This window comes from Sphaeramia orbicularis, chromosome 20 (genome assembly GCF_902148855.1).
Source record: "Sphaeramia orbicularis chromosome 20, fSphaOr1.1, whole genome shotgun sequence".
Lineage (NCBI taxonomy): Eukaryota > Metazoa > Chordata > Actinopteri > Kurtiformes > Apogonidae > Sphaeramia > Sphaeramia orbicularis.
Genome location: NC_043976.1, coordinates 30,510,090 through 30,772,868, shown reverse-complemented (window position 1 = coordinate 30,772,868; position 262,779 = coordinate 30,510,090). Strand labels below are relative to the sequence as shown.

At 34.6% G+C, this 262,779-nt stretch overlaps 1 protein-coding gene and 1 long non-coding RNA gene across 2 annotated transcripts; both read right to left on the bottom strand.

Annotated features, from left to right (window-relative positions):
• Positions 1 to 19,232: 19,232 nt before the first annotated feature.
• LOC115411062 (cadherin-18-like) lies at positions 19,233 to 153,864 on the bottom strand. The gene is made up of 4 exons (XM_030123004.1): positions 153,812 to 153,864; positions 91,042 to 91,618; positions 42,427 to 42,721; positions 19,233 to 19,363 (listed from the first exon to the last, which is right to left on the bottom strand). The coding sequence occupies exons 2-4, from the start codon at positions 91,270 to 91,272 to the stop codon at positions 19,233 to 19,235; spliced, it is 657 nt and encodes a 218-aa protein (XP_029978864.1). The 5' UTR covers positions 91,273 to 91,618; positions 153,812 to 153,864.
• Positions 153,865 to 177,892: 24,028 nt separating this feature from the next.
• LOC115411665 (uncharacterized) lies at positions 177,893 to 179,077 on the bottom strand. The gene is made up of 2 exons (XR_003934256.1): positions 179,022 to 179,077; positions 177,893 to 178,040 (listed from the first exon to the last, which is right to left on the bottom strand). It is a non-coding gene; the product is annotated as an uncharacterized LOC115411665 (long non-coding RNA).
• Positions 179,078 to 262,779: the final 83,702 nt, after the last annotated feature.

Sequence of the window (262,779 nt, the reverse complement as noted above, 5' to 3'; positions counted from 1 at the left end):
GAAGAAAAATGAATATAAAACAAAATGAAGAAAAATGAAGAAAACAATGAACATAATGCACAAAAATGAAGAAAATATTAAAAAAAATGAACAAAATAATGAACAAAATGAAGAAAAATGAAGAAAATAATTAACAAAATGGGGTGGGGTGGGGGCAGATCTCTCTTGGCGGAGGTCTGCGCTCTCTGAGTGCTCTTCTTGTTTCCACTTTGGAATTGGTGTGTTGAATCACTTTATCTTCTTGGTTTGTAAATGTCAGAAAACCATCAAAAAATGTTTCCAAAAGCCCAAATAACATCCTCTAATGTCTTGTTTATTCCAACACTCAAAGACATTCTGTTGACAGATATATAACAGTAAAGAAACTACAAAATATTCACAAGTAAAAAGCTTTTATCAAAGATTTTTTTTTTTTCCTTTTTCTTGAAAGAAAAACAGTACTTCAGAGATAAGAGTACATACTTCGACAAATGACTTAGAAAACAAATAACAATAGGGTTGTTTGGCTCATGTTTATAAGTATATGATGAAGTGTTATTTCATCGACATCTACACAGATTTATATATTTATATTAGATTTATAAATTGTACATGGCAGGGAATCTGAAAAGTGAGCAGACTGTTTTTGAAGTAGACTGGGCTCAGAGGCAAGCATTCCTTTTGGGTAATATCCATCTCATTAATTCATAGAATAGCACATTTTGACCCAATACCAAAATACCCATAAGTTTTGCTAGTTTTATTCTGGGAGGTTTTTCCTTGTATACCAGTGTGGTTGTCAACTTACCAAGGTTTCATCTTATTTAATAAAGTATATTTTTCCTGAAATACAGCTCCACTGTAGTTGGTGTAAACAGTTTCTACTAACCGATGACCTACTAACCCACACTCTCAAAAACAGAGGTACGAGATCAGAACATGTATGTATCTGTCACAGTAGAGATTGAAATCCAGTAGGATTCCTAATCCTACTAGGACAGATAGTAATTGTAGTTTGTCCTAGGACAAACTACAATCCTCCCTACTAGGATTAGGAATCCTACTAGGACAAATGTGCTGCATACTACTCACTAGTTAAGTGACAATAACCTTAGTCTATAGTACTAACTTCAAAATTTCAAACAAGTAATACTATAGAGGTTTTGTCAGTTGTTTTTTTCTAATACTTAAAGGTGCTACATACTACTCAATAGTGACAATGAACTTAGTCTATAGCTAACTTCAAATTTCAAACAAGTAATACTACAGAGGTTTTGTCAGTTATTTTTCTAATACTTAAATGTGCTACATACAACTCAATAGTGACACGTTAGTCTACAGCTAACTTCAAAATTTCAAACAAGTAATACTACAAAGGTTTTTCCTTACACTGATATAGATATGAAATGAAAATAATTCAGCTGGAATAGTGATGGCGAAATTGTATGCTTACCTAAGCTGAAATTGACTGGAATTTTGGCTGTGAAATGATTCAGTCTATTTTCCATACATTTTGATATAATCTGACATTCTCCTAATAGAATTCGAGATTGTCCTGACAGAATTCTTATATTTTTTGCCGTATTTTTCCAATCTTCAGATCCCACTTCCAAATAGAATTACAATCTGTCCTAGTAGGATTGCAAATTCTCCTAGGACAGATTGGAATTCCAATCTTCAGATCCTAATGTCTTGTAGGATTTCAGTTTGTCCTAGGACAAACTAAAATTTCAATCTGTCCTAGTAGGATTCCTAATCCTACTAGGACAGATCCTAGTAGGATTACAAATCCTAGTAGGATTACAAATCCTACTAGGACAGATAGTAATTGTAGTTTGTCCTGGGACAAACTACAATTACTGTCTGTCCGAGTAGGATTAGGAATCCTACTGGATTTCAATCTCTACTGTGACATATCTATAAGTACATTTCTTAAGAATGTTCTCTCAAAAGTACAATATTGGTCTTCAGGAGGCCAGAATTGCACCTTTAGACAATGAAAAAGGGTCCAAAGTTAAGTAAACAAATGTGTACTATAAGGTACCCTGCAGCATTAAAAAAATGTGTGTAGACCATGAGAATAGGCTATAGGCTAGGAGAACTGAACTGTAGGACTAATTATAGTTCAAACATTAGGCTTAGCGCATTATTTATTATATATAATACTGTAATTACTCTATATTATATTTAATAATAATTTGTTTTAATTTAATAGCCCAGTTAGCTCAATGATAATACCCTAATAATTTATTTAGCTTAGCTTAAGAACCTCTGGTTATTGCCATAATCTCTGTTTTTTCAAGTTTTCATTCACACCTCCATGTCTTGATGTCGTAACTTGCCTATACCGTAGGGCTGCTCGATTATAGAAAAAAAAAATATCACGATTATTTTAGCAATAATTGAAATCACGATTATTAAAAACGATTATTTGTTAACCTTAAAGTTGTTTATTTTTTCTTGCAAAACAATGTAAAATACTCTTTAAACATTAATAAAGCTTTTAACCACTAAAACAAAGTATGTTCACTTTTGTACAAAACAAAAAAATCTTTGAATGCAATAAGTGTACTGTAAATTCAAGTATGTTTTCTTTTGTAAACAAATAGTGCACTGTAATTAAACTGCTATAGACTTGCCATAGAACTGTAGCAATAAAAAAAAAAAACTCACGTAAAGTGCAAATTATAAATTCAAGTATGTTCAATGTAGTATGAAACATAGTAAATTCAGTGGCGTGCCGTGAGGTTTCAGTTCAGGCCTTCTGTATACATCAGCCATCTAGAATACGTACGTTAGGGTTATACGGGTTAGGTTAATACGGGAGTTGCAGCGTAAAGAGATTCGGAGACTGAAGATTGCATTGCGGACGAAGTTGTTTTTATGTGTTTTAGTTTTTCATAAGATTATGATAAAGGTGGCGGTGGTTAAACTTTAAATGGTTACAAAGGTTTGTTGTGTTAGCGGTCGGTGCGGACACAACTACAAAACACTTTTTGCACGTGATGTGTTTTTGCTCTTCGTCTTCTTCATCAAACCCAAAGTGATTCCATACAATTGAATTTGACTTGCCTTTTTTGTTTACCAAGCACTTCTGCTGTGATTCTCTTGCCGTTTTTCCAGATCGCTAGGTACAACTTTCCTCTTGGGGGTGGACTTGCCGGCTAGCTGGCAGCAGTAGCTTAGAGGGGGGCGGGGCAGAGCAGCTCATGGTAGCTTGCGTGTGCGTGAATTAAAACAACTCAAAATTAATCGTTTTTTTCTCGATTACATAATTTTTGTAATCGTTGCGTGTAATAATCGAAATCGTAATTGAATTTCGATTAATTGCACAGCCCTACTATACCGTTTTTGTTTTTTCTTCTCAATTAGGCCACCGGTTCAAACTTTAAACATCATGGCATTATCAACTATACGAGAGTTTTCTTTCTATGTAAAGTACTTAAGGTACAAAAATGGACCATTTCAAAAGGGTACAGAAATGTCTCTCAAAAAAGTACACCCCCAGCGACAAGCATTTGTACCCTTTTAAGTACAAGCTGGTACCTCTATTTTTGAGAGTGCAGTGGTTTCCAACCTTTTTTGCCTCGTTTTAACAACATACATTTCTGGCGACCCCAGACATTCAAAACAGAGACTTTTTTTTTTTGCTAAAATTAATTTGTTTTTGATCATGTAATAGTTTTCTATACAATGTTGCAAATAAACATTAATTTTAGACCACATTTAGTCTATATAATGTACAATATTATGGACAGAGGCAGTAAAGCCAGGTGTAGATTACTGCAAAAAGTGAGAATTTGATTTTCCTTGGTAAGGATATGTACAGTCAGTCCAGCTTGGATTTACAAGGCTGACAATTAATACTGAACAAACAAGAACTCAAACTATGAATTATGAAAGAGCTGCAGCATCTGAAACTGACCACAATGAACATTTGACAGATAAACAGAACCACAGTGCTTCAGTTTCAGCTTCAGTTTGTCATGTCTTTTATGGATTGGGATTGTCTCGCTCAACTCACCATATATTTTTATTTGTAAGCTTTTTTATTTTTATCAATGACTATAAATTTCAGGCGACCCCATTTAAATTCCAGGCGATCCCATGTGGGGTCCCGACCCCAAGGTTGAAAAACACTGTACTAACCAGATGATAAAATGACTATTATGCAGTGCTTTATGAGGTTTACCATTCAGCTTAGCTAGTACATAGCATAAGCGCACCTCTGATTCCTTGTGTTCCCTGTATTATGCCCTGTTTTCAATCAATCAATCAATCAATCAATCATCAGTCTTTATTTATATAGCACTTTTCATACTTTGAGGACGTAGCACAAAGGACCAGAAAGTTTTGTCCAAATATGGTCACTTCTAGCTCCAAACAGCCAACATTGCAACGGCCAAACTGCAAACTACTGCCTTCAAAATGCAAGAAGCAATGCTTTAATTGTCAACTGATCAATCAATTGATTAATTGTTGCAGATCTACATGGAAGTCAGAAGAAGACAAACCCTTACATCATCAACCAAGCAACTGTTCTGTTCATTTGTCTACAATGGCGGCAGTACTTTTCTATCTGTTAGCCTGTTTGAGGCAAAGTGAAGAAGAGAACCTTTGTTGTCCATGATAGATCACGGAGTGGTTTGGTCGGTAAGGCGAGCCCATGCAGCACGGATCCAAGGCTTTTTCAGGAGACAACAGGAGCGACATCGATGGTCTCATGGTAATTAAGTCACTTCCGTTGTCGGAGTGGTGATTATGTCACTTCCGGTTTCAGGTACGGATCGCTTTCAGATTGCAACGTATCGTACTGGAGTCCACTCAGTCCGTACCTAGGACTACCTTCTCAGCTGGACTCGAACACGGAAGGTTTGCATTCATACTGATAAAATTCAGCAGACTTTGGGGTCCAGTGAACTTGGATATGGACTCGGGTACGCAGTGTGAAAATGCCCTGAAGTTAGGAGAAACCAGCAGAGTGCTATATGGGATTACTTTGAATACAATGACGAGGAAGATAAAAGATATGAAAAAACTAAAACTAATACTAAAACTAGCAAACGAACTGAATTAGCGAAAATAAAGTCAAAACTAAATAAAACTAATCTATGATGAAAAACCCAAAACCATTATAACTAGGGATGGGAATCGATAAGAATTTAACGATTCCGATTCCATTATCAATTTTGCTTATTGATCCGATTCCTTATCGATTCTCATTGGGTGAGGGAATAAAAGAGTACAAACGGGTGTGTTTGCATGAACTGTCTTTTATATTTCCATCTCTGCACAGAAAATAGAACATATACAGTATGTACAAATAATAAGAACAGATGACGCCGGTTCCAGTTTGGGGGGGGGGGGGGGGGCAGTGAAAGTGAAACTAAAGCGCTTTACTAATTCCTCTATTGTCACATTTCCATTACGTGGAACCAGTTCGACTCTGCCTGTCTCCTGTTCTTGTGCACCTCATTTCCTTTCCTCTACCTTCAGAAACTTGTATTTGAGGGGGTACGATGTTTGTCGCCCGCACCGGAACCAGAACTGGACCCGGATGATGGTCTGGTGTTCACTCTCTAGATTCACAAGCGCCACTAAGTAGCAAATCAAATGAATCACAGGCTGTGGACAAATGTTTGAGCATACTGGAGGGATTCCACCCTTTTGAAGACATGGAAGCTCTGACAGTGTTCCAGTGGACCTGGTTTCTGCCTCAACACCATGTTGGCTACGCTCTGACCAAAACAATGCAGCGTACACATGACATCATCACGCATGTGCAACGAAGGCAGAATCGATAAGCAGAATCGTTAAGCAGGCAGGCAAATGATTCCAAGGAATCGAGCTACTGGGATCCGGTTCTCAAAAAGAACCAGTTCTCGATTCCCATCCCTAATTATAACCTTGACTATATTGGTAGGATTAATGGCTCAGCAGGTATTAAACAGTTTAGATAAGGGGTGTCAAACTCATTTTCTTCCGGGGGCCATATTCAGCCTAATTTAATCTGAAGTGGGCCGGACCAGAAAATAGCATGATAGCCAATAAATAATGGCAACTCCAAATTGTTTTAGTGCAAAAAATAACATTCAGTCATGCCAATATTTACATGTACAAACTAACCAAACAAAAAGGATGTGAATAACCTGAAAAAAATGACATTTGTTAAGAAAATAAGTACAATTTTATCAATATTATGCCTCGACTTATCATTTATATTTATATACATATGCATTACAGATCAAATCTACATATGCACAAAACCACTTAGTAACAGGCAGAAAATAGTTAAAATTGCACTTAATTTTCTTTAGACATTTCAGGTTGTTCATATGTTTTCAGGTTATTCACATTTGATTGTAAAGGATAGTTTTGTGAATGTAAATATTTTCATAATTTAATGTTTAATGTTGTAAATCAGGAGAAAAAATTGGTGTTGTCATTATTTATAGGTTATTATAATATTATTTTTGAGTTTTATGCCCTAACTTGCACTTTGTAAATTCCATCCCCAGGCCGGATTGGAACCTTGTGCGGCTGGTTTGGCCCCCGGGCCGCATATTTGACACCTGTGGTTTTGATCAGTAGATGGTTTGGTCACCAGTGGCTGTTTGGGACTTTATGGAATCCTAAGATACCACCTTATATTTAGATTTGCCTCTTTACTCCACAACCAGTTGACGGACACTTACAGATATTTTGATCTGTGTAGTAGAAAAACCACAAGTTTAGCTAGTTTCCTATCAACAGCGGTCTAGCAGACAAAATACCTGACCAAACATCCTGACTGGACTTGGTTCATTTATCATTTATTTACCCATATTTTATTTATTTTTTTCTTTGTCATCCTTTTCCTGTGTTTTGTTTCCGCTTGGTCTGAAGGTTTTTGCAAGCACACAGGATCATTACATAGACTCAGCTTATACATATGACATGTTCTTGAGTGTGATGACCTCTAATGAATTTTGTCATTTTCCCATCCAACTGTGAGTCACAAAGATGAGTCATATGTGTATGAGCAGAGGGTTGAATTATCTTAGATTACCGAATTACTTTTATAAATCATGAAAAGAGCATACAGCTTTTACAAATGCTTCGGATGGGAAATAATTGCAACCCAGTTAAAAAACCCAACACATTTTGTTTGCTTTTCCCGTCACCCCTCGAGCCTCCGTCATTATCATTTATCAGTATCAGTTGTATTCTGTCATGTCACGCTCATTTATGTTCTTCAGTGGAGTAAATCTAATCCTAAATTCTTATCCTCTCCTGTCTTTTTTTTTTTTTTTTTTTGCACTCTGTACGGACACTATCATAGATGCATCAATTACATTTCTGCATCCATGATGCACTCTGTTTTTCAGTGGAGACCAGGCAACAGTTTTAATGCCATTTTTAAATCTAATTAGTAGCTAATAAGTATGAACTGCTGAACTGAGCAATATACTGACGTGGATGTGTGGAGGAGTGGACTCACATCAATCAGAATGAAAATAAATGAAGAAAAAAATGAACAAAATGCACAAAAATGACGAAAATACAAAAATAAATGAACACAAATATAGGAAATAATTAACAAAATGCACAAAAATGATGAATTACAGAAATGAAATGACACAAATTAAGGAAATAATGAACAAAATTCACAAAAATGAAGAAAATATTGAAAAATTAAATGAAGACAAATAAAGGAAATAATCGAAGAAAAATGCACAAAATGAAGAAAATACAGAAATTAAGTGAACACAAATGAAGGAAATAATGAACAAAATGCACAAAAATGAAGAAAATACAGAAATTAAGTGAACACAAATGAAGGAAATGATGAACAAAATGCACAAAAATGAAGAAATACGAAATTAAGTGAACACAAATGAAGGAAATAATGAACAAAATGCACAAAAATGAAGAAAATTTTGAACAAAATGACCAATATGAATATAAAACAAAATGACGAGAACAAATAAATAAATAAATAAATATATATATATATATATAGATATATATATACACACACACACACACCACACACACACACACACATAATATATATATTGTTATTTTTTTTTTTACATCCAAGAACTAACAAAAAAAACAACAAGAAAAGCACATGTAAGGTGAAAGGAACATGTATTGTAGACGTCCACATCACAATACATCATAGAATCGAGAATTTAACCCTTACAGGGCACCTCATAGAAATACTCGAAACTAAATTTTAACCTTGGAGACATAACAAGACTTTTTTTTATTATCATGTAGAAAATCAAGGTCAGTGAAGTTACCATATTTGGTCCTTGCCCTTAATTGGCAAAAAAATAAAGATATCCAAGAACTAAATGTAAAAAAAATACAACAAAAGCACATGTAAGGTGAAAGGAGCATGTATTTTAGAACATTAGACCAACACCTGTCCACATCCACATTCTCCCTTTGAACATCATTCCTTACACTTAGTACCATTACTTCATGGTACCTAACAAAGCAGGTACACTCACTGTTCATGCAGAGGTGGACCTTACAGACCCTGTAGACCAACATTGGACCTGAGATTGTTGCCTCAATGGAGCTGTCTTGTAATGTATTGGGAAATTACCAAAAATAGTCACTTGCCTGATAAAGGTTAAACTAGCTGTGTAGGTCCACTGGCATATTGAAGCAGACATAACCGCTCCTTGATTGTGTCTCGCTGTGAATGATCTAGCTAACACCTCCCCCTGCCTACATGTACCCGGCTCCTACCACGTTTAACCACAGGGACGCTAACCTAGCACTGCGTCAGTAGTGGGATTAAAAGGACACACAGCAGCATGTCCACCCACATACACTACCTTCCTGTTTGACATTGTCTGGTGACCTGGGAGAGTAGTGACAGATTTTACAAGACCCATGAGGTAAAAGGAAAGCTCGTTTAAGGACAGAGGGTAATGATCACATTTGGCCTGCACATATGGTATTGAAGGAATCCCCGAAGGACCGTCTCAGACCTGACCCAAATCCTCGGCAACAAAGAAACAAGTTTTAACTTTTGCGGTAACACGTCAGAAAATGAAACAACAAGCTGACCCATGACGAACAAGAAAAGCACTTGGAGAGCGCAGACCTACGCCAAGAGAGATCTGCCCCCCTTTCATTTTGTTGATTATTGTCTTCATTTTTCTTCACTTGTTTTCAATTTTCTTCATTTTTCTTTATTTTGTTCATATTTTGTTCATTTTTCTTCATTTTGTTTTTATATTTTCTTCATTTTGTGCATTTTGTTTATTGTTTTCTTCATGTTTTATATTCATTTTCTTCATTTTGTTCAATATTTTCTTCATTTTTGTGCATTTTGTTTTCATATTTTCTTCATCTCTGGTCATTTTGTTTTCATATTTCTTAATTTTCTTCATTATTTTCTTAATTTTTCTTCATTGTGTTTTTATATTCATTTTTCTTAATCTTGTTCAATATTTGTATTTTCTTTCATTTTTGTGCATTTTGTTCATTATTGCCTTCATTTGTGTTCATTTCTTTTCTGTATTTTCTTCATTTTTGTGCATTTTGTTCGTTACTTCCTTCATTTGTTTTCATTTAATTTGTATTTTCTTCATTTTTGTGCATTTTGTTCATTATTTTCTTCATTTGTGTTCATTTTATTTTTGTATTTTTGTCATTTTTGTGCATTTTGTTCATTATTTCCTTCATTTGTTTTCATTTAATTTTTGTAGTTTCTTCATTTTGGGCATTTTGTTCATTATTTCCTTCATTTGTGTTCATTTTATTTTTGTATTTTCATTTTTGTGAATTTTGTTCATTTTTTCCTTCATTGTGTTCATTCTGATGATGTGAGTCCACTCCTCCTTCTGATTGGACCCCCCCCCCCCCCCCCATCACCACCAAAATTTAATCATTTCTTCCTTGTGCCAGTATCAACATTTCCTGAAAATTTCATGAAAATCTGTCATAACTTTTTGAGTTATCTTGCTAACAAACAACAAACAAAAAAAACAAACACGCATGCACACACACACAACGCAAAGCGATCACAATACCTCCTGGTATTAAGTAGGAAATGCATTATCAAAAAATAGTGTACTATCTATGAGCTGTAGCTTTAGCTTTTAATGCTAGTAAAACATGCAAGCCTTGGCGAAGCAATTGCAATATTTCAGCTCCTTAACACAAGCCACATCCATTAAGCATGGATAGTGTCTGTATTATTAAATCACGCCAATATCCATTTAATTAAAACTGTTTCTGAGCACTCAGTGTTATTGCTAAATTACGTTACAACTTAGTCACTAATGCGTCTAAAATCCCACATGGTTTCACTGTCACTCAATAGCTAAACTAGGATGTGGTGTTTTTAATGGAGGAAATTAACACAAGCAATATAAAAATATTAGATTTACAAGACACGTACCTGCAGTTACACTCTTAAAAGTGATTTTTTTTTTTTTTCATAACACCTGAGAATGTTTATTTATATTTAAATATATCAAGAGCACTGGTGTTTAAAACAACTACAACACAAAAGAAGTATAATTAGCCTTCATTATTTTCACCAAGATTAGTTCTCTAACTTTTAGCGCTGGGTACTGGACCAATGAATGGACGTTTAAAGTCAGCACTGTTTGTTTTTATCTAAAGTAGGACAGGCCAATTATAATAATAGCAAGTCTGCAGTTTATGAATAAATTAAAGATTCCTTATATACAATTATTATAATAATGAGGTATATTTGGACTTAGATGGCCTTTATTTGATGTTTTTATGCAACCAGAATCTACCAATTAAGATTAATTAAAATTTAGGGTAATTTAGATTGATATCTAATGGATTATATCGATAGACTGAGGACAGAGGAACTACAATGGCATCCATTGGTTTCTGAACAGCCAATAATTTGTTATTTGAGTGTCCCCATGTTGGATTTTTAGAGGCAGAAGTGAACATATTTGCAGAAAAGCTGCCTAGCTATGGAAGCTAATGCTAAAATGCTAGCTTAATGATTCAGTAAAACAGTAAAACTTCATGTCAAGCAATCACTGAGAAATGAAGTAATAATCCTCCAGGGTCCAGAGTTGCACTAAAATTAAATATCACTGAAATACCACTTTATGTAGCATTCTTCATCTGATTTGTCAACTTCACACAATACAGATGTTGATACAATGACAACGATACTTCAATATATATAAATTAATGTATAACTAAATTAGAATGCAACTATCATGCAAACATCATGGTGCTACTACCTATACATATGGACATTTTCTCTATCCTGACGTCCTTAACTCAATAAAATTGACCTGACTTTGTAATGAATTGTTAAAATGAAATAATCCGAAATGTTTTCCTGTACTAGCGCGTGCTTGTAATATAAACTCTATGCGACAAAAAAAACACTGTTTTGCGTTTTCAACCCTTTAGATGGATATATATACAGGGTGGGGAAGCAAAATTTACAATATTTTGAGGCAGGGATTGAAAGACAGTGTATGACCAATTAGTTTGTTTGAAAGTCATGAGAATTTATTTGCCACAAGAAAATTGACATAATAGAAAATGTTTTTATTCTATGTGTCCTCCTTCTTTCTCAATAACTGCCTTCACACGCTTCCTGAAACTTGCGCAAGTGTTCCTCAAATATTCGGGTGACAACTTCTCCCATTCTTCTTTAATAGTATCTTCCAGACTTTCTCGTAGTAGTTTTGCTCATAGTCATTCTCTTCTTTCCATTATAAACAGTCTTTATGGACACTCCAACTATTTTTGAAATCTCCTTTGGTGTGACGAGTGCATTCAGCAAATCACACACTCTTTGACGTTTGCTTTCCTGATTACTCATATGGGCAAAAGTTTCTGAAAAGGTATGGATAATAGTGTTAGGTATGATTATGACATCAATATATGTTTGGTTTCAAAACAATTGACGTAGTGCCTGCTGAGAAAAAACAACTAAATGTTCACTGTAAATTTTGCTTCCCTACCCTGTGTATGTATATATATATATATATATATATATATATATATATACATATATATATATATATATATATATATAGTATATATATATATATATATATATATATATATATAAATATACATATATATATAAATATACATATATATATATATATATATATATATATATATATATACATATATTATATATATATATATATATATATATATTTGCTGCTTAAGGGCAAAGAACCAAATACAGTAACTTCAATGACCTTTATTTTGTACATGATAACAAAAAAAGTCTTGTTGTTGTCCTCCAATAACACACTAAGGTTAACATTTTGAATTTGAGAGTATTTCTATGTGGTCCTATAAAGGGTTAAATTTCTCGATTTATGATGTATTGTGATGTGGACTTCTCCATCGCTGTAGGAAACGAGTTACCAAATAGCAGCCTACACAAAAAGTATTCCATACTACTGACATTATTGATTTTTTGTCCTGAAGTGGACAATAAAGTTGCTAAATTGCCCTCATGCAGCAAATTTTGGGCTGAATAATGATGTTACAATTTTTTTTTGTTAAGTTTAGTTTATTTCAAATATGCAACAAAAACAAAGTAATCTTACCTTAGTCCTTAGAATAAAACAGATAGTAAAATATCAAGGAAAAAAAAATCCATATCCATATACATGAAAGCAAAGTATGGCTTAATTGCACATTCGAAAAAGAGTGGAAGTAGAATTTATTTAATCCCACCTCCAACATTTGCATTGAGATATAATGGAGGGAGGTGGAGACTCACAGACAGTTATAAACAACACACCAAGCATCTCAGTATGTTTTATATTTACTTCTGGATTTTTTATGGGTAAAGAACCAACTATGGTAACTTCATTGGCCTTGATTTTCTACATGACAATAAAGAATTTTTTAAATTTCACAAAAGTAATAACGTCTTGTTATATCCTCCAATAACATTTTGAATTTGAGAGTATTTCGATGTGTGTCCTAAAAAGGGTTAAATTTCTCGATTCTGTGAAGTATTGTGATGTGGACTTTTCCATCATTGTTAGAAACGAGTTACAAGACAGTAGCCTACATAACCAGTATTCCATATTCCTGACATTATTGATGTTTTTGTCCAGAAGTGGAAAATAAGTTGCTAAATTGCCCTCACGTGGCAAATTTTGGGTTGAATACCAATGTTTTGTTATGTCAGTATGTTTTAGATCTATTTCTTGGATGTTTTACGATTAAGGAACCAAATATGGTAACTTCATTGACCTTGATTTTCTACGTAAGAGTAAAAAATTTTGAAAAATTTCACAAAAGTAATAAAGTCCTATGTCCTACAATAACATTTGAATTGAGAGTATTTCTATGTGTGTCCTATAAAGGGTTAAATTTCTCAATTCAATGATGTTTTGTGATGTGGACTTCTCCGTCGTTGTTGGAAACGAGTTAACAAGATAGTAGCCTACATAAAACGCATTCCATACTACTGACATTGATTTGTTTTGTCCGGAAGTGGACAATAAAGTTGCTAAATTTCCCTCATGTGGCAAATTTTGGGTTGGATACTAATGTTTTGTTATGTCAGTATGTTTTAGATCTACTTCTTGAATTTTTTTACGAGTAAGGAACCAAATATGGTAACTTCATTGACCTTGATTTTCTACATTACAGTAAAAAATGTTGAAAAATTTCACAAAAGTAATAAATCTTGTTATGTCCTCCAATAACACACTAAGGTAAAAATTTTGAATTTGAGAGTATTTCTATGTGTGCCCTATAAAAGGTTAAATTTGATTCTATGACGTGTTGTGATGTGGACTTCTCCATCGTTGTAGGAAACGAGATAACAAGATAGCAGCCTACATAAAAAGTATTCCATACTACTGACATTACTGATTTTTGTCCTGAAGTGGACAATAAAGTTGCTAAATTGCCCTCAGTGGGTTGAATACTGATGTTATGTTCTTGGATTTTTTATGGCTAAGAAACCAAATATGGTAACTTCATTGACCTTGATTTTCTACATGACAATAAAGAATGTTGAAAAATTTCACAAAAGTAATAGTCTTGTTATGTCCTCCAATAACATTTTGAATTTGAGAGTAGTTCCATGTGTGTCCTATAAAGGGTTAAAGTTCTCAATTCTATGATGTGTTGTGATGTGGACTTCTCCATCGTTGTCGGAAATGAGTTAACAAGATAGTAGCCTACATAAAACGTTTTCCATACTACTGATATTGATTTTGTTTGTCCAGAAGTGGACAATTAAGTTGCTTAATTGCTGTCATGCAGCAAATTTTGGGTTGGATACGGATGTTATGTTATGTCAGTATGTTTTAGATCTACTTCTTGGATTTTTTACGGGTAAGGAACCAAATATGGTAACTTCATTGACCTTGATTTTCTATGTAACAGTAAAAAATTTTGAAAAATTTCACAAAAGTAATAAAGTCTTATGTCCTCCAATAACATTTTGAATTTGAGAGTATTTCTATGTGTGTCCTATAAAGGGTTAAATTTCTTGATTCTGTGTTGTTTTGTGATGTGGACTTCTCCATCGTTGTTGGAAATGAGTTAACAAAATAGTAGCCTACATAAAACATATTCCGTACTACTGACATTATTGATTTTGTTTGTCCGGACGTGGACAGTAAAGTTGCTTAATTCCCGTAATGTGGCAAATTTTGGGTTGGATATGGATGTTATGTTATGTCATTATGTTTTAGATCTACTTCTTGGATTTTTTATGGGTAAGAAACCAAATATGGTAACTTCGTTGACCTTGATTTTCTATGTAACAGTCAAAAATTTAGAAGAATTTCTCAAAAGTAATTTAGTCTTGTTATATCCTCCAATAACATTTTGAATTTGAGAGTATTTCTATGTGTTTCCTATAAAGGGTTAAATTTCTCGATTCTGTGATGTATTATAATGTGGAATTCTCCATCGTTGTCGGAAACGAGTTAACAAAATAGCAGCCTACGTAAAAAGTATTCCATACTACTGACATGATTGATTTTTGTCCTGAAGTGGACAATAAAGTTGCTAAATTGCCCTCAATGGGTTGAATACTGATGTTATGTTATGTTATGTCAGTATGTTTTCGATTTACTTCTTGGATTTTTCCCGGGTAAGGAACCAAATATGGTAATTTCATTGACCTTGATTTTCTACGTAACAGTAAAATTTTTTGAAAAATTTCATAAAAGTAATAAAGTCTTGTTATGTCCTCCAATAACATTTTGAATTTGAGAGTAGTTCTATGTGTGTCCTATAAAGGGTTAAAGTTCTCAATTCTATGATGTGTCGTGATGTGGACTTCTCCATCGTTGTCGGAAATGAGTTAACAAGATAGTAGCCTACATAAAACGTTTTCCATACTACTGATATTGATTTTGTTTGTCCAGAAGTGGACAATTAAGTTGCTTAATTGCTGTCATGCAGCAAATTTTGGGTTGGATACGGATGTTTATGTTATGTCAGTATGTTTTAGATCTACTTCTTGGATTTTTTAACGGGTAAGGAACCAAATATGGAAATTTCATTGACCTTGATTGTCTTCATGTAACAGTAAAAAATTTTGAAAAATTTCACTAAAGTAATACAGTCTTATGTCCCTCCAATACCATTTGGAATTTGAGGAGTATTTCTGTGTGTGTCCTATAAAGGGTTAAATTTCTCAATTCTGTTAAGTATTGTGATTGGACTTCTCCATCGCTGTCAGAAATGAGTTAACAAGATAATAGCCCACATAAAAAGTAGACTATACTACTGATATTATTGATTTTTTTTGTCCGGAAGTGGACAATTAAATTGCTTAATTGCCGTCATGCAGCAAATTTTGGGTTGGATAGGAATGTTATGTTATGTCAGTATGTTTAGATCTACTTCTTGGACTTTTTATGGCTAAGAAACCAAATATGGTAACTTCATTGACCTTGATTTTCTATGTAACAGTCAAAAATGTTGACAAATTTCACAAAAGTAATAAATCTTGTTATGTCCTCCAATAACATTTGGAATTTGAGAGTATTTCTATGTCCTATAAAGGGTTAAAACTTAGAAAATTATAAATCCCATGCAAGTGCACCTCCCTCCATGTGCATATTCTGATCACTGGAGCTCCTTGTCCTAATTTGAGGGAAGAGGGTGGTTTGCCAGCGGTGAAAAACAACAGCCGACTTGTATAAATTAATACATGTGGGTGGAATAGCGCTGTGCAGAGGGTGCAGCTGGCTAGGCCTTCCATCACGTCCCTACTCTCCTCTGCACACCCCATGCTGAATTACAATGCAGACAAGATGCAGAGTCAGCTCAAGCAAAACAAGCCATCTGATGTGTCCAAAAACACACTGCATATGAGGAAAGCCAGAAAAAAAATGGTTTCTTCATCTGTTTTTACACTCAATATGTGATTAAAAACAGACAATTGACTGTAGTCGAACCAATTTTTTTAGCGTATCACGAGGAAACCCGGTTTTCATTCATTGCTTCTGCCTCGCCACGCCGCTGTTAAATTGCTCCATCAATCCCACAGCCTTTTCCCTCAAGGTAAAAATCAAAATATTCTGAGATTCATTTGTATTGGTCATTCGGCAGAGAATTCATGTTTTACATGGGCGGTATAGTCTCAAAGCGTTTACATGACAACTTTTATTCCTGGTTTAAACTGATTAAATGTTAGATCAGGGGTGTCAAACTCATGTTAGTTCAGGGGCCACATCCAGTCTAATATGATCTAAAGTGGGCCGGACCAGTAAAGTAATATAAACAATAGGATAAGAAGTTTTGAGTGAAAAAAGTAAATTCCGTAAAATAAAAAATACATGTAATTATGCTCAAAAATCCTACAATACACGCAAAAATACACTTAAATATGCTTCAATATCCTACAATACACGCAAAAATACACTTATTTATGCTCAAAAATCCTACAATAAACGCAAAAATACACTTAAATATGCTTAAATATCCTACAATACACGCAAAAATACACTTAATTATGCTCAAAAATCCTACAATAAACGCAAAAATACACTTAAATATGCTTCAATATCCTACAATACACGCAAAAATACACTTATTTATGCTCAAAAATCCTACAATAAACGCAAAAATACACTTAAATACGCTTAAATATCCTACAATACACGCAAAAATACACTTAATTATGCTCAAAAATCCTACAATACACGCAAAAATACTTAAATATGCATAAATATCCTACAATACACACAAAAATACACTTAATTATGCTCAAAAATCCTACAATACACGCAAAAATACACTTAAATATGCTTCAATATCCTACAATACACGCAAAAATACACTTATTTATGCTCAAAAATCCTACAATTAACGCAAAAATACACTTAAATATGCTTAAATATCGTACAATACACATAAAAATACACTTAATTATGCGCAAAAATCCTACAATACACGCAAAAATACACTTAAATATGCTTAAATATCCTACAATACACGCAAAATACACTTAATTATACTCAAAAATCCTACAATACACGCAAAAATACACTTAAACATGCTTAAATATCCTACAATACACGCAAAAATACACTTAATTATGCTCAAAAATCCTACTATACACGCAAAAATACACTTAAATATGGTTCAATATCCTACAATACACGCAAAATACACTTAATTATGCTCAAAAATCCTACAATACACGCAAAAATACACTTAAATATGCTTCAGTATCCTACAATACACGCAAAAATACACTTAATTATGCTCAAAATCCTACAATACACGCAAAAATACACTTAAATATGCTTAAATATCCTACAATACACACAAAAATACACTTAATTATGCTCAAAAATCCTACAATACACGCAAAAATACACTTAAACATGCTTAAATATCCTACAACACACACAAAAATACACTTAATTATGCTCAAAAATCCTACAATACACGCAAAAATACACTTAAATATGCATATATCCTACAATACACACAAAAATACACTTAATTATGCTCAAAAAATCCTACAATACACGCAAAAATACACTTAAACATGCTTAAATATCCTACAATACACGCAAAAATACACTTAATTATGCTCAAAAATCCTACAATACACGCAAAAATACACTTAAACATGCTTAAATATCCTACAATACACGCAAAAATACACTTAATTATGCTCAAAATCCTACAATACACGCAAAAATACACTTAAATATGCTTAAATATCCTACAATACACGCAAAAATACACTTAATTATCCTCAAAAATCCAACAATACACACAAAAATACACTTAAATATGCTTAAATATCCTACAATACTAGCAAAAATACACTTAAAATTCCGTAATTAAAATGTTTACGTCTACGAATTGTACTTGAACATAACATGAACAAATATGAACAACCTGAAAATTCTTCAGTAAAAGTGCAGTATCGCTTCTGCCTCGCCACGCCGCTGTTAAATTGCTCCATCAATCCCCACAGCCTTTACCCTCAAGGTAAAAATCAAAATATTCCGGGATTCATTTGTATTGCTCATTCGGCAGAGAATTCATGTTTTACATGGGCGGTATAATCTCAAGGGGGCAAATACTTGTTTTAGACAGCGGTGATTGAATTCATACAAGTGGATTGCTGTTCATGTTAACAGCAGCAGCAGGAAAAAAAAAAAAAGAAAAAAGAACATGCAGAACATCAGAAGCATGTAGACGTACGCTTCCCTTTGTGCCAGACGATAAAATCAGATCTATATAGACATGAACGAACTCACAATAACACATTGTTCACATCAGATAAAAGTTCTGTCTGCACTTTGGAAAGGTTTATTAACATTTAATAGATTCTCGGAGAAGCCTCTCAGACAATAGATGGATTTTAAAAACATCAAGAACTGTCTGTTGCGGCTTTTCCATTCCTTTAAAAAGGTAGGAAACAATAGCTTTCCTGAAGGCATCTCTGCAAATGTCTCCTCTGACCCCTGAGGAATTAGTTATGGCCCACAAAGAGTGGATTGCGTGCTCAACAATATGGCAGTCATACGGGCAAGCCCATAACTCTGCTGAGGCTGCTTTAGCTTTTATGATTGTCTGACGTGCTGCAATAACAGAACAGGATGCTCGCTGCCAAAAGCGTGTGGTGCACAGATTTCACAGCGTGATTACACATCACTTTAAGGGATCAACAATGGAGATTAAAATCAAGTTATTACTCCCATTTACAGTTATTACCCCACTTACACACAAGAACGTGGGTGTTACTTTTGTCTGAGTGTTTTGTGTTGTTATACCACACCTGTTTTGGGGTCAACGGAGAAATATGGCTGTCCTTGTAGAATACTGTAGACTATTCTGGCACTGTTTCCGTAGGTGGGATCGTCAGCGTCGGTCGCCGTGACTTGTAACACCGATGTTCCTAAAGATAAAAGAAAACACATTGTGTAAAAGAAAAATCGCAAGTGTAGTTGAAGGATTACAGAAATGTTCTTCACGTGTTTGTTTATGCATAAAAGTTTTTTTTTTTTTTAAATTTAAAATAGACTGATTTATATGGTTTGGACCATTCATCGACACTGATCAACAGAACTTGGCTTCAATAGAGGATGAAGCTGGGGCGCTGCTAGCAATTGTGGGCCCCATGTAAGCTAAATGTTGTTGCCAAATGATGATGTTTATAAAATTCTGTATTTTATTGATTTGTCGGAGCATGGGGGGGGGTATGTACGTGGGGTAGGGGCAGCAGTCTCAAGTCTCAGTTTCAACTGTGAACAGAAGACTTCCAGTTGCAGGTTTGATCAGTCCATAACACCTTCTTCCAGTCTTCAGTAGTCCACTGCCGGTGTTTCATGACCCAACCAAGCCTCTTTTTCTTATTCTGAGGTCTCAGCAATGGCTTACTTGCTGCAACTCGACCCATCAAACCTGCAACTGGAAGTCTTCTCTTCACAGTTGAAACTGGGACTTGCTTACTATGACCACTATTGAGCTGCGCTTGAAGCTGTTGTCCTGTGAGTCTCCTATCACTCCAGCTGTTGACTGTCATAAACTTGTCTTCTGACTCTGTTGTGGCTTTGGCTCTGCCAGACCTCTTCCTGTCAGCATTTCCCAGTCCAGTTTCTGAGTGCCTTTGGATGGTGCAGGAAACTGGACTTACTGACACCTGGACTCTCTTGGACATTTCTCTGTAGGACAGACCTACATTTCTAAGTGTTATGATGGTCTGTCTCTCTTCTATGGTTAATTGCCTTTTCCTTTTTTCCATTTTTATAGTAACAAACTACTTTCTGCAGCACGATACTGTTCAAATAATGCTCCCAACGGTATGGTACCAAAGTGTGTTCCGTCACTACTTTTATGCAGACAGAGGGGGTTGGAAGGAATTCACAAACATTGGGACACCTGCAGGAATTGGTAGCACCAACTTTCGAGGCTTGATCAACCTCCATTGCTGCAGAACTGCTTTAAGTTGTTAACCCATTTCTTGTTCGCCTTTTTGTATAATTCTGAAATGTACATTATTTTCAGTTTTGTTTAACCTTGCCTTTTTTTTTTTTTTTTTTACCTCTGGCAGTTCACCGCTTACCTTTGTACCATCTGAAGCTGTTCATTGGACTTGAACTGCTTGAATTTCAGTACAAAACTGGAAAAATTGGTTTAATCTAAAACTTTTGACCGTAGTGTACGTGGGGGTGCAGTCCATAACTAACACAACTAACACTGGTGTGACGCTTTCAACGTCCAACTCCTGGCTTCTGTGCCTCTATTATATAGCAGACCTCATACGAAATTTTCACAACTTCTAACCTGTATCCACTGGACCCCTTCCACTGTTCTATGGGCCCCCAGAAATGTTGGGCCCCTTGAATTTGTCATGTTTACCCCAGGGATGAAGTATAACATACACCTTCCTAATAGATTCATTAATTTTGAAGGAAAATAATAGCTTAGCCCATAAAGACCCAGTGCTACTTTGTCGAAGTTCCCTAATTAATTTTTCTCTCTATTCAGTTTTCTTAAGTGATTGATCACCATTTATTAAAATACTAGCGCGCTGACCCATATGGAACCACGGGTTCTAGATCCTCTGATACAGTTCATTTCTTTACTTTCTTGTAAATTCCACTGGCATTTTCAGTTGAATAACCTCTCAGTTGGCATGTCTGTTTCTGCACATGAAATTTGACACCATGCCAATGTCGCCCTGTTGTTTATCTGTTGCTAGGTAACCCACTTCAGTGATGATTGTATGATTCTGGGCATAGCAACGTGATTGGCCACTGGGACGACATTGTATTCCAAAATTACTAATATCTCCCTAAATATTGGCCCTATCAACTTGCCATTTTCACTAGTCTGTTGCTTGACCAAAAATACAAAAGTATGCCAAACTGCAGCAGTCAACTCTTTCCAGATTTATGTTGATGCTCGAGACACACAGAGTCAACTTCCCTTTTATAATATAGGATTATCCTCTGCATTTTGTGTTGCCTTTGTGAAAATCAGGTAATTTCCTATATTTAATTGAATCATCATGTAGATGTTCATCAAAGCTCAGAATAAAGTTGAGAGTTATTTTATCAGAAACAGAGAAAACTGAAGAAAAGGTGACACTTTCGACAAATCTATCATTAACTGAACATAAACCAAGTGTCGCCATCCACTGTCACTGATCCCAACTCCATGGGTTTTACTGGTGAATCAATGTTGTAGAACAATGTTTCTCAAACGGAGGCTGTATTGTCCACCAGGGGGCATTGGGGACACTGTCGGGGGGGCGTTGGGAAGGAGAAAGCTGAGGGTGGGGGGGGGGGGGGGGGGGGGGGGGGGGTCACTGAGACTGAAATGGGGGCGCGTTAGTCTGTATAAGTATCAATATCAAGCAACATGTTATGGGCAATGGCAAATTCTGTGACCCCATCCACCCACCCACCCACCACCACCTGTCCTCCATAATCAAGTACGTCGTGCCCCCCCCCCCTTCGAGGTTATGGATTAAAATAGAAATTTTAGCCAGAATCATCAGAATTAGCACAGTTAGCTTGATGTATATCCACTATTTGAGGTCCATGTTCATTGACTCAGATGCATTTATTCTTATATTTTGGCCCTGGAGACCCTGGCATCTTTTGAGCTGAATTTTATCATGTTTTCCCAACTGTCACTTGCAATTTTTTTTCTCATTTTTGTTTAAGTAACATACAACTCATCACTTTACAGTTTTCCAGCAGTTCAATGTAGTATATTAGGAATATGCTTGAGAAAGTCTTTATGTTACTTGCCACGTGCACCTAAACAATTTATCAGAGTACTCATATAAGTGGGGGCTCGTCCGGGATAAAGGATGAATCTGTTTACTTTATAAAGCTTGTGAACAACCCTGCTTTGATTTAGATTAGGGTCTCAAACTCATTTTCTTTCAGGGGCCACATTCAGCCTGATTTGATCTCAAGTGGCCGGACCAGTAAAATAATAGCATAATAACCTACAAATAATGGCAACTCCATTTTTTTTTGTCTTTGTTTTAGTGCAAAAAAAAAAAAGACAAAAAACATTAAATTATGAAAATGTTTACTTTTACAAACTATCCAAACTAAAATGACGAATAACCTGAAAAAAAATAAATTTCTTTAGAAAAAATCAGTGCAAGTTTAACATATTATGACTCAACTTACCATTTCTACATGTGCATTATGGATCGGATCTACAAGACACTACACTCAGAGTACCAGGCAGATATTGTAAAAATTTGTGCTTAATTTTCTTTCGATATTTCACATTGTGCATATTTGTTCAAGGTATTCACATTTATTGTTAAAGGATAGTATGTAAATGTAAATATTTTCATAATTGAATATTATTTTATTTTTGCACTAAAACAAAGACAAAATTTTTTAGTTGTCATTATTTATAGGCATAATGTAATATTGTTTTGTTGTTTTTTTTTCACATCAAACCGAGAAGAAAATATGGAGACATTATTTTTTTGTAGGTTATTATGTTGTTATTTTTACTGAAGATCATATTGATCTGTCTGTGGAACCGGAACTAAAATGAGTTCGACAGCCTTGACTGTGGATTTTTACACTTTGCAAATTCATCCTCAGGGCCAGATTGGAACCTTTGGCGGGCTGCATTTGGCTTCTGGGCTGCATGTTGAGACCCCTGATTTAGATGTTCTGTGTGACAGTTAAACAGTTTCAAAAATGGTAAAAAAAAAAAAAAAAAAAAAGTCATTTCCAGCAGTGTTGATTTTTCATCAGAGATTTGTCGATACTGGCCAAATAATCAGCTCTTTTTTACCTGTTGGAAACTATTATAGCCTTAAAAATTCACTATTACAAAGCATTCCTACTTAAAATGCTTGACACATGCGTAACAAAATTAACTGGCCACCCATTAGCAGCTACTGACACAATGCAGGGAAAAAAAATCTTGAAAATTTGCAGTTATTCACCCTGTAGGGACAAAAAGTTAATAGCAGAAGCATTCGTCTTCAGACTTTTTTTTATTACAGAAGGGGGCAAAAACAAAGAGAAATGACTTGGAAACATGTAGGGATGGTTCATTATTTAGGCTGTTATTTAAAAATTCTGTGTGAAAGCCACTGTGCTTCAATTTAACACTTGAAGTGTTGCTCAAATAGCATTACAGGCTTCATTAACCCATTATAATTGCATGATGAGGGCACCACAATTCTACTACAAGATCATGCAATGTATTAGGATTTTTTTTTTTTTTTTTTTTTTTTACAAATATATCATGATTGCTGAGTGACATTTTATGATATATCCTCAGGCATGTAATTTTTTTTTTTTTTTTTTTCTGGACACATGCTTTTGCTGTTCTCCCTTGGGGAATTAAACTTAATTAAACAAGCGAAACTCCACTGCCTCACACAAGATATGACTTATTTTCCTTGTAAACCTGGAGGAGCACGGTGAAATGCCAGCTATAATGAACTGTGTACTCCATAGTATGCATGGACACACTGAATCTGTCAAACTCACACTGAAAATTGCACTGGGAATTATTTGGACGCTGGAAGCTGAGCTAGTTACAAATTATCATCTTAAGTAAAACGTCAACTTTCAACAGTTGAATTTCATCTTTACGGTGAATTGTACATACCCTTAAATGAAACAATACAAGTCCTTTTCTATAACACAGATTTCGGTAATGAAGGATCTGATTGCATAAAAATCTAATACTATTATTTATTTTAACCCTTTTTCGGGCAAGTGACTATTTTGGTAATTTCTGCAAATGTTGCAAGACACTGACAGCAACAGTTAGAGTGAGGACAGTGAGTCAACAATCTCAGGTCCAATGTGGTCTGCAGGATCTGTAAGGGTCCACCCTCTGCATGAACAGTGAGTGGACCTGCTTTGTTAGGTACCATGAAGTAATGGTACTAATGGAAGGAATGATGTTCAAAAACTTTATACTGAAATTTTTATACTTTTAACAATGTTTATTTCTACCTGCCTTTCTCTTGCACTGGTGTGTTGCATATTGCTGCTGTAAACTGTTAAATTTCCCCATGGTGGGATCAGTAAAGTCTTATCTTATCTTATCTTATCTTATCTTATCTTATCTTAAATTGATAATGTGGATGTTGACAGGTGTCTGGATCAGCACTTTTGTTGGTCTAATGTTCTAAAAATGCTGTTCTGGTATTCTTAAATGCATGTTCCTTTGATATTACATGTGTTTTTCTTGTATTTTATACATATATATGTCTTGGATTTATATATATATTTTTAAAAAAATTTTGCCACTTAAGGGCAAGGAACCAAATATGGTAACTTCATTGACCTTGATTTTCTACATGACAATAAAACAACTTGAAAAGTCTTGTTTTGTCCTCCAATAGCACTGAGGTTAAATTTTAAGTTTAAGAGTATATTCTATGAGTAGGGCTGTGTATTGGCAAGAATCTGGCGATATGATACAAATGACAATACTAGTATCACGATACGATATATCATGATACTGTTAAGAAGGCGATATTTTTTTTTGTTTTTGTTTCTTTTTTGAAGATTATTTCCTGGAAAATTTGAATTGAAACGTGAATTTACATCTGAAATATGCACCAATACTAAACAAAATTTGTTTTTGTCCCAAAACTTTTCTCTGTAAAAACTCAAAGTGCAGGATTTGAATGAATGAATCAATCAATCAATCAATCAATAAAAAAAAAAAAAAAAATAGATAGATAGTATTTTTAATTCTTTTTTTTTTTTTTTTCTTCCGTAATGTTCATTTTGGGGAGGTATTCATATAAGCCTTTCTTGGCTTCTAACCTCTCCTGCACAATTTTGTTACTTGTTTGAATGCTGTCGTTTTTTTCTTTTGCTGTTTTATTTGCGCAAATAAATAAATAAATAAAGTTTGCACATCTTTGTTTCCTTGTACAAAAAACACACACACAAATAAATGAAAAGCTAAAATTATGTTTTACAGCCAGTAAAACAGCTTCAGATCCTGCTCCCTGAATCATCTAACATAACATTATCTGCATCTTTCAGACAATAAAAAGTGTTTTTAGGCTGATTAAAAATAACCATTATTTAACAAAACAGTGTTATCAATTAAAAAAATATACAGGGGGGGAAGCAAAATTTACAATGAACATTTAGTTGTTTTTTCTCAGCAGGCACTACGTCAATTGTTTTGAAACCAAACATATATTGATGTCATAATCATACCTAACACTATTATCCATACCTTTTCAGAAACTTTTGCCCATATGAGTAATCAGGAAAGCAAACGTCAAAGAGTGTGTGATTTGCTGAATGCACTCGTCACACCAAAGGAGATTTCAAAAATAGTTGGAGTGTCCATAAAGACTGTTTATAATGGAAAGAAGAGAATGACTATGAGCAAAACTATTACAAGAAAGTCTGGAAGATACTATTAAAGAAGAATGGGAGAAGTTGTCACCCCAATATCTGAGGAACACTTGCGCAAGTTTCAGGAATCGTGTGAAGGGCAGTTATGAGAAAGAAGGAGGACACATACAGGGTGGGGAAGCAAAATTTACAATATTTTGAGGCAGGGATTGAAAGACAGTGAATGACCAATTAGTTTATTGAAAGTCATGAGAATTTATTTGCCACAAGAAAATTTACATCATAGAAAATGTTTTTATTCTATGTGTCCTCCTTCTTTCTCAATAACTGCCTTCACACGCTTCCTGAAACTTGCGCAAGTGTTCCTCAAATATTCGGATGACAAACTTCTCCCATTCTTCTTTAATAGTATCTTCCAGACTTTCTCATAATAGTTTTGCTCATAGTCATTCTCTTCTTTCCATTATAAACAGTCTTTATGGACACTCCAACTATTTTTGAAATCTCCTTTGGTGTGACGAGTGCATTCAGCAAATCACACACTCTTGACGTTTCTTTCCTGATTACTCATATGGGCAAAAGTTTGTGAAAAGGTATGGATAATAGTGTTAGGTATGATTATGACATCAATATATGTTTGGTTTCAAAAACAATTGACGTAGTGCCTGCTGAGAAAAAACAACTAAATGTTCATTGAAATGTTCATTGTAAATTTGCTTCCCCATCCTGTATATATATGCATAACCTGCAATATCCCGATACTACTTTTGTATTATACAAACAACAGAGGAAATACCCTGTGAATATAGAAAAAAAAGAGCTTGATGAACAAAAAAGACAAAAAACAAAAACGAACCCCCACCATGTTTGAATAAATACCTAAAAATATTGATACAATACTTTTTAGTATCAATTCAGTATCGTGAAGTGAAATATTGTAATATATCGTGGAACCATATTTTCTCACACCCCTCTCTATGAGTGTCCTATAAAGGGTTACACTTCTCGATTCTATGATGTTTTGCGATGTGGACTTCTCCATGGTCTTAGGAAACAAGTTAACAAGATAGCAGCCGACATAAAAAGTATACTATTCTACTGACATTATGGATTTTTCATCCTGAAGTGGACAATAGAGCTGCTAAATTGCCCTCATGGAGAGAATTTTGGGTTGAACACTGATGTTACGTTTGCATTGAGTTATGGTGAAGGGAGCTGGAGACCCCCGAACGGTTATAAACACACACCTAGCATCTTGAAAGGCAACATCTGTGCACGTTATGGATTGAATGAACTTGCTAGGAAGCATCAGCTGGTGAAGAAACACGCTGTTTGTAAAATCTGCTTCACAAAAATTAGATACTTTGGGAATACAACGAAGCTGAGGAGCCACATTAGCCATTTTCACCCTGAGCTAATGTCGGCGATCATAAAAATACAAAGCTAAACTAAGCAAAAATAGAATGGAAGTGGTGCTTTTAACTTTTCAGGCCAATTCTGAAAAGGTTAAGAGAATTACCCTGTGGCCAAGGATTTACGGCCTCATTCAGTCATAGAAAACCCCGGGTTTCATCACCTGTTGTGCCAAAATATAAACTCCATCACAAAGCCACTTTACTGAAATGGCTGGCATTACATCAGCAATCTAGGACAAAACCAAAGCCCAAATAATGGAATGTAATTTTTCCGTGCCCTTTCTCTACTCTACTACAGCTCTGCTTTTAAGCACTGTCTCCAGATAGATTTCTGTAATATTTCTGTAGTGACTCCACATCCAGGTGGCTCACACTATAAAAAAATCTGTAATTTAACAGAATTTTCACTTACTTCTACCTGTATATATCCTATTCGTTGTACATATCTCTCATCTGTAGTATACACTGTAAAAACAAAAATCTGTAGTTTAACAGAATTTTCACTGTTTATTTAACAGATTTTTCCAGTATTTTTGAGATACCGGTAAATATCAATGAAATGACAAAAATAGACTGTGATTTTACACGTCAAATGTAAAATAACACGGAAAAAACTGTAACTGTGAATAACTGTAAAATTAAATTTTTTTTAAAAGAAATATTTTCTTTTTTCACAGAAAAATACAGTTAAAATACACTTGCAAATGTATCATAATTTAACAAATATTTCTTTTCTATTTATGTGATTAAACTGTTAATTTAAAGTTTAATACTGTAAAAAAAAAAAAATTAAAACCAGATAAAATTACTGACAATTAACTGTAAAAGAAGTATTTGTTCTGTAAGTTTAAGAAGAATTGTTTGTTAATTGACAAATTTTTGTGTAATTATGGGAGGTTTCACAAAAAAAATGTATTTGTGTGAATGTATAACATGTATAAACACTGATAAACTGTCCAAAATACAGTTTTTATCAGTGGATTGTACAACTTAGTCTCATTGAAAATTATACATATATATATATATATATATATATATATATATATATATATATATATATATATATATATATATATATAAAACCCTTTCATGCATAGTGGTCATTACAGTGGACAGTTCTTCTACAGCTGTTCTCTGGTATTTTCATGGATTTTAGTTGTTTTAGTTCCATATCAGCCAACACAGTGGACACTTATGCATCATCTCATACACTGTAATTCATACCATTACTGTAACTTTGCTGTTACTGATAAACCTGATCTCCAGTAACATGTTTGAGTATAAATCAAGTGCTGATTGTTATTAGACTGTAATTAAAAGTTTATTTTTTAAGCAAAAAGTTTTGGGGTTTTTTGCATATTATCAGCATGAAATGAGTAATAACTAGTATTAGAGTATATTAATATATGAGAAAAAAATAAGATAAGCAGCATTAAAAATGTTTTTATTTCATAGTTTTCACACAGTATATCAGTAAATACATGTTTTTTTTTGTTTCATAAATTAAACACATGGTGTCCAGCTGAGTGACATTTTTGTAACTCCATATAAAATAGGTTCATTAAAAAAATTTCAATCACATTGTTTTGGTTTTTTTTCATGCCTAAAGAGGAATAAAACACTCAGGAAAAAAATCTTGACTAAGGTTTTCAAAATTCATGCATGAAAGGGTTAATACATATAAATATTCTTTATTAAACTTTAAAAAGTAAACAAAAAATATGCAAAATCTCAAGTAAAGTTAGGGCAAAAAAGTGTATTTTAATCATGGAAAATTACCGTATTTTTATGAGATGATTATTTTCTGTTATTTTACAGTATTTTTTTGGCACCCCTGCTGCCGTAAATTTTTTTTTTTTTTTTTTACTTTTTTTTTTTTTACAGTGCACATAGATGCTGAGATGTAAAAATGCAACTCAAATCATGAAACCAGTGAAGATTCAAACCCATAAGATTCCAACCCGTAATTTGATTGTTTTAATACATGCAAATATTCTTTATTAAACTTTAAAAAGTTTAATAAAAAAAAAAGCAAAATCTCATGTAAAGTTAGGGCAAAAAACTGTTTTTAATTATGGAAAATTACTGTATTTTTATGAGATGGTTATTTTCCATTATTTTACAGTATTTTTTCGGCACCCCTGCTGCTGGAAAATTATGTGTTTTTTTTTTTTTTTACAGTGCACATAGACACTGAGATGGAAAAATGCGACTACAATCATGAGGCCAGTGAGGATTCAAACCCACAAACTCTATTGCTTCATTTTTTTCTTTTACATTCTCAAAGTTCCTACCTCAAATATTGACCGAGAATGAACTCAATATTCACTCCTGCAGTAATGAGCGGTACACTGTACTTGCAGTTGTTCATAATCTACTTCAAGTTAAGTGTTTGAGAACTGTAGATTTGCAACTATTAAGGTTAAGGATGATTCAACTCTTTAAATAATTAACACTTGACTCAATACGCATGTTTGCTGAACCTCTTAACTTTGAAAGTCTGTTCACTCTGCTGATAATTTAGTTAAAGCTCCATTAAACTGGCAGCAAATTCCACATTGCCATGTTACAGACAGCTAACTGAAATAGGTTTCAGATCCTCATCTACATATATGTCATGTATTGATTTTAGCACAGTGACCAATAAATATGTTAACCCATGGAAACCCAAACAGCCACCGGTGACACAAACCATCTACAGATATAAACTATTTAGTACCTGTTGATCCACTAATTCTATCAATACATGTAAATAATTGGTGTAAAATACAGTTTGTCGTCTTTTCATGGTTATCAGATATGACCCATTTGGACGTTCAGAGGCTCTGTAGTTACTGTGGAAATGCTGTCATCTTCTACAACATTGATTCACCAGTAAAACCCAGGGGATGGAGGGGATGGAGACACTTAGTTTTGCATTCAATTTGCAATATCTTTGCAATTTGCAATATCTTTGCTAAAAAGAGTACATTTTTCTTCATTTTTTTCAGCTTTGATAGAATTAACTTTAATTTTACTCTGAGTTTTCATGAACATCTACATCAGGGGTGTCAAACTCATGTTAGTTCAGGGGCCACGTTCAGCTAAATTTGATCGGAAGTGGGCCGAACCAGTAAATTAATAACATAATAATATATAAATAACATCAACTTCAAACTTTTCTCTAATGAAACAAGTAAATTTACATTATGAAAAGGTTTACATCTACAAACTATCCTTTCAAAAGATGTGAATAACATGAACAAACTGAAAAAATAAGTGTAATTTTAACAATATTCTGCTTCAATTTATCGTTTACACTTGCACATTATACCTTACAGATCACAGTGGATCTACAAATACACAAAACTTTTAATAACAGGCAGAATATTGTTAAAATTAAAAAAAAAAAAAAATGTGTAAATACATGAAAATATTTACATTTACAAAGAGAAACATTTGGAGTTGTCATTATTTTTATGTTATTATAATAGTATTTTAATGGTCCTGCCCACTTGAGATTGAATTGACCTGAAAGTGGAACCTGAACTAAAAGGATTGTTAATATCTTAGTGTAATTTTTGCATTTCACAAATTCATCCCAAGGGCCAGAATGAAGCCTTTGGCGGGCCGGATTTGGCCCCCGGGCCGCATGTTTGACACCTGTGATCTACATGATCTGTGAGTTAAATATAGGAAAATACATGATTTACACCAAAAAAAAATGCAAAATACAGAGGATAATATAAAAAAAATGGTGATAATTCAGTTAAGAAAGGTAAAAATAGAGAAAAATTCATTTGGGACAACTGCCACAGAAGTAGCACTGGGTCTTTATGGGTCTTTTGAGAACAGAAATATCAAGTAATAAAAAGTCAATTATTCTATATATTACGATACTTTCGTCACCATTTTCTATTAACCCTTTCATGCATGAATTATGAGAACCTTAGTTGAGTTTTTTTCCTGTGTGTTTTTATTCCTGTTTAGGCATGCAAAAAAAAAAAAAAAAAAACAACGTGATTGAAATGTTTTTATCAACCTGTTTTTCATGGAGTTACAAAAATGTCCACTCAGCTGGACACTATGTGTTTAATTTTTGACGCAACAAAAAACAAAAAACAAAAAACATGTATTTAAAACCCATCATCAGGAAGTGATAAACTGTGTGAAAACTATGAAATAAAAACATTTTTCATGCAGCTAATCTGATGTTTTCTCACATTTTAACATACTCTAATACTAGTTATTAGTAACTTCATGCAGACAATATGCAAAAAAAAAAAAACCTTCTTGATTAAGAAAACTGTTAATTACCATCTAATACCAAATAGCAATTAATTTAACACGTAACTGCAGATCAGGTTTATCAAGAACAGCAAAGTGACAGTAATGGTCTGAATGTCAGTGTATTATGGGATTGGTGCATTAGTGTCCACGGTGTTGGCTGATATGGAACTAAACCAACAAAACCCATAAATATACAAGAGAACAACTGGAGAAGAACCGTCCACTGTAGTGACCACTGTGCATGAAAGGGTTAATAGGAAAGCATTTCACAGACATATGAGTTTACAGAGATGCCTGCTTTCAGATCTGTCTATTTAACATCATCACGAGGCAAAATAAGTGGAAAAGTAAGTGCAAACACCAGGTCACCCCTCCGAACGGACATCTATTTGTTTAGAAATGGTTCCACCAGTGGACCCACGTGTGCGATTCCACTCAATTTTCTTACATTAGTTCCTCTAACACTCGTTTTATCAAGTTAAACCGAGCCACCGCCTCTGCCAGGGTAGTTTCGGAACCTTTTTAACCCTTTCATGCATAGTGGTCACTACAGTGGACAGTTACTCTTCAGCTGTTCTCTTGTATATTCATGGGTTTTGTTGTTTTAGTTCCACATCAACCAACACAGTGGACACTCATGCATCATCTCATAAACTGCAATTCATACCATTATTGTAACTTTGCTGTTCTTGATTGGTTCTTGAGTGGAAATCAATTGTTAATATTTATTTTTTTTGCATATTATCTCCATAAAGTGAGTAATAACTAGTATTAGAATATGTTAAAATGTGAGAAAACATCAGATTAGCTGCATTAAACATGGTTTCATTTCACTGTTTTCATATCACGTTATGATATTGGGTTTTAAATACATGTTTCTTTACTTCAAGAATAAAATTCATGGTGTAGCTGAGTGAACATTTTTGTAACTTCATGAAAAACAGGTTGATTTAAAAAAAAAAAAAAAAGAAAAGAAAAAAAAAATCAATCACATTGGGTTTTTTTTCATGCCTAAAGAGGAATAAAAACAGTCAGGAAAAAAAAAAAAAATCTTGATTAACCCATAAAGACCCAAACAGCAACTGGCAACCTAAATCACCTACTGATCTAAAATGTTTAATAACTTCTGAACCCCTAAAGCTTTCAAAACATGTAAATAATTGGTGTAAAATACAGTTTGTTATCTTTTCATGGCCATCAGATATGAACCATTTGGATGTTCAGAGGCTCTGTAGTTACCATGGAAACACAGTCATCTTCTTCAACACTGATTCACCAGTAAAACCCATGGAGACACTTGCTTTAATGCTCAGTTATGTATATGTTGATATATTTGCTTAAAAAGTGATTTTTTTTTTTTTTTTTACATAACACTGAACTTTAATCTGAAATTTCATGAGCAAATTTGGGTCTCTATGGGTTAATGATATATTTTATTGAATTTATTTTTGTTTAAAATGTCACTTTTTCTTCAGTTTTATCTGTTTTTTATACCATAATCTTCAACTTTAATCTGAGCTTGTATGAACATCTCTATGATTAGTGAATTAAATATAGGAAAATACATGATTTTCACTGAAAAAAATGCAAAATACAGAGGATTATATTCTTATAAATGGTGATCAATCATTTAAGAAAGGTGAAATATAGAGAAAAATTTGTTTGGTAAGTGCCGCAAAAGTAACACCGGGTCTTTATGGGTTAAGGTTCTCATAATTCATGCATGAAAGGGTTAAATAGTGAATTTACCAGAACTGAAATGGTTGGACAGGAAAGACGAGCACCTCCACCATGTCCATTTACAACTCTGCCACAACTGAAATGGGAAAGATACAGCGGTAGAAAATTGATATCCTCTCACTGAGCACTCAAAAAAAAAATGAGATTGTAGCATTAAATGGGAGGTATGAAACGGTAATGCCGGACTGACTGGCATGTGCCCAGCTAATCAATTTAGACAGGAAAAAAGAACATCACAACCAATTAGTTGCCACACTCCCTGACAGCCCCTTCTTGCACTTGGGAGCACCAGTATTGACAAATGCTGGGGGATTAGCGCTCTGGAGTGTGAGGACAGTTGATTGTTACAGCCGATTTGACGCTGCAGACGCCGAACCGAAGAGGAATTACTTTAATAGACATGAGCAAAAGAGGGGGCGGGGGGAAAAAAAAAAAAAAAAAAAAAAGGCTAATTATTTTCCCCTTCACAGTCCTTGGTTTCCTCCCTTGGGTCATCAATGGTGATTGATTCTTTTTGTGCAACCATCGGTGAAGTTTCAAACCGACACTAAAACTTTAAAATGAGTAGTCTTGTTAGAATTAAATGAAGGATGCCAATATACACGGATAAGTGTATTTTCATTATCCTATTTTACACTCATTTAGTCCTGAGATTACCTGATTTATTTGACAATAATGATCACAAAGTTGTATCATATTCAATAGCTTTAGCTTACAGTGGTGTTGTTTCGATAAGTCACAATAGTCGCTTTTCCATTGGACAAACTTTACAGATATTTAATAAATGTCGAAAAAACAGAAGTGCGTAATGTCGGTTTTTCCATTAAATCATAAATGCGATGATTTGTTTATTTATTATCACGAGATTGACACAAGAAGTCATTCCATAAACATAGCGACAATGGAATATGGTGTTGATTTACAGATATATTCATTATTATTATATATTACCCCTCTATCTCGTGCTAATTAAAAAATGACTGGGTTTCCTGGTGTGTCCACACATACTGCGACATGTTTCTTCTTCTTCTTCGCTTGTTGTAACGTCCATCAACATCATTTTTTTAAATTCATCTGACTCTAGTTGTGAAAAAAAGGTCTTTCCATTGCAGTTTTGCGTGATATACCATTTGCGCTACACCCGAAAAACCACCTCTTGCCAGCACAAAAAATTTAATCAAAAAAATCAGACTTTTGGCGATATTGACGTTTTTCCATTAGGTAAATTTTTATGTGCAAGTTTATTTACGCAATTAGTAGGTCAGTGGAAAAGCCACTACTATTACATTATTTTTGTTGAAGATCTTGTATTGATGCTGGAAGAGTCACGCAACTATGTACAGTCTTCTCAAGAATATTCCAAAGATTCTCAATGGGGCTCAGGTCTGGACTCTGTGGTGTCCAATTCATGTGTGGACCTGATGTCTCATGTTCCCTGAACCACTCTTTCACAATCTGATCCTAATAAATCCTGGTATTGTCATTTTGGAATACGCGAGTGTCATCAGCAAAGAGAAAATCCACTGATTTTCAGACCTGGTCATTCAGTACCTTCAGGTAGTCAACTGACCTCATATATATATGTCACAGCAGAGACTGAAATCCAGTAGGATTAGTAATCCTACTAGGACAGATAGGAATTTTAGTTAGGACAAACTGAAATCCAACAAGACATTAGGATCTGAAGATTGGAAGTGGGATCTGAAGATTGGAATTTCAGTCTGTCCTACGATTTCGCCATCACTATTCCAGCTGAATTATTTTCATATCTTAGATACAGTATATGGCCCTTAGGTCAATACACATTGTAACCAGGATGCCAGCTGTCCTATCTGGTCCAACCTTATTCAATGGCCGTTTGTAACTGTCATTGGTATGTAAATGAGACACATTTGTATTCAGAAATCGGTAGAATTTGAAAAACGTACCTGTAAACAACCCATTGCCATGGCAACATACAATTTTATTATTATCTAATTGTTGCCAAGCCATTTTGGCTGTGAAATGATTCAGTCTATTTCCCATACATTTTGATATAATCTGACATTCTCCTAATAGAATTCGAGATTGTCCTGACAGAATTCTATATTTTTTGCCGTAGCACAGACTGAAATTCCAATCTTCAGATCCCACTTCCAAATAGAATTACAATCTGTCCTAGTAGGATTGCAAATTCTCCTAGGACAGATTGGAATTCCAATCTTCAGATCCTAATGTCTTGTAGGATTTCAGTTTGTCCTAGGACAAACTAAAATTTCAATCTGTCCTAGTAGGATTACTAATCCTACTGGATTTCAATCTCTACTGTGACATATATATATATATATATATATATATATATATATATATATATATATATATATATATATATATATATATATGTATATACAGGGTGAGGAAGCAAAATTTACAATATTTTGAGGCAGGGATTGAAAGACAGTGTATGACCAATTAGTTTATTGAAAGTCATGAGAATTTATTTGCCACAAGAAAATTTACATCATAGAAAATGTTTTTATTCTATGTGTCCTCCTTCTTTCTCAATAACTGCCTTCACACGCTTCCTGAAACTTGCGCAAGTGTTCCTCAAATATTCGGGGTGACAACTTCTCCCATTCTTCTTTAATAGTATCTTCCAGACTTTCTCGTAATAGTTTTGCTCATAGTCATTCTCTTCTTTCCATTATAAACAGTCTTTATGGACACTCCAACTATGTTTTGAAAATCTCCTTTGGTGTGACGAGTGCATTCAGCAAATCACACACTCTTGACGTTTGCTTTCCTGATTACTCATATGGGCAAAAGTTTCTGAAAAGGTATGGATAATAGTGTTAGGTATGATTATGACATCAATATATGTTTGGTTTCAAAACAACTGACGTAGTGCCTGCTGAGAAAAAACAACTAAATGTTCATTGTAAATTTTGCTTCCCCACCCTGTATAAATAAATAAATAAATAAATATACATACACACACATATATATATATATATATATATATATATATATATATATATATATATATATATATATATATATACACACATATATGGGTTTTTTTTGTTTTGTTTTTGTTTTTATTTCACAAAAGCAATAAAGTCTTGCTATGTTCTCCATTAACACATTAAGGCTGAAATTTTGAATTTCAGAGTATTTCTATGAGTGCCCTATAAAGGATTAAGAAAGGTTAAATCTAGAGAAAAATTCATTTGAGAACTGTCACAAAAGTAGCACTAGGTCTTTATGGGTTACGAAATGAGAAGCTACTCACTGCTTCATGCACATGTTATTATTTTTTGGTATTTTGTTTTTTGTGTTGTTTCTTTTATATTTTAAATCAACACTGTATTAAACTGTTGTGTGCTAAATAAATAAATAATAAATAAGATACTGCTTCATCAGTTAGGGTTAAATCACTTGTTGTAGCTGAAACATATTAATCACTGCTATAAATATACAATGGAAGTCTCTTACCTGTTTACTTTCTTTTTAACCAGGCTGTATATATTGTTTTGTAAGTCGTAATAAACATTATGCATTGGTATATACGGGGCTGCGTTTTCACAGGAGATGAAGACATGTACTTGACACATCCGATTTAGAAACAATTATACTGACTGGCAAAGTTGTATGTGTGTCAGGCCTATCTGTTCATGAATATTCATGAAAACAACCAGGGAGATATTGACTGTTTATAAAGAGGGCGCCTACAGGTCTAGTGGGGTTTGCATATTTAATCGGTTTCGCACATTTCCCTCTTGAAATCAGATGAAGCTGTTCATTTTCTCTTTGAGATGCCTTTCAGTAAGTATTTCAACTTATTTTCTGCTATGGAAAGTGGCATTTAACCCATAAAGACCCAAACATCCACTGGCGACTAAAATCATTTACTGATATAAAAAGTTAAATCACTGTTGATCCATTAATCCTATCAGTACATGGAAATAATTGGTGTAAAATACAGTTTGTCATCTTTTCATGGTCATCAGATATGACCCATTTGGATGTTCAGAGGCTCCGTAGTTACCATGGAAACACCGTCACCTTCTACAACATTGATTCACCAGTAAAACCCATGGAGTTGGATCAATGACAGTGGATGGAGACACTGGGTTTACGATGTATTTTACTGAAAAAGTCACCTTTTCTGCAGTTTTTTTCTGTTTTGATATAATAACCTTTGAATTAAATCCATGATTTACACTGAAAAATGCAAAATACAGAGGATAATATTAAAATAAATGGTGATAAATCACTTATAAAAGATTAAATATAGAGAAAAATTCATTTGGGAACTGAAACAAAAGTGGCACCGGGTCTTTATGGGTTAACCCTGTAAAGCCTGAACCATTAAAGCATTGACAGAAATTTCCAGTTCTTTGAAACTGGAGACTTTATTGGTCCTTCTAAACACCCCAATTTTTTTTTTTTCAAATATCAATTTCCATGTATGAGTTTCAATTTTGTATCATATTTGATACATCAGGTCTCAATGCTCACATATTATTATTTTTGAACCAACAAAAACATAATATAATACAAACATGTCTAACAAATTGGTAATTCCCTTTCAAAATTGGCAAAGTTCTGCCTCCTTCCTCATTAATGACAGTCTTGTAGTGTCAATGGGGAATGAAAAAGGAGAAAATCAAAAAGAGAACTCAAAACAAAGCATGTGGCACTTGAAAAGTCAGACCAATTTTTGTTGTTGTGTTAATTTGAGCAATATTCTCTTTTTGAATATGGCCGTGGAAGAAGGGCTGTAGGCTAGGTTGTGGTGTTCGTTCCATATTATCTGTGTATTGCATGTATCTAATTGTTTACATCAGGTTTTTTAAGAAAAAAAATCACACTGATCATGTAGAGGGCTTCAAAACTCACGTATCAAATATGGTACGTTTGGCGTTATGGGGTAAAGACATGATTGGACTGTTTTCACCAAACTGTCAGTACCATAAAATCCCCATCCTATACGACAGGTGATCTAGAATCAGTCTGACAGAAGTTTGGCTTCCGTTTGGACAACCTACATATGTTTTTAGCACAGTAAAGGTTATTCACATCTTTTTTGTTTGGATAGTTTATAAAAGTAAACATTTTCATAATTTATTTTATTTATTTATTTATTTTTTTGCACTAAAACATAGAAAAAAATTGGAGTTGTCATTGTTTATAGGTTATTATGCTAATATTTTACTGAATGTGGCCCCTGAAAGGAAATGAGTTTGAGACCCCTGATGTAGAAGGCTTCAAAACTCATGTATCAACTAGAAAAGCACTCTGAGAGCGCAGACCTCCGCCAAGGCAGATCAGTGCCCCCCCCCGATCACCACCAAAATTTAATCATTTGTTCCTTGTGCCACTATCAATATTTCCTGAAATTTTCATCCAAATCTGTCCATAACTTTTTTAAAGATCCGGATCAGTCTTTGCCATTTGATAGAACACCCCATTGTAAATCCCTGAGTCAAATTGCATGAGATTTGCACAATTCCCCCATATTGTGATTTCCACCATAAATATTAGTCCCATATTTATTTTACCTATATTTTAAGATTCCTTGACCATGAAAACATACCATTAGCAACTGGATTCATAATTATATCCTTATTAGTTCAGTAGTTATTCACGAAAATCACATTTCTCGTAATGGCGGTTTTCTTCTGGATCTACAGGGGTTGGACAAAATAATGGAAACACCTTAAAAAAATCAACAAAATATAATTTAATATGGTGTAGGTCCGCCTTTTGCGGCAATTACAGCCTCAATTCTCCGAGGTATTGATTCATACAACTTGTGAATTGTTTCCAAAGGAATTTTAAGCCATTCTTCAGTTAAAATACCCTCCAACTCTTTTAGAGACGATGGCGGTGGAAATCGACATCTTACTTGAATCTCTAAAACTGACCATAAATGCTCAATAATGTTGAGGTCTGGGGACTGTGCCGGCCATACGAGATGCTCAACTTCATTAGAATGTTCCTCATGCCATTCTTTAACAATTCTAGCTGTATGGATTGGGGCATTATCATCTTGAGGTGAAGGTGTTTCCATTATTTTGTCCAACCCCTGTAGCTCCTTAAGTATTAAAGCTACATGAAATCCGGTGGCATACTCCCGATGCGGAACTGACTGAGCTACACGATGGCGCTTGTCAGAAATTTCTACCTTTAATATTAAAGGCACAGTAGGCCAAAAAGTAAGGGCACCCCCATTTTTTAGATAAATTGAGATAAAATCCGCCTTCTGGATCAGATCCGGATCAGCCTTTGAAATGTGATAGAGGACCCCATTGTCAATTCCTGAGTTAAATTTCATGAGTTTTGGTCAATAATTAAGCGAGATATTGGGAAACGAAAATATTGGCCCCATTTACCACAATGTTAACGAAAATTTCAAAGTGATCCAGAATCCAGGATTTCTTCCGGATCACCCCCAAAAGTTAATCATTTCTTCCTTATCCCATTTCCAACAAACCCTGAAAATTTCATCAAAATCTGTCCATAACTTTTTGAGTTATGTTGCACACTAACGGACAGACAAACAAACAAACAAACTCTGGCAAAAACATAACCTCCTTGGCGGAGGTAAATATGATACATTTAGCATTATAGGGTAAAGACATGATTGGACTGTTTTCAACAAACTGTCAGTGCCGTAAAATCCCCATCCTATACGACAGGTGATCTAGAATCAGTCTGACAGAAGTTTGTCTTCTGTTTGGACAACCTACATATGTTTTTAGGGACTGCTGTGAAATATGTGAACAACATACTTTTAAGCTATTGTACTCTGAGGCAGAATCGGTTGGACTGAGAAAAGGGTCGCTTTTGTTCACCCGAGCTAAAAACAGAATGCTAGGATAAAGAAATAAAATATAGATGTTTGCCACATGATGCTGAGCAGACGAGGAGCTGCTTGTCTCAGAGGAGGTGGATAGAGGCTTTTCTTTGCACCATGATGTGGAGGACTCCGCAGTCTCCATATCGGGGGATTGTTGTGGAGACACTATTGAGTGGTTATAAAGACCTGCCCACCCGGGAAACCATCACAGCAACAATAAAACAAAGATGAAAAAAAAAGAGGACTCGGCTGGCTTACAGAAGATCAAACATTCTGGAGAACATTATCGCAGAGAGGACACAGTATAAAGTCGCTGGGTAATAACATGTTTGATCACTGTTCTTTATGCTAATACTGTCTTTTAAGTCATTTTAACCCAGGGGTGTCAAACTCATTTTAGTTCAGGGGCCACATTCAGCTTAATTTGATCTGAAGTGGGCCGAACCAGTAAAATAACAACATAATAATAATATATAAATAATGTCAACTTCAAAGTTTTCTCTATTTTAGAGTGAAAAAAGTTAATTTATATTATGAAAAGGTTTACACCTACAAACTATCCTTTCAAAAGATGTGAATAACATGTACAAACTGAAAAAATAAGAGTAATTTTTAGTGCTGGGCAGCAATTAAAATTTTTTATCGCAACTAATCACATAGATTTCTGCGATTAATCATGATTAATCGCATAGTTATATGGGGGGTTGCCAGCATTAACAGCGTGTATTGCCTTTATGTGATATTTCAGACTTGCAGTACTCTGGTGATAAAAAATAATTAAACATTGCAGTGCTTCCAAACAGCTTTGGCCTTCTCAACTTTAAACTCAGAATTCTAACTTTTTTCTCAGAATTCTGACTTTAATCTCAGAATTCTGACTTTAAACTCAGCATTCTAACTTTTTTCTCCGAATTCTGACTTTTTTCTAAGACTTTAAACTCAGAATTCTGACTTTTTTTCCCTCATAATAATAATAAGAAATACATATTGGACTTAGTTTATTTTATTTTTTTCCAGTGGCCCTAATCCTCTTCCGTACTTTCTGATATTGGGTTTTAAACACACATTTCTTTACTTCAAAAATTAAATGCATGGACATTTTTGTAACTCCAAGAAAAAAAACACTGATTGAATCTTTTTTTTTTTTTTTTCCATGTGTAAGGAGGAATAAAAACACTCAAGAAAAAATCTTTATTAAGGTTCTCATAATTCATGCATGAAAGGGTTAACAAAAAAGTTTTTTTTTTTTTAATTTTTTTTATTGCCTATTATCTCCATGAAGTGAATAATGACTAGTATTAGAGTATGTTAAAATGTGAGAAAACATCAGATTTGCAGCATTAAAAATGTTTTTATTTCATTGTTTTCATATTACTTTCTTACGGAACAGGATTAGGGCCACTGGACTTTAATCTCAGAATTCTAACTTTAAACTCAGAATTCTGTTGTTTTTTTTTTTCCTCAGAATTCTAACTTTATACTCAGAATTCTGATGTTAAGCTCAGAATTCTAACTTTTTTCTCCAAATTCTGACTTTTTTCTAAGAATTCTGACTTTAATCTCAGAATTCAGACTTTTTTTCTCATAATAATAATAATAAGAAGAAATACATATTAGACCTTAGTTTATTTATTTTTTTTTCAGTGGCCCTAATCCTCTTCCGTACTTTCTGATATTGGGTTTTAAACACACATTTCTTTACTTCAAAAATTAAATGCATGGACATTTTTGTAAGTCCATGAAAAAAAACAAAACAAAACTGATTGAATCTTTTTTTTCATGTGTAAGGAGGAATAAAAACACTCAAGAAAAAATCTTTACTACGGTTCTCATAATTCATGCATGAAAGGGTTAACAAAAAAGTTTTTTTTGTTTTTTTTTTGCATATTATCTCCATGAAGTGAATAATGACTAGTATCAGAGTATGTTAAAATGTGAGAAAACATCAGATTAGCAGTATTAAAATGTTTTAATTTTATAGTTTTTACACAGTATATCAGTAAATATATGTTTCTTTGCTTCAAAAATTAAATGCATGGTGTCCAGCTGAGTGGACATTTTTGCAACTCCATGAAAAATAGCTTAATAAAAAAAAATTAATTGCATTTTTTAAATGGAATAAAATCATAAAAAAAAAAAAAAAAAAGTCTTGATAAAGGTTCTTGTAGTTCATGCATGAAAGGGTTAAGCATTGTTTGATTCTGTTTGTTTTATACAGAGGATGTAAAACCACAGGTCCTGTCATGATACTTTACTTTTTTACCCCTGATCTTGAAAGAATTCTCACTACAGAAGCAGCAAAAAAAGCAACAAAAACAACTTGATTTAATTAGTTTTTCCTCATTTGAAGCGTACTTACCCAATTCAGACATCTCAGGCACCGAAGCGACAAAGGGTCCATCTGGAAATTTGGGTGCATTGTCGTTGATGTCTTGTACTTTGATGATAAATTCCGACTTTGGTTCCAGGGCCTCTTCTGTGTTGCGGTCCAAGGCTTGTGCATGCAGGACATAATGCGTTTTCCTTTCCCGATCCAGGCTCTTTGTGGCATGAATATCTCCTGTCACTTCATCAATGATAAATATAGTTCCAGCTCCTTCTCCGCTCAGAATGTACCTGACGGATCCATCGCCTTTATCTGAGTTTGAGTGAAGCTGCAGAGGGAAGGCAGAGAGAAGATGTGAATATCAAAACCACAACGTCGCCTAAATCACTGCTTACAGCTGCTTCTGATTCAGGGTTTTAAAAAAAAAAAAATGTGATAGAGCACAGGTGTCAAACATGCGGCTCGGGGGCCAAATCCGGCCCACCAAAGGGTCCAGTCCGGCCCTTGGGATGAATTTGTGAAATGCAAAAATTACACTAAGATATTAACAATCCTTTTAGTTCAGGTTCCACATTCAGACCAATTCAATCTCAAATGGGCAGGATTCAGTAAAATACGATCATAATAACATAAAAATAATGACAACTCCAAATATTTCTCTTTGTAAATGTAAATATTTTCATGTATTTACACAAAAACAAAGTATAATTGTGCAAAAAAATGTGAATAACCTGAACATATATGAACAGCCTGAAATGTCTTTAGAGAAGAATGTAAGTAAGTACAATTTTTACCAATATTCAATATCAATATTCAATGTTTTGTGTGTTAGTAGATCCACTGTGATCTGGAAGTTATAATGTACATGTGTAAATGATAAACTGTGGCAGAATATTGTTAAAATTACACTTATTTTTTTCAGTTTGTTCATGTTATTCACATCTTTTGAAAGGATAGTTTGTAGATGTAAACCTGTTCATAATGTAAATTGACTTTTTTCGCTCTAAAACAGAGAAAGGTTTGGAGTTGACATTATTTATATATTATTATGTTATTATTTTACTGGTTCAGCCCACTGCAGATCAAATTAAGCTGAATGTGGCCCCTGGACTAAAATGAGTTTGACACCCCTGTAATATAGGTAAACAAATGTGGGATTAACCCTCCAGTATCCCGTCCAGCAAGGGCCTTACTAAGCACCAAGTGTGCCTTTTTGGCACACTTGTGGAATAATGTCAAAAAAAAAAAAAAATTCATACAGTTTGTTTGTTTTTTTTAATTTTGTTAACACTTTTTTCTATTTCATCAACTTGAGCCATAAGTAAAAATACCAAATACTCAATAATTGTTACATTTTTAACCCTTTAAATGCCATGTTTGTAATGTAAACAAACCATTTTTTTGGATGCAAAAAACACAAAAAAATATTTTTTTCAATATACTACATAAGAAGTGGATCACATATTATTTGATTTTTTTCATCCTGGCATATGTCAATGATTAACAGCAACACTGGTTAATTTGCATTATTATTTTTGGCGCTAAGTCAAATGTTCAAAAATACTAGCATCTGTCACCAAGTGTGCGTAAAATGCACACCTATAAATCAAACTATTAATTATATATTGATTTATTTTTCTGCTGTAATTTTATTTTATTTTTGTAAATCCAGGAAATAGATAAATGGAAGAAAATGGAAGAAATAGTGCGTTTTAGGCACACATGGGAGACAGATGCTAATCTTGTAATTTTCTTTTGTTTACAATGTGCACATTTTAGTTGGTGGCCAGAATTTTAAAGATCATGCACAATTGAACAACTTTTTTTCATCAAGTAAACAAACATGTACACACCCATGTTCGAAAAGGAGCAGGACGAAGAAAATCTTATATCTCCTGCCCCCTTCTAAATAATAATAGCCTTAATGGTTAGCTATACACAACTAGCTATGAAATCATACTGTATAAAGTCAGGCAAACCAAACTAAATACATCCAAAGACAGTACGAAATAAATACAAAACCAAGTGCAGAACTACATGTCCAGAAAGTACAAAACATAGGTAAATATATACCTGACGAAATGATGCAAAAACATTATACCAAACCAAAATAAATAAATAAATATGTTACAAGATGCAAGACGCTTTTGAATTCTAACCTTATTTAAATTGTGAAAAATAATATGAAGTTTTTTAACATGAAGTGCAAAGTGTGCCTAAAAGGCTCACCCGGATACCGGAGGGTTAAATCATTAACAAGTGGTTCCAGACCCAACAAACCCCGCCCCTCACACATATTGTAACTTATTTTGGCATCGATCCAGCTGATGTCACCATATCAATTGCCTCTATATATGTGGCAAGTTTGAAGTAAATTGAAACAAAATTTATGTTTTTATAGACGTGTGAAATTTCACTCATTATAAGTTAATGCGAGAAGAAAAAAGATTGTAAAAATTTATTTTAAAAAATTTGAACTTTGACCTACTGTTCCCAAAATGCAATCACATCTATTTTGGGTCCCTGGTAATTTATAAACAAAATTTGGTATGAATTCAACCAATAGTTTTCCTGCTGCAGACATGTGAAATGTTGCCCATTGCAAGTAAATGAGGAAAAAAGATTGTAAAAATTAATTAAAAATTTGAACTTTGACCTACTTTTCCTAAAATTTTATGAGATCTATTCTGGGTCACTGGCAATTTATAAACCAAATTTGGTATGAATTCAACCAATAGTTTTGCTGCTAGAGTGTTAAACAAACAAACCAAACAAAAAACAATACCCATTGCCTCCTCTTTGGGGGGTGGGATAATCAAGAATTGGTTTATTCCTTAAAATAATGCAGTATTATAAACTCTTATTGTGTTATCAATTATGTCAAATAATCTGAAAATCAATCAGGCTGCCAAATATGCATAGTGGAGGAAAAGGTTTAAATATTTACTACTGAGATGGAAGATGGAGTATATAGTTAGTACAGAAGTAAATATAGTATAACTGAATAAACTATGTATCAGTAAAATTAAGTACTAGAATGAACAAGTTAATTATTGTGTGTTATTTCTCACCACCGAATATTAGATGTAAGAAACTGTGATTGGATTCAGCAGTTTTCAGAAAATTTTGGATTAAATCATTACGGTCAAGGTCAAGTTTATTTATATAGCATGTTTAAAACAACGTAAAGCGCCTAAAGTGCTGTACAAATCTGCAGATTCAAATGCAAGATATATTATAAAAATGAGTAAAATAAGAATAAATACAAGATATACTAAAACTGGCAAAAAAAAAAAAAATGGATACACAGTAATAAGATAAAGAGCATCTAAAAACACAACCAGAAGATAAAACAAATAAAAGTCACACACAATTAAGGGGAATTCATAGTATACATATATATTTCTTTTTTTTTTTTAAATTCCACTGAATGAAAAATGCTTCATAAATGCTATTATTATTATTATTATTATTATTATTATTATTATTATTATTATTATTATTACGCGATTAAAAAATAAATAAAAATCCTCAGGTACTAACCCTTGTTTACATGATAAATGTATCTTCAGGACTTCCGTATAACCTCTACCTTTGATATTTAAAAGCGTTTGTTCTCTATAACCGTAGCACCACTGCACAGCGGTCTTTGACCCGTGTTTCATCTACAAAACCCAACATTTAACTCATATGTTTTACTATTCAATATTCCTCTCTCAGGCATGACTTTACCAGAGCATTGCTGAAGAAATGCATCTTTAGAGATTAATGTTGGGGGGGGAGTTCCTTACAAGACTTTTAAAGATGGGAGAACGCTGCCGTTTTCTCACCCGAAGAGAGGAACATGAAACCGAGGCACTTGTTCAGCCATAATTGATACCAAGAGGATTACAACTTTCATGCCAATTGCTCAGCTGGGTTATAGTGTTAACTTCATAAATGTACTTATATACAGCACCAGTGCATTTCAGAGCCAGGGCGCCATGGCAACATCATTAATGAAACAATTTCATTGTCACCCATGAATAAAACATATTATAAAACACAGAATTTTTTTCGTTTTTTTTTTTCCCCTCAGGGCGAAGTCACAGTTGAGTATAACCAGAACAATCTATTTTCTTTGTGCATTGATAGTGCATCATTCTGCCGATACAGAGGGTATTTTATATTTTATATTTGTAGATCTCATTGCTGAGCTGTGAACACAAGCTTCATGATAAAGTTTCTTAGCTTTTCGTCATCATCAGATATGACACATTTGGACGTTCAGAGGCTCCATAACAAACATGGAAACAACATTATCCTCTGCAACAGATTCACCAGTAAAAAGCATGGAGGCTGTAGGCACCAGCTTTAATGTTCAGTTAATGACTATATATATATATATATATATATATATATATATATATATATATATATATATATATATATATATATATATATATATATCGTAGCACATAATGTTGTAATAGAATATTTATAGACAGACAGACAGTCAGACATAACTTGTAATATATAATCATAATGTATAATCTCCCACCCCCTTACCCCGTCCCTCTACCTTCCCTAAATTCCTGTCAGATCCCATAAGTAACTCAAAAATCCAACACAGACTAAATTCTGACAGAGCACAAAACACAAAAATGCTGTACATATCATAAAACAGACTCTGTCCACTTCGCAACAGCATTTCACATCAAAATAAACTCTGTCCCTTTTGTAGCAGTAATAATACACATATCAAAATCAAACATAAACTCTGTCCATTTCATAACAATAATACCCATATCAAACACAAAAATAAACTATGTCCATTTCATAACAATAATACACATATCAAAACCAAAAATAAACTCTGTCCATTTCAAAACAATAATACCCATATCAAACACAAAAATACACTCTTTCCATTTCATAACAATAATGCACATATCAAAATCAAAAATAAACTCTGTCCATTTCATAACAATAATACCCAGATCAAAATCAAAAATAAACTCTGTCCATTTCATAACAATAATACACATATCAAAAACAAAAATAAACTCGGTCCATTTCATTACAATAATACACATGTCCAAAACAAAAATAAATTCTGTCCATTTCATAACAATAATACCCATATCAAAAATAAACTGTCCATTTCATAACAATAATACCCACTTAGTTACCATATTTGGTAAGAGGCCAAATATGGTAACTTAATTAAGGCCAAATATGGTAACTTAATTAACCTTGATTTTCTACATAGCAATAAAAATTTTGAGAAAATTTTTTTTACAAAAGTAATTAAGTCTTGTTATGTCCTCTAATACCACACTAAAGTTGAAATGTTGAATTTCAGAGTATTCCTATGAGTGCCCTATAAAGGGATAATGTCAACAATAAGGGTTAAATGTAACAGTTAAGAGATGTTCCATAGGCTGTAATTATGACTAAATATAGCACAGAGTCAACTCCATAAACATATGAGTAAAAGACAAAGGCATCATGCTCTGTTTAAGTCGAAGCCAGGCTGTATGATTGTTTTTGCAGGAATCCACCAGGACTGTGAGCCCGCATGTGTCTGACTGGATGATGGTCACATTTAGCTGGATGATGTAATACTTCGAGATGGATACCAAAACCCCAGGGCCAAATAATTAAACACTAGCATATCGATAAGCTCCAAGGTTATTAGTTTTCCTGACAATGCTGCAGAAAGAAAAATGAGTCTCTTATGTAACGTGCGAGTGAATGGTTGTTCAGCCCTGTGATGATCTGGCAACACGTACAGGTAGGTGGGATAGGCACCGTCACCCCCGGCAACCCCGACGAGGATTAATTATAGAAAATGAATAAGTCTAATCTGATCTGTTCTTCTGTCTAAGATTGTTATGATTGTTGATATTTGTATTATTATGCATGTTTTGCTTGTTTGCATATATGTTAACTTTCATTGCATGTTCGGAATAAATCACTACATTAAATGAATTAAAATGACATAAAAGTTGATGCATTTATTCTCTCCAACTCTATTGAATAGTGTTTTTAACAACCCAAATCTTCATCAATAAAGATGTTTGCAAAGATGTTTGTTTTGCAAAAAATTTTCATCAAAAAACAAGAGTTTTGGTGAAAGTGTTGGTCACTTTTTCTTCCGTTTTCTCTGTTTTGATATGAAATCCTTTGAATTAACTCTGAGTTTTCATCAATATCTAAAGTATATATAGAAAAACACATAATTTACAGTGAAAAATGCAAAAAATGGAGGAAAAAAATGAACAAAATGCACAAAAATGATGAAAATACAGAAATTAAATGAACACAAATGAAGGAAATAATGAACAAAATGCACAAAAATGACGAAAATATAAAAATAAAATGAACACAAATGAAGAAAATAATGAACAAAATGCACAAAAATGACGAAAATATAAAAATGAAATGAACACAAATTAAGAAAATAATGAACAAAATGCACAAAAATGATGAAAATATAAAAATAAAATGAACACAAATGAAGAAAATAATGAACAAAATGCACAAAAATGAAGAAAATATAAATATTGAACAAAATGAAGAAAAATGAAGAAAATATAAAAACAAAATGACCAAAAATTAAGAAAATATCAAACAAAATGAATAAAAATGAATATAAAACAAAATGAAGAAAAATGAAGAAAACGATGAACAAAATGAAGAAAATATAAAAACAAAATGAAGAAAAATGAAGAAAACCATGAAGAAAATTAATGGAGGGGGGGCAGATCTCTCTTGGCGGAGGTCTGCGCTCTCCGAGTGCTTTTCTTGTTATACAATGTCTTTTATTTTTGTAAAGCACTTTAAATTACTCTGTATATGAACTGTGCTATATGAATACTCATGGCTTGCCTAGCTCATAGTTCATCTGTCCGCATCTATGCTAGCAGCCTAGAATGTACCCTCCCATTTTATTCTAAGTCCAACTGAAAGTGGTGCATTTTAGTCTGAATGTAACCTTAGCTCCGACAATAACAAACCCCTGTTAACAAAGGACTGACACATTGAGAGGTAGACTAAATGAAATCATGTACAAATCCAAGGCTGGAGTGAGACATTGCAATTACAGCCGTTGCCTCAAAGGTGGGTCATCTTCAGCTGAAACACAATTAGCTGCGTCTGACAGATATAAAATGTGTCTGGCACTTTGTGTTTTTCTTTTTTTTTTTTTTTTTTTGGTTACGTGGCGTTTCACAACAACATCAGACGACTAATAAGGCCCACTGAAACTCCCTATGCCTGAAACGCAGGTACATCCTTCCAAAAAGAACAAAATTTGTGTAATATTTCAAGGAGAGAGGTGAGAAAAATAATGATAAATGCAGACAAATACCAAAAGAAGTGCTGATTTCAAAACAAAGCCATGCCAAGGACGATAAATCAAGTTAGAAATGGACAATGTCAACATCTAACCCAGGGGTGTCAAACTCATTTTAGTTCAGGGGCCACATTCAGCTAGATTTGATCGGAAGTGGGCCGAACCAGCAAAATAATAACATAATAATTAGGGGTGGGCAAGTTAACGCGTTATTACCGCGTTAACGCATTCATTAAATAACGCCGACAATTTTTTTATCTCACATTAACGCCGTTTTATTATTGTTCTGCCTTTCAAGCAAGTCTTAGTTGATTTATACATACGGACTCTTATTTTGAAACTCATGCTTTTATTTTGCCGGTCCACACACCGGTGCTGTGTGTATGTGCAGCTGAGAGGAGAAAACCGGCGAACTTTACAAGTAATGCTGATGTTTAAGCTAATTTGTTTATGCAAGCAGTCGGAGATGGGTTGTTAATTCTTTATGCAGGCTCATGCTAAGTTTATGTAAATTCACTGGTTGTGTTTAGGTCTAATATGCCAGCCTTTGAACTAACCTTTACTCATTTACGATGTGAATGTTGTATTAGCAGTCATTTTATCTCGATGCTAATTTGAATGGGAAAATCCATAGACACGCTAACGATTAGCATTTACACGTTAATTAAAGATTTACAACGTCTTTTTATTCAGCAACAAAGGTTCACATCAGAGATATTTGATACTATTCATTCTTAAAACAACTGAACATAAAATACTCACAGGCAAACGTTTTTGGGGCCATACAAACAAGAGTGAAAGAAACATGTCTGTTAGTTCTATGTCCGAACTGACTACGGTAACACGGAAAGGACAAAACATACGTTAGTGCAACTTATTCTGACCACTTCAGGGCCCCTTTTGCTTGCTTTGAACAACTGAACATCACATATTATTGGGCTTATTAGTATTAGTACTGATTAGTGGGCTTAAGACTCCTGTCAATCACTCACAACTGTAAATACACTGGTAGGGACAGAAACGTGTAAAAGTAGTGTTTTTTTACATGGATATTTTTATTTTAAATGTCTTCAGATGGTGGGGTTGAGAAGGACACAGTTGTTTGGAAGCACTGACATGTGCAATTATTTTTATCACTGGAGTACTTCCAGTCTGGAATATCACTGAAAGGCAATACATGCTGTTGATGCGTCCCCCCCCCCCCCCCCCCCAACAACTATGCGATTAATCGCGATTAATCACAGAAAGCCATGCGATTAATCGCGATTAAAAATTTTAATCGCTGCCCACCACTAATAATAATATATAAATAGCGTCAACTTGAAACTTTTCTCCAATGAAACAAGTAAATTTACATTATGAACAGGTTTACATCTACAAACTATCCTTTCAAAAGATGTGAATAACATGAACAAACTGAAAAAATAAGTGTAATTTTAACAATATTATGCTTCAATTTATCATTTACACTTGCACATTATACCTTACAGATCACAGTGGATCTACAAATACACAAAACTTTTAATAACAGGCAGAATATTGTTAAAATTAAAAAAATATATATATATAAAATGAAATAAACTCTTAAGACTTTTCAGGTTGTTCATATTTGTTCAGGTTATTCACATTTTTTGCAAAATTATACTTTTTTAGTGTAAATACATGAAAATATTTACATTTACAAAGAGAAAAATTTGGAGTTGTCATTATTTTTATGTTATTATGATAGTATTTTACTGGTTTGGCCCACTTAAGATTGAATTGGTCTGAATGTGGAACCTGAACTAAAAGGATTGTTAATATCTTTGTGTAATTTTTGCATTTCACAAATTCATCCCAAGGGCCTGAATGAACCTTTGGCGGGCCGGATTTGGCCCCCGGGCCGCATGTTTGACACCTGTGATTTGACATATGATCAAACCATTAAAAACCAGCATTTTTCAACTCAGATTCCATTCATTTTAACCCTCAAAGACCCAAACAGTCATCGATGACCAGAAGCATCGACTGATATAGAAGGTTAAAGAACTTTTGAGACGCTAATCTAATCAATGCATTTAGTTAAACTGCGTAAAATGAAGTTTCTTAGCTTTTCAGCAGCGTCAAATATGACCCTTTGGATGTTTAGAGGCTCCGTAATGAACATGGAAACACCTCCTTCATGGAAATGAACATCTTCTACAACACTGATTCACTAGTAAAACCTGTGTAGTTTAACCAATGGCAGTGGTTGTAGATTTTATTTTTGCATTCAGTTAATGATATATTTTGCTGAATAAGTCAAAGACCCAAACAGCAAAAGGTGACCAAAAGCATCTACTGATCTTGATCCATTAATCCTATCACTACATGTAAATAATTGCTGTAAAATACAGTTTTTCATCTTTTTATGGTCATCAGATATGACCCATTTGGACATTCAGAGGCCCTGTAGTTACCATGGAAACACCATCATCTTCTACAACATTGATTCACCAGTAAAACCCATGGAGTTGGATCAATGACAGTGGATGGAGACACTGGGTTCATGTTCAGTTAATGATATATTGGACTGAAAAAGTTAATTTTTTATCCGTTTTCTCTGTTTCTACATAATAACCTCTGAATTTAACCCATAAAGACCCAAACCTCCACCGGCGACCAAAAGCATCTACTGATCTAAACTGTTTAATACTACTGAACAACTAATCCTACCAATACATGTAAATAATTGGTGTAAAACTCAATTATTCATTTTTTCATGGTGATCAGATATGACCCATTTGGACGTTCAGAGGCTCTGTAGTTACTGTGGAAACACTGTCATCTTCTACAACATTGATTCACCAATAAAACCCATGGAGTTGGATCAATGACAGTGGATGGAAACACTTGGTTTTGTTCAGTTAAAGATAGATTTGACTGAAAAAGTCACTTTTTCTTCAGTTTTTTTCTGTTTTGATATAATAACCCTCAACTTCATTCTTAGCTTTTTATGAAAATCTACATGATCAATGAATTAAATGTCGGAAAATACATGATTTTCACTGAAAAAAATGCAAAATACAGAGGATAATGTTGTAATAAATGATGATTAATCACTTAAGAAAAGTTAAATATGGAGAAAAATTAAAAAAAAAAAAAAAAAAAAGTACCACTGGGTCTTTATGGGTTAAAGCTCTGAGGGCTATTATATTAGAAACAGACAAAACTGCAGAAAAAATGACTTTTTCTGTTAATTTTTTTGTCATTATTTCTGTCATTAACTGAACATAAAACCAAGTGTGTTCATCCTTTGAATTAACTGAGTTTTCATGAAAATCTAAAAGAAACATAGGAAAATATGTGATTTACAGTGAAAAATGCTAAAATATGAATGAATGAATGAATTTATTTTTGGTTTTACATCAATCATTTTACTCAGTACATTAATCGTAATGAACATAAAAACCAAAAAAGGAATAGGCTAGAAGCAAAAGCTTATTTTTTTGCCTATCCTTTTCAACTAATACACTGCTTACTTCGACTTAAATGTATACTGCATTGAGCTTTTATACCATAATAATAAAAAATTACAAAAAAACAACAACAAAAACATCTCTACCATCTCAATTCAGTATTTCTGAATAATTTTAAACTTATATAGAAAATAATATTACAATAAATAGTGATAAATCACTTTAGAATGGTTATTTTAAATTAAATAACATAAAATATCTGATTTTGACTGAAAAAATGCAAAGTATAGGGGATAATATTATAGTAAATGTTGATAAATCACTTAAATAACATTGAAAAAAGTGAAAAATTCATTTGGGAGCTGGCACAAAAGTAACACTGAGTCTTTATGGGTTAATCTGAGATTTTAATAGCATCTACATGAGCCGTAAATTAAATAGAAGAAAACACCTGATTTTCTTGGGAAAATGCAGTAGATAAAATAATAAATTGTGATAAATCACTTCAGAAATGTTAGCAGTAGAGAAAAAAAAGCCCTTTGTGGGTTAAATGTGCCAGTGTGATTCTGTTGTGATTATGTTGTTACACAGAGCAATGCATTATGGGCTGTTAGCAGTAACGCTTCTTGACTAATGTGCGTACCCAAGTCTGTTTATATTGACGCTGCCACATCTTTCTGCACTACTTTGTTTGGTTGTAGCCCATGTTAGCACGCACACTTTGTTCAAAACATGTTGTTTTGTTCCAGCTGAAGACACAATGACTGATGAAACCACTTCAGACACTGAAAAGTCACTCGAAGTCTGTGACTCCTGACCTCCGACGAACAGTGACTCTGATTTACACGGATGCTATACGGAGTTATTGTGGTGGAATAACAGTTTTGTTTCATTATAAATCTCCGCCGACACAAATGAGGCTGCCACAGTCTGAGTAATTAATGGAAACACTGCAGCTGTCAAACATGAACGTAGTTAGAAAATGTGGCCTAGTATTTACTCCATCAACTATTGTCACAATATTGCAATAATATGGCTCAAAGTTATACAAAATGGATGCTCATCCGATAATAACAGCAACAGCCATCGCACACAGAAATAAGAGGAAAATGCCTCCATTTTGTAAAAAGAGGGAAATTGGGATTCTATTGCCTGACTTTATTGCCGCGTTTCCACCGCGTGGTATTGGCTCGACTCCACTCAGCCTTTTTGTGTTTCCATTAGGGATGCAAATTATCGATTAATTCATTAATTGTTAGTTGGTTGCCCTTATCGATTGATTAATGATTAATTGATAAGCGGTGATTTTCCTGAGAACCTGAATTTCTTTTTCGATACGGTCTACAAGAATAAAAGCTAAATATTGTTTATACACTTCATGAAAAAACCATGTCATATTCCTTAATGATTGATTCATTGAACCATTACATCCAGTCTGTTTCCTGTGGAATTCATCTGTTGATGTGGCGGTGTGTAACTGGGGGGGGGAGGGGGTACTCACATGCACAGTACGGCCGGGGGATGCGTGTGTATTTTGGCTGGTAACCACGCGTGTGTGCGTCACTTTCCGTCCTACTTCTAATACAATGGTGTACAGTGCAGTCTGTGCCCCCGCAGAAGTGAAAGTGAAAGTTTTCACTGACTGTAGACTAGACCAACCTCCAGGGAAAACGTTCCGATACTGACCCCACATTTGTGCGTGTATTTATTCGGGGGTTGTTGAGCCGCATTATGTAATAAATTCCCATTATATAATAAAAGTTCAAAATGTAATAAGAATGTCACATCATCTTGTAATAAAGCCGCATTATGTAATAAGCTGACGCATTTTGTAATAAACTACGTCAACGCATTATATAGTAAATTTTCTTCACATTATGTAGTAAGTTATTACAATTTGAGAAATTTATTACAAAATGCACTTGACACATTTTTATCTTACAGATTAGTTGCTTTTACAGATCTCCAATCCAGTTAAAATGTTGATATCGGGACTGATATCTGATCCTAGTATCGGATCGACGCAACCTTACTATAAAGTGCACCATGAGGTAGTTAACCCTTTGGTGCATGAATTATGAGAAATTTATGTCAAGGTTTTTTGAGTGTTTTTATTCCTCTTTAGACTTGAAATAACCAATGGGATTGACATTTCTTTAAAGAACCTATTTTTTAGGGAGTTACACAAATGTCCGCTCATCTGAACACCATGTGTTTAACTTTTGAAGCAAAGAAACATATTTAAAATGCATCAGAAAGTGATATACTGTGTGAAAACTATGAAATAAAAACATTTTAATGCAGCTAATCTGATGTTTTCTCACATTTTAGCATACTCTAATATTAGGTTTTACTCACTTCCTGGAGATAATAAGCAAAAAAAACCCAAACTTTTTGTTCAAGAAAACTGTTAATTACAGTCTAATTACAATGAGCAATCGATTTACACTCACAAATGTTGTTGATCAGGTTTATCAAGAACTGTAAAGTTACAGTAATTGTATGAAAGTCAGTGTATGAGATGGTGTGTCCACTGTGTTGGCTGATATGCAAATTTAACAACAAGACCCATGAATACACAAGAGAACAACTGTAGAATAGCTGTCCACTGTAGTGACCACTATGCATGAAAGGGTTAATAATGTTTTACCCTTTATTTCCATTTGTGAACTCCAATCATGGTATTTATAAACCCCGACAAAAACTGAGTCTTGTTAAAATGAGGTAATGATATGCAAAGCACAAACAGCCTAAAACCTAAATATTCTAATTGTATGGTTTGTTTGTTTTTTGGTTACAAACCTTCCCCCTTAATGTTTGCATGGACGAAACAATATAAATCTGTTTTGTTTTGTTTTTTTCATTAAGGGTCGATTCAATCATACTGATTTGTGTCCATGTCATAATCTTTCTATATTTGTCTGTAATGAGTTATTTGGTGACATGAAAAGCAATGCAGTATGATTGACAGCTATAATTTCCCACTCTTTTGGCTTTAGACTAACTGCAAAATGCTTCAGATGAAAAATAGCAGCTGTGAGTGCAATATTTTGGCAATCCATCTGTTCCTTATACAAAATATGATACCATCAGAGAAATAAAGTCATATGGAAAGGATGATTTTTATTTTATTTATTTATTTATTTTTTTAATTTTCTTTAACATAGAAACAAGGTGTTTAACAACTTTAATGCTTGAGGTCTTCAGGCCACATCAAATCAAGACCTGGACCAGGAAATAAATCACTAATTACAGAGCAGCTACCGATTACAGACCTGACTCTTGATGAGACGCAGACTTTCCTTTCCATGATAAATATAAAACCTGTAATTAGACCACGAGCCAAAGACCCTGTTGAATCAGTTATTTAATCAGATGTTAGACTGTACAAGTAGGAAACACAATCTCTGAAGCATTTAAGCACATTTACTGTAGCAAAAATGGGGAAAAAATGAATTTGTTAAACAATTTAGCCTGTTTTCCGCCTTATAAATACATTCAGAAAAGCTCATTTTCTGTGTTCGATATAGTTTGACAGCCTATTTCTACTCACTATTCAAAGTTTCGCCACCAAATCCAGATTTATTACTTGATTACAATGATCTTTCATAACAACAAGGATCTATTTTCTGTTCGGCAGCATCGGCTCCTAAATGTAATTTCTCCTCCAGTCAGTGCTAATTTAGCCATTGACTTCCTTCGCAAGAGCCAATAAATCATCTGCTGCAAAGTGTGAACCAATGGCGCATATGGCAAATACTGCCTTCCAAAATCTACGGGTGATAAAAGTGTCAACAGGTTGCGGGCCATTGCACAAACATCACAGACTGGAAAAATACAGCGGTGCCAGGGCAACTGGGTGGAACAATCTGAGGATTAAACATCTCACAGGTGTTTTGTTTTTTTTTGTTTTTTTTTAACTCTTTATAGTTCACTCATACAAATACTCAGAAATTAAAAATTTACACCTTATTATGATTTATGATATTGGAGGACATAACAAGAATGCATTACTTTAGTGAAACTTTTCAAATTTTTTCAAAGTTACCATATTTGGTTCCTTGCCCGCAAATGATAAAAAAAAAAAAAAAAAAAAAAAAAAAAAAAAATGCAAGAATATATCTAAAAGTACAAGAAAAATACATGTAAGGTGAAAGGAAAATCACTTTTAGAATATCATCTCCAGCTATCTAGGCCACAACTTTTGTGTGGAAAATCAGAAAATCAAGATCAATGAAGTTACCATATTTGGTTCCTTACCCGCAAGTGATAAAAAATTAAGAAAAAAAATAAAAAATACAAGAAATATATCTAAAAATACAAGAAAAATTCTTGTAAGGTGAAAGGAACATCACTTTTAGAACATCATCTCCAGTCATCTAGGCCATGGATGTTATATAGAAAATCAGAAAATCAAGATCAATGAAGTTACCATATTTGGTTCCTTGCCCGCAAGTGATAGAAATTTTTTTTTAAAAATACAAGAAATATATCTAAAAGTACAAGAAAAATACATGTAAGGTGAACGGAACATCACTTTTAGAATATCATCTCCAGCTATCTAGGCCACAACTTTTGTGTGGAAAATCAGAAAATCAAGATCAATGAAGTTACCATATTTGGTTCCTTACCCGCAAGTGATAAAAAATTAAGAAAAAAAAATAAAAAAATACAAGAAATATATCTAAAAATACAAGAAAAATTCTTGTAAGGTGAAAGGAACATCACTTTTAGAACATCATCTCCAGTCATCTAGGCCATGGATGTTATATAGAAAATCAGAAAATCAAGATGAATGAAGTTACCATATTTGGTTCCTTGCCCGCAAGTGATAAAAAATAATAATAATTAAAAAAAAAAAAAAATTCAAGAAATATATCCAAAAGTACAAGAAAAATACATGTAAGGTGAAAGGAACATCACTTTTAGAACATCATCTCCAGTCATCTAGGCCATGGATGTTATATAGAAAATCAGAAAATCAAGATCAATGAAGTTACCATATTTGGTTCCTTGCCCGCAAGTGATAGAAAAATTTAAAAAAAAATACACGAAATATATCTAAAAGTACAAGAAAAATACATGTAAGGTGAACAGAACATCACTTTTAGAATATCATCTCCAGCTATCTAGGCCACAACTTTTGTGTGGAAAATCAGAAAATCAAGATCAATGAAGTTACCATATTTGGTTCCTCGCCCGCAAGTGATAAAAAAAAAAAAAAAATACAAGAAATATATCTAAAAGTACAAGAAAAATACATGTAAGTTGAAAGGAACATCACTTTTAGAACATCATCTCCAGCTATCTAGGCCACGACTTTTGTGTGGAAAATCAGAAAATCAAGATCAGTGAAGTTACCATATTTGGTTCCTTACTTGTAAGTGCCCCCCCCCCCCCCCATAAATAAATAAATAAAAATAAATAAATACAACAAGTAAATATAGAAAATACAAGAAAAAAACACTGGTAAGTTTTTGTTGCTTAAATCAAACAATTTTTAATATAACATTACATGCTATCAGATATGGATGTCAAATATATATATATATCAGTGCATCCCTAATAAAGAATACAACATTGAAATTGACATAAAAACTAAACATCTGACAAAACCCCGATCAAAACGCAATCAAAACCTAGTCCAAATTAAGAGAACAAAAATAGCTGATACATACAGAAACTTAATAACAATAGCTTAATAGTTAAGGATCCACATCAAGATAAAATTCAATGTTCACAGATTTATATTTGTTTGAGCAACAGTTTTTGCCCTAGTGTTGAAAAAAGCAAGTTAACAGATTATGTTTTTATTTCGGACGGCAGGGTATTGAAGATGTGAGCACCATTAATGAGCCTTGTAAGAACATACAGTTGCAGAAAAAAATGATTGGACCACCCCTTGTTTTCTTCAATTTCTTGTTCATTTTAATGCCTGGTACAACTAAAGGTACATTTGTTTGGGCAAATATAATGACAATAACAACAAAAATATCTCATAGTAGTTTAATTTCAGAGCTGATATCTATCCATTTTCCATGTTTTCTTGATAATAACCAAAATCACTTCAGTTCTTACATCAATATCTATGTCATTGTACTGACAAAAACACGGCTTTTAGGAATTCCATGTTTTCTTTTCTGTCTGTTTTAGTCACATGATACACACAGGAGTTAGTACTTGATTGCATAACCATTGTTTTTGGTGACTTTTGATGGTCTAATAATTTTTTCCGCAAGTGTACATTGTGTAGACTCTACAAGAAAATATTGGTTCAGCAATATGTCGTGATACTTCATTTCACAATACTGTGTCGATATTAAAAAGTACTGTACCAATATTTTTAGGTATTTATTCAAATGCAGATATTGTGGAGGTTCATTTTTTTGTTATTCTTTTTTGTTTATATTTTGTTTATTTTATTAGTATGTAACACTCTTTTATTAAATAATGTTAATTCTTTTGTTGGGATTGCACAAAAATAATGTTATGATGTTAGTTATGAACTAATAAAATATGAATATTTCAACAGGATCTTAAACTGTAATGCCTGTAAAACATAATTAAAATTTTAACGCAGAAAATTTGATGATATAGCATTAGATTGTTGTGATCAAATTAAAATGTGTTCAATATTTGTGCATATTTCTGGTGTAATTCAATTCTTCAAGGAAATAATCATTACAAAAAAAGAAACAAACAAAAATTGCCTTTTAACAGTATCATGATATATCGTGATATATCGTATCATGATCCTAGCATTGGGATTTGTATTGTATCACCAGATTCTTGCCAACACACATCCTTATTCAGTGTACAGTCAAGTAAATTAGATAAAAATTAATTGTAATAATACCATTAATATTTCTATTTCTTGAAACTAGGGATGTCATGAGAACCGATACTCACGATACCATTCGATACTATGATGAAAAAAGAATTGTCGATACTCATTTTTTAAAGATTTGATACCATAAGAAGACCACTTTCTTTTTTGTTTATATTTTCTTTATTATTATTCAACACTCTTTTATTCAATAACGTTAGTTCCTTTGTTGGGATTTCACAAAAATAATGTTATGATGTTAGTTCTGAACTAATAGAATATGAACAACTGAACAGGATCTTAAACTATAATGTCTATAAAACATAAGTTAAGTTTTAACACAGGAAAATTTTGTAATATAACATTAGATCCTGTTGTGATCAAATAAAAATGTGCTTAGTATTTGTGCAGATTTCTGGTGTAACTCAATTATTCAAGGAAATAATCATTAAAAAAAAAAGAAACAAACAAAAAAATTGCCTTTTCAACAGTATCATGATATATCGTGATATATCCTAGTATTGTGATTTGTATCGTATTACCAGATTCTTGCCAATACACAACCCTATTCTGTGTAAAGTCAAGAAAATTAGATAAAAATTAATAGTAATAATACCATTAATAACTTCCATTTTATGTACTTGAAACATACCTTAAGCAAAACCAATAGAATCTATACTAAAATATCTAGTGGCTCTAATTAAAGTCTACACAACTTGCCCATATTCAACACACCATCTGTGACAAACCATCTGCCAAAGTATACCAAAGAGTAGAAAAGATGCACAAACACAGTTGGAGTGATCGGCTTTCTCTGTACAGAGCCCACTTCGCCTAATGTTTAGAACACGGTTTATGTTTCACATCTTAGTCAAAGCTTATTGTGTAAAAATAGGCTCGGGGGTAAACTTCTGTCACATGATTTAGAATACCAGGCTCCATTTGAGTGCGGCTACTGCCTTTTGCCTCAGTGTTAGGGATATTTTATTTATACTTCATTAATTTTGATCACATAGAATATTTCATGACTGTGCGCCTTGGTAAAAATTAGTGTCAGTTTTGTTGAACCACACAGCAGGTCTGATATGATCTTAACATACATCAGCACAATGTGTGGCAATCCATAAAGCAGGACAAGGCAAAGAGCTGCACAGTCCAGTCTATGTGATTTCTAATGAATGGAAATGTATGGAAATCTTTCATACATGCTGATCAGTGAAGTCAGTAACAGCATCATGAGAGGGGGGGTGGGGGGTGGGGATTATGACCTCTGCTACCTCGTTGTTTGTCATCTCCCCGTGGACACACAAGAAATCCTTTTCCTCCACAGGGGAATCAAAACAAGGGATTGTGTTTATCTCTCTGTCTCTATGGGCGACTTTATTAAAGACTAGTGGAATAGATGACTGGCATGTGGCTGACAGCTGGCAGCTGGCAATGCATTTCTGAGGAGTTTAAAGGGATCAGCAGAGTCTGGGACTCTAAAGTCACTGGCAAAAAAACACTCCAATCACAAGGAGAACCTTGCGTATAATTTTATCACAGGCTCAGAGGAGTGACCCCCAAAGAAAATATGCCCTTACAGTACTGTTTTTGGGTCGACAAGTTTTATGTTTTCATTGCTTTTGCTCCGTGTAATCATTGTCGGCGATTGTTTTAAACTGTTTGTGCTCACAAGCTAATTGGCACTCCCAGCCAAACAGTTTACCTTTGGCTCTCTGGTACCACTTGTCAAGTGTCTAAGGCAATTACAAGGCGGGAGGAGATTCAGCGATGAAAGCAACTCGCGAGTCTGACAGAAAACCAACACTACAGTAGGATGTTTGGAACTGTTTCTGTGCTGTTTTAGCATGTAATCATTCTAGCTAATGCATGCAAAAACACACCAGACGTCATTACATTGAAGCTGTGGCGGCTGCTCGTCTTTCAGACAGGGGAAGCTCATTGTCAGCTTACATAGAAAAAATGTCAGGTTATTTAAACCTAAATTCGGCCCTCCATTCCTTTTTAAGAAAATGGTCAGTGACCTTATTGTACCAACTTAACAAGAAAATGTTGAAATTATGTTAAATTGAAACAAGGAGTGTGTTAGTGTGTTATTGGACATCGTCATCTACAGGGGTTGGACAAAATAATGGAAACACCTTAAAAAATCAACAAAATATAATTTAATATGGTGTAGGTCCGCCTTTTGCGGCAATTACAGCCTCAATTCTCCGAGGTACTGATTCATACAACTTGTGAATTGTTTCCAAAGGAATTTTAAGCCATTCTTCAGTTAGAATACCCTCCAACTCTTTTAGAGACGATGGCGGTGGAAATCGACGTCTTACTTGAATCTCTAAAACTGACCATAAATGCTCAATAATGTTGAGGTCTGGGGACTGTGCCGGCCATACGAGATGCTCAACTTCATTAGAATGTTCCTCATGCCATTCTTTAACAATTCTAGCTGTATGGATTGGGGCATTATCATCTTGAGGTGAGGGTGTTTCCATTATTTTGTCCAACCCCTGTATTTCCTCATTGGTTGGCATGAAAAGCCTCCCTCCTCTTACCACAAAATGTAAAAACATGAAATAAAACAACTGTTATAAGGTCATAAACTAATTCATATCCACTATTTACAGCTTCAAATTGTGTATAAAATCTCTCTGAATCATTGTATATTGTTATAAAAACATACATGCTTCTTGACCTCACTGAGGCACGGGATTGGATCTATATTTAATATTTGTTGAAATTACCAAAAATAGTCACTTGCACTGATCAAAGGTTAAGAAAAGTTAAATATAGAGAAAAATTCATTTGGGAGCTGACGCAAAATAAGCACAGTGTTATTTTTGTGGCAGTTCCCTAATGTTTTTTTTCTCAATTTTTAAGTTTTCTTAAGTGATTTATCACCACTTATTATACTATTATCATCAGTAATTTGCATTCTTAAGGGAAAATCTGTTTTTTTTTGTTTTGTTTTTTTTTACATTTAATTACTAATGATGATTGATGTTCATAAAAGCTCAAATTAACCCTTCCATGCATGAATTATGAGAACCTTAGTCAAGATTTTTTTTCTTGAGTGTTTTTATTCCTCCTTCGGCATGAAAAAAAAAAACAATGTGATTGAGTTTTTTTTCATCTAGTTCTAAAAATGTCCACTCAGCTACACCATGCATTTAATTTTTGAAGCAAAGAAACATATAGATAAAACCCAATAGCAGAAAGTGAAATGGAAACAATGAAATTAAAACATTTTTAATGCTAGTAATCTGATGTTTTCTCACATTTTAACAAGGGATGTCCGATATTGGCTTTTTTGCCAAAAACCGATATGCCGATATTGTCCAACGCTTAATTTCCGATTCCGATATCTACCAATACCGCTGCCGATATATGTGGGATATTAAACTAATTTTAGGTAACATCACATATCTCCTGTCATAGAATTAACACATCACGCCTAATTTTATTGTGATGCCCCATTGGATGCATTCTCAAATACAACAAGGCTCTCAAAATGTAAACACTGTCTGTGCAAAGAATACATACTTCAACTTAAGTTGTGGAAAAAATGCCATATTTATTTATTTTCTCTCCCTCCCTCCTTGAGTCTATTACAGTGTGGCAACTCTACTGTACAGTTTTGAAAACTGCGCATTTCTTTCAGCTACAAACAATGCTTCATTTACGCGTAGGTAAATGCCGGCGAAATCAAAGCATTATTTTGTCGGTTTTAATGATAGGCAAAAAAAAAAAAAAAAAATTCACCGATATTACATTTTTATGCCAATATCGGGCCGATAATATCGGTGGGCTGATATTATTGGACATCCATAATTTTAACATATTCCAATACCAGTTATTATTCACTTCATGGAGATAATATGCAAAAAAAAAAAAATGTTTGAAAAAAAAACAAAACAAAACATTTAAATACAGTCTAATAATTAACAATTGAATTACCCTAAAACATGTTACTGCAGATCAGGTTTATCAAGAACCGCAAAGTTACAGTAATGGTCTGAATCTCAGTGTATGGGATGATGCATAAGCGTCCACTGTGTTGGCGGATATGAAACTAAAACAACAAAACCCATGAATATACAAGAGAACAGCTTTGAATAACCATCTACTGTAGTGACCACTATGCATGAAAGGGTTAAAGTTGAGGGTTATTACATCAAAAACAGAGAAAACTGAGGAAAAGGTGGCTTTTTCAGTAAAATATATCATGAACTGAACATAAAAACAAGCGTCTCCATCCACTGTCATTGATCCAACTCCATGGGTTTTACTGGTGAATCAATGTTGTAGAAGATGACAGTGTTTCCATGGTAACTACGGAGCCTCTAAACATCCAAATGGGTCATATCTGATGACCATGAAAAGATGACAAACTGTATTTCACCCCAATTATTTACATGGATTGATAGGATTAGTGGATCAACAGTTATCTAACTTTTTATATCAGTAAATGATTTTGGTCGCCAGTGGGTGTTTGGATCTTTTTGGGTTAATACTGGTTTGACTCATATAATCTTTGTATCGAAGCACAAACTGGAAACTGACACAATGCCACAGATTAAACAGAAAAAAAAAAAAGGAAGGCTAAAGAAGTTTGATATCGGTTGGCGAGATGCGAACAGTATTGATCGTCTCGTCTTCAGTGACCATCAGCTGGCGGTTGTCGGCTCTTTTAAGCGTCTATTTTGGTCCAGGTCAGAACGTACTGATGTGATCCATCCATCATATTGTAGCTCCTACATATCAAATCATTCCTGTTCTTCAAAACTGGAGCTGTAAATCCCCTCATCATGGCCAGATACTTCCAACGGCTAGCATTAGAGAATAAATTATTTTGTAACAGGAGGTAAATTGGGATGAATTTGGCTCCAGTGTCTTATAGTCACAGCCTAGACATTCATGAAATAGCTGGATGTACAAGGTTTTATTGGATATATAAACTACAAAAGTACATCAGTGACACAGTTGATAAGAGCTGCATCATTAAAGAAATCCCAGCAATTTTAGGCAATGAGGCTTCAAATCAATTATATAAAAAACAAGTGGTGCCAGTTACAACAAACCTCGCCCCTCGCACGTATTGTAGCTTATTTTGGCATGGATTCAGTTGATGTCATCATGTCTATGCATGTGGTGATGTTAGAATATTGATCCATTAATCCTATCAATACATGTAAAAAAGTTCGTCATCTTTTCCTGGTCATTAGATATGACCCATTTGGACGTTCAGAGGCTCCACAGTTACCATGGAAACACCATCATCTTCTACAACATTGATTCACCAGTAAAACCCATGGAGTTGGATCAATGACAGCGGATGGACACACGTTTTATATTCAGTTAATGGTATATTTCATTGAAATGTCCATTTTTCTTCAGGTTTGTCTGTTTCTGATATAACAATCATCTGTAATCTGAGCTTTTATGAACATCTACATGGCCAGTGAATTAAATACAGGGAAAAAAAAAACTGATTTTCACTGAAAAAATGCAGAATACATGTTCCGCAGACCTCTGCCAAGACAGGTCTGTGACGACACCCCCCCCCCAAAAAAAAAATTTAATAATTTCTTCCTTGTGCCACTATCAACATTTCCTGAAAATTTCCTGAAAATCTGTCCATAACGTTTTGAGTTATGCTGCTAACAAACAAACAAACACGCAAACAAACATGCAAACAAACAAAGCAAAGCGATCACAATACCTCCTGGCGGAGGTAATAAATGGTGACAAATCACTTGAGAAAGATTAAATAATATTACAAACTGCCACAAAAATAGGGGGTCTTTAAGGGGCAGCCATGGCCCAGAGAGCTGAAGAGTCAACGTGTAACTGAAGGGTTCGATTTCATGGACTGGCAGAAAAAGTTGTTGGCTGATGTGCCTTGAGCAAGGCACTTAACCCCTCATTTGGGAGCCTGCTATGACAAGCCCGCTGCTCCTATTTTGCGGTGTGTTCCTGCATGTTCTAGAGATGGTTTAAATAGCAGAGGCTGAATTTCAGTGTGTGGTGGTAAAAAATGTACTATATACTGACAATAAAGGATCTTAATCTAACTAGAAGCACTCGGAGAGCGCAGACCTCCGCCAAGGCTGATCAGTGGCCCCCCCCCCCGTGGGCCCCCCCACCCCCGATCACCACCAAAATTTAATCATTTCTTCCTTATCCCATTTCCAACAAACCCTGAAAATTTCATCCAAATCTGTCCATAACTTTTTGAGTTATGTTGCACACTAACGGACAGACAAACAAACAAACAAACAAACAGACAAACAAACAAACAAACCCTGGCAAAAACATAACCTCCTTGGCGGAGGTAATAATTTAAAATAACATTTATATGTCTATACATCTATTTTGTACAGGGTCAAAACATAGTATTCAAAATCTCTCTGAAATTTTAGAGACAATTTGACAAGTTAGTGTTGCTAAATGACCCACATTTTTACCTCTGCCAGGAGGTACTGTGATCATTTTGTGTGTTTGTTTGCTTGCATGTTTGATTGTTAGCAACTTTATGGGAAAACTATTCCAACCATCTTTACCAAATTGTACCCACAGATAGGCCTAGGCCCTGGGACCAACCCATTAAAGTTTGGGCCAAGTAGGCCAAAGTTCAAGGTCACAGCAAGGTCACAAAATGTACAATTTTCCTATCTGTCATCATTGAGCAATTTTCAAAAATTCATAAAAAATTCAAAACTCAGATTAGCCTCCAATTTGATCCACCCATAGTTTCTAACAATATCTTGTATCTGACACAAAATTGTCCACATCCACTGTGGAATGTGGACTCTGTGGACATTTACATTTAACATTGAAAATCCAATTTATGACACATTTTTCATTATAACTCAACAAATATTGATTGGAATCCTACTATAATGCAAGTTCTTTGTCCGTCCCATCCCTGTCCCATCGATGTTGCAGCACGGGAGGGCGTTTGCACACAGTGACACTGTTGCACCACAGGAGGGCGTTTTAACCACGGGTACAATGCCGCTAGTTTAATATAATTTGACATACACATGACTGCTGTGTTTAACAACCTTGAAACTGTTTAGTTTAAAAAGAAATAGTCCATCGACACATGCACACCATTCGGGGTGCTAGGCGGAGGTTTGCGTTCTCTGAACACTTGTTACTTTTAAATTCATTTTTGCTTTAGCTGGACGATAAGGGATGATCCAAAACAAGGAGCTACTTTATATTGAAATAAATGTTGGAATGGCAATCAATTAAAGTTGGCTCTCTGATGAGACATTACTGTGTTTTGACCCTACAACAGCTGCTAAAGCTACTGGTATGCTCCAAAAACATGAAAAATATCTGAAAGCCTGCAATACTTAAAAAGCTGAACCAAGAAATGCTGCATATCTGCCTGTTCTCCGTCAAAATATTTAAAAGACAATGTCCATTTTTTAGCCATTTGTCCTTCAACACTACTACCATTTACTACCCAATGTCATAGATTTAAGTTTCAGAACAAATACATAACCATGTTCAAACCTGGTCAACACAGAAAAGAACAGAGAAAAACCGCCGTAGCATTCAGTCTTGGTTTAGACGTCAGCGTTGTGCCAATTATTCGACTCCTGCCAGTTTTTTTTTCCTCTGAATAAATATAGAGCTGACTAGCCACATGGTGCAGCAATAATCAGCCAACATTCTTAGAAGTGGCTGCAGTTCATACAGACACTCCTCATCTCTGGTGGCAGATAGAGTCGATTTGATTTTTTTTTTTTTTTCTCTCTTCTTCTTCTTTACTGATAAACTTTAGCACAGAACCTATAGATTTTCTGAAACAAAACTGTGTATGACATGTTACATAATCTTCCAAAGCTGCACAGCAGAGGATCCACTATACTGATAAATTAGTAGTTGCTACACAGCTTGACCTTCATCTGTTGTGCTCCCTTTATTTCTTTCCGCTACTGGCTTTGTCCTTTTCATTGTACAGATCCTGATAATGTATGTGTCTGCTTGGACTGCATTATTGGTAAATGCCCTTTGTAATAACTGGGTCTTCTTCAATATACAGATCCGCTTAATGTATGTGACTAGCTAGCCTTGTTTGCACTCTGGTTTTAGAAGAGGATGTTGATCCGCCCATTAATCATGAGCTGCCTGGAATGGAAAGAAGAATGTAAAAAAAAGAGCAGTAGTTGAAAGAGCAGAAAATACATAATATAGCCTATCTACACATATATAGTCATTTCTACATATCGAAATTATTACCTCTGCCAGTAGGTATTGTAATCCTTTTGCTTTGTGTGTTTGTTTGTTTGTTTGTTAGCAACTTTACGGGAAAACTATTCCAACCATCTTTACCAAATTGTACCCACAGATAGGCCTAGGCCCTGGGACCAACCCATTAAATTTTGGGCAAAGTAGGCCAAAGTTCAAGGTTACAGCAAGGTCACAAAATCTACAATTTTCCTATCTCTCATTACACTGGGTTACAAAAAAATGTTTTTTGCAAGTTGTCTAGGTTTTTTCAACTGAATTAGGACCATTTTGCACCGCTAAGTCCAAAAATGACATACGTTTTTCTCAATCAGGTCAGGTTTTTTTTGCTAATTTGATTTTGAAAAATTTGATCTTCTCACAAAATATAATAATGAATACCAAAATAAGATTGGAAAGCACACTTTATGAAACTTGTGACTTGATTCCTGTTAGGTACAATGGTGTATTCACCACAGATGTAGCAGAATACGTCAGGCTTATTTTTGCAAGATCTTCTAGTCGAAGCCATTTCATTCACCTGTAATATTAAAAAAAACCATTAATCATAAATTGGCAAAAGTAAAATCTTCAGAACTCGTTTATTGCAAGAAATATGAAAGAATTTTGTATCATATGATGTGAAAATGCCCATAAATGTAAGCAAACATGTTAAAAAGCCAATACGTAGCATAGTTGAGAAAGTTGACCTGATTGAGCAAAATTAATGTGATTTTTGGATTCAGCACACCAAAATTATCCTAAATCAGCTCAAAAAAACTTAAACAATAAATTTGTTGTCGACCACTGTTATTGAGCAATTTTTGAAAAATTCATAAAAAATTCAAAACAACTCCGATTAGCCTCCAATTTGATCCACCCGTAACTTATAACAATATCTTGTATCTGGCACAAAATTGTCCACATCCACTGTGGAATGTGGACTCTGTGGACATTTATATTTAACATTGAAAATCCCATTTACCACACATTTTTCATTATAACTCAACAAATATTGATTGGAATTTAATATAATTTGACATACACATGACTGGTACCAAGCTTCAACTTTTTCTGCTGTATGGAACAACCTGGAAACTGTGTAATTTAAAAAGAAATAGTCGATCCACACATGCTGTTCAGGGTGCTTGGCGGAGGTTTGCGTTCTCTGAACACTTGTTCTTTTATCTATTTGTTGACTTCTTTGTATTTTATACATTGTCTGTTTTTATCTCATACAGTGTCCTTGGGTGTCTTGAAAGGTGCTTATAAATAAAATGTATTATTATTATTATTAATTATTATTATTATTATTATTATTATTATTATTATTATTATTATTATTATTATGTGTGGCAAATGAATTGGGTTCGGTTTTGAGATGCTTTTAAGGGACATTGTTGTTATACTTTTAGTACCATTTAAAATAATGGTGACATTTTATATGTATGTTCTTATCAGTTTTAAGTTTTAGCACTGACTTTCAATGTGTTCATGTATATTTTTAGTGTGGATGTATGACTGTGATTTCTATTTTGTGTAACTTCTGCTGCTGCTGCTGCTGCCTTAGCCAGGACACTCTTGAAAAGGAGATTTTTAATCACAATGAGCTTTTTTTTCCCCTGGTTAAATAAAGGTTTTAATAATAGATAACTAGAAAAGCGCAGACGTCCACCGAGGCAGATACCCCCCCACCCCCCCCACCCCACCCCGCCCAGATCACCACCAAAATTTAATTATGTGTTCCTTGTGCCAGTGTCAACATTTCCTGAAAATTTCATCAAAATCTGTCGATAACTTTTTGGGTTATCTTGCTAACAGACAGACAGACAAACAAACCCCGATGAAAACATAACCTCCACCGTCCTTGGCGGAGATAAAAATAACTAGATTTCTGTTAAAAGGGACAACCAAAACCACAGACGAACCAATGCTATGTATCCACACACTGTATAAAATTCATTATTTTCACACATCTGTATTATGGTATCATCAAGGTTTCTTCTTCAAACTAAAACACAGCCATTTTTTTGACAGTCAAAATATCACCATCTTCTAATCTCCATATCCTGCATCAGCTGAATGTTTACATTATAGCTCTGTTAGTTTAGCGCTGTTTTAGACATAAAACAGCCACAGTAAAACCACAAATCACCTCTGTTTGTGCTGTCAATAGCTGCACATTGTTCTTATAATAACAAGGTCAGAACTGTCACAGTTTAGTCTGAACTGTGGATCAACAAGCAACCAAGTTAGCAAAGCAAAGATAACAACATCACATAAAAACTTTATACTAGCGCTGTCAAAATTAACGCGGATTAATCCATCATCAAGATTAATCTGATTAAAAATTTTAATGCGATTAACCCATCTGCAGCACAGAATGACTCTGATCGTCTCTGCCAAAGCATTTAGGGCAGTTTCTCCAAGTAGAGTTAGCATGTGCAAATGGGCAGTTGATCCAGTAGTGACAGGCAGTAGAACCAACCCATAAAGATGGAAGACACTAAACATCACGTTGCCCCTCAGGATGGAAACTGGAGTACAAAAAACCCCAAGAAGGAACAGTCGACAAACATAAAGTATTATCCACACTCTGCAGGAAGGAGTTTTCTTTTCATCGAAGCACTTCCAGCTTAAAATACCACATTAACGTGAAGCATACGTTAGTTGGGGATTCTGCTAGCACTTTGGCTAACATGTCGCCCAGCTTTCGACAAACCCATTAAGTGCATACACATCCCCTTCTTTCTTAAGTCTGCTCATGCAAAAGGAAATGCGATTAATATAGATTAAAAATTACTGATATTTAATCACAGTTAATTAAAATTAATCCATAACAACCCTATGGTTAATCTGATTTAAAATTTTAATCATTTGACATCACTACTTTATACTTTCATAAGCCTCATAATCAAATTCACTTGTGTTTCATCATCAAACTCCATTCTTTTCATTCATTGCTGTTTCCAGTGGAGAAAACAACAGCTTTTCTGGCTTTAATTACTTTGTCACTTTCTCTGACTCTAAAACATGTTTCTTAATCGTTTTCATCCCATCTCATTATGTTATCGTTCCTCATCATGGGAGACTGGCAGAGTGACTCACTACTCCCCCTAGTGGTCACATAAATCTATCACTGTAAATATATTCCATTCATATCTCTACAATTCAATAGTATTTTTTAAATATTTGAAAGTAAAGATACTGTTAATGGTAGGAATGTCCTGACCTGATCCTTTATGATCCGGTAGTGATGTGCAAATCAGGTTTTTTTCAACCTTCGAAATCTCTCTAATGGGACATTTCAGAAACAATTTGACAGATTACATTGGTCAACAACAAATGTATTGTTTAAGTTTTTTGAGCTGATTTAGGATAATTTTGGTGTGCTGAATCCAAAAATCACATTAATTTTGCTCAATCAGGTCAACTTTCTCAACTATGCTACATATTGACTTTTTAACATTTTTGCTTACATTTATGGGCATTTTCACATCATATGATACAAAATTCTTTCATATTTCTTGCAATAAACGAGTTCTGAAGATTTTACTTTTGCCAATTTATGATTGTTTTTTTAATATTACAGGTGAATGAAATGGCTTCAACTAGAAGATCTTGCAAAAATAAGCCTGACGTATTCTGCTACATCTGCGCTGAATACACCATTGTACCTAACAGGAATCAAGTCACAAGTTTCATAAAGTGTGCTTACCAATCTTATTTTGGTATTAAACTTGGTGACCAAGATAAAGTTTACAAAAATGTAATCAATTTTGTGAGAAGATCAAAATTTTTCAAAATCAAATTAGCAAAAAAAAACCTGACCTGATTGAGAAAAACGTATGTCATTTTTGGACTTAGCGGTGCAAAATGGTCCTAATTCAGTTGAAAAAAACCTAGACAACTTGCACAAAAACATTTTTTTGTAACCCAGTGTTAGTGTTGCTAAATTTATTTATTTTTATTTTACCTTTATTTAACCAGGAAAACCTCACCGAGATTAAGAATCTGTTATGCCCCGGCCTAGGGGTTTACCAGGGCGAACAGAATGTGCTCAATTTTGACCCCTCCCAGCTCCCAAGCACACACGTCAGTCAAAACTAAAGTTTACAATGTTTATTACAATTATTTTTCTCTAAACAACTAAGGAAGGGTTAGGGGAGGGAAAGGCTAAAACAACAAACAAAATCTCTTCTAGTTTAAACTAACTTACCTAATCCAAAATAAATGCAAGAAATAAAATACAGAAAACTTACCTAACTACCTAACCAAAAACAGGAGAAAACGGGAAAACAAAAGAGCCGACCTCCCCTACCAGAAAAAGGTTCAATTTAACAAAAAACTATTTACAAATACAAACAATCGGATTTTTCAGGAGCACACGAACACAAGGTTGAGAGCTGGCAGGAGGCAAGAGAGAGCCTGGATGGAAGCTCCAGGGCCATTTTAAAAGGGCCGGGCAATCATGCTCCACCAATCAGCAACCTGTAACAAACAGACACAAAAGGGCACAGCACACCTACAAGACAGGGGAGAACACACACACTAAACAGAAAACACATACATATAAATAGACAAATTATGACCCAGGGTCATAACAAATCTCTTTTTCAAGAGTGTCCTGGCCAAGACAGTCAGCAGTACATTAAATAGTTACAGACAGGCTTCCATACATAAAACGAATACACAAAAAGCACATAGACAAGTCATGCCTTCCAAAGTCAACTCTGCAAAAAGTGCTCATGAAATGTAGACAAAAGTGCATCAAGCAAAACATCTGCAGCCAGATATCTCCCTCTCTAAGTCATACAACATCCACTTAGAAGTGTCCAACGAAACCAGATCCTTCAGTTTCAGGTCTTTTTGTAGTTCATTCCAGGTGAATGGGGCCGCATACCTGAAGGCCTTTTTCCCCTGTTCAGTTCTAACTTTAAGAACAGACAACAAGAAAAGATCCCGAGAACGCAGATTATAAGAGTCTGTGGTTCTCCAACTGATGTAGGTCTGAAGGTTGGATGGGAGCAAACCTAGAACAGACTTATAAATTAAAATATGCCAATGACTCAGTCTGCAAGCCGACAAAGAAGACCATCCTACACGATCATAAAGCAGACAATGATGGGTAAGAGATTTAAAATTGCTGATGAACCTCAGAGCTCCATGATACACACTGTCCAATGACCATAAACTATGGGTGGAGGCATGCATGTACAAGACATCACCATAGTCCAACACAGACAGAAATGTAGCTGAAATGACTCACATTTTTACTTTTAAATTCGTTTTTTGCCTTTGTTGGACCATAAGGGATGATCCAAAACAAGGAGCTACTTTATATTGAAGTAAATGTTGGACTGGCAATCAATTAAAGTTCACTGTGTGACGGGACATTACTGTGTTTTGACCCTACTTCGGGTTCCATATTCAGCTCAATTGCGATCTCAAGTAAAACAATAGCATAACCCACAGGTGTCAAACATGCGGCCCGGGGGCCACAACCGGCCCGCCAAAGGTTCCAATCCAGGCCGTGGGATGAATTTGCAAAGTGCAAGTAAGGGCATCAAACTCAAAAATAATATCATAATAATAACCTGTAAATGATGACAACACCATTTTTTTCTCTTAGATTTAGTGCAAAAAACATTAAATTACAACAATGTTTACATTAACAAACTATTCTTTAAGAAGAAAATGTGAATAACTTGAACAAAATGAAGAAATGAAGAAAATTAAGTACAATTTTAACAGTTTTGTGCACATGTAAAAATGATAAGTCAAGGCATAATACTGATAAAATTGTACTTATATTTCTTAACAAATTCCTTTTTTTTTTTAGGTTATTCACATCCTTTTTGTTTGGATAGTTTGTAAATGTAAATATTGGCATAACTCAATGTTATTTTTTTGCACTAAAACAATTTGGAGTCGTCATTATTTATTGCCTATGATGCTGTTATTTTACTGGTCCGGCCCACTTCAGATTAAATTGGGCTGAATGTGGCCCCCGGAAGAAAATGAGTTGGACACCTCTAGCATAACCTATAAATAACTAGAAGCACTCGGAGAGCGCAGACCTCCGCCAAGGCTGATCAGTGCCCCCCCCCGTGGGCCCCCCCACGCCAAGGAGGTTATGTTTTTGCCAGGGTTTGTTTGTTTGTTTGTCTGTCTGTTTGTCTGTCCGTTAGTGTGCAACATAACTCAAAAAGTTATGGACAGATTTTGATGAAATTCTCAGGTTTTGTTGGAAATGGGCCCCCCCACCCCCGATCACCACCAAAATTTAATAATTTCTTCCTTATCCCATTTCCAACAAACCCTGAAAATTTCATCAAAATCTGTCCATAACTTTTTGAGTTATGTTGCACACTAACGGACAGACAAACAAACAGACAAACAAACAAACAAACCCTGGCAAAAACATAACCTCCTTGGCGGAGGTAATGACAGCCCGATTGCGATCTCAAGTAAAACAATAGCATAACCCACAGGTGTCAAACATGCGGCCCGGGGGCCACAACCGGCCCGCCAAAGGTTCCAATCCAGGCCGTGGGATGAATTTGCAAAGTGCAAGTAAGGGCATCAAACTCAAAAATAATATCATAATAATAACCTATAAATAATGACAACACCATTTTTTTCTCTTTGATTTAGTGCAAAAAACATTAAATTACGACAATGTTTACATTAACAAACTATTCTTTAATAAGAAAATGTGAATAACTTGAACAAAATGAAGAAATGAAGAAAGTTAAGTGCAATTTTAACAGTTTTGTGCACATGTAAAAATGATAAGTCGAGGCATAATATTGATAAAATTGTACTTATATTTCTTAACAAATTCCTTTTTTTTCAGGTTATTCACATCCTTTTTGTTTGGATAGTTTGTAAATGTAAATATTGGCATAACTCAATGTTATTTTTTTGCACTAAAGCAATTTGGAGTCGTCATTATTTATTGCCTATCATGCTGTTATTTTACTGGTCCGGCCCACTTCAGATTAAATTGGGCTGAATGTGGCCCCCGGAAGAAAATGAGTTGGACACCCCTAGCATAACCTATAAATAATGACTCCAAATTTAAATCAAAATTTCATTGTAAAACGTTGGGATCAGATCGGCATCGGCCAAACTAATCCTAAAAAAATTGAAGCAAAACAAATCCAGATCAGGACATCACTAGTTCATAGTCCCTTTCATTGAACACATGCTAATAAATAGCATGAATTCATACATGTGGATGACAGTAAAGCTCCGATTGTATGCCTGCAGGTTTCAGAATAACCCTGTATAACTGTATTAAAACTCCCCGACTACAAATAGGTGTCTACAGGGTGGGGAAGCAAAATTTACAATATTTTGAGGCAGGGATTGAAAGACAGTGTATGACCAATTAGTTTATTGAAAGTCATGAGAATTTATTTGCCACAAGAAAACTGACATCATAGAAAACGTTTTTATTCTATGTGTCCTCCTTCTTTCTCGATAACTGCCTTCACACGCTTCCTGAAACTTGTACAAGTGTTCCTCAAATATTCAGGTGACAACTTCTCCTCCCATTCTTCTTTAATAGTATCTTTAATAAAGTCGACATTGCTGTGTGATGTTCTATTGGTAGCATGTTCTAAAACGCCCCAAATAGCAGAATCCAGAGGGTTTAGATCTGGGCTAGAAGGCGGCCATAAACATGATTCCCAAAAATTGATAAAGTTGGATTTGTTGCTGTTGTCAACAAGTGTTTTGGTGTTCTTGTGTAAGATTTTAACTTCATATTTTACTGCATTTCTAACAGTCTTGTTGTCTACCTCAAGTTCAATTGCCATTTTTCTCATGGATTTGGTTGGATCCTGTAGGATTTTGGATTTGAGAGCTTTAATAAAAGCTTTGGTACGTTTTTTGTTGTTTCCTCCACTTCCAGACTTTCTCGTAATAGTTTTGCTCATAGTCATTCTCTTCTTTCCATTATAAACAGTCTTTATGGACACTCCAACTATTTTTGAAATCTCCTTTGGTGTGATGAGTGCATTCAGCAAATCACACACTCTTTGACGTTTGCTTTCCTGATTACTCATATGGGCAAAAGTTTCTGAAAAGGTATGGATAATAGTGTTAGGTATGATTATGACATCAATATATGTTTGGTTTCAAAACAATTGACGTAGTGCCTGCTGAGAAAAAAACAAGTAAATGTTCATTGTAAATTTTGCTTCCCCACCCTGTATGTCTTCCCATGCACTCAACATCATTGTTTACTTGAGTGTTTTGTTGTGATTTCAGGCCTCATAAGACTCTTCTGTAATTAGACAGGCACTGGACAAACAGCGGTGACATTTACTCCAGTCGGTTCGGAAATATTCATTAAAACCGCATCACTTCGTTAGTGAATGTGACTCTGTGGATGCACAAATAAGAAAATGAAGCCCAGTGTCAGAGTGTGGAGCATTCAGTAATGTGCAAGGTAGGAGTCGGAGGTGGTGGGGGTTTGGAGAAATTAGTAAGCTATGTGCTAGCTAATGATCAGCGCCTTGGCTTCATATTCGCAATTAGCGAAGGGGGATGGGTTGGTTTCTGATTAAATCTCGGCTCTTATACTTCACTCAAGGGGACTTAATCAGTTTTTATGTGGGCGTGCTTGATTGTGTGATTATCACCACATTTTTGGCCACGCTCCCCTCCCAATCAACTCCTCCGAGACCCGCTTCGTCTTCGATTGATTTGTAACAGTCACAGTAAACCGTGATGATGGAGCGCTCGGCTAATGACCGTACATCAAGAGACAGTGATGAGGGGCGTGCTGAAGATGCTAAGAGATCCGCCCTAATAGTTGTCCTCTATTTTGACATCTGCGGCGGAGAAAGCAGAATGAATCGTTGTCTTCCCACCAGCACGGTTGACTTCTTGATGTACAGTAATGAGATTATTTAAAATCCCAAAAGCAACCCTGACACTCGTTTCATGGCGTTGACTCTGTACTGCGGAATTTTTAATATTTGGACCAGACAGAAATGGAATCAACACGGAGTTTCTGCCTTTTTCCTCTGGCACCGAGTGAAAGTAAATGCTTTAGTCTCAAGTGTCTAAATGGCGCTAATATGTTTAAATGCTAACAAGATGACAGGGAAATGCGCTCTGGAAGTTATACATGGCTGCATGGACAGGAGTTTTATTTTCTGCAGTTATTGCGTCGATTATACTTGGCCCTTTTTAGTATGTTTTATCCTTTTTTTTTTTTTTTTGGGTGTAACTGGAACAAAAACGTGCTAGTACAGGAGCATTTTATTCCTTCCCAGATAATGATTAATCTTTTCAAAACAACACCTGTCTCTCGGAACTACCAATAGCATAAGTGAAATAAAGTAAAATAATATAAATAATAGGATACGAACTTTTGAGTGAAAAAGTAAAATTCCGTAATGAAAACGTTTATATCTACGAATTGTACTCAAATATAACATGAACAAATATGAACAACCTGCAAATTCTTAAGAAAAATAAGTGCAATGTTAATAATACACTGTAAAAAAAAAAACAAAAAAACGTAATATTCCTCCAGCTGGGGTGCCGAAAAAATACTGTTAAATAACAGAAAATAACCATCTCATAAAAATACGGTAATTTTCCATAATTAAAATACCGTTTTTTGCCTTAACTTTACATGAGATTTTGCATATTTTTTTGACTTTTTAATGTTTAATAAAGAATATTTACATGTATTAAAACAATCAAATTACACACACACACACACACATATACATATATATATATACACACACACACACACACATATATATATATATATATATATATATATATATATATATATATATATATACATATTTATATATATATATTTATATAAAATTTTCTATGAGACTAAGTTGTACAATCCACTGATGAAAACTGTATTTGGACAGTTTATCAGTGCTTATACATGTTATACATTCACAAAAATACATTTATTCAACATTTTTCTTGTGAAACCTCTCGTAATTACACAAGATATTTGTCAATTAACAAACAAGTCTTGTTAAACTTACAGAACAAATACTTCTTTTACGTTTAATTGTCAGTAATTTTATCTCGTTTTATTTATTTATTTTTTTGCAGTATTAAACTTAAATTAACAGTTTAATCTCATGAATAGAAAATAAATATCCGTGAAATTATGATACATTTGCAAATGTATTTTAACTATTTTTCTGTGAAAAAAGAAAAAAAATTCTTTTAAAAAATGGAAGTTTTATGGTTATTCAGTTACAGTTTTTTCATGTTATTTTACATTTGACGTGTAAAATCACAGTCTATTTTTGTCATTTCATTGATATTTTCCTTTATCTTAAAAACACAGGAAAAATCTGTAAAATAAACTGTGATAATTCTGTTAAATTAAAGAGGGGGGGCGGTTTTGGCCCCCGGGGCACATGTTTGACAGCTGTGCTCTAGAAAGTATTTTCCTATGTTTAATTTACTGATCATGCAGGTGTTCATAAAAGCTCACAGTAAATTCAAAGGTTATTATGTAAAAGCAGAGTAAACTGAAGAAAAAGGGGCAAAATATGTCATTAACTGAACATACAAGTGTCTATATTTATCAAACTACATGAGTTTTACTGATGAATCAATGTTACAGAAGATGATGGTGTTTCGTCATTCCCTAAGAAGCCTTTGAACATCCACATGGATCATATCTGATACCACTGTAAAAAAAAAAAAAAAAAGCATTTTATCTGAATTATTTCCATACATAAGTAGGATTAGTGGCTCAAAACGTATTAAACCAAATAGATCAGTCGATGCTTTTGGTCTTTAAGGGTTAAATGAGTCATTAAAAGAATAATAGGTTAGACCTGAAAGAACATATGAACACCATGCTTATATTTCTTTCTTTGTTTTGTTCTGTTTTTTTTATCAGCATTTCTTTATATATACATACATATTACTTTCTGAAACATATTTTCCCATATTTCATTTATTGATCATGTAGTTGTTCATAAAAGCTCAGAGTAAATTCAAAGGTTATTATATAAAAGCAGAGTAAACTAAAGAAAAAGGCAAAATACATAATTAACTGAACATACAAGTGTCTACATCCACTGTCATGTATCAAACTGTATAAATGTTGCATAAGATGATGGTGTTAAATCATTCACTAAAACGCCTTTGAATGTCCAAAAAAAAAAAAAAAAAAGCTGAGTAACTGTATTTTATCTGAATTATTTCCATACATAAGTAGGATTAGTGGCTCAAAACGTATTAAACCATATAGATCAGTAAATGCTTTTGGTCTTTAAGGGTTAAATGAGACATTAAAAGAATAATAGAAAGACATATGAACACCATGCTTATATATATATATTTTTTTTTATTTATTTATTTATTTATTTATTTATTTTTAAATCGCTTTTTTGTTTTTAAATATATTACTCTCTAGAAGGTATTTTCCTATATCTAATTTACTGATCATGCAGGTGTTCATAAAAGCTCACAGTAAATTCAACGGTTATTATATAAAAGCAGAGTAAACTAAAGAAAAAGGCAAAATATATCATTAACTGAACACACAAGTGTCTATATTTATCAAACTACATATATGTTGCATAAGATGATGGTGTTTAATCATTCACTGAAACGCCTTTTAACGTCCAAATGGGTCATATCTGATACCACTGGGAAAAAAAACAAAAAAGCTGAGTAACTGTATTTTATCTGAATTATTTCCATACATAAGTAGGATTAGTGGTTTAAAACATATTAAACCATATAGATCAGTTGATGCTTTTGGTCTTTAAGGGTTAAATGAGTCATTAAAAGAATAATAGAAAGAACATATGAACACCATGCTTATATTTCTTTCTTCTTTTGTCTTTGTATTGCTCATGCAAAGAACTAGCTGTAAAATATCCCTTGTTATTTCACTGGCTTAACCCTGAAAATATCCCAATCTGCACAACTTGTTTCCACCATAGCAAAGCGTGGGCGGAAAATAATTTTATGTAAAAATCTTGCTTCACTTTTTTTTTTTTTTTTTTTTCTTCCCCAGTGGTGAGCTATTACATACAACAAGACATTTGCCTGATTCTGTCACAACCAATCTGTTTTTAGATACATGAATAAAACATTTAGGCACCTTTCTCAGAAGTTGTCACTTTGGTCTGCAAATGAACACATGATAGGACATGAGGTTTTTCCCAGTTAGTCTGGGATTAAGCACCCATTCTGTCAAACGTCTCATTATTTACCATAAATTTAAACAAGACACTGAAGAAGAGTTCGTTTCAAAGGGTTCTGACCAAAGATTGGGTTAAATTAATCCAGGGGTGTCAAACTCATTTTAGTTCAGGGGCCACATACAGCCTAATATGACAGAAAGTAAAATAATATCAATAATAGGATAAGAACTTTTGAGTGAATAAAGTAAAATTCCATAATGAAAATGTTTACGTCTACAAATTGTACACTGTAAAAAAAATTCTGTAATTTAACAGAATTTTCACTGTTTATTTTACAGATTTTTCCTGTATTTATAAGATACAGGAAAATATCAATGAAATGACAAAAATAGACTGTGATTTTTACACGTCAAACATAGAATAACACGAAAAAACTGGAACTGTGAATTACCATAAAATTTCAACTTTTTAATAGAAATTTTGTTCTTTTTTCACAGAAAAATACAGTTAAAATATATTTGCAAATGTATCATAATTTCACAAATATTTCTTTTCTGTTTATGACATTAAACTGTAAAGTTGTTGTGTTAAAGTTTAATACTGTAAAAAAAAATATTACAACCAGATAAAATTACTGACAATTAACCGTAAAAGAAGTATTTGTTCTGTAAGTTTAACAAGACTTGTTTATTAATTGACAAATATCTTGTGTAATTATGAGAGGTTTCACAACAAAAATGTTGAATAAATGTATTTTTGTGAATGTATAACATGTATAAGCACAGATAAACTGTCCAAATACAGTTTTTATCAGTGGATTGGACAACTTAGTCTCACTGAAAATTATACATACATACATACATACATACATATATATATATATATATATATATATACATATATACACACACACACACACACACACACACACATATATATATATATATATATATATATATATATATATATATATATATATATATATTAGGCCTGTAATGGTACACAAAATTTTCGGTTCGGTACGTTTTCGGTTTTCAAAGCCACGGTTCGTTTTTTTTTTCGGTTCGGTACGGGAAGAAAGAAAACCCCTCAAAATGTCTTTAATACATTTATGAATTTTTTTAACATTTTTCCCCCAATTTTTGGACACAGTAGAATATAGAAAAGCAGGAATAATATAATTCTGCTGCTATAAATCAAATAGAAAATAAAATAAATTATTAATATTACTAAATGTATTTTAAACATTAGTATTACACTTTTCCCTGACAGGTAGTTTTGAACAAACAACAAAAATCTAATCACAGTTCTGTCAGATCACATTCTGCATAAAAATATCAACAAAAAAATTCTGCATGTAGTTCAGCATTAACAGGAGGGTAAACTGGTATTCTGTTTAAACAAACTGAAGAGCAACACTGACAACAAACTGAACCAAATTATTTATTTTAGGACAGCTAACAAACTGTTTAGGACACTTTGTGTACTCGTGTGTGCGCACACACAAGGTGCGATTTGTCTGGGGGATGGTTTGTTTGTTTGGTTGTTTTTTTTTTTTTTTTGGTCGGAGCCGGGGGGGTGCGTGGGGGCGGTCCGGTCCGGTCCATAACTAACGTAACTAACGCTGGCGTGAAACGAAAGTGAAACTTTATTTCTATATACTTTCAACATCCAATTCCGAGTTCTATTCCTCTGGTATACAGCGTGCATGAGAGACAGACAGAGCTAGTGTGTTTTAGAACTACTGTAGCTCCCAGGGGCCACACAGCGTTCGTCTTATCGCCATCTCTTTCCTCGTTGTTGTCTTTCACCGGGACCTGAAGTGATCCCAAACTGGACTGGACTGATGGTGGAGGGTCTTCAGTCTCTTCCTTCCAGGTTCTCACCATAATTTTTTTTTTTTTTTTTTACCTTATATCAGCTGCTATGTCATATTTCGGGTCAATGTATGCGTCCTTAAATATGTCCGTGTGAAACTTGCGCGTATTTAAAGTTCCGCATCAAACAATGTCTTTTGTTCCTTTTTCTTTTTCTCAACAGACTGTGCCGTTTCGGTACAGCTGTGTACCGAACCGAACAGGTGTGTACCGAAACGGTTCGGTTCGGTACGTGTACCGTTACAGGACTAATATATATATATATATATATATATATATATATATATATATATATATATATATATATATATATATATATATATATATATAATTTAATTTTTTTAGTACATGTAAATATACTTTTTTAAACATTAAAAAGTAAAAAAAAATATGCCAACTCTTATGTAAAGTTAGGGCAAAAAACTGTATTTTAATTATGGAAAAATTACCATATTTTTATGAAATGGTTATTTTCCGTTATTTAACTTTTTTGGGGGGGGGGGGGGCATCCCTGCTGCCACAGTAATACTGTTTTTTTTTGTTTTTTTTTTACAGGTTTTTTTTTGTTTGTTTGTTTGTTGTTGTTTTTTTACAGTGTACCCGAACACAGCATAAACAAATATGAACAACTTGCAAATTCTTAAGAAAATTGAGTGGAATGTTAACAATATTATGCCTTAGTTGATCATTTATACATGTGAATCACAACTTAGAGGTCACAGTGGATCAACAAATACACCAAACATTAACTAACAGGCAGAATATTATTAAAATTCCACATACTTCTCTTAAGAGATTTCATATTAGTCACGTTTTTTCTTTTTTTTTTTTGGAAAAGGCTAGTCCAGTGTTTTTCAACCTTGGGGTCGAGATCCCACATGGGGTTGCCTGTAATTTCCAGTAATTGATAAAAAAAAAAAAAAAAAAAAACAACTTACTAATAAAAAATACAGTATATGTTGTGTTGAGAGAGACAATCCCAATCCATTAAAGACAAACTGTGAAGCTGAAACTGAAGCACTGTGGTTCTGTTTATCTGTCAAATGTTCATTGTGGTCGGTTTCAGATGCTGCAGCTCTTTCATAATTCATAGTTTGAGTTTTTGTTTGTTCAGTATTAATTGTCAGCCTTGTAAATCCAAGCTGGACTGACTGTACATATCCTGACCAAGGAAAATCAAATTCTCACTTTGTGCAGTAATCTACACCTGGATTTTCTGCCTCCGTCCATAATAATATACATTATATAGACTAAATGTCATCTAAAATTAACATTTATTTGCAACATAGTATAGCAAACTATTACATGATCAAAAACAAATTAATTTTAGCAAAAATGTCTCAAATGTATTGGGTCACCAGAAATTTGTGATGTTAAAATGGGGTCATGAACCAAAAAGGGTTGGGAACCACTGGACTAGTCTGTAAATATTCTTGTGTAATTTTACTTTTTTTTTTTATACTAAAACAAAGAGAAAAAATTAGAGTTTTCATTATTTATAGGTTATTATGATAGTATTTTACAGGCCTGATCCACTTTAGACTGAATTAACCTAAAATAATTTTAACATCTTTGATTGTTCATATCTTCAGTGTCATTTTTGCATTTCACAAATTCATCCCAGGGTCCGGATTGAACCCTTTGGCGGGCTGGATTTGGCCCCCGGGCCTCATGTTTGACACCTGTGAATAAATCCAACAGTTACCCACTGTCCTCCCAAATACCAGTGAGCAAACACTTCACTGTGGCTCATATTTATTCACGATTGGAGTGTTTGCATCATCTGCTGAAATTACCATAGAGTTTGTAACCTAGCCCACAACTTCAAAGCATCACGCTGAGCTGATTGACATGAAGAAATTCACACCTCCCTTTGGGATAATGGGTTGTCTTCTATCTCGTATCTGGACAAGGCTTGTCCCCTACCAAGCGTTTGCTTCTCACTCATGCACAAAGCTGTCATTTCCCCAACACATCAACCCCCCAGAAAGGTGTCACTAGGGATTATGGGATACCTCAGGGGGATTAAAAATGTTCTTGACAGACTGGCCGCTTCACTTTTTCACAAAAGTCACTCTTTGCTATCCTTTATGTGACAGAGTTGCTGCACATGATGTTACAAACAACTGCCGAGTTTCCGACTCTGAACCCATAAAGACCCAGTGCTACTTTTGTGGCAATTAAAAAAATGAATCTTTGTCTCTATTTAAACTTTATCAAGTGTTTTTTCACCATTTATTATCATATTATCCTCTGCATTTGCGTTTTTTAAGTGAAAAGCAGGTATTTTCCTGTATTTAATTCACTGATCATGTAGACCAGGGGTGTCAAACTCCTTTTAGTTCAGGGGCCACATTCAGCCTAACATGATCTAAAGTGGGCCGGACCAGTAAAATAATATAAATAATAGGATAAGAATTTATAAATAATGTCAACTCCTAATTTTTTTTCTGTTTTTGAGTGAAAAAGTCAAATTCTGTAATGAAAATGTTTACATCTACGAACCGTATTTGAACATAACATGAACAAATATGAACAACGTGAAAATTCTTAAGAAAAATCAGTGCAATTTTAACAATATTACGCCTCAGTTTATCATTTATACATGTGAATCACAGCTTACAGATCACAGTGGATCTACAAATACACAAAACATTTAGTAAGAGGCAGAATATTGGTACAATTCCATATACTTCTCTTAAGAAATTTCAGGCTATTCACATTTTTTGCAAAAGGCTAGTCTGTAAATGTAAACATTTTTGTGTAATTTTACTTTTCTTTTTACACTACAACAAAGAGAAAAAAATGTGTAGTTTTCATTATTTCTAGGTTATTATGATAGTATTTTACTGCTCTGACCCACTTGAGATTGAATTGACCTAAAATGATTCTAACATCCTTGAATGTTAATATCGTCAGTGTAATTTCTGCATTTCACCAATTCATCACAGGGGCCAAATTGGACCCTTTGGCGGGCCGGTTTCGGCCCCTGGGCCGCATGTTTGACACCTGTGATGTAGATGTTCATAAAAACTCAGATTAAAGTTGAAACTTATCAGAGAAAACTGAAGAAAAAGTGACTTTATCAACAAAGATATCAATAACTGAACATAAAACAAGTGTCTACATCCACTGTCATTGATCCAACTCCATGGGTTTTACTGGTGAATGAATGTTGTAGAAGATGACAGTGTTTCCACGGTAACTACTACTCTTGAATGTCCAAATGGTCATATATATTGACCATGAAAACATGACAAACTGTATTTTACGCCAATTATTTACATGGATTGACAGGATTAGTGGATCAACAGGTATTAAACATTTTAGATCAATGGATGGTTTTGGTCACCAGTGGATGTTTGGGTCTTCATGGGTTAAAAATAGAAATTTCATTACAATCTTCAAGAATTAGCACAGTTACCTTGATGCAGTCAGCTCCAATTATTTACATGGATTGACAGGATTAGTGGATCAACAGGTATTAAACAGTTTAGATGTGGAGATGTTTTTGGTTGTTGGTGGTTGTTTGAGTCTTTATGGGTTAAAAAAAATAATAATTTTAGTCTCTATTTAACTTTAATTTCTCAAGTGTTTTATCATCATTTATTCTCATATTATTCTTTTCATTTAGAATTTTTTATCTGAAAACCATGTATTTTCCTGTATTTCATTTACTGATCATGTAGATGTTCATAAAAACTCAAATTAAAGTTGAAATTTATGTCAGAAATAGAGAAAACTGAAGAAAAATCTAAAAAAAAAATATCAATAACTCAACATAAACCCAGTGTGTTCATCCACTGTCATTGATCCAACTCCATGGGTTTTACTGGTGAATCAATGTTGTAGAAGATGATGGTGTTTCCATGGTAACTACAGAGCCTCTGAACGTCCAAATGGGTCATATCTGATGACCATGAAAAGACGACAAACTGCTTTTAACACCAATTATTTACATGTATTGACAGGATTAATGGATCAACAGGTATTAAACAGTTTAGATCAGTCAATGCTTACAGTCGATGGTGAATGTTTGGGTCTTTATGGGTTAAATTTTTTTTTTTTTTTTGTCTTTAATTAACCTTTTTTAAGTGTTTTATCACCATTTAATATAATACTATCCTCTGTATTTTGCATTTTTTAAGTGAAAACCAGGTATTTTCCTGTATTTAATTTACTGATCATGTAGATATTCATAAAAACTCAAATTATGTCCAAATGGGTCATATCTGATGACCATGAAAAGACGACAAACTGCATTTAACACCAGTTATTTACATGGATTGACAGGATTAATGGATCAACAGGTATTAAACAGTTTAGATCAGTAGATGATTTGGTATATTTGGTTCTTTGTGGGTTAAAAAATAATTTTTGTTGTTATGTTTGTTTTGTTTTAACCTTTCTCAAGAGTTTTATCATCATTTTTTATAATATTATCCTCTTGCATTTAGCATTTGTTTAATGTGAAAGCCGGATATTTTCCTATATTTAATTTACTGATCATGTAGATGTTCATAAAAACTCATATCTGATGACCATGAAAAGATGACAAACTGTATTTTGCACCAGTTATTTACATGTATTGATAGGATTAATGGATCAACAGGAATTAAACAGTTTAGATCAGTCAATGCTTACGGTCGATGGTGAATGTTTGGGTCTTTATGGGTTATTTTTTTTATTTTTATTTTTTTGTCTCTAACCTTTTTTAAGTGTTTTATCACCATTTAATATAATATTACCCTCTGCATTTTCCATTTTTTAAGAGAAAACCAGGTATTTTCCTGTATTTAATTTACTGATCATGTAGATGTTCATAAAAACTCATATCTGACGACCATGAAAAGACGACAAACTATATTTTGCACCAATTATTTACATGTATTGATAGGATTAATGGATCAGAAGTTATTAAACATTTTAGATCAGTAGATGCTTTTGGCTGTTTGGGTCTTTACGTGTTAATATGCAGCGTGTTTGTATTATGTTTGACCTTGTCGATTCCTCGGCATATGGCAGTTTTTTGTTGTTTTTTTTTTTACGTCGGGCTGCATAATAATTAGAATGCAATTTCTCTGTGCAGTGTTTAACACCTTTCTTATCATGACGCATCAGTTTAAAACCTAACGCTTTTTGATTAAAGCAATTATCGACAAAGACGGTGTCTGCAATTCCCTGTAGCTGAGCTGCTCATTTGCTACTTGCTAATGTCCACAGTTTTTAATCAAGAGCAGGGAGCAAAAAAAAACAATACAGAGCAGTACATGCCAAGTGCATTAATCCTCCTCCTCGTTCTCCTCCTCCTCGTTCTCCTCCTCCTCCTCCTCCTCGCTTGTCTCCTGCCTCTTCGTCTAATTAAGGGTCATTCTGTCTCCTGGCCACATTAGGACACTGCACACCAGTCCCAACCCACATAATTAAATGTTTTTTGTGCTAACCATCTGGAGACCTCATCGCTTTAAACATGCATGTCAAATTGATTCCTTAATAATGTTTATGTTTCTTCTCAGTGCTTTATTATCATCCAGGATTAGCAGTTCATGTTTATTTTGCTTTCATCAGCGGTACCAACCACACACACAAACACACACACACATATATAGAAACATGCAGACATGGAACAACAACAACAACAACACCCTTAAGCTAAGAGTAGAAGTAGGACTTTCAGCTGGAAAACCAATCATCAACTTCAAAGCAAAAGGCCAGAGTAGCCGTATCTTCATGCGGTTACAGCACTGACCATGTGACGCTTTTGAATATGCAGCAAAAAAAAAAAAAATCTTCAGTTTTGTCTAACAGTCAGAACACAATGACTCATAAATGCCGGGGAATTGTTTTGGTTGTCGCTGTGGGATTTTATGGTTCATTCATGCATCAAATAATATTAGCAAAAACATGTTTCACCAATAAATAACCTTTCTTTCCTGCTTTGTCAGCCTGGAAAGTGCATTCGTGAATAAGACCCCAGGTTATTTAATAAACAAACATTTGAGGTGGAAAGTGATATTTGTTGTTGTGCCGGTTTTTTTTGTTTTTTTTTTTGTATTATTTATTTAATTTTTTTATTTTTTTCTTCGCCTTACCATTTTTTCAGGCATGTCATCCCTCTTTTCTCTGTTTTCCCTCCTCAAATTGTACTGTTGTTGAAATGCAAACATATGTGCAGTCAGAGGAGCGTTCTGCCTTTCTCATTCTCTTTCTCTCAGAGTGCAGTTGAAGGGATTAGTCTGTGCCTGAGTGCCTAGAATAATGATCACTGCAGCGGAGAAACACATTTTCACATTTCAGGAGATAAGGGCAGGCAATCTGCAAGCAGAAGACTTAACCAGCTCCCTGTGGCTTATTGTGGAGCTAACAAAAAAAAAAAGTCACCACCAACCGCCAACAACCAGACTACACTGTGCCCTCTGAACAAGTGAGTGGAACACCCACAACTGTACTTTCCAATATGAAGAACATCACTCGCTATGAAATCACACTGAAATTAAATCCATAAAATGGTCTAACTACGACTTTTACCATGTCTCCCATTGCACTACTGTCCAATTTTTGCATTGTGGTGGTTTATTTCCCACCTAGAGATCAAATCTGGCTTCATTTCCCAAGGAAAGATCAGATCTAGTGATGGGACTTTTGGCTCTTTGAAGGGAGCCGTTCACTGAAAAGAGCCATTCGAAAGACTGGTTCTTTTATGTTTTTTGCATTATTTTGAAACACCAATGTTTTAATGACTACATGTGATGATTGACATTACATTTTAAAGGTGTTTAATTGACGCAGCAGTAAATATTATCTTACCGTAAAAAAGAATAGTTCAAATGTGTGGGCTAAATACATGACATGAGAGGTGACATTAGGTAAATGATGGAATTTGACAAAAAAAAAACATCATGGTACATTATGTGGACTAGTCTGTAGCCTAAAAATGAAGAAGAAAATAAAACATTTTCTTATGAAATAACATTTTATTCTCCTCAAAACAAGAACAATAAATGTGTGTAAACATACGGAAAAAATTGCACAAAACACAACAGTGATTAATCACTGCAATTACTTAAATACATTCTCCTCCTCCCCGATGCCTCCCCAGTGACGCTTAATTGACAGGCAATCAGACACTCCCTCAAAAAAAAAAACAAAAAAAACAAAAAAAAGAACGGCTCTTTACAAAGACTCGGTTCCCATCGTTCATTTCAAAGAGCCGTTCAAAAGATTCGATTCGTTCGTGAACATCACATCAGTAATCAGATCTAATATTTCAGTTCAAAGATGTCTTGATGTAGAGGGGGCTATTTTTACTTCCAAAATTAATCCATTCTCAAATAAAGCGGGGTTTGCAGAATTAGTAGACATGCTGAGAGGAACACCTTAATTATAGAGTTTTTTTGGACATTATCATGAGAAGGACTTGGAAGGACATTATAATGACATAAAAAAACAGACTTTCATGAATGAGATCTGAATTTCCACATCAGAAGATGCAAAAAAAAAAAAAAAAAGTCACCACCAACCACCAACAACCAGACTACACCGTGCCCTCTGAACAAGTGAGTGGAACACCCACAACTGTACTTTCCGACATAAAGAACATCACTCACTATGAAATGACACTGAAATTAAATCCATAAAAATGTCTAAGTACGACTTTTACCATGTCTCCCATTGCACTACTGTCCGATTTTTGCATTGTGGTGGTTTATTTCTCACCTAGAGATCAAATCTGGCTTCATTTCCCAAAGAAAGATCAGGGCTAATATTTCAGTTCAAAGATGTCTTGATGTAGAGGGGGCTATTTTTACTTCCAAACTTAATCCATTCTTGAATAAAGCGGGGTTTGCAGAATTGCTAGACATGCTGAGAGGAACACCTTAATTACAGAGAATATATATATATATATATATATATATATATATATATATATATATATATATATATATATATATATTTTTTTTTTTTTTTGGACATTATCATGAGAAGGACTTGGAAGGACGTTATAATGACATAAAAAACAGATTTTCATAAATGAGATCTGAATTTCCACATCAGAAGATGCAAAAAAAAAAAAAAAAGTCACCACCAACCGCCAACAACCAAACTACACCGTGCCCTCTGAACAAGTGAGTGGAACACCCACAACTGTACTTTCGACATAAAGAACATCCCTCTATGAAATGACACTGAAATTAAATCCATAAAAATATCTAACTACGACTTTTACCATGTCTCCCATTGCACTACTGTCCAATTTTTGCATTGTGGTGGTTTATTTCTCACCTAGAGATCAAATCTGGCTTCATTTCCCAAAGAAAGATCAGAGCTAATATTTCAGTTCAAAGATGTCTTGATGTAGAGGGGGCTATTTTTACTTCTAAACTTAATCCATTCTTGAATAAAGCGGGGTTTGCAGAATTGCTAGACATGCTGAGAGGAACACCTTAATTACAGAGAATAAAACATTTTTTGGACATTATCATGAGAAGGACTTGGAAGGACATTATAATGACATAAAAAACAGACTTTCATAAATGAGATCTGAATTTCCACATCAGAAGATGCAAAAAAAAAAAAAAAATAGCGAATACCGCTGACGTGGCGTTCTACCTCAGTCGAGCAGCTCGCTCCCCGCTGTAACCCATTTCTCAATAAACAAGAAGAGGAAGAAAAATGCCAAGTAAAGCAAGTTTCCTAGGATCAAAAGATGATTTTTTTTACTGTTGTAGTCAGTTCAATAACAGCTTACCTTTCCCACATATTGAGCATCTGGTCCCATGTGTTCTTCTAAAACAAAGAATTGGTTCCAGATCCAGCCACGTTTTGGCCTGTGATGCACCTCCGTTTCCCCATTGGCCAGTTTGGTCTGGTTCTTGGAGGGTACCTTGGCGGGCACATGGTGGCTCGCCCCGTAACACCTCTGGATGAAGCAGAGGCAAACCAGAAAGGGACAAAGACAGGAGGTGGTGGATATCCTCATGGTGGCGCAAGCGTTTGTAAAATTATCCTTGTGTTTGAAGGTGGTAAGATCCGCCCACCGCCGCCGCCGCTGCAACCACCACCGCTGCAACCACCACCGCTAGCCACCGCTGCAGGCCCACGCAGTAGTCCAGGCAAAACCAATTTCTAAATCCTTTCAAAGTAGGCAACAATCCACGTAGATCCTTTAAGATTCATGGTCCAGAGATGAAGGTTTAATAAGGAAAAAACAAGATTCATTTACATTATGGTATTTCCAATATAGGAGCTGCCATGCGAATGAAAGTGAACTTCTGAGTAGTTCTACCAAGAGCAGAGGTTAATCCCGGAAGCCATTCTGGATTTTCCTGAGGGAGAGGAGGGGAAACAGAAACACAGAGTTAGAGATTAATTTGATGGATATTAGAAGCTAAATATCCACTAATTCCTTCCAATTAAATTGCAACTCATAAATCCGTAGAGCTGAGGATGTGCATTTCATTCTGCATGGCTGTGATAAAAGTATAAAAAAGCAACAAGAAATCTCTTTTCAGCATTCAAACCACTTTTGCCATTATGCATATGACACAACAAGTTAAGAGTGCTATTAAAAGGTTGGCCGTGCCTTTAAGGTCAGAGCTGTGCCCGGTGACTGATACTGCCCCGAGGTCGGAGTCACGTATTAAAGCGGAGCAGCGCCGGCGCCGTGACGCAACTGATGAGTCGGATTTATTAAAAAAAATATCTGGAAAAGGTTTAGCGTGAATGTTAACATGACCGGGGCATACTGCCAGGCTTAGTGCGAGTCTCAGTGAAGTGAATAAGAATCGTGGCAGGAGGAAACACATTTACGATGATAAGGAGAGACATCAAACCACTCGAACATAAAGCAGAGGGGGATTTTTTAGAAAGCACTGGAACGGAAAAGACAGAGGGAAGCTGTTTTTCCAAATCCAAATTAAATATAATATATAAGAGATGGCGTTGAAGAAGTCGAATAACTGCAAGCAACGTTGAATCGCTCTGCAACTCACGTCAGATTTGCAAGAATGTGTTTGTCCTGCATGTACGACTCTGTGATGGAGAACTGTGAACCGACCGGTCTGGGTGCATTTTGAAAAGGCCTTCTTTTATCTGGCTGTAATCTATATTTGATTTAATATTATTTATTGATTCGGTCTGATAAAAATATTATATTTTTGACCTATGAGTTCAGAGCTGCCCGCTGAAACTTCAACTTAAAAAAGAAGATTGACAATTATATGACTTTTTCGGTGTTGCAGACCATACCTGTAGAATTCCAACGAGGAGAAAAGACTTTACGAAAGGTGCTTCAGCCATTTATGACTGTTTGTCAACGGGGGGCGTTGGGATACCGTCGGGGGGCGTTTGGAATGAGAAAGCTGAGAGGGGGGCGATATGGGGGGGGGGGGGGGGGGTGTTAGTCTGTATAAGTATCAATGTCAGGTAGGGATGTCCCGATCCGATCTACAGCTTGCTGCCGATCTGGCATTTTTAGAAGATCGGATTTAGTAACGAGATCGGGCCGATTTAGACCTGGTTCTGGGGCGGGGGTAAACACAAGTCCTGCTCCCTCAAATTAAAGTTTCCGAACGTATGGGAAAGGAAAATTAGCTGCACAACAAAGGGAGGCTTAGAAGAATTATCGTACTTTCCAGCCTATAAGTCGCTACTTTTTTCCGCACACTGTGAACAAAATGATGTGGCTAATTTATGTTTTCTGGGCTAACGATCGATCCGGCTGACGAAGAAGGAAATAGAGCTGGTGCATGTAAGCTTGGCATCAATGAATCGATGGTGAGACGTTGGAGACGGGGTGGGTGTGGCTTATAGTCTGGAAAGTACGGTAGTAAAACGTCTATAGGTTTCACTTTCACTTTATCGTGATGCGTGAGTCTGTTTTGGGTTTTTTTCAACCCACTGGACTTTTGTGGAATTATTTGACCAAACCAACCCACCCCTCAAAAAAAATGACATTCTTTTGACCCGCCCCACGAGTAGCCTGCTGATGTGTACATCACTAACATACGACGCAGAACACCCTCCGCCCCCATATTATCCATGGACAGACCTGTCTATAGATGTGCAAACATACGGCCCGTGGGCCAAAACTGGCCCGTCTAAGGTTCTAATTCGTCCCACTGTATGAATTTGGAAAGTGCAAAAATTATACTGAAGTTATGAAGAGTCAAAGGTGTCATAGTTGTTTTAGTTCAGGTTCCACATTCAGCCCAATTGTGATCTCAAGTAAAACAAGAAAAGCATATATTTAGCATATATTTTCTTCATTTTTGTTAATTTTGTTGATTATTTTGTTCATTTTTTAAAATATTTTCTTCATTTTTCTTTGTTATTGTCTTCATTTTTCTTCATTTTATTTTTATATTTTCTTCATTTTGTTTCATATACATTTTTGTTCATTTTGTTCAATAGTTTCTTCATTTTTGGTCATTATGTTTTTATATTTTCTTCATTTTTCTTCATTTTCTTCATTATTTTCCTAATTTTTCTTCATTGTATTTTTATATTCATTTTTCTTAATGTTGTTCAGTATTTGTATTTTCTTCATTTTTGTGCATGTTGTTCATTATTTCCTTCATTTGTGTTCATTTAATTTTTGTATTTTTGTGCATTTTGTTCGTTATTTCCTTCATTTGTGTTCATTTAATTCTTATATTTTCTTCATTTTTGTGCATTTTGTTCGTTATTTCCTTCATTTGTGTTCATTTAATTCTTATATTTTCTTCATTTTTGTGTATTTTGTTCATTTTTTTCTTCATTTGTGTTCATTTTGTTTTTGTATTTTCTTCATTTTTGTGCATTTTGTTCATTATTTCCTTCATTTGTGTTCATTTTATTTTTGTATTTTCTTCATTTTTGTGCATTTTGTTCATTATTTCCCTCATTTGTGTTCATTTAATTTTTGTATTTTCGTCATTTTTTTTGCATTTTTTCCTTCATTTGTGGTCATTCTGATGATGTGAGTCCACTCCTCCTTCTGATTGGACCAAACCCCACCTCTGATCCTCACCAAAATTTAATCATTTCTTCCTTGTGCCAGTATCAATATTTCCTGAAAATTTCATGAAAATCCGTCCATAACTTTTTGAGTTATCTTGCTAACAAACAAACAAACAAACAAACAAACAAACAAACGCACACAAAGCAAAGCGATCACAATACCTTCTGGCGGAGGTAATAATAGCATGACCTATAAATAATGACTCCAAATTTAAATCAAAATTTTACTGTAAAAAGTCAGTATTGGATCGGTATCTGCAAAACTGATCCTAAAAAAAAAATTAGATCGGAAGCAAAAAAATCCAGATCGGGACATCATTAATGTCAAGCAGCATGTTATGCCATGCTGTGCCGTGCCCCCCCCCATCGCTACAGGGTATGTCGCAACACCTATTGAGCTACACCCCCTGGTCTTCGGTAGTACCACTCCCCCCCTGCTCAACAACTTGTTTTGGAGGGGGGATGGGCACGACAAGGAGGACAATGATGAGGTAAGGAGGCTGTGTTGAGTGGCATTATGTAATAAATTCCCATTATGTAATAAAAGTTCAAAATGTAATAAGAATGTTACGTCATCTTGTAATAAAGCCGCATTATGTAATAAACTGACGCATTTTGTAATAAACTACCTCAATGTATTATGTAGTACATTTTTTCACATTATGTAGTAAGTTATTACAATTTGAGAAATTTATTACAAAATGCACTTGACACATTTTTATTTTCAGGAAAATGTAATGTGCTAAATTAATCTTTAAACTGTGTGGTTAAAGTTCTGATTCCATTACCTGTAGCTCATGTGACTAATTTCTTCTAAATTGCTCTAAAATTATATGAATTTTTTGGATTGTTATTACATAATGAACCATGTTATTACATTTTTTAAAAAATAAATATGTGTAATAAATTTCTCAAATTGCAATAACTTACTACATAATGTGAAAAAATTTACTACATAACGCATTGAGGTAGTTTATTACAAAATGCTGCTTTGCTACAAGATGACGTGACATTCTTATTACATTTTGAACTTTTATTACATAATGGGAATTTATTACATAATGCGGCGCAACAGGCTGTTACCTACGGAGCGCACATTTTCTTTCAGGGGGGGTCAACAGGAGGCTCATGATGACGTAAAAGGGTGTTTGTTCGAAAAAGTTTGAGAACCACTGCTTTATCATGAGCGATTTTAGCAATAATGACAAGGGTTACCGTAGTCTCAGACACTGAATAGAAAATACTTGAAGAGAGTTAGGTCAGTATTCGATGTGTGACGGTAGAATTGTTGCTTTATGGAGAGTACCGGAAGGACAAACACATATATTTGATATTTAATAGGATATAGGAGCTGACAGACTTCAAAGACTGCGGCTCTATCTCTGAAAATGCATGTGCCAACATTAAAGAGAGACGCTAACACAAGGCATTAACGCAACTTACGACTGTCATACTTTGAGGGATAATCACTGAATTATAGTTTCAGAAATATAAATATTTTTCATATATGTGTGGATTAAGATGCGCTTAGAACTCCACGCTAATCTCCGTGTTTTTAAATATCTCTACATGCAAATTACGCTCAACTATAGTTGTTGGTGATGTTGACTAAGTGCAGTAGTTGTAATGGGAGGTATCAACTGCAAAGCTAACAAGTAATAGCGACACCAAAGTCTGTCACACATCGGCTTAGATTAAAGCAGTGAAGGGATAAATACTCAGCCACAGACTAAACATGTGTAATCTGGGACAAGATTTCCATCTGCTTAGGTGCAGCGACACCCAAATCCTGCTTTACCTGCATTTATTCTGTGACTGAACAAGTGATACTTAAGCGGAGTAGACGCATAAGGATTTTCTAAATCTGAAGAGATTTTTTTTAATGTTACAGACCTCACACATGACGATAAAAAATCAGGCACTGAACAGTTTTGATCGTATTCTGTGGTGTGTTCGATAGTCTCAACACAGCACACCGCACACATGATTCTGTCTCACCACCAATCTACACTCAAAAAAAAGATTCTTGGCTCTAATAAACATGAAGTAATATTTTTACCTCCGCCAAGGAGGTTATGTTTTTGCCAGGGTTTGTCTGTCTGTTTGTTTGTCTGTCCCTTAGTGTGCAACATAACTCAAAAAGTTATGGACAGATTTTGATGAAATTTTCAGGGTTTGTTGGAAATGGGATAAGGATGAAATGATTAACTTTTGGGGGTGATCTGGAAGAAATCCTGGATTCTGGATCACTTTGAAATTTTCGTTAACATTGTGGTAAATGGGGCCAAAATTTTCGTTTCCCAATATCTCGCTTAATTATTGACCAAAACTCATGAAATTTAACTCAGGAATTGACAATGGGGTCCTCTATCACATTTCAAAGGCTGATCCGGATCTGATCCAGAAGGCGGATTTTATCTCAATTTATCTAAAAAATGGGGGTGCCCTTACTTTTTGGCCTACTGTGCCTTTAATTTGGATAAAAATTTCAGGAAATGTTGATACTGGCACAAGGAACAAATGATTAAATTTTGGTGGTGATCGGGGGTGGGGGGGCCCACTGATCAGCCTTGGCGGAGGTCTGCGCTCTCCGAGTGCTTCTAGTTTAAAGTAAAATATAACTGAAATATATGAAATTTAAAGTTTATTTATCCGAAAAAGTCAAACATAATGTGAATACGCTTAGTATAAAGTGAATCTAAACAAATAAAGTAAAATTTATTTACTAGATGACATAAAAAGGCTGAGCATCACAGTCAAACACAGTTTATGTAAAAGTTTGCATTAACTAAAGCAAATCTGACTGAAGGTATTTAATTTATTTATACTGACTCAATATGATAGAAAAAACATTGTATTAAATGCAACTCTTTACATTAAACTTATGTAATAAAATTACATGGAAAATTTACATGTAATTAAAATACATAAAGTCAACATTTTTGGCTTAATTATTTTTTTGAGTGTAGAATCTAGTCCTCCAAGCCAGACATCTCATGTGATCAAACGTGATCTAACAAAAAAGAAGAAGAAACCTGGCAACAACTGGAAAACACAACACGCAACACAGAAGAGGACATACGAGAGGAAGCAATGATGGTGTTCTTGGGACTATTTTTGACGGAAAAATCCAGAATTTCAGATTCAGACTACTTTATTAACCCTTTCATGCATAGTGGTCACTCCAGTGGACAGTTCTTCTACAGCTGTTCTCTTGTATATTCATGGGTTTTGTTGTTTTAGTTCCATATCAGCCAACACAGTGGACGCTTATGCATAATCCCATACAATGAAATTCATACAATTATTCTTACTTTGCTGCTCATGATAAACCTGATCTGCAGTAATATGTGTGAGTGTAAATCAGTTGCTACTTGTTATTAGACTGTAATTAAAAGTTTTCTGAAACAATTTTTTTTTTTTTTTTTTTTTTTTGCATATCCTCCTGAGACCCAGCAATGCATTTTGTCCTCTGTAGGGGACAAAAGTTTGACAGTTTTACTTTAAAAATACGATGCATTGCAAAGGACATTCCATGAAAAATCAATCAAAAAATAAAAATTATGATTAAATGTTTATGAAAAAACTGTTGCATTATGCAGTTTCCAATCAAGACAATTTTTTAATGTAAAAAAAGCTAAAACTATCAAATTCCTGGGTCTCAGGAGGATATTATCTCCATGAAATGAGTAATAACTAATACTAGAGTATGATAAATGTGAGAAAACATTAGCGATTTAGCAATTCAGTTTGTTTGGCATTTATGTGGCATTAAAAATGTTTTTGTTTCATAGTTTTCACACAGTATATCACTTTCTGATGATGAGTTTTAAATACATGTTTCTTTGCTTCATAAATTAAACACTTGGTGTTCAGATGAGTGGACATTTTTTATGACTCCACGAAAAATAGGTTCATAAAAAATTAATTTGCATATTTTTTTTCATGCCTAAAGAGAAATAAAAACACTAAAGATAAAAATACTGACTAAAGTGCTCATAATTCATGCATGAAAGGGTTAATCCCCGAAGGGCAATTCAGTTCACAGTTACCCTGCCTTATTGGACATCCAAACAATTAGGGACAAACAAACAAATGCAAAACATTCATAGCAGCATATGACAGCCACATACATACACATACATTCATCTGTCAGTACCCATAGAACCGCAACCATGCAATAAGTTTGGTTTCTGAGGTCCAACGAACTTTATGTTTCAGTTCGGCCATGTTTGTTTTATTTTATTGACGCCATCTTCCTTGTTCCTCAGTCAGTTCGCTTCTTGATTGGCTACATTTCAATCCATGTCACAATTCACGGAGTCATGATGCAGGAGTCGTCAGCTTTCCGCACACAAATGAAGATTTTTGGTCGTAAATATTGAACAAATTTCATACTTATGATTGTCGGCGCCAACACATTTCGGAACTAATTATTTGAAGAAATTCACTCTTAACACACCTCAGACCACAGTTTAATCCTATAAATATAAATAAATGGTAAATGGACTGAACGTATATAGTGCATTTTATACACCTTCATGGTGCCCAAAACACTTTACAAAGCCCAACATTCACCCATTCACACACACACACTCATACACCAGTAGGCAGCTGCTGCCATGCAAGGCGCTGCCACACTGTAAAAAAAGAACCTGTAAAAAAACGGTATTATTCCGGCAGCTGGGGTGCTAAAAATACTGTTAAATAACGAAAAATAACCATCTCATAAAAATACGGTAATTTTCCATAATTAACATACAGTTTTTTGCCCTAACTTTACATGAGATTTTGCTTTTTTTTTTTTTTTTTTTTACTTTTTAATGTTTAATAAAGAATATTTTCATGTATTAAAACAATCAAATTACCTATAAATATATATATAAATACTTTTCAATGAGACTCAGTTGTACAATCCACTGATAAAAACTGTATTTGGACAGTTTATCAGTGCTTATACATGTTATACATTCAAAAAAAAAAAAAAAAAATTCAACATTTTTGTTGTGAAACCTCCTGTAATTACACAAGATATTTGTCAATTAACAAATAAGTCTGGTTAAACTTACAGAACAAATACTTCTTTAACAGTTAATTGTCAGTAATTTTATCTCATTTTATTTCATTTTATTTTACAGTATTACATTTTAAATTAACAGTTTAATCTCATGAATAGAAAAGAAATATTTGTGAAATTACGATACATTTGCAAATGTATTTTAACTATTTTTCTGTGAAAAAAGAAAAAAATGTCTTTTAAAAAATGGAAATCTTATGGTTATTCACAGTTACAGTTTTTTCATGTTATTTTACATTTAACGTGTAAAATCACAGTCTATTTTGTTATTTCATTCATATTTTCCCGTATCTTAAAAATACAGGAAAAATCTATGAAATAAACAGTGAAAATTCTGTTAAATTACAGATTTTTTTTTTACAGTGCAAACCATACTGGGAGCAATTAAGGGTTCAATGTCTTGCCCAAGGACACTTCAACATGTGGACAGTCGGAGCCAGGATTCTAACCGCCAACCCTTTGGTCATTGGACGACCCGATATAAGACTTAAAATAATCTGGCATTTGCCGTCCTTGGTCGGAAAGGGGGGATATCGGGATAAAAACAGTCCAATTATCTTTACAGGGTGGGGAAGCAAAATTTACAATGAACATTTAGTTGTTTTTTCTCAGCAGGCACTACGTCAGTTGTTTTGAAACCAAACATATATTGATGTCATAATCATACCTAACACTATTATCCATACCTTTTCAGAAACTTTTGCCCATATGAGTAATCAGGAAAGCAAATGTCAAAGAGTGTGTGATTTGCTGAATGCACTCGTCACACCAAAGGAGATTTCAAAAATAGTTGGAGTGTCCATAAAGACTGTTTATAATGGAAAGAAGAGAATGACTATGAGCAAAACTATTACGAGAAAGTCTGGAAGATACTATTAAAGAAGAATGGGAGAAGTTGTCACCCGAATATTTGAGGAACACTTGCGCAAGTTTCAGGAAGCGTGTGAAGGCAGTTATTGAGAAAGAAGGAGGACACATACAGGGGTTGAACAAAATAATGGAAACACCTTCACCTCAAGATGATAATGCCCCAATCCATACAGCTAGAACTGTTAAAGAATGGCATGAGGAACATTCTAATGAAGTTGAGCATCTCGTATGGCCGGCACAGTCCCCAGACCTCAACATTATTGAGCATTTATGGTCAGTTTTAGAGTTTCAAGTAAGACGTCGATTTCCACCGCCATCGTCTCTAAAAGAGTTGGAGGGTATTCTAACTGAAGAATGGCTTAAAATTCCTTTGGAAACAATTCACAAGTTGTATGAATCAATACCTCGGAGAATTGAGGCTGTAATTGCCGCAAAAGGCGGACCTACACCATATTAAATTATATTTTGTTGATTTTTTTAAGGTGTTTCCATTATTTTGTCCAACCCCTGTAGAATAAAAACATTTTCTATTATGTCAATTTTCTTGTGGCAAATAAATTCTCATGACTTTCAATAAACTAATTGGTCATACACTGTCTTTCAATCCCTGCCTCAAAATATTGTAAATTTTGCTTCCCCACCCTGTATGTGTGTACCCTGTTTGTGTGTACCCTGTTTAACCCTTTCATGCACGAATTATGAGAACCTTAATCAAATTTTTTTTCCTGAGTGTTTTTAATTCCCCTTTAGGCATGAAAAAAACAATGCGATTGAAAATTTTCTTCTGAAAAAAAAAAACAAAACAAAAAAAATTGAATAATTTAAAAAATGTAAAAAAATACATTACAAAAATAATAATAATAAAAAAAATCTTATGAACCTATTTTTCATGAAGTTGCAAAAATATCCACTCAGCTGGACACCACACGTTTAATTTTTGACGCACAGAAACATGTATTTACTGATAAATTGCGTGAAAACTATGGGAGGGCTTGTGATTCTGGGGGTTTATGTTCAAGAGAGATCTACATAATGTGACCAATTCATGTCAGAAAAGATATGTAGTGTCTTAAAACTTTAATAAAGATATGCGTAAAAAAAAATAAACAAAAAAACAACGAAAAGAACAACAAAATCCATGAATATATAAGAGAACAGCTGTAGAATAGCTGTCCCACTGTAGTGACCAGTATGCATGAAAGGGTTTAAGACCAACGGAGGATAGTTACACAATGGCTCTTTGGAAAAAAAAAAGCAGGTTTAGTGACGTTAAGGTTTTCTTTTTGATTCTGAAAGATTTTCGTATCCAGTAACATTAAAACGTCTCCACAATGGTGAGTCAATGGCGGTACATAAGTGAGTCAGTCTCTATATAAGAATAAGAATATCTTTTCCAGTGGTTTCACTTTCACCTCCTGGGGCTCTCTTCAATCAGTCTTCTAATTGTCTGATTATCATGCTGATTCTACGCAAATACATTTCAGAGAGCTTCCAAATCAACAGCATCTGGCTCCGTCAATGGAAATAATTTCCCCTCCTTTTATGATGATGATATTATTTTGAGCAGCCTTATGCCCAAGGCATGTTATATATGTGCAGCGTTTAACAGGATGCGTTCTGCACAGCAGTTGCCACTAATATTCTGGCACGGCTGCATGTAACAGTGTCTGTGAGTACATGCAGCTAAAATTCTGTTTATATAAATGAGATGTGTAAATAATGTATTACATAAACGAGAATATCCTGATTAAACTCACTCTGATTGTTACAAAACACATTTCAATGGATTTTAGCATAAGGATAGAATTGGTGGTATTTGCTTTTTTTTTTTTTTTTTTTTTTTTATTCCTTTCAACAAATCCTGTATTAAATTAAAGGAAATGGGTGATTATCCAGCCAGCACAACCACTGCATTGACTTCTCCTATTTTTAACCCAATTACGCTGATGTTAACTATAAATGCTGCATTTCTATCGTGTTATTTCAAGAAAAGATCCAATGGAATGGAACAGTTTAACCCTTTTAAGACTGCCATAAGGGGTGTAAGAAAATATCGGTTCTGCAATATATTGCGATATTCATTTCACGATCTGTTGTCTTTTGTAGTTTCACCCAAAAATCGAAAATTGAGTTTTTAGAGGAAAAAATTGGGATTTTTTTTTTTTTTTTTGTGCCAAATCGTGCAGCCCTAATATCATAAAGTAAGTCAGCATGTCGTTTTCATGAGCAGCCCACAATGCAAGGCACTGCTCTGACCTCAAATCTGTGATGGTATCATGTGATGAACCCACAGAAGTTTATTTTTTCTTCATTAAATCTTAATTGAATGAAGTAGAGTATACAAACAATGTATACAGCACCAAATAAGAAGTTTGCCAGGGGGAATACACTATAATACAATGTCCAAATCAGAGCAATACTTATGTTTTTAGAGCCTTTTTGTTTCCAGATTTATCTAACAGCTTTAAATAAAGTTCAACATCTTTCAAAAATAAATAATATTTGGTTTTGTGTTACAGAACTTACATTGTGAATGAAAAATTTAGCAAGTAAGAGAACTAAATTAATTATTTAAAATGTTTGTTTTTCTTTTTGTTTTTTTTCTTTCTTTCTTTTCGGGGTATCTGGGCCCACAGAAGTGATACCAGTGTAAGTCAGTGACAGGCATCAGTCGCGCGTATGTGGACCACGTTAATATGAGTGATCCACATGCGGTTCTACTTAAACTGGGGGATCCGTGCGTGGAACAGACCGACCCAGGACACGCTGGAGGGATTCTATGTGTGGAGCTGGTGGATGTGTGTGGGCACAGGGCTGTGTGGGCTCCTCTGCTGAGGCTGATGACCCCGAGACCCGGACCTGGTTCGGTACGGATCCAGGACAACGTAAGATGAGTGATCCACCTGCAGTTATATTTCAGTTGCAGGATCCGTGCGTGAAGCCACGGCTTACAGTGCTATAAGTACTGCGGGCTCATTAACACATTTAACCCTTTCATGCACGAATTATGAGAACCTTAACCTTCATCCTACCAAGCAAGGTCATTTATGACCCCTAGACGTTGTTTCATGTGTGTCATTGTGTGTTAAACTGAAACATTTATTCATCGTTTTCAGGAGTTTGTTCCTTGGGTCATCCGGTGTTTGTATAGTAAAAAGTTTTGGATCATCACATCAACTGAACTTGTTATGATGGACTGAGTGTCCGGGGTCATGGATGACCTCAACATTTTTTTCCCAAATTGGCAGTATGTGTCTGATGACACATACGTTTTCTAACATAGTTACCTGTAATAATCTATCTGTAACATGATATTCTTTTCCTTTACAGTGAAATATGGCTTTGAGAGGTTGACCTGCTCGATGTACTGCTGCACAAGCATTTGTCAGATTAGTTGTTTGTTGATTGTTCCATTGACCATTTCACAATAAACATCACTACAAAATGTATTTTTATACTTTGGTTACATTGCTGCATACAGGGGTTGGACAAAATAATGGAAACACCTTAAAAAAATCAACAAAATATAATTTAATATGGTGTAGGTCCGCCTTTTGCGGCAATTACAGCCTCAATTCTCCGAGGTATTGATTCATACAACTTGTGAATTGTTTCCAAAGGAATTTTAAGCCATTCTTCAGTTAGAATACCCTCCAACTCTTTTAGAGACGATGGCGGTGGAAATCGACGTCTTACTTGAATCTCTAAAACTGACCATAAATGCTCAATAATGTTGAGGTCTGGGGACTGTGCCGGCCATACGAGATGCTCAACTTCATTAGAATGTTCCTCATGCCATTCTTTAACAATTCTAGCTGTATGGATTGGGGCATTATCATCTTGAGGTGAAGGTGTTTCCATTATTTTGTCCAACCCCTGTACTAACTATTTGACTAAGTGACTTATCATGACAATTTTTTTCAATTCATACTGAATTGCATCCAAAATAAGAGTGGGATCATAAAAGACCCCACTTGGTAAGTTTTGTATGTAAACTGTCATGGTAGGATGAAGGTTAATCACAATTTGTGAGTGGTTTTATTCCTCTTTAGGTATGAAAAAAAACAATGCGATTGAAAATTTTCTTCTGAAAAATAAATGAAAAAAAAAAAATAAAAATAAAAATAATTTTAAAAATTTAAAAAATACATTTAAAAAATAATAATGAAGAAAAAAAAAATCTTATGAACCTATTTTTCATGAAGTTGCAAAAATGTCCACTCAGCTGAACACCACACGTTTAATTTGTGATGCACAGAAACATGTATTTACTGATAAATTGTGTGAAAACTATGGGGAGGGCTTGTGATTCTGGGGGTTTATCCTCAGGAGAGATCTACATAATGTTACCATTCATTGTCAAAAGATATGTAGTGTCTTAAAACTTTAATAAAGATATGTGTGTAAAACAAAAAAAAAAAAACAATGAAAGAACAACAAAATCCATGAATGTACAATAATAATAATAATAATAATAATAATAATAATAATAAACTTTATTTGTATAGCACCTTTCATACAGAAATTGTAGCCCAAAGTGCTTCACATTGATTGAAAAAATAAAATATTAAAATACATTAAGATTTGCTTATACATCAAGAAATAAAATGAAATTTGAGAGAAATACAATAAAATAAAATAAAAACAGCGCACATTAAAATATTTGACTATACACAGAATTTTGAAGTGCAAGAAATAAAATGAAATTTGAAATACAATAAAATAAAAAATAAAACAGAAATACAATAAAATAAAATAAAAATAAAACCAGCGCACATTCCTGGTTCCTGAATTGTGACCCCATTTTTATCTCCTTTCAAAGGCTAATGAGAATAAAAATGTTTTTAATTTGGTTTTTAAATATATTCAGTGAACTGGCTTCTCTAATGTCTTTTGGAATTGTATTCCATAACTTTGGTGCATAGTTAGTAAAGGCTGCGTCCCCCATTTTCTTTGTAATATTTCTGGGAGTCGCTAGTAAACCCTGCATTTGATGCACTCAGTGTTCTAGTTTGTACATACATGTTCCAGTATGCATGAAAGGGTTAAAGTCCGGTCATTACACAGACTTCTGTGACAGACCACTGTCACTGATAGGAGGAGGAGCCTACGGTAGCCCGCAGGCGCGTGGCCCGGAGGCACGCGAGAGATGAAATCGATTTTAAAATTTCCCTTTTTTTAAAAATCGTCCCAATTAAAAAATCCAATTTCAATTTAAATCGATTAATCGTGCAGCCCTAATCGATATTAAAAAGTACTGTATCGATATTTTTAGTACAATACAGTTCAGTATAGATAGCAATAATCTGAATGCTGTAAAGTGCAAAATGCAGCGCCGGAGATACTGTGGTTGTTAAAGGGTTAAAGTGAATAAAATAAAGTAAAACTGTAATCAACAGTACTCACAATGACACTGCAGGAGGTGAAACATTTAAGAAGTTAAGGAGACCACTCGACGCACCTCAGTTCAGTCCTGCGGTGAAAGAGGCTTATGTCATTTGCCGCTAATAGCTAAAGTTTTGGTTTCCTGCTGATATCTCATCCGATGCTTTTCGATTTCACAGCATCCACTTTCTACTGATGTCAAACTCCAGACAGCAGAAGACCAGAGCAGGTCAAAACATATACCGCTGAAGCACCGCCTCTTCTCCCCACAACAAAGGAAGACCAGTAGGAAAGGGTTGAGACGACGTACAGTCAAAGACACTCACTTAAAACCCACGTACACAAACATTTTCGCTACATTTTTTGGGGATTGCCTGTAACCACTAATCTCAGACGGTGCAAATAAACAAAAGGTTCGAAGCAAGTACAGCTGAGAAGAAAATTAGGTACACAGCAGTCAGAAAAGCAGACGGTTACACCTCTGTAGAAACTATTCCTGAGGCATGAGTTGTTTTACTTTATCGCTTTGTTGTTTGGGCTGAATCATAAACCACACTTGTTGGCATAGAATTAAAGGCAAGTGTAAAAAAAAAAAAATACTAGTCCTGCATTATCATCAGCACCTTGTCTCACTGTTTATTCGCTTTTACTTGTAGGATATGATTCTTAGTATCGGTGAAACAAAGTACCTTGATTTGTACAATGTTTAATCTGCCATTTAGATTCAAAACGCTCCAATTGATTTTCCACACATTTCTAAAGGTCACAATATGTATTCGTCTCACAATATACAACGACACACATCATAAAAGATCATTTATCTCATCCGGGATTGCACCGGAGTTCTCTGCACCGATAAGTGTTGATTTAGTTAATACAAGACCGAGACTGTAGTGCAAAAAAACTCTTGGGGTGTTTGTTTTTTATATACGGAAATGTCAAAAACATCAATTTTTTCCGACCGTAACAATGGCTTTGGCTGATTCGCTCCCAGCAACGAGCTCTTTTCTCTTTCTGTCTTCATCAGCAAATAATTGTCGCTTTTCCATTGACCCTCAAACTGTGCGAATATATCTTATATATCCGAATGGAAACACGACAATTTCGCCAAAACTCTTGTTTTTTTGATTAAAAGTTTTTGAGGCATAGCGCAAATGGTATATTATGCAAAACTGCAATGGAAAGACCTTTTTCCACAACTACAGTCACGTGAATTGAAAAAAAAAAAAAATGTTTGGACACACCAGGAAACCGAATCATTTTTTAATTTAATACGGGATAGAGGGGTAATATATAATAATAATGAATATATCTGTAAGTCAACGTGATATTTACGTTCGTCGCCATGTTTATGGAATGACTTCTCATGTCATCTTACGATAATAAATAAACAAACCATCGCATTTGTGATTTAATGGAAAAAACTCGCCATTACGCACTTCTGTTTTTTCGACATTTAGTAAATATCAATAAAATTTTGTGCATATGGCCAATGGATAAGCAATGTAGCGCAAAAAGTATATCACACAAAACTGCAATGGAAAAACCTTTTTCTGCAACTTGAGTCACATGAAAAAAAACAAAAGGTGTGTGGACACACCAGGAAGCCGAATCTTTTCATAATTTAGTATGGAATAGAGGGGTAATATATAATAAATATATATACATATATATATATATATATATATATATATATATATATATATCTGTAAATCAACACCATATTTATGTTCATTGTCATGTTTATGGAATGACTTCTCATGTCATCTCACGACAATAAATAAACAAATCATCGCATTTGTGATTTAATGGAAAAACCGACATTATGCACTTCTGTTTTTCGACATTTAGTAAATATCGATAAAATTTTGTGCATATGGCCAATGGAAAAGTGATGTAGCGCAAAAGGTATATCACACAAAACTGCAATGGAAAGACCTTTTTCTGCAACTAGAGTCACATGAATAAAAATTTTTTAAAAAAGGATGCGTGGACAAACCAGGAAATTGAATCATTTTTTAATTTAGTACGGAATAGAGGGGAAATATATAATAAATATATATATATATATATATATATATATATATCTGTAAATCAACATATTTATGTTTGTCACCATGTTATAGAATAGCTTCTCATGTCATCTCACGATCAATAAATAAACACATCATCGCATTTGTGATTTAATTGGAAAACACCGACATTATGCACTTCTGTTTTTCGACATTTAGTAAATATCGGAAAAAATTTTGCACATATGGCCAATAGAAAAGCGACTACTGACATTGACAGCTCATCCTCGCTGTCAACGTTTCGCCAGAATGTGGACAAAATCATCAGACTCCAGTTTGGTCTTGAAATCAATCGTGTGCTGTCGGACTCAGGACAGTAAAAGAAACATATTTACCGGTTTTCATGAAACTTGGCAGAACGGTAGGGTATATCCATGGCATTTTGGAGCAGGTCCATAAAATGGGATGGCACATAGACTTTTTTTAGCTTGGTCCAATATGTCCTTTCAGATTTTCTTGGAAGGGGATAAGAAAGAAAGTCTGAGCAGAAGAGGCAGTCAAATGCTAATAATGACGCTCTGGAAGATGGCATGTTGCTTTTGTTTGATTTGATTTTAAACGGTTGTAGAAATCCACTCGATTTTTGCCAAAATGAATATAAATATAGCTTTGCAGCACCTGGAGGGTTGAAATTCAAACTTTTTGAACTATTAGGATCCAAATACACAAATAAATGAACCAAGACTAATAAAGTGGGTTTAGCAAAACATGATCCCTTTAAAGTATTTTGATTTCGCTGCTTTCTTTAGTCTTTTTCTTCCTGTTCTTTTCTGGCATCTCTCTGAAGTACTAACCCATAGTCAGCTGTTTTCACCACGGCACCACACATGCCCTTTTATGGTGTTTATATGGGCGTCACTATGCTTATTACAAGCAATCCACCACACCTGTACCATTTTACAACCCGGTGAGATTCCACATTGAGCACACCTGGGCCACAGCAGTTTGGGACTTTAATGTCTGGAGTTGATTCCTGTTATTTAAAGGGATCATATTTTGCTAAACCCACTTTTATTAGTCTTTGGTTTACAGTTGTCAAACATGCGGCCCGGGGGCCAAATCTGGCCCGCCAAAGATTCCATTCCGGCCCGTAGGATGAAAGTGCAAAAATGAACCTGAACAGTCCAGGTTGTCACAGTCATTTTGGTTCAGGTTCCACATCCAGACCAATGTGATGTACAGTAAAAAATAACAACACAATAACCCAGAAATAATGACAACTACAAATTTTCTTTGTGAAAAATTATGTGGAAAAAAATTAAGTGGAAAAAATGACATTACACTGAAAATATTTACATTTTACAAACCTATTCTTTCACAATAAAATACAAATAAATACATAAATAAAAACAAAGATGAACAACCTGAAATGTGCAATTTTAACAATATTCTGCCTGTTATTAAATGTTTTTGTGCATTTATGGATCCACTGTGATCTGTAGTTGTGTTAATAATAATAATAATAATAATAATAATAATAATAATAATAATAATAATAATAATAATAATAAGAGATGGAATATTGTAGAAATTGTTGAAATTTTAGTTCCAAACTCCAAAATTTTAACAATATTCTTCCTGTTACCAAATCTTTATGTAACACTGTGTGTAATGTACATGTATAAATAATAAGTCGAGGCATCATTTTGTTAAAATTGCACTAATTTTTCAAATGAAATTTCTGTTTTTTCAGGTTATTCACATTTTTTTTGTAAAATGTAAATATTTTCATAACTTAATTGGGGTTTTTTTGTTCTAAAACAAAAAGAAAAACTTGGATTTGTCATTATTTATAGGTTATTAAGTCATTATTTTACTGGTCTGGCCTGCTTGAGATCAAATTGGGTTAAATATGGCCCCTGAACCAAAATGAGTTTGACACCCCTGCTTTGGTTCATTTATTTGTGTATATGGACCCTAATAGTTCAAATAGTTTGAATTTGAACCCTCCAGGTGCTGCAAAGCTATCGTTATATTCATTCCGGCAAAAATCAAGTGGATTTCTACAACCTGTTTTAATTCCTGCTTAATTTGTTATGTATAAGTAGTTACGTCACGACATTTGCCCATATAAGGTGAACGCTTTTGATGAACATTTCTCGAGTACGACATAATTGTTTGTCAGCAGCAGCGGTTGTAGTAAAAACTGAAAATATGTCCAAACTTTGAGCTGATGACCTAAATGTTCAGTCGTTGGTTGATTGGGACAGAGAGCACGGTCAACAACCTGGAGGGGGTGGGGCTTGAAGTGGCTCATTTGCATTTAAAGGGCAAGCGCTCAAAACGACCTTTCTGGTGTTATTACTCTGGACCTGTGGAGTTGAATTAATGAAGAATTCAGACCCAAGCATAGCATTTACAGTTTATGTAGACCACAGGGAAATGTTTTAAAATGCATAACTCCATTCAAAAAGCAAATATCACTCCTTTAAAATATAAAGAAATTTTAGAGTATGTTGCTGCGTTAGGTCCGTTGTGACGCGACAAGCAACACAGTAAAACTACTGTTGTTTCACATTTTTTCCATACATAAATAATCTTGTTTACACTGAAAATCTGTGGTCGATTTCTCAAAGCCGCCTGGAAAACTCGCTCTACTGTTTTCATAGATTTACCTCTCGCTCGGCTGGGCTATTTAAATGTCATGCATCGTAACATGGTGATGCACGCGCGCATGACGATTCTGGATCGACCGATTTGTAATCCGCATGGTTTCACATCGGGTTTACTATTGCATCAGGAACCACTGTGAAGGTGGTACTAAAAAATAGTTACTGATGATATTCGCTTCCCAGAAGAAGATGAGATATAAGCTTTGGTGGTGGACGTGGCTCAGTTGGTAGAGCAGCGTTTCTACACACTGGAGGGTTGGTGGTTTTAACTCTGTCAAAGTGTCCTTGAGCAAAACAATGAAACCAAAGTAGCTCCAAGTGACTGTTTCACTAGTATGTGATGCAGTGAAAAGCACTTTGAGTATCATTAAGCTAAAAAGCCACGACTAGCTTTATACTCACAATGGATAACACGCTATCGGTGTACTACACGGGACAGAAAGTATCTACTTTATAAAAGGGAAGTGGACTATTTTTGTGTATGTGTGTCTCGGGCATCACACAAACTCCAGAAAGAGCTGACTGCATCAAGCTAACTCTGCTAATTCTTGAAAATTCTAATGAAATTTCAATTTTTAACCCATACAGACCCAAACATCCAGTGGTGACCAAAACCACCCCACTGATTGAAAATCTTTAATACCTGTTGATCCACTAATCCTATCAATACATGTAAATAACTGATGTAAAATGCAGTTTGTCGTCTTTTTATGGTCATCGGATATGACCCATTTGGACGTTGAGAGGTTCCATAGTTACCATGATTGATTCACCAGTAAAACCCATAGAGTTTGATCAATGAGAGAGGGATGGCAACACTTTATGTTCAGTTAATGATAAATTTTACTGAAAATAATCCCTTTTTTTTTTTTTTACTTTTCTCTGTTTCTGCTATAATAACCTTCAACTTTAATCTGAGCTTTTATGAACATCAACAACATCAGTTAATTAAATATAGGAAATGACCTGATTTTTATTGAAAAAAAAAAAAAACACAAAATACAGAGGATAATCCTACATTATAAAAGGGAAGCGGACTCAGTTTGTGTGTGTGTCTTGGGCATCACACAAAATCCAAAAAGAATTGACTGCTGCAGTTTGGCATACTTGTATATTTTTGGTAAATGAAGAGACTAGCATAAATGGCAAGTTGATAGGACTAATATTTTGGGACAAATAAGTAATTTTGGAAAACAATAGCCTGACAGAATCTTTCAAATGGGTTACCTAGCAACAGATAAACAATAGGGCCACATTGTCAGCTGAGAGGTTATTCAACTGAAAATCGAGTGGAATTTACCAAGAAAGTAAAGGAATGAACTGTATCAGAGGTAAGTTTATTTTACCAATATTGATACCACATCTAGAACTTGTGGTTCTCCACGCTCCAGTTTTGGATTTTTTTGTTTGTTTTTTTTATAACTTAATCACTTGTTTGCACTATAGAAGTTTTTATGTTAAAAGAAAACATATGAGTTTGGAGGTAGGGACACCAACTGACATATGATCACTGTTACCATGGTCAAGTAAAGATCTATGCAAAGAGGTATTATTACAATAAAAATCATAAAACTGTACCTACTAACTTGGGTCTAATATGCTTGAACTTTGTATTAGGGGTGTTAGAAAATATCGGTTCTGCAATTTATCGTGATATTTCATTTCACAATACTGTATCGATATTAAAAAGTACTGTATTGATATTTTAAAGTATTTATTCAAATGCAGATATGGCGGAGGTTCATTTTTATTTTTGGTTTTCTTTATTGTTTATATCTTATTTATTATTATTTAACACTGTTTTATGAAATAATGGTTATTTTACGCATCCTATAAACACTTTTTACTGTCTGAGAGGCAGATGGTAGTTTTTTTTGGAAACTAGGAGAATTAGAAAAAATTTTATGATTAGATCCTGTTCTGATATAAAATGTTTTTAGTATTTGGACATATTTCTGGTGTAATTCAATCCTTCCAGAAAATAATCATTTAAAAAAAAAAATTGCCTTTTTAACAGTATCATGATATATTGTGATATATGGTATCGTGATCCTAGTATTGTGATTTGTATCATATCGCCAGATTCTTGCCGATACACAGCCCTACTTTGTATATCATTATGGCATCAGTTCTCAAACGTCTCTGAACATTCTTCTAATGTTTGCAACAATTTGTCTTGAAGTTCAGTAGAGCAGTTTTCTTAACCACAGTGGTCGAGCTTAACCTTGGTTTGGATGATGAGAAGGATGAGGATAAGGAAATTACGATGTTAAGCTTCATGACAGACTGTAGACCTGCTGTAAACGGGCTTCACTGGTTGTAACACCTCAAGCTGTCACTCGACTCACAAAACGATCATTTTGTTCACTTCAGATCTTACGAGTTGAATTCACGATTTGTTCGTATATGGATAAATTGTTAAAAAAATTACTGCAGAGGTCTTGGGATTGTTATGAATCCAACTGTTTTCACAAAGACACATTTCCTGTATCATTCCATTCTAACGAAGCAGCCACAAGTCTCCCTTCGACCCCCATGACATGACATGGTACATGTCTCTATCTTTTGTTAGATCATCTTTGGCACCAAGACAAAAACATACATCAACAAGTGTTCAGAGAACGCAAACCTCCGCCAAGCACCCCAAACTGTGTGCATGTGTGGATCGACTATTTCTTTTTAAATTAACCCTTTCATGCACAGTGGTCACTCCAGTGGACAGTTCTTCTCCAGCTGTTCTCTTGTATATTCATGGATTTTGTTGTTTTAGTTCCATATTAGCCAACACAGTGGACGCTTATGCATCATCCCATACACTGTAATTCACACCATTACTGTAACTGTGCTGTTCTAGATAAACCTGATCTGCACTAACATGTTTGAGTGTAAAAACATGTGAATTGTTAGACAATTTTTTTTTTTTTTTTTTGCATATTATATCCATGCAGGTATGTTAAAATGTGAGAAAACATCAGATTATCAGCATTTATTTCATAGTTTTCTCACAGTATATCAGTAAATGTGTTTCTTTACTTCTAACATGAACCCTTTCATGCATGAATTATGAGAACCTTAGTCAATATTTTTTTTTTTTTCTTGAGTGAATTTATTCCTCTTTAGGTGTGAAAAAAAACAATGCAGTGATTTTTTTTTTTTTTTTTTTTTTTTTTTTTTTATGAGCCTATTTTTCATGGAGTTACAAAAATGTCCACTCAGCTGGACACCATGCATTTAATTTTTGAAGCAAAGAATCATATATTTAAAACCCATCATGAGAAAGTGATAGACTGTGAAAACTATGAAATAAAAAAAAATTAATGCAGATCTTACATTTTAATACTAGCTGTTACTCACTTTATGGAGATAATATGAAAAAAAAAAAAAAAAAATTGTTTAAGAAAACTGTCACAGTCTAACAACAATTAGCAACTGATTTACACCAAAGCATGTTAGTGCAGATCAGGTTTATCTAGAACAGCACAGTTACAGTAATGGTGTGAATTACAGTGTTTGGGATGATGCATTAGTGTCCACTGTGTTGGCTGATGTGGAACTAAAACAACAAAATCCATGAATAATGAATATACAAGAGAACAGCTGTCCACTGTAGTGACCACTGTGCATGAAAGGGTTTAAACAGTTCCAGGTTGTTCCAACAGCAGTAAAAGTGAAGCTGGGTACCAGTCATGTGTATGTCAAATTATATTCAATTCCAATCAATATTTGTTGAGTTATAATGAAAAATGTGTGGTAATGGGATTTTCAATGTTAAATGTAAATGTCCACAGAGTCACATTCCACAGTGGATGTGGACAATTTGTGCCAGATACAAGATATTGTTATAAGCTACAGGTGGATCAAATTGGAGGCTATTTGGAGTCGTTTTGAATTTTTTTTTTTAAGAATTTTGGAAAATTGCTCAATGATGACAGATAGGAAAATTGTAGATGTTGTGACCTTGCTGTGACCTTAACTTTGGCGTACTTGGCCCAAAATTTAATGGGTTGGTCCCAGGGCCTAGGCCTATCTGTGGGAAGATTTGGTCAAGAGGGTTGGAATAGTTTTCCTGTAAAGTTGCTAACAAACAAACAAAACACACAAAGCAAAGTGATCACAATACCTTTTGGCGGAGGTAATGATTTACTTACAAACAAATTTATTGTTTAAGTTTTTTTGAGCTGATTAGGATAATTTTGGTGTGCTGAATCCAAAAATCACATTAATTTTGCTCAATCAGGTCAACTTTCTCAACTATGCTACATATTGGCTTTTTAACATTTTTGCTTACATTTATGGGCATTTTCACATCATATGATACAAAATTCTTTCATATTTCTTGCAATAAACGATGTCTGAAGATTTTACTTTTGCCAATTACGATTAATGTTTTTTTTTAATATTACAGGTGAATGAAATGGCTTCGGCTAGAAGATCTTGCAAAAATAAGCCTGACGTATTCTGCTACATCTGCGGTGAATACACCATTGTACCTAACAGGAATCAAGTCACAAGTTTCATGAAGCGTGCTAACCGATCTTATTTTGGTATTAATTATTATATTTTGTGAGAAGATCAAATTTTTCAAAATCAAATTAGCAAAAAATCTGACCTGATTGAGAAAAACAGATGTCATTTTTGGATTTAGTGGTGCAAAATGGTCCTAATTCAGTTGAAAAAACCTAGACAACTTGCAAAAAACATTTTTTTGTAACCCAGTGTAATGAGAGATAGGAAAATTGTAGATGTTGTGACCTTGAACTTTGGCCTACTTGGCCCAAAATTTAATGGGTTGGTCCCAGGGCCTAGGCCTATCTGTGGGTACAATTTGGTATAGATGGTGGAATAGTTTTTCCTGTAAAGTTGCTCACAAACAAACAAACAACAAAACACACAAAGCAAAGTCATTACAATACCTTTTGGCAGAGGTAATGATTTACTAAGAACGCCTTGACAACAGACGATGGCTTTGGTGGAGGTCAGGATTCTCCAAGTTTTCAAAACGTCTCTTGAATTTTTTTTTTTTTTTTTTACTCAGACTACAATTTAGGCTTTTATATTTTGAAGCAAAATGCTGCGTTTTCTACCATTTATGTTTCCCTGGCTGTAACACAAGCCACTTTTACCTGAGCCTACAAAAACACATTTGATCGACTCTGTACCTGGTCTAAAAATAAGCGCTTCCTTCATGCCTGGTGTCCAGCTCATTGTTGTGAAGGAAGAGATTAGTCTGATCAGCTTCACAAGTGGGGCACTCCTCTAAATGTGCGGCACACCCTGGAGGTTCCACGAAATGGAAGAGACAAATAGGTTTGAGAGAGGTGCCAGCGATTTCAAGGGTTCAGACAAGCAGACTGTAGTATTTCCACAAACCACCTTGCTGCACTACCCATGGAAGCATGTTGAGTGAATTGTTTGGGTCTGTTTTTCCTTTTTTTTTTTTTTTTTTGTCTGGGCTTGTGAGGTCTTTTTTTCACTGAGGTTCAGCTTAAGCTTTGGCAGGTGCCTTATTTGGTACAACCATGTTTGTTTCCATATATTTTTTTTTTTTTTTATTTAACCCTTCATGCAATGAATTATGAGAACCTTAGTTGCAATTTTTTTTCCTGAGTGTTTTTATTCCTGTTTTGGCATTAAAAAAAATAAATCAATAAATAAACGCAATTGATTTTTTTTTTTTTTTTCTTTAATGAACTGGTTTTTCATGGAGTTACAAAAACGTCCACTCAGCTGGACACCATGCATTTAATTTTTGAAGCAAAGAAACGTATTAAAACCCTTTCATGCATAGTGGTCACTCCAGTGGACAGTTTATTCTACAGCTGTTTCTCTTGTATTTTCATGGATTTTGTTGTTTAGTTCCATATAGCCAACACAGTGGACAACTTGCGCATCATCCCATCCACTATTTGTATTGTATTGTATTTATTTATTTAGCACAATAAAACAGTGCAGGGAGGGAACGAAGCCTAAAGGCTTGTACAGAGTCCACTCCCATCATCTACTATAAATAAAAAATAGAATGTACAAACATAAGAAAACAATAATTAAACAACAAATGACAATATAGAGAACACTGAAAAAGTCAGGACAGGAGATGTTTTTTCAGTGAGTTTTTGAAAGATGTAAATGACAATATAGACTTTAGAGACATGTCTAGATTGTTCCACAATTTAGGACCTCTAAATAAAACATTAAATTGATGACCAGATGTTCGACAGAGAGGTAAATGAAGTTTGTCGCTATGTCTAGTTGAGTATAAATGTAAATCGGATGAAAAACTAAAAAAAAAATATGAAAAATGTCCGGAAGATCTTGCTTATTATTGATAAACTTGTGGACAAATAAACATGAGAGATAAACACTGAGTTCATGAACAGGTAGTATTGAATATTTCCTAAAAATTGGTGCAGATGGTTCGTATCTACTAGACAGTGAGATTGTTCTAGGAATCTCTTCTGGATTATCAAGAGTTTGCTAAGATAAGTTGGATAAGTTCCTGACCAGACACTTGCAATTCATACCATGACTGTAATTTTGCTGTTGTAGATAACCTGATTTGCACAAACACGTTTGAGTGTAACTAATTGCTGATTGTTTATTAGACTGTAATTAGCAGGGGTTTTTTTTTGGCATATTATCTCCATGAAATGAGTAAGAATTAGTATTACTGTATGTTAAAATATGAGAAAACATCAGATTAGCAGCACTAAAAATGTTTTTATTTCATAGTTTTCACACAGTATATCAGTAAATACATGTTTTTTGCTTCAAAAATTAAATGCATGGCATCCAGGTGAGTGGACTTATTTGCAACTCCATGAAAAATAGGTTAATAAAAAATTTTTTTCAATCATGTTTTTTCTTTCATGCCTGAAGAGGAATAGAAACACTCTGAAAAAAAATCTTGATTAAGGTTTTCATAATTCATGCATGAAAGGGTTAAAGCCTGAGCATTTACAGAATACATGCAAATTCAAAATTCCAAAATTGTTCATCTACACTCGAAAATAAGTGGGAAGAAGAAAAACTATGAAACAAAACCATTTTTCATGCAGCTAATCTGATGTTTTCTCACATTTTAACATAGTCTAATACTAGTTCTTACTAACTTCATGGAGATAACATGAAAAAAAAAAATTTTTTTGATTAAGAAAACTGTTAATTACAGTCTAATAACAATTAGCAATTGATTTAAAGCAGGGGTGTCAAACTCATGTTAGCTCTGGGGCCGCATACAGCCCAGTATGACCTGAGGTGGGCCAGCTCATTAAAATAATAACATAATGATATATAAATCATATCAATTCCAAAATTTGTATGTCTAACTTCTATGTTTTAAAGTGAAAAAAGTATAATTATAATATCAACATGTTTACATCTATAAACTATCCTTTAAAAAAATTCAAAAACCTTAAACAACCATGAACAAAATTAAATTTACCAAGAAAAAAAGTGCAATTTTAACAATTTATGCCATTATTTGGCCTCAGTTTATCATTTTCACGTTCATTACAACTTACAGATCACAGTAGATCTACAAATACACAAAACATTTAATAACAGACAGAATATTGGTACAATTACACTTAATTCTCTTAAGACATTTCAGGTTGTTCATATTTGTTCAGGTTCACATTTTTTGTAAAAGGCTAGTCTGTAAATGTAAAATTTTTTGCGTAATTTTACTTTTTTGACACTGAAACAGAGAAAAATTTGTGGTTTTCATTATTTATAGTTTAATGTGATAGTATTTTACACGTCTGACCCACTTAAAATCAAATTGGCCTAAAATTATTTTTAACATCCTTGATTGTTAATATCTCCACGGGCTAGATTGGACCCTTTGGTGGGCCGATTCTGGTCCCGGGCCGCATGTTTGACACCCCTGATTTAAAGCATGTTACTGAAGATCGGGTTTATCAAGAACAGCAAAATTACAGTACCAGTATGAATTGTAGTGTATGGGATGATGCATAAGTGTCCATTGTGTTGGCTGATATGGAACTAAAAAAACAAAACCCATGAATATACAAGAAAACAGCTGTAGAATAACTGTCCACTGGAGTGACCACTATGCATGAAAGGGTTAAATACTTACAATTCATTCTTAACTTACTGTCAGTCTATCCCTCAAATTAAGATCTGCCTCTTTCTGAATAAAATGATTGACGTTTTCTTCCCAAAGCATGCTGAAAATATATGACTACACCTGCAGACTCATGCCTTTGATCACTTTTGCAGAACCCACGGACAGCCGGCAGAAAACAACCTCCAGATCATCTAATAATCATGACCTGGCTCTATACATAACACTCCTCCACTCGCCTTCTTGTCAAACCGAGATCTTAAGATCTGAGGCTCAACCCTCTTTCTTCTCGCTCATAAGGCCAAGATTCATTTAGATTTCAGGCTGGAGATAGTGCAAATGTCTGAGACAGAGTTTAAATGAAAAGCAGTCGAATACAAGATACTGCAGAGAATGAGGATGTTTAAAGAGAGGAAAATACAGCAGCACTAGGGATGGAATGATTACCGGTATAAGGATAAACCACAGTAAAATCCCAACAGTTAGTATCACCGTTTCAAATTCTAATTATCATTAAGCACTTTGAAAACTGCTCATTTCCTGAAGAAGCAGCATCACTCCAGGCGCGCATGTGCAGTTTGCAATGTTTAGCCTCTGAAAACATAGCGGAAGACACCTGCACGGACAGCGCTCCGGAGATTTGTCCCCCCACTAAAAGGACAAAGTTGGAAGTCTGGATGTATTTTGCATTTTTAAAGGATGCTGACCGGAAACTAACTGAAGATGGTCGACTTGTCTGCAGAAAATGCAGAAAAAAAGTCTCCGCGAAAGGGGTCAACACTTCATACACAAATGGTAGTGGTGCTGTTATACGCATATTTGATTTCTAGATAAGGTCCATGAAACAGTGAAAGTGTTCTTTCTGTACCAGTTCTTTAATCTGTAAGACTAGCTTTCATTTTGAGCGTAAATGTAAAGAAAAGTATTCTAGGTTATCTACAATTTGCCATAAGGTGCCATCTTTTATGCACATTTGTATGTTTGATGTTTACATGTTAATATTTTTAATGTTTCTGCCAACAGGAAGTACATTGTGTATGATTTTATTTGTTTTTTTCAAAACTAAACTTAATTATTTCAGTGTGTGTATTAGTACTTTTTGAACATTTTCAGCGCATTTCAACAATACCGCAATAATAATAATAAGTGTGATCATTTTGGTCACAATAACCTTATTTCTAAGGACTAAGTAAGATTACTTTGTCTTGTTGCATATTCAAAATAAACTAAACTAATACTGATATTATTATATTATTATTATTATTATATTATTATTATTATATTATTATTATTATTATTATTATTATCCCTCCGGTATCCCGTCCAGCAAGGCTCTTACTAAGCACCAAGTGTGCCATTTTGGTACACTTGTGGAATAATGTCAAAAAAACTTCATACAGTTTGTTTTTAATTCTTCTACACTTTTTTCTATTTCATCAACTTGAGCCGTAAATAAAAATACCAAATACTCAATAATTGTCCCATTTTTTAACCCTTTAAATGCCGTGTTTGTAATGTAAACAAACCATTTTTTTGGATGCAAAAAACACAAAATAATTAATTTTTTTTAATATACTACATAAAAAAGCAGATCACATATTATTTGATTTTTGCAGCCTGGCATATGTCAATGATTAACTCCAACATTAGTTAATTTGCATTATTATTTTTGGCGCTAGGTCACATGTACAAAAATACTAGCATCTGTCACCAAGTGTGCGTAAAAGGCAAACCTATAAATCGAACTATTAAATATTATGTATTGATTTATTTTTCTGCTCTAATTTGATTTTATTTTTGTAAATCAAGGTCAGCCCTAATCATACATATTAAATAATCATTCATTTTAGATGTTTTTAACCTTTTAAATGATCTCTTTTCATCATGATGTCACTACATTTTTTGATGCAAAAAACACAAAATATGTTTTTGTTTTTGTTTTTTCCAAAATATTACAAAAAAAATTGGATTACATTTTATTTGATTTTTGCCGCCTGACATATGTCAATGATTAACAGCAACATTAACAATGTTAATAAATTAATTTAGACCCTCCCCTCTCAAATGAAGCCCAGATATTAGTAAAAGCAGGATTTATGCCTTAATGGCTTTCGGATTAAAAACAGTGGTTATAATGGAAGAAATAGTGCGTTTTAGTCACACTTGGGAGACAGATGCTAGTCTTGTAATTTTCTTTTGTTTACAATGTGCACATTTTAGTTGGGGGCCAGAATTTTACAGATCATGCCAAAATGAACAACTTTTGAATTCTAACCTTATTTAAATTGTGAAAATTAATATGAAGTTTTTTAACATACAGTGCAAAGTGTGCCTAAAAAGCGCACCCACATACCGGAGGGTTAATGATAATAATAATAATAATAATAATAATAATAATAATAATAATAATAATAATAATAATAAACTAAAAAAAAAAACAAATTGAAAAAAAATAATAACACATTTTCATACTGTTACATTTCTAAGCGGTACACAGTTACTCAGTTACTCAACAGGAGTTTCAATAGTCCGATTACTGTCTACTGAACTTGTAAAGATCTGTTTTTCTTCTTTGTCAGACAACTTTTTCCCATCTGTCTGACAAAAAAAGCAAAAGAAACCTTTAGGAGTTTTAGTATATGACTTCATGTCCAAATCCTTGCATCTCTTTCCACTCTCTAACACATTCTAACCTTGCATTTCAGTCCTTTTCACCAATACTTGCGGGTAATTAAAAGCAACAAGCAGCAGGTTTTTAAACACAGATTAGACTCGAAGGTAATTAGGCCCACTGCAGTACCGACACCCACTGAGTCATATGGGCAGGATGGTGTCAGTCACCCCCTCCCACCACATCTTCCAAAGTCAACAGCAACTTGTCCTTCCAGTAGACTACCCTCACCATCTGTCCTAACCCTCAGCCTTGATTACCTCAAACTCCAAACACACCAACCTCCTCCCACCCCCCGGACCAAGCAAAGGTTTGCCAGGATGAGAGAAGGTAGACCCTGATGATTTCATCTCATGTCAACTTAAACGACCTTAATTTCACCCACGCAGTTTTGTTGTTTTTTTTTTGTTTTTTTCTTAGTAATTTTTTCACTTAGTGTCAAATTAGAAAACATGCGTGCACTCAACAACCCCACTATATGTTGTTTGGCTGCTTAATGAGAGCTGGGTGGAAGATGGAAAATGTCCCATCTGTTATGTGTTTAATGGCTGGATTCTTGAGCTCTCATCATACAGCGGGAGTGCCAGGATGGAGCAGACAGCACCCATCTGCTGGCCACTGCAGGGAAAAAACACACACTTTTTCACTTCACATCATCATCATCATCATGTCTCAGTACAACCCTCTCTACAGCGTTGCCGCACCATCGCCAAATACATGTCAATCAACAATATGTGCACGTACTGTATGAAAGGATGCAACTAATGATTATCACTCATTATTATGTCACAGCTCATGTTTTAACCATTAGGAGTCTGAGCCTATTTTGGCTGTTTTTGAGTACTTTTGATTTAGCCTTTATATACTATACACTGTAAAAAAAAAAATCTGTAGTTTAACAGAATTTTCACTGTTTATTTTACAGATTTTTCCTGTATTTTTAAAATACAAGAAACTATCAATGAAATGACAAAAATAGACTGATTTTACACGTCAACTGTAAAATAACGCGAAAAAAGTGTAACAGTGATTAACCATAAAATTTCCATTTTTTAAAAGATTTTTTTTTTCCTTTTTTCACAGAAAAATACAGTTAAAATACATTTGCAAATGTGTCGTAATTTCGCAAATATTTCTTTTCTGGTTATGAGATTAAACTGTTAATTTAAAGTTTAATACTGTAAAAAAAATAATAAAACGAGATAAAATTACTGACAATTAACTGTAAAAGAAGTATCCGTTCTGTGAGTTTAACAAGACTTGTTTGTTAATTAACAAATATCTTGTGTAATTACAGGAGGTTTCACAACAAAAATGTTGAATAAATGTATTTTTGTGAATGTATAACATGTATAAGCACTGATAAACTGTCAAAATACAGTTTTTATCAGTGGATTGTACAACTTAGTCTCATTGAAAATTATTGATATATATATTTATAGGTAATTTGATTGTTTTAATACATGAAAATACTCTTTATTAAACATTAAAAAATAAAAAAAAATGCAAAATGTCATGTAAAGTTAGGGCAAAAAATTGTATTTTAATTATGGAAAATTACCATATTTTTATGAGATGGTTATCTTCCGTTATTATACAATACTTTTTCGGCACCCCTGCTGCCAGAATTAACACCTTTTCTTTTCATTTTTTTTTTTTTTTTTACAGTGTATAAAGAAATGTTTACTATACCCATGTTTGGTGTTTTTTTTTTTTTTTTCAGCACAACTTCATCCATCTCATCTGCCTATTATTTTTTCACTTTAACCTACTATATCAATACAAAAGGACAAAAAAACACAAAATATATAAAATCCGATTTGAAAAATGTATATAATTTATTGCATAAACAACACAAAGATGCTGAACAAACCTTTTCAAAGACTTTAAAAGTGAATATTGGTTCCAAATATTAGGTATATACAATTAAAATTGTAATACATTAAAAACTCTACGCAAATATTTGTATGAGTTTCAATTTTGTATCGTATTTGCTACATCGGGTCTCAATGCTCAAATATTATTTTTGAACAAACAAAAACATAATTTACACAAACATGTCTAACAAATTGGTAATTCCTTTTCAAAATTGCCAAAGTTCTGCCTCCTTCCTCATTAATGAAAACCTTGTAATGTCACTGGAAAGGCCTCTGGTGAATGAATTCCTCCCCCTGGTGGATTATCCATGTATTGCATGTATCTAATTGTATACATCAGGTTTTTCAAGAAAAACCTGATGTATACAATTAGACCCATGTATCAAATATAATACGTTTGGCGTGCATATAAATTCCCTTCTTGAGTCTGCTTGCTCATGCAAAATGAAACGTGATTAATATCAATTAAAAATGAATTATATTTAATTGTGATTAATTGAAATTTATCCACAACAACCCTGTGATTAATCTGATTAAAAATTTTAATCATTTGACAGCAATAAATCTGAGCTTTTATGAATATCTACATGATCGGTGAATTAAATATACAAAAATATCTGATTTTCACTGAAAAACCACAAAATGCAGAGGATAATATTCTAATAAATCATGATAAATCACTTAAGAAAAGTTAAATATACAAAAAAAAAAACTATTTTACAACTGCCATAAAAGTAGCATTGGGTCTTTATGGGTTAAAGTTTTCAATTGCTTGTTGGTTAAACATAAACATACTATCCTATAATTACGTAATGACAGGAAAAATAAAAGACAAATTTATAACTGACACACATTCTATGAGTTGTACACTGCAAGGTAACTGTTATAGAGATCTGAAAAGATGAAGGTTATATCTCTCATCATGTCTCAGTATGTGACAGCTGAGAGTCATAAATATCTGTATTTAGTCAGCGCTCTTGATGAAATACACCGGCTTCCTCCCACCATCCAAAGACAGGCTCCTTAATAGGTTAACTGGTCAGTATAAATCACCCATCGGTGTAAATGTGAGAGTGAATGGATGTTCGTCTTCACCCACTGGGATACGCTACAACACCTGATCCTCCAGAGGATAAAGCAGTTCAGAAATAGATGAATGAAAGGTCTGTGCTGCTGAATTAGTTCATTGACTGTACAGTTAATGTCTTTTTTTTTTTTTTTTTCCTGTCTGGCCCAAGGTTCTAATAGTTTTGGATTTTTCATTATAGTTTAGTTTTATTTTAGTTTTGACTTTTTTTTTCTCTCTAATTCAGTTAGTTTTAATTCGTTTTTAGAGCAGGTTTGCTAGTTTTTATTAGTTTTTGTTATTTTCTAAATGCTTAGTTTTAGTTTAGTTTTAGTATTAATTTTCATTTTGTCGTATCTTTTCTCTTCTTCGCCGTTATATTCAAAAGGACAGGACTCTGCTGCTTTCTCCCAAATTTAGCCTCCATGTTTCCAGGTAGAGTGGGGACCAGAAGACGACTGGAAACCACAAGTGAGGAGAAGTGACGGACCGCTAAATATCATATGGTGCCGCTAGCTAAAATTGCTTGAGTGAAATAAATCGATTTCATATTAATCTGACATTGACAAAGATGAAAACCAAGGGAATTTTATCCATAATTTTTATAAGTTTTAGTTAGTTTTGTAAGCACACAATACGGTTTCAGTTACTTATCGTTTTTTTTTTTCTTTTAATTATAGTTTTTATTTATTTCAGTTAACGAAAATTTTTTTACAATTCTAGTTTTTGTCATTTCATTAGTTTTGGTTAATGATAATAACCTTGGTCGCCAAACTGAAAAACTAAAAAAAAAAAGAAATAATATTACAATAAATGGCGATAAATCACTTAAGAAAGATGCAATAAAGAGAAAAATTTATATTATATTAAAAACAGACAAAACTGAAGGAAGAGTGACTTTTTCTGTGAAATATATCAATAACTGAACATAAAACAAGTGTCTCCATCCACTGTCATTGATCCGACTCCATGGGTTTTACTGGTGAATCAACATTATAGAAGATGATAGTGTTTCTAATGGTAACTATGGAGCCTTAGAACGTCCAAATGGGTCATATCTGATGACCATGAAAAGACGACAAACTGTATTTTACACCAATTACTTACAAGTATTGATAGGATTAATGGATCAACAGGTATTTAACAATTTAGATCAGTAGATGCTTTTGGTCCCCCAACTGAAAAACTAAAAAAAAAAACAAAAAAAAGATAATATTACAATAAATGGTGATAAATCACTTAAGAAAGATAAAATAAAGAGAAAAATTCATTTGGGAACGGCCACAAAAGTAGCACTGACTTAAGATTCTTCTGCAGATGAGCTTTAAATGTTAGGATTTCTTTTTTTTTTTCTTTTTTTTTAAATAGATAAATGGAGGTAAAATAAGATGGATCCGGTATGTAAATATATTCATACCACCTAAAGCACTGGATACTCTTTGTGTCTGAGAAGTCGAGATTCATGTTGAGTCTAAGCGGAGTTTGGCAGGCTTCGCCATTTCACACATGCTAAAACACCGAGAGCAGGTGGGTTTTACAACGAGGAGAGGGCCTCTGTGCTCTCATCCACAAAGTAAGGCTGAGGCTATTCACATTAGCATTTCATACACAGATAAGCTTGCTTTCTCGCTGCCAGGTAGATTCCCTCATGAGAGGATGAAGTGAGAGAGATTTTGGGGGTTTCGCAGATGCTCGCCACACTGCTTTTCAAGTGCCCACAGAGAGTCGTAAGGTGGGGGTGTTAGGAGCACCAAAAGACAAATATGCCACCTCATCGGGGGGGAGGTGTTAGGAGTAGCAATAGATAAATGTGCCTCCTCATCACCCAAATAAAGAATGGAGACAGCAGAGGGTGGATGGAACAGTCATGAGGGGGGAGGAGGGGGAGGTGGGGGGGGAATCATACAGTATGCTGTGTGGGCTGGGGAGAGAATATTGTTTTCACACTGATTTTTTTTTTTTTTTTTGCATTCCCAGCACTGCTAAAGAGATAAAACGACTGCAGCACCATTGAAAACAAAGAAAAAAAAAAAACATGTATAAAAAGCCTGTTCGGGGAAAAAAAAAAGAAAAAAAAATGGAATCACGACTTCTCACTCTGAATTTACATAGTATAATTCTCACAATTCATTTCCACTTCTTCGTCTTCATCACGACCAGCAGGGTTTCCTTCATTCTGACTCATGTTGTTCTCATTTTTGGTTTTTTCCCCCTATGGCTTTTCCTTTTACTGTTATAAATTTGGGAGATATATTTCCATTTTTACCCATTTTGCCTGTGCATAAACATCACAGGGTGTAAGCGTGCATCGGTTCTTCATGAAAGAATTTGTTGAAATCTGTTAGAAGCCTTTTTTTTTTTTTTTCATTTTCCTGCATTAAACTAAATTTAATTCCATTATACAGTCGCAGAAAAAATGATTAGACCATCAAAACTGATTGAAAACAATGGTTATGCAATCAAGTACTAACTCCTGTGTGTATCATGTGACTAAAACAGAAAGAAAAGAAAACATGGAATGACTAAAAGCACTATTTTTGTCAGTACAATGACAGATATTGATGTAAGAACTTAAATTAGATTTTGGTTATTATCAAGAAAACCATGAAAAATGGAAAGGTATAAGCTCCCCCCTTGTGGATTATCTGTGTATTGCATGTATCTAATTGTATACATCAGGATTTTCAAGAAAAAAAAAATATCACACTGAACATGTAGAGGGCTTCAAAACTCATGTATCAAATATGATACGTCAGGCATTATAGGGTTAAATTAAATTCTTATGAGCTATTTTTGTTGTTATCATTATATTTGTCCAGACAAATGTACCTTTAGTTGTACCAGGCATTAAAATGAACACGAAACTGAAGAAAACAATGGTGGTCTTATCACTTTTTCTGCAGCTGAATACTTCTTGGATTTTTCTTTCCTTCTTTTTGTTTTGCCCACATACAGGCAAGGAGCCAAATATGGTAACTTCACTGACTTTGATTTTCTACATGACAATATTTATTTTGGTAAAATTTCACAAAAGCAATAAAGTCTTGTTACGTCCTTCAATAACACACTAAGGCTGAATTTCAGAGTCTTTCTATGAGTGTCCTATAAAGGGCTAAAGTGTGTAAAATGCTAATTTAAATATTACACATATTTTTATGTATGGATACAATATTGGAAAATTGAATGCAACTCTACTATTTTTTCCACCCTTACTACCAACAGTCCAAATATCACCCTTTCCAATGTTTGCACATACGTTTGATCTATTTGACATCATCCAAAAAGACTTGACAATGAAGTGATTTTGGTTATTATCAAGAAAACCACGGAAAATGGCAAAATATCAGCTCTTAACCCTCTAAAGCCCGAACCATAAAAATCATTGTCAGAAAATTCCAGTTCTTTGAAACTGGAGCCTTTATTGGTCCTTCTGAACAACCCTTTTTTTTATTTATTTATTTTTTTCCAAATATCAAATTCCATGTATGAGTTTCAATTTTGTATCATATTTGATACACTGGGTCTCAACACTCAAATATTATTATTAAAAAACATAATACAACACAAACATGTCTAACAAATTGATAATTCTTTTTCAGAATTGCCAAAGTTCTGCCTCCTTCCTCATGAATTTAATCTTGTATTGTCACTGGAAAAGCCTCTGGTGAACGAATTCCTCCCCCGAGTGGATTATCTGTGTATTGCATGTATCTAATTGTATACATCGGGTTTTTCAAGAAAAAAAAAATCATTGATCATATAGAGGGGCTTCAAAACTCATGTATCAAATATGATACATTTGGCGTTATAGGGTTACATTAAACTCTTCTGAGCTTTTTATTGTTATCATTATATTTGTCCAAACAAATGTACCTTTCGTTGTACCAGACATTAAAATGAACAAGAAATTGAAGAAAACAAGGGTGGTCTAATAATTTTTTTTCACGACTGTATGCAGAAACACAGTGATGATAACATGTCGTATCATGACAGAAAACAGATTTTCCAAATGTAAATGCGTCCAAATTGATAACACTGGTCAACAACAAATTTATTGTTTAAGTTTTTTGAGCTGATTTAGGATAATTTTGGTGTGCTGAATCCAAAAATCACATTAATTTTGCTCAATCAGGTCAACTTTCTGAACTATGCTACATATTGGCTTTTTAACATTTTTGCTTACATTTATGGGCATTTTCACATCATATGATACAAAATTCTTTAATATTTCTTGCAATAAACGAGTTCTGAAGATTTTATTTTTGCCAATTTATGATTAATGTTTTTTTTAATATTACAGGTGAATGAAATGGCTTCGACTAGAAGATCTTGCAAAAATAAGCCTGACGTATTCTGCTACATCTACGGTGAATACACCATTGTACCTAACAGGAATCAAGTGATCAAATGATTTTTTTTTTCTCTTAAAACCTATTTTGGGTGAGAACTATATAAAAAAAATCAACTGATAAAGTCACAAAAATGTCATCAATTTTGTGAGAAGATCAAATTTTTCAAAATCAAATTAGCAAAAAAACCTGACCTGATTGAGAAAAACAGATGTCATTTTTGGATTTAGCGGTGCAAAATGGTCCTAATTCAGTTGAAAAAACCTAGACAACTTGCAAAAAACATTTTTTTGTAACCCAGTGTAATTGAATGCATCTCAAGCTATGACAATGTTAAAAAAAAAAAAAGACAAATCTTGATTTTTTCCATTATCTTTAAATGAGAGACTATTATAAAGGGGAAATACAGGTGGGACCCTCCATGGAAGAGAACGATGTGGTTCAAATCATGACTAAAGCATATAAAGACAGCAATATTAGGATAATCTCAGCATTATATAAAGCCTTAATAAATCTCGATAAGCAAACAACTTACTATGTAAAAGTGAAATGGGAAAGAGAATTTGACATAGAAATTGATGATATAGATTGGCTAAACATGTGGAAATTACATCATACAACTACTAGCTCTCGGACATGGAGGGAATTTGCCTGGAAAAATCTTATAAGATTTTTTTATTACACCCAAGTTTAAAAGTAAACAGTTCCAGAGGCATCAGGAATGTTGGAGAGAATGCGGGGAGATGGATGTTGACCATTCTCATGTTTTTTGGAAATGTTCAAAACTTTCGGAATATTGGGAAGTGATCTGCAATGTCTTATGTCAAGTATTAGGATACACAATTCCTAAGAAACCTGAAATTCTTTATTTATGCAACTTTGGTGATGGCACTATAAGTGAATACGACAAATATCTGGTAAAGGTTGATGTTGATAGCTGCAAAAAAATGTATAACAAGGGATTGGGGGAAGATGAACGTACCATCAAAGGATCAATGGATAACTACGATCGAGGACATGTTTCTTTTTTTTTTTTTTTTTTCTTTTCTTTCTTCTAATTGAGGACATGTTTCTAATGGAAAAACTAACACAGATTGAGACTACAAGAACCACAAATGAACAAAAAGTGGAAAAAAATGGACATTATATAAGCAAAATAATTGATAAGACTGTGCTACCCAGACTTATTTATGTTGTTGTGTTTTCTTTTTGTTGTTCTTTTAAAACTAATAAAATATAAGTTACAAAAAAAAAAAAAAAAGACAAATCTTCAGGTAAAAATGGAAACAGTTTACGTCAAGACAAGCACCGAAATTATAATTTCAACGTTAATCAGGCCACGCTGTATAGATTGATGCAAATTTAAACACTTCTTGTTGTATCAGCTGGATGTCAAGATTGAAATTAGGCAGCTGGCACAGACTTGTCGACTTGTTTAGGCGCATCGAGATTCATTTCAAAACATGGAGTGCTGTTTGACACTTTGGCACTCAGTTTGACAGTTTGGCAACACTGCACTAGCTCACAAGCACGGTCCATGGGTGAGGAAGTGGGCAGATGTTACTACAAAGTGAATGTTTCCATCATAGTTGTGTGTGGAGACTGCCCCAAGTAAATCCACTTACGAAAAACACGACTCAAGTGAAACATTTAAGGTAATTGTGGTGATGGGGTTCAGTCAGCATCGACTAAATGTTTGAAAGGAACAAGGTTTTCTCTTATTTGTGAAATAAATGAGAGAAAGTTCCCAGAGATCAAAACAGTAACTAGGATAGAAAAAAAAAAAGAGACCATTCCCATCATTCGTATCCTTCTGTTTATGCTAAAACTACACAGCTTTGTCAGAAAATATGTCCACGGTCACTTAAGTCAGTCTGTCTCAAATGGGGGTACGTGTACTCCAAAAGGTACTTGGATGACACCTAGGGGTACTTGAAATTTTTGGGGGAAAAATACATTATATGTATTATATGTATTATTAAATAAGTCATCATGTACTGAATACAAAATGAATAATGAGAATTAATAATAAAATATAAAACAATAAATACATTTGTAAAATAAAATGGACACTCCTGACCTTATTTCATTTCAATATTTTTAAACCACCCCCCCCCCCCCAAGTTTTGCTAAACATTTAAGAACTTTTCTATTTTATATTATTCAAAATGAGTTTATTTGAATAATTAAGTCATTATTTTGTTGTTGATGAAATTTCATTTGTTCATTAATGACCAATTCATTTATTTTTCAGTTTATATTTTGTAAAATGTATTTATAAAGATTTCTTATTTTTAACATATTGCAGTTAAATATGTTAAAAATGGACACCTTTGGTACAGGAACAAATTTTGCCCCATTTTTTTCAATCAAAAATACTGAAGCAAGAGTTGGGGGTACTTGGCTAAAATAAATATATTTCAGAGGGTACTCCACTGCAGGGTGCAATTTGTCAAAAAAACAAAAAAAAACAAAACAGAAACAAAAACAGAGGAGGGGTGTTGTTTAGGTAGGAGCATCGGGGGGGGGGGGGGGCGTCCATAACTAACATAACGCTGGTGTGAAACTAAACAATGAAGACCACAACATGTAAAGGTGAGTGAGATCACGCAATGCTAGGCCTGCAATTTTACTCCATGTTTTTCCAATACTGTGCTTTTTTATTTATGAAAGGGCGTGGCCTAAACCGGTGAGAACAGATTCAATAAAACACGAATAAAACAGCTTTATAAAGGTCTGGTTGATGAAAACAATGCAAAAAAATCCCCTTTTTTTCATACATATATTATTTTTATTTCTATGTTTTTTGTTCTTTTTATATATTCAATTTTACTTGTTTATTTTTTATGTATGTTTTTATGTTTTTTATGTAGGGTTGCTTACCTCTTGTAAAATTTGTTAAAAAAAAAATTTGAGGCTCTCTGATTTTTTTTTTTTTTTTTTGTGATGCACAAACTATAACTAATTTAACAATAATTTATCTGTTTGTCAATTTTTTATTTCCTAAAATGTAAATTTTCTGTCTTTGATGTGCCATATTTTTCAATTTTGATATATATATATATATATATATATATATATATATATATATATATATATTAGTGGTGGGCAGCGATTACAATTTTTAATCGCAATTAATCGCATGGCTTTCTGCGATTAATCGCGATTAATCGCATAATTGTTGGGGGGGGGGGGGGGGGGGGGGAACGCATCAACAGCATGTATTGCCTTTCAGTGATATTCCACACTGGAAGTACTCCGGTGATAAAAATAATTGCACGTCAGTGCTTCCAAACAACTGTGTCCTTCTCAACCCCACCATCTGAAGACATTTAAAATGAAAATGTCCATGGAAAAAACCACTACTTTTACACGTTTATGTCCCCACCAGTGTATTTACAGTTGTGAGTGACTGACAGGAGTCTTAAGCCCACTAATCAGTACTAATACTAATAAGCCCAATAATATGTGATCTTCAGTTGTTCAAAGCAAGCCAAAGGGGCCCTGAAGTGGTCAGAATAAGTTGCACTAACGTATGTTTTGTCCTTTCCGTGTTACCGTAGTCAGTTCGGACATAGAACTAACAGACATGTTTCTTTCACTCTGTTTGTATGGCCCCAAAAACGTTTGCCTGTGAGTATTTTATGTTCAGTTGTTGTACGAATGAATAGTATAAAATATCTCTGATGTGAGCCTTTGTTGCTGAATAAAAAGACGTAAATTTTTAATTAACCTGTAAATGCTAATCGTTAGCGTGTCTATGGATTTTCCCATTCAAGTTAGCATCGAGATAAAATGACTGCTAATACAACATTCACATCGTAAATGAGTAAAGGTTTGTTCAAAGGCTGGCATATTGTACCTAAACACAACCAGTGAATTTACATAAACTTAGCATGAGCCTGCATAAAGAATTAGCAACCCATCTCCGACTGCTTGCATAAACAAATTAGCTTAAACATCAGCATTACTTGTAAAGTTCGCCGGTTTTCTCCTCTCAGCCGGCACATACACACAGCACCGGTGTGTGGACCGGCAAAATAAAAGCATGAGTTTCAAAATAAGAGTCCGTATGTATAAATCAATTAAGACTTGCTTGAAAGGCAGAACAATAATAAAACAGCGTTAACGTGAGATAAAAAAAAAATTGTCGGCGTTAGTTAATGAATGCGTTAACGCGGTAATAACGTGTTAACTTGCCCACCCCTATTATATATTAGGGATGTCTGATATTGGCTTTTTTGCCAAAAATCAATATGCCGATATTGTCCAACGCTTAATTTCAGATTCCATTATCTACCAATATTGCTGCCGATATATGTGGGATATTAAACTAATTTTAGGTAACATCACATATCTCCTGTCATGGAATTAACACATCATGCCTAATTTTATTGTGATGCCCCATTGGATGCATTCTCAAATGCAACAAGGCTTTCAAAATGTAAACACTGTCTGTGCAAAGAATACATACTTCAACTTAAGTTGTGGAAAAAATGCCATATTTATTTATTTTCTCTCCCTCCCTCCATGAGTCTATTACAGTGTGGCAACTCTACTGTGCAATTTTGAAAACTGCACATTTCTTTCAGCTACAAACAATGCTTCACTTACGCGTCGGTAAATGCCGATTAAATCAAGGCATTATTTTATCAGTTTTAATGATAGGCAAAAAACCCGATAACAATATTCACCAATATTACATTTTTATGCCAATATCGGGCCGATAATATCGGCCCTCCGATATTATCGGACATCCCATATATATATGTATATATATATATATATAATAATAATAATAATAATAATAATCTTTATTTATATAGCACTTTTCATACATTAAAAACTGTAGCACAAAGTGCTTTACATATCAGTTTAAAAATCAGTACCGCCCCCCACCCACACCCACCCACTCACCCGCACACACACACACACACACACACACACACACACACACATATACATGCAAACCCACAAGCTCACACATACTTAAGAAGACTGACTGAGCACGGGTAGACCAGAACAAAAATGTACAAGTAAAGGTAAAAGATCAATTTAGGAGGCGCTGTCTCAGGGAGCCATCCGCACCAGGAGGCAGCCGCCGACCCCGGCGACCAGGCACCAGCAACACAGCCCCGCATCCCAACTAGCGGGAGAGGGCCAACTGGGACCCCCACCCACCAGAAAGGAGCGGACCCCAGTGAGAGAAGGCGCCACAGCCCCCGGAGTCCACAGCCGCCCCCCGGCATGGAGGGCTCCCTCTGATGAAACACCGGAGAATAAGAAACATTAAAAAGATATAAAAGAACTGATTAAAAGAAGCTAAATTTAAGACATATATGAAAATAATAAAAATATTAAACATTAAAATGATAAAACAGAAGCACTGGTTAAAAGAGATATATATATATATATATATATATATATATATATATATATATATATATATACATATGCTGCATATAATATATATAATGCATATGCTGGTGGGTTTTTTCTCAACAGGGGGTACAAATTCATGCAACGTATCAAAGAAACGAATAACAAAGAATACGTTCAGTCATATGTTCCATCACTAGCTTTACATACACTGGGTCTATAAGTAACGCACTTTTGCTTCGTTAGCTAAGCATCGAAGTTGTCTTTTTTGGAGAGTTATTAAAACCGGACTTGTTTTCATGACTGCCATGGACAACCCCCTGCGGCTCGCTTCTCATTCACCTCAGAGGTATGAATCAGTAGGGACTCGTTGTCAATCTCCAGTTCTCCCTCGCACAAACCACTTGGCGAGGTCCAATTAACATCTCTCACATTTCCACGACTTAGCGCTGCACATGAAGGGTGAGCAGGTCTGACAGGCTCACCGCACACTAATGTTTTATCATTGCCACACATCAGGGTTTCTCTTTGCACTGTGACACGGGCAGCTAGCTGACGTGACTCCACTTTTGTCTCTGTCAGGATAATACATGGTTTTGCAGTTAGCGTCTATGATCTACCGAAAGCAATATATTATGAAAGGTAGTAAATGTTAGGTTTCACAAGACTGCACTTGTATAATATGACAAACAATCCTCTGAGGTTGTCAGATAAACCAAAAATTGCTTTGACAAAAACATGAAATTCTATTATTACTATTATTACGAGTGTTTTTGTCAAATTATGTATATTTAGACAGGGGCACTGCAATCAATTGTGGGCCCCATGAAAGGTAAACATCATGGACCCTTCATAGAAATCAATATTTTGTCGATCTGTCTGAGGTGGGGGGGTATATAAACGTGGGGGTATGGACTATAACTGACGTAGCTTATGCTGCACTGTAAAAAAAAAAAAAAAAAAAAAAAAAAAAAAACCTGTAAAAAAAATGGTAATATTCCAGCAGCAGGGGTGCCGAAAAAATACTGTTAAATAATGGAAAATAACCATCTCATAAAAATACGGTAATTTTCCATCATTAAAATACAGTTTTTTGCCCTAACTTTACTTTTTAATGTTTAACAAAAAATATTTACATGCATTAAAACAATCAAATTACCTACGAATATATATATAAATAATTTTCAGTGAGACTAAGCTGTGCAATCCACTGATAAAAACTGTATTTGGACAGTTTATTAGTGCTTATACATGTTATACATTCACAAAAATACATTTATTCAACATTTTTGTTGTGAAACCTCCTGTAATTACACAAGATATTTGTCAATTAACAAACAAGTCTCGTTAAACTTACAAAACAAATACTTCTAATATGGTTAATTGTCAGTAATTTTATCTCGTTTTATTTTTTATTTTTTTTTACAGTATTAAACTTTAAATTAACAGTTTAATTTCATAAATAGAAAATAAATATTTGTGAAATTATGATACATTTGCAAATGTATTTTAACTGTATTTTTCTGTGAAAAAAGACAAAAAATTATTTAAAAAAATTTTAATTTTCTAGTCATACACAGTTACAGTTTTTTTTGCGTTATTTTACATTTGACATGTAAAATCACAGTCTATTTTTGTCATTTCATTGATATTTTCCTGTATCTTAAAAATACAGGAAAAATCTGTAAAATAAACAGTAAAAATTCTGTTAAATTGCAGATTTTTTTTACAGTGTGGCCTGAGATAAAACTGAAACCTAACGTACTTTTCATTTGTTCTGGTTTCTAGTAATTATATTAACACCAGCTGATCTACTTTTGACAGTTCTAGTTCAGTTTTCTGTGAATCAATTGTATCCATGTGTCTCCCCCAACTTCCCCCCCTTCTCCCCGTCTTCCCCAGTTTCTCTCTCTCTCTTTTTTTCTCCTCCTTTACTCTCTCTCTTTCACCCCAACTGGTCAAAGCAGACGTCCATCCTCCAGGAGTTAGGGTCTGCTCCAGGTTTCTGCTGTTAAAGGGAAGTTTTTCCTCACCACTGTCACCTACCACAAGTGTTTACTTCTGGAGGATTCTGTTGGGTTTCTGTAAATTGGCTTGAGAGTCTGGTTCCAACCGGTTCTATATGTCGAGTGTCATGAGTAGGGATGTAACGATTACCGGTATAACGATAAACTGCGGTAAAATTGCAGACGGTTAGTATTACCGTTTAAATTCTAATTATCATGATAACCGTGTTCGATTACTGCACTTTTTGGGGAAAACACCTATGGAAAGATCTGCTTTTATGTCAAATATTAGAGTATAGTTTGAATTTATTACAATTTTAATTGTATATACCTAATATTTGGAACCAATATTCACTTTTAAAGTATTTGAAAAGGTTCATTAAGCATCTGTGTGTTATGCAATAAATTATATACATTTTTCAAATTGGATTTTATATATTTTTTGTGTGTTTTTTGTCCTTTTGTGTTGATATAGTAGGTTAAAGTGAAAAAATAATAGGGAGATGAGATAGATGAAGTTCTGCTGAAAAAAAGATATCAAACATGGGTAGAGTAAACATTTGTTTATTCAGTATATAAAGGCAAAATCAAAAGTACTGAAAAACGGACGAAATAGACTCAGACCACTAAAGGTTAATATTTGAATGTTTCTGCCAACAGAAAGTGCATTGTGCCAATTTTTTTTTTTTTTTTTTTTTTCAAAATACAACTTGGTTAAATTATTTCAGTGTCTGTATTTGTACTTTTTGAACATTTTGAGCACAATTTCAACAATATCGTGATAATAATGATAACCGTGATAATTTTGGTCACAATAACCGTGATATGACATTTTCATATCGTTACATCCCTAGTCATGAGAGGACTTTTGTTATGATTGTTATTGGTGCTATATAAATAAAATTTGATTTGATTTGACTTTAACGTCCAACTCCCGACTTCTATGCCTCTATCATACAGCGGATCTTACACGAAATTTTCACAGCTTCCATCCTTCCAACCCTCCAAATACTGGGCCCCATGAATTTGTCATGTTTACCCCTTCCCTTAACAGCACCCCAGTATTTAGACTTACTATATCTGTATGCTACATATGGATGAACTGAAACTAAAATATCCCAATGGACATTCTTCCAACCAACCAGTATCAAATCACCTATCAGTAACCTCAAATTTAGCTAAACTCTTGCTTAAACAAAACGCCAAGTGTCTACCGGGGTATTGAAAAAGTGCCTAAAGCTCAGAATGTAAATCTAGAGGGGGTTGAGTATGATAAAGGGAGTGCCCAAGTGAATAAGACAGACTTTCCCTTGAAGAAGCTGAAACCTTCTGAATGTGACCAAAAGCCATACCCACCAAGAGATGCTTTTGAGCTGAGAACAAAATAAAATACTCGGAGGCAGCCCTCAGGATCCCAGCAGAAACGCACAGTGATTACATAATGAAAGTTCATCTTTAAGAGCTTTTTTTTTTTTCTTTTAAAAAAAAAAAAAGGGAAAGTCTCTAAGCAAACACTTAAATGTGAAATGGAAATCCAACCCATCTAATAGTACATTAACTATTCATGCAGCATATTGCCAATCAAATGGTTCTGGGGTTTGCAAAGGCAATCTTCTCATAAAACACTGGCCAAATATGCAAAAAGATAAAATCTTGTCTGATTGCACTACAGTGTCATGCTTTCTTCTTTTACCGTCATGTTTCTTTCATGCTACATCGTACATTTAAGCTCCTGAATCTTAATGCCTTTAGTCCCTAAATACAACACACAATCAGGATTATATTTACATATAATTCATGTCTAATACCCGGTGCAACCTCAAGCTACACTAGAAGTCTTTTTGTATGATGTCAGATAGATCAAATGTATGTACAAACACTGGAAAGGGTGATATTTGTATCGTTGGTAGCAAGGGTGGAAAAAAATAGTCGAGTTGCATTTAATTTTCCAATATTGTATCCATACGTAAAAATGTGTGTAATATTTAAATTAGCATTTTACACACAAAGACTCGCAGAAGGCTCAGAAAAAATGATTAGACCACCCTTGTTTTCTTCTATTTCTTGTTCACTTTAATGCCTGGTCCAACTAAAGGTACATTTGTTTGGACAAATATAATGATAACAACAATACTAGCTCATAAGAGTTTAATTTCAGAGCTGATATCTATCCATTTTCCATGATTTTTTTGATAATAACCAAAATCATTTAAGTTCTAACATCACTATCTATGGCATTGTACTGACAAAAACTGCACTTTTCACTTTTTTTCACTTTTTATGTTTTCTTTCCTGTCTGTTTTAGTCACATGATACACACAGGAGTTAGTACTCAACTGCATGATCATTGTTTTTGATGACTTTTGATGGTCTAATAGTTTTTCTGCATCTGTATTTGTTGTGTTCTAATGACTACGAGGGAGCTGATTGGTAATCTATCGTCAGTCAACCAAATGCTACATTTCCACTACGTGGAACCAGCTCAACTCGGCTCGATTCTGTATTCCTGGAGACTGTTTCCATTACAGGATACTACTGACTTTACAGTACCTGGTCGTCATAGCAATGCGGCGCATTATTTTCATGTCGTCTGCTCAGAGAGTTGCTGAAAACTTGCTTGTTGCGTGTTGTCTCGTCTGAATTTTTACGTCGGCCACCAAAGACTGAATCTCCTCGACCAACCATGGTGTAGTTTTGGGCTGTTATCATGTGGATTAATGTACCGCTATATTTACTGTCCACTTCTGCATCTGTTTTTTGTAAAACGGCAGGTCACAGAGAAAACTGTCTGACCAGTCGGTGGTCTGCTGTGTTATACGTCACGGTTTAGTATCGCTTGGAACCTCGGCAGAGGTGATACCAAAAAATTAGTATCGGGTACCAGATTCCAGGTCCTTTTTCGTAATGGAAATGCAAAAAGGCCGAGCCGAGTTGAGGTGAGTTGAGTCGAGATGGTAACATGCAGTGGAAACGCAGCATAAGTTGAGACAGGAAGTAGCACACTGGTGGCTAATGGTGGATACCTGGCAGTGAATACTAGAGCCCGACCGATTAATCAGCCGGCCGATTAATCAACATCGCCCAATATGTAGCCAATATATTAAAGTTTTTTGCTGCACGGCGATTCTGTCGCTCGCTGCTCCTGTGTGTGTGTGTGTGTGTGTGTGTGTGTGTGCTGGCCGGAGAATAAGTGGAACTTTAAAGCGAGTTAGTTTCACTTTCACTCCTGCTCGGACAATGACGCTATCACCCCCCACACACAATCACGGAGCTACACCCCCCCCACGCGCTCTGACAAGGATGGACTGCTTACCCCCACCCCCACCCCGGCGACACCCCCCTCCCTTGTCTTATGAAGTATTCACCCCACACACACACCCATGTCCGTGCACTTCCTGTCTACCTCACAGTTTCATTCTGCAGGCAGGCCTGGGTGTTAATAGTGTAGGGGAGACTGGGGACAGTTGTAACACAGGTCAGTTGTAACTCTTGCTATTGCTCCAATCAGGAACAACTTAGGACTCACCTAATTCACTCTGCACATGCTCAGTTTAGTCCTTAGTCCACATAAGAAGTTGTAGTGCCGTGAGGCAGACACATCAAAATTTGTGAGTGAAAACATAATTGTGTGGTAAGTCATATTTTTTGCTCTAATTATTTGATTTGATATTATTATCTAACTGATTGCAAAGTTTGCATTTGAAAGTTGTGTAAATTATATTTGTGAGATAAACAAAGATTTATGCAACTGTTAATCCACCTGTCCACAATTATCTAATATAAGATTATTATATCCTGTGGAGATCAGTGTTCTTATTTCATATATCAGCCAATATATCAGTTATCGGCCAATATCAGATATCGGCTTTTTTAGCCCCCAATATCGGTATCGGAATCGGCCCCAAAAATCCCATATCAGTCGGGCTCTAGTGAATACACTAACTGTGGAAACCTCAACAGTTTGACCAGCTACTGAAGCTCATGTTTCTCCAATAAAGATGCTCAGGACATGCCCTTTTGGAGCCAAGGTCTTCACCCCTTTGAGTTTACATTATTCCATCGGACCTATCAACCTAGTGTTAATTTGACCAACTACAACACATAATCTGACATCAAAATCTCTCTCTCTTTTTTTTTTCTTTAAATTTCTGCTCATAATTGTCGAACACTAGTTTAGAATGTCTACCATTTGTAATTACATACATTTATAAGAACCTGTAATGTTTGTAGTATTTTGGTTTTTTTTACATTCTGTGAGCTCTTTATAGATGAGTTTTCTTACCAATAGATTTGTTCCGTTGCCTATAATATGAAAATATATTGCACTGCAACCCTTTTATCATGTTACACTGCATTGCCAGACTCTTGCCAGCCCTAATAAGGAGAGTTTGAGCTCCAACAATGTGAAAATTGCACCAAAAAAATGTCATAAATCTACAATTCATGTACATATTGAAATAAAGTCTTACAAGGGTTGAGCAAAACATTTTTTTTTTTTCCAGGACCATACCAACTGTAAGAAATAGAGAATTTGTGGCAAATTTTAGAATAACTATAGTTGCTTTTCCATTGGACATCTGCGCAAAACTTCACCGATATTTACTAAATGTCAAAAAAACAGAAGTGCATAATGTCGGTTTTTCCATTAAATCACAAATGCCTTGATTTATTTATTTATTATCGTGAGATGACACAAGAAGTCATTCCATAAACATGGCAATGAACGTAAATATCATGTTGATTTACAGATATATTCATCATTATTATTATTATTATTATTATTATTATTATTATTATTATTATTATATTACCCCTCTATCCGGTCCTAAATTTAAAAATGATATGGTTTCCTGGTGTGTCCACACATACCGTGACATGTTTCTTTTAAAACTCTAATTCTTCACTTACTGTAACATCCACCAACATCCACTTTTTTTTTTATTCATCTGACTCTAGTTGCAGAAAACGATCTTTCCATTTCAGTTTTGCGTGATATACCATTTGCGCTACACCTGAAAAACCACCTCTTGCCATCGCAAAAACTTTTAATCGACCAGTGAGAGTTTAGCCGAAATTGTCATTTTTCTATTAGACACATTTTTATGCACAAGTTATATTTGCGCAATTTGAAGGTCAATGGAAAAGCGAGTAGTGAAAGCAAACAAGGAATAAAAGTAAAATTCATTAACATTTCAAAAATATTTATCAGTTCAAATTCAAGTGGAGGGATTAAAAATCAGTAAATACAGGGAAAAAAAACCTGTGTTTTCTTATTTCAGTCATTCATAGGCTGTTGGTTTTGGCAGATAACCAATAAAACATACACCACCCTCAACTCTTCATTGATAAAAGCAGTGATTTTTAAATGCATTTTAATAGTAATAACGATAAATGTAAAAATGCCCCGGCTCTGCACTGTCAAGGCTTTTAATAAAACACATAATTAACCAAACCATTTTTTTTTTTTTTATCATTTATCTTGATATTGTGAAGTCCAAGCCAAGACACACTAATACCATTATATAAAGATGTTTTCTAAGACTGAATGAAACTTTATAGTGCCCACGGAAATGATTGGCTGCCCTTTTGTTACTGACAGTGAAAGCCGGAGATGAATCATTTGAATGTTTTTCTACGGCATAATGAGGAAAACTAGAGTGCAATAATGTCAACATCATGCAGACTACTTTGTGTCCCTGTGTAAGCAATGAAAAGTAGTTACAAAAGCCGAACGCTACACGACAACGAGGCCGTAACGGTGTTTTAAAACCAGGAGCCATGATAGTACCTCGTCCTACTGATACTTATATGTCAGGGATGTTCTTTTTTTTTTTTTTTGTTTTTTTTTGTTTTTTTTGCTATGTGTGAAGTAAGAAAAATTAATTGTATCCCAAGTGTCACAATTTTTAGACTGATTAACACATGGGCTGCCACACAACTAGGGCAGTGTATTAGCAACAATTTGGTGATACGATACAAATCACAGTACTAGGATCACGATACAATATATCATGATTAGGGATGTAGCGATATAAAAATGTCATATCACGGTTATTGTGACCAAAATTATCACGGTTATTATTATTATCGCGGTATTATTGAAATTGGGCTCAAAAGGTTCAAAAAGTACTAATACATACGCTGAAATAATTTAACCAAGTTGTATTTTAATTAAATAAATAAATAAATAAATAATAGGCGCAATGTCCCTTCTGTTAACAGAAACATTCAAATATTAACCCTTAGTGGTCTGAGCCTATTTTGTCCGTTTTTCAGTACTTTTGATTTTGGTTTTATATACTATGTAAAGAAATGTTTACTATACCCATGTTTGGTGTCTTTGCTTTCAACACAACTTAATTTATATCATCTGCCTATTATTTTTTCACTTTAACCTACTATATCAACATAAAAGGCTAGAAAACACCAAAAAATATATATAAAATCTGATTGGAAAAATATATATAATTTATTGCATGAATAATACAAAGATGCTTAATGAACCTTTTCAAAGACTTAAAAAGTGAATATTCATTCCAAATATTAGGTATATACAATTAAAATTATAATAAATTAAAATTATACGCAAATATTTGACATAAAAGCATAGCCTTACATAGGGTTTTTCCCCCGAAAAGTGTGGTAATCAAACACGGTTATCATGATAATTAGAATTTAAATGGTAATGCTAACCATCTGCAATTTTACCGTGGTTTATCGTTATACCGGTAATTGTTACATCCCTAATCATGATACTGTAAAAAAGGCAATTTTTTGTTTGTTTCTTTACTTTTTTTTTTTTTTTAATGATTATTTCCATGAAGAATTGAATTACAACCAAAATATGCACAAATACTAAACACATTTTTATTTGATCAGAACAGGATCTAATGTTATATCACAAAATTTTCCTGTGTTAAAACTTAAATTCTGTTTTACAGACATTACAGTTTAAGATCCTGTTCAATTGTTCATGTTCTATTAGTGCATAACATAACACATAACAGAACATTATTTTTGTGCAATCCCAACAAAGGATCTAACAATATCTAATAAAAGAGTGTTAAATAAGAATAAATGAACTAAAACAAAAAAGAAAAATGATCCTCCACTATATGTGCATTTGAATAAATACCTAAAAATATCGATACAGTATTGTGAAATGAAATATCGCGATATATTGCAGAACCGATATTTTCTTACAGCCCTAGACACAACGTCTCAAAACCCAACAAGCTGATGGAAAACACCCCTGCCTTTTACCACATTTGTCCTGATTGATCATTGCCCTCAGTCTGATTCTCTATTTAAGCCTCCGTGATCCAGAAAGGTCTGCGGGACCTTGTCGTTTCGCAGCCTTTACCACAAATCAGGATCAATATAGTCATATAACTCAAACAGTAATGCTGCTCAAAATCGGTTTAACTGGACATCAGGTCATGTGGATCATAGAAAATAGGTGCACACAAGAGAATAAAAGCAATGGCGGTGTTTCAATGTCACTATCAATGAACCTTTAAACGGCATGGCACAGTAGCAACGTATCCGCTGATATGATTCCCTAGGTGGTGCTTTAAAGGAAATTAAGGGGTTTCTTTCGGTGTAAAACTGGTGAATAATATCTAATCAGTGTTTCAGCAGTGTTGTACAAGTGCTGATATGTTTGTTTGTTTTTTCTCCACCATTAAAGAACTTTACAGGAGGTATATCTGCTAACAATAAAAATACATACCTATGGCGGTCACATCATGAAGAGTGTTACACAGATAATTGCAGTTCAAGCCATTATTTTCTATTCTGTTCAATTTATACCAATACAAGAGTTTTACAACAGTGGATTTATGCTTGGGTTTTCAAACTGGTTTGATACGAGGCCGGGTTTTATGAGGTCAGGTTTTACTACCATGTGTCGTACTGTCACTCGTCAGATGAGAGGAAATGAGACTACAAAAGCCCGTGACTTTTTGTATTATCTTGACCATTTTACATCCGTCTTTTTCACCTTTTAACTGTTCTAAATAGCATTCTTATTCTGTTTTCACATCTGTATATTATATTAGTTACATATTTTACTCATTACATTTGGGGACCCCATAAAACAGGTCAATGGGCCGTTTTGTTTACCAACCTTAACTTACGTTGCCATGTTGTTTTGTTCTGTTCTTCTCTATCAAATTTACTAGGGGTGTGCCAAAAAAAAAAATCAATTCATATAAAAATAGTGATTCTCATTTACTATGATTCAGAATCGATTTGAAATGTCCCGAAATCGATTTTAAAAAATAAAACAAATCCACCAGCAGTCTCACGCCATTAGCACAATTAACAGTTAGGGTTAGCGATTAGCGGCTAGCACAATTAGCAGTTAGGGTTAGTGATTAGTAGCTAGTGCGATTAGCAGTTTGGGTTAGCGATTAGCATGGTTAGCGGATAGGGTTAGGTTTAGGGTTAGCGATTAGCAGCTAGTGTGACTAGCCATTAGGGTTAGTGATTAGCGGGTAGGATCATGAGGATCCTTTGCACACCTATAGATTGAAGGGTCAATGGGCCATTTTGTTTCCCAACCTTAACTTTCGTTGCCATGTTGTCTTTTTCTGTTCTTCTCGATCAAATTTACAAGGGGTGTGCCAAAAAAATTGATTCATATAAAAGTCGCAATTCTCATTTACTATGATTCAGAATCGATTTAAAATGTCCCAAAATCGATTTTAAAAAATAAAACAAATCCACTGGCAGTCTCACGCCCTTAGCACAATTAACAGTTAGGGTTAGTGATTAGCGGCTAGCACAATTAGCAGTTAGGATTAGCGATTAGAAGCTAATGCGATTAGCAGTTTGGGTTAGCGATTTGCACGGTTAGCGGCTAGTGTGGTTAGCGGATAGGGTTAGGTTTAGGGTTAGCAATTAGCAGCTAGGGCGATTAGCCGTTAAGGTTAGTGATTAGCGGGTAGACTGGAGTAGATTATGAGGATCCTTTGCACACCTATAGATTGAAGCAGAAATCATTATGAATCAAAAATTGTTTTGAATCAAAAATAGATTTTGAATCGAATCAAATCGTGAGATAGTAAAAGATTCCCACCTCTAATATTTACTGTTTGGTTATTTAGCTTCATGTCGGGTTAGCAATGCTATCATTTGCAGAACTGATATGTGGGATTACAGATGAACCTGGCGATCAAAATTAAAGCTTGATGGGATGAAGATGCAAGTTGTCACACTGTTAGGAATAACTTCTTTCTGAGTCCCTTTCTTTCTTTTAATGTCAAATGGAGAAACAAAGATGTAACGGCAATGAACAGGTAAAAGGGGAACTGTGTGAGATTCTTAATGTAGGTGTCAGGGTGCCATGTTTATTGCAAAGACGGTGTGAAGCAGTCATTTCCAGAAACTCGAACATTGAGGGAGTTTCCTGTAATCTCTTTGAATATCTTAACTTTTAATGGCCGCTGCTCTTTTCGTCACCTCCAATCAGCTCTGGTAAGACTAGCTATCTGTTTCTTCATGATCTTATTCCAAATGAATGGGTGCTGCTGCTGCTGACAAGAATTTAAAACACTATATCCGTTGCATATTTAACGTGCGAAACCCTTTTTTTGTGTGTGTACATGTAGCGTGTAAGCATATATACATTCCTATCAGGGTAGCATGTCTGATAAGAAATTTAATGACAAAATTTCAAGCATCATTTATCTCTGGAAGCCACACAATAGCATCACACTGCAGCATAAAAAGTGGGGATTATTTTACCTTGTCTTGTCCTGGATTTACAAGATGGCAGCACTGACAGAAGAGTTTAGTGCACGTCTTACATAAAACCGATAAACTGGTTGTGTTGGTTGGCAGACAGACCCGGTGAATGACCACTTTTTGTTTGCTACGTTTCGAGAGACTGTTCGGAGGGAAGCATGATTCATCTTTTGAATGGTCCTTTCACTGAGCTGTTGGAACAATAATCCGCCGTTATCCTTTCTCTGTCTACTCTACTAGTGAGATGGGTGAGAGTATTATGGTACAATCACACTGCGGCTACCTGAGTTGAACTATTTAGCCATAAACTGTCATTTCCTCACAGAACCTTCTTGCGTTCAGGATTGATTTAGTGCAATTAACAGAAAGCTGCACAAATCAAGATGTAGTAAGTGGCATCTCAGCTAACAATTCTAATTTCCCGAAACAAAACACTGAGGTGTTTTCTGTTGGAGCCTCCCTGCATGGTTAACACCTACTGTACATCATTCAACACCTTCAGTTTGTAATGAAGGCTTTATGTTTCTGGGGGGTTTTGGTACAGAGTTGTGTCTACAGCAGTGTTTCTCAAAGTTTTTTGAACAAACTCCCCTTTTTGTCATCATGAGCCTCCTGCCACACCCCCACCCCCAAATTGTTGTTGTGGTGGTGTTGGTGGTGGGGAGGGGGGGGAGTGGTTTGCCATGGATATAACATGCTGCTTGTTATTGACACTGATGTCGTGTTTCCACTATGTGTTACTGGCTCGACTCAACTCGACTCGACTTGAACCTGGAATCTGGTAGCTGGTGCTACTTTATTATGCCGCGTTTCCACTACGAGGAACCAGCTCAACTCAGCGCGGTTCGGCTCGACTCGGTATTCCTGGAGACTGTTTCCATTACAGGACACTACTGACTTTACAGTACCTGGACGTCATAGCGATACAGCAAGTTATTTCCGTGTCGTCTGCTCAGAGAGTTGCTGAAAACTTGCTTGTTGTGTGTTTTCTCGCCTGAATTTTTACATCGGCCACCAAAGACTGAATCTCCTCGACCGATCATGGTGTAGTTTTGGACTGTTACCATGTGGATTAATGTACCGCTATATTTACTGTCCATTTCTGCATCTGTTTTTTGTAAAATGACGGGTCACAGAGAAAACTGTATGACCAATCAGTGGTCTGCAGTGTTTATACGTCACGGTTTAGTATCGCTTGGAACCTCAGCGGTGGTGATACCAAAAAACTAGTACCGGGTACCAGATTCCAGGTCCTTTTTCGGAATGGAAACACAAAAAGACTGAGCCGAGTCGAGTCGATACCACGCAGTACTTTCTTGGCCGAGGTTCCAAAAAAGGTGAAGAGATATTAAAGTGTGACATGTTAACACTGCAGACCACTGATTGGTCGGAAAGTTTTCTCTGCATCATTGTGTCATCAATACGCGACACGCCATTTAAAAAAAAACAGATTCGGAAGTTTACAGGAAATATACCAGTAGGCTAATCTATGATGACAGCCCACAAAACGACACCGTGGTCGGTCAAGGAGGTTCAGACATTTCGGTCTTTGATGCCAATGAAAAGATTGAGCGTGAGCTTGACGGGGCAACACGCAACGAACGAGTTAATCTGCAGACGTCACGGAAATTACATGCAGCATCGCTATGACATCCAGGTACTCTAAAGTCGGTAGTATCCTGTAATGGAAACGGTTTCTAGGAATAGTACCTGGTACCCGAGTCGAATCGAGCCGGTTCTACGTAGCAGAAACATGGCATCACACAGACTAATCCCAACCCAATTCGGTCTCAGCGCCCCTCTCTCACCTTTCTCATTCCAAACGCCCCCCAAACAATGTCCCAAAAGACACAATTCTAATGCTGCCTTATGGGATTATGGGATATTACGTTAAGAGTAAACTTTGGTCACATAAGTAAAGCATACTGTGATACAAACCTATATGCCAGTTTTAAGTGCTGAATACCCATTTGGGAAAACTTACTGTTCAAAAGCAATAATAAACTACTCCTCCGCAGTTCAATGCGAGAAAGGCAATGGAGTATCACTGCTGCACTGACTTAAAAATAATACACCATCTATACTGCCAGCTGCCTCTTTTGGAGCCAATAATATTGACAGTTACTACATTTCTTACATTGTTGAAGTTTGCCATCACGCTGAGCCAGAAATGTCTTTTCTGCTGCAAGTGCACTGTAATAAGCGCTATTTAATAATTGCAGAATTGTTGAGTTGACACAACACTTTAGGGTAGGGGTTGGATTACTGGTGTCGAATAAGGGATTCGGGTGATGAACACGTACAGTTTAGCCTTTATGGACGTGTCATGAAGTCTGGATCGTATATCAGCTTTTCAGACACTGTGGAGTGGAGACTTTTTCAGAGTTTCTGTTTTCAGTAACTGTGATTATGGTGTAATTAGCTATGTGCCCTTTAACAGAAACCACACATTCACAAAATTAGATGAATAGAAACAGACCAGGGCTGCCTTTGTCCTTTAAGAAGATCTGCAGGCTTTGACCTGTCTACTGAGGGGATTTTGATTTTGACTATGAATAGATTCCAAATATAAAGGAGTTGGGAATGATTATTTTAATGCAGGGGTGTCTGGGGGCTAAATCCGGCCCACCAAAGGGTCCAAACAATAAAGACATTACCAATCAATCATTTTAGTTCAGAGGCCATATATAACCCTAATTTGGTCTCAAGTGGGCTGGACTAGTAAAATATTTACATTATAATCTATATCATAAAAGGGAAGTGGACTCTGTTTGTGTGTGTGTCTCGAACATCACACAACATCTGGAAAGAGCTGACTGCTGCAGTTTGGCATACTTATAGATTTTTGGTCAAGGAAGAGACTAACGAAAACAACAAGTTGATAGCACCAATATTTTGGGAGATATTAGTAATTTGGGAATACAGGGTGGGGAAGCAAAATTTACAATGAACATTTAGTTGTTTTTTCTCAGCAGGCACTACGTCAGTTGTTTTGAAACCAAACATATATTGATGTCATAATCATACCTAACACTATTATCCATACCTTTTCACAAACTTTTGCCCATATGAGTAATCAGGAAAGCAAACGTCAAAGAGTGTGTGATTTGCTGAATGCACTCGTCACACCAGAGGAGATTTCAAAAATAGTTGGAGTGTCCATAAAGACCGTTTATAATGTAAAGAAGAGAATGACTATGAGCAAAACTATTACGAGAAAGTCTGGAAGATACTATTAAAGAAGAATGGGAGAAGTTGTCACCTGAATATTTGAGGAACACTTGCGCAAGTTTCAGGAAGCGTGTGAAGGCAGTTATTGAGAAAGAATAAAAACATTTTCTGTGATGTAAATTTTCTTGTGGCAAATAAATTCTCATGACTTTCAATAAACTAATTGGTCATACACTGTCTTTCAATCCCTGCCTCAAAATATTGTAAATTTTGCTTCCCCACCCTGTACAATAGCCTTATAATCACGTTGCTGTGTCCATGACAGTTGACGGGAAGCGCAGTACCACGCTGCATGACAGGAAATGAAGTTAAAAACAGGGACAACCCATTTACTAACTTCAGTCCCTAGATATCAGTATTAATATATTCAAGGTGCTATTTGTTGTGTGTGTGTGTGTGGGGGGGGGGGGGCAGGGAATCAACCCCCCCTCTGGTTTTTGCATCTCTACTTCTGCTCAATTAATTTCATTCTTGGGAGGACAACCAACCAATTCAAATTACAGGCAAGATGGGACTGAGTTTTCTTCCACCTATATCCTACATTACTGGCACTAACGTTCACCTGAACCGAACTGTCGGCAGTCTCAGAATTCACAAAAATCCCCATGCACTGGGGCGCCGTAAAGGGGGGGGTAAATTTGGCAAATTCATGGGGCCCAGCATTTGTGTGTCCAGTGGATAAAGGTTAGAAGTTGTGAAAATTTCCTGTAAGATCCGCTGTATACTAGAAGAATAGAACCCAGGAGTTGGATGTTGAAAGTATGTAAAGTTTTACGTTCATTTCACGTTAGTTATAGACCACACCCCCATGTATATAACTGTTGCCGCACCCTTAATATATTAATTGTTGTTGGAATTTTAAAGAATGATTTACCAAACAATTTTTATGTCAGTACTTATAAAAACTACCACATCTGGAACACGTGATTCCCCACAGGTCAACGCACTAGTTATCAGAAGAACCTACGAATAATGACAACTCCAAATGTTTTCCTCTTTGTTTTAGTGTAAAGGCATAATATTGTTAAAATTGCACCTATTTTTCTCAAGAAATGTAAAGAATAGTTTGTATATGCAAACGTTTTCATCATGTAATTCTACTTTTGTCAGTGTTATTATTATTCATGTAGCCCACATGAGATTCTATTGGACTGTATGTGGTCCCTGAATTTAAATGAGTTTGACACTCCCGCTTTAATGGAACCTTCCTACTGGGGTTATCCTTTTTTCTAAGATGCAGGGTTGTAAAGGTTAATCAATTTATGCTATAAGTCACTTATCAAACACATACATCACCTGCAGTACCTTGAACATGCTTCAGCCACTGTTTGCAGTGTGTGTTGAACAGTGTGTACTAGGCACCACAATGACAAATATCTGTACAACACTGTAAAAAATGACTGTAGAATTAATACCAGAAAGTTGTAAAATTGCAACATAAAAAAACTATAAGTGACAATACAATGCAAAGTTGTTTATTTGAAAAGATTTTTGTGTTAACGATTGAGACAAATATAACTGTAGTTTTTACAGGAAGAATATGTGAACAAAACCAGATTTGTATGTAGAAATGATGTATATCTATTGTTTTTAGGAAATAAAACTGTAAATTCAAAAACAATGTGGTGCTGTTTAAATTGTAAGACCATAATGTTGAAATGAGGGATATAACGATATGAAAATTTCATATCACAGTTATTGTGACCAAAATTATCACGGTTAGCATTATTATCGCGGTTTTATTGAAATTGTGCTCAAAATGTTCAAAAGTACTGATACACACACTGAAATAATTTAGCCAAGCTGTATTTAAAAAAAATAATAATAATAATAGGTGCAATGTACCTTCTGTTGGCAGAAACATTCAAATATTAATCTTTAGGGGTCTGAGCCTATTTTGGCCGTTTTTCAGTACTTTTGATTTTGCCTTTATATACTATATAAAGAAATGTTTACTATACCCATGTTTGTTTGTTTGTTTTTTCAGCACAACTTCATTTTTATCATCTGCCTATTATTTTTTCACTTTAACCTACTATATCAACATAAAAGGACAAAAAACACAAAAAATATATATAAAATCCAATTTGAAAAATGTATATAATTTATCGCATAAATAACACAAAGATGCTTAACGAACCTTTTCAAAGACTAAAAGTGAATATTAGATCTAAATATTAGGTATATCACATCAAAATTGTCATAAATTAAAACTATACTCAAATATTTGACATAAAAGCATAGCCTTACATAAGGTTTTTTCCCCAAAAAGTGCGGTAATTACACACAGTTATCATGATAATTAGAATTTAAACGGTAATACTAACTGTCTGCAATTTTACTGTGGTTTATCATTATGCCAGTAATCATTACATCCCTAGTTAAAATAATGGCATATTTGCTTATATAAAGTAAACATTTAACAATGTAACATTTAAAATTTGTAAATTAATGGGTTGGTAGAGTTGGTAGAGCAGCTCGTCTAATAACCAAAGGGTTTCTGGTTCGAATCTTGGCTTTGACTGCCCATATGTCCAAGTGTCCATGGAAGACACTGAACCCTAAACTGGTCCCAGTTGGACCTGGTGGTTTTGGAAAGCACTCTGGACACCATGAAGGTGTAGAAAATGTGCTAAATAAGTGCAGTCCATTTACCATTTAAAACCAGTGTTAAATCTACATGTTTAAAATGTTAAATCTACATGTTTAAAATGTTAAATCTACATGCTCCTCTTTATATATGTTTACAGTTGGATGTGTTTTTTACAGTATTGTTCTGGAAACCACAGCTGCCAGCTGTTTTTTTTTTTTTTTTTCTGTAAAAACAGGATTTTTTTTACAGTGTATAGTTCAATTCTGTGATGACATACAGTATGATATGATATATGAAATTAAACAAACTAACCTTGCAGTAGTTATGTGATTACCACCAGTTAATCTAAGGGTAGTTGACAGCTGATGTGATTGCATAAACAGACCAACATAAGACACAATGATTACAATAATTAGACCCATGTCTTGTAAGTGGGAGTCTGCTTCTCACCACTGCATGTAATACCTTTGGTAAAACTATATGGATTTACTCAGCTTCAGGTTCAGGATTATGCTCTGCTTTCTTGTCACTGGCTTGAATCATGTTGTGTCCATAGAGCTAATTTGGCACTACTAGGCTTCTCTGTAGCTGTTGCATTTTACATATGCTTTCATGCTATTCCAAATGGTCCCACTTCCCCTAAATTGCACAATTTCCTTACTACTGCCTCCGATTCAAACACTAAGTATTACAGCCTCTGTATAACTCAGTCAGCTGCCTGCATTTTGCTTTGAGCATGTCCACGGAGGTGATAGTACAACTGCTTTTAAAGCCAACACATGCTGCGTGCTGCCTTTCAACTTACCATGACTCCCCGATGCAACTGTTCTATGTTTTGGCTAATTCAAAGTGTATGACATTACTCCTGTGGTGCCACCATTTTATTCAACATCTCTGCACATTTTAAGTATAGCTACGAGTGACTGATAATGGGTTATATGTGCTAACACTGCAAGAGGAAATTGGCATCAAGGATTAGGCTACTAGTAGCTTCTCAACATCAACAACAACAAAAACAAAAAAGATCAATTTTCAAGACTGGCTATTCAAAAACAGGCAAAATGGCAGCCTTTCAACAGCTAAAACATTTCTTATTTCCCAGTGTTTTTCATTATATTTTTGGACTACTACAGTAAAAAAATAAGCAAATATTTGAAGCTTACACTTGGAAAGTCTTCACAGTTTCAATGATTATCTGACGAGTGAGAAAAAGCAGATTCACAGATAAATACTGTGAGGTTTCCCCAGTCCATTTTCACTATCTAAGAAGGACCACAGCAGGTAAAAATCAACCATGTACGAGCCACTACAGAAGTCCCCTGGCCTCAATTTAAATAAATCATAACTCCACTTTCCCTTATCATACATGTACATCACTTTCACATTGTGTCCGTGGATGTAAGAGTCCATTCAGGGAGTCTAATCATTCCCAACAGTGCAGCCATTCTGTAACCTATTTAAGCTGTAGTATAAACAACTTGCATTGTCCACACCTTTTTTTTTTTTTTTTTTTTTTCCATACAATGCAAACCTGGCAACATGTTACTGCATCATCTAACATGTGTCATCTTATTTATTTATTTATTTTTTACTCAACATTTACACATGCTATAATAATAATAATAATAATAATAATAATAATAATAATAATAAAAAGCAGCAGCTCACTATGTTCAACACAATCCAATCTGCAGCTGGCACGCATCTTCCAACAACAGCACAACATTGTCCAAATTTGTGCACAGATATCGGGGAATTTTTTTTTTTTTTTTTTTTTTTTTTTTCTCATGAGTGGGGCAATACACTTTCGGATTGAGGGGATGGGTTCCAGTGCGGAGACAGAAAGAGAGAGAGAGAGAGAGAGAGAGAAAAGAGCTGAAGCTTATAGAGAGGCTGCAGTCAATGAGTGGACTCCTGTTTCCTGCAGTGTGCGTAAATTTCAGTCTGGCTACACTGGTGCGGCACAGGCTTTTCAAAAGGGATCGGATAGCCTCCAAGTCCCACTCCGTTATAGCATCCTGTCTATCACTCATAACTCCACAGAGGCGCTAGGAACAACTACACCCCAGGACAAAATTAAATAATAATAAAAATAATAATAGTAATAAGAATAAAAAATCAGAGGCGCGCAGATCTACTCCTTATAGTCGGGAAAAGATGCGCACTCCTCATCCTCAACCTCAACCTCTTTCCCTTGCGTTTCTGCTCAGCGTCTAGTTTCACAGAGCGCGCGTGCAAATGCGCACACGGACAGACAAACTCACCGCTTTACGAGGGCGCGCACGTGTTCTTTACCTTGCACGCGCGCCACGACTATTTATTCTGCCAGTTCTGGTTGCTGGTCGCGCTTTACACAATCACGCGCACAGGTATCAAGAAATAAAAATAAATAAATAAAACTTACACTTTCATTTAAACAGCACAGACAGGAAAAAAAAACTTATTCACCACAACCAACACTACCACCACTAACCCCCCCCCCCTTCCTTCCTTACCTATTCGCGTGGACTCCCTTCAACGCACATGACAGCTGACATCAACGGCGCAAAAAAAAAAAAAAAAAAAGAAAAAGAAAAAAGACGCACAAGTTTGTTCCTCATTTCCGCGCACAGTCTCTCAATTCCGTGTCTTTACCGCTGGCATCCTCTCCAGGGCAGAACTTGACTGCAAGCCTCGCGGAGAGCCGATACTCTCCCTTTCTCCCTGTGTGTATGAGTGTGTGTGTGTGTATGTGTGTGTGTGTATGTGTGTGCGGGCGACGGGACGAGCGAGCCGAACCAGCGCGTGTGTGTGCGCATCTCTCCGCCGAAACATCCTCCAATCCTGCCCGGCTACTGCGGCGGCTCAGGCCAAAGGAGGCACCTGATTGGTCGGTTTTTACATCAATCCAAGGCTATCAAACTCGGACCTGCCTCCCTCTGTGCTTCCCCCCCCCCTCCTACCTCTCTCTCTCTCTCTCTCTCTCTCCATTATCTCCCTCTCCTCCTGTCTTTCTCTGTTAACACGTGATTGTATAAGATAGTGATCAGGAAACGATAGGTTATCCCTATCTCATTTTCTTACACACAGACACATAGATGTGGATAAAAACCAGCTTTTCCTGACTGTCTTCCCAATAGGATGTTGTAGCGAAGGAAAGAAGTAGAGGAACAAGTATATGTACATAAAAGTACTAATAAGAACCAATAAAAATACCTTAAGTATTAAAAGTCAGAGTAGTTATTAAATAGTAAAGTTGTGCTTGTTATTGTTTATTTATTTGGTTCGTTTTACTGTTTTCAGGTACACATTGCATTTCATTGCGGTACAACTTGAAGGTTAATTTTATTTTAACCCTTTATCAGGCAAACAACTATTTATGGTAATTTCCGCACGCATTACAAGACAATAGTTGTCTGCACAAAATTTTACCCATATTTACTAAATGTCAAAAGAAAAGAAGTGCGTAATGTTAGTTTTTCCATTAAATCTCAAATGCAATGGTTTGTTTGTGAGAAGTCATTCCATAAACATGGCGACCAACGTAAATATGGTGTTGATTTACAGATATATTCATTATTATTATTATTATATATTACCCCTCTATCTCGAACTAAATTAAAAAATAATTGGGTTTCCTGGTGTGTCCACACATATTCCGACATGTTTCTTCTTCTTCGCTTGTTGTAACATATGTCAACATCCGTTTTTTTAACTCACCTGACTCTAGTTGTGAAAATAGGTCTTTCTGTTGCAGTTTTTTGTTATATACCATTTGAGCTACACCTGAAAAACCACCTCTTGCCTGCGCAAAAATGTTTAATCGAAAAATGAGACTTTTGGCGAAATTGTTGCTTTTCAATTTGATCAATTTTTATGCGCATGTTATATTTGCCCAATTTGAGGATCAATGGAATAGGGACTACTATATAGTGAAGTTGTGCTTGTTATTGTTCATGTGTTCTGTTCATTTTACTGCTGAAATGATAGGTTATCCCTGTCTCATTTTCTTACACACAGACACATAGATGTGGATAAAAACCAGCTTTTCCTGACTGTCTTCCCAATAGGATGTTGTAGCGAAGGAAAGAAGTAGAGGAACAAGTATATGTACATAAAAGTACTAATAAGAACCAGTAAAAATACCTTAAGTATGAAAAATAAGAGTAGTTATTAAGTAGTAAAGTTGTGCTTGTTTATGTGTTTGGTTCATTTTACTGTGGTTTTCAGGTGCACATTGCATTTTGTTGGTTGATTGAAGGTTGATTTTATTTTAACCCTTTATTGGGCAAGAGGCTATTTATGGTAATTTCCACACACATTACAAGACACTAGTCCAGTGTTTTCCCCTCGTGGGGTCACCTGAAATTCAAATGGGGTCACCTGAAATTTCTAGTAATTGATTAAAAAAAAACAAAAAACATTAGAAATAAAAAATATATGGTGAGTTGACAGAAACGATTACAATACATAAATGACAAACTGCGAAGCTGAAACTGAAGCACTGTGGTACTGTTTATCTGTCAAATGTTCATTGTGGTCGGTTTCAGATGCTGCAGTTCTTTCATAATTCATAGTTTGAGTTCTTGTTTGTTCAGTATTAATTGTCAGCCTTGTAAATCCAAGCTGGACTGACTGTACATATCCTGACCAAGGAAAATAAAATTCTCCCTTTGTGCAGAAATCTACACCTCGCTTTATCGCCTCTGTCCATAATAATAAACATTATATAGACTAAATGTGTCTAAAATTAACATTTATTTGCAACATAGTATAGCAAACTATTACATGATCAAAAACAAATTAATTTTAGCAAAAAAAAAAAAAAGTCTCTGTTTTGAATGTCAGGAAGTTTGTGACGTTAAAATGGGGTCACAAGGTTGGGAACCACTGTTATAGATATTTCTCTCTTCCAACACACCTGGTTCAATTAATGATCAGCTGATCATGCTTTGCAGAAGCCTGATAACAATGTAATGGCTTCCAGATGTGCTCAAAGAGGGAAATATCTTAAACATGCAGGATACTGGCTCTTGAGGACCAGATTTGGACACCCCTGGTCTAGAGCATCTGTAAGGTCCACCTCTGCATGAACAGTGAGTGTACCTGCTTTGTTAGGTACCATGAAGTAATGGTACTAATGTAAGGAATGATGTTAAAAGGGATAAAGTGAAGTGGATGTGGACAGGGGTCTGGATCAGCACTTATGTTGTTCTAATGTTCTAAAAGTGATGTTCTAATGTTCTAAAATACATGTTCCTTTCACCTTACATGTGTTTTGCTTGTATTTTTTTTTTTTACATATAATTCTTGGATTTATTTATTTATTTGCCACAAATGGACAAGGCACCAAATAGTACATACAAATACTCATTAATCTTGATTGTCTGCGTAAAAATAAAACATTTTTTAAAAATTCACAAAAGTAATAAAGTCTTGTTATGTCCTCTAATAACTCACTATAGTTGAACTTATTTTTATGAGTGCCCTATAAAAGGTTACTTTAACTTGGGTTAACCAGTCCATTGTAAGTCTGTAGCATCACTTTCCTGCAAAAAACACTTAACCTACATGGATAAAAGTACCAGGACAAATTAAATTCAGATGTGTCTTTGCTAAAAAGCATCAGGTCTTCAAATTGATAATGACATTATGTGATAATATAAGGTGATATTAAAGCTGTACTGTACGATTTGGCATTTTTACACTTTTCTTTTGTAATCTTAAAATGCTCCTAATAAGCATGTGGTAAACTAAAATGTAAAAGAAATCCACCAGGTTTTGAAACTAATTCTTATATATTTCTGATAAAAGTCTGTCCAATCATATTATTCGGTCCAAATAAAATGATTGGCCGAGCTTCCTGTCTGTCATCCGTTGTCATGTGCCTCTGTGGCAGAGCGTTCTTTGAAAGATATCAAGGAACAGCGAAGAACTTTCAATGACCGAACAGGGCGAGCTACCACTTCCACCCCCAGCTGTTCACACAGAGAAGAAGATGCACAAAGACCGGAGCAGAAAAAGCTGCTCAAAAGAGACTTCTCAATGTGGCAAAAGAGGCAAGACTCGTACATACTGTACATCGAGTCTGCCTTTGAGAAATGGCAGAGGTTAAAACAGCTTCATTCAGAGCTGGAAAGCATGAGATGGTCATGGAGTTTCTGTTGGACAGGTACTTTCAGTTTGTCTTTTCATAGAACGCAACTATGTGACAACGCAGCATCCAGATGCTATCAGTTACTATAGTTCTGTAATGTGCAGTGAAGATTAGCATTAGCATCAGCGTTAACTTCACCGGTAGTGCAAACAAGCCAGGCGTGTAGCATTAGCAACCGCTTTAGATTTAGCTGTAGCGTTACGGACAGTGTTAGCGGTGTTAGCGTTAGCGCTTATTGTGAAGTTGTCATTTAACCTGTTCTCAAACACCACTCTGGGGTTGTGTTTTACTGTGTTAGTCGTACAGTAAGCTAGTTCAACACATTGCTAGAGGACATCTCCGGCTAATAGATTACACTGGTCAACAACAAATTTATTGTTTAAGTTATTTGAGCTGATTTAGGATAATTTTGGTGTGCTAAATCCAAAAATCACGTTAATTTTGCTCAATCAAGTTAACTTTCTCAACTATGCTACATATTGGCTTTTTAATATTTTTGCTTACATTTATGGGCATTTTCACATCATATGACACAAAATTCTTTCATATTTCTTGCAATAAACGAGTTCTGAAGATGTTACTTTTGCCAATTAATGATTAATGTTTTTTTAATATTACAGGTGAATGAAATGGCTTCGACTAGAAGATCTTGCAAAAATAAGCCTGACGTATTCTGCTACATCTGCGGTGAATACACCATTGTACCTAACAGGAATCAAGTCACAAGTTTCATAAAGTGTGCTTACCAATCTTATTTTGGTATTAATTATTATATTTTGTGAGAAGATCAAATTTTTCAAAATCAAATTAGCAAAAAAAACCTGACCTGATTGAGAAAAACAGATGTCATTTTTGGATTTAGCGGTGCAAAATGGTCCTAATTCAGTTGAAAATACCTAGACAACTTGCAAAATACATTTTTTTGTAACCCAGTGTTAGCATCAGAGGTCAGGCAGGGGGAAATTTTTATTAATATCTGTGTGACATGCCAGATCGGTAGGTATAGCTTCAAGAGAATTATCACTGCATTGAACATTTTCTTTTTTACAGTTAATTTTATTGATGGGATCATGTGAAAATGCTTCAGAGTTTTTTTTTTTGTCCTCAGTTTAACTCAACATTGAAATCTTTCTTTATTATTAATATTCTTTCTACTGTTCTACCTCTATTTAAAGCCTAAATATTTCAGAAATCAAATTATTTTTAAAGCACAAGTAAGCATCTGGTTTCTTCAACTCTCACTCAGGAAGAAAAATCTGGTAAAACTTAAAGAAATAGCATATTAATTAGACATTTTTCATGATAATTATTGACAACAAACCACAACATTTTATCATAATATGTGATATCCGTGGGAATGGGGACTTCTAGAAGCTGCAAGTATGATGTGTCATAGTATTTTTGTCCATGAGCTCATAAAAATAGGCCAATTCTCATTCGTGACAATGGATATTCCATGTAATCCAAGAGGGTTTTTGGAGACTTTATCCATCTTAACGTGGGTTTTCTCTTTATACGCTTCCGTTTATCACAAGCATTCCGAATCAGCACATTTCAGGATGTGATTGGAAACGAACAGTGTGGAAAAAGTGTAAGTAACTGAAGCTGTCAGACTATTGTAGTGGAGTAAAAAGCATAATATGTGCCACTGAGATGCAATGGACTAGAAGCATATAGTTAAAAATGAAAAATGACAAGTAAAGCACAAGTACAGCACATGAGAAAAAGTACTGAGTTACATTCCACCACTGATAAAGAAGCGTATACGAGTGTTATTTCCGCTTGGAAATTCCTTTAACCCTATAAAGCCAATTGTATCATATTTGCAACACCAGGTTCTGAGACTTCTATCTTATCAATAAAATCAATACTTGCCTTGAAAACCTATTGTATATGACCCTAAATGTGTTTTCTGCCCCCTAGTGGATTATCATCTCACTGAGGCTAGTGGAAGGGCTCTTTTTTAGTAGTCTTTTTAAATATGGCCGCTATTGTTAAATCATCCAAACAGTTTTTGCAGGAAAGTCTTTGGTAATTTTCAAAAAGTTACATTAAGAACAACAAATCTATTGTTATTCTTTTTTTTTTTTTTTTTTTTTTTTAAATAAGCACTTCACATACTGAAACAATGCATAGCTACTTGATACTTGATTCTTTATAGTATAGTTAAATTATGTTAAAGGTGCGTCTATCAAATTTGATACTGCGGGTAAATAAAAATGTCCATTGTGTCAAACGTGATATAAAAATGTATCGTAAACAAAATAATGAGGGGAAATGTTTTGTTTGGATATTGTTAATAAGTCTAATAAACATCTCAATTCCAAAATATTTAAATTTTGTTGCTACTTTTTGATGGGTCAGATTTTACAGGATTAATTTACAGATGAAATGTGATTGGTGTGAACTGTATTTTTTTTTTTTTTTTTTTTTTTTTTACATTCTAAACACTGACATGATACTCAGGGAGGAAAGTAGAGTACTGTGGACCTTAATTTTTTTTTAAAAATTTTTTTATGTGAACTATGTTGTTTTTTGTAGGGACTAAAGATGGAAATTAGCCTAGGCTGTAATCTTGCATATTGGCGCATAATATTGTGTTTATTAATATGCACTGTCCCTTTGAAAAACAGACTTCAACTTCAAATGTCGGCCTCGTTTTTCTTATTTCAGCAGTTAAACCTGGTGCTTTTGACTTCAGTTACTTAAATACTAAGGGTGCCGCAGTTTTTGTTGTCTAAATGCTTTGAGAAAGGCCAAGAATTCAGCTTTTTTAACACAAGTGGTTGTTTGTGTGTCGATAACTATGCTTTAACATATCCAAGAACATATTCAGTAAACAAAGTAGCCAGACCAAGACAATCCTTCCACCTCTGCTCTACGTCTGGAAGGACACAGATAAAATAGTAGTGAGTTTATGTGAATGCCACCAGAACTCGTCTGACTCCTTCTCTTGTGCTAATGAAGGTGGAAAAGTGGATTCCGTCGCATATGCTTTAAAAAAAATACCCAGACATAAATAGTCATCTTTTTAAAAACATGAAGTGTCTTTAAGGTTCTGTGGTTGAGATTTTGAGTCGTGGAAAGTTGAGTGTTACTTTCATCCTCTAGAATTTTAATAGCACCATCAGCAAAGCGCTGCTACCAATTACGCCAGTGAGTTCAGAAAGCTTAGGAGAGTAAGGTCAACATCTAAGCAGTGGAATTCAGGAAACACCGTCTAAAGATTCACAATGTTTAATTTACCCCACTGGCCTTGCTTATGAAAAAAAAAAAAAAAAGTCTAGTGTAGTTAGAAGGGAATTTTGCATAATATTTTGGGCTTTTGGGACTATGCACGTGTTTCAGCACAAGTATATCAGACAATGTTTTTGGTACAAAAGCTCTTTATCAGGCCTCGCTTGATAAAGAGGGATGCTTCTAGAATCCATAAATAGATCTCTTTCTCAATTAGAGTTTTCAAAGTTTTTCATTTAAGCATTTCCTTGTAAGAATTCATGTCTAAAACTTTCAGAAACAGCATAACACAACGAGGCTTACGCTGTCGGGGGCTGACAATAAGGGTATATCCCCAAAATCCTCCCAATTCTTTGTTCCCACAACCATTTGGAAAAAAAAACACACCAAGGCCCAATCCTAATTCACCCTTTGGCCCTTGCGCTTGGCACTACTGCTTGAAACGGAGCTGCAAGGGATAGGGGTTGAAACATTCCCCTATGAAATGAGACAACCCTTCGAGACCTGTTACGTCATCAGCAGTCATTGATGTCGTTATAAAAAGATGTGACTACTTTGTTTCCGAAAGAATTCGCCATACCGTCAGCAGCTGTAACCTTCTCTGTTGCATGGGCTTTGGTCGTCTTTTTGCGTCTATCAACTGCAAACCGTCGAAATGCGATCTGTAACACATTGAAACAGCATTAAACAGTCGATTGAATGATTAAGTTGTTTACGAAAAAAAAAAACACGTACATTTGTGTGTTTCTTTCATCACACAACTACACTTTGTGACTGTGTTTACTAGGCCTGTAACAGTACACGTACCAAACCGAACCGTTTCGGTACACACCTGTTCAGTTCGGTACACAGCTGTACCGAAACGGCACAGTATGATGAGAAAAAGAAAAAGGAATGAAAGACGTCATTCGATGCGGAACTTTGAATCTGCGCAAGTTTCACATGGACTTAATAAAGGAGCACAAATTGACCTAAAATATGAAATAGCAGTTGATATAAGGTTAAAAAAAACAACAAATATGATGTGAACCTGGAAGGAAGACACTGAAGACCCTCCACCATCAGTACAGTCCAGTTTGGATCAGTTCAGGTTCAGGTGAAAGACAACAACGAGGAAAGAGACGCTGATAAGACGGACGTTGTTTGGCCCCTAGGAACTACGGTAGTTCTAAAACACTGACACTAGCTCTGTCTGTCTGTCTGTCACGTATGCTGTATAATAGAGGAATAAATAGAACGTTGAAAGTATGTAAAGTTTCACTTTCGTTTCACGACAGCGTTCATTACGTTAATTATGGACCGCACCCCCAGGTCTAAAACTGCGCGCCCCCCCTACCCCCGGCTCCGACAAAAAAAAAAAAAAAAAAAAAAAAAAATCCCCCGTGCACACAGGCACACACAAATACACACAGTGTCCTAAACAGTTTGTTCTCTGTCCTAAAATAAATAATTTGGTTCATTGTGTTGTCAGTGTTTCTCTTCAGTTTGTTTCAACAGAATACCAGTTTACCCTCTTGTTAATGTTGCACTTCATGTGGAATTTTTTTTGGTATTTTTATGCAGAATGTGAACTGACAGAACTGTGATTAGATTTTTCTTGTTTGTTCAAAACCACCTTTCAGGGAAAAGTGCAATGCTAATGTTTAAAATACATTTAGTAATATTAATAATTTATTTTATTTTCTATTTGATTTGTACCAGCAGAATTATATTATTCCTGTTTTTCTACTGTATATTCTATTGTCTCCAAAAATTGGGGGAAAAATGTTAAAAAAATTCATAAATGCATTAATAGATATTTTCAGGGGGTTTTCTTTCTTCCCGAAAAAACTGAAAAAAAAAAACGAACTGTGGCTTTGAAAACTGAAAAAGTACCGAACCAAAAATTTTGTGTACCGTTATAGGCCTAGTGTTTACCTCCATCTTGTCAATGATTCAAACAAAAATATGGGAGATTTCTCATAACCCTCTGTAGTGTGGTCATAAAAAAGAAATCTCCATTTTGAGGGTCAAACAGCCCTCCCCCTTAACCCTTCCCCTCCGACTCATCGAGAATCAGAACACCCCTACCCCTTCACGTGACTGCACAAAATGGAGGGGTAGGGGTAAAAGGGGAATTGGGATTGGGCCCAAAACATGATATCATGTAAACTCAAGGTAGTGGCATGAAGAAAGGTAAGTGTTAGGCAATTGATATGAACTCAATTTGAGCTACATCAACCTGATAGTGGTAGAATAATAGTAAGAGAACCAATTTTTCCCCTACAAAACTCCACCAAGTGAATGAAAATGAAACCATATGAACTCTGGATGGTAGCGAGAAAATGGACATTTGTAAGATGATCAATATGAACCAAATTTTATCTCAATCGGCCTATAATCACTTGATTTATGTCCCAAAGAACAGCTTTTCAACTAAAGCGCCCCCATTTGGATGACTTATAATACTCATAGCGAAGCTGAAATCGATAGGGTTCTTCCACTAGGGGTCCCCTAATCCAAATCCAGCCAAATCTGTCCTAAGTATCACGTTCACATGAAGGGTAAAACTATTATACCCCTGAAAGTCCATTTTGGAGATATAATAACACTTTACGGCTAAATCAAGTCGAAATAAAGTTTTTGTTGTCGTTAATGGGCTTGAATTGGCTGATTTACACCTCGGAGTCTGTGTTTTCACTCTACAGAATATGCATCAGAGGCCAGCCGATGCTTTGAGATGCATAAGTGATGCACTGAGGCATTCAGTAAAGGGTGACATTTTGTTTTGAACTGTGCTTGAAAATACTTTGCAGTGCTCTCTGAAATTCCACGCCGTATTTCTTCAACCATGTATGCATCTATAAAACCACTTTCTCTCCCAAGTGTCACACATCTGGTGTCAGAGACGTATTGCCACAGGGTCTGGTCCTTCGGGGGCTCGCATTTTGATGATGTTCGGCGTTGAATTCACAGAGTCGAATCACAGAAGGGGCCAGCTATAGCGAAATGTATCGAAGAAAGATTTTTGTTTAAAATAAAACAGCCTTCTGCAGGGCAATGTATTACACAAGATGAAGGTCAATATAAGACAGGTTTTTACAAAGCTTTTACAAAGGCTGCTGTCATAAGCCCGAACTCACACAATATGAGGAAGGAAGAAAAAACAACTTAGAAATCTCTAAACCAAAAATGTCATATAACAAATCTACCCTATGGCTTCCTGTGGTTATCGTGCATCAGTAAATTAACATCCCTGCGTTTAGTACATATTAAATTCTTTGCTTAATGTTTGATAATCAAGCTTAAGATAAGTTCCAAATCTTGTTGGGTTTGACTCATAAAGACCCAGTACTACTTTTGTGGCACTTCCTAAATGATTTTTTTCCTCTATTTTTTAACTTTTCTTAGGTGATTTACCACTATATTCTAATATTATGCTCAGTGTCACAATTATCCTACACGAAACTCTAGCAAATTTGATCTTCCGTACCTCCAGACTTCTGTCAGTCAGTGTTCTCTAAAATATTGTAGACCACATCTTTGGAATAATCTATGTCCTGAACTTCAATCAGCATCTTCTTTATCTTTATTGCCTCAGTCATGGAGGTTACGTTTTTGTCAGCGTTGGTTTGTCTGTTTGTCTGTCTGTCTGTGTGCAAGATAACTCAAAAAGTTACTGATAGATTTGGATGAAAATTTCAGGAAATGTTGATACTGGCTTAAGGAACAAATGATCAAATTTTGGTGGTGATCAGGGGTGGGGGGGCCACAGGGGGAGCACTGATCTGCCTTGGCGGAGGTCTGTGCTCTCTGAGTGCTTCTAGTTTACAAAGCAACTGAAAAGATCTTGTAGTGTTTTATATAATTTGATTTTTTTTTTTTTTTTTTTTTTAATTCTATCGAATTTTTATCCCTTTTTCCTTTTTTTGTGTGTTTTGTTTATTTGCTTGGGGAGGTATTTATATAAGCCTTTTTGGCTTCTAACCTCTCCTGCACAATCGTGTTACTTGCAGAATTCTTTTTTTCTTATTGTTGTATGTGATGTGCAAACAAATAAATAAAGTATTTTACATTCTTAAGGGAAATTCAAGTATTTTTCTATATTTAAGTTACTGATCATGTAGATATCCATAAAAGCTCAAATTAAAGTTGAGGATTATTATATCAAAAACAGAAAACTGAAGAAAAAGGAACTTTTTTTAGTTAAATATATCATTAACTAAACATAAAAACAAGTGTCTCCATCCACTGTCATTGATCCAACTCCATGGGTTTTACTGGTGAATCGATGTTGTAGAAGATGACGGCATTTCCATGGTAACTACAGAGCAACTGAATGTCCAAATGGGTCATATCTGATGACCATGAAAAGATGACAAACTGCATTTTACACTAATTATTTACATGTATTGATAGGATTAATGGATCAGCAGGTATTTAACTTTCTATAACAGTACATGGTGTTTATAAGTTACTCTAATAGTAAAACATACCCAACACTAGAAGCACTCAGAGAGCGCAGACCTCCGCCAACGCACATCAGTGCCCCGGATTTGGATGAAAATTTCAGGAAATGTTGACACTGGCACAAGGAACAAATGATTAAATTTTGGTGGTGATCGGGGTGGGGGCACGGGGGCCCACTAATCTGCTCTGTCTTTTCTAGAAAAGCACTCGGAAAACGCAGACCTCCGCCAAGGCAGATCAGTGGGCCCCCGTGGCCCCCCCACCCCCGATCACCACCAAAATTTAATAATTTGTTCCATGTGCCAGTATCAACATTTCCTGAAATTTTCATCCAAATCCATCCATAACTTTTTGAGTTATTTTGCACACAAACAGATAGACAAACCAACGCCGAAAAAAACATAACCTCCTTGGCAGAGGTAATAAGTTGCACCACAACTGTAACTTTTCTTTTATTTACATATTACTTACACTTCCAGGTGTTTTCAAAGGTATTCAAATTTCAATTTGGATTTGTCGTTACTTTCCCTCCTGTGCATGCCATTCTCAGGTTGGTGACGCTGCCTTCCCTTGGCTTCAAAATACAATCACCTTTTACGAGCGACACTTCTCAGCTTGGCTGCACTGCATTTCCTGATTTCAAGGCCCAATTTACACTGCTTTGAAAGTCCTTTTCAACAGAGCACGCTTATATTACGAGTTCTTCTTTCCCCCTTTTCTATGTCTCTGTTCAACCCTGTCCCACATTGGAATGTTAATAGTATGCTCCTGCAGAATATAGACATGTATAATTTCAGTGTTTATAATGTGTTAGCAGATATGTGTATGTTGACCTTTAGCAGCTTGCAATACTTTGCATATTAACCCATAAAGACCCAGTGCTACTTTTGTGGCAGTTCCAAATTTTTTTTTTTTTTCTCAATATTTAACTTTTCATAAGTGATTTATCACCATTTTTTATAATATTATCCTCTGTATTATGTGTTTTTTTTTTTCAGTGAACATCATGTATTTTCCTATATTTAATTCACTGATCATGTAGATGTTCGTAGATGCTCAGAGTAAAGTTGAGGGTTATTATATCAAAAACAGAAAACTGAAAAAAAAAAAAAAAAAAAAAAAAAGACCTTTTTCAGCAAAATATATCATTAACTGAATATCAGCCCAGTGTGTCCATCCACTGTCATTGATCTAACTCTATGGGTTTTACTGGTGAATCAATGTTGTAGAAGATGACGGTGTTTCCACGGTAACTACGGAGCCTCTGAACATCCAAATGGGTCATATCTGATGACCATGAAAAGATGAAAAACTGCATTCGACACCAATTATTTATATGTATTGATAGGATTAATGGATCAACAGGTATTAAACGGTTAATATCAGCAGATGGTTGAGGTCACTGGTGAATGTTTGGGTCTTTATGGGTTAAGTTAATTTTGAAAATTTCATTAAATCCTATAAGCTGGAGGTGTGATGTGTCTTACTATTATTGTCCATCTAGTGAACCTCATGATCTTATGAAAACTGGCCTATTTTTATCTTTGTGATAATGAATATTCAATAAAATCCTAAAGGGGTTTTGAGGAGTTTATTTAGTTTAAGGAGGGTTTTCTCTTTTTATACTTCAGTCCATTACAAGTATTCAGAATCAGTACATTCCAGCAGGCAACTGGAAAGGAATGGTGTGAAAAACTGTTCATAATTAAAGGTGTCAGACAATTGTAGTGCAGTAAAAAGCACAATAGTTGCTGCTGAGATACAATGGAGTTGAAAAGTTAAAAATGAAAAGGAAATCAAAATTATAACCAACCACAATGCATGAGTGAAAGTACCAAGTTACATTCCATCACTGATACATTAGTGTAGACAGGTGTTATTACCACATGGCAGTCCTTTAACTTAGCAATGAAATGCCATCGGTGTTCGCTGCATTCATTTTTTTTTTTTTTTTTTTACATTTTAAACACTGAAGTGACTAGAGCACATTAGAATGTTGTACACCATAGATCAGTGTTTTTCAACCTTGAGGTCAGGACCCCACATAGGGTCGCCTGAAATTTCTAGTAATTGATAAAAATAAAAACTTACTAATAAAACAAAACATGGTGAGTTGAAAGAGACAATCACAATATATAAAAAACAAGACAAACTCTGAAGCACTGTGGTACTGTTTATCTTTCGAATGTTCACTGTGGTCGGTTTAAGGTGCGGCAGCTCTTTCGTAAATCATGGTTTGAGTTATTGTTAAAAAAATTCTCACTTTGTGCAGTAATCTCAACCTGGCTTTTCTGCTTCTATCCATAATATACAGACTATATAGACTAAATGTTATCTAAAATTAACTTTTTTTTTTTTTTTGCAACATAGTATAGGAAACTATTACATGATCAAAAACAAATTAATTTTAGCAAAAAAAAAAAAAAAAAAAAAAGTCTCCGTTTTGAATGTCTGGGGTCATCAGAAATTTGTAATGTTAAAATGGGGTCACTAGCCCAAAAAGTTTGGGAACCACTGTTATCGATATTAACCTTATTTTTCTTATGTTTGTGCAGACTTTCTTTGTTTCTTAATCTTGTGGTACTTTGTATGAACAATCAATGTCAGAATTCTAAATATATTCACATGTAATTGTGTAATTAAGTAAACTTTTTTTTTTTTTTTTTTTTTAGCACTTCTTTTGCTCGTCTGTGCTTTTGTGATTTGCTGCTGTAAATCTGGAATTTCCCCTTGTGGAATTTTTTATGTTATGTTATGTTATGTTATGTTATCTTACTTTTATAGCTTATTATTGGTGCTAACAGCGTGGCTAAATCTAGAGCGACACGGTGGCGTAGTGGTTAGCACTTTAGTCTCATAGCTATAAGGTTGAACATTTCGTTCCCAGTCAGACCAAGGTCTTTCTGTGTCGAGTTTTCATTTTCTCTCCATGCTGGGGGTTAACTCCAGCTCCTCTAGTTTCCCTTGACACTATGAACAGCTATATGTAGGTTACCTCTCCTGTCGAGGTACTGTTGAAGACCTGGAGTTGATCCCAGAGCACCTTCAACTGCAGCTCACTGCTCCTAATGTGCTAAGCGCTAATGCTAATTGGTAATGCTAGGTGGTGTGGATGTTAAGATGGGTGAAATGCAAGTGGGTGGAAGTGAATTAGCCTTAATCTTAACATGGTTTTTATTTAACCGTTTATAAGTCACTGATAGAAATACACTGAAATTCAAAATTTCAATGTCAGCATATTATTGCAGGGCATAACAAAACTTAGTTACTTTTGTAAAAATTTTCAAAAAATGTTATTGTTATGTTGAAAATCAAGGTTAATGACATTACCATATTTGGTTCCTTACCCATAAGTGCCAAAAAATAAAAGAATAAAAATCTAAAAAGTACATATAACAACTACAAGAAAAACACATGTAAGATGCTAGGAACATGCATTTTAGAACATTAGACCAACATAAGTGCTGATCCAGACCCCTGTCCACATCCACATTCTCCCTTTGAACATCATTCCTTACATTAGTACCATTACTTCATGGTACCTAACAAAGCAGGTACACTTACTGTTCATGCAGAAGTGGACCTTACAGACCCTGCAGACCAGTAGACCTGTACGCCCGAAAAACCACCTCTTGCCAGTGCCAAGGTTATAATAGTTTTGGATTTTTCATTATAGTTTAGTTTTTACTTTTTTTCTCCAATTTTTTTTCTGAATGCTTAATTTTAGTTGAGTTTTAGTATTAATTTTAGTTTTGTTTTTTTTGTATCTTTCTCTTATTCTCCGTCATATTCAAATAAATCGCAAACAGGACTGTGCTGCTTTCTCCCAACTTTAGTCTGCATGTTTCCAGGTAGAGTGTGGACCAGAAGACAAATGGAAACCACAAGTGACCACAGGTGATGGACCGTGAAGTGTCGTATGGTGGCGCTAGCAAAAAATTGCTAGAGTGAAATAAATCGATTTCGCATCAATCCGACATGGACAAAGACGAAAACAAAGGGAATTTTATCCAGAATTTTTATACGTTTTACTTAGTTTTATAAGCACACAATACAGTTTCAGTTAGTTATGTTTTTTTCTTTTAATTATAGTTTTAATTGATTTCAGTTACCGAAAATGTTTTTTTCAATTCTAGTTCTTGTCATTTCGTTGGTTTTCGTTAACGATAATAACCTTGGCCAGCGCAAAAACTGTTAATCGAAAAATGAAACTTTTGGCAAAATTGTCGTTTTTCCATTTGCTTAATTTTTATGTGCAAGTTATATTTATGCAATTTGAGGGTCAATGGAAAAGCCACTAGTGAAACTTAACATGCTTTCAACATCCGACTCCCAGCTTCTATGGCTCTATTATACAACGTACCTTGCACGAAATCTTCCCGACTTCTAACCTGTATCCACTGGACCCCCTCCACTGCTCTATGAGCCCCCCACAAATACTGGGCCCCATGAATTTGTCACATTTACCTCCCCTCTTTAAGGCGCCCCAGCCTATACCTAACATTTACACGTGTCAGGATGCATACTCTGTTCTCCGTTTGAAAAGTTCTGCATTTAGTGCACGCCCTGTTCTCTACAACCTCCCTCCTATTGAGAAAGGGCAAAAAAGTTGCAGTTCCTCAATGACAAATTTTAGTATAGAGTATAATATCTTTCACAGAAACATACTATGTCAACATTATATTCTAGCCAATATGTTGTTCAGTCAATCAGTTGGCCTGTCAGTCACTCAATCACTCTTTCTACCTCTCTCTCTCTCTCTTTTTCTCTCTGTTCTCTCCCTCATGTACACACTCACATCACTCAGTACCCTTGGGCCAGCTGTTGAGTCTGCCTATGAATTCAGCCATGCTTTTGCTCTCTCTAGATCCAAAGGGAAACTTAATGAATAATGAACAGAGCAGTGAAAGGCGTGGGGGTGGATGAGTAGATGGGCAGCGAGAGAGAGAAAGAGAGAGAGAGAACGAGAGAGAGAGAGAGAGAGAGAGAGAGAGAGAGAGAGAGAAACCCTTCAGGACCAGGACCCGATGGAAGGAGGGAACTTGTTAGTGTTCACCCATCAATTAGAGATATCAAGTGAATGGATGGTGATGCGTCATGGACAAGGGGAGGTGGTGAGGGCCGGGGGTCTATAAACTAAAGGGTGTTGCTGACTGAGGAGACAGATTAGGCGTGAGCGACGGGGAAGCTGAGCAGCGAGATGAGAGTCGCAGGGAAATGGACATGGAGAGGCAAGGGTCTTAGAGACATCAGTGGTTCCTCAGTACACTGCCTCTAGCTTCATCTATCATCCAGGCCCAGTTTTTTTTCCTGCCAGCACAACTGCATCTCTGGTTCACCTCCAGATTTGGCATAGAGCTTCAAAAACATACTCCAGCGTATGTGCTCTGCCTGTTAAAAAAAAAAAAAAGTACTCCAACAACTGTCCTTGAAACCGTGGACAGGTGTCGTCATTTTCAACACCGAAAACAAAGAGATGTACGCGTAATTGACAGGTGTGCGGTTTTGTACACGTAACAATGGCACCAGTACTGGGACTGAATTGATAATCATACGGTCTTTTTCTGTTTTCTATTCATAGCGCTCCTCTTCTTGAAATTACTGTAAATGGTTGAAGCGCACAATTAGAGGAAGCCGTTTGCTGCCATTATAAATAAATGAAATCATTTTGTTTCAACATCAGCCTCAGTTTTAATTGTGTTTTGGGGAAATATTTGTATTGATAATGCTTCTTTAAAAAAAACAAAACACTCACACTGCCTGTCTGGTTAGAATTTACCACAGCTCACCCATTTAAGTGTAATGAGACAAACCTGGTGTCTGCTTCCCATTTAATAAAGGTTTCGGTTAATTTTACTGTAATCTAATGTGGTTATATAGAACTCTACAGGACATTTAGAGATTAAAATATAAATTTGAAGCCTGCTCGACCATGAAAATGTGCCATTTGAGAACTTTGGTTTGTAAAAGCATTGGAGTTACACATATCTTGGTCTTATGTTTAACCCTCCGGTATCCCGTCCAGCTAGGCCCTTACTAAGCACCAATAATGCAGTAATAATGTCAAAAAAAAATTTCATACAGTTTGTTTTTAATTCTTTTACACTTTTTTTCTATTTCATCAACTTGAGCTGTAAATAAAAATACCAAATACTCAACAGCTGTCAATTTTTTTAAACCCTTTAAATGCCGTGTTTGTAATGTAAACAAACCATTTTTTTGGATGCAAAAAACACAAAAAAAATTTTTTTCAATATACTACAGAAAAAGTGGATCACATATTATTTGATTTTTGCAGTCTGGCATATGACAATGATTAACAGCAACATTGGTTAATTTGCATGATTATTTTTGGTGCCAGGTCAAATGTTCAAAAATACTAGCATCTGTCACCAAGTGTGCAAAAAAATGCACACCTATAAATCAAACTATTAAATATTATGTATTGCATTATATATTGTACAGTACTGTGGCATGAAGTCTGGGTTTGTCTATTGCCACAGAGCCAGTCAAATGTTAGCATTTGTACTAGAGCCAATCATGGATTATGTTACATGAACTCATTCACCTCTTGTTGCCACAGTACTGTGGTGATATATGGTGTATACTTCAGTGCATTCTTTTGTGCATTTTGCTACCACAGTACTGTGGCAATTGATGGAAGAAAGAAAAATTAGTGATAGTACAGGAAAAATACTCTCTATGTTGTTTTATGGTGTTCTTAGTTCTGTGCAGTCAGTGAGGCTGGAGAAGGTGGGCGGAGCTACATGTTAGATGAGGCAGTGTGCCATGTGACTTCTCAGTTCTGTGTCAGTTCAGTGCTGTGGTCCGAATTCTGCACTCTGAACGTTGTCCCAGTGGTCGATTTATAACAGTGTAGGATTTATTCCCCCACCCTGTGTTTAAAAATCTTCAGGAAAGAAAAATAAAAAAAATTTAAAATGCTACCAGGAATTTAACCTGAGTCTATCTGCTCTTATCAAGTCTGACCTATCTGCTATCTAATGCCTTGGTACTTTTCGGGATGTACCAAGTTACCAGTCTAGACGTGATATAACGAGGGTGCTGATTGGCTCTGTGGTAACAGACAACCCAACATTTCATGCCACAGTACTGTGTCAGTAGCCACTTAGGAAATAAGTACATATAAAAATGCATCATCTGATTTTTTTTTTTTTTTCTTTTTCCTACTGTTAAGGTAAAAGTGAACTGATTTTGGTGTTACTACAGGGGTCTCATTTTTTGCGTAGCTTGGTACAAACGACTGCTGTTCTTTCCGCACGTTTGGGAAACCCCAGTCGTGTAATAATTTTCCTCAGACTAATAGATTACTAACCCGCAACACCTTTTAGTCCAATTAAACGTAAACAACCACATTCAAAACAACAACTTTCTTCTACGTATTACGGTCTAAGTTTGCTACTTCTCCATCTAACAAGCCAATAAGATCAAAAGCTTCTGAGACTCTGCACATCCAGACTCAGCCAGACTATAAAGATATATGTGCGCCAGTGTACGCATCTAATCAGATGGAAGACAAAGCTTTTCAGGAGTAGCTGACAGCCTTTGTGACTTGCATCAGACTCAGGTTTTTTTTTTTTTTTTCCCCTGTCAATTACCTGACAAGTGTCTAAAAGACTTCCACGTTCCTGTACTTCTTCTGTAACATTTCATTTCCAGTGCAGATTTACACTAGAAGTTACAAAAAAATTCAACTTGAATGACAAGATGACTTTGACAAATGTAACAGTAGTAAACAGCCTATTAACCTGTATAATGATTGCAGAAAGTGCATGGATTTCACTGATGGTTTATTAATGTGGGCCAAGAGAACTCCCAAGCACACATGAGCCTGAAACTGTAAACACAAATGCTTCTCCCTGACAACAAGCTGCACAGTGCTTTAAGGGTTATTTGAGTATCGATCCAGAGGTCCATTTCACTGTATGATGTCTGTTTCCCTGATGGGTATTTAATGACAGGTCTGTAAATCATTTTGCCAGCAGGGCTAATTACGAAAAAGCCTTTAACGATATACTGAGATTACATAGTGTTCTTGGGTCAAGTTTGCAAGCGATTAACTTGCAAAACATCTACCAAATAGCCAGTGCGGCTTTAAAAAACAGTGCAGGGCTGGTTTCGCGGACCCTACATATAAGAGACATTTGGTCAATTAATCATAACTAAGCAGAACTGAGGGATTATGCACTTGAGTGAATCTCATTTCAAGCTCCTGGTTCGGGTGGGTGTGTGCATGGGAACTGCCGGGGACACAGACAAATGGCGGAGGCAGCGAGTTCTGCAGGAGCTGGGAGACACATATCAGCAGGGTAGGAGTGGGAATTTGTTTGCCTCCCGCAACACATCTAATTTATATGTGGTTGACGAGCATCAAGGCGCCTCGCCATTAAAAATCCATATACTACTCTTCCCTCAGTGGAGAGTACTGTGAGTACTGTTACCCCTGAGCGCTTACCCCAGCCAAAACAAATTGCAGCTCAGGAATCAAACAAATAGTTGTTTTTTTGCAGCAGACTCTGAAAACATATTGTTTTTCTCGTTAGAATGCATCAAATGTCTCGCCAGGATCTCGAGCCTGATATTCGGTATCGTGCACAACAGTTGATGCAATAGTTACGGCTTTAACATTACAAGTGAGTGTTTCTGAAAATGAAAAGAAAATGTCAGCAGGGCAGGTGATTTTTACCGGCAGAGTACAGATGTCTTTGTCTAGATCAGGGGTGCCAAATTCATGTTGGCTCAGGGGGCCACGTTTAGCCCAATTTGATCTCAAGCACTCCGGACTAGTAAAATAATGACATAATACAGGGTGGGGAAGCAAAATTTACAATATTTTGAGGCAGGGGTTGAAAGACAGAGTATGACCAATTAGTTTATTGAAAGTCATGAGAATTTATTTGCCACAAGAAAATTGACATAACAGAAAATGTTTTTATTCTATGTGTCCTTCTTTCTCAGTAACTGCCTTCACACGCTTCCTGAAACTTGCGCAAGTGTTTGGGGACAGTCTGGGGACTGTGCCGGCCATACGAGATGCTCAACTTCATTAGAATGTTCCTCATGCCATTCTTTAACAGTTCTAGCTGTATGGATTGGGGCATTATCATCTTGAGGTGAAGGTGTTTCCATTATTTTGTCCAACCCCTGTATGTGTCCTCCTTCTTTCTCTATAACTGCCTTCACACGCTTCCTGAAACTTGCGCAAGTGTTCCTCAAATATTCGGGTGACAACTTCTCCCATTCTTCTTTAATAGTATCTTCCAGACTTTCTCGTAATAGTTTCACTCATAGTCATTCTCTTCTTTCCATTATAAACAGTCTTTATGGACACTCCAACTGTTTTTGAAATCTCCTTTGGTGTGACGAGTGCATTCAGCAAATCACACACTCTTTGACGTTTGCTTTCCTGATTACTCATATGGGCAAAAGTTTCTGAAAAGGTATGGATAATAGTGTTAGGTATGATTATGACATCAATATATGTTTGGTTTCAAAACAATTGACGTAGTGCCTGCTGAGAAAAAACAACTAAATGTTCATTGTAAATTTTGCTTCCCCACCCTGTAACCTATAAATAATGACAATTCCAAGTTTTTCCTCTTTGTTTTAGTGCTGTGTTTTTTAACCTTGGGGTCGGGAGCCCACGTGGGGTCGCCTGGAATTCAAATGGGGTCGCCTGAAATTTCTAGTAATTGATAAAAATAAAAATAAACTTACTAATAAAAAATATATGGTGAGTTGACAGAGACAATCCCAATCCATAAAAGACATGACAAACTGTGAAGCTGAAACTGAAGCACTGTGGTTCTGTTTATCTGTCAAATGTTCATTGTGGTCAGTTTCAGATGCTGCAGCTCTTTCATAATTCATAGTTTGAGTTCTTGTTTGTTCAGTATTAATTTTCAGACTTGTAAATCCAAGCTGGGCTGACTGTACATATCCTGACCAAGGAAAAGAAAATTCTCACTTTGTGCAGTAATCTACACCTGGCTTTTCTGCCTCCGTCCATAATAATATACATTATATAAACTAAATGTCATCTAAAATTAACGTTTATTTGTAACATAGTATAGCAAACTATTACATGATCCAAAACAAATTCATTTTAGCAAAAAACAAAAAAAACAAAAGTCTTCTCCATTTTTAATATCTGGGGTCGCCAGAAACTTGTGATGGTAAAATGGGGTCACAAGCCAAAAAAGGTTGGGAACCACTGATCTAGGACCTCCGTCCATAATAATATACATTATATAAACTAAATGTCGTCTAAAATTAACATTTATTTGTAACATAGTATAGCAAACTATTATATGATTAAAACAAGTAAATTTCAGAAAAAAAAATGTCTGTTTTGAATGTGTGAGTTAGTGATGGGACTTTTAGTTCTTTGAAGGGAGCCGTTCACTGAAAACGGGCTGTTCTCTTTTTTCTTATAGTGGATAATTTTTTGGACTGTTCTCTTTTTTGTTATAGTGGATAATTTTTTGGACTGTTCTCTTTTTTTCTTACAGTGGATAATTTTTATTTGGGCTGTTCTCTTTTTTTTCTTATAGTGGATAATTTTTTGGACTGTTCTCTTTTTTTTCTTATAGTGGATAATTTTTTAGGCTGTTCTATTTTTTTCTTATAATGGATAGTTTTTTGGACTGTTCTCTTTTTTTCTTACAGTGGATAATTTTTATTTGGGCTGTTCTCTTTTTTTTCTTATACTGGATAATTTTTTGGACGGTTCTCTTTTTTTTCTTATAGTGGATAATTTTTTGGGCTGTTCTCTTTTTTCTTATAGTGGATAATTTTTTAAGCTGTTCTATTTTTTTCTTATTGTGGATCATTTTTTGGGCTGTTCTCTTTTTTTTTTCTTATAGTGGATACTTTTTTGGACTGTTCTCTTTTTTCTTATAGTGGATAATTTTTTGGACTGTTCTCTTTTTTTTCTTATAGCAGATAATTTTTTGGACTGTTCTCTTTTTTCATTACAGTGGATGATTTTTTGGGCTGTTCTCTTTTTTTTTCTTATAGTACATAATTTTTTGGGCTGTTCTCTTTTTTTTTTTTCTTATAGTGGATCATTTTTTTGGGCTGTTGCACCTCTGGGCCACCGCAGTATGTGGAACCTGAGCTAAAATCATTTTGACATCCTTAACTGTTAATATCTTCAATGTAATTTTAGCTCTTTCATCCTTTGGGCCAGATTGGAACCTTTTGGCGGGCCGGATTTAGCCCACGGGCCACATGTTTGACACCCCTGCTCTAGACCCCCCCCCAAAAAAATATATATAATGAATGAAAAAACACATACAGTGAATAGAATTTCCAGCCCGTATTTTATCAATGCATTAATTACGGATTCACATGACTTCATTTACATTGGAAACACATGCATAGCACTGCAGGGTGAGAAGTAGGTGAAAATGTCAAGCGTCAATCTGTTTTACACAAAGGGGAGTTTACATGCAGCGCTTATATCCTACGCTCACATATCGACACATCACGGTATAAGTGAAAAAATTTAACAAAAAAAACCCCACTAACAACAAATGACACGTGACAGGAATACACGTTATCTATATAATTGGAATAAGAACGACTGGAAAAACAGAGCAAAAATAACTCGATAAAAAAAGAGTCCTATGGCAGAACAGAGTCATTAACTTAGAAATTAACAGTTCTTTTCACTCTTGTATTGAGTGGCACCATGTTGCTGGGCTTCATTGCTCTGAGTGATGACTAAACACAGGAAATGGTGTGAGTAGGGAGACTGTCAAGAGCTGGAACTCCTAATGGGCCGGGTGTACTCTGACTGAACGATAACAGCTGCTAATGAAAACAGGATGCAGTGGAAGGTGGTTAAGTCCGTATGAAAAAATGTAGAATTTCATGTCTTTTGACTGAATTTGTTTGGAAGTTAATTGTGCCATGAATAGTTTATTTATTGACACTGATTTTGTTTCTACCGTCATATTTTTGGGTGTAAAATGTACTTCTCTACAAATAACAGATGCTTAAAATGTCAACATTTCTGAAATCAAAATGTACTGACAGTCAACGAAATCTCAGCAGCCTACTTGGAACAACATATTTATCCAAAAACACTCAGGCTTGTCATTTTTAGTCCAACAGCCCAAAGGTCCGATGGATTATTGGTATCAGTTGTCGTCCATCCATCTGTCGTTTGTAAGCAGTTTTTCAAGAATTGTCTTCAGTCAGAATGACTTGATATTTGTTGTGGAACATCTTTGGGGTAAGGTCTACCAAGTTTGTTCAAAGAATTGGGAAATATGGATTTTTTTGAATTTTTTATGAATTTTTGACATTGAAATGTGTCCCATTATAAACAAATGGGGATTTTTTAAAAGGGCTATAACTTCAAAACAGTTGAAGATATTGATATAATTATTTGATATTGATAAATTAATTTTTGACATTTAAAAATCCCCCTTGGTTTATAATGGGAAAATTTTCAAATCCCTACACTTTGAAAACAATTGAAGATAGTGATATAATTACTATTAGCAATAGATAGGAAGTCACATATGGGCTTTCATTTGCTGCCATGACCTTTGACCTTGACTGACCTTGAAAGGTCAAACCCAAGCTCTGCTATGTCCATGATTTCTCAAAATTTCTCTCCAAAACCGTCGGCCAGAATTAATTGAAATTCATAGAGGTTCCTTGGGGTAAATTCTACCAAGTTTGATCAAGGAATTGGGAAATACTGATTTTTAATTTTTTCTGAATTTTTGACATTTCAAAAATCCCCATTTGTTTATAATGGGACACATTTCAAAGGGCTATAACTTTAAAACAGTTGAAAATATTGATATTATTACTGTTGGCAATAGATAGGAAGTCACATATTGGCTTTCATTTGCTGCCATGACCTTTGAGCTTGACTGACCTTGAAAGGTCAAACCCAAGCTCATCCATGTCCAGATTTCTAGAAATTTCTTCTCCAAAACCGTCGGCCAGAATTAATTGAAATTCATAGCAGAGGTTCTTTGGGGTAAGGTCTACCAAGTTTGATCAAAGAATTGAGAAATATTGATTACTGATTTTTTAAAATTAATTTTTGACATTTAAAAATCCTCCTTGGTTTATAATGGGAAAATTTTCAAAACGCTACACCTTGAAAACAATTGAAGATAGTGATATAATTACTATTAGCAATAGATAGGAAGTCACATATTGGCTTTCATTTGCTGCCATGACCTTTGACCTTGACTGACCTTGAAAGGTTAATCCAAGCTCATCCATGTCCAGATTTCTTGAAATTTCTTCTCCAAAACTGTCGGCCAGAATTAATTGAAATTCATAGCAGAAGTTCCTTGGGGTAAGATCTACCAAGTTTGATCAAAGAATTGAGAAATATTGATTACTACTTTTTTAAAATTAATTTTTGACATATAAAAATCCCCCTTGGTTTATAATGGGAAAATTTTAAAATCGCTATACCTTGAAAACAATTGAAGATAGTGATATAATTACTATTGGCAATAGATAGGAAGTCATATATTGGCTTTCACTTGCTGCCATGATCTTTGACCTTGACTGACCTTGAAAGGTCAAACCCAAGGTCAGCTATGTCCATGATTTCTCAAAATTTCTTCTCCCAAAACTGTCGGCCAGAATTGATTGAAATTCATAGCAGAGGTTCCTTGGGGTAAGTTCTACCAAGGTTGATCAAAGAATTGAGAAATACTGATTACTGATTTCTTTTTTCATGAATTTTTGACATTTAAAAAAATCCCCATTGTTTTGGAATGGGAAAAGTGCTATAGCTTCAAAACAGTTGAAGATATTGATATAATTACTATTGGCAAAAGATAGAAAGTCACAAACGGGCTTTCATTTGATGCCATGACCTTTGACCTTGAGTGACCTTGAAAGGTCAAACGAATGTCAATTAATGTCTTTAAATATGCCACTGGACTACAGAACCCTTGGTCCTATTTTTTATGTTACATTCAGTAAGTCTCAACACAATATTCTGAGTATTCAAAGCGCTGGATTTCATTCTTAATCCATAAAGACCCAAACATCCATCACCGACCAGACACATTAACTGATCTAATCTGTTGTAAAATACAGTTTGTCATCTTTTCATGGTCATCAGATATGACCCATTTGGACGTTCAGAGGCTCCGTAGTAAACATGACTCTAGTTGCACAAAAAGGTCTTTCAATTGCAGTTTTGCGCGATATACCAATTTTGCTACATCCGGAAAACCACTTCTTGCAAGTGCAAAAACTTTTATCAAAAAAAATAGTTGTGGCGAAATTGTTGTTTTTGCCATTAGGAAAATTTTTATGCGCAAGTTATTTTCGTGCTCTGTGAGTGTCAGTGGGTCAGTGAGCTAGATTGACCAATTAAAGGTGATGGAGACTTTCGTGACCAATTTTTTATCAGATCTGTCAAACCTCAGTCATAGCCTAAGTATCATGAATCTGTAAGTCTTTCTGTGATTACTCACCTGAATCTCTTGCATTACAGTGAACAATTTCTTAGTGCCATCCACCATAAACAGTCCATGTGTTTACAAATGAGCTGGGAGGTAACTCGGGCATCTTCGGAATTTTGTCGCGATGTGCATCGTGGAAAACGAAGGCTCACGCAGCCACCTTATAGTGGCAGCTGAACAGACAAGATCGGAAACGGCAGGAACTCCCTATCTTCTCTGCATATTCCTCCAGCCCTTTCCATGTGTTTGTTTCATCCATATAATATCATATGGTCACGCTGCCACTGCCGCTGTCAGGCAGCTGCACAAACCTCCGTTTCCCACAGTGCACATCGCGACAAAATTCCGAAAATGCCCGAGTGACGTCCTGGGTTGGTTTGTAAACACACGGTTTGTTTATGGTGGATGGCACTTCGACACTGTTCACCTTAATGCAAGAAATTCAGGTGAGTAATCACAGAAAGACTTACAGATTGGTGATACTTAGGCTATGACTGAGGTTTTACAGATTTGATGAAAAATTGGTCATGAAAGTCTCCAGCACCTTTAACTGGTCAATCTAGCTCACAGACCCACTGACACTCAAATAGCGTGAAAATAACTTGCGCATACAAAATTTGCCTAATGGAAAAATGACAATTTCGCCACAACTCAAATTTTTTGATAATACGTTTTTGCACTTGCAAGAAGTGGTTTTTCAGGTATACTGAGGATATGACTGAGGTTTGACAGATTTGATGAAAAATTAGTCACGAAAGTCTCCAGCACCTTTAACCAGTGAAAGTGCATGTCTATGGACGATGGGAGGAAGGCCAGAATCGAACCTAGGACCTTCTTGCAGCAATACTATAGATCCGCCCCTGTTCTGTTATAGTTATTTTGTACAACAGACTGAGTATGCTATTCACTGAGACCTGACCACTTTATTTATTTATTCTTTACTATATGCTCTGAAGGACAGTAAGGTTTGCTCTAATCCTTGGATGCTGCCTATCATCCACAGACGCTGTAGCTTGGTCACGCTGGACTAATCTTGCAATTGTGGATTGATTACAACCAAACCAGCACGCTACAACTCTCTGAGATGCACCAGCTTCAATCATTCCAACTGCATACTGATGTTCCTCATGTGTTTGGCACCGCACAGATATATACCACAGTATAGATTACACTGTATCTGAGTTTGGCTTAGTCTACACACAACATTCATTAAGAGACAACCGAACAACAGCAAATCTGATTAATGGCATGTTTTTGATTTTGTGATAAACACAAAAACCCAGTGCTACTTTTGTAGTAATTTTTAAAAAATGAATATTTCTCTCTGTTTGCCCTTTCTTAAATGTTTTATCATCATATATTACAATGTTATCCTTTGCATGTAGCATTTTTTAAAAGTAAAAAACAGGTATTTACCTATATTTAATTCACTGATCACGTAGATGTCCATAAAAGCTCAGATTAAAGTTGAGGATTATTAGGTCAGAAAAAGAGAAAACTGAAGAAAATGTGACATTTTCAGCAAATATATCAAAAACTGAACATAAACCAAGTGTCTCCATCCACTGTTATTGATCCAACTCCATGGGTTTTACTGGTGAATCAATGTAGAAGATGACGGTGTTTCCACAGTAACTACAGAGCCTCTGAACGTCCAAATGGATCATATCTTAATAACCATGAAAAGACGACAAACTGTATTTTACTTCAACTATTTACATGTATCAGTGGCAGCTGCTTGTCTTTCAGACAGGGGAAGCTCATTGTCGGCTTACATATTTAAAAAAAAAGTCAAGTTATTTAAACATAAATTCGGCCCTCTGTTCCTTTTTAAGAAAATGGTCAGTGACCTTATCGTACCAACTAAACAAGAAAACATTGAACTTATGTTAAATTGAAACAAGGAAGTACAATGAGTGTGTTTTATTGACAGTGCAAAAAATGAACAAGTAATTTCGTAGTGCTTTCTCTCTCCATTTCACAGCAGAATGTGCGACGGTATTGAACTGAACTGTGTCAGTGAAGGAGTAGATCTCAAAATAGCTGTCAATCAAATGGGATTCAGCCTTTCGACTGATCCTCCAATCAGCACGTGGAAGCCCAGCGTCCAGCCCGGCCGAGCTCCGCCCACAGCTCCATTCACCCCCAGAGATGCCGAGCGTCCGGGGACGGGACAACATGGTGGCATTTATCCAATTACCGTCCAGTTTTGAGGCAATGAAAAAAACTGTTCCACTCAGTCCCATTGAAGTGCATGGACACTGAGCGTCTACGGACAAATACACTGAGCAGAGATCGAATGAGAAAACAGCGCAACGGGAATGTATGAGAAGTGAACAACATCGAGTCTGTTGATTTGTGATAAAGCTGATTCTGAACGAACTTATCTTTGAGATGAACGTGTTCTAACACATTTGTAGTCAATGAAATGTCAACACAACCGTACATATTTAACCATTTAATTTTCATAATTTTAGGTTGAGCTTCCCTTGCAGTCTATGAGAAATCGCCTCTGACATGTATGGATAGGATTAGTGCATCAACATGGAAGTAAACGTTTTTTATCAGTAGATGGTTTTGGTCAGTGGTGGAGGGTGGGTCTTTATGGGTTAAAGTCCTGTCTTGATAGAAGCCTTTACTTCTAACCCAACAACTTCCTGCTCATTGAAAAGAGCAAAAAAAAAGAAAAAGCTATAAAGGACAAACTATATGAAGTCTGTCTGGTGACTGTGCTGGTTTCTACACAGAGCCGACATGTATGAAATACTCTATACATAAAATAAGTAAAGGATAGTATTGATCGCTGCCGTGACCCTGCAGACCTCTGTAATGCTCGGTGATAAGGCAGGCTTCAGTGTGCTCCTTCCCATCCTACCTTAAGGCTTAACCCGTGGGTCAAAGGTTTCTGTGAAGGATACCCTTTTTTTTTTTACTGTCAGAAATTGATAACTGCTTTGATAAGAGCGCCTTTGAGATGTGAAGCAGATATTTCTGGTGTTCTGTTTTTGTCCTCCTCCCTCTTCACATCCTACACTCTGATAAGACACAATCAGTGGAGACTTCAGAAAAAAAAGTGACATTTGAGGAAAGTTATTTTCATCTGCTCTTAAGATGTTTATTGAGACATGCTTTTATGCTGAGGAAATTAGGAGTCTGTGTGGGTTTGGCATGTTATATAGCTAGCTTTAGCAAAACAGAAGAACATTTAGATAAAATTATAATGACAGTAGTTTATCTTAACTATGGTTTAAGGGTGTTATATATAGTACTGATATTCAAGACTCAACAGGAGGGGGAGGGCACAGTTTACGGCAATCAAAACCTCCAACAAATCAACATTATGTATCCGCAGACTGCATCACTCACTGAATAAAGTATAAAGTTCATTGTATCATCAAGTTTTCTTCTTCAAACTACAACTCATATCCACTTATTTTGAGCGTCGGTCAATAAAATAGTGTTTCTAATAATCATATGTCTCATTAACTGATAGAGCTAAGCTAACAGAATGCTAATCAGCTAAAATTTGCTTAGAGGTCTTATTTCTGTCTTTGTGCATAAGAAATCAATATAAGTGAATCCCCAAAGGAACTTTGTGTTGGTAAATACAGGTTCTGCAAATTTACACAATTTCAGTTCTTTTGCAACATGTTGATGGTCATATGAACTATGTTTTCAGGTCAAAAATGTCCAATTTCATCACAATTAATGCTATGTTTTCATGTCACAAATGGCCAAGTTCTATTTCAACTGAATTTACCTGAAAAACAAATATTCTATTCTTTTAGATTCCCCAATTTTTCTTACAAGATTCTATCCTACATATCACATGTTTTATTTTTACAGGTTCAGTATGGAGTATGGTGCTGATCCATCCTGCTTATGTTACACCAATACATACATTAAGAATGTCACACGTCACTTTTTAAATCAACAGTTTTCTAATAATAAGCATTTTTATGAAGAAATAACAATTCTATATTGTTCTTTCCTCTTTAGTATGATGATAAACTATACAATAAATAATTCGGATCCTAGTTTTTGCACAGGGATCATTAGTGTAAACGGTGACATGGCTGCCGAGCATCAGTATGATGGGATCTGTAACAACCATGTCACATCCGTCCACTGCCACATTTTGTGTTTTTGTGTCAGCTGTTATTGTTTTAGATCTACAATACTAACATTTATGAATAAGAGGAGAATTAGCAATAGTAAGTCTATAAGTTTATTACTAATAAAGTACTGGTACTGACCAGAGCATCATGGGTAATGTCACGTCCGTCCACCAGTAAAAGTTTTCACATACACGTGCTATTCAAAATCCAATATTTCTGAAAATAGAGTTTCCACTGTCAAATAATATCAGTAGTCTGTGCACAAATGGATTAGCATTATTTCAACACAGTTCTATGTATTTCTTACAACTTTTTTTTTTTTTTTGACAAAAATGGCCACTCATTTGACCCCTGTGGTGGAAAAATTTACTTTTTATATTTTATACTCTTTATATTTTATACTGTTAGTACATCTTCTTTTAATGCTGAGTCATTATTCATTATGTGTGATGTTTACCACTCTGTAACACCCCCAACCCAGGAACGGAGTTCTTGCCTTGAGTTAAAACCCAAACACCTAAATGTCTGAATGTGTAGATAGAGGATGGCGCCTGCACTCCAGATTGGATCCAAGCAAGGTTAGAGTGAAGAGGTCATCATGACCTCTTCACGGAGCAGAGAAGGAGTAGTATGGGGTGGTATGATGTATGTAAGGAATGACATCATAGTTTGAGGGGGTTGGATTTGGTTCTATATAATCTTTAGTTTTCTCTTGTTTAATCAGACTTCACTTACAGAGTTTCTCTGTGATTGACTTCTCAATAAATGCATTTATTTATTTTAACTCTAACTTTCTCTCCTCCTCTTTGTGTGTGGGTTATCAGTTGAACTTTTCCATAACACCCCCTAAGTAAATTTTAACGGTAATGTAAGCTAAATAATGTAACAGCCACAAACTACCACAAATTTGCCTGTATGGTTAGTGTTGTCAGTAGCTGCACTAAAGATTTGTTTGTAATCGTCCAAACAAAGTCAGAAATGTCACAATTTAGCCTGAAGCATGGATCAACAAATGGCCAAATTAGCAAAGATAACTTTCTACCTTCATAAGCCTCCCCTGTGTAGAAGACACGCTAACATTTCAGCATCAAATTCCATTCTTTTCATTTAGAGCCGTGTCCAGAGGTGAAAACTTTCTTTGACTTTCTTTGACTCTAAGGCTACGTTCATACAACGTGATTTAATAAGTTGATATATAAGATCTTGATTGACTTGAACATTATAACAACCTTGTGCGCTTTACGTTAGCAACATTGGCTACCTGGAACATACAAAGTCAATATTCTTACAGTCAAAATTACTCAAATTTACAGACATTGTGGACTGTCAAACAGTTCAAATAATGTACAAAGCAAAAACATAATTATTAAAATATACAGAAATTATTCAGTATTCATGAGGGGGGTTATAATTTACGGGGGAAAATTAACATCAAAATTCACTTAATATGTATAATTAGGAAGGGTTTTTGGGTTTCAGTCAGTGGGGTGAGACTGTGGAACACATTTAATATAGAGTTAAAGCAATGTCCAAGCATGAAAGAATTTAAAAGGAGGTACAAAGATACCATTTTTAAGAGATACAGGGATGAAGGAGGTGTTGGGTATCACTGGGGGTTATAAAGATCTACAAGTATGTGGTATGTGTATATGAATATGCATGTGTATGTTTGTAATTATTATAACGTAAGTTGACAGTTAACTGTTACCCATGGTAACACCACCAGGAATGTATTTTGTTTCTATTTTTCACACACATTTTGGTTCTATGACTAAAAATACTGTCAAATGAGTTCATTCTAATTTGGTATAGGCCTATTTTGTTCATTGTTCTGGCTTGAAGTCAAAGGACAGGAGTGAGTATTTAAAACATTATTATGTTAAATTGTTTGATGATAAGAATGGGGGTGGAATTAAATAAGTTTTTCTTCTTCCCACTCCTTTTCGAGTGTAGATTAATGATTCAGGAATTTTAAATTTGCATGTATTTTGTAAATGCTCGAAATAAACTAATGAAATTAATGAAATCTATCTATCTATCTATCTATCTATCTATCTATCTATCTATCTGCATACGTATATGTATGTACATGTATATGTGCTATTGTATGATGTGTTTATGTAAATTATATTATATTGTTTGTAATAATATAAAATCAGAAACAAAATTATTTAACAATAAGTATCAGGCATTAGAGTATAGATATGTTTAGATGAGCAAGCTTATTATTGTTATTAATTATTTAAGGAGAAGGGATTGGAGTTTATAAGTTATGTTTCTCCTCACTCCTTTTCAAATATGTATATGTCTAAAAGTTGTGTTTATTTATTTTACTTCTTTTTTGACATTCATATTCGAAATCAATCAATCAATCCAAAAAAAAAAAGTCATATTGTTAAATTTTCAAGGTTTCCCCAGATCGTATTCTGTCATGGACAAAAATGCACGTCATATTTTATGTCTGACAACAGTGAAATGTAGCATTATGCGTGAATACATTATTAAACATTTCACACGGTGAGGTATACACCATTAGATATGTGCTGATGTGTGAAGTACATATGTGTGACATTGTAAATAGACGTCTTGCCTTCTCGTATTGTCTGTTAACATGAGAGTGAATAATAGTACATTTGCTGCCAGATAAAATTATAACAGTATGCCAAAATATATACATGTTTAACAGGCTAATGTTAGAAACTCTGCACCGCTGTTCTTTTTCTGCCTGTGGCAGCGCCTTGAGGATCTTTGTCCTGCCATGCATAGGGATCCAATTTATAGACCTACAGTAACCAATCAGGACACACTTGAAGAGTTTTGCTTCACACTGAGACTCTCTGCATTGGAGAAAGTGGCACTTGCTTTTATAAAAATGGATTTAGATGGCAGCTGGTAGTGGAAGGCTATATGACTGTGACAAAATGACCCATATATTGACATTAGATGAGATATATTGATTGATGTTTCTGTAATAGTGTGTGGAGTTGACTTTTACTATGAGTTAACCCTTTAAACCCTAAGCCTAAAATAATCCGTCTGGACTTTCTTTCTTAGTTTGACTATAAAAAGGTTAGAAAATATGCTGTAAGTGTGTCTTTTCGCCCATTTTTACAGAGCACTTACAACCTTCAGAATGTAGCAGTCATTTACAATTTCCTGCATGTTATAATTCTGCTAAAACAGCGTCTTCTCCAGCTTCTAATGCCGGCGTGAGTGAAATTGCCATAATGACCCAATAAAGTCTGTAAAGGGCAATGTCTCAAGTTTCAGAAACCGTTGGAATTTTTCCAATTGCACAAACAGTGAAAGAGTTACAGCCATCCAAACTGCATACGTGCAGGGTGTGTCAGCGATGACACATCAGGTTTAAAAGACTTAAGGACAGAATTAGTAGCAGTTGTAATTTATTCATCCATTTAACAGAACATAATGTCTGTGCTTGCGCTGGGAAAATGAAAGATACAGCCACTGTGGCTACATTAGTAGAAATGAGTGTAGCCACAAAAAGCCACAGCCAGTCTGGGTCCAGTCTGGGTCCAGTTTGGGTCCAGTCTGGGTCCCTGCAGTGGGGCGTGTAGCGGACTGCAGTGACGAGCATAGCTCCCTCGGGAAATTTTAGGGAAAATGAAATCTTCTTCCTGCATTCTGGTGCATTTTGAGCTTAAAAATATGTTCAATCTGGCTTTAGTTTCACACAAAAAAAAAAAAAATCACTAAAAATTAACTTAAGTCAACATTTTCATCTAAACTATTTTTATTTCTAATCTAATGTATAACAAAACAATAAATGATAGACTTATAAAAACAATTATTCTGAGCACTGATGCTCGTGAGACTCAATATGAGATTCAATATAAAATAAATTTACCGGTGGAATGAGTGTTTCTCAATTAATCCACCAGGGAGCGCGGCTCTTAATTAACCATACTGGACAAATACCACGAAGAAGAGTCAAGTTTTTTGAGAGGAAGAAGAAGAAAGTCAGTAATAACAAACATGGAGACGACAGAGGTAACACTAATGTGATACTAATATTGCAGCGTTTTCACTGGTAAGGTTTAAAAGTTTAGCTTCAGCAGGAAGAGAAAAGAGAAATGAGCGATAAGTTTTGTTTTCACTTCTGCTGGCGGCGGTCTGCACCGCTCCGTACACCCGCTGATATTCTCTGTCCGGCTACGCATCTGCCAGCACCTGGAAAACAGATGGAATGTACGCAGAGGACGGACAGAACGCTGCGTCCGTATCTATCTGTGTCTGTAACGTTACTGTCAGTCAGCCTTACTTTTATCACTGTTATTTATTTTGAAAAATCTCCACACTGCGGACATTACTCCTCCACAGCGTACCTGCTGCACTTAACTGTGAATGTCACGCTGCCATAAATGGTAAAATACCTTCGCCACTGTGGCTACATGGGTTGAAAACAACTTTGCCAACCAGGAAAATGCATCTTCAATGGTGATGTGGCGATAGGCTAGCGCAACCTAAAATGTACATGGTTATTAAAAAAGACTGAACCGATTTCATGACGCATTGCTTCAGTTCTCAAGCATTGTCATGGAATGAGTCAGTGAACAGTTGAAAGAGGAGTTTTCGAAGTTTTGAATGGCTGCCTCGATGACCTTAAACTCAAGTTTGTCCATTTTTCAGGAAACACTTGACTCAGAAAGTTCAGGGACCTGTAAAGCAGGGAAAAAGATTGCTATGACCAAGAAATTTAGTGAATAGGATTAAGATACGTGAAAGATTTCATGGACCAAATTTGGTCTTCATATCGTAATCCTTTCCATGTTAGGCTCAAAACTTTTCAGTCGCCCCTCGTAGATTTATACTCATAACTGGCTTACTTTATCCTAATATTTTATATTTATTGAATAACTTAGTTTTCAACATCCTTTTAAATTTAGTGACTGATGTGCGTGTTTTTAATTCTTTATCAGGGTTATTCCCGCTCCAACTTCTCAACAAAAGGCGACCGTGCTTTTGCAATTCTGGCCCCAACCCTCTGGAATAGTTTTCCCCATCACATCAGATCATCAGATTCTGTAGACACCTTCAAGCGACTCTTAAAAACTCACTTTTATAAACAAGCATTTCATTCAATCTCCTCTGTTTACACCCCAGTGAATTCATGTTATTGACTTGACTTCTTCCCTGGAGTTTCTGTGCTTTATCACCTCACAGGTTTTCCCAGGATCATCACTGGTTTTTCCCTGGATCTTCACAGGTTTTTCCTAAGATCATCTCTGGACCTGCTGCTGTGGTCCTGCCTCTCTCCACCTTTATCGTCATCACTCACTTATCCATATAGTTACGATAGTGTTTATTATACTGTTCTATGCATGTTCTAATTCAGTTATCTGTGCATGTGTCTCCCCCTACCTCCCCCCTCTCCCCCAGTCTCTCTCTATCTCTATCTCTCTCTCTTTTCTCCTCCTTTACCTTCTCGCTCTAACCCCAACTGGCCAAGGCAGACGGCCATCCTTCAGGAGTCTGGGTCTGCTCGAGGTTTCTGCTGTTAAATGGAAGTTTTTCCTCGCCACTGTCACCAGTCATAAGTGTTTGCTCCTGGAGGATTCTGTTGGGTTTCTGTAAATTGGCTTAAAATTTGATTTGATTTGATCTATCTCCTCTTTATGCGAAGCACTTTGTAACATATTGTTTTAAAAAGTGCTATATAAATAAAGCTTTACTTACTTACTTACTTATTTACTCCAGTTACATGTATGTGTTGAGGCCCAAAAAGGAATCTGGCCCGATTCAGAATCGGGCCGGCCCAGAATGGAATTCTATTCTAGGCCGGCCTAGAATGGAATCCTGCTGCTATAATGTTATTTTTATACCATGTTTAAAGCACATGATCCATAATTCCATAATTTGTCATAATTTTACATTTTCAGTCTTACATACCTTGAGTAACTATTGTCAATTTCAGTCGATTTCACTGTACCATATATTGGTGGGGAGTACCACTAGGTTCTATTTGTAAATAAAGTGTATTATAGTTTACAATTAAAATGTTGTTTGTTTCATTTTTTTTCACATATTTGGAAATTCCATGTCTTGATTTTTGTAATAATTTAGATCATTTGCATTAAACATGGTATAAAAATAACATTATAGCAGCAGGATTCCATTCTAGGCCGGCCTAGAATAGAATTCCATTCTGGGCCGGCCCGATTCTGAATCGGGCCAGATTCCGTTTTGGGCCTCGACATATGCATTTGCCTTTTGTGTTGTTCCTCGCCTTTAATTTCTTGAAAATGCAGAAAAAGCAATTCAGAATTGTTATGAACACATGGGTTAGAATTTCATATAATGACACACATGAAACCTTGTCATAATGACGATACTACTGTATGTTTTCATAGAAGATGAATTCTATAATCTATAAATATGCAGCATTAATATATGTATTTTTTATTATTATCTTGAGTCCAGGTACATACATATGCACCTCATTCAGCAGAATAAAGAGTTGGAACACTTGCATCTATTCAAATACTGTGGTTAGGTTTTCCTACTGGAGTCGATGCAGCGCTAAGACTATTTGAGAAATAGTAGAATTGGATAAACCGTGTTAGTACAAAGAACTCCGTGCCTTTTTGTTGTGAGGAGTCATAGCCCCAGTAAAGAGAAATAAATCCCTTCAGGTCTCTACAATGATCCACTTCTCTCAACTTAATTAATCCCTCTCTGCAAGTAAGACAAGTATAAGTTTGTGTTGCTGATAACAGGCCTAAATTAAAAATAAAATACAATTCTGTCTGATCTTAAATACTTGTGCTGATGATATGTTTGTTTATTGATGACTGCTTGTGGCTCACTTTGCCCTTTGAATCATTGATGTGATCGATACCGGGTCCGACTACAGCAGCTGCAGATGAAATCCAAGACAGAACTTTAATATGAGGGCAGGCAAAGCAACCACAAGGCTGTGAATCATCTATAATAATAGCTGGATGAGAGACTGCATGGCGGATGACAGTTAACATATGATGCTGGAAGAGTTAGGAAAACATGGATTTATTTCATCTCTCTGACCAACGACGTAGTAGGGCAGTCGATATTATTGTTTATCCGTGACTGTATGACTTCAAAAAGGCTAAAAATGCATATATGTGAAATCATTTTTCATAATGCTGTGATGTTGAAGGTGTAGAGGTTTACTGTTGGATGTTATTGAAGACAGTGTACTGTACATGTAAGGCTATAAAGCAGTGGTTTCCAACCTTTTTTGGCTCGTGACCCTGTTTTAACCCTTTCATGCATAGTGGTCACTACAGTGGATAGCTGTTCAAAGGGGTTCTCTTGTACACAGGAAAAATTACTGAGTATTTTCTCCAGAGTCAAAAGAATTTTCCTCAAAAAGACTAATTTTGGCTCAATATTGATTTTGGAGAGCCCCACCCGAAGAGTAACTTTTACTCTTTTTAGAGAGGGACCAAATGCTATGTGAGTAGAGTAAAATTTTCTTCAATTTGAGTAAATTTTACTCAACCAAATTTCCTGTGTATATTCATGGATTTTGTTGTTTTAGTTCCATATACACTGCAATTCATACCATTACTGTAACTTTGCTGTTCTAAATAAATCTAATCTGCAGTACCATGTTTGAGGGTTAAAAAAAAAAAAAACTAATTGTTATCAGACTGTAATTAACTGTATTTGTTTTTTTTTTGTTTTTGTTTTTTTTTTGCTTTTTTTTAAATAAAAAGTTTGTGTTTTTTTGCATATTATCTCCATGTAGTGAGTAATAACTAGTATTAGAGTATGATAAAATGTGTGAAAACATCAGATTAGCAGCATTAAACATGTTTTTATTTCATAGTTTTCACATAGTATATCAGTAAATACATGTAGTAAATACACGTTTGTTTGGTTTTTTTTTACTTCAGCTGAGTGGACATTTTTGTAACTCCATGAAAAATTTGGTTCATAAAAAAAAAAAATAATTCAATCACATTGTTTTTTTTTTGTTTTTTGTTTTATTTTTATTAAGGTTCTCCTAATTCATGCATGAAAGGGTTGACATCACAAATTTTTGGCGACCCCAGACATACAAAATGGAGACTTTTATTTTTTGCTGAAATTAATTTGTTTTTGATCATGTAATAGTTTGCTATACTATATTGCAAATAAACGTTAATTTTTGATGACATTTAGTCTATATAATGTATATTATTCCGGACGGAGGCAATAAATCCAGGTGTAGATTACTGCACAAAGTGAGAATTTGATTTTCCTTGGTCAGGATATGTACAGTCAGTCCAGCTTGGATTTACAAGGCTGACAATTAATACTGAACAAACAAGAACTCAAACTATGAATTATGAAAGAGCTGCAGCATCTGAAACTGACCACAATGAACATTTGACAGATAAACAGAACCACAGTGCTTCAGTTTCAGCTTCAGTTTATGTCTTTCATGGATTGGGATTGTCTCTCTCAAGTCATCATATATTTTTTACTAGTAACTTTTTTTTTTATGTTTTTATAGACATTTGAAATTTCGCCCATTATAAGTAAATGGGACAAAAAAGACTTTTAAAAAAAGTCATAAAAAATTTGAAGTTTGACCTACTTTTCCCAAAATGTAATGACACCTATTCTGGATCACTGACAATCTATAAACCCAATTTGGTATGAATTCAACCAATACTTTTGTTGCTACAGACATTTGAAATTTCACCCATTATAAGTAAATGGGGAAAAAATAAATAAATAAATAAAATTCATAAAAAATTGAAACTTTGACCTACTTTTCCCAAAATGTAATGACATCTATTCTGGATCACTGACTATCTATAAACCCAATTTGGTATGAATTCAACCAATAGTTTTGCTGTTACAGACATGTGAAATTTCACCCATTATAAGTAAATGGGGGAAAAAAAAGAGTTAAAAAAATCATTAAAAAAATTAGAAGTTTGACCTACTTTTCCCAAAATGTAATAACATCTATTCTGGATCACTGACTATCTATAAACCCACTTTGGTATGAATTCAACCAATAGTTTTGCTGCTACAGACATTTGAAATTTCACCCATTATAAGTAAATGGGAAAAAAATAAAAAAAAATTAAAAATTCATAAAAAATTTAAATTTTGACCTACTTTTCCCAAAATGTAATGACATCTATTCTGGATCACTGACTATCTATAAACCCAAATTTGGTATAAATTCAACCGACAGTTTTTCTGGTACAGACATTTGAAATTTCACCCATTATAAGTAAATGGGGAAAAAAAGATTTGAAAAAAATCATAAAAATTTGAACTTTGACCTACTGTTCCCAAAATGTAAACAGATCTATTCTGGGTCACTTACAGTCTATAAACCCAATTTACTATAAATTCAACCATTACTTTCTTTGCTAGAGCATTAACAAACAAAGAAACCAACAAACCGAGCCAAAACCAATACCCCTTGGCTCCCTTCTGGGGGGGCAGTGTAATTATTAAAATGAAAAATGAGTGACTTCGGGTGTTTGCTTTTCTGTGTAGAAAACACATACCCTTGCATATAAGCTTGAAGCAGCTGTGTGTGACTGAACCAGTGCATTTGGGTGAGTTTTAGGAAACATTTAAGGGTACGGTGTTGGCATGGTTGAACTGGAAATACAGCTCCAGGGCTTTAATTAACTGTGAACTATTTCCGACCCTATTTGAGCTGCTTCATTAAAATAAAAAAATGCAGGAATAAGCAACAAGTAAGTTATAAAGTGACATTTTGTCAGACATTGGACATGTGTCAGCCTAACATATGTAAAAACCGATAACAGTTTATTTTAAGACACATATTTAACATGATCATTCCCCATTCGACAGTGAGGTCTGGCTCATTACTAATTCATCAGTAATTAATAAATGTTGAATATCTAGTGAATTAGTTATGAGCAGGGCTTCAGTGTAGAATGGGGGACATATTCTGAGTTGAGGTGACATCATTTAGAGTTATTTATTGGCTGGTAACATTAGTTGTTATGTGTTTTCTCATATAAAAATAGGTCATATTTAGTCATTCCTACTAAGAGATGATGGTTATGGTGATGTTATCTTCCCCATGTTGATTCTCTCACCTTTTTTTTTTTTTTTTTTCTCTTTCACGGCTATCTTAACAGCACATGTAATATGTAATATGCAATCTGATCTTTTCTATTCTGAACCAGGCCACTTATGTAGTCTGAAATCTGATATGACTTGAGTAAAGTCACAATTCATATGACCTTTACATGATTAAAATAGAGACTTGTCACCATTCTGCGCTGGAGGTCTGTGACATGATGTAAATGGTTCAAATGCAGCAGGAAAATGAGTCCAAAATATTAAATATAATAGTAAAACACTGACAGGGATCCACCTCAACTTTGTATGTTGGTAACTAGGATAGGCTCTGTCATATCTGCGACCCTCTTGAGGGCGAAATGGTTCAGAAAAAGAATGAATGAATGAATGAATGAATGAATGAATGAATGAATGAATGACAGGGACCCTTTACTGCAATGGTTCCCGACCTTTTTTGGCTCATGACTCCATTTTAACATCACAAATTTCCTTATTTTGAATTTCTCTCTACTTTTTCTAATAGAATTTCTTTTGTTTTCATGTTAGTCACATTTTTTGAAAAATGTAAATATTTTCATAACACTGGTCAACAACAAATTTGTTTAAGTTTTTTGAGCTGATTTAGGATAATTTTGGTGTGCTGAATCCAAAAATCACATTAATTTTGCTCAATCAGGTCAACTTTCTGAACTATGCTACAAATTGGCTTTTTAACATTTTTGCTTACATTTATGGGCATTTTCACATCATATTTCTTGCAATAAACAAGTTCTGAAGATTTTACTTTTGCCAATTTCTGATTAATGTTTTTTTTAATATTACAGGTGAATGAAATGGCTTTGACTAGAAGATCTTGCAAAAATAAGCCTGACGTATTCTGCTTCATCTGCGGTGAATTACACCATTGTACCTAACAGGAATCCTGTTCGAAAAAGATTTTTTTTCTCTTAAAACCTATTTTGGGTGAGAACTATATACAAAAATCAACTGATAAAGTCACAAAAATGTAATCAATTTTGTGAGAAGATCAAATTTTTTTCAAAATCAAATTAGCAAAAAAAACCTGACCTGATTGAGAAAAACAGATGTCATTTTTGGATTTAGCGGTGCAAAATGGTCCTAATTCAGTTGAAAAAACTTAGACAACTTGCAAAAAACATTTTTTTGTAACCCAGTGTAATTTAATGGGGCTTTTTTTTGTACGTACTAATGCGGTGGTTCCCAACCTTTTTTGGCTTGTGACCCCATTTTAACATCACAAATTTCTTTCTTTTGAATTTCTCTTTAATTTTCTAATAAAATTTCTTTTTTTTTTTTCAGGTCATTCACATCTTTTTTGCAAAATGTAAATATTCTCATAATTTAATGGGGCTTTTTTTTGTACTAATTCAGTGGTTCCTAACCTTTTTTGGCTCATGACCCCATTTTAACATCACAAATTTCCTTTTTTTGAATTTCTCTCTACTTTTTCTCATAAAATTTCTTTTTTTTTTTTAGGTTATTCACATCTTTTTTGCAAAATGTAAATATTGTCATAATTTAATGGGGCTTTTTTTTGTACTAATGCAGTGGTTCCCAACCTTTTTTGGCTCGTGACCTCATTTTAACATCACAAATTTCCTTCTTTTGAATTTCTCTCTAATTTTTCTAATTTTTTTTTTTCAGGTTATTCACATCTTTTTTGCAAAATGTAAATATTTTCATAATTTACAGGGGCTTTTTTGGTACGAATGCAGTGGTTCCCAACCTTTTTTGGCTCGTGACCCCATTTTAACATGACAAATTTCCTTTTTTTGAATTTCTCTCTACTTTTTTTTTTTTTTTTTAATCTCTTTTTTTTCAGGTTATTCACAATCTTTTTTTGTTTTTTTGCAAAATGTAAATATTTTCATAATTTAAAAGGGCTTTTTTTGTACGAATGCAGTGATTCCCAACCTTTTTTTGGCTTGTGACCCCATTTTAACATCACAAATTTCTGACCCTAGACATTCAAAACAGAGACTTAATTTTGCTAAAATTAATTCATTTTTGATCATGTAATAGTTTGCTATACTATGTTGCAAATAAATGTTAATTTTAGACGACATTTAGTCTATATAATGTATATTACTATGGATGGAGGCAGAAAAGCCAGGTGTAGATTACTGCACAAAGTGAGAATTTTATTTTCCTTGGTCAGGATATGTACAGTCAGTCCAGCTTAATACTGAACAAACAAGAACTCAAACTATGAATTATGAAAGAGCTGCAGCATCTGAAACCGACCACAATGAACATTTGAAAGATAAACAGAACCACAGTGCTTCAGTTTCAGCTTCACAGTTGGTCATGTCTTTTATGGATTGGGATTGTCTCTGTCAACTCAACATATATTTTTTTTTTAATCGGTAAGTTTTTTTTGTTTTGTTTTTTTGTTTAATCAATTACTAGAAATTCCAGGTGACCCCATGTGGGGTTCCAACCCCACAGTTCAAAAACACTGCTTTACTGCATGGTGAAAAATAGTACACACAGTTCACAGCCAAAAGGTGTTAAAAGCATTTTATTTTTTTTTGCTTACAGGAGTATTGTCATTGTGTGTAGCCTGTACAGTTGTGGAAAAAATTATTAGACCACCCCTTGTTTTCTTCAATTTCTTGTTCATTTTAATGCCTGGTACAACTAAAGATACATTTGTTTGGACAAATATAATGTTAACAACAAAAATAGCTCATAAGAGTTTAATTTCAGAGCTGATATCTATCCATTTCCCATGTTTTCTTAATAATAACCAAAATCACTTCAGTTCTTACATCAATATCTATGGCATTGTACTGACAAAAACAGTGCTTTTAGATATTCCATGTTTTCTTTTCTGTCTGTTTTAGTCACATGACACACACAGGAGTTAGTACTTGATTGCATAACCATTGTTTTCGAGGACTTTTGATGGTCTAATAATTTTGATGATCAACTGTTCTGAATGAAATGATCACAGCACACATTGGTTTAAACATTGCTTTTCTGCATATGACTAATTTCAGGATGCACTGGAAACTGATATTGGTCTCATTAAAAAAAAACATAAAACAAAAAGAATTATGTCAACAGCCAGATTCAAAAGCAATAAATCAGAAGTGAGGGCTGTCAATGAGAATTTTATTCAATTATGAATTCTAACTGTGAACAAAAAACATAACATCTGGTTCTGAAAAGTTTAATTTGATTGGACAGCACTGCCACAGTTGTCATTCTAGTGAGATTACACATGGGTCTGGGTCTTTGCACAGTTGCACAACTTTACAGTTCATGGTTCATAGTTAACTGTAGGTCAAGATGACCTCAGTGAATGATGCAAAAACCACCATGTGCTAATGATGGCAAATTTCACAGCCCAGGTCGCCCGCAGAGAGAGTGATTTGCACATTGGCCAACCTTAAAAGCCCCATTTGGGAATTTGGAGAAATTGCAGAACCATGAGATAGATAGAGTTGTGTCCAATACACACTCAGATTTCAAACCCTTAAATAATATTGGAATATAAGAGCTACTACAGGTCATATACTGACATAAACACACAGAGATGTAAGAAAGGTGGGGTAATGATTGTGTGTGTATTAGTAAGTATAGGTGTTATTAAGGACATGTTTAGGTGGTTAGTGTCATGGTTATAATGTTAACCCTTTCATGCATAGTGGTCACCACAGTGGACAATTATTCTACAGCTGTTCTCTTTTATATTCATGGATTTTGTTGTTTTAGTTTCATATCAGCCAAATATTGGACGCTTATGCACCATCCCATCCACTGCAATTGATAACATTACTGTAACTTTTCTTTTCTAGATAAACCCGATCTAACATGTTTGAGTGTAAATCAGTTCTTTCTTATTGTTATTAGGCTGTAATTGACCCTTTCATGCACGAAATATGAGAACCTTAATCAAGATTTTTTTTCCTGAGTGTTTTCATTTCTCTTTAGGCATGAAAAAAACAATGCGATTGAAAATTTTCTTATGAAAAAAAAAAAAAGTTAAAAAATACATTAAAAATAGTAATAATAATAAAACCAAATTCTTAGGGACCTATTTTTCATGAAGTTGCAAAAATATCTACTCAGCTGGACACCATGTGTTTAATTTGTGAAGCGAAGAAACACGTATTTACTGATAAATTGCGTGAAAACTATAACTATTACGCTCAGGGGAGATCTACACAATGTTACCAATTCATGTCAGAAAAGATATGAAATATGAAATGTGTTAAAACTTTAATAAAGATATGTGCAAAAAAACAAAACAACAAAAAGCATGAATATACAAGAGAACAGCTGTAGAATAGCTGTCCACTGGAGTGACCGCTATGCATGAAAGGGTTAACAACAAAAGTTTTTTTTTTTTTTTTTTTTTTGGCATATTATTTCCATGAAGTGAGTAATGACTAGTATTAGAGTACACTACAAACAAAAAGTTAAGGATATATATATATATATATATATATATATATATATATATATATATATATTTTTTTTTTTTTTTTTTTTTTTTTTTGGTCTTTTTTTCGGGGGGGGGGGGGGGGGGGGGGGGGTCATTTTTGCCATTTGTAAAAGAAACTGTCTGGTCATTAAAAAAAAAAAAAGTGTTTCAATTCAATTCACAAACAAAAAAGTAAAAAGCGTTGTGCAAGAATCCCAGCTGAAAAAGCCCAAAAGAAGCCCAAAAATTTAAAATATACATAACTTTTTGTCTGTAGTGTATGTTAAAATGTGAGAAAACATCAAATTTGTGGCATTTAATGTTTTTATTTCATAATTTTCACACAGTATATCAGTAAATGCATGTTTCTTTGCTTCAAAAATCAAACACATGGTGTCCAGCTTGTTGGACATTTTTGCAACTCCATGAAAAATAGCTTCATAAAAAAAAAAAAAAAAAAAAAAAAACAAAAAAACAAAAAACAAAAAAAAAAATAATAATAATAGCATTGTTTTTTTAATGCCCAAAGAGGAATACAGAAAAAAATCTTGATTAATATTCTCATAATTCATGCATGAAAGGGTTAAGGATGATTAAAAAAGACCAAGGATCTTATAGTTAAAAAAAAAACAAAAACTTAATGGTATGACTTGATTAAAAAGATAGTTCATTATTTTTCATATGTTGGGATGACTATTCATTAGGAAGTGGCAAAAAAGTGACAATAGTTGATTTGTTTTAGGTTAAAAATGTTAAAATGAGGATTGTTCATCCGTTCTGTTCGACTGCTTTTGCTTTGCAGGTATGGAAATAGAAACAGTTACAGATAAAATAGTTGTATTTTATATTACGTTTTGTTTACAACCTTTTACTTATGAAAATGCACTTGCATAAGTTATGTTTAAAACCTCAATTGTATTTTTTTTTTGTCAGTCTGTGGCAGATTTGCTACACAGCAATTGATTGTTGATGCCCGTTTCTGTGTTGTGAGAGAAGCATGTGGCTAACTGAAGATAATACGCTGAATGAAGACTAACGTGTCGTGCTCGTGTAGTTTTTCACTTTCTTTTCTTTATCAGTTTCCCCGGTATTAAGGTGTAACATTAACACTTCCGTCTCACAGCTAGAAGGTGTCGTTTCCAACTGGAGTTGAATTTACCTGCTCTCTCTGGGTCGTCTGGTTTCACCTACCATGAGAAAATGTGTGTGTATCTGTGTGTGTATATATATATATATATATATATATATATATATATAGGCTATATATGGGCGCTTCTATGAAACTGGTCCCTAAAAACAGGACATGAGGGCTAAAGATTCAAACCAGATGTAGACTAATGTTATGAAGCAAGTTTGGAAGCACTTTGAAAAATCAATATTTACTGAGATAAAAGAGAAAATATTTTTCAGATAAAAACACATTTTTATATATTTTTTCTACAAAAATCCACTGTAACACAGTAAAAAGGACACAAAAATTACATGCTACTATTTTTTTTTTTTATCTCTGTTCTCTCACAGGTACATTGTGGGAGTCAAACTAATTATGCAAGGCAGAGTGTTTGACAAAAATGACCGCTGTTGCAAAATCACTCACGATTTATTTGTGTTTAAATGGGCAGGTTCTGCAATGTAACACCAGTGGACACAATGGGTTACACGCGAAACCTGGAATGAGATTGACATTCATGAAAAAACCCTCGTCTGGATTAAAGAAACCACTAGGATCATCAATTTTAACACAATGTTTTTATTCATAGCGGTATATAAAACCATTTACAGCCATGTTTTCCAGGTCAAATGCACTGACACCTATAGGAAGCTTTTCATGTCCCAATTTTGGTCCTATTTTTGGCTCCAATATTTTATCAAAAAATGTATTACTTGTGGGATGGCTCAGAGCAAGAGTATAATTTTTTTTTTTGCATTTATCTGAGGTCATCATTTGGTACATCCTGGAAGGAAATATGTCTAAATTTCTCTTTTATTATTAGGTCTAAAAAGCTGGCAAAGCGCCCGGTAACAGAATGAACCCAGTTTCATAGAAGCACCCATATGTTAATTTTCCTGTCTGCTGATACCCTACCTCGGCTCACTGCTCCAAATGTGTGCCATGCGCTAATGGTAATTGCTAATGCTATGTGTGCATTAGGATGGCTAAAATGCAAAGACCAAATTTCCCTATGGGGATAATAAAGTGAGATAATCTTTAAATAAGTTTTTCCTCAATGGGGGCGGTACTGCCTCCCCAGGAGCATTAGGGCAACATGGGGGGGGGGTTGGAACAAGAAGTTGAGAGGAGGATGCTGAGACACAAATGGGGGGGCGTTAGTCTCAGATAGTCATCACAATGTACAAGTATCTATACCAACCACAATGTTTTGTCAGTGGGGAATTTATGCCCCCCCCCCCCCCATTTGTTTCAGCCTGAAATGCAAAACTGCTAGGTTCAGGAACAGTTTCTTTCCCACCATCATCCATCTTTTAAATAAAGAATAGAGGATGTACAATTACCTCTGAAAATTGTCCGATAACTTTTTACTTATTTGTGCAAATTCTCTCATTTTATATGTATTTATTATTCACTACACTACCTCACCAGTATTTTATATAATATTTAATCTCAGGTGTTTTTTTGTTTTTTTTTTAACTACAGGGTGGGGAAGCAAAATTTACAATGAACATTTAGTTGTTTTTTCTCAGCAGGCACTACGTCAATTGTTTTGAAACCAAACATATATTGATGTCATAATCATACCTAACACTATTATCCATACCTTTTCAGAAACTTTTGCCCATATGAGTAATCAGGAAAGCAAACGTCAAAGAGTGTGTGATTTGCTGAATGCACTCGTCACACCAAAGGAGATTTCAAAAATAGTTGGAGTGTCCATAAAGACTGTTTATAATGGAAAGAAGAGAATGACTATGAGCAAAACTATTACGAGAAAGTCTGGAAGTGGAGGAAGCAACAAAAAACGTACCAAAGCTTTTATTAAAGCTCTCAAATCCAAAATCCTAAAGGATCCAACCAAATCCATGAGAAAAATGGCAATGGAACTTGAGGTAGACAACAAGACCATTAGAAATGCAGTAAAATATGATTTGAAGTTAAAATCTTACACAAGAACACCAAAACACTTGTTGACAACAGCAACAAATCAAACTTTAGCAATTTTTGGGAATCATGTTTATGGCCGCCTTCTAGCCCAGATCTAAATCCTCTGGATTCTGCTATTTGGGGCGTTTTAGAACATGCTACCAATAGAACATCACAAAGCAATGTCGACTTTCTTAAAGATATTATTAAAGAAGAATGGGAGAAGTTGTCACCTGAATATTTGAGGAACACTTGTACAAGTTTCAGGAAGCGTGTGAAGGCAGTTATTGAGAAAGAAGGAGGACACATAGAATAAAAACATTTTCTATTATGTCAATTTTCTTGTGGCAAATAAATTCTCATGACTTTCAATAAACTAATTGGTCATACACTGTCTTTCAATCCCTGCCTCAAAATATTGTAAATTTTGCTTCCCCACCCTGTATATGTGTTTTTAGTGTTGACCCTTCATCGTCATTTCATTCTGCAGTGCATCTTTGATATAATTTGCCTGATATAAATAAAGTGCTCCGATTCTGATTCAAAAGAGGTTACGAAACAATGCTCTAAATCAGGGGTGTCAAACTCATTTTGCTTCAGGGGCCATATTTAGCCCAGTTTGATCTCAAGCGGGCCAGACCAGTAAAATAATGACTTAATAACCTATAAATAATGACAAATCCAAGTTTTTCATTTTGTTTTAGTACAAAAAAAACTCCAATTAAATTATGAAAATATTTACATTTTATGAAAAAACATTTTGAATAACCTGAAAAAATAGAAATTTCATTTGAAAAATTAGTGTAATTTTAACCAAATTATGTCTCGACTTATTATTTATACATGTACATTTACACACAATGTTACATAAATATTTGGTAACAGGCAGAATACTGTGAAAATTTTGGAGTTTGGAATGTACATTTGAACAGTTTATACAATATTCCATCTGTTTTTTTTTTATTAACACAACTAAAGATAACAGTGGATCCATAAATGCACAAAACATTTAGTAACAGGCAGAATATTGTTCAAATTGAACATTTTGGGTTGTTCATTTTTGTTTATGTTTACATATTTATTTGCATTTAATTGTGAAAAAATAGTTTTGTAAATGTAAATATTTTCACAGTGTAATCTTATTTTTTTCACATACATTTTTCACAAAAAAAAATCTGTAGTTGTCATTATTTATGGGTTATTGTGTTGTTATTTTGACTGTAGATCACATTGGTCTGTATGTGGAACCTGAACCAAAATGATTTGGACAACCTGGACTGTTCAGGGTCATTTTTGCACTTTCATCCTACGGGCCGGAATGGAACCTTTGGCGGGCCAGATTTGGCCCCCGGGCCAAATGTTTGACACCTGTGATCTAAATAAACATATTTGTATCAGTACTTATGAATGCTGTTGGTTTGTCGTTCTGGTGATAAAATGAGCAAAAATCAATGCTTTAATAATTCAAACCTGTCTGTTATTTTAAGAAAGAATGCTCGCACAGTCAAATATTATGGTTTTAGTGGTATTTGAGGTCCAGTGTGGAGATCATAATGTACAACAACTTCTTTCCTTACAGTAACTAAGTAACATCTGGCAGATTATGCATGGGGAAACTGTAATCGTCATGTTAAATTAGATACAAATAAGTGTTTAACCCTTTCATGTATAGTGGTCACTACAGTGGACAGCTATTCTACAGCTGTTCTCTTGTATATTCATGGATTTTGTTGTTTTGTTTTTTTGCACATATCTTTAGTAAAGTTTTAACACATTTCATATCTTTTCTGACATGAATTGGTAACATTGTGTAGATCTCCCCTGAGCGTAATAGTTATAGTTTTCACGCAATTTATCAGTAAATACTTGGCCTGAAATGGTACACAAAATTTTCGGTTCGGTACGTTTTCGGTTTTCAAAGCCACAGTTTGTTTTTTTCAGTTCAGTATGGGAAGAAAGAAAACCCTTCAGAATGTCTATTAATGCATTTATGAATTTTTTTAACATTTTTCCCCAATTTTTGGAGACAAAAGAATATAGAAAAACAGGAATAATATAATTCTGCTGCTACAAATCAAATAGAAAATAAAATAAATTATTAATATTACTAAATGTATTTTAAACATTAGTATTGCACTTTTCCCTGAAAGGTAGTTTCGAACAAATAAGAACAATCTAATCACAGTTCTGTCAGTTCACATTCTGCAGAAAAATAACAAAAAAATTCCACATGAAGTGCAACATTAACAAGAGGACAAACTGGTATTCTGTTGAAACAAACTGAAGAGAAACACTGACAACACAATGAACCAAATTATTTATTTTAGGACAGAGAACAAACTGTTTAGGACACTGTGTGTATTTGTGTGTGCATGGGGGATTTTTTTTTTTTTTTTTGTCGGAGCCGGGGGGTGGGGGTGGGGGGGTGGGGGGTCGCGCAGTTATATACCTGGGGGTGCGGTCCATAACTAACGTAACGAACGCTGTCGTGAAACGAAAGTGAAGCTTTACAAACTTTCAACGTTCTATTTATTCCTCTGTTATACAGCGTGTGTGACAGACAGACAGACAGAGCTAGTGTCAGTGTTTTAGAACTACCGTAGTTCCTAGGGGCCAAACAACGTCCGTCTTATTAACGTCTCTTTCCTCGTTGTTGTTTTTCACCAGAACCTGAACTGATCCAAACTGGACTGGACTGATGGTGGAGGGTCTTCAGTCTCTTCCTTCCAGGTTCACATCATATTTGTTGGTTTTTTTTTAACCTTATATCAACTGCTATTTCATATTTCGGGTCAGTGTGTGCTCCTTTATTAAGTCCGTGTGAAACTTGCGCAGATTTAAAGTTCCGCGTCGAACAATGTCTTTCATTCCTTTTTCTTTTTCTCATCATACTATGCCGTTTCGGTACAGCTGTGTACCGAACCGAACAGGTGTATACCAAAATGGTTCGGTTCGGTACGTGTACCATTACAGGCCTAGTGAATACGTGTTTCTTCACTTCAAAAATAAAACACATGGTGTCCAGCTGAGTAGACATTTTTGCAACTTCATAAAAAATAGGTCCATAAGAATTTTATTTTATTATTATTACTATTTTTTAAATGTATTTTTTGACTTTTTTTAAAATTTTTATTTCATAAGAAAATTTTCAATCGCATTGTTTTTTTCATGGCTAAAGAGAAATGAAAACACTCAGGAAAAAAAAATCTTGATTAAGGTTCTCATATTTCATGCATGAGAGGGTTAAAAAGCCAATTTACCTGTTATATGTAGGAACTATAACTGATTATATGTACCTTAATGTAAAGTGTTACTTGGAAATGTTTTGTCTAAAATATTAAAAATCTGTCTCATGAGGAATGGTATAAAATGGTGCATCTCCCAAATCTATTAATATAAAGAGTTATAATTCAAGGATGCTCATGTGTGTGCCTGCCTAGTAATTAAATATTATGATGCTAATTTCCCGATTATTAAATAGACGCACACCACGTAATTGCAATCAAAACCTTTATGTATGTCATCCTCATCTTTTAATAACTTGTCCTGCTTCTTTAAATAAATAATAAAGAGTTTATCCATCTGAGACCACAGACTCAAAGTAGCTGAATTCAATGCCACAGTGTTTGCCACCTTTAAAGCACAGCACATTGCCTAAAACCCTTAAAAAAAAAAAAAATGTCATCCCACATTTCACATTTCAGCATGGATGGAGGATCAGGGACCTATGTGAGGAAAGGCTCTGGTAATATTTATGGGTGGACTTTATGAAAAGTCATGGGTCAAAAGGTTTCACTTTCTGGCAGATAGTGCTCGCCACAGGCTCTACCTGCAATTCAGCTTTACTCGGATTGACATTTTTTTAACCCCTTAACCCTGTGTGAGAGATATGTAAGCTTGTTGAAATAGGTGTTATATTGGAACTGACACTTTTTCCCTGACACTCCACAAATACTTTCGATACAGAGTGATTTTAGGAAAAGGGTCCAACACTTCTATACTGCATTATGTAAATCATTATATGTGATATATGTTTTTTTTTTTTTTTTTAATGGAGTTATGCATTTTAAAACATTTCCCTTTGATCTACATGAACTGTAAATGCTATGCCTGGTTCTGAATTCTTCATTAATTAACCCATAAAGACCCAAACAGCCCCTGGCAACCAAAACCATCTACTGATCTATAATGTTTAATACCTGCCGATCCATTAATTCTATCAATACATGTACATAATTGTTGTAAAATGCAGTTCGTCGTCTTCTCATGGTCATCAGATATGACCCATTTGGATGTTCAGAGGCTCTGTAGTTACCATGGAAACACTGTCATCTTCTGCAACATAGATTCACCAGTAAAACCCATAGACTTGGATCAATGACAGTGGATGGACACACTTAATTTGTGTTCAGTTATTGATATATTTTGGTATCTACTTTATGAATCCCTTTTGCCAAAGAGCACCTCGAACAAACTTTTTTTGGTCTGAGAAGCATTCCTTCCCATGAATTATTGATATATTTTGTAAAAAAAAAAGTCACTTTTTCTTCAGTTTTCTCTGTTTCTGATGTTATAACAATCAACTTTAATCTGTGCTTTTATGAACATCTACGTCATTCATGAATTAAATATAGGAAAATACATGAGTTTCATTGAAAAAACGCAAAATACAGACAATAGCGTATAATAAATGGTGATAAATCACTTCAGAAAGATTAAATAGAAAGCAAAATTCATTTGAAAACTGACACAAAAGTAGCACTGGGTCTTTATGGTTTAAAGTCCACAGGTCCATCTTCAACCCTTTTTCTGAGTAATGACACCAGAAAGGTCATTTTGAACGCTGGCCCTTTAAATGCAAATGAGCCAGTTCAAGCCCCACCCCCTCCAGGTAGTTGACTGTGCTGCTCTGTCCCGTTCAGCATCTTGTGTTCGTTAATACAATCAACAACTCAACATTTTAGCTAATCAGCTCAACGTTTGGACATATTTTCAGTTTTTACTACAACCGCTGCTGCTGACAAACAATTATGTCATACTCAGAGAAATGTTCATCGGAAGTCTGGACCTTATATGTGCAAATGTCGTGATGTAACTAGTTATAAAACAACAAATTAAGATGGAATTAACCCTATAACACCAAGCGTATCATATTTGATACATGAGTTTTGAAGCCCTCTATATGATTGGGGTTATATTTTTTTTCTTGAAAAACCTGATGTGTACAATTAGATACATGCAATACACTGATAATCCACCAGGGGGGAGGAATATGTTCACCAGAGGCCTTTCAAGTGACACCAGAAGACTGTCATTAATGAGGAAGGAGGCAGAACTTTGCCAGTTTTGAAAAGGAATTACCAATTTGTTAGACGTGTTTGTGTTATGTTTTTTGTTTGTTCAAAAATAATATCTGAGCATTGAGACCCAATGTATCAAATATGATACAAAATTGAAACTCATACATGGAAATTGATATTTGAAAACATGTTTGTTTGTTTTTTTTATGTTCAGAAGGACCAATACAGGCTCCAGTGTCAAGGAACTGGAATTTTCTTTCAATGATTTAATTGTTCAGGCTTTACAAGGTTAAAACGGGTTGTAGAAATCTACACGATTTTTGCCGGAATGAATATAAAGATAGCTATGCAGCACCTGGAGGGTTCAAATTCACACTTTATGAACTATTAGGGTCCAAATACATAAATAAATGAACCAAAGACTAATAAAAGTGGATTTAGCAAAATATGACCCCTTTAAGGAGCACATTGCATTCCGTTGCTGTACAACTTTAAGGTTAATTTTATTTCAACTAAACTTGGGTTTACCAGTCCATTATAAATCTGTAGCACCACTCTCCTGCAACGCCCCCCCCCCCCCCCCCAAACAACATGGATAGAAGTACTAGGACACAGTGAATTCAGATTTATCTTTGCTAATAAATGGTATTGCTTCATAAATGACAATGACATTATGTGATAATATAAGGCACAGGTGTCAAACATGTGGCCCGGGGGCCAAAACCGGCCCGCCAAAGGGTCCAATCCGGCCCCTGGGATGAATTTGTGAAATGCAAATATTATAATGACGACATTAAAAATCAAGGATGTGAAAATCATTTTCGGTCAATTCAATCTGAAGTGGGTCAGACCAGTAATATACAATCATAACAACCTGTAAATAATGAAAAACGCTAATTTTTGTCTTTGTTTTAGTGTAAAAAAAAGTAAAATTACACAAAATGTTTATATTTACAGACTTTCCTTTTACAAAAAATGTGAATAACCTGAACAAATATGAACAAAATTAAATGTCTTAAGAGAAGTATGTAGAATTTTACCAATATTCTCCCTGTTACTAAATATTTTATGTATTTGTAAATCTACTGTGATCTGATCTAAATGATAAACTGAGGTGTAATATTGTTAAAATAGCACTTCATTTTCTTAAGAATTTTCAGGTTGTTCATATTTGTTCATGTTATGTTGAAGTACACTTCGTAGATGTAAACATTTTCATTCGGGAATTTTACTTTTTTCACTCAAAAACGTAGAGAAAACTGTTGTGTTGACATTATTTATAAGTTCTTGTCCCATTATTTATATTATTTTACTGGTCCGGCCCACTTTAGATCATATTAGGCAGAATGTGACCCCTGAACTAAAATGAGTTTGACACCCCTGATATAAGGTGATATTAAATCACCTGGAGGGTTCAAATTTAAACTTTTTGAACTGTTATTGTCCCCAAATACGCAAATAAATGTCCCAAAGACTAATAAAAGGGGGTTTAGCAAAATACGCCCCCTTTAATGCTGCAGTCATAACCTTTCTTCCAATTAAGAAAACACAGAAACATATGCTTATTCTTATTTGTAACAAAACTGTTTTAGTAAAAGACTCCTTTGCTAAAGAAGCACTTTGAAGCTATTTAGGTGCGGTTGTGTTCAACAAAAATGAAGGTAATATTTGGTGACAGCTGGAATTGCAATTTTTTCAGCAAATTGCAGGGATTCAGGGGGATTTGCAACATTCGAGGGACCAATTAGAATAATGTCCTTTTACTGTTGAAATCCCGGCGTGCCTCTGTATCCGCTGGTTTCCCACATGCAGCACCAAAACCTGTAAGAACACTAATAGGCCTGAGGATCATATTCAATATCTTTCTACATTCTCTCAGATGGTTAAACCGAGTTTGTTCAAAGGCATCACTTGCATGAGTACAAGTTTCATTTCGGTAGTGGCTTTAAGAGCTTCGCTGTCATTATGCTGAGTCAAGTGCATTTGATAAAACGTGAAGTGACAAGCGTGTTTTCTACAGCGTCACCACCTAAACGTCTGAGAGGGATTTTCTGCAGACAAGACGAGCAGAAAGGTGCCTCAAGCATGAACTAAACTGTTCAGTGGAAATCAACACTGTCAGATGTCATTCACATGAAGGGAAGGGGAATTTGCAGACACCTGCGTCACTCCGATTGTCTTGGGTTCTTGCACTGGAGGGCTGCAGACGGGAAATGGTGACAGAAAATGTTCGTACCGAATCTCAGAAAAGACAAGAGAGAACTGAGCTTATTTCTCCAGATTTATACAAACGCTTTCTGACAGCAAAAGAGGTTTGTTTTAACAGAACAAATGAAAAAAAAATGCTTTCAATAGCAAATTTCCCTGCCAACCTGATGTTATTACAGATTAACCCTGTTATGTAATAAAAGTTCAAAATGTAAGAAGAATGTCACGTCATCTTGTAATAAAGCCACATTATGTAATAAACTGACGCATTTTGTAATAAACTACATCAACGCATTATGTAGTAAATTTTTTCACATTATGTAGTCAGTTATTACAATTTGAGAAATTTATTACAAAATGCACTTGACACATTTTTATTTTTAAAAAAAATGTAATAACATGGTTCATCATGTAATAACAATCCAAATCAATATAATTTCAGAACAATTTAGAAGAAATTAGTCACAGGAGCTACAGGTAATGGAATCAGAACTTTAACCACACAGTTTAAAGATTAATTTAGCACATTACATTTTCCTGAAAATAAAAATGTGTCCAGTGCATTTTGTAATAAATTTCTCAAATTGTAATAACTTATTACATAATGTGAAAAAATGTACTACATAATGCGTTGACGTAGTTTATTACAAAATGCGTCAGTTTATTACATAATGCGGCTTCATTACAAGATGACGTGAAATTCTTATTACATTTTGAACTTTTATTACATAATGGGAATTTATTACATAATGCGGCTCAACAAACCATTTCATGTATGAATTACGAGAACCTAGCTTAGTTGAGTTTTTTTTTTTTTTGGGGGGGGGGGGGGGGGTTATTCCTCCTTAGGCATGAAAAAAACAATACAATTCAGTTTTGTTTTGTTTTTTTTCATTGATTTACAAAAATGTCCATGCTACACCATGCATTATATTCTTGAAGCAAAGACACAAGTATTTAAAACCCAATATCAGAAAACGATATGAAAACAATTAAATAAAAACACGTTTAATCCAGCTAATCTGATGTTTTGTCACATTTTAACATATTCTAATACTAGTTATTACTCACTTCATGGAGATAATATGCAAAAAAAAAAAAAAAAAAAGTTTAACCCTTTCATGCATACTGGTCACTACAGTGGACAGTTATTCTACAGCTGTTCTCTTGTATATTCATGGATTTTGTTGTTTTACTTGCATGTCAACCAACACAGTGGACACTTATGCACCATCCCATAATACACTTCTTACTGTAACATTCCTGTTCTTGATAAACCTGATCTGCAGCAACATATGTGAGCGTAAATCATTTGCTAATTGTTATTAGACTGTAATGAATAGTTGTTGTTTTTTAAGTTGTTGTGTTTTGTTGTTTTTTGCGTATTATTTGAGTGAGTAAGAACTACTATTATAGTATGTTAAAATGTGACAAAACATGAGATTAGCAACATTAAAAAAAAACATTTATTTCATAGTTTTTACACAGTGTGACAGTAAATGCATGTTTCTTTGCTTCAAAAATGAAACGCATGGTGTCCAGCTGAGTGGAAATTTTTGTAACTCCATGAAAAATAGTTCATAAAAATAAATGAATAAATAAATAAATAAATAAATAAATAAATAAATAAAATTCAATCACATTGTGTTTTTCATGCCTAAAGAGGAATAAAAACACTCAGGGAAAAAATCTTGATTAAGGTTCTAATAATTCATGCATGAAAGGGTTAAAACCCCCCCAAAAAAACAAACAAACAAAGAAACAAACAAACAAAAGTTAATTACAGTCTAACAATTAACAATTAATTCACACTCTAACATGCTAGTGCTGATCAGATTTATCAAGAACAGCAAAGTTACAGTAATGGTATGAATTGCAGTGTTAGGGATGATGCATAAGCGTCCACAGTGTTGGCTGATATGAAACTAAAACAACAAAATATAAAAATATAATATACATATAAAATATACATAAAATAAAGTACACAAGAAAACAGCTGTAGAATAACTATCCACTGGAGTAACCATTATGCATGAAAGGGTTAATTTACTGTTTGACCTATACCTGCCATCAGTCACAAACATACATTCATTATTTAATTAATATACTCATTAAATGTCCTACTTTATGAGTTTTAAGTACAGAATTTGCCTAATTAGATTATTTCTGCCAACAGATCAGCTCCGCCACCTTGAAATGGTCATATATAAAGAACCATCCTCATTTGGAGCGCATTCCAAATGAGGACACTTTGAAAATCTTTTTATAAATGGCTGCTGAGACTGAATATGTGCGTCTGCCTAATGCCTGCTGGGACCGTCTGCAACTCAGACATGACCGTGAACGACATGAACATGCTTATGAAGAGTAAAGAGTAAGGAAAATGACACATGTGGTTAAGAAACGGGAACTAGGCATAGCTTGCAGTATTTCTGGTGGTCAAATTTGGCTGTTCAATCCATTCAGCAAATAAGAACGCGAAAGCAATGATCAAGCAAGCATTGGAAGAGGTGGTGAGAAAATACCAAAAAAATGTAATATTGTTTTTGAATTTTTTTTTGTCTTCATAGTGATATCATGAATTGCGTCCAGATAACACGCCACTTTTAATTGGTGTGTTATCTATACGCATTATAAGCTTTCAGCGTGTATATTTATGCAGCGTAAAATAGCACGCCATTAGCATAATTAGTGGCTAGTGCTGTTAGGGTTAGCGATTAGCAATAGTGATGTGATGTTAACGAACGAATCGAATCTTTTGAATGGCTCTTTGAAACGAATGATGTGAACCGAGTCTTTGTAAAGAGCCGTTCATTTTTTTTTTAAGGAGGGAGTGTTGAGCCGCATTATGTAATAAATTCCCATTATGTAATAAAAGTTCAAAATGTAATAAGAATGTCACATCATCTTGTAATAAAGCCGCATTATGTAATAATAATGTAATAAACTACGTCAACGCATTATATAGTAAATTTTTTCACGTTATGTAGTAAGTTATTACAGTTTGAGAAATTTATTACAAAATGCACTTGACACATTTTTATTTTTAAAAAATGTAATAACGTGGTTCATTATGTAATAAATTCCCATTATGTAATAAAAGTTCAAAATGTAATAAGAATGTCACATCATCTTGTAATAAAGCCGCATTATGTAATAATAATGTAATAAACTACGTCAGCGCATTATATAGTAAATTTTTTCATGCTATGTAGTAAGTTATTACAATTTGAGAAATTTATTACAAAATGCACTTGACACATTTTTATTTTTAAAAAATGTAATAACGTGGTTCATTATGTAATAACAATCCAAATTAATATAACTTCAGAGCAATTTAGAAGAAATTAGTCACAGGAGCTACAGGTAATGGAATCAGAACTTTAACCACACAGTTTAAAGATTAATTTAGCACATTACATTTTCCTGAAAATAAAAATGTGTCAAGTGCATTTTGGAATAAATTTCTCAAATTGTAATAACTTACTACATAATGTGAAAAAAATGTACTACATAACGCACTGAGGTAGTTTATTACAAAATGCGTCAGTTTATTACATAATGCAGCTTTCTTACAAGATGACGTGACATTCTTCTTACATTTTGAACTTTTATTACATAATGGGAATTTATTACATAATGCGGCTCGACAGGGAGTGTCCGATTGCCTGTCAATTTAGCGTCACTGGGGAGGCATCGGCTTTGTATACAGAGTAGAAGTGAGAGAACTCCTGATGTGGTATCATTTTGATATTTACATTAGAGATATCAGGTATTTTGCAATGTTACTTGAAGTATTTTATTTGCACTACAGTTTTTTAGGTATTCAAGTACTGTAATTGCAGTGATTAATCACTGTTGTGTTTTGTGCATTTTTTTCCCGTTTGTTTACACACATTTATTATTCTTGTTTTGAGGAGAATAAAATGTTATTCATTCATTCATTTTCTGAACCCGCTTTATGTTTATGTTTATGTTTATGCATTTGGCAGACGCTTTTTTCCAAAGCGACTTACAGGGGAAAACCAATTAAATCACTCAATCAATCAAATTTTATTTATATAATGCCAGATCACAAAAAAAAGTTATGTCATGACACTTTATATATAGAGTTAGTCAAAAACCAGACTCTAAGCCAATTTACAGAAACCCAACAGAATCCTCGCTAGGGTCACGGGGGTCACTTGGAGCCTATCCCAGCTACATAGGAGCGAAGGCGGGGTACACCCTGGACAAGTCGCCAGTTCATCGAAGGGCTGAACATATAGAGACAAACAATCACTGTCACATTCACACCTATGGGCAATTTAGATTAACCAATTAACCTATCAGTGCATGTCTTTGGATGGTGGGAGGAACCCGGAGTACCCGGAGAGAACCCGCACAGACACGGGGAGAACATGCAAACTCCACACAGAAAAGTCCCACCCCTATGGACTGGTGTTGGAATCGAACCAAGGACCTTCTTGCTGTGAGGCACGAGTGCTAACCACTGCACCACTGTGTCACCCCTATATAATAATAAATAATAATAATAATAATAATAATAATAATAATAATAATAATAATAATAATAATAAAATGTTATTTCATAAGAACATATTTTATTTTTCATTTTTAGGCTACAGACTAGTCCACATAATGTACCATGATGTTTTTGGTCAAATTCCATCATTTGCCTAATGTCACCTCTCATGTCATGGATTTAGCCCACACATTTGAACTAACTATTCTTTTTCACGGTAAGATAACATTTACTGCCGCGCCAATTAAACACCTTTAAAATGTAATGTCAAACATCACATGTAGCCTGTTTAGTCATTAAAACATTGGTGTTTCAAAATAATGCAAAAGACATAAAAGGCTAAACGGATACAAAATTCGTTTCTTGGCTCGTTGTGTTCGCTAAACCATTGTTTGCTCACTATTTTCGTTGAAGGGTGTTTGCTAACGGGTGTGTTCACTATTTAACCCAGAATGACGCCTCCACTCCTGCTGTTTCTGGTCATTTGACAGAGTTACGGTTAAAAATGATAGGATATCTGTGACCCCGGACCTCCTCCCTTACCCTCATCTGACTATAGATGGACCCCCTCAGCTGTTTCCATGTGCCCCCACCCTACTGAATTGAATTATTTACACACATATATCGTGCATCTGGCTGGACGTCTAAGGATGACCCAAGTTATTCCGCAGGTGACTTTATTAACAGAACTCTAAACGGTTACTGTTGGTTGTAACCGTGGCAACAACAGGACAAAAACTGTATAGAAAAACTGAACTCTGCTCTGTTCCTCTCATCCACTCACTCATACTTATACACAGGTTCACTGGCTCCGCCCCCATACCACTCTCATTCATTCATTCATCACTCAAAGCCACAAACACTTTGTCCTGAAGTAATCTTTATATATCCATAAATTAATGCAGAGAATACAATTCAATGAGCAGACCAATCCTCAAACGGTAAATTCATTTTTATTGGTGCAAAATGTCCATGGGAAAAATCTGATATTATCAAAGATATTATCAAACTTCTGATAAAAATCTTATTATTGAAATGTAAATAATATTTCAAAGGAGATACATGACAGAAATAAAATGAAATGAAGCTACAAGAATATATCCTCATTCTAATATTTTGTAAAATCAGCGCTGGAATGTAGAACTGGGCGAGCATTGACTTTTAACCAAGTAGCTCAGAAACAGGATCGCACAAAATGTGTGAAATGGACTCATTTTGTGTTGCGCTGGGCTTAACAATTTAACGAGCCAGTGCAGAAAGGAGCCCCTGGGCAGTTTCATTCTTATACTGTTCCATCCACCTGAGCAACTGTAAGAGAAATGTAATATTAGACTATTGTCAGTAAGAATGTTGTGTGTCCAAGACCTGGGTCATGGATGGGTCATGGTGACATCTCCTGGAATATTAACACCCAGAGTATCTCTCCCTCTCTGGTTTATCTGTAACTTTCCTCTTCTGAGACGCAAACTGAGGCACCAGTGCAGCCTGATTGTCCCTGAAGATAAGCAGTAATGTTTTTTCAGCATATGTAGATTGACCTTTGTCAGAGAGGGGTCACCAGACTCAGACATCACCATGTTTTGATTCATACCTGATCAACATTGTCATACATCATTATGTTCAGACACGTGGACCAATGGTTGTAACACACTTTGTTTCTTATAAGAGCTTAGACTTCCTGCTGTTAGTCAGTCAACTGCTGCATCTTGTTTAGGGATGGGAATCAAGAACCGGTTCTTTTTTGAGAACCGGTTCCCAGTGGCTCGATTCCTTGGAATTGTTTGCCTGCCTGCTTAACGATTCTGCTTATCGATTCCGAAAGTTTTGAAGTTCTGCCTCCTTCCTCATTAATGACAATCTTGTAGTGTCACTGGAAAGGCCTCTGGTGAACAAATTTCTCCCCCCTGGTGGATTATCTATGTATTGTATGTATCTAATTGTATACATCAGGTTTTTCAAGAAAAAAAGTATCACATTGATCATATAGAGGGCTTCAAAACCCATGTATCAAATCTGATCTTTGTCGTTGTAGGGTTAATACAGAGGCTGAGAAATATGTGTGATCATTAGAACTTCAGTAAACCAACAAACCTAATGTTGGACTAGGACTCTTACACAGTACTGTGTATCATTACTAGGGATGGGAATCGAGAACTGGTTCTTTTTTGAGAACTGGTTCCCAGTAGCTTGATTCCTTGGATTCGTTTGCCTGCCTGCTTAACGATTCTGCTTATCGATTCCGAAAATTTCGAAGTTCAACCTCCTTCCTCATTAATGACAATCTTGTAGTGTCACTGGAAAGGCCTCTGGTGAATGAATTCCTCCCCCCTGGTGGATTATCTGTGTATTGCATGTATCTAATTGTACACATCAGGTTTTTCAAGAAAAAAAATATCACACTGATCATATAGAGGGCTTCAAAACCCATGTATCAAATCTGATCTTTGTCATTATAGGGTTACTACAGAGGCTGAGAAATATGTGTGATCATCAGAACTTCAGTAAACCAACAAACCTAATGTTGGACTAGGACTCTTACACAGTACTGTGTATCATTACTAGGGATGGGAATCGAGAACCGGTTCCCAGTAGCTCAATTCCTTGAAATCGTTTGCCTGCCTGCTTAACGATTCTGCTTATCGATTCCGCCTTTGTTGTGCATGCCCGATGACACGTACGATGTCACACGTACGCTGCATTGTTTTGGTCAGAATGTAGCCAACATGGTGTTGAGGCTGAAACGGTCTAAAAAGACGACACCAGGTCCTCTTACTTGGAACACTGTCAAAGCTTCCATGTCTTCAAAAGGGTGGAATCCCTTCAATATCCCCAAACATTTGTCCACAGCATGTGACTCAGGATCCCCCCCCCAATCACCACCAAAATTTTATCATTTCTTCCTTGTGCCAGTATCAACATTTCCTGAAAATTTTGTGAAAATCTGTCCATAACTTTTTGAGCTATCTTGCTAACAAACAAACAAACAAACACGCAAACAAACAAACACACATAGCAACAAGAAAAGCACTCGGAGAGCGCAGACCTCCATCAAGACAGATCTGTCCCCCCGATCACCACCAAAATTTAATCATTTCTTCCTTGTGCCAGTATCAACATTTTCTGAAAATTTCATGAAAATCCATCCATAACTTTTTGAGTTATCTTACTAACAAACAAACAAACACGCACACAAAGCAAAGTGATCACAATACCTACTGGCGAAGGTAATCACACAGTTCTGGGTCAAACTGCAGGATCTGTTGACTTTCTATCAGCAGCCAAAGAAGGTTTCATCAGCAGATCACAAACCGAACTGTATCAGCACGGAAGTAAGAGCAGAGAAAACGACTTCAAAGACATAAGGCGTGAAACTTTATCATATTTGTCAGTTTTCTCTTGTGTATACATATATATATATTCCCAAAAGCAGTGTTCACATTTCATCTGAGTAGAAACGTGTGAAAAAAAATAAAAAAAGACAATCCTTTTAAGCCCATTTCTAAGATTCACAATGGGGGATCTTAGTTTTTAATTGTGCAACAGGCATGGCTTATATCTACAAAAAGGTTCTTCTTCAGCAGTGGCTTCCTTGGCACAATATGCAATCGTTTCCTTTGAGAGGAAGACTCCATAATCTTGGAGCAACAAGATGCCCTCCCACTGAGAAGAGAGACTGTTGCAAGCATTTTTATCTGTATGCAGGTCCTGCTTCGGTTTCTCCTCTCCCACACAGTGTGGCTCTCAGGAGGTAGCTCTCATTATGTTCTCCGACAACAAAGTGCACTCTAAATTCACCGAACATGTTCACAGATACACGTGAAAGCTTTTGTTTGGCCAAAAAAGGGGCTTAGAAGAATCTAAAGCGATGGAAAAGGCGACGTAAACCCCCAGACGGCTGCACATCTCTGCTAGAAGTGTATCCAGTAATCAGTTTTATTTATGTTATCTTTACCAATATTTCTGTTTTAGGAACAGCTCTTCTCTGTGAAAATGTCTCGCACTTGTCATGAGTAAGAACCTTATTTTGGGACCTGTCACCTATTATTAACCCTTTAAACCCTAAGCCTAAAATGGTCCATTTGGACTTTTTTTTTTTTTTTTTGTTCTGATTTTGTTAGAAAATATGTGTGTGTGGAAGAATGCAACGCAGTTTCATATCAAACTGTGAAATAGCTACGTTTATCCACAGTGCAAAATGTATCAGTTTCATAATTAGGGCCTGAAAATTGTAAAATGTTCACTTTTTTTTTTTTTTTTTTTTTTTTTATCCCATTCTTTTCTCTGACTGCTTGCAGCTCGTCTTCTCAAAATAAAAACTTGGCGGTCACTTTCATTCTCAGTGGAAAATGTAACATTTCAAGATAGTTTGGACATAAAAAAGCATTTTGATGATATTTCAAGCGAGAAATGTACATTGAAATTTCACAATATTCGTTCGGTTCTTGTAAATAAATACAATAACAAACACACCACTTGGCATAGCAACGACAGAAAATGTTCAACTGTAACAATTTTATGCCGAGATGTGAAGTATCCATCGTAATAACAAACAAACCAAAGATTATTTACAAGAACTGAACGAATATTGTAAAATTCATATCATTACTGTAACTTTGCTGTTCTTGATAAACCTGATCTGCAGTGACATGTTTGAGTGTAAATCAATTGCTAATAAAAAATGTGCATATGATAAATGTGAGAAAACATCAGATTAGCTGCATTAAAAATGTTTTGATTTTGTATATCACTTTCTGATATTCAAAAATTAAACACATGGTGTCCAGCGGAATGGACATTTTTGGAAGTCCACAAAAAATTATGAAGGTAGATTTGTTTCTTTATTGCTTTAACAAAAAAAAAAAAAAAAAAAAATTCATTTAAAAAGAAAAAAAACACTTCAATCAAAGAATAGAAGTGTTCAAATGGAATTTTTTTGTATCGTAATTTTTATTTTTTTGCATTCAAACACTTTTTTTATTGAATTTTTTTAAATTAAAGCAATAAAGAAAGAACTCTACCTTCATAAAAAACAGGTTTATTTAAAAAAAAAAATTCAATTGCATTGTTTTTTCGTGCCTAAATTATGAAGGTAGATTTGTTTCTTTATTGCTTTAACCAAAAAAATTTTTTTTCATAAAAAAAAAAAAAAAAAAAAAAAAATCAATTAAAAAAATCAATTAAAAAAATTCACTTCAATCAAAGAAAAAGTGTTCAAGTGCATTTTTTTGGATTTTTTTTTTTTTTTTTTTTGGCATTCAAACACTTTTTTAATTGATTTTTTTTTTAGTTAAAGCAATAAAGAAACAAATCTACCTTCATAAAAAACAGGTTTATTTAAAAAAAAAATTCAATTGCATTGTTTTTTCATGCCTAAATTATGAAGGTAGATTTGTCTCTTTATTGCTTTAACCAAAAACATTTTTTTCATTAAAAAAAAAAAAAAAAAAAAAAAAAATCAATAAAAAAATTCACTTCAATCAAAGAAAAAGTGTTCAAGTGCAATTTTTTGGATCTTTTTTTTTTTTTTTTTTTTTGCATTCAAACACTTTTTTAATTGATTTTTTTTTTTAGTTAAAGCAATAAAGAAACAAGTCTACCTTAATAAAAAAAAAACAGGTTTATTACAAAAAAAAATTTCAATTACATTGTTGCCTAAAGAGGAATAAAAACACTCAGGAAAAAAAATCTCGACTAAGGTTTTCATAATTCATGCATGAAAGGGTTAAATCTGGATGAGAGTGAATACAAAATCATAGTAAAGATATCGGTCCTATTAAAATAAAGAGACACTGACTGTTGTAGGAAATGGGAAATAAACTTTTTATTCCCGTCCAACACTGTGCCCAACCATCCATACCCTCCACGTTTTTGTAGAAAATGCAACGACATATTAACAACCTTCACCGCTAATAAAGGACAGTCAATATTTGCACAAACAGAAAGCTGCTTGCCAGGCTTCATCTTGCTTTTCTTACGAAGACAATTTCATCCACACTGTAAGTATCCCAGTCAAATCCTAATTTTACACTAGATTAACTTTCCTAATAAAAGTATTAAGCTTCACTTCGGTCGGCAGTATTTTTTCTGCCACCATTGAGGAAAAATTCTCTTGAAATAACTTTTGAGCATAGTGTTGCTGAAATGTTCTGAGAGGGATGGAGATTTCTGCACTTCCTCTTACATCTGTTTTCAGGCTTTAGAAAATCAAGGTCATGACATATCTTTGGTGAATCATGTCTTTTCAAAGAGGGAGAACATTAACCCTTCAAAATCTACAGTTTTCGTTTTCACCCGGTAACTTTCAAATGAATCTTTCTATACATTTAACCTTTACCAAGTGCTTTTGATCATTTATTGTGAGGTTATCCTTTGTATTTTACAGTGAATCAGGTATTTTCCCCCATATTCAGTTTATAGATAGTGTAGAAACTCAGAGTAAATTCAAAGATTATATCAAAACAGACAAAACTGAAGAAAAGTGACTTTTTTTCCACAAAATATCAAACTGTGCAAAAATGTTAAGCCACCTCTAGCTTGATTTTGCAGGTTTGAAATGAGCATACATGTTTTCTTTCTCATCCTCTTTTCTTCATGTACAAGAAATTGCAGGAAACAATTGTGGAGCCTCGGGTTGTAAAGGTTAAAGTCGCTTTTTAGTCTGATCTCTGACCCCGTGACTAGAAGCAGCAGGAAAAATTATAAACATCTAGCCTGTGTTGAATAAAACATCAGAAAATTAATGCAATAAATGTCATACTGTCTGAACAAAAATGGTTCAAGACATGTTAAATGCAAAGGGAGGTCACACTAAATCTTACAGTTTTGGTTTATAGAAGCTGTTTTTCCACTTGAAATGTCTGTTTTTACTGCTGTATATGCATACTTCACATTCATCCAGATTGGATGCCAACCCTGGAAAGCCTGAACTATGAAATCATTGACAGTAAATTCCAGTTCTTTGAATCTGGAGCCTGTATTGGTCCGTCTGAACAGCCATATAGAATGTTTTCCAATATCAATTCCATGTGGTCCGGGGGCCAAATGCAGCCCGCCAAAGGTTCCAATCCGGCCCGTGGGATGTTTTTGCCAAGTGCAAAAATTCCACAGTCTTCAACTGAATTAAGCAAAAAAAAAAAAAATTTTGGTTGAATTATGAAAAAAATCTTGAATTAAGCCAAAGAAATCTTCAATTAAGTAAAAAAAAAAAAAAAAATCTTCAATTAAGCAAAAAAAAAAAAAAAAAAAAAAAAAAATCTCGAATTTAGCAAAAAATCTTGAATTAAGCAAAAAAAAAAAAAAATCTTCAATTAAGTAAAAAAATCTTGAATTAAGCCAAAAAAAAAAAAAAAACAAACTTAAATCAAGTAAAAAAAATCTTGAATCAAGCCAAAAATAAATAAATAAATAAAAATCTAGAATTAACAACTTAAATTTTTTTCTTTGTTTTAGTGCAAAAAATAACATTAAATTAAGAAAATATTTGCATTTACAAACTATCCTGAAACAATTAAATGTGAATAACCTGAACAAATATGAACAACCTGAAATGTCAAAAGAAAATTAAGCACAATTTTAACAGTTTTCTGCCTGTTACTAAGTATTTCGTGTCGTTGTAGATCCGATCCATAATGCACATGTAGAAATGATAAGTTTAGGCAGAATATTGTTAAAATTGCACTAAATTTTCTTACGTTTTTTAAATTTAAATTTCAGTTTTTCAAGGCTTTTTTTGGATAGTTTATAAAAGTAAGTATTTTCATAATTTAAGGGGGGGGGGGGGGGGGGGGTGTTACCCTTAAACAAAGACAAAAATTTGGAGTTGTCATTATTTATAGGTTATTCTGTTATTATTTTACTGGTCCGGCCCACTGGAGATCACATCAGGCTGAATGTGGCCCCTGAAAGAAAATGAGTTTGACACCCCTGTGTTAGGGGTTATAAGATTAAAATACCTGATTGACAGCTGTGACAACCAATCGCTGTTAAGATGTGTCTCTAAAGTACAGACTTTAACTCGGCATAGCAGCATCATGCCAGTTCCTAAACACTGCGCTGTTTTAGCTCTACTTTTCCAAACAGAGGTATGGAACTACATTACACCATCCATCTTCATATAGAGCAGGGGTGTCAAACTCATTTTAGTTCAGGGGCCATATTCAGCTAAATTTGATCTGCAGTGGGCCGGACCAGAAAGATAATAACATAATAACCTATAAATAATGACAACTCCAAATTTTTATCTTTGTTTTAGTGCAAAAAAACCATTAAATTATGAAAATACTTACTTTTATAAACTACCCCCCCAAAAAAAAAAAAAAAAAAACCTGAAAAAACTGAAATTTAAATTAAAAACGTGAGGAAATTTAGTGCAATTTTAACAATATTATTCCTAAACTTATCATTTCTACATGTGCATTATGGATGAGATCTACAAAGACACTAAACTCTGAGGAACAGGCAGCAAAATAGTTACAATTGTGCTTAATTTTATTTAGACATTTCAGGTTGATCATATTTGTTCAGGTTATTCACATTTTATTATTACAGGATAGTTTGTAAATGTAAATATTTTCAGAATTCAATGTTATTTTCGCACTAAAAAAAGAAAAAAAAATAAGTTGATAATTCTAGATTTTTTTGGGCTTAATTCAAGAGTTTTTTTTAACTTAATTAAAGATTTTTTTGGGGCTTAATTCAAGATTTTTTTTACTTAATTGAAGATTTTTTTACTTAGTTGAAGTTTTTTTGGCTTAATTCAAGATTTTTTTTTTTTTAACTTAGTTGAAGATTTTTTTTTTTTTTGCTTAATTGAAGATTTTTTTTTAACTTAATTGAAGATTTTTTGTTTATTCAAGATTTTTTACTAAATTTGAGAATTTTTTTGGCTTAATTTAATTTTTTTTTTTTTTACTTAATTGAACTTTTTTTTTTTGTTTAATTCAAGGTTTTTTCCTTAATTCAAGCTGAATTTTTTTGGTTTAATTCAATTCAAGACTGTGGAATTTTTGCACTTGGCAAAAACATCCCAGGGGCCAAACTGGACCCTTTGGCGGGTTGCATTTGGCCCCCGGGCCGCACATTTGACATCCCTGATTTAGAGTCTATTCTTATGACAGAGAGGAGCGAGATGCAGAGCGAGGGCGTGCATCTTCCTCCTGATTCTGCCTACTTAAGCTTTAAATGCATCTTATAACATCTTACACAGAATTATCACACAGCACCAACCTGTTTTTTTTTTTTTTTTTTTTTTTTTTTAAATCCCGGGTACTGTGTCATATTTAAAGAAACCACTGCAGCCTTTGGGACATCTTGCTATGTACCGACAAAAAAAAAACAAAAGCTTGTCAGAAGTTTTTGTCTCCTTTGTTCTTGTTTTGACAGCTTCTTTGAAATTGGACCATGGATCCACACAAGAGCACTCTGCCAAGCACCGCAGTAAATATGCAGAAAGAAAAGAAGCCAAACTGATTGACTGTCAGTCGTCAAGTCAGTAAAGTACAATTATATACACACACAATATAATTCACCCCATGCATATATACAGTACATGCTGTGCATCCACCTGTTTCAGTTGACTGATATGAAAATGATGGCTCACCTTGACTCCAATGTGATAATGAATTGTTCCAATACTAAGTGATAACACACAGAGAAATGTGATATACAGTGTGTCTATGTGGCCCTATATCAAGACAGATTTCACTGTTTAAAATAAGTCAATATATGAGTATGACAAACATCCTCTGGGTATTTAAAGACATGCATTTATGACAGATATGAAATATAAAACGCAGTACCACTTAAAAGTTTTTCCCATCGAGTTGTTTTTCTTTGTTTTCATTACTTTTTACACTGTGGATTGTTGAATGCAGAGCTGTCATTTTAGGAAAAAAAAAAAAAAAAAAAAAAACACCAAACAAACATAGTGGCAGTGTTCAAGAATCTGAAATAACTTATTCTGTTTTGTTCATGGCATAATTGTGTTTGACGCCTTCAATATTAATCTATGATGTAGGTGGTTGTTATGTTTCCTGAACATTGAAGTGCCTCTAGGTAGAACTAAAGGAAAGCAACAAAAAATACGGGACAAATATGGGTTAAAAAGGGTTCGAAAAGGGAGTTTATGTGGGAAACTTCACTCAATAAATCTATGAAAAGGAGAGCACAGACCTCCGCCAAGGCAGATCAGCCCCCATCACCACCAAAACTGAATCATTTGTTCCTTGTGCCAGTATCAACATTTCCTAACAATTTCATCCAAATCCTTCCATAAGTTTTTGAATTATCTTGCTAACAGACGAACAAACAAACAAACAAACAAACAGATAAACCCCTATGAAACCATAACCTCCACCATTCCTTGGCGGAGGTAAGAAGACATAATCACCTAAAGAGTAAGTTGTAAGTGAGATATAAGAACTTACTTTTAGACAATAGATTGTGAAAATCTTATTTCAAGAAATCTTACCAAGATCATTTTCACTTGTTCCACTATCAGTAATTAAAGATTTTTTTTTTTTTGCTTAATTCAAGCAAAAAAAAAAAAATCTGCCAATGGAACAAGTGAAAACTAGAAAAGCACTCGGAGAGCACTAAAGTGCCTCTAGGTAGAACTAAAGGAAACCAACAAAAAATATGAGACAAATATGGGTTAAAAAGGGTTCGAAAAGGGGGTTTATGTGGGAAACTTCACCTCTCAATAAATCTATGAAAAGGATAGACAACTAGAAAAGCACTTGGAGAGCACAGACCTCCACCAAGGCAGATCAGCCCCCGATCACCACCGAAATTGAATCATTTGTTCCTTGCACCAGTATCAACATTTCCTAACAATTTCATCCAAATCCTTCCATAAGTTTTTGAATTATCTTGCTAACAGACAAACAAACAAACAAACAGATAAACCCCTATGAAACCATAACCTCCACCATTCCTTGGCGGAGGTAAGAAGACATAATCACCTAAAGAGTAAGTTGTAAGTGAGATATAAGAACTTATTTTTAGACAATCGATCTTGAAAATCTTATTTCAAGAAATCTTATCAAGATCATTTTCACTTGTTCCATTGGCAGATTTTTTTTTTTTTGCTTAATTCAAGATTTTTTCTTTGTTTTGCTTAATTCAAGCAAAAAAATAAAATCTGCCAATGGAACAAGTGAAAACTAGAAAAGCACTCGGAGAGCACAGACCTCTTCCAAGACAGATCAGTGCGCCCCCCCCACCCACCCACTTATCACTACCAAAATTTAATCATTTGTTCAGTATCAATCATCATCAATCAATCATTTGTTCAGTATCAACATTTCCTGAAATTTTCATCCAAATCCCTCCACAACTTTTTGAGTTACCTTGCACACGGACCGACAGACAGACAAACCAGTGCCAGCAAAAACATAACCTCCTTGAGGGAGGTAAAAAACAGAAGTCATTGGACATTGGGCACAAAACCAAAGACCGACTGGAAATCACATGAATTTGTTGCTGCTCTTTTCATTTAAGGGCGATTTGGAGAGATTAAAATGGAGATGTTGACTCCTCGGGAGTGAATCTGTGTTCCCGGTACCTATATTTTCTTATGTTAATATATTTATGGCCCATTTCCAGAGGCTGAGAGGTGCAAAGTTACAGATGTCCAACTACGTAAAATGCATTGGAACACCCATCGAAGCCGGAGGTCCTAGATCAGTGGTTCCCAACCTTTTTTGGCTCATGACCCAATTTTAACATCATAAGATTCTGGTGACCCCAGATATTCAAAATGGAGACTACTTTTGTTTTTTTGTTTTTTCCTAAAATGAATTTGTTTTTGATCATGCAATAGTTTGCTATACTATGTTGCAAATAAACCTTAATTTTAGATGACATTTAGTCTATACAATGTATATTATTATGGACGGTGGCAGAAAAGCCAGGTGTAGATTACTGCATAAAGTGAGAATTTTATTTTCCTTGGTCAGGATATGTACAGTCAGTCCAGCTTGGATTTACAAGGCTGACAATTAATACTGAACAAACAAGAACTCAAACTATGAATTATGAAAGAGCTGCAGCATCTGAAACTGACCACAATGAACATTTGACAGATAAACAGAACCACAGTGCTTCAGCTTCAGCTGCACAGTTTGTCATGTCTTTTATAGATTGGGATTGTCTCTCTCAACTCACTACATATATACATATATATATATATATATATATATATATATATATATATATATATATATATATATATATATATATGTGTGTGTGTGTGTGTGTGTGTGTATGTATATATATATATATATATATATATATATATATATATATATATATATATATATATATATGTGTGTGTGTGTGTGTGTGTGTGTGTGTGTGTGTGTATATATATATATATATATATATATATATATATATATATATATATATATATATATATATATATATATGTATACACACTACCAGTCAAAAGTTTGGACTCGCCTGTTTTTTCTGTATTTTCATGACTATTTACATTGTAGATTCTCACAGAAGGCATCAAAACTATGAATGAACACATATGGAATTATGTAGTTAAAAAAAGTGTGACATAACTCAAAGCATGTTTTATATTTTAGATTCTTCAAAATAGACACATTTTACTTTTATTCCTGCTTTGCGCATTCTTGGCATTCTCTCGATGAGGTTTATGAGGTAGTCACCTGAAATGTTTTCCAAGGGTCTTGAAGGAGTTCCCAGTGATGCTGAGCACTTGTTGACCATCTGTGGTTCATCTAATGCCATTTAAATGAGAAGGAGAGTCCAAACTTTTGACTGGTAGTGTGTATATATATATATATATATATATATATATATATATACATATAATTTTTTTGGTATTTTTTTTTATCAATTACTAGAAATTTCAGGCGACCCCATTTGAATTCCAGGCGACCCCACGTGGGATCCCGACCCCAAGATTGAAAAACACTGTCCTAGATGCAAAGGGGCAATATCGAACTACCCCCACCTCACTGCGAATCAGAGTGCAAGTTCACAATGCAAAAAAGATTCACAATGTATAATTACCTCATCTGTCGTTTCTTCTTTTCCATCTGGTTTGTGTATGTGAGAAAACTGTAGTGTTGACAGTCATAATGCTTCTTCAGTAATAGGAGCTTAGATCGGTGATCCTCCATATTTGTTGTTTACATTCAACATGGATCGTCTGGAATGCTTTGAGGTTGGATGTAGTTAATTCCAGGTGGGATTGATGCTACCTCCCAGCCCTTTGGAACAGGCCATTACCCTAACCCCTGACCCCTGACCCCTAACCCTAATCCTGGGTAAAACTAGTGAACCACCACTGTCTGCAGTTATGGTTTGTAGGCCTTCGTCCCTACATATGGAACTGTATTCCTATCATGTCTGTTGGACTGAGGGACATAGGGCTGACAGAGGTCACAACCAAACACAACACTGAGTGTCAGCTACCTTAGATCTACACCCACTCAGGACAATTACCCACAGCTGTGGTGGTAACACAGGTGCATCCACTCACACCTAAACAGAACCTGAAGGCAGACTCTAAAAATAAAGGAACATGTGTCCAACTTATCACCTGTACTGTATGTTATATATGCATTTCCTTTTTTTTCTACCCGTTTTTACCTCCACCAAGGATGGTGGTTGTGTTTTCATCAGGGTTTGTTTGTTTGTTTGCTTGTCTGTCTGTCTGTTAGCAAGATAACTCAAAAAGTTATGGAAGGATTTTGATGACATTTTCAGGAAATGTTGATAGTGGCACAAGGAACAAATGATTAAATTTTGGTGGTGATGGGGGGGCACTGATCTGCCTTGGTGGAGGTCTGCGCTCTCTGAGTGCTCTTCTAGTTAATCGCCGCGTTATGTGTACGCATTATAAGCTTTTCGTGTGTATGTTCATGCCGCGTCAAATACCACAGGATTAGCGGTTAGGTTTAGGGTTAGGGTTATGGATATGTAAAACGGAGATCTTGGCATAAATTTACACGCGATCAAATGGCATTGAATAACATGTGAAAGGATGAAAATGCATATGTATAGCACGCTAAATGCCATAAGAACTGATGTGACATACAATGCGATTTCATGTGATCAGTCTAGTTAAGTTGATACTGGCACAAGGAACAAATGATTAAATTTTGGTGGTGATCGGGGGGGTGGGGGGCTGATCTGCCTTGGTGAAGGTCTGTGCTCTCCGAGTGCTTTTCTACTTCTTTATTTGTTTTGGAGATGACCCAAATCTAGTCCACGCCACAGTTGGACCACTCCCAGACCATTTTGGAGAGTCTGTCCAATGAGAAGTGACCATTTTAATTTTTTTTTTTTATTAATTTTTTTTTTCCCCCCTATATGATAGCCAGATACCCCCTGCTGCCCTCACTAAAAACCGCAGCCACACCACCAGAGGGCAAAGAGTTGGGAAAGGTGGACACCCCGCAGTCCCATGCCCCGCACTGCCTGGCTCCACCCCCCACTGCCTTACAAATATGATATTATCCAGACTTAAAACTGCCTCCACTTATATATGTATTTCCAACTAGAAAAGCATTTGGAAAGCGCAGACGTCCGCCAAGGCAGATCAGCCCCCCCCCCCCCCCCCCATCACCACCAAATTTTAACCATTTGTTCCTTGTGCCAGTATCAACATTTCCTGAAAATTTCATCCAATTCCATCCATAACTTTTTGAGTTATCTTGCTAACAGACAAACAAACAAACCTCGATGAAAACATAACCTCCTTGGTGGAGGTAATAAACAGTCAGGTCCATAAGTGCTTGAACAGGGACACAGATTTTGCTACTTTGCCTCTGTAAATCACCACAACACATTTGACATGAAACAATGAATGAATTCAGGGTTTAACAAATGGACATGATCAGAAACGAGTACAACAGAGGGACAGCTCAGGTTAGATGTTTTGGGGACAGCGTGAGAGAAACCAAACTGAGATGGTTCGGACATGTGCAGAGGAGAGATAGCAAATAAGCTGGTAGAAGGATGATGAAGATGGAGTTACCTGACAGGAGAAGACCAAGAGGAGATTTATGGATGTGGGGATGGAGGACATGCAGGGAGTTGGTGTGTGCGAAGAAGATGGAGGTGATGGGGTCAGATGACTTGCTGTGGCAACCTCTAAAGGGTGCAGCTGAATGTAGTAGTAGCAGTAGTAGTAGTAGTAGTAGTAGTAGTCATCAATGGGTTTAATAAAATATTGCATTAACCATGTAAGGGCTGCAGCCATAGTCTCTTCATCTTCATTTGTGTAACTGCTCAAATACAAATGGACTTGAACATATATGACACATAGACTTAGACTTACACAGCACTTCTGTTTCGGGAATATTTCACCTTTATTCTGCTATGACGTCTGTGTAAACAAAATGGTGGGATCATCTGGTCGGAGGACTCTATCCATGCTAACATTTGTGGAACGCTGAAAGCCGACTTGTTTTGAGTGCCAACACCGCTATGCTCGGGGTATTTTCCGACGTGCAAACTATACACTACAAACAAAAAGTTAAGGATATTTCTTTTTTTTTCTGTCATTTTTTTTGGTCATTTTTGCCATTTGTAAATAAAACTACAGGGTGGGGAAGCAAAATTTACAATATTTTGAGGCAGGGATTGAAAGACAGTGTATGACCAATTAGTTTATTGAAAGTCATGACAATTTATTTGCCACAAGAAAATTGACATAATAGAAAATGTTTTTATTCTATGTGTCCTCCTTCTTTCTCAATAACTGCCTTCACACGCTTCCTGAAACTTGTGCAAGTGTTCCTCAAATATTCAGGTGACAACTTTTCCCGTTCTTCTTTAATAGTATCTTCCAGACTTTCTCGTAATAGTTTTGCTCATAGTCATTCTCTTCTTTCCATTATAAACAGTCTTTATGGACACTCCAACTATTTTTGAAATCTCCTTTGGTGTGACGAGTGCATTCAGCAAATCACACACTCTTTGACATTTGCTTTCCTGATTACTCATATGGGCAAAAGTTTGTGAAAAGGTATGGATAATAGTGTTAGGTATGATTATGACATCAATATATGTTTGGTTTCAAAACAACTGACGTAGTGCCTGCTGAGAAAAAACAACTAAATGTTCATTGTAAATTTTGCTTCCCCACCCTGTATATATGTCTGGTCATTAAAAAAAAAAAGTGTTTCAATTCAGTTCACACACAAAAAAAGTAAAAAGCGCTGTGCTAGAATCCCAACTGAAAAAAATAGTCCAAAAATTACAAATATCCTTAACTTTTTGTTTGTAGTGTACGTCACTAGGGATGGGAATTGATAAGAATTTATCGATTCCGATTCCATTATCGATTTAGCTTATCGGTTAGGGTTAGGGTTAGGGTTAGCAGCTATAGTCCCTTCATCTTCATTTGTGTAATTGCTCAAATACAAATGGACTTGAACGTATATGACACATAGACTTAGACTTGCACAGCACTTCTGTTCTGGGAATATTTCGCTTTTATTCTGCAACGACATCTGTGTTAACAAAATGGTGGGATAATTTGGTCGGAGGACTCTATCCATGCTAACATTTGTGGAACGCTGAAAGCCGACTTGTTTTGAGAGCCAACACCGCTATGCTCGGGGTATTTTCTGACGTGCAAACTATACACTACAAACAAAAAGTTAAGGATATTTCTTTTTTTTCTGTCATTTTTTTGTTATTTTTGCCATTTGTAAATAAAACTACATATGTCTGGTCATTAAAAAAATATGTTTCAATTCAATTCACACACAAAAAAAAGTAAAAGCGCTGTGCAAGAATCCCAACTGGAAAAAATAGCCCAAAAATTACAAATATCCTTAACTTTTTGTTTGTAGTGTACGTCACACTATACGCGTCACTGCCCCTTTGATTCCGGAACGCAGGTCCGCTTTGCAAAAGTCCAGCCTGTCTCACCTCTGTTAGTCCTTTGTCTTGGCTGTGGAAACCAGTCAATGGTGGAAAAAAGATGGGATCACCATTTCACCTTTTTCTGGGATCTCTGTGTAAAAGTGGCTTTAGACAGACTTTATTTCTCATTCCAGATTTTTACATCCAAAATGAAATTTGGATGCAGGCAGCAGTAATAAATACAAACAGGCATTATATATACACAGGATATTACATACAAGATAGAATAAATATACATAGAAGAACTATAGAATATATAGAGAAAGACAAAGATATTAATAACTTGCTACTTTTGTGAAAATTTAAAAAATGAATATTTCTCTCTATTTGACCTTTCTTAAGTTTTTTATCATCATATATTACTATATCTTTAGCATTTTGCATTTTTGAAAGTGAAAATCAGGTATTTTCCTATATTTAATTTACCAATCATGTAGATGTCCATAAAAGCTCAGTCACATTTTCTTCACTTTTCTCTATTTCTGACCTAATTATCCTCAACTTTAATCTATCAGCAAATATATCAATAACTAAACATAAACTAAGTGTGTCCATCCACTGTCAATTATCCAACTCTATGGGTTTTAGTGGTAAATGAATGTTGTAGAAGATGGCGGTGTTTCCATGGTAACTACGGAGCCTCGGAACGTCCAAATTGGTCATATCTGATGACCATGAAAAGATGACAAACTGTATTTTATATCAATTATTTGCATGTATTGATAGGATTAATGGATCAACAGGTATTAAACAGTTTAGATCAGTAGATGCTTTTGGACAGTTTGTGTCTTTATGGGTTAAAGTATTTTGTATAATAGTAGTGAGGATATAAGATTATGACTTAAATGGTGTTGTGCATGTGAAACGTCTGCAGGATTGAGACATAGGAAGTGTTACATACACTCATATAAGCCTGCATGGAATAGTTCCCATTTTTATTAGATTTCATATGGAGTTTCTATCTACAATTTGTACAATATATGCATATTCAATACATAAATAAATATCACATTTGCTATGTAAATGAAAGCTTCAAACAACTGCCTCAGTGAAGCGGAAGTCGGTCCACAGTGACTTACTAAGCAGGTAATAGGAGTTGTGGAAATTAAAATGTACTTATATAATAATTAGAAAATAAACCTCATTGCAGCTGAAGTAAAAATGTGAAAATGACATGTGCTCAGTGTTGTTCTAATGAAAACAAACAACTTCCTCCTTCTCCTGCTTATGGGAAAAAAAAAATCATTATCTAATGAGAGCAATGTTTGGGGAAGCTGGAAATAGCTCAATGAATATTTTAAAGCCACTGGCTCCAGCAGCTATTTACTGAGAGCTAGTTTCATTGCAACTCGAGAAAAAAAGAAAATAATAAATAATGAAAGAGTTTTAAAAAATGAAATAAATCAATAAATAATAATAATAATAATAATAATAATAATAATAATAATAATAATAATAATAATAATAATAATAATTAACAAACAAACAAGAACACACAAGAATTACTTCATTTTTCAATCATTTACCAGGGTTCAACTTTTTCAGGTAAGAAAACTGAGAAAACTAACTCTAAATTACTTTTGTTGCTTCAACCAGAAAAACCTTCATCTGTAAAAAATATTCGACTCCCACAACGATCAGAGATTATGACCACACTTCTCAGCAGTGTTTACACATTAAAATAAAAGCACATTAAGAAGAAAACATTATAATGCAATTGGAACATAATGTTCAATTAATTTGAGTCTTTGTAATATAATATAAGTATAATGTCCTGAAACGTCAAGTTCTAAAACTGGCAAGTCTAAACACTGATAAAAACATAGAATAGAATAGAATAGAATAGAATAGAATAGAATAGTTGAAAAATTAAGTAAATACATGATAAACAAGTAGTGTCAGGCACAACGCCCCCCCCCCCCCCCCACACACACACACACACACACACACATATTGTAGCTTATTTAGGCATCATTCCAGCTGATGTTAGAATATCAACTGCCTCTATATATGTGCCAAGTTTGAAGTAAATTAAAACAAAATTGATGTTTTTATAGACATTTGAAATTCCGTCCATTATAAGTAAATGGGAAAAAAAAATAATACAAATTTGAACTTTGACCTACTTTTCCCAAAATGTAATCAGACCTGTCCTGGGTCAGTGGCAGAGTATAAACCCAATTTAGTATGAATTTAACCAACAGTTTTGCTGCTACAGAAATTTCAGATTTCATTGATTGTAAGTAAATGGGGCAAAAAAAAGATTTTAAAAATTCATAAAAAATTTTAACTTTGACCTACTTTTCCCAAAATATAATCAGATCTAGTCTAGGCCACTGGCAATCTATAAACCCAATTTAGTATGAATTCAACCAATAATTTTGTTGCTACAGACATTTTAAATGTCATCCATTATAAGTAAATGGGGCAAAAAAAAGATTTTAAAAATTCATAAAAAATTTTAACTTTGACCTACTTTTCCCAAAATGTAATCAGATCTATTCTGGGTCAGTGGTAGAGTATAAACCCAATTTAGTATGAATTCAACCAATAGTTTTGCTGCTACAGACATTTTAAATTTCATCCATTTTAAGTAAATGAGGAAAAAAAAATTTTAAAAAATCATAAAAAATTTTAACTTTGACCTACTTTTCCCATAATGTAATAAGATCAATTTTGGATCACTGGCCATCTACAAACCACATTTAGTATGAATTCAACAAATAGTTTTGCTGCTATAGACATGTAAAATTTTGGCCATTAAAAGTAAATGGAGAAAAAAATAATATAAAAATTCATTAAAAATTTGAACTTTGACCTATTTTCCCAGAATGTAATCAGATCTATGCTGGGTCACTGGCAATCTATAAACCAAATTTGGTATCAATTCAACCAATAGTTTTGCTGCTAGAGTGTTAAACCTACAAAGACTCTCCAAAAACAACACCCCTTGCCTCCCTTTAGGGGGGGGGGGGGATACTAATAAGGGGTATATTCTGGTCCGGGCTGCTTTATACCTGGGAATAGTCTGGCCTGGGGGTATACTTTGGCCTGGTACAGGGAGGGTGAGGGCTGTTTTAGACGTGTCACTTCCCAGCCTTGCATGCGGTTGATTTCCTCTGTGCTAATCTTTGCGAGACAGATCTGGGATTAAAGAATCAGGAGCGTATCACCAGGTAATCCAGCTTGTGTGTCTCGCTGGCAGAGGTCAAGCATGTCAGCGTCTACAGCTAAATATGGCCTCCAGCCGGCGTGCTGCAGAATGGTCGGCGAGAATCCGGTGTGATAAGCTTCTCTCACTCCATAACAAGCTGTGTTGTAAGTTAAATCACTGAAACTGGACTCACTGGTCGGTCCACCGGTGGACTTTGCGCACAGTATCCTCAGGGTCTACTGTACATCAGGGGTGTCAAACTCATTTTAGTTCAGGGGCCACATTCAGCTAAATTTGATCTGAAGTGGGCCGAACCAGTAAAATAATAACATAATAATATATAAATCATGTCAACTCCAATCTTTTCTCTATGTTTTAGAGCGAATAAAGTAAATTTACATTATGAAGAGGTTTACATCTACAAACTATCCTTTCAAAAGATGTGAATAACATGAACAAACTGAAAAAATAAGTGTAATTTTAACAATATTATGCCTCAGTTTATCATTTCCACATGTACATTAGAACTTACAGATCACAGTCTAGATCAGGGGTGTCAAACATGCGGCCCGGGGGCCAAAACCGGCCCGCCAAAGGGTCCAATCCGGCCTGTGGGATGAATTAGTGAAATACAAAAATTACACCGAAGATATTAACAATCAAGGATGTCAAATTAAATTTAGTTCAGTTCCATCTAAAGTGGGTCAGACCAGTAAAATACTATCATTATAAACTACAAATAACGAAAACCACTTATTTTTCTCTTTGTTTTAGTGTGAAAAAAAAAGGAAAATTACTCAAAAATGTTAACTTTTACAGACTAGCCTTTTACAAAAAATGTGAAAAACCTGAAGAAATATGAACAACCTGAAATGTCTTAAGAGATTTAAGAGTAATTGTACCAATATTCTGTCTGTTATCAAATGTTTTGTGTATTTGTAGATTCACTGTGATGTGTACATTGTAATGAAAATGTAAAAATGAGAAGCTGAGGCCAAATAATGGAATAAATTGTCAAAACTGCACTTTTTTTCTTAATAAATTTCACTTTGGTCAAGATTGTTCATGTTTTTCCATATTTTTTTTTAAAAAGATAGTTTGTAGATGTAGAAATTTTAATAATATAATCTTACTTTTTTCACTCTAAAACATACAAATTAGACATGCAAATTTTGGAATTGATATGAATTATGTATTATTATGTTATTATTTTAATGATTCAGCCCACTTCAGGTCATATTGGACTGTATGTGGCCCCTGAATACAGTCCATTATGATATAAAATGGGCCGGACCGGTAAAATAATATAATTAATAGGATAAGAACTTTTGAGTGAAAAAAGTAAATTCCGTAATGAAAATATTTACATCTACGAACCGTACTTGAACATAACATGAACAAATACAAAAAACCTGAAAATTCTTTAGTAAAATAAGTGCAATGTTAACAATATTACGCCTTAGTTTATCATTTATACACGTGAATCACAACTTAGAGATCACAGTGGCTCTACAAATACACCAAACATTAAATAACAGAGAGAATATTATTAAAATTCCACATACTTCTCTTAAGACATTTCAGATATTCACATTTTTTGTAAAAGACTAGTCTGTAAATGTAAACATTTTTGTGTGATTTAATGTTTTTTTTACACTAAAACAGACACAAATTTACAGTTTTCATTATTTATAGATTATGATAGTATTTTACTGCTCTGATCCACTTTAGACTGAAATGACCTTAAGTGATTTTAACATCCTTGATTGTTAATATCTTCAGTGTAATTTTTGCATTTCACAAATTAATTCCAGCGGCCGGATTGGACCCTTTAGCGGGCCGGATTTGGACCCCGGGCCACATGTTTGACACCTGTGGTCTACATAATGCATTCTTCACCGCAGACCTTTTAGATTTTTAGATGAGCCTTTGGGGATCCCATAAATCTAAAACATCAGTGGTTCATACACAAGACCTGCAAACATTTTATAGCATGTAATCAATGCAGGACGTTACGAGGTCAAGCGCTGGCCTTCCTGCTCTCTGCACAAAAGGCAGCAGCTGTTTTTAAACTCGTAAGAATATAAGGTCACTCTTCCCACACGTTCCATCCAAGGGTCAGGAACAAGTGGCACCCCAAGAAATTCAGACCATACAGTTTCTTAGTCTGTAATGCCTGTGCACCCTGACACATTAACCCTTTCATGCATGAATTATGGGTCCAAACACAGTAATGTCTCATCAGAGAGCGAAATTTAATTGATCGCCATTCCAACATTTATTTCACTATAAAGAATCTCCTTGTTTTGGATAATCCCTTATGGTCTAACTAAAGCAAAAATGAATTTAAAAGTAAAAATGTGGGTCAAATTGTCTCCAAAATGTCCCGTCAGAGAGATTTTGAGTAACGTTTTTTGATCCTAATCAAGATATTTTTCCTGAGTGTTTTTATTCCTCTTTAGGCATGAAAAAAACAATGCGATCGAAAAAATTTTTATGAACCTATTTTTCATGAAGTTGCAAAAGTATTCACTCAGCTGGACATCATGCATTTACTTTTTGAAGCAAAGAAACATGTATTTTACTGATATAGTGAGTGAAAACTATGAAATATATATATTTTTTATGCTGCTAATTTGATGTTTTGTCACATTTTAACATCCTCTAACACAGGGGTGTCAAACATCCGGCCTGGGGGCCAAATACGGCCCACCAAAGGGTCCAGTTTGGCCCCTGGGATGTTTTTCCAAGTGCAAAAATTCCACAATCTTGAATTAAATCAAGCAAAAAAAAAAAAAAAAAAAAAATTGCTTGAATTAAGGAAAAAAATCTTGAATTAAGCCCCCCCCCCCCCCCCCCAAAAAAAAATAAATCTTTAAGTAAAAAAAATCTTCACTTAAGCAAAAAAAAAATCTTCAATTAAGTAAAAAAAATTCTTCAATTAAGCAAAAAAAAAAAAAATCTCAAATTTTGCAAAAAATCTTGAATTAAGACCAAAAAAAAAAATAAAATCTTGAAGTAAAAAAAAAAAAAAAATCTTCAATTAAGCAAAAAAAAAAAAAAAAAAAATCTTGAATTAAGTAAAAAAAAAAAAAAAATCTTGAATTAAGCCAAAAAACAAAACAAAACAAAATCTTCAATTAAGTAAAAAAAATTCTTCAATTAAGCAAAAAAAAAAAAAATCTCAAATTTTGCAAAAAATCTTGAATTAAGACCAAAAAAAAAATAAAATCTTGAAGTAAAAAAAAAAAAAAAATCTTCAATTAAGCAAAAAAAAAAAAAAAAAAAAAAATCTTGAATTAAGCCAAAAAACAAAACAAAACAAAATCTTCAATTAAGTAAAAAAAAAAAAAAAAAAAAAAAAAAAATCTTAAATTAAGCAAAAAAAAAGTTCAATTAAGTAAAAAGAATCTAGAATTAACAACGTAAATTTTTTCTTTGTTTTAGTGCAAAAAATAACCTTTAATTATGAAAATATTTCCACTTCCAAACTATCCTGTGACACTAAAATGTGAATAACCTGAACAAATATGTACAACCTGAAATGTCTAAAGAAAATTAAGCACAATTTTAAAAAATTTTCTGCCTGTTCCTCAGTGTTTAGTGTCTTTGTAGATCTGATCCATAATGCACATGTAGAAATGATAAGTTGAGGAACAATATTGTTAAAATTGCACTCAATTTTCTTACGTTTTTTAATTTACATTTCAGTTTTTTCTTTTTTCGTTTTTTTTTTTTTGGATAGTTTATAAAAGTAAATATTTTCATAATTTAATGGGTTTTCTTTTACACTAAACAAAGTCAAAAATTTGGAGTTGTCATTATTTTTCTGGTTTGGCCCACTGCAGATCAAATTTATCTGAATATGGCCCCTGAACTAAAATGAGTTTGACACCCCTGATTTAATATTAGTTATTACTCACTTTATGGAGATAATATGCAAAAAAACCAAAACCTTTTTGTTTAAGAAAAATGGTTAATTACACTTTATTAACAATAACAAGCAATTGATTTCCACTCAAACATGTTAGTGCAGATCAGATTTATCAAAAACAGCAATGTTCCAGTAATGGCATGAATGTCAGTGTATGGGATGATGCATAGGCGTCCACTGTGTTGGCTGAAATGGAACTAAAACAATAAAATCCATGAATATACAAGAGAACAGCTGGAGAAGAACTGTCCACTGGAGTGACCACTATGCATGAAAGGGTTAATCGCATCTACCCATAAAAGCCCTGCGGCGATTTGATGCAACACCAGGCCGTGAACTACTGACATAAAAATACATGAGCTCCTCAGAAAACGTGATCTGTGAACCGTATGGTGTCTTTAAAATATTAAGAATTTTGCTATTTCAGCTAGATATTTTTTCTTTTTATCAAAAAGATCATTTGTAAAATTTAGTTACTATTCATGCATGTTTCCTAGTGACAGGAATAATAATAAATAAATGTCAAATCAAGTGCTTTGTAAAAAAATCAGCAGTTGTTTGTGACCATGTTTTGAGAAACACAAATTAAAGGAGTGTAAAAATTACAGTGATTTAATTTCCCCAAAGCCTTTTCAGATTGCTTGTTCAGGAAAAGCAAATAGAACATCTTGAAAGGACTTGATCTGTCTTGCTTTTGTAAAATAGAAACTTATTGCTGTTTTTTTAAATATATTTTTTCCTTTTTTCTTCCAAAATGAACAGTATCTCTGTATGTCTTCATGCCTCTGTGGTGCTGAAAATCACACAGCAGGCGGCAAATATCTTTTTCTTCTTCTGATTAAATTAAAAACAATGATAAACAAAAGCTGAGTACAGCATGTTGTGTCTGTCATTACTTACCACAAAAATGTAAAAAACAAAAAAAACAAAAAACAACTGGTGCCAGTCACAACAAACCCCGCCCTTCGCACATATTGTAGCTTATTTTGGCATCGATCCAGCTGATGTCATCATGTCTATGCATGTGCTGATGTCAGCATATCAACTGTCTCTATATATGCGCAAAGTGTGAACTAAATTTAAACAAAATTAATGTTTTTATAGACATTTGAAATTTCGCCCATTGTAAGTAAATAGGAGAAGAAAAAAGATTTTAAAAATTCATTAAAAATGTGAACTTTGACCTAAATTTCCCAAAATGTAATCATATCTGTTCTAGGTCACTGGCAATCTATAAACCCAATTTGGTATGAATTCAACCAATACTTTTGCTGGCACAGACAAGTGAAATTTTGCCCATTATAAGTAAATGGGATTTTTTTTTGTTGTTTTTAACCCTTTCATGCATGAATTATGAGTACCTTAGTCAAAATTTTTTTCTTGAGTGTTTTTATTCCTCCTTGAGCATGAAAAAAACAATGCAATCGAGTTTTTATTTTTTTTCATTGAGTTAGAAAAATGTCTGTGTGTTATATTTTTGAAGCAAAGAAACATGTTTTTAAATCCCAATATCAGAAAGTGATATGAAAACAATGAAATTAAAAAAAAAAAATAATGCTGCTAATCTGATTTTGTCTCACATTTTAACATATTCTATTGCTAGTTATTGCTTACTTCATGGAGATAATATGCAAAAAAAAAAAAAAAAAAAAGTCTAACAGTTAACAACTGATTTACACTTAAACATGTTAGTGCAGATCAGGTTTATCAAGAACAGGCAAAGTTACAGTAGTGGTATGAATTGCAGTGTATGGGATGATGCATAAGTGTCCACTGGGTGGCTCATATGGAACTAAAACATCAAAACCCATAAATATACAACAGTTTTGAATAACTTTCCACTGTAGTGACCACAATGCATGAAAGGGTTACGTTCATAAAAAATGTGAACTTTGACCTACTTTTCTCAAAATGTAATCACATCTATTCTGGGTCAACGGCAATCTATAAACCCAAGTTGGTATGAATTTAACAAATGGTGTTGCTGCTACAGACATGTGAAATTTCGGTCATTATAAGTAAATGGAGAAAAAAAAAGATTTTTAAAAATTCATAAAAATTTTGAACTTTGATTTACTGTTCCCAAAATGTAATCAGATCTATTCTGGGTCACTGGCAATCTATAAACCAAATTTGGTATGAATTGAACCAATAGTTTTGCTGCTAGAGTGTTAACAAACAAACAGAACCAAAAACAGTACCCCTTGCCCCCCCTTTGGAGGACGGGCTAACAATACATTTTGCACACCATGCACTTAGAGAGTGGATACTATCCTGGCCTGAGGAGGCAGAGGCCTTTACCTCGCAGGTACAAATGGAAGCTCAAATAAATCCTTCTGTTTGAGCGCAGTGCTTTTGGAAAGCATGCCTTCTGCCCCTCGTGCCTCTGAGCAATGCAACTGTAGGCTCCCAGTGTGAAGGACAAGCCACGCCAGGATTTTATGTCATTGTATTGTGAAGAAAGAATTCGTAAAAAGGTTTAAAACAGGGGTGTCAAACATGCGGCCCGGGGGCCATATGCGGCCCGCCAAAAGGTCCAATCCGGCCCGCGGGATGAACCAGCAAAAATTACACTTAAGATATAAACAATCAAGGATGTCATAGCTGTTTTTTGTTCAGGTTCCACATACAGACCAATGTGATCTTAACTAAAATAACAGCATAATAAGCTATAAATAATGACTCCAAATTTTCTTAGTTTAATGTGAAAAACATAATATAACATTACATCTATAAATAAGTAAGGACAACTCCAAATTTTTCTTTGTTTAAGTGTAAAAACTTACATTAAATGATGAAAATATTAACATTTACAAACTATCCTTTAACAATAAAATGCGAAAAACCTGAAATTTTGAAAGTGAAATTTTAATTATTAACCCTTTCTTGCACGAATTAAGAGAAGCTTAATCAAGATTACTTTTTTCCTGGGTGTTTTTAATTCCTCTGTAGGCATTTAAAAAACAAACAAACAAACAAACAAACAAAAAAAATGTGACTGAATTTTTTTTATGAACCTATTTTTCATGGTTACAAAAATAGGCACCCAGCTGGACACCATGCGTTTAATTTTACAAGGAAAGAAACATGTATTTACTTAATAAACTATGAAATAAAAACATGTTTAATGCTGATAATCTGATGCTTTCTCACATTTTAACATACCTGCATGGAGATAATATGCAAAAAAAAAACCTCCAAAATTAATTACAGTCTAAAACAATTAGCAAATTTTTACACTTAGTTTATCTAGAACAGCAATTTTACAGTATTGGTGTGAATTACAGTGTATGGAATGATGCATAAGCATACACTGTGTTGGCTGATACGGAAATAAACCAACAAAATCTGTAAATATACAAGAGAACAACACCTTTGAACAGCTGCCCACTGGAGTGACCACTATGCATGAAAGGGTTAATTATTCTTCCTGTTATTAAATATTTTGTGCCTATGTAGATCCAATCTGTACTATGTATGTATAAATGGTAAGTTGAGGTGTAATATTGTTAAAACTGCACTTATTTTTCTCAAGAAATTTCATTTTTTTTCAGGTTGTTCACATCATTTTGGTTTGAATAGTTTGCAAATGTACATATTTTTAGAATTTAATTTTGATTGCACTAAAACAAAGACAAAAATTTGGAGTTGTTATTATTTACAGGTTACACTGGTCTACAAGGAAAATGCTTCCAGAATAAAAGTAATGACATTTTACCACATGAGAGTCACTGATAAAGAAAAATCAAGTCAAAAATGCTGGTTGGCTGAACTTTCCAAGATACAGCCTTGGGTCAAAATGTGAAATTCAAGAATTAACGAGAGAATGGGTTTGACTCAAAAGGAATATTTGTGTCAGAATTAAAAGATCTACTTCAAAACACTGTCTGCACATTAGAATACATTCACTTTATAGGTTCTATTTAGTGGAAGAGTTATAAAACTATTATATAAATGTACATAAACCAATATATATGTGTAATAACACTTAATCATATACCTTGAAAACATCAGCAAACCGGCACTTTTGTCATTTATTTTCCAATTAATCTTATTAAAATACGTAACATTTAGCACATTTAATGTCTGAAGCAAATCATTTCTAAAAAAAATTGTAGACCAGTGCTATTATGCTATTGTTTTAGTGGTCCGGCTCACTTGAGATCAATTTGGGCTGAATGTGGCCCCTAAACTAAAATGAGTTTAACACCCCTGGTTTAAAACTTAGAAATGTGGCATATTTTAACATTACACTGGTCAACAACAAATTTATTGTTTAAGTTTTTTGAGCTGATTTAGGATAATTTTGGTGTGCTGAATCCAAAAATCACATTAATTTTGCTCAATCAGGTCAACTTTCTGAACTATGCTACATATTGGCTTTTTAACATTTTTGCTTACATTTATGGGCATTTTCACATCATATGATACAAAATTCTTTCATATTTCTTGCAATAAATGAGTTCTGAAGATTTTACTTTTGCCAATTTATGATTAAATTTTTTTTTTTTAATATTACAGGTGAATGAAATGGCTTCGACTAGAAGATCTTGCAAAAATAAGCCTGACGTATTCTGCTACATCTGCAGTGAATACACCATTGTACCTAACAGGAATCCTGTTAGAAAATGATTTTTTTTCTCTTTAAACCTATTTTGGGTGAGAACTATATAAAAAATCAACTGATAAAGTCACAAAAATGTAATCAAGTTTGTGAGAAGATCAAATTTTTCAAAATCAAATTAGCAAAAAAACCTGACCTGATTGAGAAAAACAGATGTCATTTTTGGCGGAGGTCAGCGCTCTCCGAGTGCTTCTAGTTTTTTATGTTTTTCCTCATTTATTTATTTATTTATTTTAATTATTTAATTAATTTATTAATTAATTTATTTTTTGGCGTGTGGGTTGGGTGGGTGGGAAAGGATGGGTGTTGACAGTCAGATATGTCCCTCTTGATTGTGCATTGACTGCTACGAATTGATATGTCTGTCGTGTTCATTGAAACTGTTCAATAAATGTACAGGGTGGGGAAGCAAAATTTACAATATTTTGAGGCAGGGATTGAAAGACAGTGTATGACCAATTAGTTTATTGAAAGTCATGACAATTTATTTGCCACAAGAAAATGTACATAATAGAAAATGTTTTTATTCTATGTGTCCTCCTTCTTTCTCAATAACTGCCTTCACACGCTTCCTGAAACTTGCGCAAGTGTTCCGCAAATATTCGGGTGACAACTTCTCCCATTCTTCTTTAATAGTATCTTCCAGACTTTCTCCTAATAGTTTTGCTCATAGTCATTCTCTTCTTTCCATTATAAACAGTCTTTATGGACACTCCAACTATTTTTGAAATCTCCTTTGGTGTGACGAGTGCATTCAGCAAATCACACACTCTTTGACGTTTTCTTTCCTGATTACTCATATGGGCAAAAGTTTGTGAAAAGGTATGGATAATAGTGTTAGGTATGATTATGACATCAATATATGTTTGGTTTCAAAACAATTGACGTAGTGCCTGCTGAGAAAAAACAACTAAATGTTCATTGTAAATTTTGCTTCCCCACCCTGTAGTTGGAAAAAAAAACAAAAAAAAAAACAAACCTGGACAACTTGCAAAAAACATTTTTTTGTGACCCAGCGCTATAGAAAAGGATCCTCAATAGAAATAATGACTTGGTGTCATGTCGCCTTTCATCCATAGATCTTCAATTAGAAAAGACACACATATAAGTATAATCCTGCGTCGTGAATATGTAATTTTCTAAAAGAAAACTCTTCTCTGCACAAAGGTTAAACACAGCCTATTTTCACAGCACTGGCACATCATCAGGATAATTACATCATGCGGTAACCTCTTAAATCAAATGAAAACTGTCAACCTAAGAGGTCAAAAAATCACGACGACTAACAAGAAATTCCACAGCTAGAGATGACATCCAAATTAGAGATTTGCGAAGTAATCACCAACCGCTCCATCACTCTCAGTCTAAACAATGTCGAGAGAGAGGTAGCAGCCGAACGGACTCATTTGGAATCCAATGTGCTAATACAGCCTTTGCAATGTGAGGGCAACATCTTAATCTCTTACCTCATTAAGCTGTATAATGTGCAATAAAATTATTATTCCAAGCACAGAAGCAGAGAGAAGGTTGACTCCGGAGTCTAGTAGTAGTAGTGTTGGTAAAATCCCACGTGGCAGCAGACGCTAAAGTGGGCTTGTTGTGTGAAAAGCAACACGCAGCTTGTGTGAGATCGTGTACTTCTACCTGGGCTCCGTGTTAATACCTGGATAATCCCTTGTTATCATCTTACGGGTATAAACACACGAGCAGCCGTCTTCATAAATAATTTTCAACCCTCTGCAAAATATGGACCAATTTCTTCCTCATGTTTTAAGAGATTGTCAGAGAAGCTCATTCATTTTTGTGTGTGAGCGCATACAGAAAAATATTATTAAATCGTCAAAAGTCATCAAAAATAATGGTTAAGCAATCAAGTACTAACTCCAGTGTGTATTATGTGACTAAAACAGACAGAAAAGAAAACATGGAATGCCTAAAAGCACTGTTTGTGGCAGATTGATTGATGTAAGAACTGAAGTGATTTTGGTTATTATCAAGAAAACCATGGAAAATGAATAAATATCTGCATCTGAAATTAAACTGTTATGAGCTATTTTTGTTGTTATCATCATATTTGTCCAAACAAATGTACCTTTAGTTGTACCAGGCATTAACCCTTTCATGCATGAATTACACTGGGTTACAAAAAAATACTTTTTGCAAGTTGTCTAGGTTTTTTCAACTGAATTAGGACCATTTTGCACCGCTAAATCCAAAAATGACATCTGTTTTTCTCAATCAGGTCAGGTTTTTTTGCTAATTTGATTTTGAAAAATTTGATCTTCTCACAAAATATAATAATTAATACCAAAATAAGATTGGTAAGCACACTGTATGAAACTTGTGACTTGATTCCTGTTAGGTACAATGGTGTATTCACCGCAGATGTAGCAGAATACGTCAGGCTTATTTTTGCAAGATCTTCTAGTCGAAGCCATTTTATTCACCTGTAATATTAAAAAAAACATTAATCATAAATTGGCAAAAGTAAAATCTTCAGAACTCGTTTATTGCAAGAAATATGAAAGAATTTTGTATCATATGATGTGAAAATGCCCATAAATGTAAGCAAAAATGTTAAAAAGCCAATATGTAGCATAGTTCAGAAAGTTGACCTGATTGAGCAAAATTAATGTGATTTTTGGATTCAGCACACCAAAATTATCCTAAATCAGCTCAAAAAACTTAAACAATAAATTTGTTGTTGACCAGTGTTATGAAAGCACTAATCAAGACTTTTTTTTTTTTTTTCCTGAGTGTTTCTATTCCTTTTTAGGTATTAATAAAAAAAATGCAATTAAAACATTTTTTTATGAACCTATTTTTCACGGAGTTGCAAAAATGTCTACCCAGCTGGACACAATGCATTTAATTTTTGAAGCAAAGAAACATGTGTTTACTGATATACTGTGTGAAATCTATGAAATAAAAACATTTTTAATGCTGCTAATCTGATGTTTTCTCACATTTTAACATACTCTAATATGAGTCATTACTTACTTCATAGAGATATGATGCAAGAAAAAAAGAAAAAAAAAAATTGTTAAAAAAAACAAAAAAAAACCCCAAAAAAACCTGTTAACCCTTTCATGCACTGTCCACTCCAGTGGACAGTTATTCTCCAGCTGTTCTCTTGTATATTCATGGGCTTTGTTGTTTTAGTTCCATATCAGCCAACACAGTGGACACTTACGCACCATCCCATACACTGACATTCATACCATTACTGTAACTGTGCTGTTCTTGATAAACCTGATCTGCACTAACACGTTTGAGTGTAAATCAATTGTTATTAGTTAGACAAGAAGGGTTTTTTTTTTTTTGCATATTATCTCCATGAAGTGAGTAATTACTAGCATTAGAATATGTTAAAATGTGAGAAAACATCAGATTAGCAGCATTAAAAATGTTTTTATTTCATTGTTTTCATATCACTTTCTGACATGTTTCTGACACGTTTCTTTACTTCAAAAATTAAATACATGGATATTTTTGTCACTCCATAGGAAAAAAAAAAAAAAAACCTCAATCGCATTGTTTTTTTTCATGCCTAAGGAGGAATAAAAACACTGAAGAAAAAAATCTTGACTAAGGTTCTCACAATTCATGCATGAAAGGGTTAATAACAGTCTAATAACAATAACAAGCAATTGATTTACACTCAAACATGTTAGTGCAGATCAGGTTTATCAAGAACATAAAGTTACAGTAATGGTATGAATGTCGGTGTATTATGGGATGGTGCATAAGCGTCCACTGTGTTGGCTGATATGGAACTAAAACAACAAAATCCATGAATATACAAGAGAACAGCTGGAAAAGAACTGTCCACTGGAGTGACCACTGTGCATGAAAGGGTTAAAATGAACAAAAAAACTGAAAAAAATAAGGGTGGTCTAATAATTTTTTCCACAACTGTATATGGGTATGATGTAACTTTTATGCATTTTTATGGGTTTATGTGAAGTTTGTATTGTTTTTTGACTTTAGCTAGCTTTGTATTTAACTCTTTCATGCATGAATTATGAGAACCTCAGTCAAGATTTTTTTTCCTGAGTGCTTTTATTCCTCTTTAGGCATGGAAAAAAACAATACAATTGAATTTTTTTTTTCTTCTTTATGAACGTATTTTTCATGGAGTTACAAAAATGTCCACTCAGCTGGACACCATGCGTTTAATTTTTGAGGCAAAAAAAAAAAACACGTGTATTTAAAACCCATCATCAGAAAGTGAAAACTATGAAATAAACACTTTTTCATGCAGCTAATCTGATGTTTTCTAACATTTTAACATACTCTAATACTAGTTATTACTCACTTGATGGAGATAATATGCAAAAAAAAAAATAAAAATTTGACTACGAAAACTTTTAAATTACAGTCTAAAAACAATTAGCTATTGATTTACACTAAAACATTTTTTGCAGATCAGGTTTATAAAGAACAGCACAGTTACAGTGATGGTATGAATTGCAGTGTATGTGATGGTGCTGTGTTGACTGATATGAAACTAAAACAACAAAACCCATGAATATACAAGAGAACAGCTGGAGAAGAACTGTCCACTGGAGTGACCACTGGAGTGACCACTATGCATGAAAGGGTTAAAATGAACAAAAAAATTGGAAAAAAAAATTGGGTCTAATAATTTTTTCCACAACTGTATATGGGTATGATGTAACTGTTATGCATTTTTATGTGTTTATGTGAAGTTTGTATTGTTTTTTGACTTTAGCTAGCTTTGTATTTAACCCTTTCATGCATAAATTATTAGAATGTCAGTCGAGATTTTTTTTCCTGAGTGCTTTTATTCCTCTTTAGGTATGAAAAACACAATGCAATTGAATTTTTTTTTATTTATTTATTTTTTTTTATGAATGTATTTTTCATGGAGTTACAAAAATGTCCACTCAGCTGGACACCATGCGTTTAATTTTTGAGGCAAAAAAAAAAAAACACGTGTATTTAAAACCCATCATCAGAAAGTGAAAACTATGAAATAAAACACTTTTTCATGCAGCTAATCTGATGTTTTCTAACATTTTAACATACTCTAATACTAGTTATTACTCACTTGATGGAGATAATATGCAAAAAAAAATAAAAATTTGATTACGAAAACTTTTAAATTACAGTCTAAAAACAATTAGCTATTGATTTACACTAAAACATTTTTTGCAGATCAGGTTTATAAAGAACAGCACAGTTACAGTGATGGTATGAATTGCAGTGTATGTGATGGTGCTGTGTTGACTGATATGAAACTAAAACAACAAAACCCATGAATATACAAGAGAACAGCTGGAGAAGAACTGTCCACTGGAGTGACCACTGGAGTGACCACTATGCATGAAAGGGTTAAAATGAACAAAAAAATTGGAAAAAAAAATTGGGTCTAATAATTTTTTCCACAACTGTATATGGGTATGATGTAACTGTTATGCATTTTTATGTGTTTATGTGAAGTTTGTATTGTTTTTTGACTTTAGCTAGCTTTGTATTTAACCCTTTCATGCATAAATTATTAGAATGTCAGTCGAGATTTTTTTTCCTGAGTGCTTTTATTCCTCTTTAGGTATGAAAAACACAATGCAATTGAATTTTTTTTTATTTATTTATTTTTTTTTATGAATGTATTTTTCATGGAGTTACAAAAATGTCCACTCAGCTGGACACCATGCGTTTAATTTTTGAGGCAAAAAAAAAAAAAACACGTGTATTTAAAACCCATCATCAGAAAGTGAAAACTATGAAATAAAACACTTTTTCATGCAGCTAATCTGATGTTTTCTAACATTTTAACATACTCTAATACTAGTTATTACTCACTTGATGGAGATAATATGCAAAAAAAAAAAAAAATTTGATTACGAAAACTTTTAAATTACAGTCTAAAAACAATTAGCTATTGATTTACACTAAAACATTTTTTGCAGATCAGGTTTATAAAGAACAGCACAGTTACAGTGATGGTATGAATTGCAGTGTATGTGATGGTGCTGTGTTGACTGATATGAAACTAAAACAACAAAACCCATGAATATACAAGAGAACAGCTGGAGAAGAACTGTCCACTGGAGTGACCACTGGAGTGACCACTATGCATGAAAGGGTTAAGATAACAATTTGCTTGTTCGTGCCATAAAACTAATTGACAATGAGAGGTAAAACGTTTTTAAAAGAACTAAACCAGTCCAGTAGAACCAAGAAAAACTACCAAGAATAAATGCTAGATGCTAAGAATCAGCCTGATTAGTCACGAGTTAAATATTCTTTATGTATTCCATCTTTATCAAAAAAACAAACAAACAAAACTTTATGTTTACTTTTGTATTTTACTCCAATCCACCAAAATGCATGCACTTGGGCGATAGAATAAAGTATTTGCATGTAAAATAAAATTAAAATCAGTATATAAGCTGTTATTGTTGATTTTTTTAGGAACGGTCTTCATTTTTTATAGTACATTACTGTCTGTTCACACATTGAAAATACATAAGTGATTCATATATGTTAATTTTGTCACACAGCTGTTACAAATAACCATGCCTTGTGAATAATACATATCATTTTAATCATTGATGATTAATAATTTATATCCCTCTGTACATGGATGCAGCTGTCAACCCTGGTAAATTAAATGTGGACATGCACGTTTTGTTGTGTGTCAAATGTTTGGATGTTAAATGTTGTGTAGTCTGTTATTATATTTTCAGGATGACACATATATGGATGTCCTGTTTCAGATGATAGTGTACAAACCCCGCCCCTCGCAGGCATTGTAGCTTATTTTGGATGGACTTCCTCACCCTCACCTGTCTCATCTGACTAGATCAGGGGTCTCAAACTCATTTTCTTTCAGGGGCCACATTGAGCGTGATTTTATATCCAGTGTGCCTGACCAGTAAAATAATAATATAATAACCTATAAATAATGACAACACCAAATTGTTATCTTTTTTTAGTGAAAAAAAAAAAAAAAAAAACACCATTAAATTATCAAATTAGCAAAATTTCTTAAGAAAAATAATTGCAATTTTAACAATATTCTGCCTCAACTTATCATTTCTACATGTGCATTATGGATCGGATCTACAAAGATACTAAACACGTAGTAACAGGCAGAAAATTGTTAAAATTGGGCTTAATTTTCTTCAGACATTTCAAGTTGTTCATATTTGTTCACGTTATTCACATTTTATTGTTTCAGGATAGTTTGTAAATGTAAATATTTTCATAAGTTAATATTATTTTTTGCACTAAAACAAAGAGAAAAATTTGAATATATGGAGTCATTATATTCTGTCGGTTCTTCTGCTGTTATTACACTGGGTTACAAAAAAATGTTTTTTGCAAGTTGTCTAGGTTTTTTCAACTGAATTAGGACCATTTTGCACCGCTAAATCCAAAAATGACATCTGTTTTTCTCAATCAGGTCAGGTTTTTTTTGCTAATTTGATTTTGAAAAATTTGATCTTCTCACAAAATTGATTACATTTTTGTGACTTTATCTGTTGATTTTTTTCATATAGTTCTCACCCAAAATAGGTTTTAAGAGAAAAAAAATCATTTTCTAACAGGATTCCTGTTAGGTACAATGGTGTATTCACCGCAGATGTAGCAGAATACGTCAGGCTTATTTTTGCAAGATCTTCTAGTCGAAGCCATTTCATTCACCTGTAATATTAAAAAAAAACATTAATCATAAATTGGCAAAAGTAAAATCTTCAGAACTCGTTTATTGCAAGAAATATGAAAGAATTTTGTATCATATGATGTGAAAATGCCCATAAATGTAAGCAAAAATGTTAAAAAGCCAATATGTAGCATAGTTGAGAAAGTTGACCTGACTGAGCAGAATTAATGTGATTTTTGGATTCAGCACACCAAAATTATCCTAAATCAGCTCAAAAAACTTAAATAATAAATTTGTTGTCGACCAGTGTTATTTGACTGTAGATCATATTGGTCTGTATGTGGAACCTGAACCAAAATGAATTCCACAGCCTTGACTGTGGAATTTTTGCACTTTGCAAATTCATCCCATGGGCCGGATTGGAACCTTTGGCCTCCGGGGCCACATGTTTGAGACCCCTGGACTAGATGGACCCCCTTATGCCCCCACCCTACTGCGTCTTAACAAACTAGAACTACATCTGCAAAGGGAGGTCCATCAGTCCTGGTGCATCTACAGCCTGTCCGTCCATGGGAGTGGATCTGTCCTTCGCTGTGGTTTCTCTTTTCCCACTGGGTTTTTGGAGTTTTTCCTTGCCGAGAAGGAGGGTCTAAGGACAGGGGATGCCCATGACATTAATCCATTCCCTTCTTCTACTGTTTATTTGACTGTTGCTTGTTTTCATATCCAACTATTTTTTAAAAATGTTTTTAAGTCATATACCTGTTGTGAAGCACACTGTAAAAAAAACAAAAAAACAAAAAAAAACAAAACTTAAGAAAAACGGTAATATTCTGGCAGCTGGAGTGCCAAAAAACACATACTGTTAAATAACAGAAAATAACCATGTTATAAAAATGTGGTAATTTTCCATAATTAAAATACATTTTTTTGCCCTAACTTTACGTGAGATTTTTTTTTTTTTGTTGACTTTTTAATGTTTAATAAAGAATATTTACATGTATTAAACAATCAAATTCCCTATAAATATGGACGAACATTGTTATAAAACAAATAATAGGGCTTACACGTTATACATTCACAAAAACACACCTATTCAACATTTTTGTTGTGAAACCTCCTGTAATTACACAAGATATTTGTCAATTAACAAACAAGTCTTGTTAAACTTACAGAACAAATACTTCTTTTATGGTTAATTGTCAGCTCTAATTGCTCTGATATTAGTTATTACTCACTTTATGGAGATAACATGCAAAAAAAAACAAAAAAACAAAAAAACTTTTTGTTGAAGAAAAATGGTTAATTACAGTCTATTAACAATAACAAGCAATTGATTTACACTCAAACATGTTAGTGCAGATCAGGTTTATCAACAACAGAAAAGTTACAGTAATTGTGTGAATTACAGTGTTTGGGATGATGCGTAAGCGTCTACTGTGTTGGCTGATATGGAACTAAAACAACAAAACCCATGGATATACAAGAGAACAACCATAGAATAGCTGTTCACTGTAGTTACCACTATGCATGAAAGGGTTAATTATCCTTTTTAATCTAACATCAGTGTCCACAAAACCATAAACAATGCTCGCAAAATATGGAGACTCTTCATCGTCCTTTCCGGTAAAACTCTAATTACAGATGAAGCATTTTGTTTTTGGTCTATAATAAAACCTGCTTTTACATATACTTGGTTTTTCTGAAACACAACTGGATAACACTTTCAAACACTTCCACAGTAAATGACAACTTCATTTATCTTTTGGACGGTCTGTCTTTTGCTGAATCAAACACTGAGGCACCATAATCAACCAACCAAATTTAATATTGCGGAGGGTGCTACAATGTCAGAGCTCTTTTTTTTTTTTTTTTCTTCCTCTCTGATGGAATGATTTTGCCATCACATCAAACTACAGTCCTGCATCGGTCATACGCTAACAATCCATCTTGAGAAATGGAATCACTTGTCAAATATAATGCATAAGGACACAAATGGGCCATCTCATCGATCCACTCCCAAGGGTGCTTTAAATTGTTCCACCATCCACTGTACAGTATCGCTAAAACACCAGGAGAGAGAGAGAGAGAGAGAGAGAGAGAGAGAGAGAGAGAAAGAGGGTGGCTCGTCTTATCACTGAATACATCCTTAACCCATAAAAACCCAAACAGACACCAGCGACCAAAACCATCTACTGATTTAAAATGTTCAATACCTGTTGATCCACTAATCCTAGCAATACAGGTGTAAAATACAGTTTGTCATCTTTTCATGGTCATCAGATATGACCCATTTGGACGTTCAGAGGCTCTGTAGTTACCATGGAAACACCGTCATCTTCTACAACATCGATTCACCAGTAAAACCCATGGAGTTTGATCATTTGTCGCTTTTCCACTGGACAAAACTTTACCAATATTTACTAAATGTCAAAAAACACAGATATGCGCAACGTCGGTTTTTCCATGAAATCACAAATGCGATGATTTGTTTATTTATTATCGCGAGATGACACGAGAAGTCATTCCATAAACATGGCGATGAAGGTAAATACAGTGTTGATTCACAGATATATTCATTATTATTATATTGTGACGCTTCAGCCGAATGATGTCACATGAGACAGAACTTGCATTGCACTTCTCCGGCCTCAATACACCCCACAACTATGAGAGGGTGGTTTTATTAACTTTCATTTACAACCACAAATGTGTAATACAGCACATTCTCTATTGCAACAGCACAGACTGTTCAGTCATGGTGTCAAACTAAAACATTTCCTCCACCCAGTCAACTCAACTACTCTCCCCTCATAGGCACAACATGAGTCACATGACTATATAACACATAACAGGAACTAGTTTTTAACGCATATTTTCAACATGCAAAGTAGCACACCATCGCATGACTCAGTAACACTGCAAATGACTCGGCACAAACCGTCCAACAATGCAATCAGTGTGGCTCGCTACAATATATTACCCCTCTATCTCATATGAAATTTAAAAAATGACTGGGTTTCCTGGTGTGTCCACACATACTGCAACATGTTTCTTCTTCTTCTTCGCTTGTTGTAACATCCGTCAACATCCGTTTTTTTAACTCACCTGACTCTAGTTGCGAAAAAAAGGTCTTTCCATTGCAGTTTTGCGTGATATACCATTTGCGATATGCCAGAAAAACCACCTCTTGCCAGCGCAAAAACTTTTAATGAGACTTTTGGTGAAACTGTCATTTTTCTAAATTTTTATGCGCAAGTTATATTTGCACAATTTGAGGGTCAATTTAAAAGCGACTAATGACAGTGGATGGAGATAAGTTTTTTACATTCTCTTACTGATATATTTGCTGAAATAGTCACTTTTTCTTTAGTTTTCTCTGTTTCTGATATAACCTCTGAATGTACTCTGAGCTTTTATGAACCTCTACATCACAGGTGTCAAACATGTGGCCCGGGGGCCAAATCTGGCCCGCCAAAGGATCCAATTTGGCCCGTGGGATAAATTTGTGAAATGCAAAAATTACACTTAAGATATTAACAATCAAGGATGTTAAAATCATTTGAGGTCAGTTCAATGTGAAGTGGATCAGACTAGTAAAATACTATCATAATAACCTATACATAATGAAAAAAAGCTATTTTTTCTCTTTGTTTCAGTGTAAACAAAGTAAAATTACACAAAAATGTTTACATTTACAGACTAGCCTTTTACAAAAAATGTGAATGACCTGAACAAATAAGAACAGCCTGGAATGTCTTAAGAGAAGTACGTGGAATTGCACCAAAATTCTGTCTGTTATTAAATGTTTTGTGTATTTGTAGATCCACTGTGATCTGTACGTTGTGATGCACATGTATAAATGATAGACTATGGTGCAATATTGTTAAAATCGCAGTTATTTTTCTTCAGAATTTTCAGGTTATTCATATATTTTTATGTTATATTCAAATATAGTTCATAGATGTCAACATTTTCATACGGAATTTTACTTTTTTCTCTCAAAAACATAGAGAAAACTTTGGAATTGATATTATTTATAAGTTCTTATCTTATTATTTTACTGGTTCGGCCCACTATAGATCATATTAAGCTGTATGTGGCCCCTGAACTCAAATGAGTTTGACACCCCTGTTTTACATGATCAGTGAATGAAATGTAAGAAAATGCCTGATTTTCATTGAAAAAATGGGAAATACAGAAGACAATATTGTAATGAATGCTAACAAATTACTTCAATAGAGGAAAAAAAACAACAACAACCTGATTTTCAGTGAAAAAATGGAAAGTACAGAGGACAATATTGTAATGAATGCTAACAAATTACTTCAATAGAGGAAAAAAAAACAACAACCTGATTTTCATTGAAAAAATGGAAAATACAGAGGACAGTATTGTAATGAATGCTAACAAATTACTTCAATAGAGGAAAAAAAAAAAAATTGGGAACTACCACAAAATTAGCACAGGGTCATTTCAGGTGGTAGACTATGTACATTTTTAATATTAGAGACTGTTTAGGCCAGACACCTTACATTCCGCCTGCTGGCATTGTCAACATTCTCCCCAGAGCTTTGCCTGCTCCAGAAATTTCTGTAGGAATGCCTACACTTCTGCTCTGTCAGTCTCAGTGATCTTCAGGAGGAATGGCCCTGAAGAGATAAGGCAGCCGGACAATGAGCATGTCCACCTGGCAAGGCGAGATGCTCCATCACAGGGCCCTGGGTTACTAAGGTGTCAGTAGCTCTCCCGGTCTGCTACACTGAAGACGTGCCACATCCTCAATGGTCTGTGGCAGATACAGACGACCTCCTGGCGCCGTACGGTCCTTTGACTGCGACGTCTGATTTTATACCAAACTCTGAATCCAAAATTACAGCTGCTCTAAGCAAGAATGTTGTGTAACAAGAACATACAGCGGCGGTGATGTGAAGCACCTGTATCCGAGCCAGGAAACAGCTGCTGCACTAACAATTATAAAAGCTCAAATCTGGGTTCCGTCTACAGTTTTGGTTCAAACCTGCAGCTCAGACAAACAAATTAGCAAGTGCCAAAAGTTTATAAGAGGGGATGCATAGAAATACTTCCTACAGTTGAAGCTGCAGGCAATAAGCTTTTCCTGTTAGAGAGAGTGGTTTTGAGATATTTGTGGTTTAATCCCAAGACCTGTGTTTCTACATTTGAAGAAAAACAAAGACGGAAAAAGGTTTTCTAACCAGCTTTGTTAGGAAATTAACCTTATACCTGCTGACTGGTATAAGGTGTTTGGTAATATAAATATTTTCATGTAATTTTACTTTTTTACACCAAAAAAACAAAGTGAAAATAATAATAATAATAATAATAATAATAACAACAGTGGGTTACAAACTTTTTTTTTGCAAGTTGTCCAGGTTTTTTCAACTGAATTAGGACCATTTTGCACCGCTAAATCCAAAAATGACATCTGTTTTTCTCAATCAGGTCAGGTTTTTTTGCTAATTTGATTTTGAAAAATTTGATCTTCTCACAAAATTTATTACATTTTTATATAGTTCTCACCCAAAATAGGTTTTAAGAGAAAAAAAGTCATTTTCTAACAGGATTCCTGTTCGGTACAATGGTGTATTCACCGCAGATGTAGCAGAATACGTCAGGCTTATTTTTGCAAGATCTTCTAGTCGAAGCCATTTCATTCACCTGTAATATTAAAAAAACCCATTAATTCTGAGTTGGAAAAAGTAAAATCTTCAGAACTCGTTTATTGCAAGAAATATGAAAGAATTTTGTATCATATGATGTGAAAATGCCCATAAATGTAAGCAAAAATGTTAAACAGCTAATATGTAGCATAGTTCAGAAAGTTGACCTGATTGAGCAAAATTAATGTGATTTTTGGATTCACCACACCAAAATTATCCTAAATCAGCTCAAAAAACTTAAACAATAAATTTGTTGTTGACCAGTGTAATAATAATAATAATAATAATAATAATAATAATAATAATAATAATAATAATAATAATAATAATTTGTATTTGTAATGCACTTTACATTTGTCCAAAATGTCCAACAATGCCAGATTCATTTAGATGTTGTTACCATGAACACACACAAGGAATCTGGCTTCGGCTTTTACATTGCTCACGACATACAGTTTTGACTTTTTTTCTATTGAAGTAATTTGTTAGCATTCATTACAATATTGTCCTCTGTATTTTCCATTTTTTCAATGAAAATCAGGTATTTTCTTATATTTCATTCACTGATCATGTAGATCAGGGGTGTCAAACTCATTTGAGTTCAGAGGTCACATTCAGCCCAATTTGATCTCAAGTGGGCGGGGCCAGTAAAATAATAACAGTGAAAAAAATAAAATTATATTATGATCAGGTTTACATCTACAAAGTTTCCTTAAAAATCTGAATAACATGAACAACTCGAATTTTCTTAAGAAAAACAAGTGCAATTTTACTAATATTATGCCTCAGTTTGTCATTTACACACGTGCATTACAATCGCACAAAACATTTAGTAACAGGCAGAATATAAAGTTGCACATTCATAAGTGAAGCATGAAATACATATATGAACCGTGCATTAATTCTGATATCTGGTGATACCATTCTTCTAACATGAGGAGCTTTGTGCAGTGTGTTTTTTTGTTCCTTTGGAATGAAACAAGCTGCTCTACATGAGAGTGCTATGTAATTTACTTATTAAATTGACTTCCTGAGTCTCTTTAACAACATATCAGGTATAGAAACTTACAAATTGAGAATAAAGTAAAGTTCCGGCTACAGGAGACCGGTTATCTCTCCAGACAGAGTGGAGACAGAAGATTAGATCCTGCCATTTTGTGTCGAGCCAGCATTACAGTCTGTTTGATACGGAGCCATTGTTTTTCTTTTTGATTCCATTGGCTCGTCGTCAGACAGAGTGGAGTTCGCCAGGGGGGGAATTTTAAAACAGGCACTCCAGTAACGGTCCTCTATATAACTGCGCCATACAAATGTTAGCTTTTCGGAAAGTTCCTGTGTTTCCTCTTCCAACAAAGGTGTACTTCAACTCAAACATCTATTCACTCACTTTCCCACACTTCTTTGTCAAAGAATTATAGATAAAAAAAAAAAAAAAAAAGAAAAAAGACTATAAATGGAATGACTGACTAAGCTGCTAAAGTCTCCAGACCTGTTCATTAACCCTTTCATGCATGAATTTTGAGAAACTTAGTCAAGATTTTTTTTCCTGAGTGTTTTTATTCCTCTATAGCAGTGGTTCTTAACCTTGTTGGCGGTACTGAACCCCACTAGTTTCATATGCGCATTCACCGAACCCTTCTTTATTAAAAAATACAATATGATTTTTTTTTCAAATTCAAGACACAGGTATATGTTTTACTGGTGCACAAAATGAACCGTGCATTAACATCACTGTGCTCAAAGAACAAAACCAATACAGTGCATGAACTTACAACAAATGACATATACCTTTTCACAAAGACATGACCTTTTTTAATACTACCACACTGAAATGGTTTTAATTTTTAACCTTATGTATTCCAATAATGAACTTATTGTATTTATGCTATTTATCATTTTTAACATTTTAACACACACCCATCACCTAATTTCCACCAGGCTACAATAATAATGAATATTTACTGCAAATCAGTGTGACTTCTGCTGTTGTGTATATGTATGTGTAGGCCATCACGTCAACCCGGTTTTTGTTTCATCTCGCTCCGAACTTTCCGAACCACACAATTTTGACATAAAAAAAAGATAATTGCATGTAGTGTATCAAAAAAAAAGTTCTCGTTATACTCCTTCAGTATTTTTGTGATCGTTGTTTTATTACGGCACTAGCTCGGCTTTAGCGTAATACGATTTCTCCATCCGCGACGGTGCGTCGGTTGTCACATGATTGTAACTGACCAGTGCGGTGACCGAAAAATGCAAAAAAACGCTACACATGGCTGCCTCCGTGGTTAACAGGAAGTAGCAAAAGTCATAACATCGATGTGGAAAATACTCAAATAATTCATTGTCAGACGAGTGGAAGAGATTATAAACACTTCTGGATGTGTTGTAGTGCTATAAGCAACAACAATACACCACATATATTGGATGTCAATCAAAGAAAGAGTCTCCGAAGCCGTTTGTTTACATACACAGACCTAGCCCGACACACACACCCGACTAATGAGTCGAGTGTGTGTCCTGACCTCCGACCCCTTGACCCCTGAGACTGACTCACCGAACCCCTAGGGTTCGATCGAACCCAGGTTAAGAACCACTGCTCTATAGGCATAAAAAAAACAATGTGATTGAAATTTTTTATGAAGCTATTTTTCATGGAGTTACAAAAATGTCCATTCAGCTGGACACCATGCGTTTAATATTTGATCAAAAAAATTAACACTGATCATCGAAAAGTGATATACTGTTTGAAAAGTATGAAATAAAAACATTTTTCATGCAGCTCACATTTTATCGTACTCTAATACTAATTATTACTCACTTCATGGAGATAATATGCAAAAAAAAGCCCAACTTTTTGATTAGGAAAGTAGTTAATTACTGTCTAACGTCAATTAGCAATGAATTTACCCTAAAACATGTTAGTGCAGATCAGGTTTATCAAGAAGTTACAGTAATGATATAAATTACAGTGTATGGGATGATGCATAAGCGTCCACTGTGTTGGCTGATCTGGAACTAAAACAATAAAACCCACAAATATACAAGAGAACAGCTGTACAGTAGAAGAACTGTCCACTGGAGTGACCACTGTGCATGAAAGGGTTAAACACATTCAACAGACATCTGTTTTTTTTTTTAACAGTTTAGGATGCACGAACACTGCAAAATAATGCTGCCATTTTACATCTCTGAAAGTAAATTATGCAGCAGTAGGAAACATGTTGCAGCCCAAAGAAAATAAGGAGGATTTTTGGGCCTTGAAGACATCCCATCCCCTATAGCACAGGTGTCAAACATGCGGCCCGGGGGCCAATACCGGCCCGCCAAAGGTTCCAATCTGGCCCGTGAGATGAATTTACAAAGTGCAAAATGCAAAAATTACCCTGAAGATATTAACAGTCAAGGGCATCAAACTAAAAAACAACAGCATAATAACCTAGAAATAATGACTCCAAATTTTCTTCTTGGTTTAATGTGAGAAAAATAATATGACATTATGCCTAAAAATAATGGCACCACCAATTTATTGCAAAGAACATTAAATTCTGATATCCTTTAAGAATAAAATGTCAAAAACCTGAACAAATATGAACAACCTGAAATGTCTGAAGAAAAATAAGTGCAACTTTAACAATATTCTGCCTGTTTTGTACCTTAGTAGATCTGATCTGTAATGCACATGTAGAAATCATAAGTTGAGGCAGAATACTGATAAAATTGTACTAGTTTTTCTTCAGAAATTTCCGTTTTTTTCAGGTTATTCACATCTTTTTTGTTTTGGATAGTGTGTAAAATGAAAATAGTTTCATCATTTAATGTTATTTTTTGCACTAAAAAATTTGGAGTTGTCATTATTTATAGGTTATTATTATTATTATTATTATTATTATTATTATTATTATTACCTCCACCAGGAGGTATTGTGATCACTTTGCTTTGTGTGCGTGTTTGGTTGTTTGCTTGCTTGTTTGTTTGTTAGCAAGATAACTCAAAAAGTTATGGACGGATTTTCATGATATTTTCAGGAAATGTTGACACTGGCACAAGGAAGAAATGATTAAATTTTGGTGGTGATTGTGGGTGAGTGGATGGGGGGTGAGGGGCTTGCCCCTGAAAATTTCATAAAAATCCATCCATAACTTTTTTGAGTTATCTTGCTAACAAACAAACAAACAAACACAAGCGGCAGATCTGTCTTGGCGGAGGTCTGCGCTCTCCGAGTGCTTTTCTTGTTACTATTGTTACTATAATAATAATAATAATAATAATAATAATAATAATTATTATTATTATTATTATTATTATTATTATTATTATTATTATTATTATTATTATTATTATTATTTTACTGGTCTGGCCCACTGGAGATCAAATTGGGCTGAATGTGGCCCCTGAAAGAAAATTAGTTTGACACCCCTGCCCTATAGTGAACATACAAAATCCAAGACTTTGCCATCAGAGAGTTTCTATCTCAAGTCATGTAAATGTTTAGCTTTAGGCACTGCTTTGGCCATGGTTTAAAAAAAGATTGTATTTCGATTTAAACCCTAAAGACCCAGTTCCATTTTTGTTGTAGCTCCCAAATGAATTTTTCTCCACATTTAACCTCTCGTAAGGAATTTATGACCATTTATTCTAATGTTATCCTCTGTATTTTGCATTTTTTCAGTGTAAATAATGTATTTTCCTATATTTAATTCACTGATCCTGTAGATCACAGGTGTCAAACATGCAGCCTGAGGGCCAAATCTGGCCCGCCAAAGGTTCCATTCTGGCCTTTGGGATGAAAGTGCAAAAATGAACCTGAACAGTCCAGGTTGTCCAAATCATTTTGGTTCAGGTTCCACATACAGACCAATGTGATCTACAGTAAAAAGTAACAACACAATAACCCATAAATAATGACGACAAATTTTCTTTGTGAAAAATTATGTGGAAAAAATTTAAGTGAAAAAAATAACATTACACTCTGAAAATATTTAATTTTACAAAACTATTCTTTCACAATAAAATGCAAATAAATGCATAAATAAAAACAAAGATGAACAACCCGAAATGTGCAATTTTAACAATATTCTGCCTGTTATTAAATGTTTTGTGCATTTATGGATCCACTGTGATCTGGAGTTGTGTTAATAATAACAGATGTAATATTGTAGAAACTGTTCAAATTTTAGTTCCAAACTCCAAAATTTTAACAGTTTTTCTGCCTGTTACCAAATGTTTATGTAACACTTTGTGTAAATGTACATGTATAAATAATAAGTCCAGGCATAATATTGTTAAAATTGCACAAATTTTTCTAATGAAATTTCTGTGTTTTCAGGTTATTCACATCTTTTTTGTAGAATGTAAATATTTTCATAATTTGATTGGGGTGCTTTGTTCTAAAACAAAAAGAAAAACTTGGATTTGTCATTATTTATAGATTAGTAAGTCATTATTTTACTGGTCTGGCCCGCTTGAGATCAAATTGGGTTAAATATGGAACTGAACCAAAATGAGTTTGACACCCCTGCTGTAGATGTTCTTAAAAGCTTAGATTAAAGTTGAGGGTTATTATATCAAAAACATAACAAGAAGTGATTTTTTTTTCAGTAAAATATATCATTAACTGAACATAAACCAAGTGTCTCCATCCACTGTCATTGATCCAACTGCATTTTACACCAATTATTTACATGTCTTGATAGGATTAGTGGATCAGAAGTGATTCAACATTTTACATTAGTTGGTTTTGGTTGCCAGTGGCTGTTTGGGTCTTTATGGGTTAAGTATTACTACATGCATCATGGGTAATTTCCCATTGATAGTGGGTATCTATTACATTCTATTTCTAAGTGTTGTCATTCCCTGAATCTAATCTCCTGAGTTTTAATCGCTCCTGTTTCTGTAGAGCTGCAACAGTATGCAACACTAGCTACCATTATCTTAGAAACAGAGTCAGCTTAACCCATGAAGACCCAGTGTGACTTTTGTTGCAGATTTATCACCATTTATTATAATATTATCCTCTGTATTTTGCATTTTTTCAGTGTAAATCAGGTATTTTCTGATATTTCAATTACTGATCATGTAAATGTTCATAAAAGCTCAGAGTAAATTCAAAGGTTTTTAAATCACAGACACAGAAAACTGAAGAAAAAGACAGTTTTTCAGCAACGATATCGATAACTGAATGTAAAAACAAACATCTCCATCTACTGTCATTGATTCAACTCCATAGGTTTTACTGGTGAATCAATGTTGTAGAAGATGACAGTGTTTCCACGGCAACTACAAAGCCTCTGAACATCCAAATGGATCATATCTGATGACCACGAAAAGATGAAAAACTGCATTTTACACCAATTATTTACATGTATTGATTGGATTAGTGGATCAATAGGTATTAAACAGTTTAGATCAGTAGATGGTTTTGGTTGCTGGTGTCTGTTTGGGTCTTTATGGGTTAACTTAAAAAATAAGATCCCAGCACAAAACAGATTCCAATACACAATTCACAGCAGCATCTTCCATATTAAATCTTTAGGGTTTAAATCCACATGGTCCTGGTAATTGTTCTGGGAATTGCGCTGTGTTTGTGAGCTCAGTCTGCTATGTTTTAAGAAGGAATAATGATCAGCTGGTGCAAAGCCCCTTGCGATGTTTGGTTGTTGGTTAGTTGTTCCATAGTGAAAACCCTCAAATTTCATGTCTTTAATGAGCAGAGATGCACACATACAGAGCTCTCGATAATCACAAACATTTATCATTTTATTGTTCTCCTCAAACATAATTTACTGAAATGTTCAGTAAAAGAGACTCCAGGTATTTACGTAATTCGGCATGACCGCAACGTATTTTTAATTGAAATTATCTGATGATTCACTTTTCTGCGCACATTTACGTACATGGAGTAGAAACCTTTCACGTCTGATCAGTCAGGATCTGATGGTCATTAAAGCTGAGTTTACTGATCCTTCCAATATGTGATCTATAACTTTGAGGTTGACATCATCAAAAGAGACACCAACTTTTAAAGCCTGGATAACTACAATGATGGATACCCTTCACTTAGAGAGGATTAGATACACACTTAGCGACAAATTGGGAGAATTTGACAAAATTTGGAAACCGGTGATGTCATATATAACTTCAACTTTCAACTTTATTTATCCTTAGGAAAGGAAGTTCAGTGTGCAGCAGGGATCATACACACAAAAACACATACACAGAAACAGCACCACCACATGCCACCCCAATAAAATTACACAATACAGGACAACACACAATGGAGCCACTCCCTTCCCAACACAAGTAAAAAAAGGTCCAATAGGGCAGCACACAAATTAACTGCTATAATGGCCTTGAGCATTAAAAAAAAAAAAAAAAAAAAATCACATAAAAATGTTTTAAAAATTGACACAAAAAAAATTCTAGATATCAGCTACGTGAATT

What these genes read in the sequence shown, in the direction of transcription:
- LOC115411062 (XM_030123004.1), bottom strand. Translation starts at nt 91,272, where the DNA reads ATGAGGATATCCACCACCTCCTGTCTTTGTCCCTTTCTGGTTTGCCTC. An exon ending in ATGCTCAATATGTGGGAAAG is followed by an intron (nt 42,722 to 91,041) that starts GTAAGCTGTTAT and finishes TTCCCTCTGCAG; the next exon opens with CTTCACTCAAACTCAGATAA. An exon ending in GCCTGAGATGTCTGAATTGG is followed by an intron (nt 19,364 to 42,426) that starts GTAAGTACGCTT and finishes TTTTATCTTTAG; the next exon opens with GAACATCGGTGTTACAAGTC.